Source organism: Castor canadensis, chromosome 7 (assembly GCF_047511655.1).
Source record: "Castor canadensis chromosome 7, mCasCan1.hap1v2, whole genome shotgun sequence".
Lineage (NCBI taxonomy): Eukaryota > Metazoa > Chordata > Mammalia > Rodentia > Castoridae > Castor > Castor canadensis.
Window position 1 is genome coordinate 67741858 of NC_133392.1, and position 288358 is coordinate 68030215.

The window sequence follows — 288358 nt, forward strand, 5'->3', positions numbered from 1 at the left end:
GGGCTCCAGCCCTAGCACTGCACAGCCCAGACACTGGTGATAATTCACATAGCTATAGTGTCAGCAAGGGTTGGGGCATGACAGGAAGCAGCGATGGAGAGGTACCTGTGGCCAGATAGCTGAGAGATGCAGGTGCCAGGCCAAGGTTGTATTTGACCTACCCTGAGCTCTAGACTGCTAGCTGTTCTTGTCCCCTACCCCAGTGTCTTAGTTTTCCTGCCTTGTTGGGAAGGAGTGAACTGAACCATAGTTGGCAAATGCTTGGCTTGTGTATCAGCGCTCCCTGTCCCTGCAGACATTCTTAGTGGACCAGACACCCTTTCTGGGGGAGTTTGGATACTGTCTCATTCACATTGCTTCTGAACATGGGCTCCAGGTGGACCCTGGAATCGATTGGACAGGCCACATGAGATCTGCCATCTGGGTCTAGAAGAATTCTCTAGACACTCCTAACTTAGACCTGGACAATCTTCTTCCCAAGCCCATGCTTTGCAGTGACCTCCTCCAAGTTTTCAGAAACTGTACAGCTGGCCCTAGTACTATTCCCCACATGGGGAGCTTTCCCCAGACATCCAGACAACTACAGGACTTACGGATATGGTGCTGTCTCTGGCTCAATTCTAGAAGTGTGAGCTGTAGACTAGATTTCCTATGTAGGCCTACATGGTCATTTTTCCCCTTTTTAAACTAAAAGTATTATTAAGATACAGTTTATACAACATAAAACTAGCCCATTGAATGTGTACAATTAATGATTTTAAGGATATTAGAATTGTGTGACCTAAAATTGATCATCAATTTTAGGACATTTTCATCACCCCCAAAAGAAATCCTGTACCCTTTAGTCATCATCCTCCAATCTCCCATTTCCTATGATGTTAAACAACTTCTAATCACATTAAGTCTGAGCTCCTTGCTCTAGACATTTCATATGAATGGAATCATATAATATGTGGTCTTTTGTGACTGGCTTCTTTCACTTACCGTAATGTTCTCGTGGTTCACCTATGTGGTAGCCTGAATCAGCACTCCACTGCTTTTTATGGCTGAATAATATTCAATTGTAGGGATATATCATATTTTTTAATCCATTTGCTTGTTGATAGACGTTGGGTTGTTTCCACCTTTTGAGTGCTATGAGTAATGTTTCTATGAATATCTGTGAACAAGCTTTTGGGTAGACATATGTTTGCATTTCTCATGAGAATGTACCTAGGAGTAGAATTGGTGGTTAACTCTATGTTTAATCATGTGAGGACTGCCAGGCACTTTTCTCAAGTGGCAGTACCATCTTCCACCCCTGCCAGGAGTATGTTAGGCTTCTAGTTTTTCCGTATCTTTGCCAACTGTTGTTCCTTGACTTGCCGATGCTAGCTACCTTAGTGGATGCAAAGTGGTGTCCCATTGCAGTTTCAACTTATATTTCCCTAATGAATAATAATATGAAGCATCTTTGTATGTCTTTTTTGAGAAATGTCTATTCAGATTCTTTGCCCATACTAATTATAGTATTTGAAGTTCTATTATTGTACTGTAGGACTTCCTTATATATGCTACATACAAGTCCCTTATCAGATGAATGATTTGCATATATTTCCTCCCATTTAGTGGGTTGTCTTTTTCACATTCTTGATGATACTATTTCAAGCACAATAGTTTTTCATTTTAACAAAGTCCAATTTTTCTATTTTTAATATTGTTGCTTGTGTATTTGGGGGTCATATCTAAGAAACCATTGTACAATCCAAGATCACAAAAATTTAACTCCCATATTTTCTTCTAAGAGTTTTATAGTTTTAGCCATTGCATTTGGAATTTTGATCCACTTTTTGGTAATTTTTTCATATGGCATGATGCAGGATCCAATTTCATTCCTCTGCATATTGTCCCAGCACCATTTTGTTAAAAAGACTATGACTTCCCCACGGAATTGTGTTGGTACCTTTGCCAAAGATGATTGACTGTAAATGTGAGGATGTATTTTTGGATTCTCAATTTAGTTCAATTAATCTACATGTTTCTTCTTATGCCAGTAGCACAGTCTTGATTACGGTAACTTGGAAGTAAGTTTTGAAATCAGGAAGTGTGAGTCCTCCAGCTTTTGTTATTCTAGGTCCCTTGCATTTCTAAGTGAATTTTAGGACGAGCTTGTCCATTTCTGCAAAGAAGCCAGCTACAATTTTGATAGGAATTGCACTGAGTCTGTTGATCAATCTGGGAGTATTTCCAGCTTAACAGTATTAAAGTCTTCTGATTTAGGAACATGTAATATCTTTTCACTTGTTTAGATCTTTAACTTCCTTCAATAGTTTTATAGTTTTCAGCTTTCTTTTTGTTAAATATATTCCTAACTTTTCTCGTTGACACTATTATAAATAGTTTCCTTTCCAGATTGTTCGTTACAAGGCATTTCTTCTGTGGGGTCACATGTGATTGCATCATCAGAATAGTGTTGACATCCTGATTTTGAATGACTTGAATTGATTCTATAGACAAGGACTTGACAAATAAGAAATCTTACTTCTGACACACACTAGGGGCATCCTAGCTCCTTCTAATTCTGAGACGTTTTATTGCGACTGCTCACTTGTTGATTTATTTGTGGAGGGCCCTCTATGGGCCATACACTGTTTTAGGAGGAAGAGGGTCAGCAGTGAACAAGGTACAATGTTTGTCCTTATGGAACTGGCATTCTCATAGGGAAGTTGGGTGATAAACCTAGCAGCTGGTTAAATACATAGCATGTTTCAGGTAATCATGAGTGCTGTGGAAGAAAATGAATTAGTCTTAGGATAGAGAGTTGAGAGGTGCCAAGTCAGATTTAATGGGGTGGTTGGGGAAGGCACCCCCACCAGAATTAGGGGCATTTAAGAGAGGAGGGAAGTCGTATGCCTCCTATACATTGACCCAGCACTCCTGAGAAAGTAGCTCCCTCCATGCCAAATGTGGTACCCGCTGGTACTTCCTGAGAGTGCCCTGGGAGCCTCTGCGATTTTCAGAGTATTTTCCCATCTCTGACCCTCTTTAGGATATAGCTGACCTCCTTCAGTAACTGATGTGTGCTGTCTTTCCCCTACATACCTCACCTTTCTCCTGCTTCTCCGTCTACTCTTCCTGTTCCTGTTGCAGCCCATATGCTCCCTGCAGGGCCAATCAGAGTCCTTCCCCAGGATTTTTCCCCTTGAACTGGCCTAGAAGAGCTTTTTAGCCTTTTTGTACCAATTTGTAAAGAGATAAGCCAGAAGTGTCTATGGCCACTATTTCATCCTCCAGAGGACCTGAAACTGAAGAATGAAGTCAGCAGTTAAAGAAAAGCAGATGGAGGACAGAGAGAGCATCTTCCCTCTTTTTGAGGAAGTTTCTGGAGCACCTGAAAGAGCTCTGCCAATCACAGGGCTGGTAATACTTGCTTGGCCTTTTCACAGGGTGTGAGAATCCAGAGACCTGCTCCTGGTTCATAGCCACCCAGGATAGACGTGTGAGAAGACTTTTGAGAAGGAAGTCTTCCTCCACCCCAGCCTCTGTGGGCTACATTGCCCACTCACCATAGAAAATGAAGGTCACCAGGAAGGACAGGAAGGGTGGAGACACAAAATTGCTGGGGCTTGACATGTGGTCATTCATCTTTTCCACATGGCAACACTGTTTACTGATAAAATAAAGAAATAAAACTGTATTTTACAGATTAGAGAATCAAGGTCATATCACTTGGCTCCTTCAGATGTGGGAGGTCACTGTCTAAGCCCAAAAGCCAACTGTAAGATGTGGGCTGTATTCTAGGCTAGTCTCTAGACCAGCCTACCCTGATCTCTAGGCTAAGTTGATATCTGGGGGGGATCCAGCCCCGGGGTTTCTCTCCTGGAGATGTCAGGACCTGGAGGAGACTCTGAGATGGAGAATGGAGGTGGTGGCACAAGACAAGGTCTTTGGCAAGGTCACTCTGCCATGTGACTGCTGAGTGCTGGGCACAGAAGGAGACACAGGAAACCCAGGCTGAGAGCCCCCACCACTGCTGCCAGCTGCCACCCTGCTTTCTGCTTGGTCCAGCAGTTACCAGCAGATGACCAGGAGCTAAATGATGTCCCAGGAGTATACTGACATGACAGGCTGTCTAGGTCTGGAGGAGACTACTCGGTGTCCTTTTATTCAGAAGTATTTAAAAATAAGAGTTCAATCATGTTAAGCAAACTAAACCAGGCTCAAAAAGTCAAAGGTCACATGTTTTTCCTATGTATAAGCCAGACCTGTAAGTTATGTACACATAACTATGTATATTATTTTATATGTACACAAATATACAGTGAGAGAGAGAACAAGATTCTATTAGTGGATCTGTCTGGGGGGACTTCAGGAGATGGGAGAGTTGACACCTCTTATCTATATGTGAATTTAAAGCATAATGCACTGTAAGCTGGTAAATACTACAGGAGCAGGGTGAGAAAGAGTAGGTAACAGCGGGGGAGTTAATCCCATTAAAGCATGATATGCACATGTCTGAAATGCCAAGGGTGACGTCCCCTTGGACTATCACATATACACTCTGAAAAAATGAAGGACAGGAAGGCAAAACAAGTCTTTCCAGTGTTGGGTACCAGTGGGAAAGGGGAGGGCATAAGGGAGGGTAAATGAGGGTGAATATGGTGGATATATTTTGAATTCATATACGGAAATGAAGAATGAAACCTGTTAAAATTATTCTAAGAAGGGTGGAGAGGGATGAGGTAGAAGGATGTTGGGGGTAAATCTAAGATATTTTGTGAACACATATGTAAATATCACAATGTATCTCCCTGTACAACTACTATATGCTAATAATAAAAAAGAATGAGTTCCATTTGGGGGCAGCCATCTTTGTGAAAGATTCTGGAACTTGCCACTTGCAGTTTGGAATATTTATACTCAACTTTCATGAGCACAGCTATAAACCGAAGCCTATTTTCTCTCCAAGCACCTCGTTTGCTTATGATACAGAACTTGCCTCAGAAAAATACCAGTGGCCCATGAGTAAATTCCCCCAACACTGGCTTTTTACCAGACCCTCTGCTTGACCATGCTTTGCGACAATTCGATCAGGAGTCCAGGTGACTGCCTTCCCCCATCCAGCCTCCATCCTGTCAATCATGGGCAGAGGCATTGATTTGCTTCAGTGGTCATGGCTCACCAAACCCCGCCTGTGTCTTTCCCTCACTGGGCCCTTTCTCTGCGGCATGACCTCCTCTATCTTCACCTGCCCAGAGCCTGGCTCTTGGGAAGGTCCTCAGCCAGAATGGTGTCTCTAGTGATTGGTGAGAAGACATGAGCCATATGTGGTCAGAAGCCTTTGAAGGTGCAGGAAGAAAGGGATAAGGGGGCTGAGTCACAAGATCTGGGTTTGGAATTCTGACTCTGCCCAGTATTTGCTGGACCAAGTCCCTTCCCTTTTTCAGCTCCCTGACTGCTGCCCTGTTGTGTGGGGCTGGTTAGAGTCCCCCCTTTTCCAAGAGGGATGTGGCTCAAGACCTCCAGGAAGGCCTGAAACTGTGGATAGTACCAAACCCGTATATTAGGTAACGTGTTTTCCTATCTGTTCTTACAAAGACCTTAGTAACCTTAGCATACAAATTTTTCTTTTCTTATTGAGAACTCTCACTTTTTCTCTTAAAGGAAGTATTTCTCAGCTTCTCTTTGGTGCATCTGAGTTGCCAGTATCACTATTGTTGTGTTTTTGGAGTCACTGTTAAACAAATAAGGAACACAAACACCACAATATTTTGATGGTTAATCTGATAACCAAGAAGGCTACTAAGTAACTAACTGGTGGATGGCCTATACAGCATGGATACACTGTATGAAGGGATAAGGGAGGACAGCAGGAGATTTCACCCTGTTCCTCAAACAGGTGCACAATTTAAAATTCGAGACTTTGAACAGTTTATTTTTGGAATTTTCCATTTAATATTTTCAGACTACAGTTGACTAAAACTAAAAAAGCAAATCTGAGGATAAAGGAGGACTACTGTATACCTCTCTCTTACACTCACTTCCTCACTTGTTAAGAGGGCTAAATATTAGGGGGCAGGAGGTTGAGGTGGTGTGCAAAAACTCTGGGCACAGAATGGATGATCAGGAAGTCAGTTTCTGGTCACACTGGTTGTTTCTTGCAAGACAGAATGCAGAGCCTGATTGCTGTGTGACAGGCAGGAAGTGACTGAGGATTTAGTTGGATGATGAGTCGAATGCTGCTCCAATTCCCCATGCCACCAGTGCCTCTCTCTGTATCCCCATGACCAGGCTGTGCTAACTGATTGTGAAGTACAGCTTGTCCCCAGCGAGCATCTGCTTTGCTTCTTGCAGCACCGGCCCCTTTGAAAATTCCCCTCAGACAGTGTGCTCCAAAGCATGCCTTCCCTGCCAACAGGGCCACCTTGCTCTGCGTGCTAAGTTGGCTCCAGGCAGGTGCTTCACTTAGTGCTGTCAGCTGGGAATGGGGAGGGGGGCGATGGAGAAGTAGGCCTGGCTGGGGTCCCTGGACACTGCGGCAGACAGGGCCAACATCCCTGCACCTGTCTGCATAGGTCTCTGTGGAGGCTCGCTTGTCAGTCTGCAGACCAGCTCTGTGCCTTATTTCTCAATCAGCATCCCTGGCACCAGGTGCTGAGCCAGTAATGGCTGTGGTCACAGATAACAGCAGCCACTTAGAATGGCTGCGCTGCTTCAGGGCAAGAAGGTTAATAATTCCAGTGATGTGGAGCTGGTAATGCACGCTCAGAGCTTGCTTGGCCTTCACTCATGTGTTCACATGTAGTCACTGCCTACCAGGGCCGGGAGCTCAGTGGGGAGCAGGAAACACCTGCCTCTCTCATTCTTTCCATGGAGCCTGTTTCTCTCACCTGGATTACAGCCAGAACGGGGCAAGACATCTGGAGAAGCAAGCAGACCCTGAGCCTGGGTTCAGCTCTCAGCCTTGTGTGCTGCTTCCTTGGTTTGTGATTCTGGACAAGGAACTCACCTTCTCCATGCTTCAGTGTTCTCATCTTTTAAACCGGATAACAACGGTCTCTCATGTGCAGTTGCCAGGATGGCTAGTATGTTAATGGGTATAAAGAGCTTAGAACAGGGCCTGGACTTTAGCAAATAATCAACAAATAGACGCTATTGGTCTGCTCTAGAGTCATTCTATTCCAAGCCATCCTCCACGACATATCCTGAGATCTTTCTAGAAGGTAGATCTGATCATGGTAGGATTGTACAAACGTTCCTCTTAGTTTACAGTCCAAGCTTTTGCATGGCCTTTGCATCCCTGATTTCCACCCTCACTCAAGTTTCCTAATTGTTTATTCCATGAGACTCCTCTGTCCACTTTACAGACATCTCACATGGCCTGCCCTACCTTCCCCTACCCTTCTCCACCTGGGAACTCCTCCTCTTCCCTCCTTATCTTCTCAGAGCTACAGAGGTCCTTGGAGAGCACATTCAGCTTTGGGTCTGAAGGTAGAGAAGCATTCCCTGGTTCCTGCTTCCCCAATCAAGGCTAGCCCCTTCCCTACCCACACCCCCAGGGCAATGTGTTGTCACTGTCTGAGTCCACACCTGTCTTCCACTGAACCCTGGGTCATCTGCCGTGGTGGGAGGGGGTTGTAAGGGCAAAGTGAGATCTTCTGCTTTTTCATTTTAATACCCAGGAGTTCATCAAACACCTTGCTCACTCATTCATTCAGGCCTTTGCTAAGGGCCACTCAGAGCACTCCCCCACTCCCATGCAGATTTGGAGCTCATGGCAGTGATGGGAACTTGGCTGTGACTTTGCCAGGGTAGGTGACTGCTGTCTGGTTCCAGGATGGAGTTGTAGGACAGGCCCAGAGTGGGCTGACTCCCCAGAAAGTTCTTGTTTCCCTCCCCCATTAGCATGAGTTCCTTTTCCTGGATAGGTTAGTGCATATGAAAGATTGTTTTCTGGAGACAACCTGGTCCCACCCCCACAGTGAAGTGGACTCCCATCCCCTTCACCTTGAATCTGGGCTGGACGTGGGCCTTCTGAACCAATAGAATATGATAGATGTGATGTTCTGAGACTTCCAAGGTCAATCCCTAAGGAGCCTTGCGGCCTCTGTCTGAGGCCCTTGGGATTCTCTCTTGGGACACTCCCTTTAGGAAGCCAGCCACCATGCTATGCGATGGCAAGGTCAGTGGGAGGGAGAGGCTCTGTGTAGGTGTTCTGAAGGTCTGAAACCACCTGAAGGTCCAGACTAGTCATACCTTCCAATGACTTTAGCCCCAGGGAAACAAATGCCTGCAATCCTATATGAGAGACCTGGTATGTGAACGGCTCACTGTGCCCAGCCAATCCATAGAGCATGAGTGATAGGACAGATGTTTGCTTTAGGTGACCCAGCTTTGTGGTGGCAATAGATACACAGAACACTGGACTTGGAGCCAACTAGAAGACAGTGACTGCTGACCACCTCCCTGTCTCTAGAGCACAGTTGTGGAGAGTTTATGATTTCTCCCATGTGGAGGAAGGGACTGGGGTAGAGTAGGAGCCACATGCTCTGTTACTCTGCTCTCCACCATAAGGCCCCCTCTGAGATGCTTTCTCTGAGTTTAAACTGCCCTGGAGCGAAAGGTAGAGGGAGGGTTAGAACAATCTCAAGGTTCAGCTTCCTTAGACTCTGGGAATTAAAAAGGTGCAAGTGCACAGGTAGAATACCTCTAGCCACATCCCGTTCCAGTCCATTTCTCCATGGAAAATGCCTGGCACATGGACAAAGGAAAGTAAGAATTGACAGTAGAGCCAGGTGGCTCTATCTGTGCCAGGTGGCTGACCTCCCATATTGCATCTGACCCTCACTACAATTTGCTGAGAGTGCAAGCATTATTATCCCTGTTACGCAGATGAGGAAAATTGAGTCAGAAAGGATCAGGGACATGTCTACACAGCAAGCAAGTGGTAAAGCAGAAAACACAGCCCAACATCTCTACTATGAAAGATGTCTGGATGCTCTTAAAGATGTTGGGAAGCTTCCAGGGCCTCTTTGTATCCCCAGCTGCTGGGCAGTGTCTGAAATCCCCTCATTATTGCTTTGCTGCTTTAGTTTAAGCCCTGGATCCTGCCAATGCTAATCCCCATGGAAGGACAATGCATTAAGATGTTATTAACCACTTACCCAATTGAAGTGAAGTCCAATGTCTCTCCTGAGAGTCTACTTTAAGGAGAGGGAGTGTGGAGTGGACCACAGGGCTGCCTGCAGGGGTGCAGGAGAACGGTGGGGCCAGAGCAGTTCGATAGCCCAAGCTCTTCTCCATTCTTTTTGGGTGGAACTTGATGGTAGGGCTTAAAACCAAGAAGCTAGAACTCAGCACATGACACAGTACTAGCCACACCCTTACCTAGGCCGTGGTTCCCCAAGTCCAGCCAGAGGTCTGCAGAATGTCTATTCCTCCACCCAATAGTGTCCATGCGTGGGACAAAGATGGGCACATTCATTCTCTTGAGAGCTGCCCCCATATTTGGCCAACTTCCTTCCCAGGCTCCTGACAGAGCTCTGTTTAGTTCTAGGCTCCAAACTCAAGGAGCAGCATTAACTAACTGGCACCAGGCCAGAGCAGCAGCCAGGGTGGGTAGGGAGGGGATCCGGCTTTCTGATGGAGCAATTCCAAGGGGTACTGGGGGAGGGGAGGAGACCCAGCGGGGCTGAAAAGCCAGCTTCCACCCTGAGGATGCTGGGCAGCCTGTGTATTCTGGGCTTGGCACATATTCCTAATTCTCTTTTTTGGGATTATCTGAGTCCTGGGAAGGCTGAGGTTACCCAGCATAGTGGTCCTGATATGTGGCAAGCAGCTTGTCACTGGAGGTGTTGAGCACGAGACTTACCTGCTCTGCACAGAGGGTGCCCACACAAGGGGTGGCTGGGTGAGCTCAAAAACCCTCTACTGTGCTTGGTTCTCAGTGTTGGGCAAGCCCAGCCTGTCCCAGTGTAAACACCTGGCCTAAGACAAGGGAGATACTACTCTGGCTGTCCTGACACTCCCTCCAAATTCCAGCCTCCCTTAATTCTGCTCCATTGGTTGCTTGCTTCCTTTGGACAAGGTGTTGCTCTGTTGTTCTCTCTCCTCCCCTCCTTCTTTTCATTCATCCTACGAATGTGTATTGAGCACCTGGGCAATACAGAGTACTGGGCAATGTAAGTCTTGGAGGACCTGGGGGTGAGCCAATTAAGTATGGCCTCTGTCATATGGCAGAGGAGGAGGGAGCCCCTGTAGGGAAGAGGGAGTGACAGATGGGGTATAGGGGACCTGAGCAGAAGCCAGAGCTGGGACAGGAAATCTCCAGACTGGAGATGCTCAGTGGTGGACTGGTAGCAGGGCAGTAGGGCCAGGAAATGTGGATGGCTTCAAAAGACAGAGTGAAAAAACTCAGCAGAGCTTAATGAAGGGTTGGTTGGGACAGTAGGTAAGGACAGAAAGGTGTCAAAGGTAGGGGGGTTGTTGGGATTGGAGTGGGCAAGGGTGTCGCAATGAGGATATCTCACTGCAGGAATGGACCACTTGGCTCCCTATCTGGCAAAACTGCCTCCAGCCTTGCATAGGTGGTTCTCTCCTGTAATCCCAGCTACTCAGGAGGCAGTGATCAGGAGGATCAAAGTTTGAGGCCAGCCTGGGCAAAAAGTGAGGCCCTATCTCAAAAATACCTAACACATACACACACACACACACACACACACACACACACACACACACACACAGCTGGTGAAGTGGCTCAAGTGTTACAGTGCCTGCCTAGCAAGTTTGAGGTCCTGAGTTCACTCTAGTACTGTCAAAAAAAAAAAAAAAAAAGAAAGAAAGGAAGAAAGAATGAACAAAAATCTTCCCCATACATGGTGAAGGCTTCTACACTAATGTTGCATCTTGGGCAGGTCTGGGAACAGGATCCAGCTTCTCTCTACAGGAACAGAAAGCCCCTGGGGAGGGGAGAAGCAGATGGGGACCACCTTTCTCAGAGCCTGCCTCCATCCCCTTTGCCCTTCCCAACAGCTCCCAGAAGCCAGACTCTTTCCTGTAAGACTCCTGCAAAGCCTCCCATGTGCCTGCCTTTCTCCCTGGGGCTCCTCTCCTCATCTTAGTAGAACAGTGATTATTGATACAACCAGAGGCCAATGAGCTGCCTAGCTCTACTCACCATCCAGAGCCTGTGCATCCCTTGCTAGCCCTCTCCTGATCACTTCCCCAAGGTCTTTCACAGTATGAAAATACCAGAAACAATCCGGCCCTAAGAGGCCCACCTAGGGAGGAGGAGGAGGGTCCAGCTGGGTCTCCTCATAGCAGCCTTGATCTACCCCACCTGGTCACTAAATGCAGGGGAGTCTCAGGCTTCCTGGCCAAAGCCTGAAGCCTGTAAACATTCCTGCCCCATTTAGATGGTTGCCAGATGGGTTTGGGAAGAAGTGGACAGAGGAGGGGCTCTAACTGGGCCTGCCTGTGCACTTGGGGGGAGGAGGGTTGGTGATTCTCTGCCTTCACCTTAGCTCAGTGTGAAACTGTTTTGAATAAACTCCCCCCAACAACTGGCAACCAGTGCTCACAAGGCCAGTGTACCCTTGAGTCTCTCCCCCATGGCCATAAAGTCAGTACACCTTTGGGTCCCTCCTGGTCTGCACGAAGCCAGTCTACCTCTGGGTCCCCTCCCTGGGTTTTATACATGCTTTCTAATCTTGACCATGACCTTCTGCATATTTTGTGCCCATTTATGGGTAACAGAAGTGATGCACAGAGAAGTGAGTGGCCGGGCCACCATCTCTGCTAGGAAGTGTGAACTTTGCCTTTGTTCTCTGACCAGGCTGTGGTTTAGGCCTGTTTATGAACACTGAGCACGACCAAGACTAAGTGATTGCAGCCAGGTCTGAACTGTAACCTCGGATCCTTCATGCTCTCCTGCACCCTGATGTGTGTGGCTGATGCCTGGGATCATTCCCATATTACAGATGAGACAGATCAGAGAGAGGAAAAAACTTGCCCAGGACCACCCAGCTGTTCCATGGTAGAACCAGGATTGGAATGCCCTGTGAGTCCCTTTTAGTCGCTTGTTCCACTATGTGCCTCGTTCAGCTAATCACATAAAGTGCTTGGTGGCCTTAATACCTGGTGAGGAGAACTGGAATGGATGGACTGCAAGGAAGAAGAAAGGCATGGAGGGGGGAAAAGCAAGAGGCTGGGCTGTGAATCCTGTCTGGTTACTGACTGTGACCTTGAGCAATTCACTTCCCTGTTCTGAGCCTACACTTCCCTGAGTGTCAAGTGAGGACACTGCTTTGCACCCAGCTTTCCTCAAGCAATTCTCTGAGGATGAAGCTGCCATGTGGGAACGGGCTCTACACAGGCCTGGTGGCCCCCCACCCTGCACGGAGCTCCCTGTCCTGGTAGAGCTTTGGCCAGGGCCCCAGAGGCAGAGCCCTGCACAGCCTCTAAGCTGCTTGGCGTCAGGGGGAGCTGATCTGTTCCTCTCAGAGGTCCTGAGCTGCTTCCCTTCACCAGCATGCACCACACACAGCGCCTTTTCCCCCTGCCTGTGTGCGTATTTCTCAGGCTGACTGGCAGGATTGGGAAAGCAGGCCATCCTTATCAGAAGCCCCCCGGCTCCAGTTTCTGGGAACAGTCTGTACTCTGCAGCTTTCTTTCCCAGGGGCTGGTGCCAAGCAGGCTCAGCCTCAGTGTCTGGCGGGACTCCAGCGATTCTGTCAAGCCTTCTCAGCAATAGCAGGAAGATCAGCTTCATCAGAGCTCCCAGGAGTCCCAGCAACTGGCCTTGGTCTGCTTGGCTCCAGCTGTAAAATGGGTGTATGGTTGGCACCTTCCAATCCCTACAGAAAACTACTGTTCCAATCTGCATGGGCTGTGGCTGGAACTTGTCTCTAGCTATGCCCAGGTAGCTGCCTTTAGGGAGGAATCCATAAAGATTCAGCCTGTAGGAAGCCCTCCTACAATTGTCCTCTCTGTCCATACTACTCAGGGGCAGGAGTGCCTCAAGCCAGGGCCACATGCCTGTCTGGTGCTTTACAAGTGCCATTTCCTGTGAGGTGTTCATCAGGGGCTCTGATTCTTAGTTGAGCTTGAGACACCTGGGGATGTAGTTTTATGGGGGAGCTTGCCTAGCATGCACAACGCCCTGGGTTCCATTCCTAGCAGGCAAAACAGAAGACTGAGACAACTGGGCTACAGCAAGGTTGAGAACTTTCCAGGCCACTCAGCCCTATGTGGCCAAGTTGGGTTTGAATCCAGGTAGATGTGCACTGAATGTGCACCAGGGCACCCAGGAAGAGTCTCCGTGCCAGGGAGGGTGTGTTGGAGGAGCTGGTAGAGGCCTGAGGGCTGCACATGAGGAAGTCTTGATTTATGTTCGATGACTTGGCAGCCTTCGAAGGACTCAGCTCTGGTCTCCTGTGTGACGGACAGTGCCATGTGTGGACACTAAGGCCCAAAGGTGGGGAGGTGGGGTCCTTGAAAGCCCTTCTTTGCAAAGTCTCTCTAGCACTGTGGCTGCCTGACCATTCTCTTACCGACCTTTACTACAGCAGCTTCTTAGCGTGGTGTTCTTAGCTTGTCCACATTGCCCCCAGCTGAGATGCTCAATGTACCCATCCTCACCCTGCTGTCCCTCCTCTGGGCTTGGGTTCCAGCTGTTTCCCAGTCAGGCCATCTCGGGCCATCTTTGAGTGGGGGATCTCCCCCTGTCCTGAGTTCCCTTAGCACACAAGGCAGGAAGGGACGAAACAGAGCACTGTGGGAGAGGGCTTGGTGGCTCTTCACATCTCTCTGGACTATGAGATCCTGGAGGGCAAATTCCACATCCCTTTCAGCTCTAGGTTTTCTCAGAATATTTGTGGGCTGCAGGGATGAAGGGAAAAATGCATGAGCCAAGGGTGGAAGCCGTGGGTTTGGGCTGGAAACCAGCATCTTGGTAGCAGAGCCGGGAAGATGTTCTGTGTCCCTTGATGTGGTTTTGTTTGGGTGCCTCCATGGGCCAGCCTTTTTAAAACATTTGTATTTTACTCGGACCCACACAGCACTGAGGAGGAGTTGGCATGTGACAGTGGAGTTTTGGGTGCTGTGGCAGACTGTCTGGGGACTGTCTGGCTTGTCCCACTCTCACCATGGCAGGGTGGGACCATCCAGGGTGGCTCCCGTGGGTGGGGAGCATCTACTCTCTGGCGTTAGCTCCTATGAAGCCCTTCCTTTTTACCTGCAAATGGGCCTTCAGGGAAGTGTGGTCCTCTCCTTTGCTCAGGGTCATTGGAGTGGTGACATTTTAAAATACTGTTAATAGCTGACATTAATCCAGTGCCACATGCAGGCACAGCACTGAGCACTCACACACATTATCTAATCTCATCTCCTCTCCAGTCTTGTGAGGGAGGCCCGATGACCAAGCTGCTCCATTTTATCAGGGGGACCTCATTTGTCTGCATGCCTGGCCCCCTGTGCCAACATGCAGGGTTTCCTGGTCAGGACAGGCTTGGCCCCTGAGAACAAGCAAGTGGGTGCCTCTTGTTGGTTGGTCAAACAAGCAGCAAATGAGTGACTCTCCAAGACTTCCATCCTTCCCACACAAAAACCTAATTTGAGAACAATTTCTCCAGGGTGACCTGTCATCCTAAGTGAGAAGAAGGCTGTGAGTGTGACATGTGTTCAATGTGTGCGTATTTCTGTGGGGGCTTGTTGGTCATGATTAAATTGTAGGATTTGGGTCCTGCTCTTTTGTGGGGGGATCCTGGCTCTGTATTTTTTCTGGTTTGTGATTTGGGGTCAGACACCTCAATTCTCTGGGCCTCAATTTTCTTTTCTATAACATAGGGATAATAATGCTATTTATCTGACAGGGTTATTGTGAGGACAAAATGAGCTACTGCACATAAAGTTCCCAGGACTGCCATTTGGCGCTAGATGTTATAATTAGCAAGTAGGGACTCAAAAGCTAGATGGAGAGTTAGGTCCCTTGATAATGGTGCTTAGCTGTGGCCTAGGTAAAGTAGTAACAAGTATGGTTTTCCTTCTGCTGTGTACCTCAGCACCTCTGCCTTTCCCATACCTCAGTGTGACACCTGAGGGAAGCTGAATTTTCCAGATCTTGAGCAGAGTGTTAGTTGAGGGTTATGCCAGGACCTGGTGGCCTATAACAAGGCCTTAGGGGTGTAATGGGAGTTGCTGCAGGTAATGCACAGTGGACCAACACTGCACCTGGGCCAGAGGTGGGTGTGGATGACCCCACGGTGACCAAGGTGGAGCACCAGTACAGGACAGCTGACAGGCACCTTCTTTCCATACCTGCCCCTAGGCCTTCACCCCAGCCTCACCAGTAATTCGAACCAGGTTTTCACGAAAGGTGAGCAAAAGGGAGAAAAATTCTGCATTGCCCAAGTTCTCATTTGCATTTACCAGGGAAAATCTCAAAGTGACTCAATTTACATAGAATAGACAGGATTAGAATTTCTGCTCTCAGGAAAAATGGGGCTCAAGAAAGAAATGAAGTTCAATGAGAGGAAAATAATGGAAATTATGGTTTTTGTACATGCCTATGTGACTTAGGAAAAGCCCACTGCTGTTTGTTTTCCTTCCTGCATATATGGTCATGCATTGCTTAGCTCCAGGTGAGCATTCTGAAATGCATGGTGAGGGTATTTCACCATCGTGTGAACATCCAGATGTACTAAGACTGCGTGACAATGTCACTAGGGAAAACATAATCCTATGGAACCACAGAATGCTTGCAGTCTATCATCGACTGAAATGGTCTTATGCAGTGCATGACTGTAATTTCAAAATATGTCTACTTGTATACGCGTATATATACACACATATGTACAGTTTATAGATATGTTGAATATATACATATATAGTGTAGATATACACTGAAAGAAAGAATATTAGTCAAATCTTATTGGTTTTCTCTGGATGAAGAGATTATGTACCATTTTTTAAAGTTTCCTTAAAATATTCTATTTTCTAAAGTACATATGAACTTTGATAATCAGGAAGATGAAATAATTACATAGCAAAGGGTTGTGTGTGTACACTGCTCTTCACATTGGGCAGATCAGGCCAGTAGATGGTGTGTCCTAGGTTATAGGAAGACTTTCAGCCAAGGTCTGTGTCCCCATAGTGCCCTCTCTTTCCTGAGCACCCTTGATTTCCTGAGCATGCTCATGCATGACCACCTGCAGCTATGTCCTTATTAACTATTTCTTTTCAGAAAGGAAGGCAGAGGGCTTTCAGGCCCCATACTGCTAGCAGGGCGGGGACAATGGTCTCTGGCGATTAATAGCTGGAAGCTCAGGGAGAGTCAGTGACTTGTGCAGGGCCACAGGTAAGGAGCAGCAGCACTGACCCTGGAACTGGGCACTTGGCCTCACAGCTCTGGTTTGCTTCACCTGGAATTCCTCTGGTATTGCCTCACCTGGTCATCACCTATGCCTGTCAGCTGGAAGAGGTTCTGGATCATGTCCCATGTCCTCAATACCTGATGGGGATTTATTACTAGGAGAAAATAAAGCTTAGAGGGCTTTGTGCCTTGTCCAAGGTCACATAGCAAGGAACAGAGGTGGAATTAGAATTCTGGTGCTTGATACTAGGACAGGAAGATGCTCAGAAAAGAGCAATGACATAGGAGAAAAGAGCAAAAGAAAAAAGAAATGAGAAGACAGGAATGAGCTACAAGCACTTCCTCAAACAAAGCACATAGTCCAGGGTGTATATGTGCACGTGTGTGGTGTGCATGTTGCAGGTGAGTGGGGGTGGTGCTACAATGTGGGGGGATGGCAGGAGGTGAGAATGATAGTCAGGGAATGGGACAGAACGAAGGAGAAAAGAGACAGATGGGAAACAGTCCATGGAAGCCAAAAACCTCAAGTCAGACAAATGTTTATTTTATATAGTGTTGATAACAGGCACAAATGCTGATGGAAACTCACAAATAGTGCAGGCTAGTGCCAGCTTTTCAGACCCCGGTGGAAAGTGCTAAAACGTGCCTTCTCCCAGCAGGACAGGCCTGATTTGGCTGGCAAGCTCCAATTGGGCATGATATCTGCCAGGAACCTACCTGAGGAGCACGCTTCAGAAGAAGAAGCCCTGAAACTAGAGCCTGAAGCTGTTCTACTGCTCAGGACCTCGGGGTCCTAGTCTTTGGAGTGGATACAGTCATTCTTTCTCTGTCCAGCTGTGGAAAACATGGGTTGGACTTCACTTTTGGCCAATAGGGAATATCAAGCACTGTATCTTCCTTCCTGCCTGGAGCAATAACAGCTATAATATCAACAGCAGCAACAGACAGACAAAATATAAGAAGTCACAGTGTTTAAGACAGAGGCAGCAGGAAACAAAATACTGTTTCCTCTGAGGGAAGAGAAACAAGTGAGGTAAGCCCTGTGATTGCCCCAGGCACCTGCTTGGAGAGAGTCCCCAGGATGTGGCACAGGCATGAGGACCCCAGATGGAGTCTGGTGGACATCCTGATTTGATGAGATGGAGCTTAGTTTGCAAAGTGCAGAGAGACCTAGGGGGGCTAGAGTTCACAGAATTGTTCCGAGTACTGGAGAGGAAACAGAGAAAGGGAGAGAGAGAGAGAAAGAGAGAAAGAGAGAGACCCATGGATCTGTTCAAAGTACTCCTCAAGTATAGAGCGGAGTTCTGATCTATACATGTAGGTGAGGAAATTGCCTGAGGTCAGGGGAAAAACATCCAAAAGAAGTAGAGGAAACAGCACATGGAGTATATACAGGGTGGGAATACTTCCTGTTCCTACCAGCCAAAATGAGAAACCCATAATTCAGAGGGTGTTGGATAATCAAATCCAAACTCAGTTCCCCCACCCCCCCCACCCCCCCTCAAACTGGTGCTGGGAATTGCACTGAGGGCCTCAGACATGCTGAGCACTTTTTCTGCCACTGAGCTCTACTTTCAGGTCCTAGTCTTCTTTTTTTTACTTTGTTTTCATAGCTCTAAATACAGCAGCCTCCTCAGACACCCTTTATTTCTCATGCTTGTTATTTGATGAAGGGTCTATTGTCCTATAGAATATCCCATACGTGGGATTTGGTTGACTTCATTCTTGCAGTGGGGTTGAACTGGTTTCCTCCACCCTAGGTATTTCCATACACTCAGCATTAGATCTAAAGGCTTAGATTCAATTCTTTTGGCAAGAATAATTCATAGGTGGCACTTGCCTCCTTAATAAGATTAAATGTGTTTTGTGGTAGTAATACTCTCCAGTAATCCACCGTCAACCATCAGGATTATAGCTGTTGGAAATGTTGCATCCTGGCATACCAGCTATAGTTTCACCTCTTTCTGTCCCTCACAAAAATGCGTATTCAAATACAGGGAGATCAGAATAGTGTTCATTAAAAAAAAATTCCCAAAGTTTTATCCTTAAACAAGGGGGAGGGATCTGAGGCATGACTCAAGTGGTAGAGTGCCTGCCTACCAAGCACAAGGCCCTGAATTCAAACTCCAGTACCACCAAAAAAACCCAAACCAAACCAAAACAAAACCCCTTAGTTTTCATAACAAATAATGATGACATATGGTGTGTCACAACCATGAATCATTCAGTTATCCAGTCCCAAAGCAATATATGTAAGTTTTGACATTATCATGTGGCCTACAAAGCAGGCTTAGCAATGATCTCAGTTTGCCTGGAGTTGAGAAGGGTTCTAGGGCTAAGAGAGAGAATGTACTAGACAAATCAAAATGGGTTAGGAACTTAGTACAAAGTGTAGACTCATCTGGTAGCTGAAATGATGAATGATGAACTTTATGTGTCAGAATTTCCATGGCTTTTGGTGTGGTCTCAACTGACAACTCTTTATATCATGTGAGTAACTGATTGTTGTCTGGGCTTTCCTGTGGCAGAGACTCTAGTTCTGTTGCTAAGGTGGTCCGTTTAATTGGTTAGTGAGTTTGACTGTTAGAAATTTGGCTTCCTGGCAAATCTTCTGAACTCATTTGTCAGCTAGAATTTTACCCCAGAGAATAAAAGTTATGATGTTAATCAAACAATCAGACCATTGACACCCACACCATGTGCCTTCCAAACAAACATCCCCAATCATCACTGGTCACGACTTCATGGCCCCACCTTCCTGGAACATAGCCTGAGACCTGACATAGGAGGGCCATGCCGACAGAACTTGAGGGCCAGGCTTGAGCTGTGAGAGGTCCTTCTGTTGTGGAAGGGGGCCTGCTTCCTTTTGCCTTCTGGAATCCAGGTCTGCAGGCATTTCCCCTTCCCTGGCCCCAAGTTTTGGGACAGCTGTCCCTTTGTGCATGAGAGAGAGGAACTATTAAAATATTAAAAGGGAGACCCTACTGTTGAAGTGACGGGGAGGGATAGAGTTGCCCAACTCCATCCATGAAAGATGAAACCAGCAACTCTAGCCCATCTAAGAGGATGTCAAAATAAAGTCAAGAGTTAACTTCAAGAAGTTCTTTACCTCCTGAACTCGATCTTCTCCTTTTTGGTGTTGTTGTGGAGCAGAGCTTCCTGTCTGGTTTAATGCTGCGTGCAGCACTCCTGGCTACTCTTCTGTGTCAGGAAGGTCAGGGTTTGATGGGCTCAGCTGCATTCCCATTGCATGCTGGGCAATTGTCCTTAAAACTAGCTGTCTCCTTCAAGATGGTACACCTGTCTGACTCCCTGCTCAGAGCCAATCTCTTTGCCTTCACAGAGGATCCCTAGAAGAGATCCTCAGTGTGTCCCTGCTTCCAATCCCTCCCAAATTCATTCTGGAGGGTGTCACCTTCCCTAAATACCTATGTTATCCTATCTGCCCACCTTTCCAACCCTGCTTCTCAGGGTGTCTTCAAAGGACCTCATTCTCTGCCTCCAGTGACCTGGCCAAACTCCCTCCTTCCTTAGCTTGCATTTTCCTTCTTCTCAGACTGGTCAAACACAGCCTAACTGTGCCCACTTTGGAGCTGAATGAACACACCTTTCTAGACTGACCTCCTACAGGAAGTCTTCTCTGACTCTTTTTGCCTTCCTTGACCACCTCTCCCACTTCTATCCCCCAACTCTGGCCATAACGATGCAAACCTACATGGATCAGTTCCTCTTCCCCAGGGGGTCTTTGTTTTCCCTCTGGCTGATCTGTGAGTCCCTGGAAGGTTGAGACCATCATGCCTGCTTCAGAGACAGGGAGTAATATGCACCCTACATTTCTATCCTCCTTGCTGAAAGGTGGGGCCATTTGTCAGGTTCTAGACTGTTGGCAGAAGTGGCATGTATCATATCCTGGCTGAGATAGGGGTGGCAGGATTTCCTCCTTCCTACTTTTCTTCCCCTGTCACAGTAACCAAAATTCCATGGATCCAGATGGTGAAGCTACAAGATGATACATCCTGTCAGCTGGAGCCCCGAATGACTGTGTGGATCGCAGCTTCCCATCAGCCTGCATTGGACATATGATACAAGCCAGAAATGAACTGTGTCCTGATAGGTCTCTGAGATTTGGGGACTTTGCTACTGTACCTGGCATTGTGTAGCATTAATGTGACATTTCCTTTGTCCCCCACGTCTCCACTTCTCTCTGTCTGGCAGTCCTGAGCACACACTGGGCACCCAGGAAAGATTTGGTAAATTAAGCTTTTTGTTTAAATGATGAATCTTATGAGATAATTGGATAATTTGCAAATGAGACAATTTAAGAGGTTGTTCTCAGCAGTAGCATGCCCAGTGAAAACTACTCTTGACCTTGGCTTTCTGGAGAGTCCACTGTCCATTCTAACCTCATTGACCAAACTCTGGAATACTAAAGCAGGTGGGTCGGCTGGGGTTCCATAAGCTATGTGACTTTGGAATAGTTAAGTGCCTTCTCAAAGTCTTGAGTTCTATACCTGCAAAGTGACGAAATGATATCAGAGTTCCAGGGGACCTGGACCCTCAAACTATGCACTTCTAAGAAGGCCATGTCCCCAGGGAGACAAGCACCTTGGGGCCAAACACTCGTGCAGTTGTGTAGGTATGATGTCCAGCACCCCCCACTTCCTGAATATTTGTGGTAAAGAAGGTGAAATTGTGGTGCAGTTGGGAGAGGATCTTATTAAGGCCATGAAACTGTGACATGGCTGGCCATGTAGCTAATCATTGTCTTTCCCTTGGCTCAGGGACAGGCTGACAAAGTAGGGCCCAAACCACAAGGGTGAGAGACACTAACCTCACCAAAATATGAGTTAGAACTTTCCACTCACCCATCAGTTCTTTGGGGCATGGTTGTGTCTTTTTAATAGTCTCATTCCCAGTGCTTTACTCAGTCTGGCCCAGAGAAGGTACTGGAAAGATTATTAAGCTCCCTAGGGGTGGAAGTCCCTGTCAGTGGGGTGTATATGATGAGGTTGATAGTCATTGGGCAGGATGCAGTAGCAGGTATCTGGAACCAGGAGAAGAATAGGTAGATGATCGCCTAGATTTGTCTGATTTAGGATTCCTCACTGGCCTCCTGGGTGGGGCCAAGGGGGCACCTGGGAAGGAGCTTTCGGTGCTGCACACAGGAAAGACCAGGATGAGCTGGGCTCCTCTTGCTTCTGTGTTGAGGTGGGATGCCTGAGGCACATATTCTTCACATATGTTAACCTTGGCACTCTGCCCCTGCCAAGAAGCTGTCACAGAGGTATTTAGCAGAGGAAATAGGTTAGGAAGTGTTTCTGCTATACTTTGGAGCACTGGGCAAATAACAGGGCATGTTCTGGGAGGGTCTATGGTGGGGGAGGCAGGGGCTAGCTGACCTTGCCAAAGCCAGTTTGGTCCAGCAGCAGAGGACTGGGCATTAATAATGCCTGGCAGCCAAGGCCTGGTCTCCTCAGCTGTCAGATGGGATGAGGGTAGCTGACAAGGCTGAGAACCTACTGTGTGCCAAGTGCTGGCTTGGGGGGTTCCACACATCTGCTGTCTCCCTCCAACCTCACACAGCCTGCCAGGTAGGGCGATCCACCAGTTCACAGATGAAGAAAGAAGCTGCCTTAAGGTTGGCTTGATTCCAATCAGAGCTGACTTTATTTCAACTTGAAGCAAATCACAGCAGCCTCTCCTTGGTGCCACAAATCCAGTACACCCATGCAGAAAGTGGGAGACAGCATGAGACATCCTCTGCAAACTACATATCTGTCATTTCTCTTTGGGATAGTCTCAGTGTGATGATTTTATATGGCAGAGGTTTGAGGAAGAAATGTCAACTGTTGTCATTGGAATCAGGCCATGTGGTTTTCATCCTGGAAGGACTCTTTCCCTCTCTAATCTCAAACTTAGAGCACACAGTGCACACAGTGCACACACACAATCTCCACCACTGTGCACCAATAACCCCCACACCTATCTATGCATGTCCGCATTCATACAAATGACTACACATCATGGTGATGGTCACACAATGATAGGCCTCTGCACACCCACTAGAGTGTTCACCCAATATACCCCTGTGACTTCATCTACTCTCATATACTCAACCCACCTCAAGTTGCCTTCACACACACGCGCGCACACACACACACACACACCCCCTCAGGTGGACAAGCTTGCCCACATACACGACAGGTGATTGCACATAGAAGTCACACACTCGATCTCATTTGCACAGGCTTTAGCAATTCTGCTTTTTAAGGAGACATAGGAAAGTGAACCCAGAGTTCTCAGCTGCTTTCTGCTACCCCTGGTGGCTCTCTCGAAGACAATGAGCTATTTAGTACAGAAAAACAGAAGGGTGGGGGGACGACAGGCGAGGAGCCTTGGGGTCTGGCTAAGGGTCTCTCCTGGGATGAGCTGGTCCATGTCTGTTCCTCCTGATTTCAGTTTCTGCAGAAGTCAAGTGGGACTGAAACTCTCTTGCAGCTCTCCCCAGCCCCTATCAGCCAATGCAGGGAAGCAGAAGCCATTCAGAAAGTCCTGCGTGGATCCTTCTCAAGGCCGGGTTCACCACTGTCAGCCAGAAGGCCTGCTCCAAAATTCAGCTTTCCCCTTTTGGCCCATGTGGTCTTATGGGGTGCTCACACCCTGAAAGGACATTTACAAGGTCACACTTGTCAGACCTGCATAGGCTGTTCACCATTAAATATTCCTCATGATTTCATAGGTGGGGAAACTGAGGCTGAGGAAGGGAAGGACCTAGTGCTCAGCACTGACCATCCCTTCCTAGATCCTTGGTGATATTTGGTGGGTGACTGTCACATGCTGTTCTTCTGTCACTTTCAAATCAGCTCTTGAGGCATCTGAAGATTTTGCTGTGCTCACGTGTGTACACCCATCCCAGGTACATACACATACATGCATACACATTCTCATATACACTTATACAAGAAATCCTGCCCAGTTTGGTGAGATTTCCAGAAAAAGTTGATAGAAGGATGATCAGTTAGAGTTCCCAAGGCTTCCTGCTCCTGGATCTCAACTACATTTCCGGGCTCATGAGTGCTGACATGAAGTTTAATCCCGACTGAGCACTGGGTTCCACAATGGGAGAATGAATACCGTATGTTCCTTCCCCTTACAGACCTTGTACTCCAGTGGAAGGTCACAGTGTGGTCACAGCTTAGAGGTGGATGAACAGGACATGTGTCTAAACAAGGTCCAAGAGTACCCTGCGAGGGAAATGGACTCTGCAAGGGTTCCAGTGTAGACTTCCCAGGAAAGGACTAGGAAGACACGTAAACATCTCCAAATAAAGAAGTGGTGGGATGTCCCCAGACAGCAGCATGTGTTCTGGCCAGAGGACAAAGCCTGCAGTGTGTATAAGGTGATCCAGTGACCCATGTACCCAGAGCCTGGGACTGGAGGGACTAGAGAGGCAGTGTGGAGCAGGTGGGAATATTTGCCTTTATTCTTTGGGTCAAGGAGTGGGCCATGGAATGGGTTTAAGGAGAGAAGGGAGGAGACCAGTCATGTGGTTAGAAAGGTCACCATGGCGGACCTTGAGGAGACTGAAACTGGCATCTAGCTAAGAGCCCCAGTGGTTGAAAGGTGAGCTTGCTGCAATACCCACTGTGGCAGAAGGATGCGGGGGCCCCCAGAGGTTGAGGGTAGTGAGAGGCAGATGGTCACAAAAGGAGAGGTGTCCAGGACCAAGGTGCAGTTTCTGCTGGGAAGCGGGCAGCCTTGCCATCCCAGTCCTGCAGGTGGGGCAGGCAGCCATGGAGCATCCCTCTTGGCAGCCTCAGGCAGGCGGCAACCAGCCATTGTGTGTCAGTGGTGCTGTCCGGGAGCTGCAGCCCGGAATACTAAAATCTCTCTCAGGTTTATCTCCACCCCATCTTGCTCATTTGAAATCCTTGCAATTGGGGGAGAAAGTTACTTTAATCCTCTGGTTCCTATCAGCCTAATTACAGTTTCAATAGACAACGGGCAGGACTCTAAATGAGATCGGAGGACACAGGAGCACATTATGTTGGTGCTAATAATGATCTGTCTTTGTTTTATCATTTCGTGTTGTTGCTTCTCATTTCGGCTGCCTGAATTCTTAATGCCTTCGAGGGTCTCGTGGAAATTGCTTCCGGGACACGGTGGCAGACTTGCATACGAAAATACCCAGCCTGGCGCCTACAACTAACAAGCCAGCCACCATTTAAATTTCAATCAGCCCCTCTGTTTGTGTGTGAGTTTCTTGGATGGATGAAATTAGCAATTTTGAAAAATTGATTAAAATTGCTGGTTTCATGAAGCCTCAAAACATCAAAATCAATCTATTTTTTTAATGCCCAAATTCTGGTTGAACCCGCCATGTCTGCAGTATGAGAAGCACTGAGGGATTGCAGGTGGGAAGGGGGACTCGGAGGCTAGGTTGGCTGGGCTTCTCTTGGCTCTTGACCAATTCCTGTGTGACCTTAACTGGTTGAATCTCTCTGGGTCTCATTTTTTTTTTCAGCTGTGGAATGAAGAGGTTTAACTGCAGAGTATTTCTAGTAGGCTCTTCTCCAGTCCTGGCACTATATAATTATGGGCTCTGAGTCAGGTAGTAAAATGAATGACTCTGTGTAGGTAGAATCTGTGTTGAGATGAGGTGAGAATGCTAACAACAGATAGCATATTAGCTAACATTTTAAAGTGCTAAACCAGACATTTTATATGCATTATTTACACCCATTTAATCAGCACAGGAAAATGCTGAGAAAACACAGTCATCCCCATTTTTAGATGTAGAAATGGAGACTTGGACTCTTCCCAGGTCCAAGTGAATAGTTCCAGGTACAGATTGTTCTGACCTTCCCAGTGGACGGCTCTCAGGGGGCCCATGGATGGCAGTAAGGGAGTCACCCATATGTGGTGTGGGGTGTAAGGCCATTGGCCCCCAACTGGGACAGAAGATACTGACAGCAGACATTTGAGGCAGCCCTGGTTTCTCTCTCCTCTGTGAACTTTGAGTTACTGTTTTGAGAGCTGTCTTCAACAACTCTATAGCAGAGAGGAGTCAAGCAGGGAAATAATAATGAAAGATGTTGGTGTCTTATTTCCTCCATACAGTAGTGACCTGTCAATGGCACATACCTGTGGCACAGAGACACTGTCCTTAAGCAGCTAGTTGGGGGAGAAAACACTCTGCTGCTCATGGGGAGAAGTGCAGTTCCTTCACCTTCTCTGATCCCTTTCATGTGGCTCTGCTTGTCCCTGGGGAGGAGATTGCAGGTTGCCTACCTTAGAGAACTAGGCAGCCTTGTTCCCTCCAGTTCAGGCTGAGTAAGATGGGTGTCATGGCCATTTTCTGTCTTCTCTAGGTCCCTGAGGCACAGCTGCCAACAACCTTAAGCACAAGAAAAGCAAGGTGACTTGGTACCTGCTCCAGACTTGCTGCAGAGAATCCTGGCCAGTTCAAGAAGCCCTGGTTCCCTAAGCATGTTATGTGTGTGTGCACACATGTATGCACAGGATCCCTGTCTTCCAGTACACTGGCCAGGTGGCTAGTGGGTGGACCGTTTCCATTCTGTCACAATCCTATACAGTTATTCAACCCTTACTGGAGTTAGTGGGAAAAGACACAGGTGCTATGGGGAAAGAATGTCAGCTACATCGCTGGTGTCCGTGGCCTTGGGAGACATGTAGGTCTCTGGGCCTTGGTTTTCTCAATTGTTGAGTGGGAATGGTGTCCCTCTTTCTGGCCTGGACAGTCTTGAGGAGGAACATGTGGTTTGCATGTGGGATGCCTGGCACAATGTCTGGCGCAGAAGCAGAGACTTGACCAGCCCTGGCTACTGTTTCTACCCTTGCAAAGCTTCTGGGACCACTAAGAGGCTGGCCTCTCCATTGTGTGCAACTTCCCCACAAGAGAAGAGGATGCTAGGTGCTGGGCTAAGCGCATTCACCAGGGAAGTGACTTGCTCTTGATCACCAGCCTCTTATCAACGCACTCAAATTTAGGCCTTAGTATCATATAACTGCTATTGTTCTGAAACCTCAGGGCATTCACAAATTATTGAAATAACATACACAGCAGCCTCCAGGGTCAAGGTTGTGCTTTCCTGTAAAGCATAACAGCAGGTATGCACGGATCACTCTCCCAGCCAGTGTGGAAAGTGGGGAGGAGACAAGCCATGATGATGGAGTGGATTCAACTCAGCTCTTTCCTCTATGACCTGCCTCTCTTCAAGAAGGGCTTCCCTATCGATCTTGGTGGATGTCGGCAGCACCACTTGGGCAGAGTGCTAAGTTGGGAGAATGAGGTTTCCCAGTCAGGGAGAACTCTTTGACTCTGACATTGGTTAGCAGTTACTTTTTGTCTGTGAGAGAAACCTAACCTCACTTGTCTTAAGCCATAAAAGGAGTTTGTCAACAACCATGACAGGAGTCAGGCATGGTTGGACCCAGGTGCTGTATGCCACTCTCAGCTTACATTCTGCCCTGTTGACTTCATTCTCAGGCTGGCTGGCCCCACATGGTGGTAGAAGTAGCCTCCAGAAGCTCCAGGTGCACATCAGACCAGATGAGCAGCTCCAACTGGAAGCAACCCCTTTCCCAATGATTTCAGCAAAACCCTTGGGTCACTAGGGTCATACCACTTCCCAGAACAAATGTCTATGGTTCAAGGGTGGAGACATTGACTGACAGGCCTGGTGTACTTGCCCATCCCAGGTCTGGAGCAGAGTCAGGCAAGGGTGGCACTCCAGGAGGGGGAGAAGAAGCTAAGTCGGAAAAAGCAAAAGAAGTCCAGTCCCACAAGTCCTGAGCCAGGGCCCTGTAGCAGAGCCAAAGGTGCTTCTCCATTTCCTTTGACATCCTTCGTCCCCAATTCCTTATCATTTAGGCTGAAGGCTTTTGGTTTTGGCTTATTGAAAACACATGGTGATTGAGCCAGTTGGACAAACATGAACGTTGTCTTGGTTTGGGGGCCCCAAAGTGGATGCTGAGACAAGATTTGGGGTGTGAGATGTTTACTTGAGGATCAATCCTGGAAGAGAGAAGAGGGGCCAGTAAGGCTGTAGAGTGGAGCAATGAGGGAGGAAGGTCATCTCAGCTGTGCTGGTGAGTGGGTCCCGAGTGGGATCCACAGGGCTTAGTGAACTGGGGCCCTGTAATGACAGGGAGGAGCACATTCAGAGGGGCTCTCAAGGGGTGAGCAAGCTGGGGGCTTCTTGACCAACTCCTGTCTCTTTGTGGTTGAGGGTTCCCTGGCACTGAGGGCCACTGTGTGAGCTTTGAGCCTGCTCCATTAAGGGGAGACAGGATGGTGCAGTACTAGCGTGTCCTCAGATAGATGCATATATGTGAGGCAGGAAGCATGCATGTTGTGGAGCGGTGTGCAAGGGTGCTGCTCACACAGCTATAGCTAATGTCCAGTGAGGGCCAGGAGAGGCAGGAGGGACCCAGGCAACCTCTCCTTGCACATGGGGAAAAGACGGTAAGGGGACCGAATATGATTGAAGTTAGCTTTATGCATGTATGGAAATGTCAGAATAAAACCCATGTAAAAAATTGCACAAAAGTTAAAAAAAAGAGAGTTGGGGGAGAGGGGAGATTAGGAAGAATAATAGAGGGGTGGATAAGATGAAAGTATGTTATATGCATGTACAGAAAGATCACAATGAAACCCCTCACTTTGTATAATTAATGTTCACTAATAAGATTTTTTTAAAAGACTGGACATTGGATATTAAGGAGTTATTATTAATTTTAAGTTGCCTTAATGACATTTTGATTACATGGGCATATGCTCTTAGTTTTTTAGAAATGCTTTCAGAAGAGTTTATGTATGAAATGTCATGGTGTCTGTAATTTGCTTTAAAATATTTCAGCAAAAAAATGAGTGCTGAAGCAAGTAGTGCAAGGTGTTAGAGATTGTTAAATCCAGGTTACAGGTATATGGGTATTAATTATATTATTTCTACCTTTCAGTAAGTTTCAAAATGTTCATAATAAAAGGGAAAGCCCAGGGGGATGCTGGGATCTGCTTGCATTTGGTAGATGGGAGTGAGTGGTGTTTTTTGTATTTCACTGGGTCCCAAAACTCAGAGATCAGGAGCTCTGACTGTAGATCTGACCTTGCCTCAGAGTTGTTGTGTGACCTTGGAAAGATCTCTTCCAATAACTGAAGGACAGGGTTCTTCCATATTTTTAAGATCTGACACACTCTGAGGCCCTCTGAGTCACTGAACAGCTTTCAATGTGCAGTAAAAATCCCCAAATTCCTATTGGAAGAGCTGTGCAACTCCCAGAATCTCAGGTTAGGGAACACGGGGCCACGGGGGAGCTGCTCCAAGACTCAGCTTCACCTCACTTGTACCATGGCCAAAATCAGTATGATACCATTGATTGCAGTGCTGGAAGAAATGCATACAATTGTGTAGGTCAGTGAGAGTCAGGTCCCACCCAGCACTGACAATATGGTGTACTTGGTGAGAATTTCAGGGGCACTGGGAAATTAACTATGTGCTCTCTGTTGCTGGGTAGAGTGTTCCACAAAGGTGTATTTACTTAAGCTTCTTGATAGTGTTGTTCAAGTCTTCTATATCCCCATAAACTTGGAATCTGTTTCCCCTAAGGGCCTGGGATTGCTATGCTTTCTTTAAAAGGGCAGTGTGGGGTAGTTGACATCTGAGGAGAAGGGCCCACTCAGGGAGGAAGGCAAGGCCTTGGGCCTCAGTGCAAAGAGGGATGGCCTGGAAATGAATATGTGTTGTACTACAGTGAGATTTTTTTTTTTTAACCATAAGTGATGTTGGATTGTGTCAATATTTTTAGATTCTATTGAGATAATATGATTTTACTGACATTTGAATATCATTTGTAGTATAAATTCCACTGGGTCACAGTGCCTTATCTGTTTTTGCATATTATTGAATACAATGTTTTCATATTTTCAAACATATTTTTGCCCCACAAAAGGTATTAGTCTTCAGTTGTCTGCTTTAGTAATATTCCTTTCTGGTTTGACTATCAAGATGTTTATTTCATAAAATGAGATGCAAAGGGTTTCTCATATATTTTCTGAAAGATTTTGATGGATCTAGCATTTTTTTCTACCTAATTTGCCAGAGAACCTATTGTAGTCTAGTGGGAAGGTTTATAACTGCCTGTTCAACTTGTTAAGTAGATACAAGGTTATTCAGGCTTTCCATTTCTTCTTTAGTGAGTTTTGGAAGTCTGTGCTTTTCAAGGAATTTGTACATGTTCTCTAAGTTGTTGAATTTGTGTCATAAAATTGTTCCTATTATTTCCTTATTAGCTTTTTTTAATTACAGTAGGATCTGTAGTGTGGTATCCCTCTTTTTATCTTCAATATAGGTAAATTGTGTTTTCTTTGTTTCTGGATCAGTCTGGCTGGAAGACTACCAATTATCAATTGATATGACTGTTTGACCTTGTAAAGCAACCAGGCTTTGTGTTCATTATCTGTTTCTTGTCTGTTTTCTATTTCATTGTCATATGCTCTTATTTTTACTATTTTCTCCCTTCTAGTTTCTTTGCGTTTCATTTTCTTCTTCAATCAAGTGGAAGCTCCAATGATTGATTTTAAGTGTTCTCCTTTCTAATATAAACACACAGTTATAGTTGCCTATTACTCTGGGTTTATCCTTCCTCCCTCCCTCCCTTCCTCTCTCTCTCTCTCTCTCTCTCTCTCTCTCCCTCTCTCGGTACTGGGGTGTGAACTCAGGGCTTAAAGCCTGCTAGGCAGTTGATCTACCACTTGAACCACTCCCCAAGCCATTTTTGCTTTTCTAGTTATTTGTTCGATGTGGTCTCACATTTTTCCCAGCCAGTCTTGGATTATAATCCTTTTGTCTATGCTCCCCAGTAGCTGTGACCTCGGGGTCCACAAGCCCAAAGCTACCACTCCTGGCTTGTTGGTTGAGATGTAATCTAGCTATTTGCTGTCCTTCAATCACCTCTGCCTTCCAAATAGCTAGGATTATAGGTGTATACCACCACACCCATCCTCCAAAAATAATCCTTGATTTGTTTATTTTTCCTTTCAGTTCTATCAGATTTTTTGAAGCTCTGTTACTGGTTGCATAAGGAATTAAAATTATTTTGTCTTCTTGATAATTGACTCTTTTTTCATTGTGTAATACTCCTTTTTATTCCTGGTAACATTCCTTTTTATGAAGTTTACTTGATGTGAATATATTTAGTAGAACTTTTTATTGTGTTTTTTAAAGCATATTTTATTATATCTTTTACTTTGAGATGATCCATGTCTTTTATATAAAATGTGTATTTAGTAGGCAGCATACGGTTGGGTGGGTCTTGCTTTTTTATCTATCTGTTCATACTGGATTATTTAGACAATTTGCATTTAATATGATTATTGGTAGATTTGGTTCAAGCCTACAGTTTTGTTATTTCTTTTCTTTCTTTCTTTTGTGGTACTGGGCTTTGAACTCATGCTTTTGCACTTGCTAGGCAGGTGCTCTACTACTTGTACCTCCAGCCTTGCTCTTCACTCTCTGTTTTCTACTTTTCCAGTGTTTTATTTTATATGAATTCAGTGCTTTTTAGGAGTCCATTCTACTCTAAGTTTACTAGCTATACCTCTTTGCTTTGTATTTTTAATGATTGTTTTAAAGTTTGTAATATATATCTTGAACTTACCATAATCTATTTCTATTAATATTACAACACTTTACATAGGATGCAAGAATCTCGTAAGAATATAATTCTTCTGTTCCCTCCTGTCTTTTGTATTGTATTGTCACATATGTTACTAATACATATATTATAAACCCCATTATGTCTGGTTATTTTTACATTAAGTTGTCAACTACTTTGTAAAGAAAATGAGAAGTTAGTAAACACAAAGTTTAAAAGAGAAAACAAACCTACCCACGTATTTAGCATTTCTGGTACTCTTCATTCATTTGTATAGACTTGAGGTATATTTGATATTTTCCTTCAGCCAGAAGAGCTTTATTCAATAACTCATACAATGCAGGTATGCTAGTGATAATGAATTCTCTCAGCTTTTATTTGTCTGAAAATTCTTTATTTTGCCTTTACTTTTGGAGGATATTTCACTTGATATAGAGTTCTGGGTAGGCAGTCTTTTTCCCCCTTCCTCTTTAGACATTAGAGGCCTTGTTCCATTGTCAACTGGCTTGCATAGTTCTGGTGGAATAGTCTTTACGACCTTGTTGTGTTTCCTGTATGTGATGAATATATTTTCTTTGACTACTTTAAAGATTTTTCTCTTTACTATTGGTTTCCATAAACTTGACTAGGAAATGGCTTGTTGTGATTTTCTTTGTAGCATTCTGCCTTAAGTTGTGTTGATTTTTTGAATGTGTCAGCTTCTGTTTTTAATAAAGTTTAAAAAACTTTCAGCTACTACTTCCTCACATAATTCTTATGTGAGGTTGTGATATAACAGGAAATATGTATTTTGGTTTCATCTTGGTTCATGGCCCACAGCTCCCAAACTCCTTTTAACTTCCTAAGCAACTGGGGAAATAGGAGTATTTTTTGTTTAAAAATTTGGACTTTTGTCCTCAGTTCCTGAAATAACTCTAGAGTGGTAAAGGTGAAAAACACACCTTTTTTGATTCATAGCAAGTGTTCTTCAACCACACCTGAGTTTATATTAATAGGTGGGGATTTTTTGAAAGCACTTAGATAACCTCAGGATGGGGGCTGATTGCCAGGAGAACCCCAGGAGACAGTTGGAACTTTCAGCTTTACCCCTGGGCCTGCAGAGAGGAGAGGGGAGCTAATGATTGAGATGTTCCTCAATGACCCATGATATAATCAATCATGCCTATGTAATGAAGCCTCCAGAAAAATCCCAAAAGGACAGGGTTTGGGAATCTTCCAGCTAGGAGAATAAGAACACATTCATGCACCAAGAGGATGGCGTACCATAACTTCATGGGGACAGAAGCTCTTGCACTCAAACCCCTTCCCAACCTTGTCCTAAGCATCTCTTTATGTGAGTGTTCATCTGTATCCCTTAAAAATTTTTGCAAGAAATGGATAAACATATGTAAAGTTGAGCTCTGTGAGCTGCTCTAGCAATTTAATTGAATGCAAGGAGTGGGCAATGGGAACCCCCACTCCATCTGTAGTTGGCTGATCAGTAGTATAGATCACAACCTGGGTATTAGTTTGGATATGAAGAGTTCCCATAAATGCTCACATATTAAAGGCTTGGTTTTGGGAGGTGATTGGATCCTCACTTCCTCAATGGGTTAATCCCTTGATGAGTCCATACCAAATGGGGTACTAGGAGTTGGGGACTGGTTGAAGGAAATAGGTCACTGGGGTATTTTTGATGGGTGTACCTTGCAGTCTGTCTGTCTGTCTCTACTTCCTGGCTGTATGACGTGAGCATCTGTGCTCCACTATGCCCTCTCTCTAATGATGCTCTGCCTCACCACAGTCCCACAGCAATAGGGCCACGAGACATGGACTGACACCTCTGAAACCATGAGTCAAAATAAACTTTTCTACTTTTAAGTTATGTTAGGTATTTTGCCACAGAAACAAAAATCTAAAACACTCAGACTTGCTATTGGTATCTGAAGTGGGGGGCAGTCTTGTGGTATTCACTGAAGAACTGGTGTTGGTGGAGAGGAGTCGCCACCTATTTTGGATACAGAAGTGTTCTGTGGTGCGTGTGAGAGTAGAGAGAAAAAACAGATTGCTTTTCCTTCAGAATAATATCTACTTAATATTTTCTTACGTATCACTGAAGTCCTGCTTAATTCATTAGCTTTTAAAAATCTTTTTGCTTCTATTTGGATAATCTCTCTTAATTCTTACTCAGTTTTACTTGTTTTCTATCTACTTTTAAGCCTGTTTGGTGAATTTTTCATTTTAGATATTGTAATTTTTGGCTCTAGATATTCCAAAGTTTTCCCCAGTATGGTAGTTTTCTTCAGTATGTTTATGTTTTCCTTAAATCTTGAAAATATTTATAATAGCTGTTTTTAGGCTTTTTATGTGAATTCCATCACCTCTGTGACTTCTGGGATCAATTCTGTAGGTTTGTGCTGGTGAAATGCGTTGGGTTAGATTCTCCAGGTTTTTTGCCTGTTTGGTTATCTTTAATTGGATTGGGCATTGTGTGGATGGCACTGTTGCGTGTCTGGATTGTTTGCTTTCATAGAGTGCGTTATGCTGCGTTCTGGGAACCAGCTTGTTTAGGTTTACATCAGCTTGCAATTTTGAGCCTTGCTTACAAGTTTCAAAAGGTGTAGAGTAGCCTTTACTCTCACCACAGCTTAGTTCTGCTACTTTATATGGTCTCCCAGGAATGCCCTCAGGGTTCAACACGTTCTTCTTGGACATTTGGTCGCAACTCAAAAGGGCTCTTGTCCCTGCTAAACTTCTATGTCTGTTCAGCTCCCTGCTCCCCAGTAGTTGCTCTCTGCCTGGCCTGATGGACTATCTTCTTGCACAAACATGGCTTCATGTTCAAAGACACGGGACATCCTGATATAAATTTCTGGATCTCTTTCTCTGCATAGTTTCTTCTTTTTCAGTCCTCTGCCTCACAGTTTCCAGCAGTCTCAGCCTTCCCAGATTCTAATCTCTGTTTTCACAGCTCATGGAGACAGCATGATCCACTTGGAGTCTCATGAACCTTTGCCAACTCCACTAAATGCTTCTAGGCAGAACTCTGTGGGATCATAGAATTCACTTTGCTTGCTTCTTTTCTCAGAGACTAAAGTACTGTGACGCCTATTGTCTGAGGTCTGAAAACAGCTGTTTTACATATTTTTCCATACATTTTCCCTAAACTGCTTTAGATGGTGTTATAGGCAGAATATGGCCCCTTAAGGATGTCCACATCCTAACTTCTGGAGACAATGAATATATTATGTTGTGTAGCTGAAGGAAATTCAGATTGCAGGTGGAGTTAAGGTAGCAAATCAGTTGACTTTAAAAGGTTATTTTAGGGGTCATCTTGGATTACATAGGTGAGCCAAAGCAATAGAAAGCACCCCTCAAAGTACAAGAGGGAGACAGAAGAGAGAGGACCAGGGAGATGGCAGTGTGAGAAGGATTTGGCACTGACCTTGCTGGAAGATGGAAGAAGGGAAACATGAGCCAAGCAAAACAGAAGGTGGAATAGGCAAAGAGATGAATTCTTTGAGAATGAAATCTTTGAGAAGGAACACAGCCTTGCTTATATTTTTGATTTTAGCCCACTGAGACTCAGTTCAGACTTCTAACCTCCACACTTATGATAATATATTTATTTTGCTTAAGTGCAGCAGCAACAGGAAGCAAAAACAGGTGGGAAAGCCAAACTGGTCCCAACTAGTATATCATGCTTAGAAGGAGACAACCACTGGTGGGTGAGCTTTTTAAAAAGACTGATACTTGGGAGCCATTTGAGATATTCTGACTTTGTTGATCGAAGTAGTGGCGTTGGGATTTATTTATTTTTTCTTAGCATTCTAATGTGCAATGAAAAAACACTGACCTTGTCCAACCCTCTCAATTTGCATGAGAGGCAACCAAAGTGAAGAACAGGTAGAGCAAATGCAGGTGAGCTCTCAGCCAAGAAGAAGGAATTTTGTATGTGTGTTTCTCCAGAAGGCTGTCTCTTGGCACCCAGCAATTTGTAGAAGTGGCAGGAGGTCTGCCATGCACTTGGATGCAAGGTGTACAGTCTCCAAACACAGTAGCCAAGGTTAGCCCATTAACTCTACAAAGCTATGGATTGCTGCATTCCTAACATCACTTCTATCAGCCTTATTACCACAAAAGTGCCCACGTATTGAACTGGCATGAGTCATTGATTGGTCTTGAGCACATTGATAAGAATTCTGGTATTTAACAGACCTCAGCACTCCGGAGAGCCCCAGGGAATAGCCTGCCACTGCTCTTATCAATTCCATCTCCTGGTGTACAGCACCAAGGGTGGCTCTTAGCTGGATTGTGATCATTTTTTAAAAAGTAGTACTTTCACTGAGCCAACAGGAGCCAAATGTTGCCTAGATCGTGACATCAGAAGCGTAAGGGGATTTATTGATTTGTGTTCAGAATTTCAGGGGTTCTAAGATTCCTTGGTGAGATTTTGGGGTGGAATGTTTTCTTCCTTTTCCTTTCCCCCTTTTCTTTCCCTTCCCTTTCTTTTATTTCTCTTCCCTTTTCTCCTCCTTTTTTTTCTCTTTGAAATTAACCTGAGCGGTTGGGTGGGACCATGTGCTAGTTAATAGTAGTCTGATTGTTCTAGGGCTCCTCTGTGCATTGCTGTTCTAATCCCACAGTGCCTAGATAGTTCTTGGCTGGTATCCAGTTAGGATTCTGGCTGATAAAGCCTGCACCTGTCTGTTGACAGAGAACTTCCCACTCTGTCCTCTCCCCACAATACTCTTGTCAGCTTTTGCTCAGGCCTTGACCCCTGCTTGGCTTTGACAACCTTCCCCAGCAAGCTGGTATTTTGTAGGTTGTTGGGGACAGATGTGGGGAGTGAGTGAAGATAAAATCAAGGACTAACCCTTATGGAGTGCATGCTGCTGTTCTGCACACTTGACTGTCAGAGTTAGGCTGTAGATAAGCAGTGAATACCTTCAGTTTATCAGAGGAGATTGGGTGTGTTCAGGGTGGTGTGGCTGTACCCAATACCTTCATTTATACAGGAAGAAACTCAGGCACAGAGAGATTAAGTAATTTTTATAAGAACACAAAGGAAATTAGTAGCGACCTGGGATTTGTGTCCATTGGTCTAGAACCTTACTTTTGCCCTATTTCTAAAGAAACAGTCCTGCACTTACATCCAGGAAGGTGATATCTGAATGCCATACTTTGTGAGATGGAAGGACACTGCCTTGCCAGTGCCTGAAACCTTCTTCTGAGCTATGATGTTTGAGAAAAGGCCTCAGTCTCTGCGTTCAGACAGTCTATTTAGATGGAGTCTCTACTTTCAGAGTGCAGAGCTGACGCTCAGCTTCTTTATCTGTACAATGGGGCCAATCATCCCTCCTCAGGGGGACATTAGGAGGGTTCCTTAGCATTGTGTATGTAAAGCCCCTGGCACCTGGGGGCCACCATCCACTAAGGGGGAATGGGCTTATGGGAAAAAACACCATAAATTACTGGTTGGCTCCTTGAAGAGCCCCAGAGAGTGGAATTGGGGGGGGCAGAGATTTTTTTTTTAACTTTTCTTATTTGAATGTAAAAGTAACAACTTTAGCACAGAGATTCCCTGTAACCCTTACCCAGCATTTCCTAATGTTAGCATCTTAAATAATTTACAATTATTAAAGCCAATAAATTAACTTTGGGCAATACGATTGCAAGTACAGACTTTCTTCCCATGTCACCAGCTTCTTCATTAATGTCTTTCTTACGCCAGCCATTCCAGGATCCCGACCAGGACCTCTGTTATTTAGTTGGCATTCTCCTTGGTTCCCACGTGAGTCCTCGCAGTTCATGACTTTGACATCGATGGGTTATTTTGTAGGATGCCCTCCTGTTTACATTTGTCTGAGGTTGAAGTCACGATTGGGTTGTAGTTATCTATTTTGGGCAGAAATACCATATAAAGGATGCCTTGCTCAGTGCATCCTATTAGGGCACAGGGTTTCTCCACTGCAGCCGGCTACTGTACTTTTTCTTTTACCCTCTGTAATTAATAAACGTCTTGGGAGAGATACTCTGAGACCATTCAACTATTCTGTTTCTCTCAAATTTTCATCCACTGATTTTAGCGCACATCAGTGCACTTTGTCTGCAGTAATTATTTCTGTGACCTTTTTATTCCCTTTATTAATTGGAATTCTCTTAAGATGAGCTGCCTCTCTGTGTTTATTTATGTATACCATGGCTTTTATGTTATTCTGAGTTGCTGTTTGGTACTCTCATTGTTTACTTTTTTGCTCAAAACTGTCGGAGCCTCAGCTTCGGGGCACTGTCAGGGTGTTTCCTCTGGCCTTTCATACATAGGGTAGTGGTTACTGGACTGGTTGAGGCCCGGAGCCTGGGGCACACAATGGAGGTCGAGTGTCAGGGGTTGCTTTATGACATGGAAGGCTGGAATGTGAATTTGAGTGTGTGGCAGGAAGAGTGGAAGTAGAGGATAGGGGCTGCCCGACACCCCTTCTCCACATAGACTCTGCCTCTCCAAGGCCCGCTCAGCTCTGACGTTTCACTGGATGATCTGTAACTCTCTGACCCATTCTACAGCTGAGGAGAATCAGGCCCCAGGAGGCGAAGGGGCTTGTGGGAGGTTCCAGAGCAAGTTAAGTGGGTAGAAAGCAACTTAGGCTTGAGTCCTGTCCTGTGCTGCAGGCTGGGCCTCGGGCCCTGCATGGCTCCTGTTTGTAAGGTAGCCTGTTCTAGGATCGGGGTATCTGGGGGCCCAGGGAAGTTTGTTCCACCCCCAGAAACCCAGGCAGCAGGAGGATCTGGTGCAGTCTCCTCAAGAAGCCTTGGGGCGGCTGGCTCTGTGCCCCGTCCTTTCTGCCCAGCTTAAAGGGAGGGCTGTTCTGTGCCAAATCATCAGCTCCGGCACAGTGGCAGCCTCTAATCCCCTCCTGGCTCAGGAACATATTCAACTGGGTCTGGAGGAGGTACACCCTAAAAGCAGATTTTTCAAGCCTGGGTCCAAGGTACCATGATGCTCCAGGGCACACAGGCAAGGTCTGGGAATGTTAGTAGTAGAGCACCAGAAACACATATGGGGTTGGAGCTGATGATAAGTTCTTTGAGAACCAGGGGCTATTTTAATAGAGGTTCAGTGGGCAGAACAAGGGAGGTGACAGGCCTGTGTGACAATAACAGCTGTAGAAATTTGTCCAATACCTGTGTTCCTCCAGACCTGACTGTCTGCACACACACTGCAGTACACACAGAGCTGTACACAGCTCACTGGACGGTAGTAGAAACATCTTCTTTAACTCTGGAAGCTTACGTGGAAAGCAGAGACCAAAAGCCCACCCAGTCGCTTCCAGCCTATGAGTTCTCCTTTCTAATACACAGCCTCCTTGATTCTGGGGGGAGGGGCAGGGGGCCCACAAACCCATTGTAAATTGAAAATCTGTAAATCAAGAATGCATTCGATCCCTGGAACCTACCAAACATCATTGCTCAGCCAGTTCTACCTTCACTGTGCTCAGAGTGTTTACATTCACCTGCGGTTGGGCTGAATCACCTCACATGAAGCCCATTATATGATAATTCTTTGCACATCTCAGTGTTTTATTGAACAGATGCACCCCCCAAAATGCTTGCAACACAGCCTGTGTTAGCATGTTGATTGTTTCCTGTTGTCATTGTGTGGTTACCACTGTCCAGGGTCATGACAGAGGATTGAACCGATAGACCCCCCATTCACAGATGCTGCAACTGAGACCTGAAAGAGGCAAGGGTTGGGCTTCTCTGGGAAGCACAGTGATTCCAGAAGGAAGCAGATCTTCCCCTCCTGAGCTCTCTGGGCTGTCCCCCGCCCACCCTGGTCTTTGGGCTTGTTCTCTTACATCTTCTCATCTGCAGCCACAGTGAGCAGTGTCTGGGGCTCTGTGGGTGCTCAGCAAGTCCTCTGAGATCCCAAGCACCTCTGAGGCATGCTGTGGTCTCAAATGGGTCAGGAATAGAGCAGACAGAGCTGACACTGAGCAGAGAGAAGACTGAGCAGAGTACATGTGTGCACGTGCGTGTGTGCACACACACGCACACGTGCTCCTCTGTTGGGTGAGGGATGGCGTGTGCTGGTGCAGCTGGCAGAGAGTTGCTTGGCCGCATCCCCACCCTTGTCTGGCTTTGGCTTGGTACTTCTTTCTCTGACAGGCTTGGGGAGGCCAAAGCTTGCAGATGGCCATCTGGCTGGCATTTTAGACACGGCCCAGTGCTCTCCCGTTCCTCCCCACCCCTCTCTGCTTCAGTGGCTCCATGAATTCTGCAAAGGAGTGACAGCAGGTCAGAGAGACCTTGGGGGTGCACAGAACTGGCCTGTGACAGGGCTCTTCACCCCACCATCGATCAGAAACCCTATCTAAGAAAACCTATGCCTGTGCCCTGGTCCTGAGAACTGGGAGGCAGGGTCAACATGTTGGGGCTCTATACATTGCATTCCCAGGAGCCAGGCAGAAAGACTAGGTTCAGTCTCTCATCCATCTTGCCATCCCTCCATCTGTCCATCCATCCATCTGTTCATCTCTCCATCCATCCAGCCCACAAACTTTATTGATGCTTATAGCATGCTAGAATTTATTCTAGGTCCTGGAAGGAGCACCAAGATTAGTAAAGAACCATTGGCATTGGTTGGCACCCACCTTTTGATCCAAGTTGATAGTTGGGAAGAATGACCAAGCTGTAGTGATTCTGTCCTCTACAGAGTTGGGGACAGAGACATAGGAAGGGAGAGAGGTGAGAGGGACTGTGGTCTGAGGTGGACACTAGAGTGGGGCTAGGCTCTGGTCCCAGCTCTGGTTCCTACACTTCCTGGGCCCTTGTAGATTTGCCAGATTTAGCAAAAACAAAACTAAAACCAGAACTTTCAGTTCAATTTTGATTTCAGATACACCATGAAAACTATTTAGGATACCTATGTCCCATTAACATTGGAGTCATATACTTTTTTAAAAAGTGGTTTACTATCTGAAATTAAAACTCACCTGGGCACCCTGTTTGTTACTGGCAATCCTGTGCCCTAGGCATGTGGAGTGACAGGTCCTCTGTGGGCCTCCCTGCCTCATCAGACCGTGAGGGTGAGGAGGACATCAGCCACCTCCATGGGAGGTGCCTCATCTGCCTGCCTCACACTAATGGCCGGTCCAAAGCCACCTGATGGGCAGGACTGGTTTCTCCAGAGACCACGATGTGGATGGTCAGGCTTGCTCTCCCAGAACCCTAACCCTTTCCTTGATGGAACAGCTCAGTCTGAGTGAACCTCCGGCTGCTACTGCATGAGACGGCCAGCACACAGATGGCTCTGGACCACCATGACCCTCTTGCAAAGAGGCCCCTGGCATCTGCCTATCTCAATACTTCCCTTGCTTCTAACTAATTCAGCCTTTGATTTCTGTGAAGGAGCCAGCAAGGGACAGAAAATCGCTAAGAACACAGGACCCTGGCAGTGGAGGAGAAGTGGCCTTCCTGTCACCTGTCTCTCTGCTCTGCGCTCCTTGGGGACACTTCCCCCTGGCTGGCAGTGTGCTCTAAGCAGAGGAAGCTTATTCTTGGTTCCATGGGGAATCTGTTCAAGAGGTCTAATGAAGTGTAGGGGCCTTTGTCCCAAAGGTGAGTGGTTCGAGACGTTCCTAATCACTTTTAGCATGAGCAATTCCACATAGCCGGTGGGTTGATTGGCCACACAGACACGGGATGGGGACAGATCATGAAGAAGGAATCTATATTAACCAAAGAGCCAGCAAGAGAAGCCCAGCTGAAAGAAATTAAAAAGACCATGTTTTCAAACACTGTCCTCCGACGGGAATTTTTCTAGCTACAAGAGCGTGTGTTACAGATTTCAGACACTAACGTATTGACAAAAACAAACAAATAAACAAAAGTTGAAATGCAGGAAACCTCTTGGGTCTGACAGAAATCTCAATGAGGTGCCTGCTTGCTTTGGTTTGTTAAAAAAAAATGCAAGTAACAACAATATCTGACAAAAAAAATTCCCTCACAGTCTGGATGCCTTTCACCTATTGTTCCCCGCGAAAAAAAATGTTGCTTCTTTAAACGTCTGCACATTGGTGATCGTTAGGAGGAAAGAGCTCAGCTGAGTTTCCTTTATTTATTTATGTCCCTTTTGCTGAATTCTGATGAAGCACAGGCCGCAGGCCGTGCAGCATCTGGCTTCTTGGAAGGATGGCTGTGTGGAGAGTTGGGGCCCTGGCTTGAGACACAGAGTGCACCGTGGTTCTGTCTTCTCTGGCTGTGGGTGTTGCAGTGACATCTCTCGGCGTCTCTGGTGCATGCTCTCTCAGTCCTGCTGAGGGAGAGCCACTACCCCCTTCTCCTTTTGGACAGGCCAAAGGTTAGGGCTGAGCCCTCAGATCAGGAATGGCAGTGGAGGGATGTGCAGCTTGTCAGTCCAAAAGACAGTGTGGCCAGGCTGGTGCAAGTTCTAGAAACTACATCCTCTGAAGGAGGCTTGCAGAAGCCTAGAGAGGCAACAGATGGGGTACTAACACAGGCAGCTACCAGCCTTGTACTTGAACCTCTGAAGTTGCTATGGGGTAGGGACAAAACTGTGTCCAAAGGGAGGACACCATGCCAAAAGAGGAAATAAGAGGTTTCTTTTTATGCCCAATGACATGGCTGTCAGTATTGGGTAAAAAGTTGGAGAGTGGGGCTGTATGAGGAGCCAGTTCCTTGCCATTAGACTGGGGGCAGTATGTGTTGGGTCCCTGTGTGGCACTTAGGTGTGCTCACTGAATGAATTGTGTGCTGGTGGCCGGCCAGCCCTTGTCATGCCCTTAACCTCATCTAAACCTTTCTGCAGTTCCTCTTTGTGGGTATTGGGACCCTTGTCCTACAGAGGGGACACCGAGGTGGAGGTGAGGTTGAAGCAACCCTAATGAGTGTCAAAGTTCAAATGAAAAACCTCACTCCTTCTGGGACACTTTCCTGCCTCAGCAAGCCTGCTTGGTGGAGATGATGCAGGATTTGAGAGTGTGGCAGAAGGGGGCTTGGGGTGCCCTGCTCAGCCTGAGTGGGGTGACTTGGCCAACATCCTTTTCCCAGCTTTGGCAGGCCAGGATGACCCCCCAGAGAAAACCTGGGCAATACCTGTCCCAGCTAAAGGGTGAGTCTTGTGCCCACTTTCCTCACGGCCTTATCCCCCCTCATCATCTGGTCATTAACTGGTGAGTGGAAGCTTGGTCTCTGACATGGGCAGCAAGGCCAGCACACAGCCACAGGATTTGAGGTCAGCAGACAAGAGCGCACCTCTGGCTCTTTTCCAGTTAACAGAGGGCATGTGCGAGGAGCCACCCTAGAAAGGGGAGTGGGTCCTTCCTGCCTCTTGCCATCCAAGGGCTCCCTAATCAGAGAGGCCGCACCCACGGCTGGGTGTGCACTTGCCCTGTGTGATGCAGATGAGGCCTCACCTGACTCTGCCCCTTGAGAGTCACAGCTCCAAGGAAGAGCTGAGGGCAGTGACAGTGGCTCACTGGCTCCAGGCAGAGCATGCATCTAGAACCCAAGCAAGAGCATAAAACATACTTGCTGAGTGTCATCTCAGGTCCAGGCAAGGCTCTGGGCAGAGGGTGATTCATTGTTCCTAATCTACCGCGTAGGCCAGAGAGGAGGACACACTGCCAGGAGGGTGGGGCTAAGCAGAATCCCAGAGCCTAGGGAGAAAATCAGAATTCTTCTGGTTCTGCATCAGCATTGGTGTCAATGACAGGACCTCAGCATGGCATGCCGCAGTCACCATGCTAAGGATCCCAGGTGAATCACTGCTCCCAGTCCAGCTGCTGCTCACTCATGGGATGGGTGCATGGGATGGGGGACAAGCCTGAGTCCATAGTCCCCACTCCATTCTGCTCAGAGGCTAGAAAGTTCTTCCTTCCATGGAGAACATCAACTGTTTCTTCTCAGCTTCTGCATGTTTATCTTGGTTTTGCCTCATTCGGCTCCCTGCCAGTCTGTTCCTCTATTTGGGGACAGGCCATCAGGGTTTGGAACTGGGCCTCAGTTCCAAATGTCCAGCCTGCCCTTGGTGGACAGGAACACTGCTTCTTCCTCAATGTTCCTGGCAGGGCAACTGCATGCCTCATAACTCCCACCATTCCTTGCCTGGCTGACTTCTCTTTGGGACCCAGCACTATGACAAAGACCCTTGGTGGGAAACCAGGCCACACTCCAGGATGCCCAATCCAAGAGAAAAATCACAACCCATCTTATTTCTGTGACTCCAGCCTTTTGCTTCCTGCGGAGCTATTTTATTTCCCCTTCAGTCAAACCAGGACATTTTCTTGAGGACACAGAGACCTCAACTAACTTGCCTAATGTCACACAGTAACTTAGTAGTCAGACCCTGAGAATTTCTGGGAAGTCTGGCTCTGTATGCCTGGAAGGACCTGTAGTTAATAGCAGTAGATGAAGACTCAGTGCCATGTCCTTATGAGGTGTCCTTGTTGAGAGCTCAGATATCACAGGAGAAGCACCCTGGGCCTTTTCCATGTCCAAGAGTCCAACTTGGACATGGAAATCACTTGCCCTAGTTCCCCAGCCCTGCAGCCAGTGTGGTGTGTCTGAGAGGGGAAAAAAAATGCAGACACAGCCCATTTCCATTATGAGGAATTAGGATCATCAGAGCAGCAGACACAGGAGCAATCAGAATTGCCAACAAGCTTTCCAAAGTTATGTGAACTTATGTCCCTGGCAGTTCCCTGCCGAGGACCTATGGGGTCTGGGAAGGAGCAGAGGCACCTGTGGGTGGTTTGCGTCCTTCTGGGTTCACAGGGGGAGCCAATCCCCATTGAGTACCATGTCCCCTTTAATTCATAGTCCTCGTCCCAGTGGAATTCATTTTTTAAAAAGAAATCTGCCACTTTTTCTGGTTTTGCCAGAAGCTCTCAAAATAACTGCCTGGGAAACACCTCTGACTATGTAATTACCACCTACAGAGAGAATGGCCCAGTGCGGCAGGGAGAGGCTCAGAGAGAGCAGGATGAACGTTGAAGTGAGTCAGGTTGATGTGAGGACTGTGGAAGCTGGGGCTAGCCCTCTATACACCTGTCACCTGAAGTTGGTGTAACCTCAGGGGAGGGAGGCCCCCCTCTGGGCTTTGGGATCCTCATCAGTCAATGGGGCTAGACGTTTGTCCTGGGGGTCAGAGGGTGTCTGTGTGGTGAGTCAGACAAAGCACAGCTGGCTCTTGGATCTCAGCAGGAGGAAGGAAAGTACCCGGATAGTGATTGTGGGTAGTTCCTACCATTTCCTTCTGCTGCAAGTGAGCTGTGTCTGCATTGTTGCAATTTGGTACTCTGGGAGAAATATGCATGATGGCACCCTTTTTGTAAAGATGGGAAAATAGGCCCACAGAGTGTAGATATTTGCCCAAGGCCACAGAAAAGGAAGTGGCTCAGTCAGTCTGCTGGTCCCCTACCAGCCACACTGGACTCTGCCCTCTTCATTGGCTCCCTAGGGAGGTCTGCACCCTGGGGGCACGTGGCTTGGGCTTGGCTGAGAACTCCAAAGCATTTGCATTGTGGCCTTTCTTCTGCATTTCCCTGGAAAATGATTGGAGGCACTGAGGTCAGCTGGGCGGCTGGAGAGAGTAGGGGGGACCCAGCTCTGCCTCTCTAGGCCATGTGATCCCTGGGTTTTCCCTTCCTCTTTGTGAAATGGGGATGTGTCTCCTAACCCCTGGGCCATTGTGGGCATTGGGCAGTCCTTGAACAAATCCTGATGGGTGTGGCTCAGTGTGAGGCAGGACTCTTGAAGTTGAAAAATAGCTGTACATAGAATGGGTCCCATCTGCAGATGCTTCCTCTCTAATGGGACAAACGACCAAAAGACGTTCGAAAAAAGAACACTCAGATTGGTTCCACACTGAGATGATAATCAATCAGCAAGGGGAGGCAGTGGCTGGCATAGTGTGGGTGGGAGGGGGGAAGGAGGTAGGGATGGGTGCACAGCACTTCCCAGGTTGTAAAACTCTTAAGTCTCATATTCTTAAGAATATGAGGGTACGGGGAGGAAATAGTGTGTATAAGTAGCAGGGCTTAGCCTGACCAGTGGTGGGTGCTCCATTGTGTTCAGGACGGATCTAATTCTGGAGGATAAATAAGGGGATCCCTTGAGGACACCCCACACTCAACAAGCCCAGGTGGGAGTCTGGAATCTGTCCAGACTGGCATGTGGCCTCTTTCTGGACACACGTAGGAAGGTGGAAGTTGGTGTCTGAGAGTCGCTAGAGGCTGCAAGGTCCCAGATGGTGGAGTGAGCAGGGCAGATGGGGAAGCCAAAGAAGAGGATGTGAATTGCTGAAGTCACCTGCCCCCAGCCTTCCCAGACAGCATAGGTACTTGGTGGGGAGGGGGACAGAAATCTCCAAGTCCCCGGAAGTTCTGATGCAAGAGCAGGAGTAAAGAAACCTATAAAATGGAATGGATTGCTTAGATCTGCAACTCTGAAAGTGTGCTCTGCTCCACACCATCTCCTGGTCCAGCAGTCGCCATTGGATGTCTGCCCAAAACATTCCCCTCTTTCTTCCTTCCTTCCTTCCTTCCTTCTTTTCTTCTTCCCTCACTTCCCTCCCCCCTCCTCTCCCCTCTCCTTCCTTCCTTCCTCCTGTTGTGGGATTAGGGTTTGGATTCAGAGTTTCACACTTGTAAAGGAGGCACTCTATCACTTGAACCAGACCTCCAGTCCATTTTGGACTGGTTATTTTGGAAACAAGGACTCTTAAACAATTTGCTAGGGTTGGCTTTGAACCGCAGTCCTCCCAATCTCAGTTTCCTAAGTAGCTAGGATTACAGGCATGAACCACCAGCTTATGGAGTTTGTTTGGCTACCCATCTGTCATGGGCTTCAAGTAAGGCAGGCTCCAGTCCCAGCTCTTGCTCTTTGAGCAGTCTAGAGTCTTGTAAACCATGGTCAGTCTAAGCTAGAAGTTCCCCATCTTTCTCTTAGTCTCAGTATTTCTATTTACAGGGCCTCTAACACTTTGCTGAGTTCAGCTCAAGCAACTGAGTATGTAAGTCTTAACAATTTATTAGCTAATTGCAAGAAGCAATATACACAAAGAAGGAAAAGAAAAAATTTAATTTATTCTTTTAAAAAAAAATTAGGAACTCAAGTAGCACTTTGAGTTACTTTATTTATTAATGTTTTTGAATGAATGAAATATATTTACATGGCATGACATGATGTTTTGATATATGTATGAGTAATGGTTAAGTCAAATTAATTAACATATCCGTTACCTCGCTCACTTATTTCTTTGTGGGAGAACACTTAGAATATACTCTTAGAAAATTTCAAGTATACAAAGCATTCTTATTAACTCTAATCACCATGTGGTGTGACAGATCTAATTTGTCCTTAAACAACTGTGATTACTCATTACTAGAACTTGTGCGTGTACTGGACACTGCACAGTTTCTCCAACTGGGATGCAGATTGGACTCCTCCACCCTCATTTCCATCCACACTAATTTTCTTTCAATACTTTCTTTTTTATAGCAATCAGGGAAACTTCCCAAAATTATGATCTCCTCAAAGGACTGCAGTGGGGTCTAATGTGGACAGTATGAAGTCCTTGAGCTAATAGTTCATGTGGTGTTCAACAGATGTCCAGTATTACAGGGGTTCCCTTAAAAAATTGATATGCCTTTCAGCACCCCTGAGTTTGTTGTGACAATCTGGGGTTCCTCAGCCCTCACTTTGGGAACTCTTGGCCTAATGCTATCTATTATTGGTTTAGGCAGGGGCATGTGGACACTTGTGGCCCGTGAAGTGTGGAGGGAAGTCTTTGGGGAGATTTCTGGGAAAGTTTCCCCCACTCTGCAGAGGGAAAGAAACTGATCCCATCTGTTGCTGGCTGTTGTAAGGTCTTCAAAGGAGGCCAGGTCTGCAGCCACCATCTTGGGAGAACAGATAGTGGATAGTGGAGGGGATGATGCAGGGAAGCTGGCTCCCATGACACCGTTTGGCTGCTGAATCCTGGAATCACCCATTTCTGGAGTTGTTATTATATGAGCTGATACCTTTCAGGAGAATTTAACCCATGGCGAGCCGTATTTCCTGTTGACTTGCAGCTGAAAATGTCCTTCCTGATAATCCAGCAAAGCACGTTCCAGAACACTGTGCCTGTTATTCTCTCCACTTAGGTTCTCCTATCAAGGTCTTTGAGAAAGCCCACGATCCTCAGCCTGTGGATTAGTACAGTCTGCCAAATTGACTTGACTGAGGAAACCTTTTTTGCCACAGAACCTAATTACATCTCACAGAGCACTACGTGCCAAAAAACACACTCTGAAAAGATGCCTTAGACCCCTCCTCACAGCTCCTCAGCCCCTACTACCACAGAAGCCTGCACACAGACTCTCCCACCTCAGCAGAACTCTGAGCCCACATGTGTTTCTGCTCAGCGGGGGAGACTAACTGGAGCCAGATGTACCTGCATGGCCACAGCAGAAGAGGCAATGACTTAATGTCCCAGCTATGCAGGAATTAGCTTGCCAGAGAGCTCACTTGAAGGGGTGGGGGCTTGCTGGCCAGCCTGCTAATGGATTCAGCAGAAATGCCCTGGGGGCTGTGCATGACACTGTGCGTGGAACTTTGCACTATGTAGCGGGCATGGCTGCAGTGTGCACGAGACTGTACGTAACCATAATTTGCATGACTGTGGTGGCTTGAACGCAGCGGGCATGATTATAGTTTGCACAGCTCTATCAGGCATGCCTGCAGCAGTCATGGTGGCCGTGACTGTCGTGGCATGACTCTGGTGTGCATGGCTGTAGTATGTATGACTGTGGCATGACCATTGCACTCACAAGCACTGTGGCCACAGTGACTGTGCCCATGATTGCTGTGTCCATGATGGCTGTGTTGTTCCTGTGAGCTCTGGGTGCTGTGGGCATGGCCTGTTTGCCAGTGGGTTCAGGCTTTCAGTGGCTCCTGGGACAGGACCCTAAGTTCACTGCAGTTCTCGGAGGATACCTGTGGGGCAGTGCTCTGCTTATCTTGCTCTGATTCCTATCCCATCTACTCCCCGCTCCCCACAAAGCCTTGGGCTCCTGGACTAGGGACTGCAGAACTCTGCAGATCACTTACTGCCTTACTTACACCGTCCCTCCTCACTTCCTGGGCCCAGACAGCATTGACCACAGGATTTTCCCCAAGTGTCCCCTCAGATCCTGTTGTGTCAGGGAGTACCTTAGGGCTTGTGCAGGGGTGAGGAGTTGTCCAGCCTCCTGCCCCAATTCATCCAGCCCAGCTCTGTATTCATCCTTTTCATCCACTTTGTTCCCACTCGGGATTCCATTGGAGGAAAAGGTTTTGTGGCAGGAAAAAAGAAAGTCTAAACCACTGATGTTGACCAGTTGTGCATTTTGCAAAGGACTGGGACCTCCTCTCTCCCCACTCTCTGGAATCCCTGGAGATTTGTGGGAGAGCCGGATGGGGTCAGGGCAGGGGGGTGGTGGAGACAACCCAAAGAGGCAGCAGTTTATTCTCCCTGCTGGCTTTGCCTGCTGTGACCCAAGAGAAAATGCTCTGGAAACTGCAAAGCAGCCAGTCAGCCACACAAAGCCTGCTTCTCAAACTCTGGGTCCCTGGCGGGGAAGCAGGAGGCAGGCTGGGAGCGAAGTGCAGCCTTGGAAGTGTGTGCTTTTATTTGCTCAGCCGTAGTGGTCAGAGGCTAGTGCAGGCCACCCATGCTGGGCCAGGAACTGTCAAATGAGAGCTGGGCTCTCCACTTTCATGACTGCCTCAGTTCGGTTTTGTCATACCCAGTGGCACGGATTCAGTAATGGGTGCTTCTGGAGATGGGTATAGGGCCAGCTGCTCCAAAAGTCACAGAGGACACACATGCCTGCGATCCAATACTCTAGGGCACCACAAAAAAAAAAAAAAAAGTATTCGTTTCTTTTAAATCAGCAGAGAAAAAGAAACTTCCAGGTTAAATAAAATCTTTCAGTAGATCATATTAATATGTTCATCTTTGTATCAGTGCAGTTGTAAAATATTATTAATATATTAGAATAAATCTATATTATGGAGAAAGGGCTTCACTTGGAAAAATGCTCAGCAAAGTCAGGATGAAGGCATGATGGCTCTCTGGCAAAGTGACAGTTAACTTCAGTGTGTCAGCTTGGGCTGCTGTGATAAGCACCACTAATGAGGTAGGAGTAGGGGAGGGGGCATAAACAACAGAACTTATTTTCTCACAGATGTGGAGGCTGAAAGTCCAAGATCAAGGTGTTGGTAGGGTTGGTTTCTTCTGAGGTCTCTCTCCTGGGCTTGCAGGTGACTGTCTTCTGCCTGTGTCTTCACACGGTCTTTCTCTTGTTCTGATTGCTTCTTCTTATAAGGACACCATTCATATTGAATTAGGATTCACCCTAATGGACATATTTTAACTTAATTACTTCTTTAAAGAACCTGTCTCTGAGTACAGTCCTATTCTGAGATCCTGGGGTTAGGAATTCAATATACAAATTTGGAGGGGTGAAACTCAGTCCTTAGCAGCTCACTGGCTTTCTCACTTAAGTTCATATTCTTCCCTTAAACCTACTTTTTCATTTCCTTCCTTCCTTCCTTCCTTCCTTCCTTCCTTCCTTCCTTCCTTCCTTCCTTCCTTCCTTCCTTCCTTCCTTCCTCTTTCTCTCTCTCTCTCTCTCCTCCCCTCCTTCCTTCCTTTTTCTTTTCTTTATTTTTTTTCTTTTTGTAGAGAAAAGAGAAGTCTCTACCTGGAATGCTCCCTACTGGAGAACCTCCTGCTATCAGATGGGAAACCTCCCCAGCTCCCCTGGTTCTCTCTGGAGGGCCGTGAGTCAGCTGGTCTCAATGCTGACTCTGGACAAATTTGGGCAGCCAGAAAGAGTACAAAGGACTGCTTGTGCTTCAGAGTGGACTCTGGGACCCCTCCCTTTGGATACTAGTCAAGTGCATTTGAGAAGTACAGTGTTCTAGTTCAAGGGGCTACTGGGCAATGGTGAGTGTTAGAAAGTATGCAGACCTGGGTGTCAGAGAAAGCCCTCCCTTCTGTTCCAGCCTTCTCTGCCCCATTCTGGCTGTGCAATTATATGAGGTCCACACTGGGGTTTCTTGATATTAAAAAGGCTCCATTTTCTTAGTGTTGAAAAAGTAGAGAATCCAAGCAGGCCCTGGTCTCCTGAGTGGTGGGATTTCTTGAGGTTTTATTAGGGTTTTGTCAGGAAAGGGGGATCTGAGACTCTGGGTTACAGCCTTCAGCCACCCCTGTTTCATTGAGGTTGGAGAGTAGTTCTGCTGCCCTTGATACTCCAGTGCTACAGGATAGTACTGTTGCTTTTGTGAAATTGACTTTGATTTTAGATGGGTCCTCTTGAGGATAATCTGAAGATAAAGAAGAGAAGGAGGAGGAGGAAGAAGAGGAGAAAGTGAGGGGAGTGGAAGGAGGGAGAACAGGAAAAAGGGGAAGAGTAAGAGTGAGAAGAGGAGGGAGAGGAAAAGGAAAAAGAAGGAAAGGAGAAGCAGGGAGAGAAGGAGTAGGAGGAGGAAAAAGAGAAGTGTCACTGATAGGAAAGCAGGACTAGGTCCATGAGCTGGACCCCCTTTGATTCTATCCTGGAGTATGGTGGCCTTGCTTTTTCTGGGTTTCCAGTGCTAAGTCAAAGCCTCAGCATACCTCAGTAACCTTGCCCTGGTTGATGTGGTCCAACACCTTAGTGACCTCCTATTCAGGGCCTTGACTGTAATCACTCCATAGCTAAAACTGACTAATCTAGGGCAGGATGGGTGGAGCCAGGGAATGGGGCTAGGGTCTGGTGCCTCACCTGGGGAGCAGGTGGCCCAGGAGAGACAGGGCTGATGATGGGTTCTGGCAAGTCTCTCTCCATGTGGTCCACAGTGGGAGAAAAGCCTGGGTTGGGAGGCCAGAGGCTTGGGGATTGGCGTCCTCTAGAGAGGCTTGTTCCATCCTTGGCTGTGGGCAAGTCTGGCCCTCTCTGGTCTTCTGTGAGGGAGTTGGACCAGAGGAGTCCATGGGTGCCACTGGGTGCCAGTCACTGTGTGCCAGCCTTGGGTGCTGAGGATGCATGGAGAAAACAAGCCACAGCCCCCTGGAGACAGGCAACTGGCTACCAGCATGCTCACTCACTTACTCATTTCCCCTTGAAATATAATTCTTTTATTTTTTTCCCTCATTATGAAAGCAGTTGAGGCTTATTATTTAAAAAAAAAAAAATATATATATATATATATATATATATATATATATACAGAAAATACAGCCAAAAAAAACAAAGGCAGAAAGGATCTCCATAAATCTCACTCACCAGAGACAGCACTGTAGAGTATTCACTTCCCAGACCACTTCCTGTGTGACGGATACTCAGGCTCAAAACCTGGCACAGCGAGAGCACAGATTGCCTTTTCAACCCTCACAGCCACTCCAGGAGATAGCTAGTGGCATTTGTATCTTGGAGGTGCACAAACAGACACTCAAAGAGTTGTGGTGACTCTTAAGGTGGCAGGACAGTGATCAATGCCAAATTCAGTTGACATCAAGCCCAAAGCTCTTTCTGAACACCATGTCTACAGGAATCCAGGAAGGGAAATGAGGGATCGTTCCAGTGCTAGCCACACTCCATGGACTCACTTCGGATGGCTGAGTCAGGGGTCACAAGGAAGGCCACGTTGAATGGTGTCCTTAGGAACAAGGTTGACTTTGCCAGACACTGAGGCAGCCAGAAGGTGCTTCAGGCTGGTGAAAGAAACAAACAAATAACGAGAGTGAAGGACAATGTCTGTGGACAGCAGCCAGTGCTGTTGGACGTACATAGGTGTGTGTGTGTGTGTGTGTGTGTGTGTGTGCACATGAGTGGGGTTGGGGAGCTAGAAGAGAAGCAGCAAGGGCGAGTTGGTTGCAGTTAGGCTGAGGAGGGCCATGAAATGTCAGGCTGAGCAGCTCAAGTTTTCTCAAGTGACTGGGAGCCATTGCAGGCTCTTGAGGAGTTTTGAATGGATTATTTAGGGAAACACTCTGGAGGCTGTACATATGCAGGAGTCAGGGAGTCTGCCACTGACTCTTTGATCTGCTCCCTGACCCCAATAGCACCCCTAGGAGTGGGTAGCAGAAAAAGGGGAGATCACATCCTTGGGACTTTGGGAAGATGATTGAATTCCCAAATGCTTGCCTGACCATGATCTTATCTTGAGGAAGTGAAGCAAGAGATGTGTATGGACGGTGGGGCCCTTGTCAAGCCCACCCCTCAGAGGAGGGCATGAGGGGCAGATTTAAAGGCAACAGTGCCTGCTGTGTCTTTTTTCCTGCTCAGCTGTCTGCACCAACATCTGTTTGCTCCATCTCCAGTGTGAGGCAGGGCCCCTTTGTTGCCCGGGACGGGGTTGGCATTGCTAAGTTTTCAGTTAGCAATGGGTGGGTGGTTCCTGTCTAAAGAGTCCTATGTCCTGTGCTCCAATCACCTGCTCAGGTACATGTCCCACTTTCTTCATTGTCCCATGGATGTTAGGGAGATGTTAGATGGGAGGGGTCTTAAGTCAATTAGGAACCTGGGCTACTGAATGAGTCTTCTCAGCAAGAGCCAGAGCTGGGCTTGTGGTAGGGATGTGCAGATGTGAGAGTGGAACGGGGGGCAAAAATCTGCTGTCATATGCAGATTGAGTGTCCGATGGAAGGAACAAGTGAGTAAGCGAGACTGAGTTATGCTGCAGGAAAAAAACAAACAAACAGAAAAGAGTAAGTTTTTTCTTATGCTGCAAATCCTGTGTGAGATGGGATAGCAGTGCAGGTCATCTGGGAAACTGGCTGCAAGATGAGATTGGATGTGCTTTATTAGGGGAGATGTGTGCAAAGGACAAAGTGCAAGAGAGCTTGGAAGGCAGGAAGAGTCTTCAATCTCCACGTAGGCCTGAGATCCATGAGAGGAGACTGGGAAGGAGAGATGGAGAAGAAGTCTGAGACAGTGGCACAGATTGGAGAAAGTCTGGACCAGGCTGATGGGGAGTCCTGAAGGCAAAGTTGCTCATTAGCAGAATCCCAACCTGGCAGGACCACCCCATTCTAGAATCCAAGTCAAGGGTACTAGTTGTTTGCAGGAAGCATCTGAGGGAGGCAGGTGTGGCCTGGCATGAGCACAGTGGGAGACCCAGAGGCACAGCTGGTGGCTGTCAGTCAACTCTGTTCTCAGCAGGCTCTCTGGAGGGAATGTCTCTGGAGTGGGGTTTCCCCTTAGCTGCTGTGGCTGACTGGGAGCGCCACCTCCCCCCCACTCCTCAATGTAGAGTCAGGCTCTTTGGAAGACCTACTGTTTGAAACATTGCTGGTCACTGTGACACAGGGAAAGAGAGTTCCCAGATGGCCTCACAATAACAAGCAATTCAATTCTCCAGTCCAGAAGAGGTATGTGGCACTTACTTTACCTCCTCCAGAACCGGAGGAGGAAGGGTACAATTTGATGGAATTTCACAGTGTGAATCCACCTGTATAACCAGCAACACAAATGAGGACCAGAATGCTCCCAGCTTCCCAAGGTCTGGGCATTCCTTTGCCTCTGGCTCCTTCTCTCAATATTACATTGTGCAATGTTCTGTGTTGGCAAGTTTATTAGAGAGATGCTCCCTGACTTACAATAGGGTTGTGTCCTGATGATAAACCCATTGAAGATAAAGTGACAATGTCCCCCAAAGGACCCTAGCTTAGCCACAAGGCCCACTGAAGCAGTGACCTTGTGGCAGACTGGGAGCTATTGCAAACTGCAAGAGGGCATCATAGAACACACCACCAGCCCGGGAAAAGATAAGGAAAATCAAAGTCTGAGGTACAGTCTTACTGAGTGCATATGGCTTTTTGTGCCAGAGTAAAGCTGAAACATTATAAGGTGAGCCTTCCTAAACTGGGAACCATCTGTACTTTGTCCTTTTCATTGTCACATAGCATTGCTGTTAAGTGTCACTATTTTTTATATCATAGGCTGGTATTCACCCTCAAGGGTGTCCCTGTCACCTGGAAGACAGGTTGACACCTTGTAGTTACAACCTCTGCCTTCTACTTTCTCCTACATCACTAGGCATACAGGAGGCCTGAACGTGATCTACCACAGGGAGCAAAACTATTGAGAGTGGAAACCTGACCTTGACCTGCTAACACTAAAGCAGCAGTACCCACTGGGGATGAGAAGTGAGACAGAGGGCTAGGGGGAGAAAATGTCTTCCTTAGGCCCACCTGGACTCTTAACACCTCACAAAGGGGGTGAGAAGTAATTGTAATGGTGCAGGGGAGACATCATTGGATAGCAGGCCTCTGGCTATTTGACAGACACAGGTGCATGCAGGAGAGAATGAGTAAAGAGGATGCCTGGGCAGTGCAAGGGTTCAAGCAGGGCTGTCACCTGCCAGCAATAGATACCTGGCCCCAAGCCTGCAGATGGCTGCTGGAACACTGAGGCAATCAGACAGCTAGGACTTGTGCCTGGATAGGATGGGAAGGCAAAGAGAAGAAGCAAGAAGGGAAGTGGCTGAGCACAGCCATTCACAGAACCAGTGGCCCCTGCATGTGTCTGAGTAGGCTGTGGACTCCCAGAGGCAGCGTCCTTTTGCTTCTTCCTTGTAGCCCCTCCATGCCTGGCCCAAGCTAGACCCCAAGATGACATTAATGAAAACATGAGGCATCTCTCCTGGCTGGAATTCCTATGACTGAGCCTACGTATGAGGGGTCATCAGGTCCTCCGAGTCCTGCAAGCTGCCAGACAGTGGCAAGATCCAGCCACTGCTCCAAATGGCTCAGGGAAGAGGCAGCATGGGGTCCATTAGCTCAGTGCTGGTCTCCAGAGAGCATGCAGGGGATTATCTGGCTGATTTGCCACCTCCTGGCTTCCTAGGACCACCCCTTTGGGACTCGCTCCAAGGAAGTGAGTGATACCATCATTAGGCATAAGGAGTCAGTAATCCTCCCTCCTCCTCTGTGAGCTTCATGTGCACCTTGTCCAGCCTCGTGGAGGAGCAGTGGGCAGGGAGTGCTAGGCTTGGCTTTCAGTCTGGGCTCTCTTCTGACTTGGAGAGTGGCTATCTGTAAAGGAAGTGCATCTGTCCTGTCACTCTAGGGTCCATTTGGATGCAGCATCTTCTGATGGTATGTGACCAGAGGCAGACCCAGCCCTATCCCTGAATGGTGTACTGGGACTCACACCTATTCTGTCAATATCACCCTTTCTTCCCTATTGCCAGGTGCTGTGCATGGAGGGGTGGAATGGCCATGACTTGTCCCCCTGGAAAATGATGGCCAGGAGAAAAGTGACACGTTAGTGAACACTTGCTAAGTGCAGATTGAACTAATTAGTAGTGGCCCCTTGGGGAGGCAGAGGAAAGGTAGGAGCAAGATGTATGCCAAGGAGGGGGAAGGGCAGAAAGGTGGATTTTCTGAAGTCAATGTGACCTTGTTCATCAAGGGCTACTTTGAAGGGTAGACCACAGTGCTGCAAACTTCTCATTGTGTAGCAGCTCACTTAATCCTTAGCGTCAAGACACTCAACTCCATGGGGACCAAGTGACAGACTTCAGGGACTCAGGGTGGAGTCTGGTTCCAGTGCAAGGCCAGGCAGAAGAGGACAGTACTCCGATCCCCAGCACCTTGGGGTATTTTTTTTTTTTATTTAATTGATTTATTTACCGTGCTGTTGGGATTCGAACCCCTGGCCTCCTGCATGCTAGGCAAGTGCCCTATCACTTTAGCCACATCCCCATCCCTTTTTGTATTTTGTTTTTAAGATAGAGTCTTGCTAATTTTGCCTAGACTAGCCTCAAACTCTTGATCTTCCTGTCTCTGCCTCCTAAGTAGCTGGGATTATGGTTGTGCCCCACAATGCCTAGCTTGGATCCAAGTATTTTAAACAACCATGATGATGTGGTCCTAAAATTTCATTGGGTTCCATGGTTGAGAACACAGGTCAAGAGCTTGTGTGAACAGAAATGGGATTTTCCATTTTTCTATAACAATTCAATTTCTGTTTCTATCCTCATTCCACAAAGTCAATGGATGCAGTGTCTTGCACATGGATGGCCCTTCCCTTCCCCAGGATGTGTGAGATGGGGGCTTCTGCAGGCGTGGGGTGGGTCCTCAGTGTCCCCCAGCTTCCATGGACATGTCCTTCAAGGCCTTGGCCTTCAAGTGTGATCCCCCCAGCTGTGCTGGATGTTGTTTGCACTGTGTGCAAGCCCTTTCATCCTGGCAGTATGCTCTCCCTTCCACGCAGTATGTGAACCTTGGGCACTCACAGAATCCCTCTGCAGGTTTGGTGACCCACTGGGGCATGGCACATGGTGAGGCTGCCTGAGGTCCACTACCTGGAAATACCCTTACTTCCACTTGCCTTCCAGAGCCTTGCCTCCTGCTCAGCTCTCCTTTTCTTGCTCTCACAAAATGAATCTGGTGCCTCCCCAGGAAAGGTGCTCTGGACTTATTTCTCTGAACTCTACTGACAACTCCACTTATATGCTGTCATTTAACAATACCCACTGTTCGTCCTTAGGGAAGCCCAGCCCTGGTAGCTGGGAAATTTGCACTTGTTCATTGTGTGCTCTCCACAGCCTTTGTCTGAGACCATCTGTTCTTTCTGTTTCCAGTAACAACAGCTTTCTGGAATTCCACAACCAGAAAGAGGTATATGGCTCCCTGCTTTTTATAGCTCATACCTCCCCAAGATGGTTACACAGACCCACAGGGTCTTCAGGAAGTAGGGCCTATTGCACAAGGGCCCACCTGCTCCATGTACCTGGAGAAAGCTCTGTGTGCAGACAGAGCCAGAAGCTGGGCCACTGAGGCTGAGAAGTAGAGACCAGGAATCCTTTAGGTCTTTGTTCCAGGCTGTGCCATTACAGGGCAGCATGGCAGAGCAGCCCTTTTGGTGATGGCAACTCAGATCTCATCCATTCAATTAAACCCAGCAAGCAGAAGGAGTTCCTCCCAAAGTCACCAGGACCCCCACTGTAGAGCCCCCAGTCAGCTCCAGTGTGAACAAATCTGTTACTAATTTATGCCAGACTCTAAAGTGAATGTCAAAGACCCAAATATTCGATTTGTGGATCATCAAAAAGAAATCTGCCACCTGGCAGCATTTGGAACCTGGTGTTCTGGCTTCCCCTTGTGCTAAGCTCAGGCCCCGTCCCCCACTCCTGTCTCCCTATCCACCCCACAGTATCTCTGGTAGACTTCATGCTGATCTGGTATATAATGGTTCTTTTACAGATGAGGAAACTGAGGCTCAGAGTAATCTGGCCAACATCACCCATTGGTAGGAAAGCGGGGCCTGATCTGTCTCGCTGGCATGTGTGTGTCACTGTTAAAATCTGGCCATCTCCCAGAGAAGCTCCCCATATCCTTCCCACAGTGGAGAGGGGGGAGTGACACATGGTTGGAGGTAGGGAGAGGTGAGCCATGGCTTCCATCTACCTCAGTGCATGGTTCAGCATGTCCTGAGTCTATTTGCTGCAAGGATGAGCAAGAATTACCCTGCATATTGCAGCTCCTTGAGATGCCCAGGGCCACTGTTCAGTAAAAAGCCAACCAGACATAAAACATGGACCCACCCCCATTGTCACCCAAGGACCTGCCAGGGAAGGGCGGGCTGTGCTGCACACCAGACCATGTCACTGTTCTGAAAGCGTGCCGATGGAGCATCACATACTATGCCTGGGGGCCTTAATAGACGTTACAGGAACAAAGGGGTCTGTGGTGAGAGAGCCTGGGAAATCTTAAGTCAGATGAGGTTAAGCATGCCTCATTATTGCAGGAATCTTCAGAGCTGTGAACATGCCTCAGTGCTTCCATACTGTCTGGGTGGCCATGGCATCCAGGGCCCTCTAACTTAATTTAGATTTAACTGCCCCTTCCCTCTGCAGTGTGACAGTCATCACTTGTCACCAGCAGCGTCCTTTTGGAAAATAAGGCTTTGACTCTGGGAAGGATGAGCAGAAAAAAGGATGGGTTCTGTAAGGGAGGTGAGGGGGGCCCAGAGCGGCAGCATCCAGTAAGCATGCATGTGTCAGGGCTCTGAAGAGGGTGGGGTTTGGAGGTGGGCACCTGGATAGCAGAAGGGTCAGAGGTGGTGGTGGGTGCTAGAATTTGGATTTGGACTGTCTCCCAAAGGCCCATTTGTTAAATAAAGTCTTGGCCCCTAGTCTGTGGGAAATGGTGGAACCTTTAAGAGGTAGAGCCTTATGGGAGGTCTTTAGGTCGTTGGGGGTGTGTCCTCTTCCTGTCTTTTTGTTTTTGGTTTTGTTCTGCCACATGCTCCTGCCCAAGGCCAATTGAATGGAAACCTCCAAAACCATGAGCCAAAATAAACCTCTACTCTTTGTAAGTCGATTTACCTCAGGTCTTTGTTACAGTAATGGAAAGCTGAATGACTCTGTGGGCATTGGATAGAAAGGGGTGTGAAGGGCTTATGTGCAATTTGACTGAGGCTGCTTTACAAACGTAAGGGAGAGAATTGAGGCATCAGGCTGGAGAAGGAGGCCAGGTCTGTTCTTAGGACTCAGGGCTAATGATGGCAGAATTCAGGGTTGTTGCATAGAGGTATCTATTTACAGAAACCTAGCCACCAACTTCCGGGGCCCTCTGAGTTCAGAAGTGAAGATGGATGCCTGGTAGAGAATGGACCTCTTTGCAAAACATGAGGCTGAGGGCCTGCTCTTTGCAGAGGGAAGTTTCCATCCAAGCACTCTTTTCTGACAGCTGAGAAATGCCACTCTAGCTCTCCAACATCTGGGACTCTAAAGCCAGGAGACAGAGGAAGTTCGTCCTCCAGACTCTGGGAAACTGGATCCGTATAGTGGAGAAAGCAAAACTGCTAATTAAAACACATGTGAAATCTTGCCAAAAAAGAGACTTGGGTCCAGGAGCCTCAGGAAGGGAAGGAGCAGAGCTGAAGTTGGGTTGTATATAATGGGCTCTGTCTCTGTCTGCCTGAGATCCTTCAGCTGGAGAAACATTCCCATCCCCAAGACAGGTGTCAGATCAGTACAGTTCTGGGTTTGAAGACAGTTTTAGCCTCCTGCAGACACATAAAGTCTGCATCTGTTGATCAGAATGGGGCCATAAGAGTTCCTAAGAGGGTTGCAGACCTTCCTGGAATGAATCCAGGCTGTCCACAGCATTGGTCCTGGGGTGGTCTCCAGAGCCTCTACTCACAGAGGTCCCACCATTACCTTCCTGTCTGTGTATAGACTGAACCCATCCACCTGGGTCTCTCTTGCAAGGGCTCATGCTGGGTCATTCTCTTTGACCATCTCAGGGCTTTGTCTGCATCTCCCCACAGTTGACTTAACACCCTTGATGTTACATCTGGCCACCTCAGTCCCCAGTTGCCTCTTGTATATGTAACTATTGAATGGGCTGAATGCAATGGAGAACAAACAAGAAATGGCTTTCTTTGCCTCCCTTTGATGCTTTCACACACACCCAGCTGGTCTCCTCCTACCCAAATCCTAGACGATACTGCAGGTGCATATCAGAGCCTCACAGTCATTTTCAGGAATAGAAAGAACATTGCTCTTAGAAAATAAGAAGGTCCATGGAGCCCATGGACAGATTCTGTCAACATCTGATTCAGAGGTTTTCCTTCCTGGTAGCTCGGGCCTGATCATACTCATGTGCCCATGGGGATTTGGGATGGGTATCATCCATTCTATTCTCTTCCTTCATGTCTACTGCTAAAGACTGAATTGTGTCCTCCCGAAACTGATGTTTTTACATCCCCAGTATTTTGGAATATGACCTTATTTGGAAATAAAGTCTTTTTTTTTATTTCCTCTTTAAGACAGGTTCTCACTTTGTGGCCCAGGCTGGCCTGGAACTCAGCATCTTCCTCCATCAGCCCTCTGAGTGCTGGTCTTACAGGAGTGGACCACCCCATCCAAATGAAAATAGTCTTTACAGAGACAATTAAGTTAAAATGAGGTCCTTAAGGTGGGCCCTAATCCAGTATGACTGATTTCCCAATAAAAAGGGGAAATGTGAACCCAGGGGCAGACATAGGAGAGAGACAACAGGAAGACACAAAAGGAGAAGAGACTGAGGGACTACAGAGATGCATCTCCAAGTCAGTGTCCAGGATTACCAGCCACCACTGAAAGTTGGAAGAGACCAGCAAGGACCCTCCCGAGACCTATCAGAGGAGTGCAGCCCAGCCTGCAGCCTGACTTAGGACTTGGAGCCTCCAGAACTGTGAGACAAGCATTTGTGTAGTTGGAAGCTGCCAAAATGTGGGATTTTTGTTGCAATAGCCCCAGAAACAGAATGTGTGTGCACCTTTCTGTGTCAGCTTTCCCTCACCCCAGCAGAGTGGGGAGTGGCCAGTGCTGTCCCACTTTCTCTTGGCTTTCATAGTCTCTGCCCAGTGCTGAGTGTTTTGTGGGGTGCTCCTGTCCCCTCCAAGCTCAGTGGGCAACCTTCTCAGGGCTGGATCTGCTGGCTTCCATGGACTTCTCTTGGCCTGGGGAAGTCCTTGTCCCCTCTGCACGACATGGAGTCCTGCAGGCTGCTGCTGCTGTCCTGCCTTCCCTACTTGACCGGCCACCCACCACCCTGAGCGCTCCAGCAGACAGGCTCAGTCTGTACTCTCACTGGGGTGCCGCCCACCCCAACCTGAGAATGTGGGATTAAACTCTTCAGCAAATAACTGTGCCTGGGATGGGCTTTGGTTTCTGTAGTGTGTATGCCTCCAGCTGGGGAGTGAGGGGCTAGCTTCCCCTCTCTGGAGGCTCCCCAGTTTCTGTAAGAGCCTGCAGGTTCACAGGGGGCAGTCGGCCTAGCACTTTACATAGGCAGAGTTACTTCATACCTACAAGGATGTCCCCTCTCTTCTGCTTAAGTAGAGAGTGTGATGTAGATACCTCTTGGCAAACCTGGGAGCAAGGGTTCTGACCACTCACTTTTGGTGTATAGGGTCTTTGTCACCCAGTGTTCCCAGCTTTGGATTTTAGTAGCACTTCCATTCCCACTCTGCTGCATAGAAGAATAAGTCCTATCTGTCTGAGATAAACAACTTCCTGGGCCACCCTCTCCTCTATTGTTACCTACAGGCACTGGGGACAGAGTGCTGGTGGAGTGGAGCAGGTTGGAGCCCAGGCTATACAGTTGTATGGAGTCAAATTCAAGTTCCTGCTCTGACATCCCTCTGCTGTGGCTCTCAGGTAAGTGACCCAGCTTTTCCTAACCTCTCTCTCTACTGCTTTCCCCAGAAATGGATGACAATGAAGCCAGTGCCTAATGGACCCTGCCACGGGCCCCAGGCAACAGTGGACCTGTGGAGATTGTACTTGCACAGCTGAGGACTTTTCCAGACAAGTCTGTCATGTGTGATTCGGGCTTGGAGTGTCTACCTGGACGTGCAGAGCTTATTACTCAGAACTCCTCGGAAAAGTTGAGTCAAGGAACAACAGAAAGAGATCAAAAGATACTGTTGGCTTATTAGGCCCCTGGAGGCACCTGAGGTCATGACGAAATGGCTGAGCCCTTGGAAAAGCCCAGATCTAAATTTCTGTGGGATTTTTACCCCCACACCCCTTCCCACAATACAGTGGGCCAAATCCAAAACCACCAAGGGCTTTTAAGATTAAATGACTTGTGCATTTAGCAGTGTACGCCTGCAGTCTCGGTGATTCTTAAAATTGACTAATATATGCACTAGGGGGAAAAATTATCGCAGACCCTAGTGTTGACTAAAATAATTTTGATCATATTGTTATTTAAATATATACAAACATAAAAGGAAGTATAAACTCCGTACGCTTTTAGCTCTTACACAGCTATAAAACCAAAACACAATTACTAATTAAATGTAAACAAAACTGCAAAACCATTAAAATTCAAATTAATGGCAATAATTTAATGTGACAGATGATGTTTGGCTGAAAGTGAAATAACCAATGTTGGGTTTAATAACAGAAGGACGTATCCAGTTGAAGATCATCTTGTTATCAACTGGATTGTTTTGGTGACTTAGTGTGCTGTGCCTTTGTTACAATTATTATCAATATTCTTTATTTTTCATGTATTACAATGCACAAGCTTTTAACTACAGACTTAGGATTTTGATGGGCCCATCAACTTAATAGAGCACCCCAAAATATAATAACTTAAAAATACAAAAGCATATGCTGTTTAGCAAGATGTTTCCTAGTTGTGTCTCTTAGCACTCGTGCTGGGTTGCAAGTTGTTACAAATCAGGGTAGTGCTCTGCTGCCATGTGGAGACTTCAATTCTGTTGGCTTCAGTCCAGAGCTGGCTTGCCCGTGGCCGCTGTGGCTAGTCCCTGTACTGGGGACTCAGTCCTCCTCCACTCATGTCTGTTTGGACAATCACTAAACCTTTGTACAGTAGCTCATGAAGTCATTTGGGCTCCATTTTGCAAAATTGTGACACTGGACCCAAATGCAAGCTGTGTTCCCAAGGCATTATTTGGGTATAACATAGAGTCTCATTCAGATCTTTCAATTTCTGAAATGAAAATATCAAACAAAAAATGTTCTCGACTCACATGTGCGAGACCCTGGGTTCAATCCCTAGCACCACACACACACACACAACTTTCCTGACCCTGAGACCTCTGCTAGTAGTACATCCACGGTACTACTCTGAAATCCCTAGAACGGTGCAAAGAGCTCTGGTCTGGAGTCCAAGGCTAGACTTCCCATTTGTGCTCTGTGGGTCGACGTTCTCTCTGTAGCTTTCCATTGGTCCTTATCACTAATTGCTCTGTGTTTCAGTCATTATCATGTCAACTTCATCTGACCTCTCAGGTGGCCACAATGACCATCCTCAGTGGACAGCTGAGGGGAACTGAGACCCAGGTGTACAGCCAGAGAGTGAGGGGGCAAGCTTACAAGGCAGGACTCTCTGACTCTGAAGCTGCCATGTGATGGCTATTCACGGGACTGAGTCAGCTGCTAGATCTCTCCCGCTGCCCCTGGAGCACTTCAGTCCCCTGAGGAACACATGCATTGCACGGCACCTGAGAGCTTCCTCTCACCCACATACACATGTGGTCCCAGATCATGGTCCTGGAGAAGGTGGGAGAATGGCCTTAGTTCATCCCCCACAAGGACCCCATCAGCCCATTGCTCAACACTGGAGCAGCACTCACCAGCCAAGTGACAAGGACAGTTTCCCCAGAATATAGCAGGCACACATCCTGACAACAGAATACTCTCAGTGGGCAAATACATGTCTATTTCTTTCTTCTTTTGGTGAAAGACATGTTAAGTCTGTAACTCAAATCCCATTTTATATACACACAGCATACACACGTGTGTATGTACACCTGTATGTGTATATGTGTATAAGGTGCACATGCATAAGAACACGCATACATACGTGATGTGTGTGCACTTACATGAATGTGTGTGCGCACATGTGTCCCTCAGTGGAAGAGAATGAAACTTCTGGAAATGTGGACTCTTGGAAGGTGACTGCCTCTGTAACTAAAACATCACTCCATCAGAAAGTCTTTAGAGAGCAGCTGTCTCCCTGGGCCTCGACCTCTGATCTCCCCAGTCCCTGGTGACAGGGAGACTGGTGTGGATTTCTCTCTCTGGAAACCACAGGACTCCTCCTCTTATCTCAGAAGACCCTGAGACACCATTGCTCTGGAGATCCTCCCTGGCTCAGATGAGCTGAGCAATGTCCACATCCTTGACTACAAGAGTGAAGTCCGAAGGTGGCCGGGATTTGGATCCCATTGGGAGATTCCAGTTTGGCTCTTGATTTTTTCTATTCAAATGCAAGGGAGCAATCTTTAGGGAGAACCCTTTAACAACCCACCCCTCCTACTCCCGATCTTAAGTTTTTAAAAGATTATTTCTTCTAGAGGGAGTTTAAGTGCTAATGAACTCATTCTTTCATTTTTATGAAACAAAGACATTTGTACTTGACCATCAGAGATTCGAATTGGCATGTGGCTCATGCTTATGAGACCCACAGAGTTGATAGACCAGCAGCTAAAACAAAGACATTTGACATTTTAGTTATTCATGCAGCCTCGCTCAGGGCACATGTACAATTATCATTAAGCTGTTTGAAATAGTGACACTCGGCATTTGTGCATAGACTACACCAGTGCTCACCGATCCAGCACTGTGTCCCAGGAGAACCCAGGGACACACAGGTGATGCATTGCTAATTGCTATGGAGAAGGCAGGACTGGCCCACAACCCAAGCCAGGTACTTGGTTCTGTAAAGTCAGTGGGCGTTCTCATTGTTTAGACAGCTGTCCTGGGTAGAGGGTGGATGAGAAGCAAAAACCAAATTGGATTACATTAAGGTGGCGTCGTAAGGATACAGTGGTGTTGCCTGGGGATTCTGCATCCTACTGCATTGGGTAGTCAAAGTTCAGAGCATTTGCCTTGCTCAGGGCTGCCTGTGGCTTCTCCCATTTGTTCCTGGGGCAGAGGACAGAAACCTTATATCTGCAGGAGAGCACAGGGCCTCCTGGTCTTAGCTTTGAAGGCCTGTACCTTGCCTTACCCAGCTTCTCACCTGGCTCAGCTCCCTCCCTCCTGTCTGCTCTGCAAGTGGGGGCCCACCTCTGGTCTGGAGCTGGCTGTGGCTTGAGGCTCTGGGAATCCCAGCCTCCTGCTCTCCGCTGAGACACCCTGGTCTGTGGCCCACCTGGCAGCTCACCTCAAGCAGCACCTGCCATGGTGGATGCTCAGTGGTCATCTGTGTGCTGACCCCCTGAGATCTCTCAGGCCCGGCTGCCCACTGCCCCTAGGCTGTGTCTTTTTAGTCTCTGTGGAAATCCTACCTCAGGAGTGTTAGGCTGCCAAGGTTACTTCTGTCCACTGAGGGACCTGCTATGGTTTGGATATGGTTTGAGTGTGTCATCTAAAGACTCATGTGCTGAATGGATTAACGCTGGTGTCTTGGAGTGACTTGGGTCTTGCATGAGTAGGTTCTTGAGGAAGCAGTTTGTTATAAAGGGAGACTACCCCATGGGACTTATCTTTTCAGCACATAGCTGGTTCCCTTTCTGCTTCTCCAGCTATGAACAGCCAGGGACCCTCATAAGGACACCAGGCCATAAGTTTGGACCGTCCTGCAGCCAGTGTCATAAGTCAACAAGCCTCTTCTTTATACATTACTCAGTGTCAGACATTTTGTTATAGCAGCACAAAATGGAGCAAAGCAGGTCCTGTCTGAATTTTCCTGTCTTTGTTTCTTTTCTCAACATAGACTTGTGCTGGTTCCTTGAGGAAAAGCTAGGAGAACGGATTCCCTGATGCGATGACTCACACAGATGGGTCCCGCCCTTCCCAGCAGTCTCAAGTTATAGCACTCTTCCATATAGGAGAAAGCCATCATTACAAAGGTAAATTTATCATGGACTCTGGATTCTGGCTGGATACATTGTCAAGTTTGGCTTCCTGCCCCTCTGTAAGTCAGGCCATACCTCTTGTTAAGACAAAAGGGAGCAAGGGCCTTGACTGAAGGAAGAAGGGCTTGTACCCATTGTTCCTGGGGCAGGGGACAGGGACTCTTCTCAACAGGCACCTAGTGTCCTTGGAACAGGTACATTGGACTCCAGGGTCCCTGAGTTTTAAGTAATAATGGAGACACCATTGGGAGACCAAGTGACAGTATGGCAGGATCTGACTTCTGAAACAATGTTCTGGTTGGGGTGGTGGGAGGACACCAAGGCTGGGTCTGTTTGCAAGGTGCTATGCACAAGACTTGGAGAAGGGTGGGATGTGTGCTGTGGGGGTCCAGAGGAGTCGGGTGACTCTGAAGTCTTTAGCCTACAGGGTGGTCAGGCTCCAGTGGCCTTTTATTGAAGAGGTCTTTTTGGACCTTCTCAATGAAGTGGATTTTTTTCTTTTTCTCTTAAATTGTATAAGCAACTTCACATTTTTAATGAGTGTATATTAATTGTACAAAGGGCTTTCATTGTGGTATTTCCATACATGTATATAATGCACCTTGATTCACACTCACCTCACTTTTTTTGACAGCACTGGGGTTTGAACTCAGGTCCTCATGCTTACTAGGTAGGTGCTCTTACTGTTTGAGCTACTCTGCCAGTGAGCTCCCCATGTTTTAAATAATTTTAATGGATGCATGTAATATACTTCAATCATATTTATCCCCCATCACCGTCTCCTTTCACCCTTTCTCCGTCCCATTCTCTCCCACATACAGCCCCCTCTTTTGTTGAGGCATGGCTTGTAGACAATAACCTGGTATTCAAGAGAGAAGCCGGCACTGAGGCAAAGACTTCTAGGTCCTTAGCACAGGTGACATTCAAGGCTTGAGAACAGAAGGCCCCACCTGGCTGCCAAGACTGTAGGTGTGGCTGGTCCAAGCAGAGATCAGCTGAAGGTAACACAATGGCTAGATTTTGAAGACTTAGAAAAAATGCAAAATGTCCCACTGACATTTTTATATTGTTTACATGTTGACTGATGATATTTTGGGTGAGATGAATTCTATTATTAAAATTCATTTCTCCTCCTCCTTTGTACGTTTTTAGTGTAGCTACTAAAAAAGTCTATTTAAAATTGTGTCTAGGGCTCTTGTCTGTCTCTACAAAACAGGGCTGGCCAGAGGGACAAGGTCAGTATGGAGTCCTTGGGGCTTCCACATAGAGAGGCCGGACACATGAGCCAGATCTAGCACAAGAGACTGAGAAGGAGAAGTCAGAGAGAAGGAGGAGGAGAAGCAAGAGGGCGCAGTGTCCCAGAGCAGGGGAAGAATGTGTCTGAAGACAAGGCAGATTCCCTGTGTCAAATAACTCCTGTGGGTCTGTGCAAAGAGGAATTAAAACTGAGTAGAGCTTGAGCCAGGTGAAGGTCTCTGGTGATCTTGACAAGCTGTAGTGGGAGTGAGAAAACCTGAACAGAGTGGGTTCAAGGGAGAGGAAGAGGACAGCAAGTGGAGACAGGTCATAAAGACAGCTCTTTGTAGATTTGCTATAAATGGAAGTCTTATTTTCAGCATGGTGTTGATAGGAAGTATTTTTGCACCACTTTTTATGACAGATATTCTAATTACCTCATACATATTAACACTTAATTCACCAAGAACATCATGAGGTAGTTACTATTTCATTTGCCAATTACCAGATGAGGGAAGTGAGGCACAGAGAAGTTAAGCAAGTTGTCTGAGGTCACCCAGCAATAAAGGGGTAGAGCTGAGATTTGAAACTTAGCGATATGACTCTGGGTTGACTATGTATTAACCAGTGTGCTATCCTAGTAGGAATTCAAGGAGGGAACAAAACTGACCGCACAGGCTCAGTGAGGAAGGATTTCTAGGCTGTGCAACAGAGCTGCTCCTGGCCTCCCTCTGATGATGAGTGAATGGCAGAGTCTGGCTGTGCTGTGGGCTCCAGGACAGTCTTAGCTGCAGGTGGCTACAGGAGGGAGGCACGTGACAGTGGACTGCCAGCAACAGGGTCTTGGGGCTTTGAAGTGGCCATGGGGATGGGGGGGCTTTGCACTGCTCCATCTGGGACCATAGTTGGGAAGCTGGGTGACTTGGCCTTCAATTACAGAAGCAGAGCCACCATTTCAGCGCCGGGGTGATTTACACTGAGGCCTGTGAGAGAAGTGGTGCAGGACTAGGTGGTGGGGGCTGCCTGGATTAGAGGAGCCCCAGTAAGTAACACACAATGGTGTTTTGATTTTGTGCTGTGCCTTCGGTGCCAGGAAAGAGCACAGTGCAGTGTGAGCACAAGGCCAAGGGTACATACACAGCTTGGCTTACCTGGGCTGGGGTGGAGCCCATGGGTGCTGCTCAAGGGCTGCCCACGGGAGTCACCTAGACAGCAGGCAGGCTGGGTGACGATGGTGTCCCTCCAGCCTGAAATCTGAGGCACAATGACAGATCAGGCAGGACATCTCTGCCTCCTGTGGTTTATTCCCACTTCTATTGATGGGAAAAGCAGTTGGAGATGGGATGACAGCCTGGCTCCCTGGGGAATTAGGCACTCCATGGGTGGTGACTGTGAGCACTTCTTCCCAAACTGATTGTACCTCCTTCCAGTAGTGCTGGGATCAGAGAGGCCTTCTTCAGTCGAGAGGCCTGCACCACAGGACAGTTGTTCTTCCCTATCCTGAGCAGCCCTCTGGGGGTCCAGGAGGCTCCCTACAAATCAGGTTCCTCCACTGAAGCCCATTGCACATGCCAAGGCTCAGATTCCAGGTTCTCAGGCCTTCTCCAGGCACCTGCTCTCCTTTGTTGTCCTTCCAGCTCACTGCTTTGTAGCCACAGACACAATCAGGTTGTGTTGGACTGTGGAGGAGATACAGGAAAGATTTCAGCAGTGGTGGAAGCAGATCCTGAATTCCACCGAGTGGCAGAGATGAAGGGTGTAGGGAAAACAACTCTAGAAACTAGATATACATGAAACTAGATCCAAGTAGATCACCCTATACCAATGTTAACTCAAAATGGATCAAGGATCTTATATCAGACCCCAAACTCTAAAGTTGATACAGGAAAGAGTAGGAAACACTCTGGAGTTAGTAGGTATAGGTAAGAACTTTCTCAATGGAACCCCAGCTCATTGCTCAAGCCTACTGTGCTGTCTAACTGGAGGGAAGGCTGCACGAAAGGAGCCTTACTTTCATGTCCTTTCAGCTGTTCAGGTTGTGTGTACAGTGCACAACCTGAACAGCTGTACATGACAGCCTTACCTGTACAGGTTACGCATACATGATACATGCCAATCCATATGATTTTAAACAAATAATGTGTGTGAAGAGTAAGGAAAAAAAACTGTACAGAAGTGCTTCTTAATGTATTATCAGGCAGTCAGTCCTGTCAGTTGCAAGTGACAGAATTCTAACTCTAACTGGCTTCAGATGTGAGAGTTATTCCAAGTAACTGAAAAGTCCGGGTCCCTGAGGTACACTTGGCTTCAAGCGTGGCTGGGAGCAGAGTCCTTCCATCCTTCTTGCCCTCTCTCCCTCCCTCCTTCCTTCCTTCTTTTCCTTTCTTTCTTCCTAAGGCAGTCTCAAACTCTCAATCCTCCTGAGTGCTGGAGTGCTGGAACTATAGACCTGTGCCACCACACTCAGCTAATAGCAGTGTTTTCCATGGGAGAATTTGCGGTCATTCTTTGAAATCCTCTGAAGAACTCCAACATGGTCAAGAACATTTAGAAGACACCACGCATCACCCTTCTGTTGGGGAACTATGAACACACTAGCATTTCCAAGGATCTGAAAAGTCCTGCATTTACCTGCTGAGTGTCACTCAAGCAGGGCTTCCTGTAAGGACTCCTCCAGAGGCTGGCGTTTCTCTTCACCAAGACATTATTGTCTTAGTATTCCGAGAGACATTGCCAGCGGGCCTCCACTGGGTTCACGGCCACGTGACATGGCATTTCTCCCCTCTAGACTGCATCTCCTCAGACCCTCCCTGGGGCCCAGTGAGCTGGGTTTTAATGGAGTAGATGATGCAGAGCCTGGAAGCTACTCTGCACCGCCCAGCAGGAGGGGAGCTCAGAAGTAGTTCTGAGCCTCTTCAGCTGTGTCCGTCTGGCCAGTGAGTGCTTTTCTGGTTGGCAGAAGGGACCTGCTCATTAGTGACTCTGAGAAGGCAGCCTTTTCTAGACAGCAGAGTGTGTGCTGTTCTTAGGCTAAAGTGGAGAACATGATACAGGACATTGGGGCTCAGGACCAAGGCAGTGGACCCTGCAGAGAGTCCCCATGTGCAATGGGCAGCTCATCCTCCACAGGGAAGGGTTGCTGTTGGGTGACTCTGGGGTGGGAGTCGCACAGTGTTCCTCCCTTAGGAAGAGGGAGCATCACCCTGGCTGTGGGACCAGCGAGGAGCTTGGAGAGAGGACAGTGCAGAGGACTGGAAGCAGCAGAGGCTGTGGTCTGGGGAAGCAGGCCCCAGGGCGCCCTCGCCACTCCCGAGCTGTGCACAGCATTCCACCCCTCTGGACCCTGCAGCCACACCTGCCATTTCCCCCTCACCTGGTTGATAGGTGGAGAAGGTGTGAACAAAAGATTTGCACATGGAACAGCCACAACTACTGGTCATGCCTGAGCTCTGACTTCTGGAAGGGAAGAGGGAGGGGACAGAGGTAGGGACCAGCCAAACTCAGAGAGCAGATTCTTGGCAGACCTCCACCTTGGTTCTTCATGGACCAGTGGGATAGTTACTGGTGAACTCGCAGGAGCGAGTGTGGTAGAGACACGTAGGAACACAAGTCAAGGACCTCAGCTTTGGCTGTTGGCTCCTGAGTGATTAATCAACCTTTCTGCTGTACCTCAGTGTCTTCATCTGTGAAATGGGCATGGTGGAGCTCATGGGATTCTTTGTGGCAGCATCATTATGAAGCTTAGATGAAGACACTCGGTGTTTCTCTTCCAGAATGGGGCAAGGTGGGGTTGTAAGTAGGGAAAGCATAGGTTAGTGACCCAACAGGCCTAGCTTTGCATCCCATCCTATTTGCCTACCAGCTGTGCAACTTCAGGTAGTTTACCTAACCTCTCTGATTTCATTTGTTTTCATCTGAAAACAGATAATACTGCTCTCTTCATAGAGCTATTGGGAGGTTGAAGGAGACCCAGAAAGTAACGCAGCTAGAGGCCTGTGTATCAACCAGTCACAAGGACAGTTACAGTCACATGGGTCACACGACCATGCACTGCAGTCCTCCCATTAGTCTGTCAGCCTGAGCGAGCTCAGCTCAGGGCACCATGGAAGACAGACCTGGCCACTGGTTGAATTTGGGTCAGTGGGAACACACTCTAGCACACAAAGCCACTCATGGGCAATGGGCTTTCAGCAGGACCTCAGTACCTCCTCTCAGCTACACCCTCCACACCACCCAGCTGTTGCTGATGGGTACCTGCCTAGCCCCCTGCAGGTGGCCCAGGGAGCCAGTCTTACAGATACAGGAGGCTGGCGGGGAGTCAGAGGCCTGCTGCGCAAACGCTGACCATCTGTGTGGGCTGGGACATGGCTGCCTCCTATCCTGGCCTCAGTTTCCCCTTCTGCAAACCTGGAGCATCAGTCATAATGGCCTCTTGCGTTCCCTTCTAGTTCCAGACTCTCGCTCTCTCACAGGGATCCTGGCAGAAGCTTCCTGTCTTACATGGATGCTCCCAGTCTGAGCTGAAGCGGGGCAGGTGCTGCATGTGGGGTGGCAGCTCACATGAGGGTCTGGGAATTTGAGTCCCAGCCCTGGGAGTGTCTAGTGGCCAGATCCCAAGCCTGCCACCTCACTTTGCTGTGCCTTGATTTCTATGCCTGTCAAGTGGGATGATGGTTGTCTCTAATTTATGGGATGGAGTGCACAGAGCAGGTTCTGGCAGGTAGTTAGCTCTCAGTAAACTAGCCATCCCTACCCTCTCCCACTCCATGTTAAAGATGAAGAATGAGCAAAGGAAGATGCAAGCTGCCCAAACTTGCCCAGTCCCTGTGACCTGAGTCTAGCCTTATCTCCCTTCCCTCTCTTCCTCTTGCCTATCTTTTCTCCCCCTTCATTCCCTTCCTCCCCTCCTCCTTCCAGCTTCTCTCTTTCTCTCCTTCTCTTCTCTTCATCTCATCAGCCAATCCCCTAGAGGCCTTCGATAGCTAGGCCTTGGGGCCCAGCTCCTGACTTTCACCAGACCCTGTGTGTCTCTGGGGCCAGGCACCTGGACTCTAGCTGCTGGACTCCCACCTCTGGGCCTGCAGCCTGTGTTTCTCTCATCCCCTCCCTCGCTGCTGCCCCATGCTCAGAGGGTAGGCAGCACCTGGGGGTCTGTCTTCTGAGACAAGCAGCTTCCAGGCCCCCCATGGGGCAGACAGGTCTGTCTCTGCACATCACACTCATCACCCAAATGAATAGCCCTGCAAAGCAGAGAGACTGCAGCCATGGTGGGCTTCCTGCCCACTGATGGAGGGATGCTCCCCGGCCAGTTTCTGCCTGTGATGGTAATGACAGGCCTCCTCACCCTTTTCCCAGGATAGCAGAGAACATACCTGAAACCTAAAAGCTGAACTCCAAGACCTGTACTAATGAGCCACAGGTCCCATGACCTGGAAGCATGAGCTCTTGGGCCTGCAGATCCATGATTGACAGCTGCGCAGGGGCCCAGCCCTCCTCCTCCCCTTCCCCCACTTTTTGTGTGATCCCTGCATCATTGCCCAGACCAATCTATCTCTCCATGTGGAATTTTTTTTGAACCAAATTGGAAAAAAATTGGAAGTCACCGGCATGTTATTCCCCCTGGGCTCCAAATTGGGCCTCCCAGGCAGGGGAACAAAATGCACTGCTTTAATTTGTAATAATAATTCCTAGTATTATCATTATTCACAACAATAGCAATGCCAGTAATTGTGCACGTGGATGACCTGTGTACAGAGCATCAAGTGCTTTTCCAGCTGTGATTTCAATTGGGCCTCCTCACCGTGAACCTGCCCCCTCCTTTGTCTGTAACCTGAGGAGGTCCCTTGCCTGGAGACTCTCAGCTGGGGCTGGGTTGGGGGTTGGCCTCCCCAAGGGCTCCAAGGGCTCCAGGTCCTGGTTTTCCCATGTCCTGGTGAAGGGATCACATTAGCAACACATTTTTCACCAGATGTGGCATAGCACCTGTTCATGGACAGGCCTCAGGCTTTGCACTCACTGGACTCCAGTCTGAGGGTGGAGACAGGCCCCTCAGCCAGATCATCTCAACCCCACTTCATGGGACTTGCTTCGGGCACTTGGGAGGCCCGAGCAAGAAGCTGGAGTCAGCTTGGGGACAGCCTCCAGTGCCATTGTGATGAGTATAGGTCTTATTGTACAATCGCATTCAAGTTGCTGAATTGTGACATTTGTGCATGAAAATGCGTATAGCACAGAGATAAACTCCAGTGAATTTTCTTACACTGAGTACACCCCATAACCAGTCTCTGATGAGGAAATAGAGGCCTCCTTCCTGACTGCCTCCACCCAGAAGCTATTCTCCTGACTTCCAGAAGCATGGACTGTTGCTGCTGCCTTTTGCATTTTATATGAATGGGATAATATACACTATGCAACCTTTTGTGTCAGACTTCTTTTGCTCAATATCGTGTGCGATATTCATCTATGTTATGGTTTACATTGGTAGATTATTAATTTTTGCTTCTACATGGTATTTCACTGTGTGAAGATACCGAAATTTATGCACCTGTTTATCATGGATGAACACTTTGGCAGTTTCAATTTTGAGGCTATTATGAAGAAAGCTAATAGAACATTCTTACACCTTTTTGTACCTGTGCATTCATCTCTCATGGGCATCTATCCATCACTCATGCATTCATCCATTCACTTACTCACCAACTTATCTATACATTCATCCATTCATCTGCCCACCCTTCCTTCTATCCACTCATTCACACACCCAATCCACCCACCCCATCCATCTTCAACCCTCCCATCCACCCACCTTCCATCCACTCATCTGTCCATCCACTAACCTATTCACCCACCCTTCCTTCCATCTACCCATCCACCCATTCATTCACCCACCCACCACAACCCACCTACCCATCAACTCATCCATCCACCCATCCATCCATCATTCATCCACAACCCACCCTCCCACCAAGGCATATATACTCATCCACCTTCCTTCCTTCCATCCACCAATCCATTCATCCACCCACTCATCCATCCATCTACCACCCCCCATCCACCTATCTATCTACCCCTCTAGGAGTAGAAACATTACATGTAAGTCTATACAGCATCAGCAGCTGACAGTTTTCCAAAGTGGTTGCACCAATTTCTATCACTGGTTCTCAAGACCTTCAGACCTGTGCAGCACAGCCTTTAATTCCTGAGTCTACACTGTTTATGTTATAGACCTTTTGATAATCTGATAGATGAGGAATTTGCCCTTAGAAATAAGCTCACAATTTTGCATTTGATTTTAGTAACTTCAGTGGACTCCATGAACTCAAACAGCTGATACTGGAAGGTCATTTGGCAAAAGCATTAATTGACTGAAGGATACAAGTTTCCTTCCCTCTGAGGTTTACTGGCCTCCGAAAATAGGTCTTTTGACCTTGTGTGGTGATTGTCCTGTCCTGACAGTTCTCACAAGGCACCTCCCAGCCTGGGCAGCAGATAGGGGGAGCCCACAGAAAACAGCCTGTGCTGTCGTCGGATTCACAGTTATCTGTGCAAAGTATCCCAGATATCCCAGCAGCTGTGATCCTACAAGCAAGTCTCCATGGATTCAGGAGAATATTTTCCATTTTATAAAACACAGCACAATATCACCTCTGTTTGTCTTGAAAGCTAGCATGGGGGAGGAAATACTTGGTCCCTGAGCGTGGCGGCTGCCCACCTTGGCAGGTTCCTTGCACTGTGCTGCCTCCCACCCTGCTGGACTCCTCCCCTCCTTGGGGGACAACTGGAAAAGCCACTGTAGCTGGTGGAGGAGTTCAGGGGCTCCTGGCCACCTGACGTGGGGAGTAGTTTTAGTGGAATGCCAGACCTCTTTGAGGCTCCAGGGTGTAAGAATTGCCACAACCAGTTCTCATTTCTGTGTGGACACTGAATCTTGCTGTGTTCTCTGCCTCCTCCCTTGGCCTTAATTGCCTTTATTGCCTGGATTAGCGCAGTAGAATGTTCCCTGAGCTCTGCTCTCTGGTCTCTACTCTCTGAGCCCAGCATGCCACATACTTAGGGGTGCCAGGACATTCTCTCCACTGTCACTACAGACTTTGCTATCTAGTTAACTCAGTTGCTCAGGATTCCTCCCAGACAGCATTTACCCACCACACACATGCTCTATAGAACATCCTTTTAGAAATTAAACCCCAGGACAGACTCTAGCACCCTTTCCTGTCTCGTCACCCCACACCCATCCCCCATAATACATACGCTTGGAAGCAGCTGTCCACCTTTCTTCTCTGGCTTCCTAATGAAAGCCCAAGTGAGCTGTGTGGCACTAGATGCCTATCTGGATCCAATCCAGTGTCTGAGCCCCCTCTCCATGCAGCCTCCTGTGCTTGCTCAGTTTCCTTCTAGAAGCTGTGAGAAACAGCCATGCCTGCTTCACTGGATCTCTGCACCTGACTGGCCCTGTAGCTCCAGCCATTCCTGAGGGATGGCCTGGGTTGGCAGTGGCCTGAGTGTCCAGACCACGCTCTCCAGTGTGTGAGGACGTCTGTGGTTGGCTAGCTTAGCATGGAGCCCTTCTCTGCTCTCTGTAATCTTTGTTGCATGGAACTTGCTGATCTTGAAATAGGCTTCGGGGCTTAGAGCTTGTGACAGATGATCCAGTTTTTAGCCTGCCCGTCCCTGTGGAGGGCTCTGCAGCCCAGGAGATCAAGGAGCCCTTTTTACCTTCTCATGAAGCAGGCCTTATGACAGTGGGGGCACAGAAGGTCCAGTAAGACCAATGAAGACCCCTGAGGCATCACACAGTGAGTCAGTGATGGCGGAGCCTGTACCCCTTCATGTGGTCCCCTGCACATGGTCACATGTTCACCTAGGCTCTTGGTCCAAACCCCTGACTCTGTTCTCGCTCGTCTTTCCCATCCTACCCCACTGCACCCCTGTGAGTTCTTCCCCAATACATCTGTTTACTGCCTGTGGTTCCCTTCTTTCCATCCTCTACCCTCCCTCAGTGGTTCCCTGCAGCTGCTTCCTCGTCTTCCTGGCCAGGCCCAGGTTCTCATTCATGGTGGTGTGCAGAAGTCTGCACTCCACAGACTGTAACCATAGCCTGAACATAAGCACCATGTGTCACCACCTGTCAAACTCTCCTGTGCCTCCCACTGGACTTGGAAGGAAATCCAGTTTCTTTACACAAGGCCCATATCCACAGCCCTGCATGTCTTGTCCCCATGGGCTCACTATGCTCCAGCCACTCTTCTCTGTCTAGCTCAGCTTGCCCCCATGGGGGACCTAGTGCTGGTTCTCCATCTGCCTGGCCACACTTCTCCCAGTCTGGCATGGCATTTTCCCTGTGAGTGTACAGAAAGGCTGCAAGTCTCCGGGCTGCCTTCCTTGTGCCTGTGTCCTCTGTAGGAGTCTGCATGTAGTGGGGTGGGTGAAGGGAGATGAGGAGACAGCAAGGAGGAGAAGAGAGAGTGGGGTTACAGGCTACAAACCAGGGAGTACTGCTCAGAGAAGAGGCCACACAGGGGACATGGTATGAAAAGGATGAAGTACGGAAAAAGAGGCCAGGCTTTGGAGTGAGATGGACCTGGGTTCTAATACCCTTTCTGATGCTCTGTACTTGTGATCTAAGCCAAATTACTCACCCTTCTGCATCTCAGTTTCTTCACCAACTAAAATGAGACTCCTAATGGTGTCTATTCTCCTGGCAAGAGTTAGCGCTTAATAAGTAGTAATGTTTTAATTTTAAATATCAACCAATGTAATAGCAAGACACAAGCTGCAATGCAGAAGACTAGCATTCACACCATTAGGGGCTGTGTGACCTTAATAAGTCTGCAAATAGGGTCCCAGACTTGTGTCAGGGGCATCTGACAGCCTTTGAGGTTGACAAAATGCACATAATGGGAACTATTATTTTGTGGACATTCACTATGAATCATCCATGGTGCCAGGAGGTTTATAAATATGCTAACTTAAATCCTTAAGTCAATCTTGCTAATTAGGTGTGAGCACATGCATTTTACCAATGAGAAAAGTGCCAGGAGTTTGGAGACTTGCCAGAGGCCATTGAGACAGTAATTGGAGGGGTTGCTACCTGACTTAAATGCTGTCTTCCCAGAAGCTACCATATAGAGAAGCCCTCTGCAGTGTACTTTCTGATATGGTAGCCACTAGCCAGATGTGGCTAGTCAGGTCATATTAATGAAAAGGAAATACTATTTCTCTGTCTCCTCATTCACACCTGCCGTGCCCAGTAGCCAGATGTAGCTAGTGACTCCCCTATGGGAAAATTCATATATACAACAACTCCATCATCCCAGAAAGTTCTGTGGGGCTGTGCTGCCCTACAGAGTAAGAAAGTAGCGTGCCACATCTTGGCAAGCTCAGATTCTTGGCCAGGAACTTTGGTTAATCGCTAGGTAGCTGTACATCACTGGATAGAGTCTCAGGGCACTCGGGCAGGTGAAGCCCTTCGTGAGGCAGGGAAGTGAGGTTGCCTTTAGATCTGCAAAAATGACCCTTTTCTACTCTCCCCACTGCTCCAGTCTGTAGTGCTATTTGGAAGACTGTAATAGCCCTGTGCTAAAACCCTGGCTTCTCTGAGGTGGGGGGAGAGGCTATTAGCACATCACATAGGCAAACCCTGAGTTTGTTAGCAATGCGTCTTAACTGAATCCCTGGTGACTTGAGTGCACATGACATTTGAGAAGCACAGGAATACACCTTGCTCTGTGATGTTTATTACTGCACTCAGTGCCAACTGCTCTGAGAGACGTCTTCTAAGCCCTACCAAATCTGTGCATTAGAGCCATCTAGTCCGACATGCAGCTCTGGACAGGAGACATCGTCTTTGGAGATGTAATACAGATCATTTTCTCTTTCTTTTTAGGATGTACATATCTAAGGTCAAAACTAGAAGGACCCTTAGAGATAATCTAGTCCAAACTGTTCATCTTGTAGCTGGAGAAACTAAAGCTCAGAGAAGGAAAGCAGCTTATCCAAGATCACAAGGTAGTGTCAGAGCTTAGCCAAGGTGATGTGGTACAGTGTTTCAGCTCAGTATGACATTTGGCAGCTAGAAAAGTGCCCTGCTACAGAGGGAGTGTCTGGAGTGGTGACTGCTTTATGCACAAGGTCCTGTGTGTGTGTGTGTGTGTGTGTGTGTGTGTGTGTTGTCCACATGCATGCGCACATGTAAGGCTAGGAGTGAGTTTCTCTGCAGGAGGGGCTGTGACACTCCCCATACCCAATCTAACTCAAGAAAAGGAAATTAATTCTTCCAGAAAGATATGATTGCAAAAGTGTCAGCCACCAGTGGAGAGCATAAATTTCCTTTGCCCGCCCATTCAGGGAATCATTCTTCTAAGGATATTTAGGGAGCAAGTGGTATGTGAGGTAATGATGAGGTCGAGCAGCAACACTGGTTGGAGACAAATGGCGTAGGCTTTGTGTGCTCTCATTAACACTGTTCTGAGTGAAATGAACGACTGCAGGTGGTGAGCAGAGCAAGGAGCTGATCTTGTAGTTTTAAGGATTGGCTGGTGTCTGAGATGACAGTAGTATAGGAGGGAGGTGAGAGTGCAAGCAGACAGGCCAATGAGTAGGCAACAGTACTAGCACCCATGAAGGTTTCCTTCCTGTAGACAGGAAGGCAGGAGTGTGGATTACCAATGTGAAATATCAAGAAGTCAGAGGGTAGAGAGGTCTGAAATTTAGGACAAAATTCCAGTGTGGAGACATACATTTGGAAGTCATCAACCCATAGATAGAATGTAAAGCCTAAGGTGAAGGCTTTCCTTATCCCATGCCTGACATTTCCAAGTTAGGGAGAGCAGACTGAGAACAAAGGAGATTCAAGGACTGGACCCTGGAGAACTTCATTTCGCCTTTCTTTTATTTTACTCAGGTGAAACTACTTTGTCAAGGTCACCAACAACATTGCAGCACCAGAGGTCCTTTTTTAGTTCTCCTAGTAACTGATGTATGTGTGATTAGGTTATATTTGTATGCAAGTCAAAGAACTGTGATTAGTGCACCCTCCTTCCGAATTCCTGGAGGGATCAGGGAAGATAAAGGGGAGCCTATATGTGGGAAGGAGTTTCAGCCAAATTAATTTTGATTGCCAAGGAGAGCAGGCCCCCTCTTCTGATTTCAGGAATATGAAGGAATCACAGAACTTAGAAGATAGAGTGCGAATTATAGGATATAGTATTATGGAGTATTAAAGTTGCAAGATACAAAGTCATTCTTGAGTCTACTGGTTTTCTAAATTTCAAATTTCGGGATTCTTTGCTGGTGTTCAGATAGCAGCTGACCTTGGATATTGACCTCGTATCCTGTGACTTTGCCACACTTGGTTATTTGTTTCGGGAGGTTTTTATAGATTAGGGATTTTCTCTATAGACAATCATGTCATCTAGGAATAAAGATGATTTTAGTTCTTCCTTTACAATATATATTGCATTTCTTTCTTTTTTAAAAAATTTTATTAAACTAGCTAGGACTTCCAGTACAATGTTAAGTTGGATTACTAGAATAAAATTCTTGCTTTGCCCTAACTCTTAGGAAGAAAGCATCATCCAGTTTCTTGTTAAATCTGATGTTCACTATAGAGTTGGATTTTTTTAAGTTGTTCTTTATCAAGATGAGAAATTTTGCCAGTATTTCTAGTTTGCTGAGAGGTTTTTCTTTTTTCCAAACATAAATATTTGTTGAATTTTATAAAAATTCAGTTGATCAATTGGTATGCTGTGAATTTTCTTCCTTAGCCTGTTTATGTAGTGAACTACACAGACTGATTTTCAGAAGCTGAACCAGCCTTGCATCCCTGGATTATTTGGTTGTGGTGTGTACTTCTTTCTATACATTGTTGGATTTGACTTGCTAACCTTTTATTGGCTTTTGCATCTATCTTCTTGAAAGATAGTAGTCTGTAATTTTTTTTATCTTATTATGGATTTATCTGGTTTGGGGTTAAGGGGATGATGACCTATAGAATGAGTGAGGAAGTGTTCTACCTGCTGTTATTTTCTGGAAGAAATTTTGGACAATTTGCATTATTCCTTCATTAAAGGTTTGGTAGAATGCACCAGTAAAATCCTCCAGGCAAGGAGCTTTCTTTTTTGCAGAGATTCAATTTCTTTAATAGATACAAGACTATACAGGTTCTCTATTTCTCTTTGTGTGAGTTTGGGTAATTTATGCCTTACAGGAATTGTCCCATCTCATCTACATTATTAAATTTGTAGGTATAGAGTTTTTAAAAATCTTATTAGCCTTTTAATGTCCCAAAGGATCATTAGTTATGAACCCTCCTTCATTTCTGATGTTGCTAATTTGTGTCTTTTCTCTTTCATTCTTAGTTAGACTATCTGTAGACTTATTAGCATTATTGAGTTTTTAAAGAACCAGGCAGGATGGTAAATTGGAGGTCAGTCAGGGTAAGGTTATCCAGACCCTGTCTCAAAAACAAAATAAAAACAAAAGGGATGGGGGTGTTCTTGAAGTGATAGAGTGCTCGTGCCCAGGCAGGCTCTGAGTTTAATCCCCAGTACCACAGGGGCAGTGTGGGAGGTGGGGAGTGGAGGGAAGAACCAACTTTTATATTTGTTAATATTCTTTATTGCTTCCCTGTTTTCAATTTCTGATCTTATAATTTATTATTATCATATATATCTCATTATTTATCTTATGTTACTTTTTATTATTTTTCTTTCACTTGCTATAAGGTTAAACTTGCTCTCCTTTCTCTAATTTCCTGATGTAGAAGCTTATTCATTCTAGATCTTTCTTTTCTAAATAACACTCATAATTAATTCTATATCTTTCTTCTTTTATACCATTTAATGCTATAAATTTCCATTTACACACTACTTTCACTGCATTCCACAAATTTGGTAAGTTTTAGTTTCATTTAAACTTAATTCAAAATATGTTTTACATTGCTATTGACATTTATTAATTGGCCATGGAATATTTGAAACTGGACTGTTTAATTTTCAAACACTTGGCACAGTCTGTTGATGTTTACAATGGGCTGTGTACACCTCTAGGGTTTTCCAGAGCTGCCATATGGTACATAGGTGGAGGTGATGCCAAAGGCTAAATGACTGGCCAGGCTATGACCCCTCTGCTGTCACCTTCCCACACTCAGAAATCCATGCTTTGTCAATTGGCTGTGTTATGCTGTGGTGTGCTGGCAAAACAGTCACTACCTAATACAACAAAGGCTTATTTCTCACTTACGCCATCAGGCAATAGTGAGTTGTTGGGGATTGTGTTCCAAGTGTTCACTTTAGGCCCTAGGCTGACCAAGGTGAGATATTGCACCTCAAAGCTGTATCACTGATCATGTAGGCTTTTCAGTGGCCACATCTGGGAAGAGACAACTGGAGTTCCATCGCACACTGGCTAGTTTAGGCTCTGTCCATAGCAGTAGTCATACACCATGCCTACTAGAGCCCCTTGGCCAGAACAGTCATGTGGTGCCTCCTAAGTGAAAGGAAGTTGGCAAAGGAGGAGGACAGAGGTATTGTTTGATGAACTCCACTGTCTCATCCACAAGTGGTGCCCCATCTAAGACATCTTTGAAATAAAGTTTTGCTGCTGGGTTTCCTCGTTGGGCAGATGAGAACACTGATATTCCATCATTTATTTCTTAAAGGACAGATGAACCCCTTGCCTTGTCTCAGGTCATGTCTTCAACCTTTGGATCATAAACATCACCCAGCGCATATTAGCTGGAAGATCATCTGACCCTACTGTGACACTTTCACAGGCAAATGGATAGGTGATTCTCAAATCGGTGTGTGTGAGAAGCGTTGGTTGTATAGTGGTAAGCATAGCTGCCTTCAAATGGGTGTGTGTTAGGAATTTTATTAAAAAACTGTTTACTTGTGACATGGAGAAATTAGAGACAGAGAATGTGCAAATCATGCTGTGGTGAATGACAAAACTCAAGATTTGAGCGTAATTCCAAGGCACATGAATGTCTTGCTCAGTTGTTTTGCCAGATTCAGGAGTCTGAAGAAATGAACGGGGTGTCAGGAGGGACTGCTCAGTAGAATAAGATGTAGGACTCCCAAGTTTAGGCAAATGACAGGCAGACAGTGGCTGTTGGGCACCACTGCATCTGTGCATCTGTGGCTGGGGAAGCTGGGGAAGCTTTTCCACCAAGGGGGAACTATGCATGGGCTACACAGGCTCTTGCTTCACGATCTTCCTGATCTCTCTCTCTTCATACACACACACACACACACACACACACACACACACACACACACACACAGTATACCTTACTTGAAAGGCTATGGGTAAAAGTCTTTTGGATTTTGAATATTTTTGAATATTTACATAGATTTTTTTTACCAGTAGAGTATCTCCAATCTGAAAATCTAAAATTCAAAATTCTCCAAAATCAAAGACATTTTGAGCATAAAGTTGGCACTCAAAAGTTTTGGATTTTGCACTCATGTTTATTGAAGCATTATTTACAATAGTTAAACTAGGGAAACGGCCAAGTTTCCCTACTGACAAATGGATTAAGAAAATGTGGTATTAATATACAATGGAATTTTAATCAGTCATAAAGAAGAATGAAATTTTTCATCTACAGGTAAATGGATGGAACTGGAGAACTTCATCTTAAGTGAAGTCTCCCAGGTTCAGAAAACCAAAGGCCACATGTTTTCTCTCATGTGTGGAACATAGGCTCAATACAAACACAAGCAGTATTACAAGAAGCAGGTCATGCTGATGGGATGGCAATAAAGGGAGAGAGAGGGTAAAAGAAGGAAGAAAGTGAATGTGGTTGATGCACTTTCTATACAAGAATAAATATAGAATTTTTAACCTGTTGAAATCACCATAAGAAGGGGACTAAAATAGAAAGGAGAAAATAGAAAGGATGAACCAATTTGGGTTATAATACATATATACATGGAAATGTCACAATGAAATTCTCTGTATAGCTATCTTAAGCAAACAAAAATGTCTTTCAAAAACAGAGAAAGGAAGGTAAAACACGTCCTGTCTGGGGACTGGTTCCGATGGGGTGGGGAAGGATTATAAGGAAGGTGTGAATGTGGTGGAAATATGTACTCATGTATGAAAATGGAAAAATGAGACCTGTTGAAACTGTTCTAGGAATGGAGGAAGAGAGGATAAAGGAGAATGACGGAGGGGGTGAATTCAACTATGATATATTATAAGAACTTTGGTAAATGTCACAATGTACCCCAATACAATAATTTTTTAAAAAGATAAAAATGTTTTGGATTTGGAGTTTAGGTTTTCTGATTAGGAATACTCTGTGTGTGTGTGTGTTGTATGAGGAGAGATGTAAGTAATATATATACTAAGATGGTAATAATATGCATTCTAAGTTCTTATTGAATGAGTAATTCATGTAGTCCTAATGAATGTAAGATCAAAAGTAGGTCTCCCCCCTTCCCATGTCTTCCTTCTTAGAGGCAACAATTCTCATAAACCTTTTCACTATACTTTCAGAAATAATCTATGACTATGCTTACAAAGATAAATAGCACAACTTTACTAGCATCTTTCTATGGTTACCAGTAATAGCTCATAAGTAAATATGATAGAAAACACTATAAGTTTCACAATAGCAATGAAATATTAACATGAAATATGTAGAATCTGTTCTGCAAATACTGCTCAAGAACTTCCTAGAGAAAAAGTTTAAACCTCTAGCAGAGAGTACAAGTGAAAGCTACACAGTTATACAGTTTTTAGAACAATGTCAATGCTCTTTAAATAAATTTATACCTTCAGTGGCTTTTGTCCTTGATTCTGATTCTGTGTTGCATCAGTTATTGACTTGTTTAGGTTGTAGCACCCTTATACCCTTGGGATGAAATCTACTTGATCATGGTGTATGATCTTTCCAAAGTGTTATTGGGTCCAGTTATCAAATCTTTTATTCAGGATTTTTGCATCTCTGTTCATCAGGGATATTGACCAATAACTTTCTTTTTTTGGTATGTATTTACCTGGTTTGGATATTAGGATAATGCTGGCTTCATAGAATGAGTTTTGGTAGTATTCCTTCTTTTTGTATTTTTTTTGGACTAGTTTGAGGATAATTGGTATGAGTTGTTTAAAGGCTCGGTAGAATTCAGCAGTGAATCATTGTGGGTCTAGGCTTTTCTTTGTTGGGAGTTTCTTTATAACTGTTTCGATCTCATTACTCATTAAAGGTCTGTTTAAGTTGTTTATGTCTCTTGGCTTAGTTATGGTGGGCCATATGTGTGGAGAGTTTATTATTTTCTTCTTGATTTTCCAGTTTCCTGGAGTATCAGTGTTCAAACTATTCCTATACGATCTTCTGAATACCATTAGTATCTTTGTAATATCCACTTTTTCATATCTGATTTTATTAATTTGGGCCTTTTCCTTTCTTCTTTTGGTTAGTTTGGTTACAGGTTTACTTTGGCTTGTGGTTTCAGAGGTTTCAGTCCAGGTCACTTGGCTCTGTCATCTTTGGACCTGTGGCAAGGCTAAACATCAAGGTGGGAACATGTGATGGAGGAAGTAGGTTTACTTCATGGCAACCAGGAAGCATGAGAAAGAAACAGGGAGGGGCCAGGGTCTCAATATTCCCTTTAAGGGCATTCCCCAAAGACTTAACTTCCTTTTACCAGGCCTCACCTCTTAAAAGTTCCACTGCCTCTCAATAGTACCAAAGGGTATTAACCAAGCCTTTGACACATGGCCTTTGGGAAACATTCAAGATTCAAAAAATCACATTACTCCTCAACAGAGCAGTGCACTTTTGAACACAGTTGAAACTGTACCCCATTAGCTGTCCCTAAAGTAAAAAATTGGTTAGTGTCAAGTTTAACCAAAAATATGGGAAACTAGAAATTCTAATGCACAACTATTTCCCATAATGTTATGTGGGAAATGCAAATGGTCCGCTAGTACTTAGTACTTCAATATTGGGATACCCCATGGTCTAGAAGCTACACTGGCAGTTCCCACCCCTCTAGAGTGAGTCATGGTTGAATCCTGTAGGAGTTGGGAGATAGTGGTTATTTAGGGGCCCACCACCAGGGATGGGAATAGACAAATTGGGAAATGCTATGCAGTAGTTAGAATCAATTGATCAAATCCATACATATCAATATGAATCCTAAAGAAAATAGTGTTGAGGGAACGAAAATGAAAGAAATTTGAGGTATCTAGCTTACTAACTTTTATGTAAATTTAAAGCACATAAAATCATGAACCTTACTACATAAAGGAGAATAATACATTAAACTTATTAGATGTATTCCTATCATGAGAAAGAAAATGGGAGTGGGAACCATGGATGGAGAAGAAAAATCAAAACAAGAGAAGGCCCTGATCAGGCAGAGTCATCCTTGAATGGAACAGAATAAACCCATCCTCTGTTCTGAGGAGAAAGAAATCAATAAACAATAAACTTTACTTTTTAATCCAAACTTCATTATATTTATATATGAGTTGAGTTGCACTTGATTTGTTGATACATTACACATCAAAGATAATCAGAATTATTTAATTTTGAATTTGTAGTTTTCATTTTATGTTTAGGAAACTTTTCTCTAAGTTTAAAACATGTTCTTAAGGCTCTGGAAGACTTCTCAGACAGAAAGCACTGGGCCTGTGCCATTAGACAGCATCACTGTATATATAGTATCAGATTTTATGGCTTTGTTACAATATATTTAGAAGTCCACTTTGAGTAGACATTGGTATCATTTACGGTGTTTTTTTCCCTTATAAATAGCACAATGAACATTGTATACCCATCTTTGCACAATGTATATAAGAAGGTTAAATTGTTAAAGGTAGCATTGCCTACGTGATACATGCATATATTTAACTAAACAGAAATTGGCAAATCATCCTTGTAATTTATACTCTCACACTTGCCAACAATGTGCATATCAAACTTTTTGGATTTTGCTATGTTAACTAATGAAAAATTCTATTCATATTCTTTGTGTATGCTTGCAGTGGCCTTTGTACAAGGCTCTGTTTCTGGCAGAGTCATTTATGTTAATATTGTTACTAGATGTGTGCACTTGAACTTTTTCTTTTGTAACTTCCCACCTTCATTTAATTTTATTTTGGTGGGGCTTGACAGCAGTGACCGCATTTTGACAACTTTCCCTGTACTGTTGTAAGCATTATAAGAATATACACAAAACCCACTAACATATTCAAAGGTAAAGGGACATGTTACAGTTTATTTTCAAATGGTAAGAGCTGTTTTTGAAAGTTTGTGATTGTTTAAAAAATTAATGATATAAAATAAAACTCCCGAATCCCCTGGGGAAAAAATCACATTGTTGGTTTTTTGGGATTATGTTAAATTTATAGGTTGTAGGATGTTTGACATATTTGCAATACTGCAATTTTGTGAAATAGCAGGATATGTATTTCTGTTTGTCCAGCTTACATTCATATCCTCTGCTGACTTGTAGCTTCTCTTATGTGAATCTTTAAACTTGCTTATTATGTTTCCTCCTTCACATGTTATTTTTTCTGTTTGGTAAATGAGATCTACTATTTCTTTATATTTCTAGAGAAAGAAGTTGATTTTGGTAGGCTAACTTTGTAACCTGCCTTTGTTACTTCGCTCTGTTACTGTGACAAAACACCTGAGATAAATCAATTCAAAGGAAAAAGGGTCTATTTTGGCTCACATCTTCAGAGGCTTCAGTCCATGGTCTCTTGGCCCAGTTGTTTTGGGCCTGTGGCAGTGCAGTACAGCATGGTAGAGAGAAGATCTGCTCACCTCATGGCAGAAGGAAGCAAAGACAGCAAAAGATGGGGCTAGGTTCCTAATATCTGATCAATGGCACATACTGATGACTAAAGACTTCCCACTAGGCAACACCCCTTAAAGGTCCCACACCTCCCAATAATGCCAAGGCGGGTAACCAAGCTTTAAAAGATGGACCTTTGAAGGTCCAGGTCATAATACAACCATTTTCAAGATTTTGTTATTCTTTTTGTTTTTCAGTTAATTTTTTGAGATCTCCAGATAAAGAATGATCTCATCTGCAAAAAGCTAATTGCTGTCATTTTTTCCAATTTTATACCTCATATATTTCTCTAATAAAATTTCAGTGCATAGTTATTTTCAGAAGAATATTAAACAACAGTATGCTGGGGGGAGTCTTTGCCTTTTCACAGCATGTTTTGGAGGGGAGGGGTATTGGGGATTAAATTTGGGACCTCCTGTTTGCTACTGTTTTACCACTTGAGCCATGCCCCCCCATTCCTCTTGCTTTTTTAGTGTTGTCTTTGTTTTGTTTTGCTTGTTGTTCGTTTGTTTTTTTAAGATAGTGTCTCAAGTTGGCCTTGAACCATGATCCTCCTACCTCTGCCTCCTAAGTAGCTGGGCTTGCAGGTGTGTGCCACTATGCCCAGTGCCTTTCACAGCTTTAAACATTGAGTATAGTGCTAACTTTTTCCGTATTAAATAAAGGAAGTGTCAAAATATTCCTATTTCATTGAGTTTTTTTTTCAGATGTGGATGTTGCCTTTATAATTACCTTTATTACTCCATCTAGAAAAATGTGTTTTCTTTTCTCCCTGTTATATTAAAACCCCCGGGGACCACTGGTTCACAATTGAAGACAAAAAACCAGAGAATTGTCTCAACAAGGCAAAACGTATTTCTGCAGAAGGGTGCTCAGGCACACGAGCACAGCACACACAAATGGGCAGGCAGTCTGTCCCTCCTTATAATACTGTCACAGTTGACCCTGCATCTTGATCTGGATTGGTCCAGATAAAAAGTTCACAATCTTCTCAATTGGCTGAAATTCTATGCTGACTTTGGTGAGGGGTTATGATACACAGCGTGGCAGGCAAATTTCTTGGGCAAAGGGGCTTAACAGGAATCCAGAAGAAGAACCCAGAACTACAGACAATGCAGGTAATTAAAATGGTGACACATGCTTTGATAGAAAAGACTGCTTTCTCACATCCTTTATTATTTACTGTTTTGGTAAGTTTGAACCATCCTTGCATTCTTGCTATGATCCTTGCGTTGCCATGTTGTATTATACTTTTAATGTGCTCCTTGATTTTACTTGAAAAAATTTGTAGTTTATATCAACATTTATAAGTAAATTCAATCTGGTATTTGCTTGCTTTGTGCCAGCTTGATTGAATGTTAATTACCCTGACTATGTGTTATTCAAGTGGCCAAGTCTTTTGGAGCAGTTGAAATAGCAATAGAAATATCTTCAGGTGGGAAGCTATGGCAAACCACACTCTGAAAATGTCTACACAATACAGAAGTCATGATAGGATGTGACAAATAACATTGAGGCAACAAATCTAGAGGCTCTTGGGAAGGGATCCTTTTGGAGACATGAACTGAACATTTTCAGTTTTTTGGAGATGTGAACTGAATGTTTTCAGTTCCTCTTACAGGGGAAGAATTTTCTGACTCTGAGTATAAAGAGAAGGCTGGTAATCTGGACTTTATACAAGTAGGGAGGTGCTGCCAAGATCAAAGGAACCAAGAGCTCTGCTCAACTTTGCTCTATCTATATCTATCTATCTATCTATCTATCTATCTATCTATCTATCTATTATTTATTTACTTTTGGTGGTACTGGGGTTTGAACCTAGGGCCCTGCACTTGCTAGGCAAATGCTCTACTACTTGAGCCACGTCCTCAGCCCCAAGAACTCTCTTAAAACTTTGGAGGAGGCTTAGGCATGGCCATTTTTTTTCCATCAAACAATTTGCTAAATTCTGGGGTTTAATGGAGAAGACAAAGAACCTGGTAGACAGGCAGACAGACTATTCAAAGCAGCAGAGCTTTTGCCCATATTATAGCACACAGATGAGAGGGTACCATCTTGAGCAGGTCTTAGTGGAGAACCATGGTGTGGTATAATAAAAAATGCATTTGCTCTTTGTCCTTGGTTCCTGGTATAGAGTTACTAAAACCCTTGGACTTTCCCAAGTGATAAGAATGTGTTCTACATGCTAACGAGATGACAAGTGGCTGGGAGCCCCTAGATAGTATTAGGATGGTGGTTGGTCAAAAAAGACCAAGTCTTTATTACAGGGTTGGAGTTTTCAGACCTCCAGGGAGACGTAAGGGTAAGGAAAGTGGGTTCAATCACCAATGGAAAATGATGTAATAAATCTTATCGACACAATGTACTCTCCATAAGCACCCCTAGATGACAGGGTTTGGAGAGCTTCCAGGTTGGAGGAGGTGCTGGGAGGGTGGTATACTCAGGAAAGGCATGTCCACTGTCCACATCCCCACACTTTGTCCTATCCATCTCTTCCAGTTTGGCTGCTTCTGTGTTGTATACTTTATAATACAATGGTAAACATAAGTGAAGTGTTTTCCTGCATTCTGTGAGTCATTATAGTGAATTATTGAACCTGGGGTAAGGGTGGGGAGTTATGTGAATCTCTGATTTTACAGCTGGTTGAAATACCAGTGGCCCATGACTTCAATGGTGACTGCAGTGGGGAAAGCCCTATGAAATTGAACCCTGAGCCTGGGTGCCACACTAACTCTTGGCAATCAGTGTCTGAAGTGAGTTGTTGAATACTCAGTTTCTGTCAGAGAATTAGAGAACTGGTGCTGGGAAAATTCTACTTATTGGGTGTTGGGAGGAAGCAAGTCTTTTGTATGGGAAACTCAAGGAACAAGGGCAAAAAACTAGATGCAGACCAAGCCACAGAGAAGCTGAAATCCGACTTCACCCTGGATAGGAACAAGTAATCAGTTAGTATTTTAATGATTATTGGAAGAAAGAGTGGGTTCTCTTGGGCAACACTAACCCATCATGTGCAAAATCAAGAGATGGGTTTCCCTTGGAAAGCAAATTGTAGGGACCAAAAGGGGCAGAAGACAAACTTCTGGGGGTGCCAGGCATGATGTGTTGTGACCCAGGTGCTGGCTACACAGGTATGTTCAGGGTGTGATACATCATGACACTGAACACTCACCAACGGTTCCTTTTCCCATAGCATATTATACTGCAAGAAAGTGTACCTTAAAACATGTCTGGATTCCAGGTATGCCAAGAAAGAGTGATCCCATTCCTCCTCGATCCTGCTTGAAACTCAAGGACTATTGGTGTAAGATCACCAACAGGTGCAGGAGAACCCCAAAATGTGGAAGGAAGAAGAAGGATCTTTGGGACTCAAGAAGCCACATGGCAGTGTGTGCCTCAGGTCTCCTTATGGCATTCCATACATCCCAGTTGAATGCTGCTAAGGTCTTTGATCTTGGTACTTCCAACAGGCCTGGACCAAAAAACCAAACCAATCCCCCCCAAACTCCATACAAACAAACAAAATAGACAAAACCAAAACCAAACAAAAAAAAAACCTCTAGGAAAAACCTATTACCCTAGCCAAAAGGCAAGAAACTGTGGCTTAACAATAGAAAACCTTGATGGCAATGCCACCTTAATCCAACTAAGCACCTGTGGAAAAACCTCACCTGCATACACCTGTGCTTTTACAGGTCTAAGCCAGAAGCTGGGCCTCTCCCCTTCACTTCACCGGAGTAGACAATGCTCTGATCCTTCCTTTAGGAGATGCCAAGTGGAGAGGAATGGAATCTTCCACTTCCCCCAGAGGAACAGGGCACTGCTTCAATTTCCATGCCAGGACAGTGCTGGCTAGGCAAAGTGGGAGTTGATCTTCACTCCCTTGCTCAGTGGAAGCTGTCAGTGTGCCAGTTCCCCACTGGGATTGTGTCATTGACCTCCAGTGGAGATCTGAGTCTCTGCTCACAGCTGGGAGAAAGAGGGTGCCCCACTTTCCTCCTATCTTGATATTAGTGGGTCCCCTGCCCCCAAACATCATGTGAGAAAATGAGGTGTGGTAGGCAGAATTAGTTGGCATTTGGGTTTCTCACCTTCCCTCCCTGGTGGCATGGCACCAGCAGGACCAATGGTAGCTGAACTTCCTCCCCAGCCCACAGCAGCAAAACTACTTTAGCCTCCTTAGTGGTAGTTGAAGTAAGGGGGACCAATAAGAAACAGAACAATCCTAGCCAGCCAGCCCTCTGTTCAAAAAGGGGAGTACGTGGATTTAAATTTAAAAAAAAAAAAGAAAGAAAAAGATTAAATAGGATAGTATTTCATAACATATTGTCCAAAATATCTAGGATACAGCAATAACAAAAATTACTCAGGTACCAAGAACCAGAAAAACCACACTGTGAATAATAATAGACAATCAATCCAGAGATGAATCAAATGTTAGAATTATCTGCCATGAATTTTAAAACACCCACCAACAAGCAAATATTCATTCTCTTAAAGCAAATAAAAAACCCCAGATGGGGGGTAATGGAGAGGGCAGGGGGAAGGGGGGAGAAATGACCCAAACATTGTATGCATAAATGAATAAAAGAAAAACAACAACAACAACAAAAAAAAACCCCGAAAAACCCAGAATATTTCAGCAAAGAAATAGTTTTTAAAAAGGAAGTAAATGAATGGCATAGAAGTGAAAAATACAATAGTAATTTGAAAAAAAAGTTGAATAGGTTCTAGAGTAGAGATGACCAAAGATCCAATTAAGGAACTTGAAAACAGATGAATAAAATTTGCTTACCCAATCTCGTCAGCAAAGAGAAAATACACACACGTGCACATGTACACACACATACACATATACACACACACACACAAATCAACAGTCCAGGGACTTGGGTAATAATAACAGAACTAACTCTTGTTTCACTAAAATCCTAGAAAGAGAGGAGGGAGAGACCAGTTCCCAGCAACACCCAAAGAAGTAAAGGCCAAGTCTCCCTCAATTAAGTAAAAGATAAAAAGTTACAGATCCAAATAGGAAAAGCCAAAAGAAATCTATGACAAGACACACCAAAATTAAACATCTGAAAACAAAGAAAAAATCTTAAAAGCATCTAGAAAGAAACATCGCAGGAAAAACAGTTCACTTATGTTAGCAGTTTATTGTAAAGGATAGGACTCAGGAATAGCTGGATTGGAGAGATGTGGTGTAGAGGACATTAGTTTAAGTAGCAGAGAATTTCCCACTGCTTGTTTGAAACCAAGGAGGCCAGAAAGACTGGTACAATAATTTTTAAGCCTGTAAAGCAAGTAATTGTCAACTTCAAGTTCTATATATAGCGAAAATAATATCCCTTAGGAAATAAGGGGGGAGATAATGAGATTTTCAGATGAGGGAAAGCCAAGAGAACTTAACCTACCCATCAGGAATGGCTTAATAATTGCTCTAAACAGAAAGGAAGTGGTAACAGAAGTTTTGAAACTTCAGAGAAGAAAAGCAAACATTAGGCTAGGTAAAGACAATAGACTATCGTATTTCTCATGAGTTTCTTAAATAATACTTGATGGATGAAACAAAATTATAACACCATCTCAAGTGGTGTTCAATGGTAATAGGAGAAATACAAAATTACTTTTTTTGTGGTACTGGGGCTTGAACTCAGGACCTCACATTTGCTAGGCAGGTGCTCTACTGCCCAAGCCACTCTGCCAATACAAGGCTAATATTTTAAATCTAGGGAAGGGAAATAGATCTAAGTGTAACTTTTCTAAGGTTCACTCAAATAGTAAAATGTCAACACTGATAGTGAGAAAACACACACATATGTGAAAATACCTAGAGTGACCACTAAAACAACTATACAAAGCAATCTACTAAAACTTCTTATAAATAAAAAAGATGGAATTCTAAAAAAATGTTTGAATAGCCCACAAGAAGGCGGGAAAAGTAATGGAGAAGTGAGAAACTGAGTAACAAACCGAAAACAAATTAATAAAATAGTAGGCTTAAACTCTAACATAACAATATTTATCTTAAATACATAACAATAATTGTCGTAAATGTAAATAGTCCAAATACAGCAACGAAAAGACAAAAATGGCAGAGTAAGTTTTAAAAATTATCAAATAATACTCTGCCTATAAGAAAGTCACTGTAGCTGGCTGTCAATGGCTCAGGCCTGTAATCCTAGCTACTCAGGAGGCAGAGATCAGGAGAATCACGGTTTGAAGCCAGCCCAGGCAAATAGTTCACGAGACCCTATCTAGAAAAAAAAAATCACAAAAATAGGACTGGTGGAGTGGCTCAAGTTGTAGGTCCTGAGTTCAAATACCAGCACCATTAAAAAAAAAAGAAGAAGAAAGTCACTGTAAATAGAAAAGGATAGGTAGAAAGTAAAAAGATTGAAAAAGTTATACCATGAAAACATTACTAAATAAAGTAGAGGAGTGGAGGTGTGGCTCAAGTGGTAAAGTGTCTGCTTTGCAAGCATGAAGCCCTGAGTTCAAACATCAGTCCTAAAAAAAAAAAAAAAAGAAATTCTGTTGAAACTAAATAAAGTAGAACCAGCTGACTTTGGAGCAAAGAAAATTATTACAAAGAAGGACATTAAATAGTGATAAAAGGATCAATTTGTCAGAAAGAAAACAGTTCTAAGTGTGCATGTACCAAGAGAGAGTCAAAATCTAGAAGCAAAAATTAATACAGTTAAAAGGAGAAGGAGACAAAGCCACAATTATATCTGGGGACTGCAACATCTTACTCTCAGCAACTGACAGTGTTTTTCTCCTGAAAATTAGCACAGATACAAAAGAACTCAACAACACAATCAACCAGCAGGATTTTGCAGCTATAGAATGAATATTCCACCCAACAACAGAAAAATACACCCATGGCATACTCACCAAGGTAGACCTTACCCTGGGACATAAAACAAACCACAAACAAATTTAAAATGATCAAAATCATAAAATATGACCTGCGATCATAATGAAACCTAACTAGCATCAATAACAGAATGACATAAGAAACTCTCTAGACATTTAGAATTAAACCACACACTGCCAAATAAACCATAGGTCAAAAAGGAAGGCTCAAAGGAGCTTAAAAAATTTTATTTATGTATGTGTATATACAAATAACTGAATGAAAACAAAAAAGCATATCAATGAATGGGGGATGCAGTGAAAGCAGTACTGAGAGGGAAACTTATAGCATGAAAGCTGTCATTATAGGAGTGGAAAGGCCTCAAGTGAAAAATTCAAGAACAGAAGATGATAAACCCAAAGCGAGCAGAAGAGAAGGAAATCACAAAGATCAGAGCAGAAATCAATGGAATTGAAAATAGAGAAATCAATGAACGTAAAAGCTGCTTCTTTAAAAATTGATAGGTCTCTAGCTGGACTGATAAAGAAAAGGGGGGATATAACAGAAGAAGCAGGACTATCACTACAGCTCCTGCTGTGAGTAAATACTCACAAAGTGAGTACACATACTCACAAAGTACATATACGCTTACAAATTTGAAAACTTAGAACAATTCTTCTGAAACTGCAACCTACCAAACCAAAGAAGTTCTGCAATTATTAAAAAATTGAATGTTTATCAAATGGCCAAAAAACACATGAAAAAATGCTCACCATCTCTAGCAATAAAGGAAATGCAAATTAAAACCACGCTAAGATTCCACCTCACCCCTGTTAGAATAGCCATCATCAGCAACACCACCAACAACAGATGTTGGCGAGGGTGCGGGGAAAAAGGAACCCTCTTACACTGCTGGTGGGAATGTAAACTAGTACAACCACTCTAGAAAAAAATTTGGAGGCTATTTAAAAATCTAAACATTGATCTACCATTTGATCCAGCAATACCAACTCTTGGGGATATACCCAAAAGACTGTGACACAGGTTACTCCAGAGGCACCTGCACACCCATGTTTATTGCGGCACTATTCACAATAGCCAAGTTATGGAAACAGCCAAGATGCCCCACCACTGACGAATGGATTAAGAAAATGTGGTATCTATACACAATGGAATTTTATGCAGCCATGAAGAAGAACGAAATGTTATCACTCGCTGGTAAATGGATGGAATTGGAGAACATCATTCTGAGTGAGGTTAGCCTGGCCCAAAAGACCAAAAATCGTATGTTCTCCCTCATATGTGGACATTAGATCAAGGTCAAACACAACAAGGGGATTGGACTTTGGTCACATGATAAAGCGAGAGCACACAAGGAAGGGGTGAGGATAGGTAAGACACCCAAAAAACTAGATAGCATTTGTGGCCCTCAACGCAGAGAAACTAAAGCAGATACTTTAAAGCAACTGAGGCCAATAGGAGAAGGGGACCAGGAACTAGAGAAAAGGTTACATCAAAAAGAATTAACCTAGAAGGTAACACCCACGCACAGGAAATTAATGTGAGTCAACTCCCTGTATAGCTATCCTTATCTCAACCAGCAAAAACACTTGTTCCTTCCTATTATTGCTTATACTCTCTCTTCAACAAAATTAGAGATAAGGGCAAAATAGTTTCTGCCGGGTAGCGAGGGGGTTGGGGGGAGAGGGAGGGGTGGAGTGGTTAAGGGAGGGGGCACGGGAAGGGGGGAGAAATGACCCAAGCATTACATGTACATATGAATAAAAAAAATTGAATGTGTAACTGAAATGCTCTTAGAAAAGGGTTCTCCAGCTCAGGATGGCATCACTGGTGAATTTGCCAACTATTTGAGGAAACATTAAACATTAATTTTGCACAATTTCTTCCAATAAATAGAAGAGGAAGGAGGGAACACTTCTCAACTCGTTTTGTCAGACTAATATTATCCAGACAGAGTACATTTAAAAAACAACAAACCACAGACCAACATCTCTCAGGAACTTAGGCCCCCAAACTGGCAACAAATGTTAGCAAATCAAATCTTAAGCCAGATAAAAAGAAGTATAGGACATTACAAAGTGCGATCTCTGCCATGTGTGCAAGGTCACTTCAACATTCGAAGATCAATTTATGTAAGTTACCTTATCAACAAGCCAAAGAACAAAATCAGATGATCATATCAATTGACAGAAAAAGCAACACCCACTTGTGACAAACGCTCTCAGTAAACTCGGCAGAGAAAACTTCAGCTTATAACGGGCGTCCCAGAGGGCCGATGCTGAAGTCCTGCTGACCGTACAGGCTCAACGGCTCCCCTCTAGTACTGAGTGAGACAGGCATATGGTCTTATTCACTCTTACTCATATTCCTAGAAGTTCTACTCTTTGCGCTAAGATAGGAAAAAGAAACAAATGTCATATAGATTTGATAGGAAGAAATAAAACTGTCCCTATTTGTAGATAATGTGATTATATAAGTAGAAAAATCTTAAGAATTCTTAAAACACAAATAAAACCCCAAACCTTCTAGAGTTAATATGTAAGTTCAGCAAGGTCCTGGGTTATGAAATCAACACACAAAATTTACTCCTTCCTAGCAAGCGTGAGGCCCTGAGTTCAAACCCTAGGGTGGCAAAAAACCAAAAAAACACCCCAAAATTCAATCACATTTCTCTGCATTAGCAATGGACATCTGGAACAAAAGTTAAAACCGTAATGCCATTCACAATAACCTCACAGAAAATGAAGTATTTAGGTATGGACTTAAATATGATCAGGATGCGTATTTGGAAAATTATAATACGCTACTTAAATAAACCTTAATTAAATGGAGAGAGAAGCTGTTTTCGTGGGTGAGAAAACTCAACATTGTAAAGACTCAACTGTCCACAAACAGATCTTTAGGTTTAATGCAATTCCTATCAAAACCTCACCAAGGGTAAATTAGACAGTTATTCTAAAATTTTTATGGAGAGGCACAAGCTTAGAAGTGCTAAAACAGTGCTGATGAAGGAATGAAGTGAAAGGAATCATCCTATTTGATATTAAGGTCTGACATTCAATAATCAAGACAACGTGGTATCAGTGGAGGCATAAACAATGGACAAGTGGGACAAAATAAAGAACCTGTAAACAGACACACGCGAATGTGCCCCACTGATTTTTGACGAAAGTGAAAAGCCAAATTGATGGAAATTTTTTAATAAATGATGCTGGAATGATTGGACAACCAGGGGTAAAGCCATGAATCTCAGCCTAAGTTTCATATCATATACAAACTTAACTCAAAATGGATTATGGACTTAAATGTAAAAGCTAACTATACAGCTTTTAGAAAAACAGGAGAGAAATTTCAGGATCCAAGGTGAGGCAGGAAGTTCCTAGACACCAAAGACCCATGAAAGCCAAATTTGATAAGTCAAACCTCATCCAAGTGGATCACTTAAAACATCCTGTTAAGACGGTGAAAAGACAATCTAATGGTGGGAGAAAATACTTGCAAACTACAGATCCGACAAAGGACTCCTCTATGGACCCTAAGGAGCTCTTGAAATCGACAGTTCTATTAGAAAATGGGCAGAAAAGTGGTGTGTATCTATAATCCCAGTATTCAGGAACCAGAGGCAGTAGGATCAAGAGTTGGAGGCCAGCCTGGCTGCATAGTGAGACCCTGTCTCAAAACCAAAAACAGGCAAAGGACATGAACAGACATTTCACTGAGGATGTGTAGCTTACAAATTAGTACACGGAAACATGTTTTAACTTCATATCCATTACAGAAGCGTGAATTTAAATCAAAATGAGGTTATCTCTCCACACTGATCAAAAAAGGCTAACATGAAAAATAGTGACAATCACAAACAATGATGAGGATTTGGGGAAATTGGGCCATTCACATATGGCTGGTAAGAAAGGAAAATAGTACAGCCACTTTGCAAAACATCTCAACAACTCTTAAAAATTAAATATCCAACTACCATACTACACACAAGTCTCTCCTGGACATTTATTCCAGAGAAATGAAAACATGATTACGCTAACACCTGAACAAAAATGTCCTTGGCAGCTTTACTAAGAATAGTCCCAAACTGGAAAAAATAGTAATTTTTTTTTTTTTTTGCCTTTAAAGAGGTTTTACTCAAAAAAACAAAAAACCCCCAAAACCTCACTTTGGTTCACCCACACAGTGGAATACTACTTGACAATATAAAGGAATGAATTATATTATTATTATTATTGATTTTTGGAGACAGGATCTTGCCATCTAGCCCAGACTGGCCTCAAACTCACTATGTAGTCCAGACTGGCCTCAAACTCACAGTCCTCCTGCCTTACCCTCTGCGAGCTGGGATTGTGGGTGTGCTACACCATGCCTGATTAGGAGGGAACTATTGACATAGCAATAATTTGAGTGAATCGCTTCAGAAAATTGTGCTGAGCTAAAAGTAAAAGACAAAATCACAAAAGGTTACAACACTGCATGACTCCATTTATATAATATTATTTTAAAAACAAATTATAGAACTGGAGAACAGTTTAACGATTTTCGGGGTTGTAGGAAGAAGAGTGCACAAGAGAAGTGGTTTGGCTTTAAAAGGGCAATATTTATAATCTTCATTGTGTGGAATTGTTCTATATCATTTGATTGTATCAATATCCTGGTTGTGATACCTTATTGATTTTGTAAGATGTTACCATTGTGAGAAATTGGATAAAAGATATAGAGAATCTTTCTGTGGTATTTCTTAAATTTGCATGGTAAATCTATGATTATCTCAAAAAGTTTAGTTTCAAAATCAGTTAACATCAGAACAAAAAGACTATGGTAAAAGGTTTTAAGTTTTCCAGTGAAACTTGTGATTTGATGCTTTGGGGACTAGAGTAATAGCTCTTTGAAATTTTCCCTAATTTATTCTCTGGTAATTGGTCTCATTATGCTGTCTAACTCTAAGTATCTAAATTATATTTATATGGAAAATTACTCATCTCCCACAGATTTTCAAGTTTACTTGAAGGGTTAACTTTTATTAACTTCTTATGGCTTGTTTACTTTTATTTCTATTTGTGACTTCACTGGGTTTTTCTTTATTAATCTGTTTAGTTGATTTTTTAAAAGAAAGCAAGAATGCCCCCGCCACCGCCAAAAGGACCTGCTTTTGAATTTACTAATTTCTCTGTCTCTTACTTTATAATTGACTTATTTGTGCTTTTATCCTTACTAATTCCTTCCTTCTGCTTTCCTCATGCTTAATATATTGTTCTTTGTGTGACTTTGAAATTGAGTTATTTTCATTTGTTCTTACTTAGTAAAATAAACTAATTAAGGCTGTAAGGTTTCTTCTGGGCACACTTCAATGGTGGCATTTTTTTTTTAATTGTTGGTATTTCCTACATGTTTAAGTTCAGTTTCTTTTGTTTGGGTCACAGGTGCTCAGAAGTCACATCCGTAGTTCAGGACACACTTCATTACTGGTTTATACATGGCTCTCTTCTATTCTGTATTTATTGGCTGACTACTAGTTTGTTTGCTTTTAATAATAGATAGAGATCTGGGAACATATCACATAATGAATAATTAGAATTTTGAAAAAATATGGATCTACTTTCAGATCCTCCCCCCCCCCCACCCCTGGCCCACCAAAATCTTCTGTTTCTTCATACTTCCTTTAAGCATCACAGGAAGTTTCATGCTGATGTTTTCTTGCTCCCCATCCCCATTTTCTTAAAAATAAAAAAGTTTTATTGAGATATAATTCACACGCCCTATGGTTCATCACGTACACATGAAGTGTACACATGATACACATCAAGTGTACAATCCAATACTTGTATATATCCACAGTGTGAAGGCATCGCCAAACTCTGATGCTGGATCGATTTGGGGATTGTGCCATCTTAACTCTCTTAAGACTTCCAGTCCATGAATGTGGGCTACTTCTCCACTTAGGCACATCCTTAATTTCTTTCAACAATGGCTTGAAGTTTCTTCATACGTCTTGCTCTCTTTGGTTTAAATTACCTGCAAGTATTTTGTTCTTTGTGTTGCTGGTGTAAATGGAATTGTTTTTCTGATTTCGCTTGTGGATTGTTAAGACTTCCTGTCTCCAAGACCATGCCATCTGAATACCAAAGGCTTTTTTGGCAGCACTGGGGTTTGAACTCAAGGCCTTGAGCTTACAAGGCAGGCGCTCTACCACTTGAGCCAACCACCAGTCCTGCAGTACAATCTTGAAGTGTTGAAAGCAGACATCCTGTCTTGCTCCTGATCTTGGGAAAAGGCATCCAGTTTTCACCACTGAGTATGATTTTAGCCTTTCATCACTGTTTGAATGTAGCATGTTCCCATCTGTAGTCACTATTCTAAAAATGGCATCATTTTGCATTTGCTTTTAATAATTTTATAAACGTGGTACCAGGCAGTATGTAATCTTTTGGGACTTTTCGCATTCAAGATGGTATTTTATAGAAATGGCCACATTGTTGCCTGCATCTACTCTGGTTTATTCTTTTTTTATTACTATATAATATTCCATTGTGCAAATAAGCCACAATTTATTTAGCCTTTATCATATCTATGGTCGTTTTGATTGTTTTCATGGTTTTGCCACTATATTTGCATTCATCAATGTCCCTTGGGGTACATTTGCAATAATTTTTCTTGAGAATTTATCTAGATATGGACTTGTTATGGAAACATTACATTTCATAAGATAAATGTTGTTTTCTACTTTGCTTCTACAAATTTACATTTCCATTCATAACCTATGTAGGGCTTTGTCGATCCACAGTCTCCCTTTCCATTGATGGTCTCTATTTTTGCACCTAACCTGAGTATACAGTAGCATCACAATTTGGGGCTTAGTTTCCATTCCCCTAATGGCTTAATGGAGTGCACACTGCATAGATAGATGAGTTACATTTAACCTTGGTTGAGCGGCTCCTCTAGAAGTGTTAATTTCTTTGCATTTCTAAGCTACACAGATATGTGACTCAGAAAGCTCCCACTTTTTCCAGGGGAGGGTCAATGGGCACAGGGAAAATGCTCGCACTTGCTACTTCCAGATAATGTCACCTTAAAGCAAGTCCAAGCCACATGGCATTGTCCACCCCAGTGTGACTAAGTCAAGGGTGAAACCAAGAAGATTTGATTTGGGGAACAAGACACAGTCTCCAGAAGCCTACATTTATTGTTTTACTGTTTGATCCAAAACTATGAGTATTTTTTAAATAATAGATTAATTTGTCCCATTATATTTAATGATGTGATAGGGTAACGCTTGGTCTCAGTTCTGTCGTATTACTTTATATTACACTTTCACTTTAGCGCTAAGAAGTCTTTTACTTCCTGGTTTATATTTCTGTGGTTTGCCTTATGTATTGGTTTTCCCTCTAACAATTTGGAAGGTTTATGGAGTATTTTTAGCCCCTTTAGTGGTTGCCTTGTAAGTATACACAATATTCTTTTATGTCTTATTTATTGAATTATAATTTGGGAGGTTCTCCCACCACAAAAACGAGGGAGTTAGTTTACTTCTGTCGTCTTTCTCCCTTATCTTGTTTGGGTATGTTATTATTTATTATTTTATGTCTCAAATAGTGTCCTTCCTCCTCTACCATCTGATTTATCATCTTCTTTGAGTATGAGGATTTGTTATGTTCATCCTGCCTGGAATCCAGGTGACAGTTTTCCTCTAAGAACACATATATCTTCACTTCTGAGGACCATCGGCTGGTGGCCTCAGATACTGTCTTCCCCACCCTCTCTATGTCTCTCCTACCTCTTCTCTTGAGTGTGGTTGGAGATCCTTATTCTGGCCTCCACTTTCCTTACCTGCTTGGTGGTTTTGACTCCAAGATCATCTTTTGAAGGTGCTGTGTCCTATGTGGGAGATGTAGCTTTTGCCTTCACCTTGCCTCAGCCCTAGGGTCTTGCCTGCACATGGACAGGCTTTGCTGTAATTATTTTTCCCTAAGGTCTTGTACCTGGTGGGTGGTTCTTCATTGCACATGGTGTAAATTTAGAGTTCGGCTTTCTCTCAGGTGTCTCCTTTCTTATGGTCTGGGAAGGTGTGTCTACTTTTGTGAGCAGTGGGTAGTAGGTTTCCATCTTCACTTTCCAAAAGGAACATCCTTTCCAGGCTCCAGACTCTAAGCACAGAGAGCACTGTTAGCCTCTTTTGTGTGCCAGGACCGTTCTCTCACCCCCTTTTCCTGGGTACTGAAACAGTACCATTTTATCCAGCTCTTATACCTCTGAGAGCCATTTGGCATCAATTCCTGCTCATTGCTCTGGTTTTGAATTTTCTTTTGTTTCTGGCATGGGAGGATTTTCCCTTCTTGCCTGGGAGTTCAACGATGTGGTCATAAATCTTCTTGTGCTATATTACAATCAGCATTTTCTGGAACATCAGAGGATATAGGCATGATGTGCTTGGAGGGTGCTGGGGAGGGGTATGTCTCTCCAGCTCAGTCCCTCAGAGCAGAGGCAAGGGTGGGGACTGTTGGAGGCTGGCAGTGGTTGGCAAGAGTGCTGCATTGCAGAAGTCTTGGAGGAGCCTGAGATGGGAGACCTTAAGGAACACTCTGAGAAGCAGAGCAAGCAGTGGTGGGAATGGGGGCTTCGGAGGTGAGTGGCCATAAGAACTAAACTCAAGCCCAAGTGCCCTATCAGACTGGGTTATTGTTGCCTTGACCTGCAGGATCAGCCTTTGTGTACTCCACTGCCTTCTTTGAGCACTATTTTGGGAAAATAAAGAAAAGAGTTCCACTGTCCACATTAGGGACTGCCCCAAATACAATCAATAATTTTTCAAAACAGAAAACTGGAGCAAGAGGTGACATGAATGCCAACTCTCAAGAATTTTCAGACATCTTGGGGAAGACTCCCGTGGGATAGGAGATAGATTTGAGCAAATTTTACCCATCAGGGTTGGGGTGACCCAGATGATCTCTAGGTTAGAATAACTGTCACATCCCTTGCCTGGTACTATGTGCAAATTAAATTATCCCCATCTTCTGCAGATATGATTCTCAACCATTGGGGGCAATTTTGTCCCCCAATGGGATAGTTGATAATATCTGGGGAAAATTTTGATCATCACAGCTGTGGAGGATGTTACTGGCAGCTAGTGGCAGAGACAACACAGAATAAATAGCCCCTCACAACAAGGAGTATGTGGTCCCAATGTCAATAGTGCCTAGGCTGAGAAGTCCCAATCTAGGCTCAGGTAACAAGGATCAGAGACTTCGGGCAACCTGTGATAGTCTGAAAACAGGGCAATGAGGAAGAATTACAGCTCATGTTAGTCAGCTGCTCTCTGTGTGGAGCATTGTTCTGAGCACTATGGGAGCTGCCCTATCATCCTTTTGCAAAGACATGGAACCCACTCTGCATGCAGGAAGGGGACATGTCATCAGCCACCACCTGGGAGCTAATGCACATTTCACTGGAAGTCTCTGGAACCTGGGCTCTCAGCCACTGGGCTGCAATTCGTGGACAGCTTGAGTGTGAGTCCAGGGTTTCTGCTCCCCTTAGTTCTGGCCTATGCCTCCACCACCTTTGCTACTCTATTGCCCTACACATAGGCTCAGAAACATGAAATATGGCTCTACACCAGCTTGAACACAGGGGCAAGAGACGTTTTTGGTTTTGCTTTTTTAACAAGACACAAACCTCTGTGGCAGATGTCACAGATCGGCATCCTTACTTCTGTCCTGGCCCTCTGGACTTGGAGCCAGCATCTGGAACAATAGCATCAGATGCCCAGGTCACAGCAGGGGTCATGTGCTTCCTTGAGACAGCAGATGGGTTCTCCAGCTTTCTGATGATGGTGGGGGAGCAGCCCCGCTGGCCTACTGGTTCTGGAGTGGCATTCGGGGACTTATTCCTGGAAGCAGAGGCCTAGCCTCCCTCTCTGGCTGTTCAAAGTCCCTGTATGGAGTCCCTTGCTGCTTGAACTAGCCAGAGTTGTGTCCATGATCTACCACTGTGTGCTGCAGGGTACATGGCCCAGTGAGGGAAGGGTGGAGGTGCAGCCGGATGGGGTTCTGCCTTGGCCCGGGGCAGATTGTTGGACAGTGATCTGGGATCCCTGGAGGGGATGAGGTGCTCTCTGAAGTGCCATGATAGGATACAGACAAGGAGTGGAAGATCTAAGGTTTTCATAGCATCTCCCCTCTGCTTGATGTGTGAACTTTGGCAAGTGTGTTCCTCTCCCTTGAACTCTGGTGTCCTCATTGGTCTCCTCAGAGCTGACATTCTGTGGCATCGAGTCTGGAATAACTAAGGGAAGGTGTAGGTGGTGAGGACTCAGGCTGGGATTTCACCAGAGCCCTCTTTAAATGTCACGGTGCAATGCTTTCCCATTTAAAGGGAGATTGACAGTTATGAGCAACCTAATGAGACGGCTGCTCGCTCCCTTTCTTAGCAGACAGGGCATCTCGCAGGTTGGAAATCAAGAGGTGCCTGGGGAAAAGAGGCAAGGCAAGTGACCCCATTTGCCAGTTAAGCCAAGGTCTGGGCTATGACAGCAGGCAATTATTCATGACAACACTTCTTAAGAAAGGGGCACTCAGCTTGGGGTCCCCAGTGAGAAGAGGGTGACTTTCTGTGTCCCCTTCAGGCTGCTGGAAGTAGCAGAAAAATCCCACAATTGGGACAAGGTTCTGGTCTCTGTTCTGTTGCTAGTTTGCTGTGTGAATTGGGGTAGTCCAAATCACCTCTCTGGATCTCTGTTGCCTTTATAACATAAGGATAATAGGTTTTCATTTTGTGAAAGGCAGGACTAGTTGTCTCTGCCCAGCACCCTAAGAGAGCATTGTACCCTATCATTGCCAATCTGAGAGAAAAGCAAAATTTAAATTTGCAGTATAATCCTTACTGAATGCATATGTCAAAAAAATCATAAATTGAAACCCCATAGGTCAGGGGCCATCTGTAAATGAAACTCTAGAAAAGTGACAGGAAGCCAGGGGTGGAGAGAGATCAAATGCAAAGGGGCAGGAGGAGGCTTTGAGAGGTGAAGGACATGTTCTGAATTCTAATTGGGATGGTGGTTACATAGCGTTTATGGTTGTTGTAGGTCATAAAGTATATCTTGGGACGAGTGTGGCTCATTCTGCAAAAAATATAAAAGTTGATTTAAGAAAGCAACTGAATCTTCCTCCAAGGCTCTTATGGCTCATCCAGGCTCATGGCTTCAGGACCAGGGAGGCATGGAACCCATGGCCACCAGGACAGAGGACCCCAGCCCAGAGAACCTGCAGGGCTCCCCTTGTGTGTGAGGGCTGCTGGTCCAGGGAGGCACCAAGGCCACACCTGTGGCTGTCTTCTTCAGCTTGGTCCCATGCTTATTTCCTCAGCCATGTTTCACAGCTTTTACTGTCACCTACTCAGAGATAACACTCTGGCTTCAGGTTCAAGGTGGTTGCCTGTTCTCTGAAATAACCTGAAGGTCTTAGGTGTGGCTGGCTCTCGCTCTGGGAAGGACCACACAGACATATTCCCCAGACGTACAGAGGCGGACACAGGGATCTCCATCAACTGTGGCTTCTGGAGGCTTGAGGCCAAAGGTCAAAATCAGCTTCAGGGTCTGTTCCTCTTGTGAAACTCAGAGAGTATACCTGTATGCTGGCTTTCTGCCCCTGAAGTACTGACCTCAGAGGTCTCTGGGCCTCCTTCCATCTCTCCTGCCTTAAGTGACCTGCAAGGAGAATTGGGCTACCCTACAGATCCTACTGAAAAAGATCTGCTGTCTATGAGAAAATGTGTGTTCCACACTCAAAGGGAAATAGAACTCTAGGAAAAGAGAGGAGAGGTTCTCTCTGCCTGTGGATGGGGAGTGGGATCACTGCAGGGTAGACAAAGGTTTGCATATGAGCTGGCACCACACCTAAGGTAAGACTACTGCTAATGGACCGGCTTCTGAATCCTGAGGTTCCTTCACTTGAAACTCTGCTACCTCTGACCAATGCCCAGGGGACAAAAGTGTCCCTTCCTGTGACCCATACCCAGAAGACAAAGATGTCCTCCTCCTCTGGGGCCCAAGACTTGTCAGGACCTGGCTCTCACTGCATCCAGCCACACTTGTTTAATTGCTTTTGCTCTTTACTGCTTCCAGGCCTTTGCCCATGCTGAGCCTTCTGCCAGGATGCCCTTCCTTACTTCTTGATGGGGCATGTTCTAAGTTGAATTTTAGCCCCCACTCCATGGGCTTTTGAGAAGCCTTCCCTGATCCTCCTGGCAGAATGAACCCTTCTCTTCTGTGTTAGTTAGATTTTTGTTCCTGTGGCAAATACCCGAGAAAAAGAGTTTAAAAGGAGAAGGTATTTATTTGAGTTCATGGTTTGCTTGCTACACTGTGTGTAGTGATGTAGCGCATCATGGTACAGGAGAGTGGACTGAAGCAGGCTGCTTATATCATGGCACCAGGAAGGACAGAGAGAGAGCAGAGAGCAAGCGAGCGAGCGAGCGAGAGAGAGCTCTTGCACTAGTGATATTCCTCTCTTTCGATATTCCTCTCTTTTATTCCATGCAGGACCGCAGCCTATGGGATGGGGCCATCCACATTCAACTCCCCTTAGTTAATGGTCTCTGGAAACACCTTCACAGACACACCCAGAGGTGTGCTTTGCTGATCTCCTAGGTGTCTCAATCCAATCAATCTGACAATCAGGATTAACCATGATACCTCCTTACACACAGAAAATACTTGGTTTGTTCTGCTGCTTCTTTCAGGTTTGCTTTCTTGACCACCTTCTTTTCTCAGGGCAGAGACTGCATCTTATTAAGCTCCTTTCCTGAAAGTTGATGCATGAGGTACTGGGTGCTCTTGATCTGTACTTGGATGTCTCTGTGGATGCTGGGGTGCTGAATGGACAAGCCCTGTCTGCCTATGGGCGGCTGAGCTCTAGCATTTGGGGCAGGACCCTGGGGCTCCATCTGTTCAGCCAGGCTGGGTGGCCACAAAGGGGCAGCCTTGGAAGCGGGAACCTGCCCTGCTAAGCCTGTGATATTTACCAGACTGACAGTTTCCCAGCCAAAGCTCCCTGGAGACAGGCACTAGCTGGGGAAAGTGGGTCATCCTGACTCTTCTCCAAGCACCAGGGAGAGCCCTGGGGTTTAGCAGTGGCCGTGATGAGACTGATCCTGTCATTTGCTAGCATCCAAATAAAAGGGATTAGTGACTGCACTAATCTACTAATTTTCTGTGTAACACAGGGCAGGAAGAGCCAATGGAGATTTAAAAACTCTCTGTGTGTATATGTGTGTATGTGTACTCATACTACAAACACATGCACACTGTCTATGCCCGCATCATGGGCGCAATGTACGAGTGCAAATATCCACATGTGTCTGACACGATCAAGAAAAGAGCTTCAGAACCTGGAGGTTCAAGTCTGCATCACAGAATTCACTCCATCTCCTACCCTCTTTGAGCCTCAGTTTCCTCATTTGGGATACAGACAGAGAAGCTGCATGATTCAAAGTGGCAGTGAGAGTGGCTTATGGATACAAGAGGTGGTTTCAGAGGTGGGGATTAGATTTCCTAGCTCCTTTTGTGCATGGATGACAGGCACTGGCTGTCTCTCAAGATCCACTGTTCTGTCACAGGCCTCTGACCCCCAAAGGGAACCTGGAGCGGCACCTCCCCTGAGGGACAGATGCTTACATGCACACAGAGCTAGCTCTCAACTGTTCTGTGACCTTGGGCAGCTATCTTTTCCATCTTGTCCTCAGTTTCCCCCGATGTGTAGTGACAGCCTTGGATATCTGCTCATTCTTTGTGGCCAGAGCTCTCTTGGAGTGGGGAGGGCAGTAGACACTAGTATATGACTGAGCAAACATAGGGAAGGGAAGGCTCAGGGAGGCCCCCCTAGGAGGACAAAATCAAGTCCCAAAGGTAGCCCTTTGATTTTATCCTTCACTAATGTCCTGCCCTTGTCCTCACAGTTGCCACCTCCTCCTTCAACTACAGCAGTCATGTCGAAATAAAGTTTTCCTCTTCACTTAGAAACTAAGCCCATTGTGTGGTCCAGACAATCTCCCTTGTGAGCAAAACTGGCTTATAATGAGGTCCTTTCCCATGACAAAGGCTTGGGTGAGAGCCGAGCTGATGCCCTCCCCGCTTTTGCTTGGCAGACATGATGTCCACATGGCTTCCTTAATTTTTCCTGCTCCTAGGAAGGCAGTGGAGAGGGAAAGAGTCATTCTCCCCATTTTATAGGTTGACAAGGGCCTTCCCATCTCATCCTGGGGCTCCCAGCAGTCAAAGACTACCCATGGCTTTTGCCTTTGGAAACTTCCAGCAGTCACGACAAAAAAGCCCTTTCAGTCTTGTCTCCCTCACTCCTCCTGTGCTTAGGCCACTACTCCTTAGACACATTCTTCAAACCTCTCCTTCTTTCTAGACCTAGAAAACTGTGCCTCAGTGCTAGAGTTCAGATCTTGAATGTCTTCCAAAGGCTTATACACTGAAGGATTGGTCTTGAGCCTGTGGCACTATCGGGATGTTGTAAAAGCTTTAAGACGGGGACCTGGTCAGAGGAAGTTAGGTCATTGGGGGTGTGCTCTTGAAAGGGATATTGGCACCTAGCCCCTTCCTGTCTCTCTCTCTCTGCTCCCTGTCTACCATGAGGTACACAGCCCTCCTTTAACACAAGCTTCTGCCATGGGTGCTGCTCTAGGCCAAAAACAACAGGGCCCAGTAGCCATGGACTGAAATTGAGAGCCACGATGATTATCTCAAGTAGTTTGTTACAACGTCAGAAAGGTGACTAACACAATCATCCTAGGCTCAGCCCTGGCTTTGCCTCTGCAGTATGTGTAAGTTGCTGGACCCATTGTCCTTGTCTTCCCCTTTGGCTGTCCCTAGACTACAGGGTGCAGCTAATCATGTAGTTCATTGACGCCCTCCCTGCCTGCACATGGCAGCCTGTCAGAGCAGGGTCCTGTGTCCTGCCTTCTCTTTCCCCAGCCCCAGCACAAGCTCTGGACCTAAGGAAAGGCCCAGAGGATACTGAACAGAGGATCCATTGGTGTTGGTGAGAACTGGGCGCTGTTGTTGGTTGCAAACAGAGCCTGGCTGCCTTCTGTGAGTAACTTTTTAAAGAGAGATCCATGGTCCTATGTTTCCTCCTTCCCCACAGTTGAGCCTACTCCCAGGATCCAGGCTCAGCCTCCTGAATTATCTTGACAGAATGGGATGGGATGGGATCAGTCCTAGTGCCTTTAGGCTAGTATAACAAAATGCCATATGCTGGATGGCTTATAACCAATTGAAACTCTCAGTCGTGGAGGCTGGAAGTCCAAGTTCAAGGTGGATTCGATGTCTGCTGAGGGCTCACTTTCTGGTTCTATGTTCTCCCCATGGAAGAAGTGTAAGCAGGTGCCCTTGGGCCTTGTTTGCTGCACTAATCTCATCCACAAGGACTCTGTCCTGACAATCTCATCACCCCTAAAAGCCCATTGCACTGGGGATTAGGGATCAAAGTAAGTTATGGCACGGGGGGCAAACATTCACACCATAGCGGAATGTGGCTGGATTTTGTCTGGGATGCCTTTCGGGATCCACCTCATATCATCTCCCCCCACTTTGACTCAGAGGCAGAGAAGTGGAGAGCAGCTGAGAAACAGAAAGAGGGGATGAAAAAATAAGAAAGAAAGAAAGAGAGAGAGGGGATGAAACAGAAGCAGATAGACATGGGGAAACAAAGAGAGGCAGAGAGAGAAAGGAATAGAACAAGAGAGAAGAGGTGGTAGAGGCAGAGAAGCAGACAGAGTGAGGGAAAAAGGGAGAGCAAGACGCAAACAGCAGGCTTGGCCTTGGCTGCCTCGCAGCTGTGGAGAGGAGCTGGTCCGCCTGACAGTGAGTGTCTGCCTCCTGTTCAGGCTCCAATATGAGGCTGTGGCAGCTGGGCCTGGCACTTGGCTGTTTCTGCTGAGTCCAGAGCTCTGTGCCTGACCTTAGGCCAGCTGCTTGAAACTTCTTACCCTCCTGCTGCAGCTGCCAGGCCCCCTGCCCACTCCAAGGCCTGAAACCTGGGGAGTGGGCAGCAGAGTCCATCCTCCTTGGTTATTTGTGCCAGGGAGGGAGATAACCTGTCATGTGCCACCAGCTGAGCCCATCCCAAAACCCATTCCATTTGGCTTGGGTTGAGACATGGTTTTTGTGACAATGGATCACCTTCCTAATTAGGGACCTACTGAGGGGTGCATTGAAATCAGCTGACATTTCCTGAGTTCAACAATTAGGAAGCCTAGCATCTCAGACTGGGACAGCATTTTTCAGGTTTTGAGATGCCTCATCTGATCCTGTTTCCTGGATCTCCTTTCTATAACACTGTGAGCATGTCATCCCCATAGAAAGCGGGGTCCTGGGAAGGTAAGTGACTTGTCCAGGCCCAGATTGCCTCCAAGGGGGAAAGCCAGGACCTGCATCAGTGGCAGGTGCTTTGTACCACTGCCCCTGAGTCTGTGGCCCAGCCTGGCTGACCGATTGGAGGCTAACTCTGCGTGGGCCTTGGGAGCCAGGCTGGTGGGTGTCAGCCTTCTACAAGGACAGCCTCCTCTTTCTCCTATATTGTAGAGGATATGTCATAAATTTAGGGATGCCTGATGAGTCAGCTCGCATAATTTTTAAAGCAATGAAGGTCTCTTAAACATTTTTTCCTTTGAAGTCCTCCTCATTCGTTGTGTTTTCCTGCACTTAGTTGGAACCAGAGACCAGAAGCTTGCTGGGTGGCTGGGGACAGACGGAACCATGGGACCTAAAACATGGTTAGATGTAATTGACATGGAATGAGATGAAGGAAACATTTGCCTCAATTACTCTTGAAACCAAAGCTAAGCTTCTCATTGACCCAAGTGGAAACTAAGGGAACCAGTAGGGAGGTGCTTTGACAGAAGGGGTCAGAAAGCAGAGAAAGGGGGAGGGGTGGAGGAAACAGGGCTGAGGGCATCTTGAAGGTTGTGAGGTTTTTTGTGTGACCCTGTCCTTTCCAGGACTGCCTCAGCACAGTTATGACATGCCAGTGATGTGTGGACTTCTCAGGGCACCAGGTTGGTTTGGAGTTGTTTGCTGGGTTTTCCTAGGAGGGACAAGAAGTCAAGAGCATGGGGCCTGTGGACTGTTACAGGTCTTGGAACTGGAAGTTGCAGCTAAGCCTGGCTGAATACCCAGGACCTGAAGGCCTTAGCAGCCATCTGTTATAGATCTATGGAAACTACGGTCAGGACACAGGGCTGGAGGTGACAGGGGAGACAATGGGTAGTGAATCGTGTCCAGGAGACCCTGGCAGGCTAGAAGGAGGTGAAGCCTGGTGTGCTGAAATGTTCTTGGCAACAGGAGACTCTGGTCAAGATGCTGATGAGGCTGATACATGATCGTCCCTGCCTGTCTAGATGCCTCTGCTTAAAGGAAAAGGACAAGGGAGAGGCAGACGCAGAGAGTGCTGAACTACACAGGCACAAGGTACTGGAGCATGTATGGGTTGGAGGAGCTAGAAGGGACAGAAATTGAGAAGGGCTCAAGCCCTGGAACTGGGCTCCCTGGGGAGAGTCAGGAGCCAGGAAGGAGTTACAGCATCAGTGGTTGGAAACCAGAATCTCCCTGACTGTGGGAGATGGAAGGATTGGCCCCAATTATTCACCCCTCTCCACTTCCACAGGCCTGCCATCACCCTGTCATGGGCAGAATGTTTTCCATGCCCCTTAACTTGGGCTCAGCTGTGTGACTTGTTTTGGCCAAGTTCAAGATGCCTGACTACAGACCCAGAAAGATGGCAGCAGCCTGAGTGAGGCCAAATCTCTAAGAATGAGGTTTAATTAGTGCTGGAGACATTTGGCAAATGTGGTTGACAAAGCTCAACTGTAGTGGCAAGTGACACTGTGCCAGTTTGTGCCAAGGTCCCTTGTTTCTTTCTGCTAGTCCTCTGGAGCTCTGCCAATGTCTCAAAAGGTACATGCCCCAGCTAGTCGCTGGATTGAAGAGGTAGAGACATGGAAGCAACACGACCCAAGCTGGTCACAGGTGAGTGTTCAACTGTCAAGTTTGTCAGGATTGAGAGGTACCCTGACATTTGGAGATTTCAGTGACAAAACTGAGGATGTCCAGACCAGGATAAGCAGGTCACCTTACCCACCCACCTGCAGTGAGGAGTGTAGCCACACAGCCCATAGTCACCAGCTTCATGAAGACTGCTCACACCATGCAAGGAGATTCACAGGGCCACCTCTGCTAGAAGGGATGCCAAGAAGCAGAAAGGCTCAGCGTGGCCCCGAGGGCACCAGGTCTGGGGATATCCCATTCAGACAAGGTCCAAAAGGGAATAACTGTCACAGGAGGTCACGAGTGGCCTCACAGCAGGGCTCTGGCAGGGACTCTGAGCACTGGGTGGGAGGGTCATGGAGAGGCACTCTGTGAGGCCATCGCTCACAGCCTCCCTGCCTCTGGGACTTCATTACTGGGTTCAAGTAGAAACTATGGTGGGTGAGAGTGAAGGGAGAAGACTCACTGTGAGGCCTCCCTTCTGAGGACTCAGGAAAGCACAATCCCACAGGAATTGTCTCTTTGGCTAGGAGGAGCCCGTGTTCCTCTGAGTGGACATCATACTCTGGGTGTTGTTTTCTTGGTTTAACTACTTTGCTGTCATCAGCAGACCTCAGGTGCCAGAAACATCACCTATGATGACATTTGTGCTCAGAGCCTGTTCCAAAGGTAAGATTTGGGTCTCTTGGGTATCACTGCCTCAATTTATCAATGGACACATCCCATCCCTTCCCAAGTCCCTTTGCACAACTGAGTGGGTGTGGACAGTCCCTCCAGGCTAATTTTCTAGAACCCTGTGGAAAATTCTGTCTGCTTTGCTTCCAACCCCATCTGAGGAGTGGAAATGTGGCTGATTCAGAGATGAGATGTGAGTTTGACCTTTTTCTGCATCTCAGTGGAAGGGAGTTTAGGACTGTGTGGTAGAAATGTGGTGGGGTGGGGGGGTGCAGCTCTGCCAGCCTATGCTGGGCACCTCGGCTGCCCTGGGCTGTGAGTCAAACGGAGTGCTTTGGCGCCCCAGGGGCAGGTCCATCTGGAGCTCCAGACAGTGCTCTCCCTCCCTGGCCTCTCCTGCTGCCCTTGCCCTGGGTGCCTTCCCAAGCCTGCTCAGATTTTAGCAACCAGAGCCAGCAGCGAGGAAGAGGAGACAATGGGGATGGGGAGGCTGAAGGCTGCAGCCCCCGAGGGAGCGGGGAGGAAGAAGGACACAGGGCAGGGGTCTTAGAAGGTGCATTGTTCAGGATGTCCTGAACTACACGGAGGTAACCAGTCTCCGCAGTTTCTCACAGTAAGGCTTTATTTCCAGCCCACACATCAGGCTGGTGGAGGACTCCGCTCTAGGAGCTCTCTCAAAGACCCAGGCTGGGAAGCCCCAGCTTCTAGTGATGCTGCCATCGTAGTGGTGGCTGCAGGGCTCACCCAGGGAGGGGAGAGGGACTGGTGAAATACGCCTCTCTTTACACACCTTGCACTGGAGGTGCCACCAGCTCTAGTGCCCTAAAGAGACACCTACAACAGCTGCCATGCATGGAGGCTTCCTATTTCAGTATGTGGGGCGCTCTCTACAGATGGCCCCATTTACTTCTCGGGGATTAATTTTATTGTTCCCATTTTTCAGATGCACAAAATAAGGCACAGAGACTGGAGTGATATTTTCTAACATCAACCCAGCCAAGTTGTGCCAAAGTAAGATTTGAATTCCATTCTGTCTGCCTTCACTCTGTTCAAGCCTGTGTTCTGTTTCCCCTCAGGTAGGGAGGTTCAGGTTCCTGAAAGGAGTGGCCCCAGCTACCCTTGCAGTAGTGGATGCTTGAGACAGACACTCACAGATTGGTTTCAAGGGGGAACATCAAGCCACCTCCCCCAAGGGGGGCAAGAGATTCTGTGAGCAAGAAGCATCTTCTGAGGAGCAGGGCTAACCCAGTGTAGGTTAGTCTGTCTGTCCCAGAAGTCCCAGGCTGATTTCTTCCAGGCTGTCAGGTGTACAATAAGATGCCCAGGGCAGAGCTGTGGATGTACCTCCCTGCTGGGCATGTCTGAGGGGCTGGCACAGACATGGCGGCAGCTGCTTGCATGGTGCATGGTGCAGTGCAAATTCTGGTTCCATGGAAGTGGCTGCCAATCCCCCCCGCCACACACACACAGGGCACTGCAGCAACCACAAGAACCATCCCCCTGCCCCGAGGCTTCCTGGACCTAGGGCTCAGCAACTTCCAGATTCCCCAGCTGTGCCTAATGGAGAAGCAGGACAAGGTTGGTTTCTGAAGCTTCGAACATTCCTGTTGATACTCAGGCACAGAGGGAGTCACAAGACCTTTGATGGCTGACATGGCTCACAGTCCGCCCAGGAAGACAGCAGCCTGGCATGCCTGCCAGGACTTCTCCGGGCCTTCCTCTGCTGTTGGCTGGGCACCTTGGCCTTCCTGACTCCACCTCTCACTTGCTACAGCTTAAGGGGCTCCGACAACTTTACACTCACAGTTTGGCCGGCGCCCATGTGCGTGGTCTCCGAGTACATCAAGGGTCATTTCCAAGGAGCAGTCATATTTCACAGGGTGCCATGCTGGAAACTGCTGCCTGTAGAGGAAGCATTAAAAACAAATGTTCTGTGTTTTCAGTCTCTCTCACCTGCCAAGAGGTTTCCTTGATGGCGCTGGCATGGCAGATGAAGATTAGATTAGAATAAATTGATTTAGAAGTGACACGAGGCTCCTCGGGAGAGGCTTAAGTATTTCATACACATGTAGGACATAGACTTCAGCTGGGCCTGCAGGGAGAGGACGTGGAATGGAATTCTTACACCAAGATTCAGCATGGCCTTGGAGAGAGGTGGAATGAGGCAGGCTGGTCTTGTCTGTTGCTGCACACCTGTCTGACTCAGTTTCCCTAGCTGCACAATGGGACCAAAGTGTGTTCAGGAATAACCTTCTAGAATGTTTATGAAGTCTCCAAAATGAGTAATCCAGATTTGGAGCCCTCTCCAGGATTCCCTAGAGATTCTGAGCAGTGAGTAGGGACTGAGCAGGATTTGGATCCAGAAGGCTCTAAAGCTACCTGGTATGCATAGAGAAAATGCTCCAAGATCCTAATTCTCCAAGGCCCTGGCGTCACCAAGACAAAGCAGTGGCCCTCATAGTGCCCCCGTCTCCTCCTGCTCTCATGGTGGGAGGGGCTGCCCCCTCTTCTCTTCTGGTTGTTCTGATTCTTCACTCGCTCATAGTTCTGGGATGAAGGTTGGGGATTTTTTCAGGGCCTATACCTCCCAGGCCCACGATTGCCCCAGTAATCTACCAGGGAAGTTAGTTACTGGAGTGCTTTGGATATTGAATTAGAAACCACAGTCTCCCAGGGCTACTTCTTGGCCTCAATTTGCACTGGTGACCCCAAGAAAAGGCGATCCAGAACTTAGGGATCATCACTGGTCTCTGGAATTGTCATTGGTCAGAGTTCTGGGAGGCTGCTATTGCTTAGGTATGGTTCACCCACAAAGGATCAAGTGCTGCACGGTTGGCCCCAGTGTAACACCATTGAAAGGTGGTGAGATCATTAAGAGGTGGGGCCTAGTGGGGTGGCTATTGGGTCATGACTGCCATCATGAAGGGACTAATGCTGAGTTCTTGGAATGGGTTAGGTCTCACAGGAATGGATTAGTTCCCCCAAGAGCAGGTTGTTATAAAAGATGGAAACTGGCCTCTCCCCTGCCTCTTGCTTTCTCTCTTAACAAGTGAGCTCTCTTGCATAGCCTCCTATTGTGTGGTGCCATCTTCCATGTTGTGCTGCGATCCAGGGCCCTCACCAGAGGCTGGTGCCACGCCATTCGAACTTTCCAGCCACCAGGATCATGAGCTAAATAAACCTCTTGCACATTACCCAGCATCCTCATGGAATGCTGTGAGACAGAAGAGGCTGGGGTCTCATCCTGGGGCCAGAGAGAACTTCCTGGCTAAAGCAGTGAGAAGCAGGAAGGGAATCCTGAAGACAGAGTTGGTAAGAAGGGAATTTGAGGGCAAATTTGGATCTATGTGTCTGGCTCTCAGGGGAGGAGACAGCCAGAGAAAAGAAAGACACGGTTTCTTACTGCCTTGGAGAAAATTCATGTCCGTGAACAAGTCTCTTAGAGTGTGTGAGGTCTTTTTAGAAAGTTACTCCTTCAGGACAAAGAATTTTAATGTGGCTTTTGAATGTCTGACAACTTAATCACAAGGGACAAAGAGTCTTCCTTGGGACAACTTTTGGGGCTGCAGTCCTCTCTGGACCTTTCTGCAGACTCTGATCTGCTGACCAGTGGCTCTGAGCAGGTACTCATCATTGCCACAGTCTCTTTCCCCCACCAGTCCTCTATGTCAACATCCCATGGGGTGCGGATCACAGGAACTCCATCAAAGAGAGGCTAGGTGAGCCCCATACTGAGCAGTGGAGAGGTCTGCAGAACAGGGCTTTGTGCATTGTCTGAACATGCAAACACATACCTGAGGGGTCATGGCCATGCACAGAACCCCATGGCTAGGGTACATCGGAGGTGAGCCAGATTTTCATTGTTCTTAACAAATCCTGAGGGCTTACAACATCCTAAGCAGTGTTGGATACTAAGGCTGGAGCACAGGACAGGACAAGGAGGAAGATGAGAGAGAAAAAGAAACAGACAAGCAAACACAGGAAAATTCTTTTCAAGCATGGTAAATACTACAAGACACTTAACATAGAAGATGGAGAGTGGGTGGATGACTTATTGGGTGGTCACAGATATTGTTTGAGGGGTGAAAGGAACAAGGAAGGACAAGAAGAGATGCAGAAGAGCCAGCTAGGAGGCGGTGGCCACTGTCCTCCAGTGAGGATGCTGGTGGCCTGGGGGAGGTAGACAGATACAGAACATATTTTAGAAGCATACCTGACAAGATCCGTTGGCTGATTGGATGTGGTGTAGACTAGGGAGAGTTAAGAGGTCTGACGGGGAAAGTAGGTTTCAGCAAGAATAATTGTATGTATTTACTTCTCCTCTGCCCCTTTCATCAATGAGTTGCAATTTTTTACAAAAAAACAAAAAAAATCCAACATTTGATTTGAAGAATCAGAAGCAAAGGAAGAAAGAACAGAGTCTCTCACCTTGGGAGCCATAGTGTTTTCATAGTTGAGTTTCAAATTTGACTACGTTTTTTTCACAAGGAAAAAAAAGAGGGGAAAAATACATAGTCAAGATAATACTTATGGTATTTCTTGAGAAAAACTCCTGATGCATACCACTTTCAAGAAAGAAAGAAAAGATCCTCTTAGCACTGAAGTCTGTATAAATTTTCCTAGTCATACTTTTTTACAGAGGATTCTTTACTGCACAGGGTGGGCTCTCGATCATCCCAGTGGAACCTGTACTATGAAATTGTACTTTCCAAAGGGACATGGGTCGAAACCATGGGCTGCCAGACTGCCAAGATGCGGCATGGGAGCTTCCTCAGGGTTCCTGGAAGATGAAATGTTAAACTGTGCTTAGAAACTGGAGAGGAGAAACACAACAAGGCAAAGAAGAGCTAGAAAAGTGTCATGACTGGGGAGTGGAAACTGCCCTAGGTCAGTCCAAAAGTTGTGTACCTTTTTCTTACATTTGCTTTCAACTTTCTGCATGCAAGTTTGTTGTTTCTGATGAATAAGAGTAGTGTACACAGAACATATACATCAGCAGTGAAATTGGAAAATACTGAAAGGAAAAGGAAAATAGGCCAGGTGTGATGGCTCATACCTATAATCCTAGCTACTTGGAAGATGGAGATTGGGAGAATTGTGGTTCGAGGCCAGTCCCAGGTAAAAAAATTCTCGAGACCCAATCACAACCAACGGTTGGCTGAGCATAGTGGCACATCAGCTATGCAAGAAAGCATAAATAGGAGGCTCATGTTCCAAGCCAGACTGGGATTAAAGGGAGACTCTGTCTCAAAAATAACAAGTTGCAAACAGGGTTGTTGTACAGCCTGCCTAGCAAGCACAAGGCCTTGAGTTCAAATCCTTGGTCTGGACAAAAAAAAAAAAAAAACGAAAAACAAAATACCCCCCCAGATATAACCTCTATTCATATTGAAAGTGTTTTCTTATTAATTTCACACTAACGAGTATGTACACACACACTTGTATGAGAAATTTATGCTATGTTTTCTTTCTTTTTGGATATTCAGTTTCTTATTTTAATATTTCTGAAATAAGGAGCTTTCTTCTAGTTAATTTAATGTTTCCTTTTTTCTGAAATACGAGGTCAGTGGCGCATCTTAAAGTCACTGCCACTAGAATGGAGGAAATACGGTACAGTCACGATCTTAGGGTCCCTGGTACATGTGTGATTATTGTCTTGATAACTCTATTTCACATTACAAATATTGTCACATACCTTGAAATATTCTCTGGAGATATGATTTTTATAAGGTACAGAGTACTTCATTGTTAGGGTGTCCTCAAATGGACTGTGTTAGACAACTTTTTCATCACTATGACAAAATACCTGAGAAAAACAAAAGGAGGAGAAGCTTATTTTGGCTCATAGTTTCATAGGTTTCCATCCATGGTGGTTTGGCCACAATGCTTTGGGCCTGTGGTGGCATGGCACGTAATGGTGGGGGCATGTAGCCGAGGCAGCCTGTTCACCTTATGAGGCTGGAAGCAGGAAAAGAAGGGGCTGGGATATGAGCATCCGCTATAACCACCTAAAGGTTCGACCACCCTTCAGTAGTGCCACAGGCTGGTGACCAAGCCTGAGCTTTGGGAGACATTTAAGATCAAAACCATAACGTGGACTTAATCTTTTTCTTATTGAAAAACGATTTCTCAACCGTATGCCAATGAAAGAAGCTATTCATGCAACTTGGAGAAAAACTACACACCTTCGTGTTGCCCCTGAAAAGGGGATTTCTGTTTTTCCAGGTGGCATTTGTCCAGAGGTCTGGGTTCTCATTAATCCCGCTGGAGCTGTGACTGGACTGAGAGCTACACCTTGGTTTTCCTATCAGGCCAAGAAGGAGGTGACTCTGGCGTTTGAACTGGGCCATTCTGAGGAACTGAATGGATGTATGTTGACACTCTTAAGTCCTGGTGGATCCTGTGTTCCCATTGGAGGCCCTGCCCCCACCACTGCATTCCGACCCCAGCCTCCTCTCAGGCCAAGTATGGCAGAGCTCTGTGGCCTGAACCCTCATCCCTGTGAATAGTTCCACATTTTAGTCTGGATGGATCTTTTTGACCAAAATATTGTCCCCTGAAAATCAGAGCTTGCCAAGCGTCAGAGCCATCCTGGCTGCTGGGATCCTGGGCTGGGCCTGGGTAGAGCTGAGGGCAGGTCACCAGCCCCAAGGGACTTTTCATCTCAGAGCCTGAGGATGTTGGAAATGGAAAGGGATTTGGAGGTCAGGTGTGGTATTACTTAACTCTCTGCTTTGTATAAAATAAGCACTCCTCAAATATTTGTTGAATGATGAGTAGCTGAAAATGCTGAGCTTGGCTGCCAAGAAAAGTCCCGTGGAAATCGAAAGGCTTTGATGTGGGAAGAGAGTGATTGCGCAGGTCTGTTTCTCTCCAACATCCTGTGAGTCTCAGAATCCAGCATCAGAGGAAGGTGGCGAGGCCTTCTGCCTGCCTCCCAGGGCCAGGGGAATCCAGGTGAATTAGTTAACCCCGTGGGGACCCACTCATCCATTCAACAAACACATCACAGCTGCATGACTTTGTGAGAGCTGCCACAGTCAGGGACAGATTGGCTCTTGGAGGCCACCAGAGAACAACAGTCAGAGATTCTTGTCCAGTGGTAGAAGAGAACAGAGAATTAACCATGGCACTGAGGTCTGTCACCTAGAATAGAGCTGTGGACTCTAGGCCATCCTGGCTGACTCAAGATAGGGACAGGTTCCTGGGGAGGAAAGTAACACAAACTTCCTTCTTTACTGCTGCCAAATGCCAAGCTAATATGAGAATCACTTGCGTGAATATTAATGAGCTGCAAGGGGGACCGTAAAGGATGGCTTTGTCCCTTGGACTTCCTTTGTCTATTTGTAAAAAAATCAATTTATAAATTTAACCACCAGGCTCTATCAAATGATATCGGGGGTGAAATAGGGGACCGAACTCCTGACTTCCACGTGCGGTGCTGTGACCTCAGCACACCCCCCCACCTCACACTCAGGCTCGCTCACCCATGGAACACGAGCTGGGCTGGCTCTCAAGCGGCCGCAGCCAAGATGCCCAGAGTCTTGGCTGGGTCAGTTCTCAGTATGACTATCCTTTCCTTTATGAGGTATGCAGAACAGCCCACACCCTCCTCTGTGCGGATTCTCCTTCCTTCACAGTTTAGAGAGCTCTCTGGAAAGACCTTGGCCTCCCTACACAAAATAGCAAGAACAGTAGAGGCGGCCATCATGTTAGCTTCCTTTGCACAGTCATTGCTTTACATGGCCTCTGCCATTCACTATCTCCTACGAGCTTCACAAGCGCCCTTGCAGGTGGGAGCACAGGGGGTTATGCCCATTGGGAGGTAAGGAATTTTAGGATCAAGAAGGTTAAGTGACCCATCCAATGTTGCTCAGGTGCTAGCTGATAGAGCCAGGCCTCCAAGCCCTGACCCTGGATGTCAATTCTGGAGCCCTCTGGCTCACTGCATAGCTAACACATGCAGAATATGAGGTCAAACGGAACAAAGAACAAGGCCGTGGGAGGTGGGGAGGCAGGAGATGACAGGGGAGTCCTGGAGATGCTAGGGCTGCAGGGCCAGGCAAGTCATGGAAATTTCCCTCACAGATGTGGACATGCTTCCCCCCACCCTTTGCAACTGTCCTTTTGTGGGCTTCTTTGAGGCATTTGACATGACCTTCCATGATTGCCAGGAAGACAACACAGAAGACTGCGTGTGAATTCTAGTTAGTAAGGCAGATTTGCAGCAGTTTCAACATCTGCATTTGCTCTTTAATGGATTGGTAATGTTGCAGAAAGAGGCGTCTAGTGGCCTGCTCTATGGTCATCTGTGTCCTGTCAGGCTGGCTGACATCATTTGAGGTCAATACAAAACTGAGAGAAGCTGATGCTGTTTTGAATGACAGGTGTAGGATCCAAATGATTGAGTGATGGGCTGACTTAACCAAGAACAAATGCCAGGTTCTGTTTGGGGACTCCCGCACACCTATCCTTACATAGTAAGGAACTATATATATTTCAAGTCTTAGTTTGTAGTGCACAATGAGTCATTTGTGGAACTGCCAGAAAAAGCTATTAGCAACATGGATTCCATTAATAGAGGTATATGTTCCATCAGAGAGAGGTGATTCGTTTATTCTGTGCATAGCCATAGAAGTGGAATTACTGAGTTACACATATGAGTACTTTTATAATTCTCAGTCTGTATTACCAGACTGATTGCCAGCTGATGCATGCCTATCTTCCTGCCCACCAGATTTATACAAAGACTGTTCTTCTTCCTGCACTCATGCAAACACTAAGTATTATTCTTTTCAAGCATAAATAAAAATGTTTCCTGCTTCAATTTGCATTTGTTTATTAACAGGAAAGATAAGTCTCATTTTAAGTGCAGTGGCTGTTTGTAGCTCTTTCCTGAATTTGCAGTTTCTATTTGGGGTTTTCACCTTTGTTCATGATTTGAACGAGCCCCTTACGTTACAGATATTTACCCTTGTCTGTGGCTTTTGCTGTAAATGTTTCAAAGGGAAATATTTTCTGCAATTTCTCTTCCTCTGTCTGGGTCCAGGTTCCTGAATGTCTTGGTCTCCACTTGCATGAAATGTTCCGTGAAATTCCTGGAGAGCCTTCCAGGCCATATGCTCGCAGCTCTGCAGCTCCCATGGCATGAACACTGTAGCTCCTCCTCCCCTGTCTTTGACACCATATGTGCGTGGCCCTGCTCTGATCTCTGCAGCTGGGAGAGGATGTGCCATGGCTGGCAGAGCTCTGTGCTCCAGAAGGGAGAGGAGGACAATGAATTCTCTCTCTAAGAATGCATCCCTTTGTTCTGAAAGACAGTCATGGACTGGGGTCTTTGTGAAAATGCTGCCTTTAAATGCACCTATAGATCAAGCTGGACGCTGCCTCCCATGTGGGAGTGAAGCTGTGGTGTTGTGCCACTGGGGACAGGCCAGCTAACCTGCCTTCCTCTTGTTCCTTCGTGTGACCACTGCTTCTGGGCACCAGTGGGTTCCCTCCCTGTGCTTAGACCTTGCCCTTCTGGGCAGGCTGTACAGCTTTGGTATTTCCCACATTCTTCAACTACCTGCAAGGATGGATGGACTCAGTGTACCCTATGGACCACTGCCTCCTTGGGGACTTTTCCTCACCTGTTTGTCAGGGAAGTGGTGAGACTTGCAAAGTCGGCATTCCAGAGTCAGCCATGAGCAGGCTAGAGGGGCCTGCCTGGGTGCCGGTGCTTCTTTCCAGCTCTTTGGCTAACTTGTCCGTTTTGTTTTGTTTGTAATGTAACATTATATTGGTGCACAACCATTTTGTGTTGCTGTTAACATAACGTCCAAACTGCCATTGTGCTCTGACAGCAGAGGTGAGAGATTGTAACAGAGACTGCTAGGCCCACCAAGCCTAAGATCAGCCCTACTTGGTCCTCTGTGGAGGAGGCTTGCTAACTCTGGATGGATGGTTATGGTTGTATTGTCTGGTGCTGGGAAAATACGCACAGTGCCACTACAAAGTGGAGAAGCAGGACCAGGAGTCAAGCTTTCAGTAAAATACATGTATTTAATGTAGAGACACCCCCCTACTTTTTTTTGGCAGTACTGGGGGTCAAATTCAGGGCCCCATTTCTTACTAGGTAACTGGTCTGTAACTTGCATCACAGCCACATCCCTTTTTACTTTATTTTATTTTTCAAGTAGGGTCTCATGCTTTTGGCCAGGACCAGCATCAGACTGTGATCCTTCTACCTTCACCTCCTGATTAGCTAGAATTACAGGCATGCACCACCATGCCCACCCTGAAACTTGCCTTTATACCAAGATTATATCCTTCCTTTTCTCTTATTGAAAGATCTTGACTTCTGTGAAATAATAGGAATGGTAGGTTTGTAGTTTTTTTTTTTTAAATATTCTTACTTGACCAGATTAAAAAGTTGGCTACTCTGTGTAGGTTTCCAAAATAATTGGGAAATTTTATCCACCTACATAACTCCCTATCAGGAAATACTAATATCCTACCTTGGATAATCCCTTGGAAGCTTTCCACTACCCCCCATCTCTTCCTCTACACCACTCTTAGCCATATGTTTATCACAAAAATCCTCATTCATTCATGCATATATTTCCTTACTAAGGCAAGTACTGAAGACCATGTGTTACCTCAGAGGACCTCAGACTCTGATCTGAGGACTCATTTTGCTCTTAAAAATTACTGAAGAGTGCAAAGAGCTTTTGCTTATGTAGATTTTATCTGTTATATGAAAATTCAATACTGAAAAGTGTTAAAATAAAATTGATTTAATAATGTAATGAAAAATAGCAATAAACAACCTACTTACCTGTTACTAGAAATGTTTTAATTCAAAATAAACATTTTTCCAAAACAAAAAAAATTAGTGAGAAAGAAAATATTAACACGTTTGCAATTGTCTGGCTCAATAGAAGACAGCTGAATTCTTATATCTGCTTCTGCATTCAATATGAAATGTCATTGAAGTTTGGAAAGAAATCCTTTGGGCTTTCTTTTCCCACTCTTTTTGATGAGTACTGAACTTCCCCTTTGATACAATATCAAAACTCACCTAGTGATAGTTCCTTAGAGTTTAATTGTGATGTAGATCTTGAAACCGTATCAACAAACATGTGGTACCTTGTGACATTGAACTCCATTGGTCTGTCATGCACTATTTTAGAGTATGATACCTTGGTCCTTTGGAAAATAATGGTTTGCTAGCCACACAGACCCTTCAAAATACTGGGCCATTTTATATGACTTTGAACAATCACATTAATTTATTTTATCACTGGTCTCACCAGAAGCACTCATGCTCATGGCAGTGGATGGGAGTTGTTACAAATCCCATTTTTTTAAATATTTGCACTTTAGCACTGACAACCGTCCCATCCATCATTTTCTGTGAAGGGACAAACAAGCTCCATTCATTTTTGAGACAATATCTCTGGATATCTCCATCTGAATAGCTTTCCCTCATGCTTCTAAGTAAAAATGACACTCCACAGAAGCATGGACACTTTTAGCCTGACCATCCCATAAGTGCTTTTCCTTGAGGTGACCACCATGCTGTAGGGTGGAGCAGAAGTGCTTTATACAGACGTCCTTTCCATCTGTCTCACAAAATATTAAAAAGATGTGCACCCAAAGCCTGTGGTTTACTTAAATAACTTGTTCTACTTCTTCTGTAATGTTCTTAAGCACATCTTTTACATTGTGAGTGTTCTGGAATACAGCAGCTACAGGTCCAGTGCAGGCTACTACCTCCATGCCACCTCAGGCCCCAGCAACTCTACAATCACTATTGCTTTGGGGCCATCCCATCTTGGCAGTGCCATGAAAGGAGTCTGACCTCCTGAACTTCTTTAAAGGATCTTGGGGACCCCCAGAAGTTCACAGACCACCCTTTCAGACCATTATCTTGGACCCAGTGTGAGACATATAGATGAATGGGTTCTGATTCTTGATGTCAGGTAGTCACCTTCTGATGGTGGAGGATGACAATGGAAACCCAAGTCAGAATGGAATAAATACTATAAGACATTAATTTTTTATGGTGATAAAATGTGTGTAACAAAAAAATGTACCTTTTTAACTCTTTTTGAATGTGCATCCTGTTGCATTAAGCATATTCACAACCATCACTGCCATCTTCCCAACGTAACCCATTGAACCCTCCGAACAGTAACTCCCCCTCCCTCTCCCTCCAGCCCCAGGTAGAGGGACTCTTCTCTGCTGTCCATCCCTAAGACTGACTGCTCTAGGTACCTCATACAAATGGTATCATACAATGTCTGTGCTCTGTCTCCTTTAACTGAGCATAAAGTCACAAGGGTTCATCCATGTTGTCGCATGTGTCATAATTTCCTTCCCCTTAAGCCCAAATAATGTTCCGCTTTAGGAATATGCCACATTTTATGCATTCATCCGTCATGGATATCTGGGCTGTTGGCACCATTTTGCTGCTGCACATTAACACATTAACTTCTTGCAAAGCCCAATCCTGCCTTTGAATCCATTTCTGCTTTTTCTTTGATTCCTTGACAATAAGTCTCCAGGTGTTTCCATGCCAGGCCTTTATGCATTCCACCTGCCCCACTCTCAGCCAAGGTTGGCCACATGGTCAAGAACATGGCAACACCTCCTTTTTCTTGATGGTACTTGGATTTGGACTTGTGCCTCATGCTTGCTAGGCAAGTGCTCTACCACTTGAGCCTCACTTCCAGCCCTTTGTGCACTGGTTATTTTTGAGATAGGGTCTTGCTTCATGCCCGGGCCCATCTTGGACTGCAATTCTCCTATTTGTGCTTGTCCATGTAGCTTCAGTTACAAGCATGCCTCACTATACCCGGTTTTTGCCTGAGATGGGGGGGGCGGGGGGAAGTCACAAGAACTTTTTGCCCAGGCTGGCCTTGAACCATGATCCTCCTGACCTCCACCTTCCAAGTAACTGGGATGACAGGCACAAGTCATTGCACCCAGTGGGAACACAGGCACTATGTTGTAAAATACACTGTTCAGGCCTGGAGCCCTCTGCCCTGGTTTTCCTCCTGCCTCAGTCTACATTCTCTCCACCTCAGAGTGGATTCGGAAAACAGCTGCTCTCCATTCGTTTCATTTCGACAGGTCTTCATTGATCATGCATTATTTGCTCATCAAACAGATCTGCCGTTTCCAACACTTACAGTCCCGGACTTGGCTGCACGTTTGCCAGTTAAATCTGTATTTGCACGCGTTGGAGTTGGCAGCTCAGCTCAATAAAGACAGAAAGGTCCACGTGTCGGACGGAGACTTTCCAAAGCTCAGGGATCTCTTTAGACTAGCCGTGTGCTGCCTCAGGTACCGCAGCCTCCCTAAAGCATATTTATCAATCGTTTAGATACTTTACTACAGATTTACCACTTCACCTAGCATTCTGACTGTTGTGCTGCAGCATCCCAGAAATCCAGTACTGAATGAGAGCTGGGTAAATCAGACCATAGCGAGGAGAGCTGGATGTTATGTGAAGCAATCAGAAGACATCGCATTGTGTTCTGTCCTCACATTTCTCCACTACAGCCTACAACGGCCACTGGCCTCTCAGTCCTGAGCCCACACTTGACTTCATGTCACTCACTGGCACTTCCCACTCTGCCTGCTTGGGCTTCTGGTGGGAAGTAGCCCCCCTGCTTTCACAATGGAAACCAAACTCTTGACAGCCAATGGAGATGGTGAAAAAGAAATGTCTGCTTTGAGATGGCTGTCTCACACCTTCCTCACAGCAGACCTGCCATTAATGATGTACCGTATACATACGTACCATGCCTGGTGTTGAGGGGGAATTCTCTGAGAGGGGGTAATAGGGAGTTGCATCATTTACAGATGCAACTCAGAGAAGTGCGGCCAGTTAGGCAAAGCCACATAGCTCATAAATTCATCTGTGAAGAAAGCTATCTCCAGTGTTTCTCTTGCCAGGAACAATAGAGGGTAATCAGATCTTACCAGATGTCATAGTAACCTGATGCACTCACTGTTTTACTGCCCCTGTTTTAAGACAAGCCTAATACCAATAATGGGTCAACACAGGAAGAAGGAGAAGGCAAGAAAGTCAAATGAATCAAGGGTTTCCTAGGTATGTGGTGGCCTCAGATGTTGTATAATTTAATTCTGAAAACTATCTATAGGTGAATGTCACCTCATTGTTTATTGGGAAAGGAAATGAAGATCAGGAAGGTTAGATACTCAGGAAATGTCACAGAGCTGATGAAAGAAGTTGCTGGAATTCTGAACCAGTGTGTTTGATTTCAAAACCCACACTTCATCTGCCACCTCTTGAACCTAAGCTGATGGCCTTGGGCTACTGAAGCAGAATGAAGAAGGGATGACTCTGACAAGGACTTCACAGCTGTCAAGAGCTCCACGAGCCTTCATGAGTGTCAGGAAGCTACGTGAGTGTAGAGGGTAGGTTCACACTAACAGTGAGAAGTTGAAATAAACTTCAGATTCACTGATCCATTCCAATTCTGCTTTGTAAGTGGAGAAATGGCCACACAAGGAGAGGGGAAGGTGTTCACAAGCTTAATTGCCAGAGGGAAAGCTGGGATCCCACCTTCAATCTCTGGACTCCCTGGCCACACTGAGCCATCCCTCCCCTTCAGTCTGAGTGCTGGTAAAGCATGGGAGGGAGGCAAGGGCATGATTTTAAGAGTTAGCTATTTGGCACTGGACCCGCCAGGTGTCCTTGGTAGACCTATGCCTATGTGGTCTCAGAAAGTGTAAGGTGAGGAACAGCCCGGAAAGAACAAAGCGTCGATTGGCATTTTATCAAAGCTCAAAAGAGGCTTCCATTTGAAGTGTGAGAAAGGGTCAGAACTTTGCCTGGTCTGAAAGGGCAGCTCCTGGCCTTCCTATCTCCAAGGTTTATAATTTCACCTTGTTCCTCCTCCCACTCTGCCACGCTAGTCATTACAGCAGAAAGAGCACTCGGAAGAAAGATGGTTTGTCTCTGCAAGAACAATTGCTCTGTTGTCTGTAGAATGCCACCCAATATGATAAGTGACATGCCGATACTTCAGGCCGACTCCGTTGGTCTGGGCATTTATTCACTTTGCTTGGTCAGCGTCAAGTTCGCCCCGCTGGCCAAGAGGCAGGTTTTAACTTCTCCAACAAGTAGAGACACGCTGGGATGTGGTAATGGATCCTCCAATGCCATCTTTGTTCAGTCCTCTGGATTTCTTCCCATTTGGTTCCACTCCTCCTGCTCAGGGTTGATCCTGGGAGGAGCATGGGTCTCTGTAAGAGGTGCAGAGAGCTCAGGGGTAAAGAGGAGGGAGGATTGAGGCAAGATGAGACCTTAGGCTTTTGACTGCTGACCCATGGGATAAATCATATAAATTGACCCATGATATAAATTGCTGGGAGAGAGAAGTGGGGGTGGGGCCCTGATTGGCTGCCTTGGGGCTTGGGGCTTGGGGCTTGGAGAGGTCAGGGACCCTGCAGAAAGAAACACCAAGGTACTTGGAGTAGAAAGGGGCTGGGTGTGGATGGGAAGAACCATCAGATGACACCCATGGCCTGTGACTCCACTCAGAGGAGCCAGGCAGGGCTAAGATTGTCCCAAAACCCTTGGGGGGGCTGAAGCAAGGACACCTGAACTGAAAAATGCACCAGGCTCAATCTTGCAAAGAAGATACAGGGGTCTGGTAGAGTAGCCTTTGGTTCCTATTTTCAACAAACCCCGAGTTTTCCACTTCAGGTATTAATTTGGCAGACGTTTCCTGGGAGCTTCCGGTGTTGAGACGTTGTGCCAGGATACAGGACATGAAGCATCTTCAGGTGCCGGCTTTGCCCACAAGGAGCTGATGTTCTAGTGAGGGCGAGAGTGATGCAGGAGCAAAGAGAGGAAGTAGACATAAAAGATGCCAAGGTGGAAGTGGCAGCAGAGGAAGGGTGTTGGGGGAAGAGAGACTTTATGAGGAGGGAATTCTGGGAACCCACTTGGGACGTGGTGATTCTGCTGTAGTCTTGCTTACCTATCAGCCATAAAGGAAGTTCAGACCAGGAGGACTCAGGAGAAAGTGCTCTTTCTCTGGAGAATACTTTGGGGTTTCCAAGTAGCATCTAGGAATTTCTTCTTGTCCCTGCCACCCACATGTGTAATCAATGTGGGAACCAGGATCCCCACACCCTTCCTACACCCAATGATTCAAGGCCAGGACCAAGATGGTGTTGGCAGGAGGGTCCCTGCAGCTGTTTCTTTTATTTGTTCTGTTAACGAAAAAGGCCCAGTGAGGGTGTGCAGGGATCCAGTGCACTGGTCGGAGGGCAATTATTTATTATGATCCTTGAATACTTGCCTGAGTGCATAAGGTTTTATTGTGTTTTTACACGGGCGCAGACTTGGGGCGTGTTTTGGCAGCACAGGGGAGAAGGAGAAAGACCTCTTAGGGCTTATTCTGGGAGCTCCAGGTCTGCTGCTGGGAAGAGGTTCAGGAAGAATCTACGAAATTCCAGGGGCCCAACGGAAACTTCCTCAGTTCGTCTGTGGCTACCCTTTGGGGGAAATTATAGGAGGGTGGCCCCCTTTCTTCCAGCACCATGTGCTTGCCCTCTAAGTAGGACAGCTGTTGACTCCAGGAGACATGGTGGGGGAGGGGGTATCCAAAGAGTCCAGCTGTTCATCCTCTGCCTTCAGGCTGCTGGCTGCCAGGGTGAGCTGGAGGCAGAAGGCCAAGGACTGACTTGGAACTAATGATGCCTCTGCTCCCCTTATTCCCTCCTCCTCCTCCTCCTCCTCCTCCTCCTCTGCTTCTTCTTCTCCTTCTTTCTCTTGTTCCTTTCTTTTCCTTTTCCTCCTCTTCATTCTCCTCCTCATTTTTCATCATTTCTTCCTCCTCCTCCTTGTTCTCTGGCTCCACTATTTGAGTGAAACCTACATGACAAGCATTAGGCTAAGCATTTTAAAGATATTTTATCAATGAATCTCCACAAAACCTTATACTTGCTGTATTATATGGAGAAGTCCAGGGTTCCCTCGACAAGAGGTACGAAATATTGTGATTTTTACCAGGTCCTGTCTCTGTCTGCAGGAGGGTCACAAGCTCCTTGGGTCAGGCCTGTGCCTTTATCTCATTATTCCCATGGATTTTCTAGTCAGTGCTCAATATATGAATGACACTTGAATGCGTGCTGGCCTAACAAAAACCTGTTAGGAGCATGCTTCCTCTAGAGTCAGTGACACTTGGCCCCCCGAGCAGTAGCAGTGACCAAGCAGGGCTTTCTTCTGTCCACTTTTGCCACAAATGCATTAACTGATATTTGGATTTTTGCCAATCCGTAGGTAAAAATTAATATCTCTACATGATTTAAATGTGCATGTATTTCATTAGAGTTAGATTAAGCATGGCTATACATGTTTAGTAGCCATTTGTATATCCTTCTGCACAAAGGGCTGTGGACAGTATTGAGCCATTGGTCTTTTCTCACTGATTTGTAGGCTATATTATATATGGGATACCTATACAACATCGTTTGCAAATGTTCTTTACCAGTTTGTCGGTTGTTTTTAACTTTGCTCATGGTGTAACTCATTTTAAAAAGAAAGAAAAAGAAAAAAGGCAGCTCAGAAGGCCTGATAGACATTTAGAAGGGTCTGTGTGAACTCAAATGCTCCCCCCAACTCTGTAAAGGTACAGGTTTCAGGTCTGTTCACAATCAGGCCACTGACCTACTCTGTGTAGGACTCTGGGACACAAAGATGAATGGGTCAGGACCCTGTCCTTCCCTCTGTCCAGCCGAGACAGACACGTGTGCTCTGAACTTGCAAACGACACTCGAAGTGTGACGCTGCACAAGGAACATTCTTTCTGGCTTTGTGCGTCCTCCCTACTGCAGTCTTGCCTGGATACTGTGGAGCCCCAAGGCCAAGAATGAAAACATCACAGGTATCCACGAGCATCACATCTGCTCCTCTGCCATCTTAGGCCACTACCCCTACTTGTTCTGGAACCCTGGGGTGGTCCACCCCTGGAGGACTATAGCAAGGGTGGTTGTCTCCATCCTGGTGGTCCAAGACCCCTCTCACCCACCCTACCCTGAAGACACCCGATCTAGGCTGTTTATGGGGTGTGGGCTCTGACGTGTGGGTGGCGGACTCCTGAGCCACTGGGCAGTAAATCCTCAGACTTGGGCCTGTTTCCAGCTGCAGCTGCCACATCAAAGGCCACACTCCCTACAAACTTTGCCTTAATTAAAAAGTTACGGTAATCCTCAGGATGGAGGCCAGTCAGCCCCCCTGGAGACAACGGTTCTCTCTGTGGCCGCAGACCAGGCCCTTCTACCCACCTCAGGCACTAGTAAAAGCAGAGCGATGCTGTGGGTGCCATGGGCTCCAGAGGAACAAGAACGGAAGTGCTCCCTGGGCTCTGTGTACTCTTAATTTGTTTTGGAGGGTGTAGGGCCAATCCTCCGGAAGGGGCTCTGGCTCTTTGGACTGGTTTCTCTTCCTCACACATCTCTGTGTTTTTTGGGGTCTTTCCCAGCTGTGCTTCCAAGTGTCTCAAGCCTCTGGAGACACATGCTGGAAAACCAGGGGCTGGGAACACCTGAGTCCTGTTCACCATCTTCAGCCAGACTTCCCACTGATACTTTCATTCTGTGGATGAGTGAGTTGAGTCCTAGCAACAGAAAGGGGCTTGCCCAAAGCTACCCAGCATACTGGGGACAGGACTGAGGCCAGCACCGGGGCCCAAGAAGAGCCCCTGTTTGTAGAGGGAGATACTCACCAGACTGGCCATCTGCTCTTCCACATTTCCCAGACCCCTTATAGGTGACCAGGATCATGTGACTGGCCAATGAAACGTCCACCAGAACGAAATGTCCCCTTCCTGGTTGTAACAGGAGAAAGCCCAGGGTAGAATTCTTCAGTCTTCCTCCCAGGACAATAACTGTGGACCTAGGACTTACGTAAGTGGCCCCCACCCATAAGCAGGATAGACTCACATTCCATATTTTTTACATTAAGATATTTATATATTCTCTACATTAAGTCACAGACTTTTTATCTTGCAGTATAAACAATCTAACTAACCACTATACTAAATTAGCCAATAAGCCCATTTTATTTACGGATTTGCTTGTTGCAAAGGTGCACAATCCAGAGGAAATGATATGAAGAATGACTCCAGCTCTCACATTAGACAACACTTTTTACAGAGACATTTGAAGATGGGTGGGCTGCTTCAGGACATGGTCTGATCTCTGCTTTTGTGAGAATTTTCAGGTGAGGCTGGAAGGCTTTTGGCAAGAGGATGGTAGAGGAGAACCCAATGGAGTTGAAGACTCACCTCCTTGTACTCAAAGACCTCTCTCCCAGCATCTCACTGTTGTGTGAATTGTAAAGAGGCTCCCTCCCTGGGAGATCAATCAGCCACAAGCTCTCTTCAGTGGGTGCATCTTTTTAAGTGCTGCCTAGAATGGAGCAGCAAGCTAGAAAAGCAAGGCAGCGTATCAGCTTCATTTGCCAGTGGGTTGGGCATCGTTGTGCAGTGCACAAACTGTGCAACTGTATATAGCAGCCCCACGTGCTGAGCACTCTCTCTGCAGTTTATAGGTAATGTCTCATTCTTTTACTTTCTTCTATAATCCAGCAGGAGAGGTGTTTTTATCCCTTTTAACAAAATAAGAAAAATAGGCTCAGAAAATTTAAGCAAATTGCCTAAGTCACACAGCTAGTAAACAACAGAGCTGTAGTTCAAATCTACTCTGGTCTTTCTGCCACCTACAGTGGTCTCCCTTCAACCTATAACCAAAGTCATACTGTGGCAGAGCCAGGACCCAGGCAAGGGTCTTGAAATCTAAGGCTGAGGCTCCCTGCTTCCCCACCCCCACAGAGAAAAATAAAATTCCCAAATGGTGATAAATAGGAACTATTTACAATGCTCTAAGTCTTGCCTTCCTGGGAATATTTAAGGTAGTGTCAAAGCAAAATATATTATTTCATCTACAAAGACATTCATAGATAGAGTCTGAAGGAGTAGGCAGTGAAATATTTGCCTCTGTGACCAGCCAGAATTCTCCCATTTCTGCCTGGGAACCCAGGCTCTGAATATCAAGCACAACGAACTCACTTTTCTCAAATGCCACTAGTTAGGAAAAAAGCCAGAGAAAAGCAGGGTAATTTCTTTCCTCATCTCCTGCTGCAGGTGATTGGATTGCAGGATTGTATGGAGGGACAAGTGATTTTGTTTTAGGATAATGGGATTAAGTGAGCAACTCCCAATCCATTCCTAAAAACACCAGGATGCTGCACTTATGTTCCTGAAACATGAAATCAGTAGAAACACAACTGGGTAAAGAAAGGGAAATTAAAAAGAAAATCTCCAATCATTTGATTATACTACAACATGTGAACACTCACATACTTCATTGTGCTCTGTATGTCTGTAGATTGGAGAATTGTTTAAAAAAAAAAAAGGCGCTGGCTTCAGCAGGATTTTTTTGTAAGAATGGGCTATGACAGCTGGAAAGGAGAGTGAGCTGGAATTGGGGATGGCCCTTGCATTTGTGTAAGGCTGGGGTTTAGAAAGCACTTTCATACCAGTGGTCTGTACCTTCCAAGTGCCAGCTTATGCCAGGCTCCCCAGCCTTCCTTGCCCCTGCTCCATGCTTTATGTACAGCGCTCAGAACACCAGATGTTACATTGCCTCACTCCCTGGTTCTGTCGTGTGCCCCTCCACATTCATGCCTGCTCATACCTCATTCTGCTCTGCTCCTTCTCAGCCCTGTGGCTGGGGTGCCTTCCTTCCTGTGCTCTTCCTCACCTTTCAGATATCCTCCAGGAGCCTTTCCTGATGTGCCTAGCCTAAGCTGGTAGTCCTTCCTCCCTGCTCTCCCATGTCCTTATATCTCTGTCACCACTGTCACAATGATCTAATGATACCTTGCTCCTCTCTGGGCTCAGAGGCCCCTGGAGAGAAAGGAGTGTCTTCCCCGAGGTGAAAGAAACTGAGGGTCTTGGGGCCCAGGGCATATGCCCTGGGTCCCAGTGAGTTGGAGATGGTGCCAGGCTAAAGTCAAAATGGGGTAATTCCTGGCATTTGGCTTGCTGTGGAGCATCTGCTCAATAGTGGGGCAGAGTCTGGGGTGTGTTGGAGCTGTAGAAGTAGAGCTGTGCTAGGTCTGAAATGCTATGTGATACCACAGCCCAGCATTCTCTGCACTGGGGGCAGGGGCACAGGGATTTGGGGATAAGAGTCTCCACTTGATCTGACCCCAATGAACTTCAGAATGAAGGGATTAGCCAGGGCCAGGAAGGGGCCCCAAATTGAAGGAATGAAGTCATGACAACTCTGGTAATTATTGTGTGGTTATACAGTTTCCATTATCCAGAAACTTTCTTTCTCCAGTTTAAAAGACAGGGTTGAAAGGGGAGCTGAAATCATGAAAAGAGATAAAACAGAAGCAAAAAGAAGATAACATTCAAGATGGGACTGGATAAAATTGTAAGAGCTACCATGGTGGCAAAGGAAACAGAAAAATAAAGCTACTGGGACAAGAGTCTGACTAATTACAGTTGCCTGAAGCTGATAGTGAATGGCTGGTCAATAGCCAGACTGACCTTCTGCCCTGAAAAGCCTTCTTGAATAAGGGCAAGACCACAGTTCATTCATCACACTGCTCCTGAATGCCTACTGTGTGCGTGCCCCCGAGGACACAGGAGCTCCAGGAAAAGGCCAAAAAACATAACAAAGAGACATGAGGACAATTTCAATGCATGGTGGGAGTCCAGAAGGGGCACTTGTCTCTCCTACCTACCTGGCCTGGATGGGTGAGGGGAGACAGATGGAGAGATGAGATGGATGCAGAAGCAGTGCACAGGACAGGGCAGAAGAGCCCAGAGCTGGGAACATGAGTGAGAGGTAAGTTTGTGGTCGCGGTTGGAAGCAAAGGCTGAAAACAAATGGTGATGCTGCACAGTCAGCTTGTATGCATTGAGCCTGGGGCTACTGGCACCACACTGACCCAATCCTGGAAATGTCAGAGGTGGGCACTGTGAGGGATGAGAAGATGAAGTCGCTGACAGTAAGTAACTTGTCCAAGAATACAAGGTTGGTGTGGACTGTGCCCCTCACCTGTCTGCCAAGCCCATGTTCTCCATGCTGAGATGTCTCTATGACATAACACTCGCCCATGACTATATAAGAAATTACCCCAAATTGTAGAGGTTGGAAACCACAGGGTCTGAGGGTCAGGAGTCTGGGTGGGAATTTGCTGGTTGCACTTGCCTTGGAAGCTGAGGCCTCAGACTTTATTGGGCAGCTCTGCTTCCAAGTCTGTGGACTGGGCTGTAACCAGGGCTGCCCATCTTCAAGATACAGGCATGGCACTGCTGCTCCAGACACCATGGCTTACTGCCCCTCATACAAATGGCCCAAGGCAGAGAGAGCACAACCAAGGCCCAGTGTCACACCCTGTACTTGGAAGTCACAGGTCACCACTTCCGTTGGTTGCACTGGTCACACTGACCAACTCTGGTACCTAGTGGGAGAGAACTCTATACCTGAGGGAAATACCAGGAGGTGGAATGCCAAGGGTGCCTTAGAGACTGCCCACCCCTCCACAGGATCCCAGACTACACACAGTCTCAACCACATTCCAGTCAATGATTGAGTGTAATATGACAGTAGGCCTTAAGATCAGCATGGAGCTGAAAGATTTATTCCTGTCATCAGTGATGTTGTAGCTGACATAATGTCTATAACGTTCGCTGTTGTGCAACACGTTACTTATGTGCTTGTGAGGATGCTGGTGTAAATAAGCCTCTTGCTCCAGTCACATAGACGTACGCACACATGATTATGTTCTGTACAGAATACCTGATAATGACAGTAAATGACTGCATTACTGGCTTATGTCTGTCCTATACTATACTTCTCATTGTTGTCTTGTGGTGTACTCCTTCCACTTGTAAAAACATTTTAGATACACCCTGCTACGCTGGCAGCTGCCTCATGCATTTGATGTTTGCTGTGTCTCTGGCTTGCGTCAAGAGACCCCATCCAGGGACTGGCCTATCCCATCCAGATCTGCATAAGTACACTCCAGAATGTTAGCACCATGTCAGTTAATTCACAGTGTACTTCCCAGAAAATAGCCCTGCCATTACGCAATGCTCAACTGTACTTGGACTTTTTTTGTTAGACCCAGAAATGGATAAGGGAGATGGGGACCTAATATTTGGGTTTCTCTCCTGGGAATCCTAGGGAGAGAATTTCTGGCAAAACGTATGCAGAGAAGCCCAGTTTGACCTCCAGGGAGAAGATCCCCTCATCGTTCCTTCTAGCAGCATGAACTGCAGAGCGTACCTTCTCCTCCCCAGTGCCCTGGCTCTGCAGCAAAGCCATCAAAACTCTCCTTGCAAACAGTAGGTGCTCTAGGCTACTACTTAGCTCTGGCTGAGTTGAGTTTCCCAACAGGTGCAGATCTAGGGACCCTGAACAATGCTCTCTCTCACTGTGTCCACTTCCTCAGGATGGCTCATATTTCCCCTCTGAAACTGTCACCAACACTTCCACCAACTGTCCTCCTGAGTAGGGACTTCCTGCAGACTCAAAGCTATCTTGTGGGCTTGGGTGGGTAGCTCTGAAAGGCTTGGATTTTATCTGTATGCAGAAATAAGCAGAGCTTGCTGGGTCCTAATGTCTCCGGTCATAGTGTAATTGCTGTGTCTGAGAGGACAAACCAGCCCTGCTTCCTGGGAGGCACCCACATGCTTCAGATGTGCTGCACACTGGGTTTGGGGCCAGAACATCCCAGAAAATGACTAACCAGTTTGCAGTTAGCACTTCATTAGAGGGACATTTTCTGTCCCCAGAACCAACCAATACTTGCTTCCAGAGCCTACCAATACTTGCTTCCAGAGCCTGGGTGGGGCTTAACCTCTCCTGTCTGCCCATAGACTGATTGTTTTAGAATCCACCTCTGACCACTACTTCTTGCTTAAAACTCTCCTTACTCCTCCCCACTTCAGGATCAAATTCAGACTCAGCCAGGCTTATAAGGATGGCCGCAATGTGGCCTCTGCCTGCATCTCAGCCTCATGTACTCCCTGCCTCCCCCACTCTAGCCCCGCATCTTTCATTTTCTTCTGCAGCTGGATTCAACTGCTTGTCGCTGGTGAATGATCGATGCTGTCTTTCACCTCGTCTCTGTCTTGAATGCCCTTCCCTTCCTAAATAACATCTATTCCCTCTTTGGAATTAATCTTCACCCTCCCGTCCGTCAACTGGTAAGCCTTCCATTAACCACCTCCGAGTTGAGTTATAGTCTCCTTTTCTTGCTCCCAGAGCAGTGACGTGGTGGTGCTGCACCTTGAACACTGGCAGCTTCCTGGATGTCCTAGGCCGTGCCCTACCCACTCTGAGCACCCTCATCCACTTTCAGGAAGCTGGCTTATGATGCTGGTCATGTGGGATGTCACCATCAGAGGGAGCAGAGGTTTGCCTAGCACAACCTTCAGCAGCTCAGGAAACACAGGGTACCCTTCTTGTCCTGCATCTCCAAGGTCCCTTGACTGAACACAAGCTCCTGAAATCCTTGTTGACAAACAGGGTTCACGATGCCTTGATATCCAGGGCAACTCTGACCTTGTACTAGCACAGGGCTCCTGGGTTAATTGACACTCAGCCCCTAATTCTTTAGTCAAAGCCCTTTTGCTGTTCAGAACTTTAGGGTCTTTACTGTGCATCTGCACAGAGGGCTTTGGTGACATGGCCTCAAATCCCAACATCACTGCTGGCTCAAGTGTGATTTTCAGCCACTACCTGACTCTCATGTGACTGCAGTGTCCTCGTGGTCAAACAGGGACAACATTCTGCACGGGCTGCTGGGAGGGCGATATCAGAGAATATGGGGTCCCACCCATGGCTGTGGGGTAGGGTTCTGGAAAGCTTCAAGCTCAAGAGAATTTGAGTCTTGATGGCAGGGTGTGTGGATTACCAGCAGCACTAACCCATGCAGTGCTGGGGCCCTGTGCTCTGGCTGTGGTGCATGACCGTTTACAGGCAAGGGGCAGTCAGATACCAGCCATCGAGGCAGGGGTGGGAGGAGCGGGAACAGCCAGTAACTCTCGAGGACAACCGCGTTCTCAGAGGCTTTTCTGCCAGGATCTGAGGAGGCCTGTTTACACGGGTCCCCCCTGTGGTCTCTGCTGCTTAATATGCCTTTTGGAAATGATACTCAGTAGGGTGTGCACATTTGTAATTACAAAGACCAGGCTGGCTTCTCACAATCTGTGCCTGCTAATTTCTCAGTCATGGGAAGGGAGATAGCAAAAGTTCCAGTCCCTCCTTGTGGAATGGGTTCCTTAGCAGTGTGATCGAGTGCCTCCTATGTACAGAGTACATTTATTCCTCACCATAAGGAAGACAGACCTGCTACTGTCAGCCCCAGAGTGAGGAGGAGGGTAGGGAACTGAGATTCACATAGGATGAGTGACTTGTCCAAGGTTGCACACGAGTAAGACGGGCAGGCAGAGCTGCACCCCACTTCTCCTGGTGGCATATCTGTGCTCCTTCATATCAACCTCTGGCAGAGAAAGAGGGGAAATGAAGCAAGAGGTTCCCAGAACTAGGGCTGGTTCCCCTAAGTGGTGGGCGTCTTGCCACAAGAAAGTGGCTCACTGGGAGCACTGGGTGAAACCCACATGCACAGACAGCCTTCCCAGTAACTGAGACGCAGCTTGGGTCTCGCAGGAGCAGGACCGAGCCTCCGATGGAAGGAGGGCGGGCTGAGGTTGCAGCCAACCCTTTGAAATTGAGCTGTGGTTGAAGTCGGGTCAACACATTCACAGGCATTTTGGGCCCTATCGACGTCTGGGTGGGAAACCCACCCGAAAGCTGTTGAAATACAGGGCCCAGCACTGGTTTTGCAGAACAGTGGCTCTTTGAGTTGAAGGTGTTGGAGAATTAAATTTCCCCAGCGTTCCCAGGGCTCAGACTTAAAGCCAAGCGGGGTCGGGCCTCCAGTGCCTGATGGAACCGCTGATAGGTCTCTGCTGGCTAAAAGTGATGACATTGGCAAGAAACTGATCTTTCTGGGGAGAAGAAACTCAAGAGCACTCAAGTGCAGAACACAAGGCAAGTTGTATTACCTGCTACAAAGCCCTGGCTTTTATGCCTAAGAAGGGGCGGAAGGGACCACTTGGTATTGGGTATCAGGAGTCCCAGACCAGATACCAAAAGGAGAAACCTCTTGAATAAGACCTCTTATCTTGTCTTGTCTCTTCCTTCTTCACCTAGAATCAGAACATGCTCAAGCCAGAAACAGAGAGCATATACTTCACTTCTCTCTGTGTAACAGATAGGAAATTTGACACCATGCAGCACTGGGGGGGCTTTCCCTTAGGCAAATAGCATGCCAGATATGGGACTCAGGACCAGGGCTCCAGATCCCCCAGCCACTGATGGTCTGGACTGGAAAAAGAAACAAAAACCAAAGCCTGCAGCCCCCTGTCACCACGTGGCAGGCCAGAGCCCCAGCACACCTCCATCTGGTCCTCTTCACACTCCTTTCGTGAGTCCACTGAGTGTTGCTCTGTGCTGTAAACTGATGCTTGCTCACAGACGTCTGGCCAAAGCGGATTTCAGCTGTTGGGTGATGCATGTTTAAATCCTAAGTCAGTTTATGTGAGGCAGACATCATTGGGCTTGGCTCCCTCCACAAGCAGTTCACAAGTTCCCCTGCTAGTCAGTGCCGGCTGGAGTAGGGGAGACCCAGGACATCCCACATGAGTGTCACCTGTGCACAATCAGATGTAATCCTAGGAGACAGCTGCTGACCTAGCTTCAGCATGTTGGGTCTAAAAGTCAGCTCAGATACAATAGATACCTCTTTTTTGTAGATACAAAAAGAGGTAATCCGGAAGTATGGTTGTGTTTGACTCTATTCAATCTATGTAGCAAATATAGACTGGATGGCTTATAAGCAACCGAAATTTATTTCTCAGAGTACAGGAGGTAGAAGTCTGAGATCAGGATGCCAGTATGGCCAGGTTCTGGTGAGGGTCCTCTTCCAGATTGCAGACTGTTGACTTACTGTATCTTCATGTGGTAGAAGAAAGTGAATGAGCTCTCTGGGGTCCCTTTTTTAAGGGCACTAATCTTATTCATGAAGGCTCCATGCTCATGACTTAGTTACCTCCCACAGGCCCTACCCCCTAATTCAGTCACATTGAGGTTAGGGTTTTAACATACGAATTTGGAAGGGTAACAGCATTTGATTCATAACAGGTGGTCCAACGGTAGGCTCTTGAGTTGGCTGAGGGTGGGCGTGAAGCTGCTGAGATTGCAGGAACATTTCGTGCATATTGATGCATGGGCATTTGTCTAGGAAGGGAGTCCCTGGCTTTCACGGGATTTGCAATTCTGATCACAGGAAATTCTAAGAAGCTATAATGTAGCTATCTAAAGGCATCATCTTCGCTGCATCCTCCTCAGGTGTTGCTCAGAGTCCTGTTCTCACAGCCAGACTGAGCGGGAACACCCTCTTCTGCCTTTAAAACCTAAAGTACTGAGAGTCTTGGTTATGACTAGGTGATCTTGACTGCTGAATTTTTGTGTGTGTGTGGGTGATCTCACTCTTTAGTGATGAGGTGATGAGGATAAAAGGCTGCAGTAGAATTATGAGATAGGGAATTCCAAAAATGAGGTTTAAAAATAGCCTTTCTTCTTGAAGCACAACCTGAAAAACAGTTCCCCCATTGTACAGTGTCATACACTTCCAGTGTAACATACACAAACATCCCCTGGCAACTGAAACCTACTAAAAGCCACAGATGTTCCTGGGAGATGTTGACAGTAGCTGCTTATTCTCCTCTCTCTAAAGCTTTTTCAGTTAAGGAAGGACCTAGAACTTAAAAATAAAATAATTATTATGTTATAATCATTAAATACCAGCTCTAAGAAGAACTTTAGTTTTATCAACTGTGAAATGAGACTTTGGAACTTACCCACAGAGATGATATGGAAACCTGACCATTTAGACTCTCAGTCAAGTGCCCACAAAACCTCCCTGAACATTGTAACTCCTCACATTCTTTCTGGAATGGTCAGTTGTTGGGAATGGTACCATGGATTCACTTGCATAAATGAAATAAGAAAACTTTCCATTTTCCTAGATGTATTTCATTGTTATTTAGTCATTTGGAGTGAGCAGTCCTTTGTGTAAATATCTCCCCCAGTGACCAGGATGCAGGTGCAAGCACCTTAGAGCTGTAAAGACCCAATACTTGGGAGTCCCAGAAAGACCAGGTAATCAAGTCTTCCCATTTGGCACAGGGCTTTCCTGAATCCCGGAGGAGAAAAAGGAATTGAGTAGATGAGCTATGTACATCCACTCTTCCTTTCAGAAAGTTGAAATGAGGGTCAAAATGAGAACTTGCCAGATATAATGGGTAAACTTGGGAACTTGGGTGGCACTTATTTTATTTTAAAGTTTTTGCTAGAATGGATAAACTGGTCACCCAAAGTCCCCCTGTTAAAGGTCTCCAGTGTGGCACTATTGGGTGGTGGTGGAACCTTTAAGAAGTAGAAACTTGTGGGAGATCTTTAGTTCACTGGGGATGTGCCTTTTGAAAGGGATAATGGGATTGTGGCCTCTTCCTTTCCTTCTTCCTCTCTTTTTGCTTCCTAGCCATGCGTTGTGCATTTCTCCTCCACCTTGCACTTCTACCATGTTGTGCTGCCTTACCACAGGTCCAAAAGCAATGGGATCAACCATGGACTGGAGCCACTAAAACTGTGAGTCAAAACAAGCCTTCTCTCTGTATAAGTTGACTGTCTCGGGTCTTTTGTTTTAGTGATGGAAAGCTGATCAAGTACTAATTGACTGATTTGGTTTTCAGAGTGAGGAGTGGAGTTGGTAAGCAGAGAAGCCACTTCTTGCCTTGGCTTCCTTACAAAACTTTAAACCTTTAAACCATGTTTTATTGGAGTGAACTGCATTGGTTCATTGCAGTCTAAGAAAGCTGAGCAGAAGAAGGGAGTCAGGTGTGCACAGACCTGGAGGCCATTGACCTCTGTGAACCCTTCAGCCAGACTGGCTCTGATCTCAGAAGTGCACTATTTTGGATCCAATTGAAGCCAGACAGTCACAGGCTAAGGTCCCCCATAGCAGCTCTGCTGGATCTAAGGTGGTCTCTGGAAAAGGGTCCAGGAGCTCCTTGCACCTCCTGATGTGACCAGCTGTACTGACATTACTTGAGGCTTATTAGGGATGGAGGACCTAGATCTCACCCAGACCCTGAATCTGAATCTGCACTTTGCAAGCTCTGCAGTGATTTCTATGCATGTGGAGTTTGAGAAGCCTTGGTCTAGGAAGCAGCAATTGGGGGACAACAGAGAAAAGGCTGCAAGTGGAGTGATGAGGATCAGGTGGTAATCCCGCCCCAAAACAAACTGTCCATCTGTGGCCTGGGGAAATGCATGGCTATGCTCAGAACGGCAGCTCTCTCGTCTGAAAATGAGGAGGTTGGACTGGCTGATCTTTATTCTCAACCTTGCAGGCGTCTCTCCTATGAGATGAGAGGGGGCCCCACTCAGCTGAAGATCAGAGAGCTGCTTGCTGTGTAAAACACTCCCTAATCAGCCTTATGTCAAGTCCCCCGCCCCCCGACTAACCACAGTGACAAGTCCCAGGAGTGCACCTTGTCAGGCTGTGAATAAAGTTCAGGCAGCTTGGTTAATTACCCTGACACCGACTAGAGTTAGCTACCCAGCAGCTCAGGAACTCGTTGTAACAATTATAAGAACATACACGCCACAGCATTGGGCAGCGTTGGGCACCATCACCCCCCTTGCAGCCTACAGCCTGGAGTCAGAGTCTCAAAAACAACCAGAGGGTTCGCAGGGACATCAGGGTGGGGAGGCATCATGCTTATGGGGTGTGAGGTCATCTTCCATATGCATCGTGAGCGTGAGGGTTACTCAGTTCCATTCTCTCATGCTTCTACTTGAACTCTGCCTGGATTCAAGCACCCAGGAAGGAAGCGCCCTCTGAATTCTGCAGTCACATCGCCTTTAATCCCTGCCTCAAACCTGCCATGGCTCTAGGGGCTGCGCTCAGTTCCCTGCTGAGCCATGCATGCTTTCTTCTGCTCTTTCTTCTCTGATCTTGACTATGAGCCTTCCTCATTGTCAATGTCTTTATCATTTCTCCTAGGAGGTTTCATGACCCCCATGTTCAGGTGAGGTTCCTATGTTTCTATAGAGCCCTGGGCTACATCAACCATACATATACCACACTGTATTTTGGAGATAGTTTCCTCCACAAAACAATGGAATCTGGGCTGGCAGGGACCATGCTTGACTTCCTTAACATGCAAGCCTCATGAAGACAGGGGAAGAGCTGTATCCAGAGTGTCTGGTACATTGTCTGGGACATACAGGGAACTCAATAAATGTCTATTGTTGAATGAATGAAGACACAAATCCCCTGTTGCTTGGAATAGTGTATGGGGCATGATAAGCAGTGAATAGTTGGTTGGAGTTGTTGGAATTAAAGACCCTCCAGTACCAAAAACAGACACACAAGAGACAGAAAATCTTGACAAGGCAATTTCTTTTGATCAAAAGGGTGCAAGCATGTGCTCACTCCAGCTGAGCAGATGTGCGAGCACAAAATGGCTGACCGTGGCTCCTCCTTATGTCCCTAATTTAGTTGTACCTGCCCCTAACCCAGGATTTGTCCAGGTCGAGGTTCACAATCTCCCTCGATTGGCTAAAAGGCCTGGGGGATGGGTTAGGGTGTGCAGTTTGGCAGGCAATGAAGTCATACAGGAATCTGGAAAAAGAAGCAAGGAACCTTTAAACATGCAACTCACCTAAGATGGAGACCTGAGGAATTTTTAAGTAATCTAAGAGGATAACAAATACTTTGATAGAAAAGATCACTTTTCTTACAGAATGAATGAGTGGATGGATGGAGGCCTTTCTACTTTGAGCATGAAATCTGAACAGTGAAAAGCTCATTAAGAGGATTGCCTGACAGGCTGAAGCACAGGCCTCACCAGGTCTACAGACACCTGACACCAGATGAGGAAGTAAGGCTTGTGCTGACCATGGGACTCGGATAAGACGGACAGAGAGGAACTTCCATAGGATAATTCCTTTGAGTAAATGACAAGGGAGGTTTGAGGACTCTGCTCCTTTGGCCCAGAACACACAGACCCATTCTCCCATGGGTCATCTGAAGACTTAGAAGGTTTATCTCAGGCCTGGCCTTTCATCTGGACTGAGTGGTAGAAGGGAAAAGGGGTTTCTCTGGGCAGAATCTTTAGAAGAGATCAAAGTACTCAATTTCCACAGCCAGGAAATGACAGAGCTGTGATTAGATGCCACCTCTGTGTTGGCCTTAAGCCCACAGCTCTTCCTAAGCATGGTGCTTTGTAAAAAGCTTGAGATTTTCATTTTTTAAAAAAGCAATTCTCATTTTAAAATATCTTTTTCTTTACATGTGGTGGCAGCAGTGGGATAATTGTCCAATGTCCATAAGCAAAAATCAGTGGGGAAGGATTGAAGCAGGATTGGAAGATTCTCTTCTAAGCTGCTTTGGTTCTGGTTGCTCAGCGCTTCCCTTGGGGTCTGGGGTTGGGGAGGAAGGGTCACTTGCTGAGCATGGAATCCAGGGTCTCTTGCATGCAGGGCAAGCGCTCTGCCACTGAGCTGCACCCCTAACCCTTTTATTTACCTTTTAAAGGGAGATTTCTCTCCCTCTTTCTTCTCTCCACTCCCTCCTCCCTCTTTTTCTTCTCTAACAACCCACTAGCAACAGGCAGCTTATCCAATGAGCTGTGTTGAAAGGTTTCTGCTCATGTGCCCTGCACAGAGCACAGAAGGCAGCCATGGCAATGGCTCAGCATCCAGGTGGAAGTCAGACACTTCTGGGCTGAAACCAAATTTTGCCACTAATGAGCCATTTGACCTCTGCCAAGTGTCTTCATGTCTTTGAGTCTCCATTTTTCTCTTCTACATATTGGGAATAATAATAGTATTAATCTCTTGAGAATTTTATAAGATAGATAAATACAAGCAAAGTAGTTAGGGTGGGGTCACAAATCCTATTTACAATTCCAAAATTAGAAGGTCCTGAAAACCTAAAACATTTTTCAGAACTCACTTGGCAGTAAAATCTGACCTAAGCTGATACAAACAATTTGAGTTGTTATTGTGGCTACTCAGGGATTGTTCTCCCTGCAGAAATATTTGTGTTTGATTACAGGGTAAATATCTCAGTACCACCTAGGGGACTAAGGAAACATAAGCTGAAGTTAGCACATTGCCTTCCTAAAAATCTGGAATGATTTGATTTCCAAACACATCTGGTTCCAGAAATTTTGCATAAGTGATTGTGGACGTATAGAATACCTGGCTGTGTTGGTTGCTCAGGACTTAAGAACTGTTCTCTCTGCTTAGGGATTTGTCCAAGGCCACAAAAAAACTTGTTTGCACATGAAGCTATCCTTGGGTATTATTTATTTCACAACCATACACTGAACCAAAAATACCTCTCCAATTATCTAACTTAACTTCCTCCAGAAGAAAGCCTTTTCTTTGTATAATTCAGGACTTTAATCATGGGGAGACCACCTGTACAGAGGGAAGTTGGATAAAAGAGAATTGAAAATGAGAGGGACACATGAGCCAGAGCCAAGGAAAACAGGGAAAAGATGTGGACTTACAGTGGTGAAATATTAACCCACTGGGTGACACCCATGCTTATGCACCCAGGTCTAGCTCCGGAAGTTAAATAGAACTTTAAAAGGTGGAATATTTAAAATATATAGAGAGGGTAGATGAAGCAGGAAAAGTCCCAACATTCCTTCATTTCTGAACTCTTTTTTCTATCAAAAGAATGTGTGAGAGTTTTATATAAGAAAAGATGCAAATCTATTATAATTTACACAGGTTTTAAAGATCAAGTGTCACATACATAAAACAAAGTAAGGACAAATGAAAAAGAGTTGTCACAGTTGAGTGAGAAACCTAGCTCTGAGATTCCTGGCATCCAGGGAAAAAAGAATAAAATGACAATTGTGTGTTATCATAGTATGTGTTTTGGATATCTGTCATTGTAAAAACAAACTATAAAAAATGTGGTAGCTTAGAATAATCATTTTTACTTTGCTCATGATTTGTGGGAGAATTCATCTCTGATGTGCATGGTATCAACTGGAATGACTGGAACTGGAGGATGAGATTGAAAGATGGATTATTTCGTCATGCGTCTGACATCACACTACTTGACTTCTCTCCTTCTTCTTGCAGCATCTCATCCTCCAAGGCCTGTGGGGTTGGGGGTTCTCATGTTTGATGGGTTTGGGGTAATTGTACTTTTTGATGACAGCTGGTTTCTCAGAGGCAGAAAATGGGTGCCACAAGGCCAGTCAAGGCTCTCAGAAGTGGGGGAGCTTTGCATCCACTAGGTTCTTGGGTGAGAGCAATAAAAAGGCCCACCCAGATTCAAGAGGCCAGAAAAAATTGTTTACCTCTTAATGGAGGTGGAAGACAAGGTCACACTGTGGAGGAGCACATGGAATGGTAGATATTGTTGTAGCCATCTTTGGACAAACAATCTGCCACAGTAGGATGAAAGGAAACATATATATTTGCCAAGAGGAATGACATTCCTTTCTAGAGTTGACCTTGTAAGATGAATTGTGTGGGATTTTGCAGACAATCATTGAATAGTGATTGAAACAGTATCACCAAGGACCAAGTTGAAGAATATCTTTGGATTTTATATACTTAGTAATTTTTGAAAACTAAAAACCTTATTTCTGACTGTTCTGGTCCTCAGAATTTAGTTATGGTCCATGCCATCAAATATTCCCTTTTAATTGATTGATGGCCATATAATGCTACCATATAATGTAGCATCTTCATTATGCCAAGCTCTGGCCTAGCTCTACAGGAGCCATGTAGCTATCCATCTGGCCCTGCCCTTCCGGCCTTCCATCTTGCAGGTAGGTAACACAAATGGCAGTACAGAGTATGGGTTTGGGTATGAATTGTCAGCTTTGTTCAGAGTTGCCTATGTTAGATTCATGTTAGACACAAGATGTCTAGACACTGTAATCTCACGCTATGTCTGGCCTAAAGAGGTCTCTGTAAATTGAGTCCTCATGTAATGCCTTGCAACCTAGCTCAGAATTTGCCTTCCTAACAAATAACCAAATCTCCACCAATCACAGCAGGCAACTTTCTGCCCATCACAGGGCCAACTGTTTAAGCCCTGTTCCTCTTTTCCATTTCCCTTATGTCACTTCCTTTTCTCTGGCTATGAATATAACCTGTCCATGTTCAGAGCTGCAGAGTTTTGGTCTGGACTGCTGCACAGCTCTAGAACCACAATTAAAGCCAACTGAAATCAGCAAAGCCAGATTTGCTATAAGTTTGTCTTTTAACAACCTCTTGTTAAAAGCAGGAGCTTGTAAAAAATCCAGATGTCCCATCCTTCCACTAGTGAACTGGCTTCTCTGGCAGCTGGAACCTCAGAGCACTGATTTGAATCTGCTCCCCAGGTGGCTGTGAGCCTCCTGCCCACGGGGAGCTCCTTGCATGGCCCACTTTGAAAGCTCAGAACAAAGTCACTCCAGGGGCCAATGCTAAGTAAGGACTTCTAGATGTTTTACAATAGTTGACTTCCACACAGCTCAGTGAAACATCACTTTTTCACTCTTCTGATAAGAGCTTGGAGATGCATAGAGGTTCCAGGCCCTGGTCAAAGTTGTACAAATTTTACATGAGTACCCTAGGTACTCACTCCTAGGGTCTGGCTCCATTGACCCTCTGATGGGTTCTTGGAGTTCAGGTGACCAGGGAGGGTTTCAAAGACCCTGTATCCACTGCCGGGATGCTACCAGCTCCCTGGGCCATGAGACCATCTTCTCATAGACATCTGTGCTGATACCTCTAGACCACAGGTGGAAAAACTCAGGATTGTAAATTTTGCTAACATGTTCTCTTCTGAAGATGGCAGGGATGAGGAGAACAGATAGTGGCTCCATATTTTGGTGTTGTCTGCTATGTGTGTGGCTACATCTGCGGAATGGGTTGGGCATTTCCCAGGGCTGTCTCCAGTAGACTCCTGTCACTCAGCTTCCTCTCTTTGGGTTGGTACACCTTCCAGCTCAGTGTTTGTCCCAGGTCCTGGATGATTTACTCCAACAACATGAATGCCTAGATGTCTAGGACTGTTTTGGAGTTCCCAAATCATTGAATGTTCCATTTATTCAATTCATTCAACAAATAGCTTCTCTGTGTCTCCTATTTGCATTTAGTTCTCAGAGAAGTAACTGTTTCATGCTAATAAATTGATGATTATAATCAATAAATTAAATAATTAAATGGAATTTCATAAATGAAAAGCTGATTTTACTCATTTCATCTCACTGTAGAGCTTCCCAAAGAATGACAGTGTTTGTGTGGCCCTCAGCCCCTGCACTCTTGTCCTCAGAGCCATCTCCTGTTGTTTGAAGCAAAACCTGGCAGTCTGGTGTCCCAGCACATTCTAATTCAAATCAGCTGACAGTCTAGGGCTTTCTGCCCTGGGGCGAATCTTCCCCTTCAGTTCCACTTTGATCCTCTGGCCTAGGCTGCTTTCATTTTAGCCAGGTAACAAAGGTTAAAACAGACAACTATTTCTAGAGAACTGAGTCCTTTGCCCCCAACTACTATGGTTGAAGTGAGACTTCAAGGGAGGAGGCCATGTCACAAGGGCTGGCAAAGACTTGCAGCTTAGAAGCTCTGATGAACCAAGGAGGGGGGTCTTGTCTGGTTCAGTATTCTAGCAGCAGATTTTCTGAAATGAAGACTCAAAGCCCAGTATTTACATGGCAGGGACTGGGGGACTGGGGGACTGGAAAAGAAAGGGCAACATATTCTTGCAAGCTGACCCTTTGGCATTTTAGTGGTAGAGGGGACTTATGGAAGACCAATTCCCTGGTCTTCTATAAGAAGAAACTGGTGAGTTCAGGGTCAGGGATACTCAGGGGCAGGCAGGAAGGTGGGGGATGGTCAGCACAGGAAAAACAATGAAAATAGAAGACAGTGCTGAAGTCCACATGGTAATGGTCGGTCCTTCAGTGAGCCAGGCCTGTATGCTTCCTGCTAGGCCTTGCTTTACCCCTAGCAATATTCTACCCAGGTAAGGGATTTGCCCACTGCACTCTACTTTATCCTTCCTGCCTGCCCTCCCAACTCCACCATATTCCCAGAAATTCTCTTTTCCTGAATTGCCAAATATGGCAGCCCAAGCTTCACTCTGGCTCTCTGCCCATGAGTCATAGTAGAGCTGGGGACATGTTCCTGAGGGTCCCTAGATGGATGGCTTTGTGTTTTTAGCAGCAGAAGAGGAAGCAGTTGAGCCTAGGTGTGAGGTCTTCCCAACCCCCAAATGCAGTCATGCCCTGGTGGCTTCCTTCCCAGAGGCAGGTCTTCTAAGACGTGCTTAACAGTGTCTCAGCTTCCAGACCAAGGCCTGCTGTTCTTGGCTCAGGGAGATGTTTTTAGCACAGAATGCTTGGTGCAGACATCTTTGCAGAGGGAGGGAACAGGCAGACCTCTCAACTTATCAGAATGCAGAATGTGACTCCTCCACTCTGTCCCCTGCATGACTTTACACATTCTCAGGACAGCTTTCAGGAAGCCTCCTGCTTGCTACTTGCACTTGGGGGCTGGGTGGAGAGCCATGCAGGGACTATATGTGGAATTTGTTGGGATCGGGCAGAAGGAAGTGAAGACACCCTCTTCTGATTCGTGACATGTGAGAACATTCTTTTGACAGAAGCGGCCCCCAGTAATCGTAACAGCTCCCGGGTCTCTGACAGGCCACCCGTCACCTTCAGCACCCTGCCATCTTCCTCAACCTCCCCATGGGAGGAGGGGGCAGAGAATAGGAGGCAAAGTCTGCCTGGGGATGGGGGATAAAGACAGACACGGAGAGGCAGAGCCAGAGATAGGACATAAGAAACACAGGGGAAACTGAGGCAAGGAGGATGAGAAAGTGAAAGGCAGGACCCACAAGGCAGAGAGGGGTGTGGCAGAGATGGTGCTGAAGATGAAGACCCTTGGAGATGGCCGTACAGAGAGATTTGGTTCCTGCCTGGCTACCACCTGCAAACTCCCTTGGGGCCTTCCTGGGTCTGGCAGACAGGACCCCTGCCTGGAAGTCCAGCAGCTGGCCCAGCTGAGGAGAAGACAGAGGTGGGGTGACCACAATACTGGACCTCCTGAGCCTACAGAGATCTCCAGGACCGAAGATTCCTTGGGCTCTGGTTCTAGAAAGCCACCTTCTCCCTGATGTCAAGATTGGGAGGCTCTGGGTGGTGCTATTTATTTCAAAAAGATTATCTTCTTAAAAATAAAGTGCCTTGCTTTCTCCCATTTAAAAATAACCTCTTCCCACCCATTGCAAAAGAAAACAATGCAAGCTCATCATGGAGAGCTTGGAAAATATGAAAAGATGCAGGAAAAAATAAAGCACGCATTGTGACCACATCACCTAATGATAACCACTGCTAGCAATTTGCTGGCTTTCCTTTCAGTCCTTTGTCACTGCATGGAGCTATATAATTAGCAATAATATGCCATGAGCATTTTATTAAATATTATTTGACATCACCACTTTTATTAGTGTATATCCTAATATCTGAACAAGATTTTTGTTGCTCTTTTGAGACACGGTCTCACTAAATAACCCCAGGCTGCCTCAGACTTGTTCTGTAGCCCAACTACAGAACAAGATTGTCAAATCCACAATCTTCCTGCCTCAGCCTGAGTGCTAAGATTACAGACGTGAACCACCATGCCTAGTTTTTGGACAAGGCATTCTTTTTGAGGTAATCTATAGTTGAATATCTAGGCTGTATTTAATTTTGCCACTGTGAATAACACTTCAGAGTCTGTCTACATCCTTGCCTGAGTTTCTACCTATCTTCTGGGGAGATATTGAAATAAAGGAGACTACCATGTCAAACTCCGTTGGTATTTTAAAGACACACACACACACACACACACACACACATATGATACTATGTATATCTACATAGAGAGATATATAGATTCAGATAGAAATATAAACATATTTATAGATTATAGATTTATATCTGTTAATATAGACAGATAGATGGAAAGATAGATAGATAAACAGATAGATATAGATCTGTATCTTCAAATTGTCACCCCCCAAAAAATACTGTACAATTAAACATCTAGTACAACATAGACCCAGATGTGATCACAGACTATTTGCTAATGACAGTCCTTCACGGTTGGTTTGTAAGGTAAGTGGATACAGGTGGTTGGTAAACATAGTCATCTTTGGTAGTCAAAGGAGGAAACTGAGACTCAGAGAAGTTAAATGGCTTGCCCAGGATCTTCAGCTTAACTAGGAATCCTCCTTACTGATTTCCCCATTCTAATCTCACCACAGCATACAGGTCCCACCTTCACCGGCTCTAGCTTGCATGACCTACAGTCACCCTGCCCACTGTGCAGCCAGTGGTCACACAAAATCACTCACATTTGCATTTACATTTATGAAAATAAGCTAAAATTTGCCACTATGCTTTGGATATGTCAAAGGTCTATGTGTTAATGTCTTGGTTCCTAGGGAGGTCCTTTGGGGGAACAGGGAGAGGTGGGGCCTAGTGTCAGGTCTTCAGGTTACTGGGGACATGCTCTCAGAGGTGGTTCTCATGGGACCCCTTTAGTTCTCAGGAGGGATTATGATGAAAGGAGTTCCACTCTGCTCTTAGCTGAGATCTGATCACTTCCTTGCTTCTGCCATTGCTATCCACCATGAAGTGATGCAGCCCTCATCACAGAGCCTGTGTGACACAGCTTGGACTTTGAAACTCCAGAATAGTAAAATAAATAAACCTCTTCTCTTTGTTAAGTAGCTCATGTCAGATACTTCAGTATAGCAACAAAAATCTCACTAATGCGGTCACTTTAATCAGATTGCAAGTATTTAAGAACTACAACTGGCTACTATATTGGACAGGACAGATATAGAGCATTTCTCTCCTTGCAGAAGGTTCTGTTGACAGCATTGCTCAAGAAGGTTGGTGTCCCCACTTCTGGAGTGGATCCCTCCAGCCACAATGCCCTTCCAACTCTCACTTATCCCATACAACAGGATGAATCAGACCTCCTGAAAACACAATTGTGATCTCACTAGTCACCAGTTCAAATCCTTATTGATCCCCCTTACCTGTTATTTGGCACATGAAGAATAAGCACACGTCCACAGTACCTCTGCTCTTTGTCCCCATCTGCTTTTCTGTTACCATATTAGATACCATCTGTGTCTGGAATAAAGTCCCAAAGGCACAGAGATGGAGGAACCCTCAACTCTCCACTCAGTGTGCCAACTGTTTGATGGATTAAAATAATACACATGTCCTGGCCTCTTGTCCTGTTTTGTTTCTTTTCATAGCACTTAACCCCTGCCAGTATTTCTCTATTGTCTGCTGCCTCCTCTAGAATGTATGCCTCATCAGAGCAGTGGCTTGCTCCAGTTTGTTGACTTCTATTGTCCCCAGAGCCTGCTGCAGTGCCTGGCATTTGTAATTGCAGAACAAATATCTGTGAGTGGATGAGTATATTCCAGGTTATTGAACATTCCCAATTCCTTCTGATGTACTAGAAAAACTGGAAATGAAGCCATTCCTCATGACAGAGTTTGGGCCTCAGTCCTATAATGCTTGAAATATGACCTGTAATCCCTCATGATACTCAAATGCCAGCCCGCCATTCCTACAACCAGCCCCTGCTCCTTCCATTACTGACAGAGAAAAGGGGATGATACGAGATGAATTTTATGGCAACTATTTGAGCCAAAGGAGGCTCCCAGCTGGGACCTTCTCCTGTTTGAAGAGATAAATCAAGCACTCAATTCCAGCAAGCTGTACACAGCAGGGTCATTCAAAGAGCATATTCACCAGGTTCTTTAAAGTTGAGGTTAAAAGAAATAAAATAAGTATTTCTCTACAACTGTTCTACAATATCAATTTCTTGGAAGTTTTTTTAAGTAACAGTATTAGTGAGTATTCTTTGTTAGCTGCCTGTTCACTTTCAGCACTAAAGGCATTTGAGAGGCAGCAACTGTTTGGGGGACAGATATAGGTACTGGTGGGACTTGGTGTCCTCAAAGATGCCATAAAGATTCCCCCACTTGTGTCCTGTTTTCTTTCATCTTGGCTTTATTCAATGTCTTCCCATAATATAGAAAACATTTTCATCTCCTGCTATTGACTTCTTGAACCAATTATAGAACCCTATCTTTTAATAAGAAAATTTAGTTCATTCACTTTTAGTGCAACAGCAGTTTTATACCATTTTATGTCTTATAGGTGGCTTTGTGTTTACTGTTTATTTTATTATAACTCCTCTTTTTTCTTTTCCTTATTTTTACTCTATTCTTCTATTCCACTAATGGTTTCCTTATACTCTCCATCGTATGAAAACAAAATGCCAAGTGCTTCTCCTACTGCTTACTCCCTACTCCATATTGCATGGCTTTTAACACCCTTTATACCCTCCCCCCTTGTCCCCTAAGGTCCTAGTTTTTCCAAAAATAGTTTTATTTTAATTACTTCCAGACTGTTAGCGAGTTTTCTTTAATACATGTCATTTCTGATTCAAGATCTTTATTTAGCACTTTCACTACACATCCCAAGAAAACTCTATAATTATCCGCTTAAATTTAATCATATATAGATTAATTATTCACCTCTCTCACTTTCTCTTACAGTTTCTCCCTCTCTTACAATTTCTGTCCTGACTCATTTTCAAAAGTCATAATCCCAGTGTTATTATTATTCTTAGATGGTGTGCTGATTTTCAAATAAATCCCAAAATTTTTTGATATGCCTTCCTTTGTGAGGTAGAGTTTAATTCCTTTCCCTCCTGTGTAGGCTGCATCTGATTCTAACAAGCAGAATATAGAAGACACATAGACCAAAATAAGCATTGTAGCTTCCTCCTTGCTGTCTCTTTTAGATCCCTAGCTTTGGAGGAAGCAGTTGCCATGTTGTGAGAATTCAATCCACCCTATAGAGACAGCCACATGGAGAGAAATGGAGGCCTTCTGCCATCAGCCAGCAAGAAACTAAGGCCTTTTCCCATCAGCCATGGAGTGAGTTCCTGGGCATAGACTCTTCAGTCCAAACCAGATCTCCAGGCGACTGCAGCTGGCAAATTGTCAGAGTCCTGCCAAGGCACCCAGAGGAAGCCTCTTTGTCCTCCCATCATCTCCTCAGTCATAGGAATGGTGAGGACCCAGCCCACCTGCTCAGCTCCTTTAACCTCCCCAGGGTTGGAGAAGGCCATCGGGGTGTCTTGGGAACACTCAGGTCAGTATCTCCAGGGGCTGGGGTTTCTCCAGGATCCTCTACTGTTCCAATTTTCTCCCTGTGTTCTCTGCAGTGGCTGAAATTCAAACTCCTGCTGGATTAGAAAGGAAATGAAATTCTGTGCTCTGTCAGACCTTGGGGACTGGCTCACAATTTGCAGATCTTCCTGCTCACTGACCCCTGCACTCAGTAGCTCAGAGAAGGAGTGTGATCCGATTAGATGGGGAGGGGAGCCATTTCCTTCTCAGACACCATCTGTCTATTGACATAACTCCTTGATCCCTGGTATGAAGTGCCCCCCCTCCCCAGCCTCCAAATGCTCAGCCCATTGTCTGTGATGCAGCTTACCTTGACACAGATCAGTAGGCAGTGGCCGTCCCCACCACACTGAGAGTGCCATGAGGCCAGTGATAATACTTCACTCTCCTTTGTTCTCCCAGTGACTGAGGCAGAACAAGGTTCATCAGACTTCTGAAATACAGCTCTTCTTCTTCCCCAGTGGTGTGAGTAAAACATTATCCTTCTTCTTTCATAGAAAAGGGTTCTGGTGTGCCAACCCAGAATCTCAATGGCATATACATTTTCAGTAGTTGGATGTTGGGATGGTATATTCGTTCATTTTCTGTTACTATAATGGAATATCCAAGGCTGGGTACTTTATGAAGAAAAGAGGTTTAGTTAACTCATAGTTATTGAGGCTCAAGGGCCTGACATTAGCTCCTGCTTGGTTCATGGCACATGGCATCACAATGGTGGGAGCATGTATATAAGGGCAGATCACCTGGCAAGACAGGAAGGCAGAGTGAGAGAAAAAGCCAGGCTCTCTCTTTTGTAATAATGCGTAGTTATTATGTAAGGTAGTTTTTATGTGACCCATAAAAACTACCTTAATCCCTCCTGAGACAGTTCCTTGAATGACCTAATGATTTCCCAATGTCCCATCTCTCAAAGGTCCCACCCACCTTCAAGCACTACCGCAATGAGGACCACACTCTCAACACATGAATCTTTGGGGAACGTGTTTGCCAGACTTTTTGTCTCTGTGAGAAATACCTGAGAGAAGAGCTTAAAAGGGGGAAAGATTTATTCCCAGTTTCAGAGGTTTCTGTCCCTGGTCAGTTGGCTCCAAGCTTTGCACCCGAGGGGAGGCAGAACATCATGGGCGAAGGCCATAGTGTAGCAGAGAGGCTTATCTCATGTCAATCAGGAAGCAGAGTGAGACAGGAAGAAGAGACCAGAAGCAAGACGTAACCTTCAAAGTACACCCTCAGTGACCTATTTCCTCCAGCAAGATCCTGCCTCCTAAGGTTTCTGCCACTTCCCAAAATCGCACCACCAGCTGGCTGGGGACAAGCCTTCAACCCATAAGCCTGTGGGGAATGGTTCATATTCAAACCATAAAGTGGACAAACCACATCAAACATAGCAGGTGATGTTCCACCCAAGTATCTCTGTTGTCTTGCCTGGGTCCTCCCACACTATGGCTATTTGCTACGGGGGCTTGTAGAAGGTGTAAGGTGTAAGCCACTGGCTTGGACTGGCAGAGAAGGGTGAAGTCTTTGTCTTGCACAATCCATATGGGTTGTAATCCACTTCCAGGAGTGTCTGGAAAATCGTCTTAGTAAATCTAAGACAGTCCTGTGGATGAACTCCTGGGCCACCCAATATTGGAAACAGCAAGCATCTGGTCTACCAGTTTCTCCTGAGGTGCTCTGTGTCCCATGACCTGCCTTGTGAAAAAGGCTACCGAGGTCAGCTATGTTTATAATACTTGCTGAGGTATGTATGTCACAGAGTACATTTGGATTTTTACATAAACAAACACAAAGCAGAAAACTACTACAGAAACCTATTTAAACTCATTGAAACTAAATTTCTCAGACACATTTGACCATGGATCTTGCTCCTCTTTTCAGCTTACAACACTCATCAGCAATCTGTGGGAATATTTTCTGTGGGTAAAACTTTGGGGGAAGATGGGGATCACAAAGCCCCAAAAGACAGAGGGTTCACACTGAGTCTGTTTTCCCTCTGTCTGGGAGGCAGCAGCAGTTCTCACAGTGGGGTCCCTAGACCAGTATCACTGGGAACTTTTTAGAAATCCAAACTCTAGGCCCCATCCAGTCTTGGTTTATGAGAATCTTACCTGTTGATTCTGCTCCTGTTTGAGACCAATAGTCTAATGGCTGAGAAACAAATTCAAGCCACAAGGACTAGGTTTAGCTCCCACCTCTGTTACTCAATGGTTCTGTGTCCTTGGGCATGTTGCTTAGGCTCTCTGTGTGAAATAGAACCCATCTCAGGGGTGGTCATAAGCACCAAGTAAATTAAGATATAAAAAGCACTCTGGAATGGCACCCTGTCCTGTACTAATGGTCATTATTGTATAGTTCTGAATTTCCACCAAAAGAAGCAAAGAGGGTCTTAATGAGATCTGCTACGTGACAAGATGAGAACTAAGGGTTGGTAGGGTGGGACTGCAAGGTGTCATCATAAAATCCTGCCATCTGATCACTGACCTTAGGTAACACAAGAGCATCTCTGCTAGAAGCTATGACCTTCCCCACTATGACCTTCCAGGGAATATCTTTGCATTGCAACCTGTGATGAGTGGGAGCCCCTGGCCCTGTGGAAGAAGGGTTGCCCCACTGAAGTTTCTGCTTTGGCTGAGGGTAACAAATGAAATCCCAGATCCAGCTTCAGTGAAGTTCCTCTGATTCCCTGGATGAGAGTCTCCTGGAGGCACATGGAGGGAGAAATTCATTTCCATTTGGGTCATAGACCACCTGATGTCATAGTGCCATTTACTAAGGCCATCCTGTGGCAGTCAGGATTCCAACATAAGGCTTCAGACTCTGCCCAGTGTTCCTCCCACATCACTCTTGTATGTTCCACTTGGAGGATCTTAGAAAGAAAGCATCAAGTTCAACCAGCTCAATATACTGGAGAAGATTGAAGGCTGGGTATATGGCACTATAGTGGCTGAATTACAGATGAAGACTGGTCTCCTACTTTAACTTCAGTGCCTTTTACTTTGAGATGTTCAGTAAGTCCCCAACCAGACTCCTGGTGTTAGGGCTACACAGTCCCCAACTACCACTTACAATTTTTTGACTATACAATGGTACAAAAGTATTCAAACTTGGAATTTTGGTCTTTTCTGGACTAGCAATACTCAGTAAGATATTCTCTCACGATGCCCGACTGTAGGCTAATGCTTAACATAGGCCAGGGTGAACTAGGATGTTTGGTAGGTCAGATGCATTAATGCATTTTCAACTTATGATGGGTTTAGCAAGAAGGAACCCCACAAGAAGTGGGAGGCATCTGTAGCGTGTCTGTTGGTTCTCAAGGGTCTTCTAACTCTTCCTTTCTAAGCTTCTTGTCCTGAGCAAGGAGGAGCAGTCACCTGTCATGGGGTGGGGGTGGGTCTGCTGTCAGTGGCCCTGTCCTACCCCAGAGGTCCTTCTGCCACATGCTTGGCTGGCAGGCTTCAGCACGCTCTGGGAAAGGCAAACAAAAGGTAACTAGAATGTGCCCCAGGGGGCCCATTAGCTTCCTGGAGCCTCAGGGAGCGTTCCCAGGAGGGATCATTGCTGAGAGTGTGTGATCAGCGTCACAGGCAGCTGCTGGCATATTAATATTCCAGATAAATGGCTTTTGGCTCAGGCAAAAGATCCTGCTTGGGAGCAGGCTTCTCTTTGAAGCTCCTGAGAGGGGCAGCTTGCAGAAAAAGGCAAAGGAAAGAGGCAGCTTTGCAAAATGATTCCACTCTAAACCCTCCGCTCCAATCCATCTCTTTATTTTGTTCCTCTGTGTCTCCTGATTCATGACAGGCTCACAAGAAAGGAGAGAGAGCGAGCTCAGCTGCACACATCCTCGGGGAGAAAGACTGTCAACAATTAGCTGGGATGCTGAAGCTGCTGGGCGGGCGGCAGTCTGCACAGCCCAGCAGCCTTGGAACCTAACCACTTTACCTTTGAATCCTGGCTCTGCCATTTCTCAGCTGTGTGACCTTGGATGGACCACTCAGTCTTGCTGAGCCTTGTTTTCTCCATGTAAAATGGAGAGGTTTGAGGATCAAATGCAATCAGATGCATGGCGCTGGGCACGGTGCTGTGGGGAGTGGTGGATGCCATCATTACAAAGGTGGAGGATCCCAGAAAATGGAACCGCCAAACTCTGCATTTAGGAGGGCTGATTTACCAGCCCTCCCCAGGGAGTAAAGCTAGGCCAGACTGGCAGGAGGTATAAGGTGTAGATGTTTGCAGATCTCCGCTGGAGGGAGGTCACCTAGGAAGTTGTACAAAACAGACCTCAAGCCCCACTCCCATGGGCAGTTGTGTGCTGGGGTCCAGCACCTCAGGGTCTGTAGTGCCCTCTGGTAGCTCAGCAGAGGTGCAGGCTGGAGGTCTGCTGGACCTCACCCTCCAACAGGGGAAGAGAAATTGTTCATTAGTCCTTGGGTGACCTTCACTGAGCTACTTGCCTGAGTCTCACTTTCCTCATCTGTGAAATGGATGGCACGTGCTCTTCTCTCCTTCTTACCCAGTGTCTGCTTTATAAGAAATGCTCATGCAACCCAGGTGTGCTTGGCACAGCACCACGCCTGGTGCTGGTGGAAGAATAACAGTGCCCCTTGCATGGAAGCTGCCCCGCAGTACAGATCCAGGCCTGGACTGGACCACGGCAGGGCTGGACAATGCAGGAGCCCCAGGACGCAGGCAGCAGCAAGGCAATGTAACACGCACAATGACAGCAACACAGGGCAGCCCTGTGTACTTACATGAGCCATGAATCAACCAGGCAGCACCCCCTGTGGCCATGTGCCCGACAGCACCCTGGAGGCTCCTCCCTCTAGCTGCCAAAGGACAGGCTGCATTCAGGAAGGTGTTCCCCAGCATGGCAGCCAGCTTCCCAGGTCCCAGAGTCAGGGGTGTACTGGCTTGGGGCCAGGTCTAGGGCCAGGGTTCAATTTGGTGAGTACCACATGTTTCCCTACTTCTAGCTGCAGATGTATTCCTGCCCAGAGGATCCTGGCGGTCTCATAGGACCATAGGGAGAACTTCAGGAGAGTGAAATCTGATGGCCCTCAGTGAGTGTCACAGCCATTTTCAACGTGAGGAAGGAGAAGAGAATGGTAATAGAGGAGGAGGAGGAGGAGGAGAAGGAGGAGGAGAGAAGCACATTGCCCTGAAGCTGAGAAAACAATTATCAAAACCCAACCTCAGGCACTTCCAAACATCAGCTATGTCCAGGGCTAGGAACTCGATCCATTCACCAACAACCCTTTCTTCCTGGCAAACAACAGTGCTGCCACTGCCCTTCCCCCAGAACAGTCCAAAGCCTTAGGCATCTGTGTGCCACTGCTACTCAGCCACCAGGACCACAGTGAGCCCTGAGAAGTTCTCATGTGACCAGGTAGAGCTCAAGAGGCATATGCTGCCTACTGGGTAGAAGGTCACCTGCCCTCATTTGTAGGAGTTTTACAAGAAATGCAAAGTGCTATAATCTCAGCTACTCAAGAGGCAGAGATCAGGAAAATGGTGGTTTGAGGCCAGTCTGGAACCCAGACGAGAACCCATCTCAACAAACAAGCCAGGCATGGTGGTACATGTTTGCAATCCAAGCTACACAGGATGCATAGTTAGGAGGATTATGGTCCAAGAGTGGCCCTGGGCAAGCAGGAGGCTCTGAGTTTAAACCCCAATACTGCCAAAAAAAAAAAAAAAAGAAGTTAAGAGTGCTGAGGTGTGAATCACAACCCAAACTTCCTGGAGCTGTCAGGTTGAACAGTTCTCCAAGGGCCCAAAGTGAAGAGCATCACTGCTTCTGCACCATATTAGTGCACCTCTGAATTCTATAGATATGGCCCAATCCCAAGAGTCTTTGATCCTTAGGTATCCCCAATATCTAGGCACTGTTTCCCATCATTCAGAGCATCCTTAGGAGGCCAAGACCAAGCACTACTTGCACAGCACTTCTGGTGGGGGGTGGGCCATGATCTCCCTTGGCAGCCATGCCATCTCCCTAAGGCTCTGACCTTGTTAGAAAGATGTTCCTTGTGGGAGCTAAAAGCTCTGCCTCCCTTGAGACACATCTGCTCTCTCTGTCCCATGACCAACCTGTAGGGATCTTGGAAGCAAACTCTTCTCCCTCTCTGAGTCCCTCTGAGACGGAGGAAGACCACAGCCTTGAGATCCACCATCTTTATCAGCCTCCAAGAGACCAAAAGCAACTCCCCTTTTGCTCTTCTGCATAGACCACCCATCTCTTGGCAAAGGAAGGCAATTCTGAAGCTCTGAACCCCATCTTCTTGCAGAAAACAATGTAACACTGGGCAGACAACTGACCATCAAAGGTCACATGGCTGACAAGTTCAAGAAGCTGAACTGAAAGTTAGGTCCTCCTCCTCAGAGTTTGAAGCTCTCTGACACATATTGTAGAGGGTTTGGGTGTGTGCCACAGTCTTTCAGGGAACTTAGTTCCATCACAGCTTTCCCAACTAGCATGTAGCCCCCTGCCCTCTGTGACCTTTAGAGAAGGGTTCATTTCATTCTTCAGAATAGGGCCAGACAGACTCAGCTCTGGCTTTCCTCCAGTAATTCTTGGGGCTGCTTCAAGCCGAAATGTCTGGAAACTTGTACAGTTCATGAGCAAATGGTTTCATGGATGTGCCTGTTAAAATTTCCTCTGTTGGAGCCTGAAGTAGACAGAACCAGAGCCAGTGGGCCCCCATCTCCCCCACGGTACCCCTGGGTCTCATTCCCCTTTCATTCCAGCCCAGCCCTGGAAACTCACACCCTTGTCTAAACACCAGCACCAAGCAGACCTAAGCAGAGGCCATATGTGTTAGATTATATGATTGTTTAAAATATTCGCTGGTCTTTTCCATGGAAGATTATTTCTCCGTACCCCATTAGGCTTGGCCATTTGATTCGATTTAGCCAATGAAATGTGAGGAGAGGTGAAGCCTGCAACTTCTGAACAGAAGCATTAAGAACTATGGAGTTCTACTGTTTTCCCTCGGCCACAAGGCCCACAGTGTCCCAGATAGATGCTGCTCTCTTAGCCCTACGCTGGAATGAAGATCATACAGAACATGTGACCACAGAGGAGATAGAATATAAGCGGGAAAAAACCTTTGTTGCTGTGCATCTGAGTTGTTGCCACATAACTTAGCTATGCAGACTGACACACCCAACATGGCAGGAGGTGGTTTGCCAACAAGACAGGTGGACCCCTGCAGGCGCTTCGGCTGACTTCAGTGAATTACAAACGGAAGAGGGAGTTAGCCTTTGTCTCATTCTCCCCACATTTCCCTCAGCCTTGAAGCTTATTTGGGGCCTCTGATAAGGATGGTGTGAGGCCCAATTTTTTCTCAAATATTGATTTTTATCCTCAGGAGAAAATAGTTTGTGCTCTTTAAATAAGAAAGGAAAACAGCTCTGGAATTGATTCCTGAGTAATTTAATCACCTTTTGTTCAGACAATGCAGTGCTGGCTCAAGGATTATCTACATATTGACTCATGGACTGAATTTCCAGGAACATCCAAAGGCATGGGGACACAGGGAGCTAGGTCTCCACCCCTTCTCCACCCCCTGTCTGTCGGGAGAAGCATTAGGCAGAGAACTGCTGCTTGGGTCACACCACCTTCCAAATGATCCCAGACAATGGCGGCAGAGAGCATGAGACCAACCCTGTGTCTTGGAATAGATGAAGTGAACGACTCCACCAAAAAGATCTTGAAGTGCTGGGGTGCTTTGCATTTTAGAAAGAATGCTCATATCTCATTTTTCCCTGCTTCCTTCATCTGAGAAAGTAAGAAGGGTGGTTTCTGTGTCCTTTTTCTACCACCCAAGTTCAGTCTTAGAGGCTCAACTTTACATTTTATTCCTAGAAAACTGGTTCCTATCACTCACTCGCTTGTTCATTCTCTCAGTGACCACTTCCTGAACACCTACTATCTACCAGACGTGGGATGCAGATGAGAAAAGCTAATGAGAGGAGAACTGGGTGTGGTAGATGGGTAAATGACCAGAACTTCTTTCCATCTCTGAATGTGTATCCTTTTAATGATAAGATACACATGTCTGAATGTGTATCCTTTTATACCCAGAGGTGGGTGTGTCAAAGCTTGACCATGTGACTTTCTTTGGCCATAGGGGGCAGTAAGTGTAACATAGCAGAGACTTGTACATCAGGACTTGTCTTCTTCTCCTATGACCACCATGAAAATAAGCCCAGGTTAGCCTGCTGGATAATGAGACTCACAGGGCCCAGTTACTCCCATGACTCAGGAAGACAGCCTGCCAATGAGCAGTAGGTTTGTGGCATCCCTAGACCATCTAGCCACCAGCACATTCATCAACTGACCACAGATGCATGATAGTCCTTAGAAGAGACCAGCTAACCCATGTAATTGTGAACTAGACAAAATGATAGTGATTAAAAGCCACTAATATGGAGTGATTTGTTACACAGCAAAAGCTAGCTGACACATTCACTGAACATCTTTTTATGATGGATTTACATAGATTTCTGAACCACATCTTTATTAGAAGCCCACTGGGTAGGTAATAAGCTCCCCACTTTACAGCTGAGGAGACTGAGTCTGAGAGAGATCAATTCACTGTACAATTCTGAGATGTGCTACAGTCAGGAATAGAAGCTGAGACTCAGATGGACTTGAGCTGTTGAGGAAGAAGCTGGGAAGAGAGTGGCTGCTGCAGGATCTCAGTGGAATCTGTCCTTTGCAGGTCCAGAATCCTCAGCCTGCAGGTTGCACAGTCTACCTTGATGCTTCTGTCCTGTGCTTACAGAGCATGGGCTGCATGGAGAAGGAGCATGCGTGCTGAGTCCATCCTTAAAGAAGATGAGGTCGTGATGGAAGGTATGAGAAGAAGGGGTCAAGGCAGTGCTTTGCAGCTGAAATGCCTCATAAGACCAGCTTATGGAGCCTGCTACTAAATGATCAATTCCAATCTCATTATGACCGCAGCTGCCATTAACTCAGGAGCTAATTGCTATTAGCTTACAGAAACTCAAGAGGGTTTAGCTGCAAAAATTCCACGACATGGGGCGATCTCGCTGCTTAAATGGCCACATTCCTGTTATTAATTCCATTTGACTATTAGCTTATGACTGTTAAGTTATGATAACTTTGTATAAAGTCCTTGAACCGGATGCACGTCCTCCACGCACATTTCATTATGGAGAGCAGAGTGCACCCAGAGGTTCCATATTGTAATTTTCATTTTTCTTTAAGGTATTGGCTTATTAAAAAGCATCAGGAAGGTTCTTGATTTGGAAGATGACTCTGTAAGCAAAGCCCTAACAAAAACCAGACTTCTCAGTGTTTTGATGTAATTAAGGTTTTGGCAAGTATAGAGCAGGCTGAGCAAGAACAAAGCAGAGTACTGGACAGGCCCTTGGAGACTCGAATCTGTTCTCATGTTACAGTTGGGTAAACTGAGGACTGAGAGGAGGCAGGACTCAGGTAAGATAGAATGCCACGTCAGCATCAGACAGATGGTCTCCATTTTAGATACATTGAAAGTCTGCTGCAGATGCAAGGTCTGCAAGATTAGTCACACAAGACAATTAAAGCAGCATCCTCCCTGTGAAAAATACCTACGTGCTAAGAAACGGGCCAAGATGCTATCATCCACTCCTTCTCTGTGGAGAGCCAGCTGGATGGAGCGCTCGCTCCATGACAGGGTGTAAAATTAGACATATTTAACGGGTGACGACAAGGTTCTCTCTGTCTACGTTCAGAAGCCTCCCTTAACGAGATCCAGTTGGTTTGTTAAGAAAATAGGAGTGTGTGCAATTACCAAGTTCACCGTTTGTTTTTGTTTAACTTTGTAGCTTCTTCCCAAGATGCCTTGGGGCTCAGTCTGGAAAAATGTCAGCACTTGCTGTTAAGCAGAGTCTGGTCCTGGAGGCATTCCCTAAATGTTCACCGAGTCCCTCTGTGGCCATGTTCAAGGCAGTCGAGAGGCTGTCTGGGGAGCCAGGTTTCTCACACCAGCTCTGTCTGGCTCTGTGACTTTGGAGTGTCAGAGTCCCTTCCAGAGTCCTAGTTTTTCTCATTTTTTCGATGGAAGAAGAGGACGTGGGGTGTCTTCAGCCCTTTCGTCTTCCACATGTCCATTGTAAACCTCTTTTGTTGGCTTCTTGCTCTTAAAGGCATGGAGGAGGAAGGAGATAAGATAGAGGAAGGAAACTGGCAGCTGGAGGGTCAGGCTTTCTCTGGTATCAGGGTTTCTGAAAAGATCCTAATTAAAGCCAAGTGAGCTCTTTAGAGTGCAGATCTCCACAGAGTTGCTTGTTGACCTTGAGAGGTAGGAGTGCTGGGTGAGAGAGGAGACGAGAGAGAGAAAGAGAGAGAGAGGGAAAGAGAGAGGGGCAGAGAGAGAGAGGGAGAGGGGAGGAGAGAGATAGAGAGAGAGAGAGAGAGAGAGAGAGAGAGAAAGAGTCCAAAAAGGGAGCAGGAGCCACAAAGAAGAAAGGAGAGAAAGGAAGGCGCCAGAGAGGTCTGGGGAGGGCAGACAGGCAGACTCCTGGAAGAGGGAGAGATTTAAAGCAGAGAGATGAGTGGGTGAAAATCAGAAGGGAGGAGAGGAGAGCAGACAGAATAAAAGATAAGGAGGGACACAACCAAAGAATGGAGTGATAGCAGTGCATGCCTCTGTTGGTTAATTTCCAGCACACAAAGTGTACATGATGCTCACTCTCAGTGTGGCTATGAGGGTGTGCAGTGAAATCAGGAAGTTTTTATTTGCTGTAGACACCTGAACAAGGTTTTGGTATTAGCTGATACGGTATGTGTGTGCAGCTGGATCCACACATGTGCTTGTAAAGGCAGTATTTGTTGAGGCATTGTGAAACCTCCCACAGTATCACGGTCATGGTCAACACTGTCTCACAACAGTGATAATTCAAGCATCCTGCCTGTCTCTACTCTGGAATCGGAACTAACTCCCGAGTTAGTAGTTTTTTGGAAGCCCTGCAAATCCTTTCTCTTTCTGTCACCCTGAAGAGACACAATGGACAGTGGACCCCCAGGGAAGGCTTGAGAAGAAAAACCAGGAGTAAGCTCTGGCTCAGCCCATTTTCCAGGTGACGATCTCACAACTGGTGCATGGTTTGTAGCCCATGTTTTGCTGACTTGCGATTCCACCTGCCTGAGATATGTGAAGGGTGTTCGGAGGCTGAGGAAAGGAATTTGGCCCACTGGCTTTGTCTCTTCTGCTCTCTTGCTTATATGTCTGGTGCTTTGGCTCCAAGCACCACCCAAAGATGAAACACACACACATGCACACACACCCCTAACTGCTCCAAGACCATCCCTAGGTCCCAGGAGTCTCTGAGCTAGGAAAACTAAACTAAACCAAGACCCTCCTCCCACTCCCATACTTGCCTCAACAATCTGGTCATTCCTGCTGCTTTAACACCCCCCCCAAAATAATTTCTGGGTTTATTCTTCTATTTTTGCCAGTGTTTCCACATTTGCTAGTCAGGCCCTCACTACCTCTCCCCTCCTAAATAGGCTGGCCTGATATGTACATAATTTCCAGAATAATCCTTGGGAACACAAATTTGACCTCACCTCTTCTGCTTAAAATCTTTCTGTGGCTCCCTCTTGCCCATGGCCCATGGTCCACACACCTAGGCCCATCCTGCAGCCCTCCAGGGCCTGCTTGCCTGCCTGCCTCTCCATTCACATTCTCTCCTTGCTCTGGGGGTACTCAGTATTCCAAGCACACTAGATCCTTGTCATTCCATGTCCCAAGAAGACTGTGGAGTGGCCTGGCTCCTGTGCTTAGTTACTCAGGCTGTCTGCCTGCAGCGGGGGGGGCTTTCTCCCCAGCCCTACCTACCTCACCTGTCCCGAGTCTGACCCTCTGGCCAGGCATTCCTTGCAGTTCCTACTACTACCCCACTACAGACCTCACAGGTGAGATGGTGCTCCTTGTTCATTCTCTCTTTCTCACACCCCATATTGTAACTAGACACATGTGCCCATCCCAGATGGTTAGGGACTCAGGCAACCTTGTCTTAATCTTCTACATACCCTCTATGAATAGCCCATACTGCCCATCTGACAAGCTGCACTAAACAGTGCCCACCACCTGGCTAAAGATGGGAGGGAAGTGCACACTTGGCAGGGAAGCAGAAGATTATCTTGATTCTTCTAAAAAACTGTGCATCCTTGGGCAAGTCCTTAACCTCTCTGTGCTTCTGTTTTTTCATCTCTAAAATGGAATGAATGCATATAAGCTTGACCCAGGAACTTCTGGTAACTGAGATGACACTCATTGCTGAGTGCTTTTGAACAGCCAGCTACTCTTGTTCGTGGCACACGGACACACATTATTCCCTTCCCTCCTCAGAGGGCTCCAGGAAAAGTAGGTGCTGCTACCGGTTTTGTTTTCTTTTTTTCCTACTTAGGAACTTTTAGAAGAAGCTGAGGGGCATTCCAGGGGTACTCAGAAATCAGAGATGGAGCAAAGATGGAGCAGAGATGGACACCTTTGGCTGCTCTCAGCTGACCTGATGTCAAGGGTAAGGGAGGCCTTCCATAAAGACTAGAAGAGAGCTTGTAGCAAGCCAGAGAAAACCCTGGGTGGGCGGGGACAAAGACTCATTGTCCCTTGGATAACTTTTATAATGCAGTGGGAGAGTTTCTTGGATCATATCAGGTCACAGAGGAAAGAAACAAGAGTGTGTGTTTGGGGGATCCTCTCTCTCCTTGGGGTGGGTCAGAGCCAACAGCCTAGCCAGGCTCCGTCTTCCCCAGAGATGAACTACTGAGTGGGGAAGAGGCAGGTGGAGAGCAGGTGGGGCTCACCTGACAGAGCTTCTCTAATGGGGCCCCTTGGGGTCTAACAGGCCTCTGCTTTATGCTCACTGTTTTGGGAGCCATGTGCTTGCATTTCTGTGCCACAGGCCCCTTTCCCATGAAATTTGGTTCGTACCCCTGCCCCAGGACTGTGGGCAGGAATGAACATCTCTCTGTATAGGATCTAGAAATGCATGACAGGAATTCAGCCCCTGAATTCAGCCCCTGTGGGGTACCTGTCCTTCAAGGAGCAATGTCTTGTGGAGACCCTGGCCTTACACAATGCTGGCATCCCAGCTGGCCAGCCTTGGCACAGTCAGATTCCTCAAAAACTGTTCCCACAGGACTCCCAAACAGTGGGGCCCTCCAAAACTCTTGGGGAATCCAGTGTGTGGGAGTCTACTTTCCTACATAGACAGCCAAGGTCAAAGGTAGCATGTGTTTCTGATATGGAAAGACATGAATAGTGGGGAGAGAGGCAGGTTACTGGGGAAGCCTGTAAGACAGTGAAAAGAGATTTTCTGAGGGTGACTCTGGTTCCACTGAAGCAGGGTGATGAGTGCCAAGGAAAAAGTTCAAGACCAAAGTTCTGGTGACAGATTCCTGCTTCTTCCATAATTTATTCATTGGGCATTCCCCTGACGAGCTTCTATCTTATTAGCACAGTGGGGAGATAACTCCAATTCATCCACTTATCCACTCATTATTTGTGTGTGTCCATGGGCTAGGCCAGATGTCCAGTTTCTGGGTAGAAAAAGCATCAGTCCACAGGAGTTCAATGACCTCAGTGCTAAATGAAGGAAAGACCAAGGAGGAGTCTCACTCAGGTGTCTGGAAATACAGAGGAGAGCCCTTGTAATGATTTTTATGTGGCCGCCAGTAGATATGCCCTGATCCTAATCCCTGGTACCACTTATGTGACCTTTGGTCACTTTGGAAAGAGTTCAATAAACTTGAAGATCTTGAGATGAGGTCATCCTGGACTCTCTAGGTGGGTCCTAAATCCAGTGGTGCATGTCCTTATAAGATAGAAGCAAAGACACAGACACAGGAGCAAGATGATCATGGCAGGATGAATTGGACTGGAGTAAGGCCCCTGCAAGCCAAGGAAGGCCAGTAGTCACCAGCTAGGAGAGTGGCTGGAGAGCGCTGTCTCTCTCACAGCCCACCCTGTGAACATGGCCAGCACCATGGTGACCTCCAGCATGGTAGAAAGATAATTCTTAATTCTCTCTTATTTTAAACTACCTGGTTTGTGGAACTCTTTCAGTGGCCCAGTCTACATGAAGGTTTGCTTGGAAGGGAACTGAAGGAGGTAACCTTGGAAGTGAGTCCCAAAGCCTGAGTGGGAGGTCATGGAGCAGAAAGCAGGAGGGTGGGAGACATTCCGGAGGAAGGACCAGTAAGTGCACAGGCAGACAAGCCACACAAGCAAGGAAGAGCCACACAGGATCCAGGAGGGCTGGAATTTCCAGACTGGGCAAGGCTGACACCAAGATAGGCCTGCTCATCAAAGATGATCTTCTGATTCCTCTCCCCTTCCCCGCCCCCTGCCAAGAGTCTGGATGTTGTGTGAGTGATAGGTTTCCATCTAAATAATTCAGCAGATGCAAGACTTGGTCAGAGTGTGCTTTGGAGACACCATTCAGGGACCCTTGGGGTCCAGCTTAGCAGTTGGACATCAGAGCCTGGGAGGCCTGTTCATCAGTGTGACAGCCTGGGGTGGTGGGAGCTGAGCTGGCAGACATGAGGCAGGCGTGGAGCCCAGGAGATGGGGACAAGTGGGGATGAGGCCCTTCCACAGAGCCTAGTTTGGGGGCACTCTAGGAGCCACCCCACTAGGGGTCTGGGTATAATTCCACTTGCTGAGCAATGGAGAAAGAATGCCCTCCATGGCCTATGATGAGTTTGGTCTAGGGACATGTGGCAACCTCATGGGATTGCTAAATGGATCAGCTGAGCATAGCCATGCAATGTGCCCAACACAGTGACTGGCCAGAAGGTGCTCAATATTTGTGAGAAAGCTGGAGAAAGAGACCCAAGGGAAGGGCAAGAATCATTTCCCTCTCCATCCCTGGCACCATCCACAGTGTTGGGCACAGTGTGCTCATATGGACTGCACCCCAAGCACCATCTGCCAGGCCATAATAAGCCACACTATGCAGAACTACATGCCCCACCCTTATCACCATTCACACAGTCCCAGGGAAATCAATCGGTCCGGCTCCAGCTGTCGAAAGTAGAAGAAGAGAGAAACCTTGGACAAATTGTCCTCAGGTCAGCACTTTTTCCATCTGGGAAGAAAACCAGGTACATGTGGGGAGACCAGGCCATCAGAAGGTTATGAGGCCATAAATAAGAGATGTGTGGTAAATAAGCTAGCGAACATATCTGCTGGCTGCTCTTTTTTATCACTCACCTAGAGAGCAAAATTCCCCTGCATCTTTTCTGCAGGCCAATAAATATCCTTCAAGGAGCCTGTATTTACATAGCAAGCAAGGGGGCTGCCACTGCTCCCCAGGCCCTGTGTCAAGAAGGAACAACGTATGGCCCTAAAGAGAATGGCTGTGCACAGGATCGATGCAAATGCAGTTTCTTTTCCCAGGATGATGCCCTGAGCAGGGTTCAGCCCAAGTTCAAGGCTTATGCTCAGGAGCATGGTGCAGGGCCGTCTATGCCAAGAAGCTGAGTTGTTCTCCTATGCTGGGCCCCCAGCCATGTGCTTTCTGACCTGGGGATCTGAATGCAGAGCTCTTTCCTCAAAATGAGAGAGACAGAGGGTATTCTAAAGGACCTCTTGTTCAATTGCTAGATGTTGTTCCACAGGAGGATTCTCCAAGGACCTGCTGGGTGTCAGGTACAATAGGTAAACAGAGGCAAAGACAGACAAGGCTCCTGTTCTCCAGGTATGGAAGTAGCTGCAATCAAGTGGGTTCATGTATCAGTGGGGAAGGCTGGCCCTGAGAAGCTGAAATTTGAAGATAAGCAGGCACCAAAAGAAGGAAGAGCCAAGGGCACAGCCTGCTCAGAGACCCCAGGTTAGGGAAACATAGTGCCAGGAGGAGGCAGAAGAATGTCTGTTCTCTAGAGCACAGTGCAGGAGAAGAAACCTGGTAGGAAGAGAAGGTAGGTGGCTTCCATATCTCTTGCAGCTCTTGGGGACCTGTCTTGTGGGCACCAGGAGTCCCTTGAGGGTTTAAGGCAAGGAATGATGTTCCAGCTCTCATGTCTGGAAAAAAAAATCAACAATTTTTCTCATGACCACAAAGGTTTGGGTGTTGGCCCCTTCATCATAGAATAGTGCCCAGCACAAACAGCACTTAATGAACTCAGCTGAACCACTGAGCCACTGTGTCTATACTGAGTAGACCTCTCGAATATATTCCTATGGGAATGACCCAGAGAACTAGAGCTAGGGCAGGCCATTTCTCACCCTGGAGGTGATGGGATTAAGAGTGTGATGGCCAGAAAGTGACTTGCTCAAGGTCACCTAGATGGGTGGTGGTTGAGCTCAAACTCAAGTGTAGAAGTCGTTCCTCATCTGTGGTTACCCTTTCCATAGCTTCAGTTAGCTGTGGTCAAACGCTGTCTGAAAATATTAAATGAAAAATTCCAGATGCAAATCACGCATAGGTTTTAAATTGCATGCTATGCTATTCAGAGTAACACGATGAAACTTTGTGCTGCCCAGCTCTGTCCTGTCTGGAATGTGAATCATTTCTTTGACCAATGTATCCATTCTGTATATACTACTCACCCATTAGCCACTTAGCAACTGTCTCAGTTATCAAATCAACTGTCACAGAGTCACAGTGTTTCAATTATACATAATAAGATATTTTGACACACACGCAGAGAGAGCATATGCACATAACCTTATTACAGTATATTGTTATAATTGTTCCATTTGATTAGTTATTATTAATCTCTGTCTGTGCCTAATTTATATATTAAACTTTTTTCAGAGATATATATGTATGTGTGTATATACGTATGTATGTATAGGAAAAAAATAGTGCAAATAGGGTTTGTTATGATCTGCAATTGCAAGCATCCCTTGGGGTCTTGGAACAGGTCCTTTGTGCATGTGGGAGGGTCCTGTATTCTGTTTGTTCGAAAGATAGCATGATGCAGCTTAGAAAGAGAGACAGAGACAATATGGGGACCAAAATAGAGAAGACAGCGGGGAGAGGAATTTAGAGCAAGAAGGAAAAGAGTGAGTGCCTCCTCTTCCATCCTGTGCCACTGTGGGTATATCATCATATAGGCTGTGACATCCTTTAAACACCAAGAGCATACGCTTTGAACACTTACACATTTGCATCTGACCACAGTTCTTTGTTTTACTTTACAAAGAATGAAGAAAACTGCTTTCTGAACATCTGGCTGTTATTTTCCCCCAAGTCCAGATGTAGACTAGAAAGACAAGTCAATAGGCTCTGCCTGCCAGGAGCAATTTCCCAGCACTGCCTAGACCAGTACGTGCTAGTCCTTTTAGACTCAGCTGAGGATGCTTACTCCAGACCCAGAAGCCTTTGGGTCTCTAGGAAGGTGGTCAGTGCCATCCCATTCTAATTGCATCCCTGGGTCTCAGCTGTTGGAGTGGGAGCTGCCATCCCCTCTTTGTCCTAAGAGCTCCTCAGGAAGGCGGGGAGAAGGTACAGTGGAGGATGGGGAGGGGGCTTTTATGATCAGCCAAGGACAGTCACTGGGCTGCATTTCTTAGTAGGCAGGGTCCTTGTACATTCATGATGGAACCTTGGTTGGGATGTCCTCTTGACTGTCTTGTGCCATAAAGAAGTTCTCAGTAGACCTCTTCCCCAACTCCGTTTCTGTCTCCACCCTTCAGTCTCTGGTGAGGCAGGGAAGCCAGATGGGGTTGTGTGCTTCAGATATGGGTGTCTTAAGTTCGAGGGAAAGGAAGAAGAGTGCCTCACTTTGCCTCTCTGTGCAAGTGGTGTTTTCTAGCAGTTAGCTTTTCAAAAGCAATATACAACCTCAAAACTAATGGGTGAAGGAGAAATGTGCTCCTCAGCTATTGATAAACTGCAACCCTTGATTCCTTGCCTGAACACAGCTTGCAAGAGCCCCCTAGGGAAGGTACATTAGGGGGAGGGTTTGGAGATAAGGCACATGTCGCCTTGCCAGCTGCTGGGTTCCTCCTGGTGAGCAGAGGTAGTTGATTATTTTCATAAGCAGATGCATACAGACTAGAGGAGTGGCCAGGAAATCCAACCTGTGACTGGCAGGAGGGACAAGGGAGGACTTGACCACCTGAGCCCCGACTCTGTGATTGGTTTTGAGACATTGGGCAGATCACTGGTCTCATTGGGAGTAGAGTCTAAGCCCCATCACCCTCACATGGAAATTGTGTGCCTCACAGAGGTACATATGAGCATTTGGAAACTTGTAAAACACACTATCAGTAAGAGGATTGGTAGAATAGAGACAGTGGCCAACTGTGACCACTGCAATAGGCCTGCAAACATCCCTGCCAGAGGCAGGCTTCCCAAGTGGACAGATACCAAGCAGCCATCTTAGTCTGGTTTCTGTTGCTTTAACAGAATACTTAAGACTGAGTAATTTCTAAAGGATAGAGGTTTATTTAGTGCATGGTTCTGGAGGCTGGAAGATTAGATGCCCACATCTGACAAGGGCCTAGAACTGCACCATAACAAGCAAAAAAGTGGAAGGGTGGCAGAATAGGCAAAACACAGGAATGGTCTTGCTTTATAACAACCTGCCCTCTTGGTAACTAATCCAGTCCTGCAAGAATTAACCCACTTCCACAAAAATGGCGTTAATCCCTCTTAACGACTAGACTTAATCACTTCCTAAAGGCCCTACCTCCCAACACCACCATAATGGCAACCAAATTTCATGAGCTTCGGCAGGGACAACAATGTTCAAGTCATGGCAGCACCCCAGGCTGACACAGGCTCTAGGGTGGGTAGGTTGGCAAGGAGAGAAGGCTTCTGCCCACTCACTGATGCCAGGATAGAAGTGGGGTGCTCATCTACACTCAAGTTGGACATGATCACCCATGTCCCTCTACGTGTCCCCTTGAGATTGCCCTCTATGCTCTTTCCTCTCAATGCCATTCATCACTGAATGCATGTTGGAGTTCTTTCAGCTCTTCTGGTTTCTTCGTTACTGGCAGTGAGTCATTTGTGCTTTCTGCACCTTAGTTTTCTCATCTAATTGGTATATAAGATTCAAGCCCTGATTAACACACAGGGTTGCATTAAGAATCAAGAAAGCCTGGGTGAAAAAATGGTTTATAGGCTTGAAATTTCCTTATGTATGTTCATATAATGTCAAGACCTACCCCATCACAGGCCCTAAATAGGCCACAGTGCTAGAAATTATTTAACTTGGTTCTCAAGTCCAACTCATGCCTCATTAAATACCAACCAATGTGATACATAATACAGAATTTCATGTTGAATCCAATGTAAGTTGATAGATAAACATTGGCCATCTAGCCCAAAGCCGAGTTCCTGCCTCCCCCAGACACTGATGCCAAAATCAACCTTCTCAGGTTCAAAAAGAAATCTAGTAGCCTCTCAGTGGAGCTAAGATCCCTGTAAGTAGCCAAATGGGTGAGCTCTGGCATTTAGTATGAGGCCCAGATTCACTCACGGATGCAGAAGTAAGAGTGGTCCCTTCCCCCACTGCCCCCATGTGTTCTGCAGCAGCATCTACACACTATGGGTTTCCTTTCCCAGGGTCATCTGTGCTACTTTAGTTGACTCAGGTCTGTCTTTGATTCCTCAACTTGAATAGGAATGGCTCTTCTTAGAGGATGAGTTTCCTAACATTGTCATTTGCTGGTGGCCCAGTCACAGCTTTGTGGCCTGGCAGGTCATTATGTAATGTACTATTTGAGTTTCACCATAGCAACACCGTTTATAATGGATTTGAGTGAAGTGAAGCGTTAAGGAGACTGTCACAGAATCTCCCTCTCGTCAGAGGCAGGTGTTAAGCAAATGCAAGTGCTCCTACTTGGAAAATGTCCTTTCTCACTCAGCTCCTGTTCAGGGTCCCGTGGTCCAGAACAAGGTGCTGTAATGACAAAGCCATGAAGATGGACTGCCACCATCTCTCTCTGTGGCCTTGGACAAGTCATTCCCCTTTGGTGACTCAACTCTGCTATATACAAGTGTCCTTCTCAAAGAAGTGAGGACGATTCACTAGGCTAGAAGGATGCGGAAGTGCTTGGAGCATTTTAACTTACTACAGTCATAGTTAGCATTGCTGCTGGCAGTTGTGGACTTACTACAACAGGACCTCTCCGGAGCACTGCCCATGTGTTAATGTATTCCATCTTCATGACAACTGTTTGATGGGGGCTGTCATTTGTCCCCATGTTATAGATAAGACACCAGCTCTAAGAGACCTGCCCAATTAGCCGATACAGGACATGCTGTGAGTCCCCTGGCTGGGGATGTTCCAGTAAGCTTCCCAGGGCTGATCATGTGAGCGAAAGGGCCTTAGGGGATGATAAGGATACCATCCATGTAATACATAGGTTCTAAGGGGTGAAGGGGAGTGTGAGGAGAGTGTGTGGTTAGTGCAAGGATGAGCATGAGTGCGGGTTGGGATGAGGGTGTTGATGAAACCAGAAAGATCTCCCTTGACTTTATAGGAATGCCTTTGTACTGCTTGTCAACATCCCCAAATTTCCAGAAATGATCAGAGCAACATCCTTCTACCACCTAATTCTGATCAGAAATAGAGGCAGGAAATTTGTGTCACATCCAAACTGGTTTTTGCTTTTGGCAGCTGCAGGGCCCTCAGCTATGAGTAGAGTCAGCAATTCTCCGAGCAGGAAAATCTACTCAGGGACCTTTTCTGGCAGGGATACCAGAGGCCACTGGGCCCTGGTTCCTCCAAGCCATGGCTTTCCCTGGCCAGGTCCCATGAAGTCAAGGAGCTTCTGTTCTGTAAAGGGCCTTGCTGAGTTTCCTGATGCCAAGAGCTCATGGGACTCACCCAGACCTGCTCCTTGAGAATGTCAATGACATCAGGTGATCATGCATGTGACCTATTTCCCTGACAGGGTGGTAGAAAAAGAGGTTGTCTAAGCTACTTTCCCATTTAGATCCAAACTGCCTAGATTGTCCTCCTATCTACACTCCAAGCTCTTTCCAAAGAACTCAGCCAGGAGCCAACTGCTGGCACCAGGCCCAGCTGAGACAATGGAGGACAGTGGCTGCACATCTGCCGCTCTGCACAGCTTAACGGTTGTTTTCATACACAGCATCTAAGGGCAGGCTCTTCAGTCACCCCACTAAGTCGTCCTGAGTCTGCAGTTTACAGATGCAGGGTTGATTAATAACTGAGAGGTAAAGGATTCACAAACTCTGCACCCCCACAGATGGATGTAAAATATGAGGTATGGGTATGTTTTATGGGGAGACAGTCTTCAGTCTTTTCTTAGACTCTCTAAAGAGGCCTCTGACTCTACATTAGGCAAAGCATCCCCAGTCTAAGAATGGTTCCATTTGGTCCTTATATTAAGGATGGCCAGAGGCCACCTGTCCTGACCTTATTTATTTAGATCTTGCTGAGATGTACCTTAATATTATGGTCCAAGGTCAGATGAAGAACATTTCCCCAGTCTCTGGCTTACTCTTTTGTTTTGTTTTGTTTTTGGTGATACTGGGTTTTTTTTTTAACTCAAGGCTTCATACTTTCTAGGCAGGTGCTCTACCATTTGAACCACTCACTAGCCCTATTTTGTGTTGGGTATTTTCGAGATAGGGTCTCTTGAGCTATTTGCCAGGGCTGGCTTTGAACCACCATCCTCCTGAGCTCTACTTCCTGAGTAACTAGGGTTCCAGGTGTGAGCCCCCAGCATCCAGCTTGGTTTAGTCTTATCGAAGCTGTGATCCATGAGAGTATCTGGAAGCAACCTGAAAAATTAGTTCTAGGAAAAAGTGTGTTCTCTCTGATGAGGAGGTCTGTTGTCTTCCCTTTTATCAAAAGAAGAGAATTGTGCCAGGTGCCAGTGACTCACACCTGTAATCCTAGCTACTCATGAGGCTGAGATCAGGAGAATCGTGGTTTGAAGCCAGCCCCAGGCAACTAGTTCATAAGACCCTACATCAAAAAAAAACTCATCACAAAAAATGGCTGGCAGAGTGGCTCAAGTGGTAGAGTGCCTGCCTACCAAGAGTGAGTCCCGAGTTCAAACTCTAGCGAGTCCAAAAAATAAAAAAGAGAGAGAGAGAGAGAAAAAAAAGAGAATTGTACAACTCAAGATCCTCCCTGCCTTGGCCTGCTGTGAACTCTGAGTTGCACTTGCTGTTCATTTATTCAGTGGTTGTTATTCATCACTTAGGTTTCTAACACTGCACTAAACATTGCGGAGAGAGGATTGAACAAAACACAAGTGGTCTCTGCTGTACCAAAAATGACTTTTGATCCCAAGTTTTTTGGTATGTACTCTTTCATTCCACTGCAGATTTTAAACAGTGGCAATTGCTAACACTGGGTGTTCACTATATGCATACCTGACCTAACTGATTTACATATATTAACTGATGACCTTAGAGATGGCAACCATTATTATAACCACCAAAATATGAAGAAACTGAAAAACAAAAAACGTTAAATTACTTGCTCAAGGTCAACCAGAAGAGCCAACATCCACAGTGTAACCCTCTGGCTCAAGATGTCATGCTTTGACCTGAAAGTCACACTGCTGTCTCAATGCTAACTTCTTGCTGGAGAAAGTTCATGTGCTTGTGTGGCATGTTGCATATGTGGACTTTATTCTTCATGATGCCCTTGTTAGTGACTATTGTTATTCTCACTGCTGAGATGATAGTGTTGATGCTCAGACAGGGACACCCTTCTGTGGCTCAGAGGCCTGCCTAACACCAAAGATCAAGTCCCCTGAGTCCAAGTGGAAGGGCTTCTGCTTCCTTCCTGGTACACATTTGTCTATCATTATAAATGGCCTCAGGCCTGCGCATGAAAGTAAACAGAAAACACACTTGGTGCAGTGTATTTGAATACTAAGTAGCAAAGTGTCCAGCCAGTCTTTGCTGGCTTTGTGACCTTGCATATCCTCTAGGCCTGGTTAAATGTAAAATCACCTGTGGTTAATTCTGGGAGGAACCTTGCAAATCATTGACCAGGAATTTCTGAAAGTTTTGGAGATTAGAATGTCTTCGGGGAATCTAATGCAAGATACAGACACTCCTCCAAACCCAGGTCACCCATGACCCCCCTCCTTGCTCTTGACAATTTTAGGACACCATGACATTTTAAGATGATTCTTCATTGTTTTTGGAACTGACTTTTAAAAAGAGGCTCATTGTTTGTGTTCTGTGTAGCTAAATACCTTACTTCTTGTCACTGAATTACAGAACATTTTGATCTTTTTTTTTTTTTCTGGCAAAGGGGAAAAAAAAGAGAAGTGTAATTTTCAACTCTCAGCATAACGTGTCTTTGATTAATGTATATTGTAATCATCACAGAATACACAGCTGTCTATTAACGATGGAACCAAATGAGTTGAATAGATTATCAAAGAGCAGCAGCCCAAATTCCACTCTGAGGTACACGCTTGTCTTTAGAACATTAATCTCGTTACAGGTTGAAGTCTGACTCCAATTTCCCTGACAGTCAGCAGGAAGGGGAGGAAGACAGAGCAAATGCTCCAGGAGTGCCCATCTCTATAGGGCCAGAGAAAGAGGGCGGCATAATTTTCTTGAAACGATTATTCCAAAGGGTTGAGGAAGGCAGACCAGGGATTTGAAGCACTTACAGGACAGGATTCTGGGATAAGTCAGCAGGGAAATGGTAATGCAGCTTTCCAGGACAGGCAGAAAGAGGTATGGCGCTGTAGGTTTCTCTGGGGTGCCAGGCTGGAGGAAGCAGAAGAGGAATGAAAGGAAGTTGGTAGGGTAACCTGAGCCAGTCTTCCAGGCTCATTCAGCCCCAAGGACACTGACATGCAGTAGAAACTGGAGCGCTCTGGACTTGACTTCACCCTGAAGGAAGTTCCAGACTACCACAGAGGTGTCCTGGACCATTAGGGGCAGGGCCACAGTGAAGGGCTTATTCTGATTCCCTTGAGATCGACCCAGTGGGCCTTGACCTTACTGAGCCCATGGACCAAGTTTCCACCCAAGGTATACAAGGCCAAAGGACCTCTGGCATTCCTGCGCTCTGTCCACATCAGATCCTGCCAACTTTTCAAACATTCAGATTCTCTTTATTGCCCCAAACCTTGTCCTGCCACGTGTACAGGCATCCACATTTATACACATCAACTGCCTAAATGTACATTTTAAATTAAATTGTGCAGTTGTCTAATTCTTCAGCTACTCCTTTAGCAGCTTGGACATTCATCTTCATTCTACCCCCCCAAATAACTCACCTTTCAACTGAACCTATTTACTTACTTGTCTTAGTCTGTTTTCTGTTGAGATATATATATATATATATATATATATATATATACAATATATAGAATATATATATGGAATATATATATATATTTCTGTTGATATATATATATATATACAACAGAAATATATATAATATATCAACAGAAAAATATGTTTTATATATATATCAGAATTCCTGAAACTGTGTAATTCATAAAGTATAGAGGTTTGTTTAGCTTAGGTTCTAGAGGTTGGGAGTCCAGAAGCACCACATTGCATTTGATGAGGGCTTCTTGCAGCAACATGGCAGAGGGCATCACATGGCAAGACTGGGCAAGTGTGCTAACTCAGGTCTTTCTTCCTCTTCTTTTAAAGCCACTAATGCCATAGAGGGGGCCCCACCCTCATGAACTCACCAATACCAATCACCTCCCAAAAGCCCCACATCCAAATACATTAACATATGAATTTGGGGGTTAAGTTTTCAACACATGAACTTTTGGGAACACATTCAGATCATAGCACTCAATCTTCCTTACAATCACCAAAATGTTTTGTGCCTTCCTTCTGCCTATGTTGGGTGCTCTGTCTGGAACACTTTTTCTCCTTGTCTCCTCTTCAATGTCCAGCTCAGCAGTCACTCCACCAGTCACTCTGCCAGGGCCTTATTTAATTCCCCTTATAACAATTTTTCTCCTCCCACAACCAGACCCCAGGGTTGTCTTCTCCCTTGTCTGTCTGTGCACCTCCATTAAAGTCACCACCATGTAGGGTGAGAGGTAAAGGCCTGCCATCTGCTTCAGCTCCTTGTCTGAGAAAGCATTGAAGATGGAGACTCTGGCTTACTAATTAGTGCCTACCAAAGGGCTTGGCATATTGTAAGTTATGGGGAAAAAATCAAAGGTCATCCCCAGCTTTAAAATCTTTCCTGCTAGAACCCCACCCTGGGAGGGGTGGGTTTCTGTGCCACTGGACAGAAGGTCATGGAGCAATGTTCTCAAATCCCAGAGCTCGTAGGTGCCAAGCTTCTAGCTTGGTCTTCCTGAGCCTGAACTTAGTCTACAGCCCAACCTTATCTCTGACAGAGTCAAAGTTCATAGACGACAGTGTGTATGGTTCAAGTTTTGTTTGATAGGACACTCCAGGACAGAAGAGAGTTGCATCCTTTAAGAAGACACTCTTGCTCAGTTGCCATCCAGCACTTGCATGACCCTGAGTGAGTACCTCCTGGACCTTTGTGCTCTGGGCTCCTCACTGGCCTCACCCTGGTCCCGGTCCTGCCAGGGACACACTGGTTGTGTAGAAAGGAAGGGCTGCCTTCTGGTTTGTCTGGCAGATTTCAGGATTTGCTGTTATCTTACTGCTTCATGGGATGAGCTATTCCCAAGCACCAGCTCAATAGGGACAGAGGGAGGAGTCAGGGGAAACAGATGCCAAGCCTGGCTGTTGATCCTAAGGTCAGCACACACGCACACACAGAGGGTGGTCAAGAGCAAGCCTGTGAATGACAGATCATCAGACTTCCGGAAGATGGTGTGGGCCAAGGACAGAGGGAATTCCTATAGGAAACAGCCTGAAGAAAGACAGAGTCAGAAAGGTGAGGGCCTGCTCCAGGAGCCCGGCTTCACAAAGACAGCAGGAAGAAAGATCAGGAGTGAGACTGGCACCTGGAAGCCTGCCAGGTAAGTCCCCACTGCAAAGGGATGTGTCTACAGGTAGACAGTGTCAGCAAGTCATGTCTGGAGCACCCACGGTCCCCCAAGTCCACCCACTCCCAGTCATGAGAGTGGAAAGGACTTGCCAGGTCCGGCACTCTCCCTCCTGGTTTTGGACATTCTCAGCCAGCCCCAGAGCTCTCTGTTCTGCTGAGAGTTCACGGGGATGTCAGGCATCAGCAGGGGAGTCTGGCCCGACACCCCGACTCATAACACCACAGCAGGGCAAGAACTGGCTTTGCAAGGCCATGGCTGGGAAAGTCATCATGGCAGGGTGGGGGCAGGACAGGCTTCGAGTTCCTGCTTCAAGTTCCTCTGCTCTATCCTCTGCTGTGACCTATAAATTCACCAAGATGAAGTCATTCCCCAGCCATGGCTGTAAAAAGTCAGCCATGTAGCTAGGGAGTTTGCAGCCGAGTTAGATCATAAAATAAAACCAGGGGTTCTGGAAGAGGAGGGTCAAGCCTGCTGGGCCCTGGGGGAGGCTGTTCTGTTCTTTTTAACAAGCACCAGCAGGATTTCAACTTTGTAAGATTCCTCACCCCACTTCCCCCACTTTCCCCTCACCAGCCCCTTTTTGTAGGGGATCATTTCTGCAACTGTGATGCTTCCTTGGTGTTAAAAAATAAAACAAAAATAAAAAACCTTTTAAAACCCAGCCTGAGAGTTCTCTTCTTCCTGCTGAGTTTGAAACAGACCTCGTTATTCTGAAGTCTTCTGAAATTTGAGCAGATTTTGAGGGCTAAGGAAGTCCCAGACCCCACAGCACAGCCTTCCTCCAGAGACTGGAGCAAGACTCATTGCTAGGGAGAGTGGCTTGGCCTGGTTGCTGAGCAATCACTGTGCAAAACAATGGTAAGACAGCTTCCCCAGCTCTAGAAAGGGCCCATGTGGGTTGCTGGGCCACCCATTGCCTTAGACATCCTCCATCTTGGTCTTCAACACTGTCTTTATCCAAAAGCTACTGATTAAGCACTTACCGTGTTCAAACATTGGAATACGCCCAGTGGACACAGCAGTGAACACAAAAGATGAAACCTGGCTCCTGCAGTCTCCTTTCACCTGGCCTCCTAATGTCAGAGTAGAGAAATGAGCTCAGAGAGGACAATGCCTGAGACAGAAATTTATTTTGACATTCATCAGCTGAATATGGGCATCACACACTTTTCCTGTTCTGTGAGCCTAAATTCTGTTCTCTCTTTCAGAAAGAACAGATGGGAACAAGTGCCTACGTGTGTGTCGGGTACTTGCTCTATGCCCAGCACAGTGCTACATACTTGAACACACATTTGGTCTTTACAATAACCTGCCTGGGGTGGGTAACAATCTTGTTTTGCAAGTGAGGAAATGGGTAGAGATTAGATTACCCAAAGACCATTAGCTAGGGGGAGTCACAGTAAAATCCCAACTCACAATCTATGTTATGTCAAAGATAGGCTTATTAGTTGCATTTGACTTCTGAAAATTTTGTAGCATTGAGGAATAAAGAGCTGGGAGGGATTTGGAGACACCACACCTAAAGATCACAGCCCAGACCTTTGGTCTTCTTCTGGCAGGAAAGGTCATTTTCTTATGAGTTTTCCTGGGATTCTTGGAATAACGACCTCCAAGGATTAGCTACAGTGGTGCTGATAAATGTTTAACATTGCAGGCAAAACAGAACCCCAACATCGACATACAGCATTTGTTGACCTCCATGGTGCTACACTGCTACCAATGTGAATGCAGAGTTGTCCAGTGTCTCCACCATCCAGAGACAATAAATATTAGAGAGTTACATGGCATTTCCACTAAAAGACGATCAAGACATGTTCTGCCTTCTATGTGCCTTACCTGCAGAAGTTGTGGTACTTTGCACGTAGTAAGGGTATCACAAATGCTCTTTATCATATACCATGAGTGTCCCTGGCTTTCTTAGAGATAAGCTGAGTTTTGGGGTCCCCTAATAAATACTATACATTGGAGTTGGAAAAAGCTTGCATTAGTTACTTTATGGCTGTGTAACAAATAACCCCAAACTATAGCACCTTAAACCAATCAACACGTACCATGTCACAGTTCTGGGGAATCCAGACCAGCTAAGTCAGGTCTCTGGCTCAACGTGGAGACTGGAGTGGGATCGACAGTCTCATCTGATGACCTGAGGCGGATCCTCTCCCAGGTGCACACAGGTTATTGGAACGGTCTATTACTGTGAGTTGTTGAATGGAAGGGTTCAGTCCCGCTGCATCTGTTTCCTAGAGGTCTTTCTCAGTTTCTTGCTGCAATGGGCCTCTCCATAGGAAATCTCACTCTTTGGAAGCAGTTTCCTTCAGTGGAAACAAATGAGTGTACCTTGGGTGAACCACATAGTTCTTTTATAACTAGTCTTTGTATAACATCCCCACTCCTATATATTATGTCATTAGACATAGTCACTAAGCCCAGCCCACGCTCAAGGGGAAGGCATCAGGTCATGCAATGGTATGAATCCAGGGACCACTAGGTCCCATTTTTGAGGCTACTTCCCATCTATGAAAGTAGATTCTAATCTGTAATTATAATAAGCACTATGAATACTTATTGAGCACTTTTGTGCTCTGGGAACTGTTTTGAGTGCTTTCCACTGTAAGATACTATTTTATCCTCACTACAACTCAGGGGGTTGGCTGTGTGAAGCCCGTTTTATAGATATAAGCACCAAGCCTTTGAGACGTTATGAAATGACCTGAAGCCACCCATGAAGTTGACAGAGCTGAGCTATCAGTGGGCATCCTCTGGAGTCTACACCATGTGTCATGAGGATGGCCTCTTCTGAAAACCCATCTAGTGATCACTTAGTGTTACTTTCTCCTTTGTACAGATGACAAGTCTGAGAGTCAGAGAGCTAAGAAACTGTCAGTCACATAGCAAGTTGGGAACAGAGGCAAAGCTCTGGTCTTACTGTCTCTTGGAGGCCCTGGTTTCTGAAGGAAAATGGATAAGGTAGGCAATGAGTCCATAAAGCAGTACCCAGCATAAATCAGTGTCTAGCTCTTTCTCCCTGCCCTTTCAAATCTCTAGAAGCTTGCAAGTGACTGAGGCTTGGCTAACCTCTGCGCATCAGCTGAAAGTGAGGCTTTCCCCAACCCCAAGCTCAGACTTGAAGGTGATGGTCTGCAGGTGTACCTATGGTAAATCCATGTCTCTTTTCTGGAATATATAAGTTTGCCTTGGCTGGAAAAAGAAAGAAAATAAGAGGCCCGTCCTAGACATTAGAGTAATGAACTGATTTTAAGTTCTCCTGGGGGCTTAATAAAAGCTGGTGGTTTGGGTAACATTTCTGTGATAGGCCCTTTTGTTAATACTTATCTAGCTAATGCATCTTCCAAATGGTCTAATGTAGCTTTCAAGACATTAAGGAGACTTTGAGATGTTGTTCTACATATGGTATTTCTGCACTGGAGGTTTTTTCTTCCTTTCCACTTGTATAAATTATTTTATGATGAAGGTGGTGATGCTAAGGGAATAGGGGCTGGAAGAAGGGTTAGAATTTCACAGGACCCAGCCTGAGGCATTTTTTGGAGCCCAGAGGGAGCCCAGCCCCACATTCTTGAGCACAGGGGGACCAGAGGAATGGAAGCTCGGTGGAACAGCAGGTCTGGGGCTGACGAATACCAGCTGTGCTAAGTGTGTATCACATCCTGGCCTGGTAGACGTCTGCTCCCTCAAAATGACACAGGCTATTAGCAGACTCACCCAAAAGGATATACCAGGAGTGGATGTATGGAATTCCTGCTGAATCCCAAGACTGAAGTCATCTTCCCTGCCCTTATCAGGCCGGCCAGATAACTGGAGTGAGGGTGGAGTCTGAACTCAGAGTAGAAAGTCAGCCTTCCAAATACCAGGCACCACATCCAGGCCCTGCACTTGACAGAGGTTCTCATTCCACACAGCTGAGTGCCTCTCTGTGCCAGGTACAGTACTAGCAGCTCCAAGTGCAGGATGAATAAAATAGAGTTAGGATGGTGAGAAAGCTACTAGCCTAATAAGAAATACAGATGACCTCTACACCCAGTACTAATGTACAGTGCAATGAGTGCACACACAGAATGAAGCCAGGAGTGGGTGAAGCCCAGAGGAGGGGCACAGAACCCATCAATCACAAGGGTGGGGAAGACTGGTAGGGGATCAAGCTTGAGCTGCATGGTATAGGCTGAGTGAGGCAAAGCCAGGCAAAGGCAGGTGGGCACAGGAAGTCACAGAGCATGGTCTTTCTAAGCCCATGAGAGGTTTTTCTGGGACAATACCCTGGTACAGAATTATAGGGCCATACAGTATATCTATATCTATATCTATATCTATATCTATATCTATATCTATATCTATATCTATATCTATATCTATATCTATATCTACATCTCTCTTAACTTCACTAATTCTGTATGGCTCTCCCAAAAGACTATAACATATTTCCCATATTTCTTATAGCTGGGCATGAGGGTCTCTGAGGGTCTCTGTTTTCTCCCCATTGGCACCCAGAGTTAATGTTCTCTGGCTTTCTAATATTTACCAGTCAGTTGGGAAATAAGTCTTCCCTCATCCTAATTTGTATTTCTGTACATTCTAATTTGCACACCTTCAGAAATGCATTGTCCTTTGGGTTTCTCTTGTGAATTGCCTATGCATAGCCTTTGCTGATTTTCTATTTGTTTTCCTTTCTTTTTATTTACTGATTTGTAGGAATTATTTGAATAATTTACTTGTTAATCATTTTGCTATTAGAGTGTTAGGGCAAAAGTTCTATCTCTGAGAGTCTTAGCACCCTGTCCCAATGCACCACTGAAACAGACAAGCAAGAGTGAAGGACAAAGAAGGAGATCTAATTGACTGTGGCTATATCAGAAGGAACAGATAAAGGGGTCCAGTGACCCCAAGTCCATCTTCAAGGGGCTTACGGGAATTGTAAGATCTGGTAATATTGGTCAGACAAGTAGTCTGAATAATCATTATCTCAGTTCTGGTTCTGCAAGAGGCTCTGGAGAAGTTGTTATCACTGTCATCAGTGGAGGGGAACTATCTGATCCTCATGAGATGAGTACTCCCAATCCAGGGTGCAGCCTCATCATTGTAGGCATTGTCCTCTTTTGTGGGGTGATCTGTCCTGTGAGGTTCAATGCTGCTTGGGGGGTGGTTTTGATCACTTTTCACAAAGATCTTTATCAAACCTGAATCCAAGGTGAATTCAGGAGAGACTGGGGAGTTAAAGGCAGAGAGGCAAAAGTACAGTCAGAGTTAGGAATGGAGTTAGGTCAGTGACTGGCCCTCTTCCAATTTGATAGTCCTAGACTTGGCCAAAGTCCTTTCCTAAATTGTCATGCCTCTGATGCAAAGAATATAATTCTTTGTTTAGTGCAGATATCAGTTCATTCATTTCCTCCATATGCTTTGAACTTTGAGTAGTCTTACTTAAGAAATAATTCATGATTTCAAAGTAAAAAGAAAACTACATAATTTTCCAATTTGTTAGTCTTAATTTTCACATCTAAGTCATTTGGAGTTTATTTCTGTAGAAAGAATAAGGTAAGGACTTGATTTTATTTTTCTATGTGCAGGAAGTTTCTCTTCTCAACTTGATTTACAAAGCGATCCATACTTTCTCTAATGATTTGTGGTGTTGGATACACCATATACCTGATGGGAGGCAATTCTTTATGAGTCTCTTGCATTTTTGCACATCTTGTGAGAAGAGACTGTGGCAGACTATTTGCAACTATCTTTTCAAGGATGTTTGTAGAGCAAAAACTGTGGCAATAGAGGTAATGTCTCCATGCAGAACAATGGGTGGAGTTTTTTTATTGCCCAGTATACTAAAAAATAACATCTTTCTCTGGAAAAAGTTCAGGCAGGCTTTACTGCCCATTAGGGCTCCTTAAGCCTAGGGTCTTTTAGAGAGGTCCTGTCCATTAATCCACTGTGTGTGTGTGTGTGTGTGTGTGTGTCTAGTCCCCTTCATATTGCCCTGTAGGAACAAATCCTGATGTTCTCCCTACTGTTATTGTGTGATGTGTTGGTGACCTTGGTCTCTGATCCAGGGGTCTCGTGTTTTTTGTCAATAGCCATGAAATTATGGCAGGCTAACTTGTTAGCTTGCAAGTAGAATAATATCTCAGGCTTTTAACAGTTCATGACAATCCAAGTTCCAATATAATTGGGACTCTGTGCTTTCTCATTACTGTAACAGTATTGACTCTCATCTTTGGTGTTTGTCAAACAGCTGGCTTAATTATTTCTTCACATTTATTTTTTATATAAAAATTTTTGGAATCAGTTCATTGTCACTAAATTTTTGTTAGCATTTTGATTGGAATCACTTTGAATGTGTGGATTAATTTGAGGAAATTGATATCTTTATAATCTCCCTATTCATGAAAATGGATTATATGTCATTTTTTAAAGTTTAGGTTTAAATTTTCTTTCATAAATATTGTGTGCTTTTCTTTAGTAAGTTGTCGCTACTTCACTGTTCTCGTTGCTGTTACAGAAGGCATCCTGTTTCTATTACAGTGTCTTATTGTTAATGGAGGTAGAGAAGAACATTACTACTTTTTACATGTTGACCTTGTAAGATCGGGACAAAGTGCTTTCTTTTTCTTTTGGCTCTTAGAGTTTGCCAACTGTTTGGGGTCTCTATGCAAATTATCCTATCATCTGTAAATGATGGGGAAAGGGTCTGTTTTCACTCCACTGTAATTTCTCTTTTCTTTCTGTGTTAACCTACAGAATTACATGGCACAGTTGTGAAAGCTCTGTTGGTTCTATTTCTGACCTGAAAGGCAATTTCTCTTAAGTATGATGTTTTTCCTTCATATGTAATATTTAACCTTTGTCAAATTAAACACATTAGTATCCCTTTTTTTTGTGTGTGTGGCAGTATTGGAGCTTGAACTCAGGGCCTCTTGCTTGTTAGCCAAGCACAGTACCAATGTGAGCCACCTCACCAGGCTCCGCATCTATTCATTTTTGTACAAGCATTGTTTAGAAACTGAACATTAGGATTGCACGCCAGATAGTTTTTGGCACTGATATGTGTGATGATTCCCCTTCTATTAATAGTATGCTCAATCACCTAAATAGGTATCTCATGCTTTCTTGGGATACATTTTGCTTAATCATGATATGTTTTTTAAAATATGCTATTTTTATTCAATTCTCTAATCCCGTGTTTTAAGAGCTTTTCACCCATGTGGACCATTGCATAGATGTGCTGTTGACTTTGAATGACATGCACTGCCACTGAAGGCCAAATGGAGGAAGGAGGAGATCACATTCACAATTTTAGAAGGTCTTGGCTGGCTGCAGTTTTCAAGCTAGACTAGTAGACAAGGATGTAACCAGGGAGAAAAGTTAGTGAGCCTGTTAGCTTCGTGAATCCAGATCTGAAATGATGTTTGGGAGCAGAGTGACAGCAGTGAAGAGGAAGAGGAGGTTGGACTCTAGGTGTATTTTGAAGGTTGAGACAACAGGTTGTTCTGCTAGGTTGGTTGTTGAGTAGAAGAGAAAGGTTTTGACTTGGGCAAGAGGAAGAGCAGAGTGGCCATTGGATAAAACAAGGAACAATGCAGGCGTTGCAAGTTGTGGGCTGAAGAGGTGAAGGCTGGTGGCTGCGAAGGGGAAGGTACTTTGGGAAGTGGTAAGGAGTCTGGGTATCTAATGAATTTATTGCAAGGACCAGAGGATATTTTTTGAAGCTAAGCTTCCATCGTCACTGCCTGGAAGCCCGCTGCAAAGTAACTGATGCAGGACCATTATGCCGTCAATGGACTCCAGATATAGCAGGAGTTTGTTTTGGTCATGATCACAGTTGCTCCTGGCTCCCTACACTTCCATACCCAAGTACATCTGTGTCATCCCTGGGGCTACTAAAACACACTAAGACCTTTTAGCCTCCATCCTTTCCATCTCTCTGGCAGGTACACCTAGTGGGTGAGGTCACATGCTTGCACCATGCGACAAAGAAGGCTGGGTAAGTGAGTCTTCTCTGCCAATAAGGACAACAGGAAAAAACTTCTAAACTATAACAAGGGTGCCCAAAAGGTTCTGGTCAGCCAGAAAAGTTAGTATTGACTAGAATTCTTTGTTCACCTTTATCTCCCCAAATTTCTGCTTTACTCTCTTACTTTGGTCTTCTTGTGTTCAAATAATATATTTGTGAGATTTACATGTAATTTGCATGTATCCATGAATTGTCCTTTTCTTTTTTTCTGTTTGTGGACATTTAGGTGTCTTCCAGTTAGGAGCTGTTATCAATAAAAACTGCTGTGAGCATCTTTCTTTGTACATGTGTTTGTGTGGATGTGCCTTTATTTTTCGTAGATAAATGTCTGAGAATAGGTTAGTTGGGTCACTCAACAGGTGTATGTTTAACTTCCTTAAAAAACGGCCAGACCTGTTTTCAAGCTGGTTTTACCGTTTTATTCTCCCACAAGGCTATGCAGAGCACCCTAGTAAATATTTGAAATTCCCAGTATCCAGTCCCAGTCTGCTTCTTCCTTCCTTTGGCTATTCCTGACCCTGTCTATGAGAGGGAGTTTGCTGCACTGCTTCATCATGGGCTGACCTCAGTCAAAGCCCTTCCATTCCCTGGGCTTCATGTTCCTTGTTGACAAGAAGCTTGGAGAAGGTGATTGCTTAGCCTCCTTCCAGGGGTGGCATGTTTTCATGAGCCATTCCAATCTATGTACTTTCCTGGCTCCCTTTCCATCTGTCACTTGACACCATGCAATTGATTACATTTCTTTAACTGCCTTGGAAAACAGCTTGTGTTTTTTAAAAACCTTCAAATAAAATAAAGCTCAATTTTGCTAACAAATTTGAGAAGAAAAGTGGAAAGAAGTGTGGCATTCATTAGACACCTACTAAGAACCACTTCCTTACAGAACACTCTCTTGTCTGGTCATGGCATGCAGCCTGTGGTGCAGTTGTTCTGGATAGCATTTGGATACCTAAATTCTACTTTCCCCTCTCCTCTATATTAACCAGGGTTCTTTAGGGAAACAGAATCAACAGGACCTATAGAGAGATTAGAGCAGATTTATTATAGGAATTGGCTCACATGATTCTGGAGGCCGAAGAGTTCCACAGTCTGCCATCTGTGAGCTGCAGGAAGGGGGCAGGGGTTGGCTTAAATCCCAGAGTCTGAAGACCCAAGAGTCTGGAGTTTCTATGTCCAAGGGAATCTACTCTTGTCTGACTTTTTGCTCTATCTGGACCTTGGATAGATTGGACGATGCCCCTCCAAACTGGCAAAGGTCTTCTTCATTCTGTTTATTCTGTGAAAGGAATCAGGCTGGAGTGCACAGATCCTGTGATTTTAGGGTCCTATATAGTTAAAGTTCTCAAGCTCTCCCTCTCTCTCTCTCTCCCTTCCTCCCTCCCTCTCTCTCTTTCTCTCTCTCTCTCTCTCTCTCTCTCTCTCTCTCTCATCATGGGCCAGTCATCTTTATCCTCTCCATACCTCACATTGCCTGATTGTATGACTGGAGGATGACTGCAAGCAGCCCTGCCATATGATACACATCAGGGCGCTGGATGGGCTATCCTGGGTGCAGAAGATGAGGTGTGCTGGAGACACAGTAATGGGGAGAAAGGTGCAAAGCCAAGATATTGCCCAGAGCAGGACTGTGTTCATGGGGCTCCATCTGCCGGGGGCAGCTTCCCAGAGTGTGGGCTGCTGGCACTGACGCAGTACACTGTGCACATCTGCTCCTGTGTGGAAGGTCTGGGCAAGGCCCTGAGCCGCCAGCTTCCCTATATACAAAGGCTGCTGCTCAGCTCGGCCTCCTGCCAGCCCCCAGGCTTTGAAGGATCAGTGGCTGATGGCATCACCAACGGGTGAAAAGCATGGGGAGAAAAGCCCTGGAGCTCTGAGCTCATGTGAACAATTAGGCCCTGATTCTCCCTGGAGTGGGACAGCCACCTGAGAGGGACATGTACAGGAAGTGAGTGCCTGGACCATCTGGGATGTGTTTTCAAGAAAATGTTGAGAACTGCAGCTCCAGCAAGGGGTAAACAGGATTTCATTAAGTCTTGCTTGGCCCCAGGCACAGGGAGTGGGTCTGATTTCATGAAGGCAGCCATGTTCCCTGCAGAATGGATCTGGTGGCCATTTTGGTAAAAGATGCCTCTCACCAGAGAAGACAAAGACATCTCAGGGTTAAGATCCAACCTCCTCATGAGCTTTTGCCCTGTTCAGGCTACAAGGAGATGTGCTGGTATGTCTGCAGACCTTCTGTTGGCTGGCCATTCGACCAGCAAGATATTCTAAACACCCATGACTAGCCACCTAAGGAAGCTGTCACTTGCTGGGCTGGAATTGAGGCTCAAGACACCTCTCTCAGGTGGACATTAGCTCTTTTGCCAATACAGAAGCTGAAACTTTGGGAGCTTGCACCACTAGGTGCCAAGCTAGTCTTCCCATCCAAAATCAGACCCCCACCTCCTGGTTGCCCCTCTAAATCCTGTCAACACAGAGTGCTACCTGTCTGAGGTGACACTTCAGGTCTGACTCTGCTTGTCCTCTTGATGGCCCTGGGATTTCAGCAAACTCAGAATTAATCCCACTCTGCAGGTGGTAGGTCAATGAAGCTCCATTGCTAGCCCAGGGACCTTTGACCAACCTGGGATCTCTCTAGTTGCCAGCCTGAGAGTCTCCGTTCTCCTTGACTGTGTCAGATAAACAGAGCCACACACTTGGCAGAACAAAGCCCTCACTAATTTTTAGGGAATTTTCCTGAATGAAAATTTCCATTTCCAGACTTGTTGGCAAACACTTCGAACCCTTTGTGTTTGGGCCTGCATGTCTTGCAGTGGGGTTCAACAAAGGTTTCATGCTTCAGGGGCTCAAGAGTCTCTGCGTCCATGAAGCAGACCCCCGAGCAGTGGTCGTGGGGTCAGAGCATCTGAGCAGGCAACCAGCAGGCTTTTCCTCACTTGCAGCTTAGTCCTGAGGGATGCTCCATACTGAAGCTGGCAGCCCCCTAGCATGGCCCCAAAACCCACAGAAACCTCAAGTCTATGGAGCAGGTGTTCCTGCCATCCAGAAAGGGCAGCACCCACCACACACTCATCCCTAGGTTTAGAAGATATGTAATGTTCATGATCCTGAGGGACCTTCAGACAACCCCATGATGAAGATGCAGGCTTCTTATTTCACACACAGAAATTGCAAGGGAGAGAGGTTAAGCAACTTGCTCAAGGTTAAGTGACTTGGAAGGGACCCAGTAGGACTTTAAGCTTGGGGCTGTGATTCCAGTGCCTATGGACACTGCAGGTGTCCCATCAATAGCAGAGCAAGGGGAGCATCCCAGAGCCACCTCTTCGTCCCTGGAATTCACTGGATGCCATTGTCGGGCCCAGCTTCCTATCTTAGTGATGGTGGCTGATGCACAGGCACAGGGAAGGATGGGTCCATGTGACAGCCCAAGTTGGCTTTACCAAAAACATTCTGTGAGTGTCTGTAGAAGCTGAGTCCTCTTCTCCTCTCTGAGGTACAGTGACAGCAGGAAGACCTGTGCCTCATCCCACCAGGGCTCGGGAAGGGGCATGCTCACAGGAAAGCATGGCACAGAGCCCAGGGCAGCAGGCTCTCTCTTGGTGGGTTCTGTGCTGAGGATGTCCTGACCATTCCTACCCAGTGCCTGTGCCTCCATTTGACCCATGACCTCTCTTCTTCCTGCTGTACTTGGAGCCACTAGACCATTCAGCTCTCCTCTTCCAGCAACTTATGCCTGTTCCTCACTCCCTCCTCTGTTCATTCTCCATAAAGAGAGAAGCAGTTAGGACTTCCCAGGGAACCTGACAATTGAAAGAGGCATCTGACTTAAAAACTGGGAGCTTGGCCCCAGCACTCTCACTTCAGTGACAGTGGCCTCCCATGGTGAATCCAGCTTGAGATCACTTCCTCTGTAGTCCCTGGGGCACTGGGCCTACCCAGACAGGTTCGAGAACAAAGCTCTGTGTGGATGTCTGGATGTCTTGGGAGCCCTGGTGTCACATTACCTGCTGAATACCACCCAGGGCTCAGCAAATTCTAGATTAATGCACTGAACACCCCAAGCAAACTCCTGGCCTCCTTGCAGTGGATTCCTTCCCACCACACTGGCCAGCATGATAGGTTATTCTTGCTTCCTCTTAAGAGTCTCTGATGAAATGTGGCAATGATCAAACAAAGCATTGTAAGCCGTGGTCATGCTAAGAGGTTGTGAGTGTGCATATGACACCCTAAAATATCTGGGGATGACCAGCATAGGACAATCCATTGCCTCTGAGCAGTCATAAAGTCACTCAATTACTTCTTCACAAAACTCCTACCATGTTCCAGGCAGTGCCAGGACTGGAATAAGTGATGAGCAAAGCAGACATGTCCTTGCTGGTAGGGAGGCAGACAGTGACCATAACAGTGACTATATAATTACAAGCACAGGAAATGCAAGGAAGGAAAACACAGGCTAATGGGAGAGAAATGTGTAGAAGCTGAAGTAATGTGGAGAAAAATTCTGTGAGAAAGCCGCCTCTGCCTGAGGAGCTGAAGGATGAGAAGAAGGTAGAGGGAATGAGGACCAGGAGAGGAAGAACTGCCTGGGTAGAGAACACAGCAGGTGCAAAGGCCTGGGGGCAGGCAGAACATGGCACATTTGGTGAGGAGAAGTGTGGGGGGCAAGGTGAGCATGAAGAGGTAGGTGTAAGAAATTGTGATCCAGATTAGGGACATGTCCTTCCTCATAGGAGCAGCAGGAAGCCACCAAAGAGTATGAATCAGGGAGGGACATCTTCAGATTTTGTCTTAGGAAGGTCACTCAGATAGCTTTGATGAGGTGCAAATGGGGTCAGGCTGATGAAGGAAGATCACATCGATCCGGGAGGACTTGTCATCATTTCTGCAGACAAGAGAAGGTGGCCCCTTGGGTATGCTGGTGAGAGAGATGGAGAAGAAAGGATGCATTCAAGAGATGTGTAGGAGGCCGAATCAACTTGTACAGGAAAGAGATGAAGAAGCATGAGCCATACTGGCTGAAGGGACAGTGGGGACATGAGTGAAGACAAGAAACTGGCTGCAGCTGCACATGACACGTGACCTGCCTTTCTGAAGGGTGGTGCTGCATCCTGAAGAGCACAGAGGATAAAAGTGTACATCTGGCTGAGGGACAGAATGGCATCCAAGCCTGGGCAAGAGCAGGGGGTGTGCTGAGAGGCGCATGAAGGCAGCAAAGCTGCAGCCACCTCAGTCCACATCCCATCACTCTTTCCCTGTCCATGCCCAGCCAGGAGACTGGCAGGAGCTGACTGCCCACTTTTCAGCCTCAGGAGGGACAGTGTTGCCCTTCCAGATCCTCACAGTCCCTTCCTGCTTCTCCCACTCCACAGCTCCTACAGTTAGAACAACAACAGTAACTCTGTATGTTGACCCTCTAGCTTAATCCACCTCACAGCTCTGAGGACAGTCCTGGACTTAGACCTGCTTCTCAGGTGAGGAACATGTGCTGACCTCCCCACATGTCACACCACTAGCAGGAGGCACACGGAAAGCATACTTGGTGTCTGTTTGGGTTCAAAAGCTGGCATGGCCTCCAGTCCCTAACTTCTTTTCCCTGCTGATCCTCAGGCCGACAGCCAAACCAAGCCTTGACTAGAGGCACAAGACTGTCCTCAGTGTCCCCACCTTCCCACATCCCTTCTCTGCGTCTTGGATCCTCCTGCGGTCCACTGTAGGACAAGTAGTGTCCAGCACGAGAAATGCCTGGTAGACACCAGGACCTAACTTTGACTCACTGGCTCGAAGCTTCTCTTAGGAATCAGACCACCAATATGTCACCTTCATTCATTCCCTTCCTGCCTCACATCCCAGTAACAGCTCTAGAGCTGACGCTGGGACTTGCCCATCTAGCACACAAAGCTTTCTTGTCAGCTTGACAATCCCCAAGTCATGGTGCCATCATAATCCCCAAAGGTGGGATCCCAACAGCCCTGTTCCCTGATCCAAGCAGCTGGAGACCTGGTGGTGGGGATATCATCTCAGGTTTGAGGTCCCAGCTTGGACTCTGTACTTCCTCTCTCTAGATTCAAGTTCTTATGGGAAAATTATGCCTTTTGACTTGGGAAATGCTAAAATCCCTTCTAACACTAAAACTATCTAAAATTCTGTCTGGAAAGTAGCCAAAAAAAATAACACATCCCTTTCCAAATACAGCAGGAAGGCCGCAAACACTGTCTTCCTACCCAAACTCTTGACAAATTCCTTGTTCCCTCAGAACAATAATCCCATGAACAGTCCACGAGGGTGGAGATTTGGATCTGTCTTGGTTTCCTGACCCTTGGAATATGTCCAGGAAGTATGTGTGGACGCTCTGAACTTGCGGGGCTGCTATGACAGAGAACTACAAGCCAGGGAACTGTTAACAACAGAGATTTATTGTCCCGTGGTTCCAGGGCCTGGAAGTCCAGAGTTGAGGCATGTTCTTGCCTACTCTAGCTCCTGGTGGTGGCTGTCCACCTTGGCATTCCATGACTTATAATCATGTCACTCCAATAACATGACAACCCCCTCCCTGTGTTTCTGTCTTCTTTCATATAAGGACACCAGTCACATTGGATCATATGGAATCAAAGCCTTTTGTTTTGTTTTTTGCAATACTGGGGATTGAACTCAGTGCCTCGAGCTTGCTAGGCAATCATTCCACCACGTCCTTTTGCTTTTTGTTTGTGTTTCAGATAGGATCTTGTGCTAACTTTGCCCAGCCTGGCCTCCAACCTTGTTCTTTCTTGATATTCTTACCTCTCTCTTGAGTAAATGGGACTGTAGACATGTACCACTATGCCAGGCTAGATTCACTCTTATGACCTTATTTAAACTTGATGGTATCTGCAAAAACCCTGTTTCCAAATATGGTCACATGCATGGGTAGTGGATATATCTTTTGGGGAGACATAACAACCTATAACACTGAATACCCCAAATACTCTGAAATATTCCATTCCCTACTTCTATTTCCAAGGACCCATGGATGGAGTGGGATCATTGTCAGTTTTTAGGCACAGCCACGCCTTTCTTTTCCAGAGCCAACATAGCCTGGTGGTGGCAATGGTGGGGGAGGAGGAGAACCATTTTCTATTTCCGGATCCCTGAGGCTGGGAAGGACTTGGGGACCATCTGGCCCTTCTTGTTACAGCAGAAGAAACTGTGCCAGGGAAGGGAAGGGGGGGGGGGGGCTCGTGGTCTCAGAAGAAAAAGCCTAGCTTGCTTCACATTCCTCCTGGTTCCATTTATATTCCACCTGGATTCTAGAAAGGCCTGGGAGCAGGCTGGCCAGAAGTTTCTGCCTTTGCCTAGGTTTGAAGTGGTGAATCATGCTGTGTCCATAGACAGCTGTGAAGGAGAAGCCAGAGTGCATTTGTTCAAACAGATATTTGTTGGGCTCCGTGAGGGTCCCTTCATGGCCAACTCAGTGAGACTTCCATCAGTCAGTCCTGTGTGCTTGGAGCAGGGCTTCTGTGATGAGAAGGAGAGGAGACCACAGAGAGACTGAGGCTGATACTGGGACCCTGGGCTTGGTCATGTCTGGCGTGGAGGGTGAGCCTGCCAGGGGCTTATTAGCACGCTGACTACATTTGCTTCCTAATGCAACCGTACCATTGACCATGACCTTAGGGGCTCAAAACGACACATTCATTAGCTCATGGTTCTGTAGGCCAGAAGGCTGGCTGAGCTCGGCCGGTTCTCTCTTCCAGGTCTCACACGGACTAAATCTAGGTCTTGTTTCCCATGAATGGCCTGGGCTCTTAACTGGAGGCTCTGGGGAGAATCTGCTTCCAGGCCCTGTTAGGTTGTTGGTGGAGTCCAACTCTCTGTGGCTGTAGGGACAAGCTACCGTTTTCCTGCTGGCTGTTGGCCAAGAGTTTCTGGGCCATTTAAGGCTACCAGGGTATGGCATGGGAGTCCTTCTTCTTCTTAAAATCTCTCTGCTATCTTCTGCCTCAATTCTTCTGTCTCAACTTGGAGAAAGTTCTCTGCTTTTAAGGGTTCGTGTGACTTAGATTGGTCCCACCCAGATAACAAAGGGCAATCTCCACATTTTAGGTCCCTCCCTTTTGCCATGTAACAAAACCTTCTTAGGTGCCAGGGATGAGGGTGTGGGTGTCTTTGGGAGTTCACTGTGCCTACCATAAGTGGCCCTTTGTCCCCTTGGAATCCACTCACAGAGGAGAAGAGGGGCCCCCCTGGTTGGATACAAGGCCAAGTCTGGGTACTACAACGGGCTCAATCCCTGTCAGGTTTGTCTTCCAGCTTAGTTCTGTGCCTCTTTGCAGGGTATGGGGAAAATGGGACAAGAACTCGGCTGTAAATGAAAATAAAACTGCGTGAGCTGTGTCTATATACATTTCCATAAGGTGTTTTGCAACGTGCAACATTCCATAAAATGGAATGGAATGCAGGAAACGGTCAGCTATCCTCCTCTTGATCACAGAATACGCTATGGTTTCAGAAGGTGCACAGCCCAATGTGGCACCTTGGTACTGGTGTCACAAAAGTGAAATGTGACAATATGTAACCTTAAGGGGTGGCTTTTTCACTCAGCATAATGTCTTTGAGACTCCCTTGCCTTGAGATATTCATCCATAGCTTCTTTGTGATTGCTCAGTAGGACGTCAGCGTTTGAATGGAGTCCACTCGCCCATTGAGGAACATGTAGACTGTCTCCAGTTTGGACAGTTTCAAATAGAGCTGCTGTTTGCATGAACACAGTTTAAATTCTCTTGAGTGAATACCTGGACATCGGATTGCTGGTTTGTGTGCTGTGTGTGTTTAACTTTATAAGAAGCTGCCAACTTGCCTTTCAGAGTGGCTGTTCTTTCAGCGTGCTCGCCAGCGATGGCTGAGAGTTTGGTTGCTCCATGTGATCAGTAGATTGTTTTTGCTATTTTACTAGATTCTAATGGTATCTTATTACAGCTTTACATTATTTTGAATTTCTTGAGCTTATTTGCCATCTGTGTCTCTTCTTCGAGAAAGTGTCTGTTCAAATTGCTTGTCTACTTTTTTATTGGTTTTTTTGCATTACTTCTGTTGAAATTGGGGAGTTTGTTATTCTGGATACAAATCTTTTGTTGGATATAGGGTTTCCAAATATTTTCTTCCAGTCTGTAACTTTGTCTTTTTATTCTCTTAACAATGTTTTTCATGGGGGAAACATTTGGAATTTTGATGAAGTTCAATTAATTGATTTCTGATCTTTTGTGAGTTATGTCAGATCTAAGAACTGTTTGCCTCACTCAAGGTCATGAGGAAATTTCCTGTTTATCCTAACACTTTTATCATTTTAGAATCAATCAATTTTGTATAAGGTGTGAGGGTTTTTTTCCCCTACTTATTTGTGTTGCTTTGTTTTTGCAATGGGTGTCCAATTGTTCCAAATTGGTATTTATTGAAAAGATAATCCTTATTTTCTGTATTGAATTTGTCAAAAATTGTGTGACCATTTCTGTGTCTGTCTACTTCTGGGTTATGTATTCTGTTTCTGAGTTATATATTCTAGTTTGCTTTCTTTTCTTGTATATTTTAGAATTACCTACTCTGTATCTACAGAAAATTCTTCTGGGGGTTTTATCAGAAGGATCATAAACCTAGAGAACAATTTGGGACCAATGACCTTTTAACCATGTTGAGTCTTCTAATCCAGGAGCCCAGTTCCTCTCTGTTTAGGTGCTATTTCCTTCATTAGTGTCTTGTAGTTTTCTTCCTACAGATTCTGCACATTTTCTTACATTTATAGCTAAGATTCATTTTGGAGAACTTTTATTAATTGCATTAATGGGTTTTTTAATTTCTAGTTTGCAACTGTTTACTGTCAATGTATAAAAATATGATTGATTTTTTTCATGTTAATCTTGTATCTTGAAACTAATAACCTCAAGTTATTAGTTCTAGGAGTTTTTACATTGATTCTCTGGGATTTTTCTAGGGTCATACTGTCTGAAAAAAAGCACCAGTTCTATCTTATTCTCTTGCAATCTGTATGTCTTATTTCTTTTCCTTCCCTTATTGCATTCAGACTTCTACTATGGTATTGAATAGTGCTGGCAAGATGATCAATTTTGTCTTGTTTTCTAACTTTTGGGAGAAGTTTGATGTTAGCTATGCATTTTTTTTGTAGACATCCTTAACCAAGTTATTAAGGAAGTTCTATACATAAGTTGGTAAAATTTTATCATGAATAGATGTTGAATTTTGTCAAATTCTTTTCCTGTATCAACTGATATGATTGAATGGCTTTTATTCTTTCATTGTTAATATGTATGATGGCTTGTTGATTTTCAAATACTGAACCAACCTTGCATTCCTGAGATAAACTTCATTGTATTACAATGTATTGTCCTTTTTATTTGATTTCCTAACATGTTCTTGAGTTGATTTGTGTGTTCATCAGGGATTCTTGCCCATGGCTTACCTCTTCTTGTATTATTTTTGTATGGCTTTGCTTTCATGAGTTGTGAAGTGTTTCCTCTTACATTTTCTGGAAGTGATTATTTGGAGTTGATGTTATTTCTTCTTTAAATGTCTGACAGAACATGGTCATGAAGTCATTAAGACCTGGAGTTTTCCTTTCTGGGAGATTTATAAACTAAATATTCTATTTAATTAATAAATATAGAACAATTTAGGGTATCAGTTTCTCCCCAGGTGAGTTTTATTAACTTATTGCTTTTAAATAATTGGTCTGTTTCATTTAAATTATTGAATTTATCTGCATAGAACCATTTGTTAATGCCTATGGGCTCTGTGCCTTTGGGGTTGGGAGGTCTGTTAAATATAACACCTTCTCATTTCCTTCTGCTTAGGATGGACTCAGGTGGAACCTCTGATCCTGATAAAGCCATCTTGGAGGACCCTGCATGGATCTAGATGAGCAGCTTGCCCACACATCCTAATCTGTACTTACTGTGTAATCACAGTAACCAGCTCCCTTCTACAAACCCGCCTCTGCAGGACATGTGGATCAGAGGAGAAGTGCTGTCTGTGTATGGTGGATCTCAAAGCTGTAGGAAGAAAGGGGAAGTAAGGGGTGAGCCTTCATATGTCTATTTTCTTCTCACACACCCACTAGACAAGTGGGATGGAGAGAAGATAGGCTACTGTGCTAGCTCAGGTCCAAATCAGAAGCAGGAAACTAGGGAAGAAGAACCCCCTCTAATAAGGGTTTGGGTGAAGTCACATGAACTCTGATAACTGTAGAAATAATTGGGGAAGTGTGTGCGTATAGGTGGGGTGTCCTGGTATCCTGCAGAAACAGGTGGGAATGAAAGACTGATGAATCTCGCTCATTAGACCTAATGTCACATACAGATTAGTGTCTCACAGAGGTGAGACAAATCCTAGTGCAGCACATGAACTGCTAGATGAGACCCTTGTGACAACATGGTGGAAATGTGACCAACTGAGGTCACTCAGGCCTTATGGAAGGCCCATGTCTTGTGTAGTTAACAGGGAACCAAGGGAGCTGGATCCCAGGGGCCTGAGGTGGGGATTGGAGGGAGATGGGGTGGGAGGAATGAGTTGGAGTTCAAAGGAGAAGGTTTCAACTGCCACGCTGAGATGTGGGAGTATTTACTCTTTTGGGACAGGGAGCTACTGGGATAGGCACATGGGTTTTGAAAATATTGAAATATTTCCATACCAATTAACAGAAAGTCCCTTTTCATGGTCTCTGAGTCACTGCCTATCTTCCCTGCCCACTTCAGTCTCTGATGCCCTTCCTTGGGGTCCAGGAACCCCTACATACATACACACACACACACACACAATCCAGGAAGTAGCAGGAAAGGCCTGGTCCGGCAGGTCTCATGGTGGGTGTCATTCCAAAATTCTGTCTGGCCAGTGCTCATGCATCCTGGTTCTGAAGGATTCTGTCCTTCCCATGGAGGGGGTTTAGTAAGCAACCCTCAGCAGACATGAGGACACTGGAAAAGCAAGGACTCAAGCCGGACAGGGCCTGGCACTTGAGCTTCCTGCCCACTGGTCCAGTCCCTCCATCTGACTGATGGCAGGCACCAGACCTCAGATCTCAGAGAACTCTCCTTGTTCAGGTTTTAAAACAAAACCATGGCATTTGTGTTTATAATGTTAAATTCTGGGAGGGAGGGGCAGCTCCTTGGACCTTGTACCCCCTTTAAGTCAAATAAACGTCTGTCAAGGAGGAACAAGACAAAATTCCTGTGATCAGATGCTCCTGGTTCCACAGCAATTCATCAAAGGCCACTCATCAATTAGAGAAATAGTTGAAAAAGCATCCCAGCTCTGCCAGTGCCTCATGCATAATTCAGAGCAGTGGCTCTGGTGGAGGGAGGCTGCTATGGGAGCCAGGGTGGGCCTTTGAAGGTAAACCTCCCTGTTGCTCCTTTCATCCCAACCCAGGAAAAACTCTGGGCCCCTTGCAAATTGCTCTTGGCCTTGGCTGTAGGAGGTATAGAAATCTTATGCCTGTAGTGTAGGAACTCCCTAGGCCTCCTTTTTGGCTGCTTATGGGGGAGCCCATTTCTCATGCTTTCAAAACTGGGAGTCCCTATGAGTTCAAGGCAGCAGGAAGTGGCTCCTTATCTCTGTGCCATGTGTGTTCTGCTTTTATTTAGGAGTCTCCAATACTGAATGGTTTGAAGAGGGCTGAGAAAGAGAAGGGAAAAAAATGAAGGAAGGGAGGGAGGGAGAGAGAAGGAAGGAGGGAGATGAAAGGAAGGAGGGAGGAAGGGAGGGAAAGAAGGAAGGAAGGAGTGAAAAAGGAAAGAAGGAAGGGCTTGCTCCTTTAGCCACATTGGCTAAGGATTTCACCAATAACTGAGGAAAAGAAACTGGAAATTCCTAGCAGGTCCCACTGTACATCCTCTATTTGCTGAACACACTGCTGTGTTGTGCTGTGAACACTTTAAGGTGCACACATAACTCTTTTTCCACAGGGGCAGCCTGATCCTGCCCGACTATGGGAACAGGAGTCTCATCGCCCCAGGGCCTATCTATCTAGGTCAGCTTGCTTTACCTGTTCCTGGCATGTGACTTAATATAACAACTTAATAAATAGTGGTTGAATTGATAAATGGTTGAGTGATTGAAGAAATGGGCCCTTTGCCATTCTGCATGGAGACCTGGTTTATAAGCCCCCATGCGTGGTTACAGGCACACGGTTACCTGGGCAGAGCACTCCTGTCTACAGGCTGCAGCCCATGGGAAAGCTCTGACTGCAGCCCATGGGAAAGCTCTGACTGCAGCCCCAGCAGCATTTAGCGTCCACCCTACATTTTCATTCGGACTGATTTACCTCAGGTTGCATATGTGGCTTCTCCTTTGGATCTGGGGTCTCCTCTTCAGAATAGGGGCGGCTGTATCCCTCTGGCTCCCTCCAGAACCATACTCAGTAGGGCTGCTTAGCCAATGTTTGAAGGATTGAATTAAATCTCTCCACACAGTGGTTGGCATTTTCCCTGCACCTAGAGTTGCAGTAATGAAATTTCCACCATATGCTGTAAAAGATTGAAATGTCGAAAATGTCACAACCCAAAGGAAACCAGAGCGCTTGAAATTTACAAATAAAACAATGGCTTCTGTTTATGGAGCGCAGTTGTGGGAGATGTTGTGAGCATTTCCCATTAGCTGGAAAGCCACCCAGGAGTGGCTGGATATTCACTCGGTGCCAGGATAGCCACATGAGAAATCCATGGCTGGCATTGGTTCTGACTGGTCAGTGCCCCTGTGCATCCCTTGTTTGATATTTCAACACACTTGCTTAAAAATCACATGCTCTTATTGAGCCTGCTCATCTTATGGATGAGAAAACCAAAGCTGAGAGGGAGTGGTGAGTAACCAAAACCACACCACTGGGCAGCAAAGCCCAGAGAGCTTGACTTTGGTTATACCTTTCCCCAGCATTCCATTTAACCACACAGCCTGGCTTCCATACTTCCCTGTCCCAGGCTGGCCGGACCTTCTCCCTCCCTCCATTGGTCTGTGCTTAGTGTTCACCTGGGGCAGGTAGGGGCTGGATCACCCACAAACCATGCCCTGGACACTGCAAACAAAGTACACCTGCCAGCCCCTTGCTTTGCCCTGGGAAGACAAGGAGGCTTTGGCATTGTGCATGCAGAAGTGATCAGGGCCTCCCTGGATGCCAAACTCATGGAAGAGTCCAGTCATTTTGCTGACTCCACAAAGGCTATACCGTGAGTGTGGGGATCAGAGACCTGGCTGCCATGACTGCCTGGTGCTGGTGCTGTCTTGGCCTCACTCTCCACCTGTAAAGCCCCTGGAGTGGATTCAGGCAAATGCCCTTCAGCTTCCCTGCTCTGAGGAGATTGGGGTGGGGCCTGAGTTCAAATGCCAACTGTGGGATGAGGGTGGATCCACTGACCTTCTCTGTGTTTAGTTTCTGCATCTCACAAATGGGGGCAATAATACAGTGTCTGCTTCAGTGACACACTCCACATACAGCGGTTAGTCACATGGCACATGCTCAGTTCCCACCACTGTCACTACCTTAGGATTGACAGGTACAGTCAGGTCCTGAGTCCTGCCCAACAAGTGTCATCCTCCTGATACGAACAAGAGACCAAGACCCAGAGAATTGAGCAGCTTGCTCAAGTTCTTACAGCAAACATGGGAACTGGGCTAGCTCTCCATCTCCCCACTGTCACAGAGCTTCATTTCCCTCCTTCCATATCCCCCACCCCCTGTTGAGGGAGGAAACTGAGATGGAAGGTTTGGACAGCAGGTGAGAGCAGTCTTCTCCACAGTGGAAGAAGAAAAGTCTTCTATGTTCTCCAGCCATGCATCAAATGGGGAGTTGGCAGGGAGGAGGGTGGGGGTGCTCTAGGCTCTGTGCTCAGCAGTCTGGGGCTTAAGTCTTCCTGCCTTTGCTTACTAGCTGTGTGATTATTTTGGGCAGTGCCTGCAACCTCTCTGGCTTCAGTGTCTCCACCAGTAAGATGAGGGGAAGCAGTCCTACTCTGTCCACTTAGAGTTGTTCTGTGCCAGATCCAACAGTGCTTCCTCCATGGCAGAGACCCACACCCATAGAAGCAAGACAGACTCTAGTGAGGGCTCAGCATCCACCAGTACCACCCCCACCCCCCAGGAAAGAATGGATAAATCATGGAGGCGGGTTTAAGAAGGGGTTGTTTAAAAAACTAGGCCCAGGGTAGGAGAACCCTGGGGGCCAAGTAGCACACAGAAATGACCTGAGGAAGTGCCATTATCACTCAAGTGGGAAGGCAACCAGGGAGGGGATAGTCGCCAGTCCAGTGAGGATTGGCAGGGCAGGAGTTATGCCCTTTGGTTGATGGCATGCCAGCCCTCTGTGACCCTGAAGGGAGGAAGCCAGAGAGCTCCACATTCCAACTTTTCTGTCATCCCTCCCTGGGATCTCCTGCCCCCTCCTGCCCATTGTCTGCACTCAGTGGGAAGCCTGAGGACAGGGCAGGCCACAGGGCATAGCAGGAGGAGAGGCAAGGTGGGCGTGAGGTAAGCAGAAGGCGTCTAGGCCATGCTTGTGCAAGGGGCTCCCTCCCTGCCCATCCTCTTCTGCACTCAGGGCTGACTAGACAATAATGGGACCCACACAGGGATAGCGCCGTATTCAACCTGTCAGGGGTTTATTGTAAAAGGAGATTTAGTTTCTTTTTTGCAAGTAAAACAATGAAACCTCCATAATTGTTCCAGGAGAAATAAACATGCCAAAATATTTAAGTACTAATAAAACTTAAGAATTATCTCAGCATATTTAAATATAGATGTATTTTTACGGCAGGCAATGAAGGCAATTGCAAGCAGAAAGCATTTCATCCAGGCCATTTAATTCCAAACTGCCCACCCCTGCTCGGAGGCATGGCTAAAGAGGAGGCACTAAGGGGCAGTGCCTTCCTCCCCACCCCCACCCTGTGATGGAAGAGACCCCTGGTGGGCAGAAGGCACAAGGACCAGGACACCAGGCACCCTCACTCCCTCACTCTCCCCATAGCCCTTCATAGAGCTAGGATCACCTGTATTTGGTACAGAAGAGTAGTAATTTGCCTCAGGCGATGCAGCTGGTAGCTGCTGTGGCTGGAAGGAGGCCGCCTGGTTGAGGGACCTCTCTGGACCGTTGCTCATTACTGCCTGGCCCTGGGCTAGGAGCAAGAGACACAGTTTATAACAGGCTGAGTGTAGGGCCCTCTGAGCTCTTGCCAAGACATTCAATAGCCTCAGGCCCACTGTCCCAGATGCTGGTCCTACAAATCTGCCTGCCACCACCCATGCACTTGAATGCTGAACCTGACACTTCTCTTTCCCAATCTGTGTGCACATGTGTGTGTGTGTGTGCACACGTATGGACAGAATTTAGTCATGGTTCTGCTGATCTGCCTTCCTTGACAGCCAGTAACAATTTACAGGCACCAAGTGCAAAGCTGCCCACTGCATTTGGGGAAACTTCAGGAAGAAACTTTGTATCCATTTTAAAACTAACTCCCCATCCCTCCTCCCCCCAGGACCTACCAACCACCTTGTCTGTCCCTGACTTTGACTTCTCTAGTCAATGACAGTGTTTGTTCATTTGTGAGTGGGTGATTTCACCTGGCATAATGTTATTCCTGTTCATCCATTTCTGATGCATACTGTAGCATACATCAGAATTTCTTTTCTTTTTAGGGCTAAGTAATATTCCATTGTATGGATATACCACATTTTCTTTCTCTAGTCACCTGTTGGTGGACACTTGGATTACTTCCACTTTTTGAATATCGTAACCAATGCTGCTCTGAACGTGAGCATACAAAATGCTATCTAAGTCCCTACTTTCATTTCTTTTTTGGCACAAAAACAGAATTGAGTTGCTGGATCCTATGTTGAGCCTATGTTTAAGTTTTTGAGGGAGCACAGCTCTGTTTATCATGGGAGTTGGACCATCTTACAAACCCCCAGCAGCCCAAAAGGGTTCCAGTTTCTCTGTGTCTTCACAGAAACTGTTTGTTTTTATAGTAGGCATATTAACAGATGTGAAGTGATACCTCATTGTGGTTTTGATTTGCATTTCCCCAAAGATTAGCGATGTTGAGCACTTTTTTTTTCTTTTTTTATTATATTCATATGTGCATACAATGTTTGGGTCATTTCTCCCCCCTTCCCCCCACCCCCTCTCTTCATCCCCCCCCAACCCCTTGGTACCAGGCAGAAACTATTTTGCCCTTATCTCTACTTTTGTTGAAGAGAGAGTATAAGCAATAATAGGAAGGAACAAGGGGTTTTGCTAGTTGAGATAAGGATAACTATACAGGGAGTTGACTTGCATTGCTTTCCTGTACATGTGTGTTACTTTCTAAGTTAATTCTTCTTGAACTCACCTTTTCTGTAGTTCCTGGTCCCCTTCTCCTATTGGCCTTAGTTGCTTTAAAGTATCTGCTTTAGTTTCTCTGTGTTGAGGGCAACAAATGCTATCTAGTTTTTTGGGTGTCTTACCTATCCTCATACCTTCCTTGTGTGCTCTCACTTTTTGAACATCTTCATTGGTCATCTCTAGGTCTTCCTCCTTGGAAAAATGTCTATCTGAGTCCTTTGTCCAGTGTTTGGAAGGCTTGTTTTTTCATTATGGTTGAGTTGATGCTGTGTCTTATTTTAACATCAAACTAACTGCCTTATCATCTTTCTGTGGGTAAGAAATGTGTGAGAGTGGTATGATGGCTGAACACAGGGTTTTATAAAGTGCCTCTTTTATTTAATCCCCACAAAAACTGAATGACATAAGAGCTATGACCCATATGTATGAGGAAGCTGAGGGTCAGAGAGATTAGGTGTCTTACCAAGGTCTTGTGGCTGGTAGGTGATAAAGCCTGGCTTGGATCTTATCTCAGGCTCACCGTGGTCCATCTCCAAAGGAATGGCACTGAGCTGCCTCCCTGTAAAGCCAAGGCAGGTGACAGCACACAGCTCCTAGGAAGACCAATCCATTAGTGTAATCTGCACAGAAGAGACACCCCAAGGTGAATGATGTCACCGCAAGGTTGGGAGCAAGGCCCACCATTAATCTAGTGGTTACAAACAATATAGGAAGATGATGCTGGCCTCCAGCCCAGTTAAGTGGACATTTGGATTTTTTCCAAAACAAATGTGGATACAGTAAATACAGCTCAGCTGGTTTGCAGGAAATCGGTATCCGAACGAAACTACCTCTATCAAGATTTTCCAAAAGTCCTACTGCAAAGAGGATGGGGCCAGGGGTGGCCATTTGGAGTATGTCTCACACATACAAAATGCTGTCCCTCATTCATCTGTGACATACTTGCTGTGGGTGCCTGCTGGACACTGGGCTTGTCTCATGTGTGAAATGGAGAGGGTAGTGAGTTGTGATTCCAGCAATTATCCATCCTCCATTCTCCAGAATAGTGTCCTCCTCACATAGGATCTTGGTACCTGGAGAGGTCAGCTACTTGCCTGAGCTCACTCTCAAGTATGCAAGTGGAAAAGCTGGGGAAACATCCAAAGTGGCCACTAAGTCATCTGACTTCCTTAAATACTGGTACTGTTGACTTTAAAGCTTTATAGATTGCTGTCCATATTTGCCAAGGAGAGAATTTTTTTTCTTTCGGTGGTACTAAGGATTGCATTCAGGACCTCACACTTTCTAGGCAAGTGCTCTCCCACTTGACTTACACCACAGTCCTTTTGCTTTTAGCTTGATTTTCAGATAGGGTCTCATGCTTTTGCCCTTGGGCTGACCCCAGACCATGACCCTCCCACCTCTGCCTCCTGAGTAGCTGGGATCACAGGCATGCATCACCACACCCAGCTTGGTTTTGAGATTGGTCTTACTAACTTTTGCCTGGGCTGATTTCAAACCACAATTCTCCTATTTCTGCCTCCTGAGCAGCTGGGATTAGAGCTGTGCACCACTATGCCCAGCCAAAAATAATTGGTTTGAATTTAGGACTCCTTCTCTTGAGCTGCACCTGCAGCCCTTTTTGGTTTGTTATTTTTCAGATAGAATCTTGAGCTTTTTTCACAGGGCCAGACCCAGACTGCGATTCTTGTATCTCCACCTCCCAACTAGCTGGGATTGCAGAGGTGAGCCACTACACCAGACCCCTTCCAAACAACTATTCTTTTCTAGAACTTGCACTGTAAAGTGAATGTAAATCTGACTCAATCTTCTTTCCTCTAGAAGCAAGCAGGTAGGGGCTAACACTCCCAGGGAAAGTTAGCAAACAACATGAGAGGGAAATAAAAGCAAGTGCTCATGGCGCTATTTGATTAAGTGCCTCATGAGTGGGACAGACAGTGAGTCCTTTTAATCTACTCCTACTCAGCATATAAGAGCAGGGATTGTCCCTCTTCATTAACACAAAACTGAGAAGGCTGTGACTTTGCTCTGGGCACTTCCAGGGGCTAGATCAAGTACTCATGGTTGGGGCACTGGGTTCCTCCTCCTCCTTTGGGTGGTTGTAGACCAGGCTGGTGAATGGGAATTCCTCTCTGATAAGAGTTCTAATTGGGGATGGATTCCACCTCTATTTGTTGATTCTTTTAGCAGAATCCAGGAAGATCCAATTGCCTGACTATCAAGGGGCAGGGTGGGGTGGGGGAGCAACAGAGTGTAAACAGAAAGAACTAGAAGCCTTTGTCAACCCACGAATCTTGTCCAGCCATTGCTGGCTCCTCCCCAAGCTCTACCCAAACCTCACAGTGGGAACTGGCTGAGGATCTCCAGGATGCCTTGCTGGGCTTTGGGCTGCCTGACATTGGGGCATCCATTTTGGTTGTTCTGTGCAGTTGCTAAATTCCTTAGTCCCTTAATGTGCTGAGGGAATCAAGTCTTCATTGAGTCTATATCAAGTACAAATGCTATGGAAAGAAGGAGGTGGGGAAGGAGAGAAGGAAGGCAGGAGAGAACCAAGAGAGAAACAGTGAAGATTCTCCTGGTCTCACTGTACATGTTGGGAGCAGTAGACATCTTTGTCAGTAAAACCTGGCATTTGTTATAGTAGGTGGTCCCTTCCCATTTGCTGAGTGCATGAATGACTATAATGGAGATTTCCAATTGTCTATGTAAGGGCAGATCTCCTTATGAAACCGTGTCAGTCACTATCCACGAGATCAATATGGAGACTAAGCTTTGGTTTGAAGTCACAGGGCAAGACACATGTACATGATGACATTTCCACATTAGGAGGCCATTTTAAACTATGCATAGGATGGTTATTCTTAATGCCAAATCTGTTTAGTGTGACTTCTAGGTCACAGCCTGTCCAAGATCCTCTCCTAGAGTCAAGCTCTTACAGCAATAGGGAGAGTGCCCTTGAATGAGCACTGCCTTGTGACTCACCTTGGCTTTCAAACCAGGAGTCTTGAGAAAGTGAAAGCAGGGAACCTAGGAGTAGACAGATAGGAGAAAAGGAGCCCTTATTTAGCTACTGATGGAGACAGACTGATTTATGCAGACACAAGACAACAATATTTGAGCAAAATGTGAATTCAAAATGATTTCATTTGATGATCTTGTTCTAAGCAGTGGCTTTTACCACCTCCTCAATGATTTCCCTTGTAGGAAATTAAGACCCTTCTCCACCTTCCTTCCACCTCTCAGCTTTGTGATTCAGAAAATGAAGCTTGAAGAAGGTGCCTAAAAATAGAAGATCCCAGAAGCTTGGCAGGGTGAGACCCAACATCTCGCCACATTAACCCTGCGAACTCAGCCCCAGTAAACGAGGCTGGGAGCCATTAATGCCTAATGATGTTGCATTGTCTTCCAATAACAAACCATCTCACCGGTTGGTTTTATAGGGGACCAGCTGTTGTTAATTGGAGAAGATGAGCATGAAATGGCAGCTTCCACACCTGACCAAGAGAGAGCTGTGTGTCAGGGGGCAAGATGGGCATTGCCTGCTGTAAGCAGGGGGCTCCCTAACTGCGTCGGTGAAGGAGGGACATAGACAGCAGTTCAGAGTTCCTTTGCCTCTCATAGTCTTAGCGGGTGGTAAAAATAGAAAAGAGTGCCAGGTTCATTTAGCTTTCCCCCTCTCCCTTCCTCCCGGTCTCCTCCCCCAGCCTGATAGCATCTGCTTACCAACTGTGGCATCTCTGTTTCTTTGCATGCTTTTCTGGCAAGGTGATGGGCAACTCAAGGCCAAGGTTTAACATTGCACACCTAGTGCTCAGACCAGCAGCTGCCGTATCTCCAGCTCTGCAATGGAGGCATGGCCTCTGTTCTCTGGACACAGGTGACTGGAGCAGGGATGGACAACAACCACAACACAAGGGCCTGACTCCCACACAGAAGCCAGTTCAATCACATTTTCTCCCTTGGCGTTTCATCAAAGATGCACAGACAGGGGGTCACTTGGCAGTGAGTACAAAGTAAATAAAGGGTGCAGGTAGAAGAGCTGGGGTGGACTTTTGGGCCAGGACCAAACCAGCAGGAAGAGGCTGGAAAATAGGGACTGGAAATTTCTGTGGGCACTTAGGGAGGAACAGAGGTGCCAGAGAGAGACTTTGAGGAGGTTCCTGAGCAGGCCATGTCTTACAGTGGGTCAGATCCAGGAGCCTCAGGACTTCTGGCTCAGGTCCTGTCCTTGGTCTTCCAGGAGAACTGGATTTGCCTTATGACCAACCCAGCCAGCTTAGACTAGAAGGGCTCAACGTCTGTTCTCTGCAGCCCAGGACAACTCCACATCGAGGAGGACCCTCCCAAGAGGACTCAGTCAAACTCAGGGATGCGATGAGGGTGTGGTCAGGGGAAAAGCAATTGCTGAGGTTTCGATTAAAGCTAAAGGAATAGGGAAATGTTATGTGTAGGACACCTGCCGTGTGCACTTCCACAAGACCCCTGGAAATGTGCTACATTGTTCCCATTTCCCAGATGGAGAAACTGCTCATCTGCAGTGAATGGCAGAGCAGGGGCCCTATGGCTCCCCTCAGGGACTCGTGACAGCATTGCTACTGTGGGCCTTGAGAGCCAGAGGCCTTTCCACCAGCCACCAGCCACAGGAAATTCGATATCTTTTGGGGAGCTGGTTCGACCTGCCTCGACTCCTGCAGACTGAGAAAAGCACAGGCCTCTCTGTGTGTCTGTATTTGCCTTTATTTTCAGCATTGCTGCAAAAGATGGGACTGCAGAGCATTACAACATGTACTGTAAATAAACCAAATTAAAGTAAAATTGACTCATTTAGCAACCAGCCTCCAATCTTGCATTCGAGGCAATTGAAGAGGCTTCACGGATTTTAGTAACCAGATAAGATTATTATATAAACAGACTTATGCATTGAATGATTAGTCATACCTTGAGGAGAGTATTTGAAATCGATAGAAATGCAGGCTAAGAATTAAGTAATGTGATTAAGCACCTTTGAAAGATGCCATTTTTAAGAGCCGATTAGAAATAAATATGCCAATTGTGGCAGGGCAGATAGCTAGAATCAAGTGATGATTAATCAATTTAGGCCTGAGAGCCAGGGAGGCCATCTTGGTGAGGATGATACCATCTCTGTACTCTGGCTTGCAGGGGAGGAACTCAGGAAGCTCTGGGGCCCAGAGTTTGACCTTGGGTCTGTGGCAGAGGCTGGTGGTGACCAGAGAAGGGATGTGGAAGAAGTTGTCCGTGTCCTCATGCAGAACCACAGCTCGGCCCACTGAGGGGCTGACCACCATGGTGTGTGGGGGAGGGCCTGAGAGCTGGCATGGGATTAGCTGTAAGCAGTTTAAGCTGTTCAAGAAGGGTGAGCCATCAGCAGGGAGGAAATTACAGTTGGGGTCACCAACAACCCTTGGATTGCGTTTAGAATGCCCAATTACCATTCAACTGGGAAATGATTGGTCTTTTGGCCACCTGCAATCATCTCTCACCTGAACAATTGCACCAGCTTCCCGATGGGCTCTGCAGGAGCCCACGGATGGATTCCATACAGGTAACCACTGGGTTCCTTCAAAGCGTTGCTGGATCTTGTCACTCTCGTAGAAGCCCACTGCTGCCTGCCCTTGCCTTAGGGAAATGTCCACATCCTTCGTTTAGGATTCAAAGACTTTCATAGCCCAGGGGTCTCCAACTGCCTCCTTTCTTCCCATCTCATTCTAGCCCTATGGTTGAACCAAGCCTCCGCTGTACTTTTATGTTGTTAGCTCTGTGCCTGCTGCCCAATCCCCACCCCGTCTGTAGAAACCTCACCCCTTCTCATACCGAATTCTAGGGCCTCGTCCTTGGGAGAGTCCACCTTGACTGTCCATCCCCTTCCTGTTGTACACCAGCACTGTTCATGATTTCCCTTTCACTCCATAAAGACTGATGGGTACCTTGGTCATGCTGCTTACTCTGCTTGTCCTGAAGATGTAGGGACCCTCTTGGGGCTGAATTTCACATTTGCTACTTTATGTAGTTGTCTCAGCTCTGAGAGGTAAGACACATTTACTTAATGCAATAAGTGGTTTAATAAACAAACAAACAAATGAAGAATGAATGAATGAGATATCAAACAAATGAATGAGTGGTGAGGTGGATCAGTGGGAGGTGGTTGCAATGAAGTAAATTTTCTCTGGGTAGAAGGAGCTGGGGCTCTGCCCAGAAGCACATAAGCTGCTTTCTGCAGGGCTGGGCTCCCAGGAACTGGAGGCATCCATGCAGAGGGAAACCATCTGTCAGAGGTTCCCAAAAAGACTCAGAATTGGCTGAGGTTGCAGGTGCAGTGCTGTGAGCCCACCCCCATCACTGGCTTGCTGTGTGACCTCAGGTAGAACTCAGGGAGAGCACTTCCTCTCTTTGAGCCTCAAATTTCCCATCTTTAAAATGAAGACAAGTGCCAATCCTGGAGCCCTTTGCTAATATAAGGAAAACAGGATACTTGATTCTGAAGGTTGGTGACCTTATACCAATCCCTTCCACAGTGGACCATGAAGAGAGTTCATATGTGGCTCTATCCCGTGGAAGGTGCAGAGAAAAATGTGACAAATGGGAAATGGTAGGAGAAAAGCCAAGTGTCCGGATTTCATGACAGGAGTATAAGAAATGTGAGACACTTGTGTGAGCTACGGTAGTCTGGGAAGGCTTCCTGGAGGAGGGACATTATGATGGATCTAAGGAGTGAGTAGGATTTAGATATTAGGAAAAGGAGACGTGAATTTCAGGCTGATGTAAGAGCAACTCTGAAAGAACAAGGCAATGTCCCCCGGCCCCCCATGGATGCATCCACATGTCACATGCTCATTCCTAACCTGGAGCATGGCTGGAGTCATGATTTGGATCTTAAATGTCCTCTGAGGCCCATGTACTAAAAGCTTGGTAGCCAGTCTGTGATGCTGTTGGGAGATGGAGTATGGCAGCATGGAGTTGGTCACTGAGCATGCTCTTGCAGGGGATATTGGGGCACTAGCCTTCCTGTCTGTCTTTGCTTCTGTCATGATGTGAACAGGCTCCCTCTGCATATGCTCCACCATGATGTACTGTGTCCCAGGCCCAAAAGTAACAGAGCCAAATGACCATGTACTAAAACACCTGAAATCATGAGTCAAAATACATCTTTCCTCCTCTAAGCTGATTCTCTCAGGAAATTTGTCACAGTGACAGAAAGCTGACTAACCCAGCTGGGGAGACTTTGTCTAGGGGGCTGAGCTTCTTGCACAAAAGGAGCAGCCATGGGCTCCTCATTGCTTGTCTTTAGCAGGCCTATCTTTAGCAGGCCTACATCCTCCAACCCCACGAGGTTCTGAGCATCCCACCAGCTGCAGACTGAACATGGGATGTGGAGCCTGCAGCTGTCTCACTGGGAAGGACCTTGACTGAGGTCCTCCTGACTCTGCAGGCTGTGAGGCTCTTCTGATAAGGAGACAGGCCCTGGAATTCTATAATAGCTGCCTAAAGGGGGCCACTGCATTAGGTGAACAGAGAACAGGTGGAGGACCCCACTCCCTAGGTCAGCAGCCAGGGAACTACTGGGAATGGCCACCTTTGCCTGAGATGTTCATCTGTGTGAGGCCACCAGTCTGCTGGCCGTCTCTCTGTATTTCTGTATGACCATCAGTCTCTGACATTCACAGTTCTGTGAGTCAGGGTATTGTTGGACTCTGGGTGATAGGACCCATGCAAGAGTCCTACCAGTTGGTTGCCAAGCTAGCATAGAAGTCAGCAAAGGAGGCTCTCGACTTCTCCCCAACAATTGGCTTACCCCTTCTGGTTTCCTTCCTGTCGAGATAATCACCTGAGGCAAGCCCCTAAAGATGACTAAGGGCATATAAGAGATGGGGGAATGGAGGCTGAGAGAAGGGAAGAGATTTACACAAGACCCCAGATGGATCAGCCAAAGACTGCGACCATGTCTTGATGCCTGTCCTGTTTGCTGCCTACTACAGCTCAGCCTCCTGGCCTCTCCATCTGTCCATGGGTCTTTTCTCTCCATTAGGAAGGCAGCTGCGCTCCACCACTATATACCACCAATGCCGCACTTTTCTCTCCATTAGGTGGTGACCCCCTGGTGGCTGTGTATGCATCCCCCACAGTGCCTATGGAAGCCAAACCCTGCTCGAGTTTTCCTCTGTCTCGGCTTCCGCTCTCCCTTGCTCCATGTTTCCTGGCCCCATTCAGATCTACCCTCCCTCCCAGGGACCTCTGGCCTGGCCTAGCTCTTCCTGTCCTCAATCAACCCCTGTAGCTTTCAGCTGGTGGTAAAGTGTTGCATAGGGACCAATTTCTAAATGTGGTTACCCTTCTCTCTGGTTCTTTCTCTTTGAGCTTAGCCAGGCAGGAAATGCAGCCACAACCGACATCTAAATTAAACACATATGCTAACTTCCCTGTCCCTTCCACCACACTTGACATACAGACAATGATGAGGTAGAGAGCCAAGCACACTCCAACCTCACTACTCTGCAGGTGGCTAGAGTCAACACTGGGGATGGAGACCTACTGCCCTGTCACCCTACTAAAACTACAGGCTGACTTCTTCTGGTCTGTCACTGGGCCCCACCATGATGCACTATGGTGTCTAGCACAGGAACCACTTTCCTCTACTTATGAGCTAAGCAGATAGCTTTGGGATTATCTGTTGCTGCCAGATGTTTCTCTCTTTACTTCTTCCCCAGGACTTACTTAGGTTCAAACCAAGAGCTCCGTTATAACAAAAATGTGTTGGAGTGTTAGGCCTAGAGATTTGTGCATGTTGCATTGCCCATGAGTGCCCATGTGAAGGAACTTGGCTATGACACATCAAGCTTGGCTCCTCAGCCCAAAAGAATACCTGAGCCCTTTCCCCAACCACTATCTGAAGTCCAGCTCGACACCACAACACCATGGCTGGGCTCAGAAGGGATTCAGAGTGAAGAGGGTGGGTTGAAGATTCCCGCAGAGCACGGACAGGAAGCTGTCCTTGGGGTCCTTTTTGCACTGTGTGGCTACGTCTGAGCCAGGGAAAGCTGGAAGCATTTCTTCCCTTTCTCCATCCCCTTGGAAGAGGAAATGATGCAGTGTTCCTTAAAGCCAGTGAAATTTTGTCTCCAGGAGATTTAACAAATTTTTTGATGTTTCAAAGCAAGATGGTTAATTTTTGCAGCCCTTAGACAAGGCTGTTGAGCCTGCAGAAAGAGATCTATCAGAGTAGATGGTCTGGGTGATGGGAGGTATGATGTGGAGTCTCTGAGGTTGAAGAGAGGAGGAATGGCGACCTCAGGCTAAATCAGGGAGGGGTGGCCAGGGAAGGAAGTCTCCCCAGAAAAGCTGAAAAGGGAGCTTTAGCCTTGGGCCCAAAATCCAGGAGTTCCACATGCCAGGTCTGGCCACTCACCCCAATATGTGAAATAAAGAGATGAGTAGTGAAGGCAGCGAGAGCTTTATTATGAGGCATACTGCAGGAAGAGGCAAGGGGAACGTGTCAGGCCATCTTCCCATTCAGATATTTGCTTTAGGTTTAAACAGAGGAGGGAGAACTGGGGACAAGGGGAGAGATATGCATAATTATTAAGCAGTCCTAGTCAAAGATGTGTTCCAGTGATCATAGGTGGTGGCCACAGCTGGTCCAGTATCTCACTGTCTCTGTATTGGTTGGGGGCCCTTGTTACAATAAGAATCATTCTGCCTGGCAGGTGGCCTGTCCAGCAGACGCCCTGATAGTCCTTTCCTTAGGGGTAGTTTCCCTTGTAAAGATGTTATCAGATCAGTCCCATCCTTCCTTGATCCAAAGTGGCAGCAAGGTGATGACTCAAAGCAAAGACAGATGCAAAACAGAGACAGAGATACCAAGTTTTTCTCCTGATTTTATTAATTTATGCATCCAAGCAAAGAGTTAGTGCTTTTTAGCAAAAGCAGCTTCTGAGTACCTGTTACACACCAGTAGCTGAGGTTGTCAACACTCTATATCCCTGAGGTGTCAGGCCTGAATGTAAGCTTTGGGAAACAGGTGGAGGGGAGAGGCCAAGAAGAGGCCAGTGTTTCAGAATTACTGAGTGGACTCAGATGAAATAGCAATGGTTGGTGTGGGCCAGGGTGGACAGTGGAGGACTCAATTATGTCAACAGAAGCCAGAGACCAAGCCCAAGAGGACCCTGGGAGTCTGCATCCACCCAGGGCCTGATGCTGCTAACACAAAATAGGTGGACTGTCCTCTCTAGGCTTCAGCTGGGCTGTTTGACTTTTAATTAACATTTTTAAGTTCTTTTTTTTTAAATCAGCTACATGTTACTGACATTGACTCTGTTCCAGGCCATGTGCTTGGCATCACACAGACACAGGGCTGTGAACCTGAGAGAACTCGAGCCCTAGAGAGGAAGACAGTCCAGAAACGGAGCTGCCAACCAAGAGAAAGTGCTGTGGGAGCCTGGATAGGGGCAGCCCATTCTGGGTAGTGTGAAGTCAGGACAAATGCTATCTCCCAGGACCCAGGATGATGGGGACTTGTGACCAGAGGCTGGGGTGGGGCGAGAGGCACTAGAGTTGTGACAAGACCTTCCTTCAATTTTCTCAAGTGCTTCCATAATGACTGTGGTTTCTGATCCTATTCGCCAACCTCCTCATCTTCCCCAGCTGTACAAACATTCGGGTGAAGTGACTGGGTATAAGTCATTATTCTGGAAACAGCGCCCAGAGGCCCATGAGGGGTGTGTGCGTGCATTTGAATGATGTATATCACCTCAAGTGAGAATGGGCCCCAGTGAGCTGCTCAGGAAAGCACTTGGCTCCTGCAGGACCCATTGCTCAGTAACAGTCTCAGCCTCACAAACAAACAAAATCACCCTAAGTGATCCCACTAGGCGCCCGTTCTCAGCCTAATCTCACCATAAATAACCCATTAGGGGTGGGGATGGGTTAGTAGGGAAAACAGCTGCTCAGAAGAAAAGTTTCCTCCATTCCAGAAGCTTCTATCTGCTCTTGGGGCCATCCCACCATGTGCCTCCTGTCTGGGGTCCAGCTCAGGTTTGGGACAGTAAGAAGGGGGTCCCCATGCTAGAGGCTGCATGATCTGTGTCCTGGGCAAGATCCCAGAGGTGAAGCAGAGATGTTACTGGGGATAAGGACACCAAGCGAGGGTGTCCTTTGAGTTGGGCTCAGTCTCCAGCACACGTTTGAGTACTGCATGGATGTTGTTACTCCTCATTTACATAGGAGGAAACTGAGGCTTAGGAAGGGGTGAGGCTTCCTGTGCCATTCAGCTGTAGGGAAGCAGGTGGAAACTGAACCCTATGTGTCAGAATCCTGGGCTGCCTCTTGGGCTCTTGTCCACAGTTCCTGACTGTTATTAGTGGACCTGGGCACAGGGACTGGGGTAAGGCAGGGAGGCCCAGCCTGAGGGTGCAAATGTGAATTTGGCACTGGTTCTGGGGGTGCTGTGTGAGTAGGGGCTCTGCACCTCAGGGCCTCCTTAAATATGGTCCTCTCAGCCACCCTTTGCCTCAGTCCAGGACGCTGTTGTAGGCCTCCCTCTGCTCTGGCTGTACCCACACGGGCTCATCTTTTGGCTGTTCCAAACCCTTCCAGAGACCATAGGAAGGGTTGTGAACATGATCACAACACTGAGAGCACAAGACAAGTCGAATCTATTTTTTACTTTCTCTTCTGTTTTTTTGAGCCACATCCCCAGTCCTTTTGCTTTTAGAAGGTTTTTCAGATAAGGACTAGTCTGGCCTCAGACTATATCAGATTAAGTCCAGCTAGAGTCCCTTTTCAGCAGTTCACAAGGAGTCCAAAGTCTGCTTATTGGAGCCCCTTCTGCTTTCCCCGTATAAGGCCTTCTGCTTCTGCAGTTAAAACAATGGATAGCATCCCATTCTTTATTCTTATTAGTTGATTGATGTCTCTGCTGTGTGCCTGTCTTTCCCATGCCTGTCTAGTCCTTTCAGAAAAGGCCAAATCTGCTGGCAGCCTCTCTTTCCTCCACCTTCACCTCCTGGCTCCTGGATTGAGGGGGTCTCCCCAGCTCCATTGCTGTTTCTAGGTCAAGTCCTCGAAGTGGGCCTCTAGTTTGTGAGGACAGATGCTGCTGTTGTGGTCTTCACAAAGGTGCATGCCACTCCCCTTCTCAGCTTACTGAAGATGCCCCTTGTCAAGGGTGGCCAGGAATAATAAGTGCCACCTATTGGGTGTCCACTACATCCTGGCCTTTCGCAAACACTGTTCCACCCTCCAGAGGCAGTGTAAACCTGAGGCCTGGCTGGGGCAATGGATGAGGCCTTCTTCTAGTAGCCACCCTGTGTGCAAGGCTTGCACAACATTTCTCAGTTCGTCTAAACTCCACAGAACAGACGAGGTGTCCTAATGAGTGGAAGAAGCATACTACAGAACAGTACATAAAATATAACATAAAGATGTGGTGCACACAAACAATAACACTGTATGATTTTCCTGAATACATATTGATATGAAAATATATAGAGAAAAGTCTACAAGAGCACAGCCAAGCAGTGGCTACAGTTATCTCATGGTGGTCACTGGATGGGAGGGGTGATAGTCAAATGAGATTGTAGTGCTATCTGCAAGGTTTTTATATTTTATAAGAAGAAGGTATCCTGATATTGCTTGTGTAATTAAAATTAATTTTTAAATGGAGGGAAATGACAAAAAAAAATGACATGGGTACTGTGACAATAATAGTGGGTGCGGACCCAAGAACGAAGCCCCTTTCCACCAGCAGGCTTCATTTCTGCTGGAGTGCTGGGGTGATTTGATGGTAGTCTGGGTAGTAATTTCTCTGGAGAGCCAGGGTCCCACAGCACAGTGGTAGAGGAATTTTTTAAGTATATATTTGCTTTCTACTGACAAAAGTAGTGTATATTCACCATAGATGATTTGCAAACTATAGAAAAGTATAAAAAGGAAAATGAAAATCCCTTGTAATCCAACCACGGAGTCATAATCATAGTTAGCATTTCAACACAGGGGTAATGTGGATTTAGACACGCCTGGCATCACACCTGCCTCTCCCATTCGCTTGTGTACTGTAAAACTTGGTCTTTGAACTGTGAGAGGCGAAGATTACTCTCATGTTGCAGGATGAGGACTAATTAACTGGGAGTCCTCTGCAGTGCATGCTGGGAGTGCTCAGTACACAGCGTCCTCACTGTGTGGTAGTGGCACAATGCCTGTAGATACAGATATGTTTCCCCACTATTTTGGGATTGTGCATTATATACAGTGTTATATTTTTCCCTTTTATTTGATTTTTTGATGTGCACTTTTTAATGTGGGCACTCTCAAGACCTTGGGGATATGGATTATGCTGTGCCAGACTAATTTGTGGAGCCAGTGGTACTAGCAAGTTCACTAACAAGTCCTGCCCCTCTCCAAAACCTTCCATGGCTGCCTAATGCCACCAGAGTAAATCTGATCTCTTACTTGGAGTCTGGATTCTTCAAAGTCCGGCCCTCCTCTAGCCACCCTGATTTTCCCTGTCTGCTTAGCCTACTCTAGACTGCATCTTAGTGGGTCATCCCAACAACCCCAGCATCCAACCATGTACCCAGAGCACCTGCCTCTCTCTGGAGGCTGGCCCAAACCCAGTTTCTCCATGGATGCTCTGTCCTCACTGTCCAGCCTACAACAATCCCCTTGCCCTCGTATTTCCCATGGTAAGAAAAAGTTTACTTCATTCACTGGGCTCAGTTTACCCTCAGCCCTAACTCCACAGTATGTCTCTGAGGACTGGGGTCCCACCATATGCCACTTTTTAAATCTTTTATTTTGAAAGTTACTTGGCAACTGTGCTGAGCACATGGGAAACACCCCAGCACACGTTGGCTGGTGTTTTTGCACCAGTTAACAAGGGGCTGGGTGTTTTTCTGTTTGTTGGTTTTCCTAGCCTCAGGAATGTCTCCTGGCTGGGTCAGTTGTCAGTTAATAAACAGAGACCTTGTCCTTGGCCTGGACCTCTGCAGTCTGTCTTTCCAGCATCCATTCCCCCTTTCTTTTCAAAACCCTTTTTCCATTCTCTGCCCATGTGTTTAGAGGTGGTGTCAACCCTGGCCTGGAATTGGCCTCTTTTCTGGTCATTTCCCAATGTTTCCTAACATTCGGCACAGGGGACCTAAGAAATCAAACTAAACACAACCCTGGAACTTGTGCTAGAGAAAAACAAAAAGGAGAAACAAAGCTCTTTTCCTGCTGGTCTTTTGTTTTTAGAGATGGAGTGGGGAATTTGGGGCTGCTGACAGGCACACATGGAGAATTCTGCCTGGCACGGAACCATTACAAGGGAAGATGGTGAGGATTTAGATGTGTGACTGTTAATTGGCAGAGCCAAATGTATAACCCTAACCCTGCCTCTGTGCTTTCTAGTCATATGATGCTATGGTTTGGCTATGGTTTTCCCCCTGGAGATCCTTGTGCCGGAATCTTGTGCTGGAGCTGAGAGGTGGTGGAACCTTTAAGAGGCAGGGCCTAGTGAAAGATGGTTAGGTCTTTGGAGGGCACCACTTGTGGAAGGGATTAAGGTAGTTCTCCTGGGGTCCAGTTGGCTCTCACAAGACTGGGTTGTTATAAAAAGAGCAAGCCTGCTCCAAGTCCCTCTGGGCTCCTGTCTCACCATGTGAGTTCTTCAGCGCATGTTCCCACAGTTGTGATGCCATCCACCATAAGACTGTCGCCAGAGTCAGAAACAGATGTGGCCACCCAATCCTGGAATTTCAGCCTCCAAAACTGTGAGCTAAACAAACTTCTTCTCTTTATAAAGTACTCAACCTCTGATATTTTGCTAGAGCAACCTAAAACAGACTCAGACGATGAGCCAAAAAGATTTTTTTTCCCATAAGCCAGTTTTCTGTCACTTATAACTCAAAGACTCTAGACTCAAATGCTTCAGCCAGACCCCCATGCTAAAACTTTTCCTATCTGAGCTTCTTTTCTACAGAAACTAAGCATATTGGAACCACAAGGAACCCTAGGACCCAAGTCCATTCTTGTGGTTCTTACATCTGCAGTGTGATCACAATCTAGAGGTGAAAAACATGACACCCCCCCCCAAACCCTCCATGGAGCTGCAGATGGAGCTAGGACCAAATGTCTCCCTGGGCAGAGCTGCCTGCCTTCCCCCAAGCTCCAGAAAAGGACTGCAGGTTCTCAGCCATGTTCCCTTGTGACTGCAGGTCTCAGGAAAACAGTGGTTAATAATATTGCACAGGGGACTTGAAGCTAGCAATGCACACAGCCTGCTTCCCATGTGCCTTCCATGAAGCCCCAGGAGCCACATTCCCATTGCTTATATGAGTGATTTAAAATATCAGAACATTTGCTCCTGAGTTCAGGTACTCGCTGGGGCAGAAGCTCACAGTGTTGGGAGCACCAGTGGCACTTGCTTTGGCATCACAGGTCTACCTGTGTGCCTAACACTGCACACACCTTCCCAGTGCCACTCAGGGGGCCAACTGCAGTGCCACCTCTTCCTACTTTCTGGAGAGGGGGCTCAACCATGGAGCCCACTCCTGCCAAGCTTGGACACAGTCTTGACGTCTTTCTCTAAGCACCTGGGGGCAGCCACTATTGAGAGTCTGAAAGTGAGGCCAAATGTTTTTAGCAGCTATACGAAAGGAATTCAGATTATATACACCATAACATCCAGTACAGTCACTCAACAAAAATAACTTCTGGTATTTGCACTGGGAGGGAGTTAAAGCAGAAGGTGTTTAGATCACCATGTTTCATAGACTAGGAAACCGAGGCTTGGAGATGGAAAGAGCTCATGCAAAAACCATGCACAGAATTAGTGTTGACCTGGGTCTAGAACTTGGGTCTCCTAGCTTCCAGTTTAGTGTTCTTTGTACTTCCCCTCAGCTGCTCAAACCTCACACTTAGCTCTGCTCCATAGCTGGACAGATTCTTCCTCTGGATCCAGGAGTTCTTGAATCATCAGAAATCATCAGAGCTGTGGTGGAATATACCATGTTGACGGAGGCAGCTGTGCTCTCAATACAAAGGGTTGAGTGCAGCAATTATCTCAGTGGTGCTGTGTAACAAATCACTCTGGAACTCAGGGCTTTCAACAGCAAGGATAGTTTTCTGTTCTTGGCTTTTCAGGTGACTGAGAATTGGCTGACCCAGGCTGGCCTTAGCTGGGCAGGCTTACTTTGGGATGTAGGTTGACTGAGTTTGGCTACAGGCTGGACTCCAAGTGGTACATGGTGTCAGCTCTTCCCAACTTCAAAGAAGCACAAGAATGAGTGCAAACATGGTTTTCAAGGCCTCAGTTACTTCCACCTGCACCCTGTGTGCCAAAGAACGTGGTCCCAGTGCCAACGGATAAGGAAAACAGGCTCCGTCTCTAGGAGGAAGAACTGCCAATGTCTCATGACAAAGGACATGGGCACCCTGCTCCGGCACAGGGACACTAAAGAATCAAGGGCAAAGATCCAGACTGCCACAGGAAGTTTTCTCTTCCACTGTCTGTCCCACCTCCATTCTGAGTCAGTGCACTGCCAAAACGAGCATCCAGGATGCACAAATTGCTTCTTATAAGCAGGTCTCAGTCAAAGCCCTGCATGGGGCATTTAACTCTCCTTCCTGAACGGAACCAACGAAAGGGCTTTTTCTAGCTTTCAGCCTCCTCTGGTTCCAGTCCATCATGGTCAAAGGGCCAGATGAATCTTTCTGAGCTCTACATTTTTATCAGTTTGTACCACTGTGGAAGCCTTTAATGGCTTTCAATACCCACAACATTGAGTTCCAACCCCCAGCTTGCCCCAGCCTGTCATAAAGCATGACACTGCATAGACCAACTGTTACCTACTGTTGGGGATTGACTCTTGGCTTACCTAGACTGAGTGCCCTTCATTTGCCTGCACTCTTTGGTCTGTGACCCACCCCATGGTACTGCCATGCTCTTTTTCCCAGCTCCTTTCATGGACTAAACTCCATCTATTCTGCATTAGAGTCTACCCAAAGAAACCAAACGAGTCAGAGAGACATATGAAAAACGTATTGCAAAGAAATAGCTAACACAATTCTGGGACTTGGCTAGACAAGTTTACCTTCTATAGGGCCCTTCAGGAAGGGCCAGCTGGAGTAACAGAGACAGGGGGAAGCTGGAATCCACAGACAGAATGTCTTCTGGAAGTCCTCCGCTCTGTTCTTAAGGGCCTTTAGACTGATTAAACCAGGCCCACTCAGAGTTTCTAAGGTAACTGACTATGGACTTGGCTGCATCCACAAAATCCCTCCACAGCAACACAAGATTAAACAGCTAGAGACAGGAGCTTAGCCAAGCTGACACATAAAACTAATCATCCCAGAAAACAATCCACCCCTTGTCAACTTGACCTCCAAATGCATCTCCTGAAATCACACTTACTCTCCAGGTACAGATAATAACCAAGTTGTATTTCCAAATAACATGATACAACCATCCTGAGTCCCACACACAGCTACAAATGTGCTAACACTTTCTGCCAAAAAGGGGCAAGGCATTTGGGTGAGCTTGAGTCTTCTCTTTTGATGTCCAGTAGCTGAAATATGGTGGCATAAACTTAACTTTGAGTAATGCATTTTATGTTAAGTGATAAGGCTGATAAGAGAGACAAGCCAGCAAAAGCTCTTTAAGTGTGTGTACATATAGTCACAGCAAAATAAGGAAGCAACATGACATTCTACTACTCATTTCTGCAAGGGGACACATGGTTACATTTGGTATTATAAATGCCTTTGCCACTACCCATTCCATATTCACATTGCTCTCAGTAAGTGCTCCCACTGGCCATGGTCTTTGCCCAGTGAGGTGACCCACTTCTTCATTCCTAAAGGGTCTGGGCCATGAGTAGTTCGGCCTGAGCTGGATTGTTGTGGTTTTCCATTGACTTTGATCACAGGGCATGGTGATGTTGAGACATCCTAAGGAACACGCACTCGATTCTCCATGGTAGTCAGGAGCCATCACCACAGTCAGCACAACAGTGCCCTGTTTCACCTGTTGATTCAGAGGCTGGAGGAGCCCAAGGAGGCTGGGCGGTTGTCTCTCCTCCAGTTCAGTGGTGTCATTGCTGCGTCTCTTGGTGTAAATATTCTTCCCTCTGGGGTCGCATGTGGTCATGGAGACAAAGAGCAGAGACCTTGCTGGAGAATCACTGAAGGTAATAGTGAGTGGTGCCATTCCTGTTTCCACTCTTGGTTCCTCAACCCATAAACCCCGATAAGGACCAGCCTCCAGAGAGAGGCAGGTGCTCTGGGAACATGGTGCAGCAAAGTTGTGGTGACCAAATGATGGACCACACTGTCGGCCCCAGTTCTTGGATCCTATCTGGATCTACTGGTCGAGGATATGTCCTTGTCTCTTTAGGCTCAGCCTTGAGACTTGGATTTGGGCAATCCCTTGCTTTCTTCTGCTTGCATTCTTGCTCCTCTGCTGTCACCATGCAATGACCAAACCCAGGCCAGCCCACTGGTCCCAGGAGGAGGGGGAAGATCATGTGACAGCCACTCCCAGCCAACCTGTGGATGCATGAGCTGAATCAAAGCTTTGTTATATTTTATTTGTTACGCAGAGCTAACTAATGTGGCCATAGCTAGCGAATACAGGCACTTAGAATAGCGTTTATAGTATAGCCCTTCATTTCCAGATAAGCTTCGATGGTGACCTTGGTCATATTTCTCCACCAACACTAACCAACATGTAATCTGCCTGGAATCCACACACCATTAGCCTTCAGGAATAGGAACTCACTGTTTGCCAAGGCAGCCCATATCACTTAACTTCCACTCAGTGGCCCTTAGGGCCACACAGAATTAAGTGCACCCTTGTTTCCTCCTGACAACTGTTCAGAGATGAGAGACAGCTCCCATGCCCTACCAGGTCTTTGTTTCTTTGATCTAAACATCCCCCTTGACTTCTGGCATCTCTGCCCCTGTTAAAGAGTCCAAACCTCTGCTCTTCTTGCAGCCCCAGAAAACTGGGTCAGTTCTGCTCTGCTTTGTCTGTCTGTCTGCAGCTCACATGCCCAAAGAAGAACTTGCCAGCTAAGACGAGCTAAGCAGAGCCAGCTGCACAGGCTGTCATCACCCTTACTGCTGATGCCCCAAGAACTGGAGCTCCTTGGCAACCACAGGTGATCCTGAGCTGACCCTGGACACCACCCAGGCATCATCACACATGCTGTTGCTACACCAGGCCTCTGCCCACTTGAAACCTCAGATGTCCCAGGGAATTCGGGAAAATGAAGGAACTGTGGTTTGAGGGGTGCCCCAGATTTCATGTGTTAGAAACTTAATCTGCAAAGTCATATGTTACTGGTAATTGAAAGTGGGACCTTCAGGTGGTAATTAGGGTTAGATGTGGTCATGAGGGTCAGGCTCCCCTGATGGCATTAGTGGCTTTATAAGAAGAGGAAGAGAGGACTAAGCTAGTGGGCTTGCTCTGCCTCGACATGTGATGCCCTCTGCCATGTCATGGTGTAGCAAAAAGCAGATGCAGTGTATGCTGTTGCACTTCCCAGCTGCCTGACCCATAAGCTTAATAAACCTCTATTCTTTGTAAATAGCCCAGTCTCCAGTAAGTGGGTGAGTGGGGCACCCGTATCCCAGTGGGCTGGAATCTGGATCCTGGGTGACTGTCTGGCCAAAACAGGCCTGCCTGCCTGAGAAACACGACAGAGGTAATTTCATGCCTTTTCCACAGGGCTGTGTCATTATCCGTTCTCTGCGTGGGCAGAGATGGAGATGGTGACTTCTGTACTCAGGCAGTCCCTGATATGTCAGAGCAGCCAGGACAGCAAAGAACGCCTTGTCCTATGTAGACTAACATCCCTATCCCTGGCTCACTTCCATTCCTCCTGTCAAAGGAAGCTGTTTACCTGCTCAAGCAGCTGACAGTTGAAATCTGCCTTCACAAGATTTCCACCTTCTGATCCCACTTGCCTCTGCAACCACATACAGCAAACTCCACTTCCATAAAGAGCTCATCAGTTAAGACCCCAGCCACCACCTCTTGTCTCTTCTCCAAGTCAAGCAACACATCAACTGTCCTCCTATAGCCAGTTTCTGGTCTGTCACCCTGGATTCCTATTTGGTGATGTTCCGGGAGAAAATGATCATTCTCAAAGTCACCACCAAGCTTGGTGTGGCAGATAGAGCACTCGACAAGGAGGTGACAAGCTGACATTGGCACCAACGGTCTCTCCTATGCTAATCTGCACTGCAGCCTGTTCACCCACCAGGAAAATGGACAAACCGCTCACTGAAAGTGTCATAAAGATGTCACTCAAATGAGACTGGAGCAGGAGGGTGCAACTGAGCCCACACCAGTGACTGTGTTGACATCAACACTCCACTGCTGCAGTTGACAGAGAAGAGTCTTTACCTTGTAGGTAATGTTGCCAGGAATATGGGGCTGCTCCATCCTGATCTACTCTTCTTTAATCATGACACAACCAAGGTTCAGTAGAGGGGCCAAGACCAAGAGGAGGGTCTTAGGGTGCTCAGAGGAACAGAGCAATAGCCTGTGTGTGTGTGTACAGATGAGCTACATCTTAAGGAATCAGCTAATGTGATCACAAACCTAAAATCTGGTGAAGGAGGCTGGCAGACTGGAGACTCAGGCAACAGTTGCAATTGGAGTCAAAGGCAGCTCAGGGAAGAACCACAGAGGATGAAGTCCAGAGGCAGTCTACTATAAAATCCTTGCTCAGTCTTTTATCCTATCTAGGCCTTCAACTTGGGGATGAGGCCCTCTCAAATTACAAAGGGCAATTTGCTTAAATTCCACAAGTTAAATGTAAGTGAAAATCTAAGACATCATCCCATAAACAACCAAAATAATGTGTGACCAGCCAAGCTGACACAGAAAATTAACCATCACACCCAGCAAGCCTGCCATCCAGTGACAGGGAAGGAGGCAGGAGGTACTTGGGATGTGTTCCAAAGAACAAAACATAGCAAAACATCACACCACCAAAAACCTTCCGGGAATGTTGTGGAGTGTCTCATATTTCCCTTTATCTAAGAACAATGACTGATGTTCACCATACCATCAATTACAATAAAACAGGTTACAAAGCACAGTCATCCAGCCACTGCATATGATACTGTGAGTATGAATCCTCAGCCCAGTGGGAGATGTTTATAATATATATGTCACAATATAGTATGTATAATATGACAACCATTTATAATAAAGATACATTGTCTTCACCAAGATCTTAACATCACTTATCTCTAGATATGGGAGTTCTGGGTCTTCTTCTTTGCTTCTCTTCCATGTATTATGTAAACATCTCCATTAGAATCCTCTGGCAGTTGCCAAACAAAGTAATAAATAAATAAAATTTTTCAAGTAAGCAAAAGATTTTTACATAATCATTTCTGTCACTTAGAATGCATAAAACTCCAAATATCTATGGCATTTGTTTGAGTTATGTTTCAGCTAAATTTAACTAAACTTTTACATTCGAGTTTTTTGTTGATGTTACTATTTTGGTTTAAAAGTGCTTTCAATGTTTCTGATTAGATTTAAGAAAGCACTTTATAAATACTATTAAGAACTACACCCATATCAATTATTTTTAGAAGACATTTCACCTGTAAATAATGGCTGTCTTGGGTCCTTTCCTGCTGCTGTAACAAAATACCATAGACTGGGAAATTTATACAAAACAGAAATACATTACTCACAGTACTAGAAGCTGAGAAGTTCAAATTCAAGGCTTGGATTGCTGAGGGCTTGGCTGACTCTGCTTCCAAGATGGCAGCTGGTTCTTTGTTTTCCAAAAAGATCAAATACTATATCTTTGCATGGCAGATGGGATGAAAGGGCAAAGGAGATATATAGCAAACTTGACCTTTCTTATAAGGTCATTAATCCCATTTATGAGGTCCCCACCCTTGTGATTTAATGACCTCCAAAAGGCCTCACATCTTATACTATGTATGGGAGGGATGCATACAGACCATAGTACTGGCCATAATTAATTCCTTCTGGATCATGGTTATGAATAACCTTTCTGCTCTTCCTTGCCACTTCTACTGACGCTTCAGAGCTCTTGTCTTTCATTTTCACTAAACAATTGTGTGTTCAAAAGCAAAAACATTGTATCTCCTATCTAGAGTCAAAGTGTGGACTTTGTAGTTGCTGTTTCTCCCTCTGGTCAACAGGGCTGTATTGAGTACTCAGGTCATTAATTATGGGTAGATGAATCCTTGTGGCAGGGGCTATCCTGCACACTGTAGGATTTTGTGTGTGTGTGTGTGGTACTAGGGCTTGAACTCAGGGCCTTCACCTTGACCCATTCCACCAACCCAATATTTTGTGATAGGGTTTTTCAAGATAGGGTCTTGTGAATTATTTGCCTGGGCTGGCTTTGAACTGCCATGCTCCTGATCTCTGCCTCCTGAGTAGCTAGGATTGTAGACATGAGCCACCAGCGCCCGGCTGTAGGATGTCTTATATCATCTTTGGCTTCTGTCCACTGGATTCCAGTAGAAAACTCCAAATTATGACAACTAAGATGTCTCTAGCCATTGGCAAATGTCTCCTAGGGACAAAGTCGACCCTGGTCAAGACCCACTGCTATAGGTCACTAAGGATTCATCCACTCCAGACAATAAGGGAGAAAGGATGGTCAGATAAGCATCCAAGGGACAGAAAGGCCTTTGCCCATGTGGGCCTCCCCTCCCCCACTTGGTGCCCATCAGATAGGATCTGACTGACCTTGCCCCTTCTGGAATCCAACAAGGTGCTCTCTTGAGTAGACTGGCACTGCTGTCAGCAGGGCCACCTTCTTGTCCTGAGACAGGCAGCATCAGTCCAGAAGCAGTTCATAGAAGTTGCTGGAAAGAAGAAACCTTGAGGGTAAAGGGGAAGATGGTGTATGGGGGCATTCACAAAGCCAAAGGAAAACGTAAATGGACACTGAGGAGATGGGGATGGAAGCCTCGCCTGCTGGCCCAGGCCTCAGCCAGATCCAGTACCCTCAGTTAACCAGACACTCACAAGGCCTCCTTCCACACCTGTTCCCTGAGAGCTGGGCCTGCCGCCAGGGATGCGGTTTTAGCAATCCAGGGATTGAAAGGAAAGGAAAGGAAAATGCCTTCCGGATCTCCTTTACATCTGCTCTGCAATGTTTGTGCTATTTTTTGGCTTTGGAATGAAAAACCCCTGAATGTGGGCCTGGGGAGATGATGAAGGGATTATGCTTAATGTGTCACCAGGCTTCATGGCTCTGAGAGGAAGCCTTGAACCTGGCCTCCACATTTCCTGGCTCATTCAGATCCTGAGAGCAGTCCATCCCAGATGTACTCTTTGAATATGCTTCCATCAACCAGGAGGTCACACACCCTCTGTGGCTCCCTGTTTTCTGCAAGGTAAATCTCAACTACATAACATGGAATGTATATTAACTTTTGGGAGCTGCTATAACAAATGACCACAAGTTAGGTGACTGAAAATAGCAAAAATGCATTTTTATACAGTCTGGGGAACGTAAGTCTGAAATCAAGGTACAAGCAGGGTTGGCTCCTTCTGGAAGCTCTGCAGGAGAATTAAGGGCCTCTCTTCTGGCTTCTAGTGGCTGCTTCTGCTGCTGCTGATCATTGGCATCCCTAGCCTGCAGCTTCTAACTCCACTCTCTGCTCCTTTCTTCACTTGGCCTTCTTTTCCATCTTCTCTTTTTTTCTTCTAAGGACACTTGTCATTGGATGTAGAGCCCATCTGGATAAGCCAGGATGGTCTCATCTAGAGATTCTTACTTTAACTACAGCTTTGAAGATTGTTATTCCAAAGAAGGTCAACTTTGCAGATGTCAGATAGGCAGATGTCAGATAGCTTAATAAGACCTTTCAGGGCCTCCAGTGACAGGCTTTCATGACTTCATTCATTTGTTCACTCACATGGTGATGAGCCATGTTTGTGTGTCCCATCTGGGCCAGTGTCCTGCCAGCTTTCCCTTGGTCCTCTTCCTTCCCTCTTTCCATCTAGGCTCAGAGCTTTGAATCCTTCTCACTCCTTGGGGCCCAGCCAAGCTTCTTCCCAGAAGTCTTTCTTAACTTTTCCAGTGGACACTGATCCATAACCCCACAGCAGAATGCCACCCATATCCCCATTTTGCTGACTGCAGTCTGAAGAAGGATGGGGACTGTCCTTGCAGAACCTCTGACAGGACACTCATCAAGCATGTAGTGATCATCAGATTAGCTGGAATCAGCAGGGATCCCTCTGTGTCTAACCATGCCTGCCTAGGTATGAAATGAAGGAGACGACCTGCCACCAGGAACCTTTCAATGGCATGTCTGAACTACTCTTTCCTCCTTACCACCCTCCCATTATCCCCACTTTCCCTCTGAAAAAGTGGAGTCTCTGAAGTCCCTTCCTTGTTCAAATTCACAATCTAAGTCAAGTTCCATCTCATTAAGCAAGTAGACCAGGATTGGAGTCCCATCATGAGATCTTCAAGGGGATGGCTGGGGCAAAAATCCCCTGGACATGGATTCCAGTTCAGACACTCACAACACTGTTCATTTGCAAACCCTTCCCCTTCGTGCATGTTTCCTTGTCTCCTGAGTGTGCTGTGACTGTCAGTACAGGTCCCTGGCCAAATGCCAGGGGCAGAGAAGCTGCCCCATGTTGCCTTGAGTAGCTCTGGCAGTATGGCCCAATGGGAAAGTCTCCAGCCTAGGACAGACTTCTTCCATGAGGAACTGAGGAACCTTCAGCCACCAGGGTCCCCAAGAAAACCTTCCCTCATTTGTACCCTATTCCAGCTGCCCTACCTTGCTCACCAGGATCCACTGTGGTGACCCTCACCACTCACTCACTACTGGGGGCTGTTTGCTCTTCCACTGTGCACCGTCCCCTCGCACTGGTCAGCTCTCCTCACCTTCCGCAGTCACAGCTGAGGCTGTCCCCACTGGCTTCTGGGGGCTCCACGCCCTCCTCTCCATGTTCACTCCCCTGTGGCATCCAGTCAGCCACGTGGGTCTGCAGCGGAAGGGCTGAGCCCTCAGGCACAGCAGCACTCAGCGAGGGCACGTGACTCGTCGCTGTGTCCTCGCACCTCACATGGAGTGCGCTCACCAGGCCGAATGGCAAGTTCCTCTTGTTTTCATGCCGTTACTCCATCTCCAAGTCAAGCATCCACGCTAACGCCCCGTCTCAGGATGAGCCTCACTTTAGGCCTCTCACCCTCCTCTGCCTAACTGTGGCTAAACACAAGAAGGCTGAGGAACACTGGAGAAATCCATGTCTGTAACACCCCATTTTCCTAGTCGCTATGTGGTATTAGTGCGCATGCGCAAGGGATGGAGCCCAGGGCTTCACCGGGCTAGGCACCTGCTCTGCGGCTGAGCTACGTACACCCTTAGCCTGACCCTGCCACACTTTCTTATAGTTAAGAAGCCTTTGGCCTGTTTCACAAAAGACCAAATCTGCCCCGCCATTACTATAGCTCTATGATATATTTTTATTTTCCAGGGAAAATGTGGTTAGAAAAGACTCCAAGAACAACAAAAGCAACTGGAAGAACAAAATCAAAAGCCTTTATTTACGTAACACTTTACTTATCTAGTTATTCATTTAGTAGCTTTTGAAAGTACAACTTATATATAATAAACTGCACATATTTAAAGCATACAACTTGATAAATTTTCGACAAACATATACAGGGAAACCATGTAGATAGAGAACATGCATGCCGCTTAGAAGTTCCCTCTTGCTCCTTTAAAGTTCCTCTCTCCCCCCTCCACAGCCCCCCACCCCAGTCCTAATCACTACCATGCTTCTGTAACTATTGACACATTTGCATATCCAAGCATTGTATGCAAATTGTATCATTCAGAGCACACTTTTTTTGCCTGGCTTCTTGCACTCCTCAGAATTGTTTTAGGATTCCTTCATGGAGTAGTGTGTATCAGTTGTTCACTCCTTTTTTTTCCCTTATAGCATTCCATTGTAAGGATACATCACAGTGTGTTTATCTATTCATGGTTGATGGGCATTTGTTGTTTCTTATTTTAGGCTGTGTGCACAAGGCTGATATGAACATTAGTTGATGGGTTTTGTAAGAGCCCCGATTCTTTTCTCCTTGGTAAATACTCAGGATAGAATGGCTTGGGTCATAATGATAAGTGTTTTCTTAACTTTTTTTTTTCTTTTGCAATACTGGGGATTGAGCACACTAGGCAAATACTCTTAAGCAGCACCTCTAGCCTTATTTATCTATTTATTTATTTATTTTTGAGATAGGGTTCCACCACTAACTTTGGCCTTAAGGTCACAATCCTATGCCTCCACCTCCCAAGTAGCTGGGATTACAGGTGCACGCCACCACACTCAGCTGTGGTTAACGTTTTAAAGAAATTTACAAACCATTTACCAATGTGGCTGGGCCATTTTATAGACCCATCTGCTGTGTGTGAGTTCTGATTTTTTTTCCATCCTCACCAACAATTTCTTTTTAGTTTTATCCACTCTAATAGGCAGTGGTATTATTGTGGTTTTAATTTGCATTTCCCAGTTTGCTAATGGTGATGAGATCCTTCATGTACTTTTTTCCACCCACACACCTCTTTTTTAGAATGTCTATTCAAATCTTTTGCTTACTCTTTAATTGTACTGCTTTATTATGATTGATTTTTTGAGAGTCCTTTAAATATTTGGATGCAAGTTCTTTATTTTCTCCCACTTTGTGCATTGTTTTTTTTTTTTTTCATTCTCTCAATAGTCTTTTAAAAAGCAGAAGGTTTTAATTTGGGTGATGGTCAGTCTATCCATTTGTTAGTTCATGATGGTAAAATTATTAATTTAAAACAAAGTAAGCTAAGTGGTTTCAGCAACCAATCAGAGGGAGGTGAATTTCATAGAAGGAAAGAAGATGAGAATGAAATGGGTCCCACCTTGACCTATATGAAGAAAAGTGTTTGGGCTTTTGTTTTTGTTTCTTGGAAAGTATATGATTTAGATTTTAAATGTCCTCCAAAGGTCATGTGTTGAAAACTTGATCTCTAGCCTGTAGTACTATTAGGTGGTGGTGGAGCCTTTAAGGAGTGGGGCCTAATGGAAGGAAATTAGGTTATTGGGGCTGTGCCTTTGGAGGGGATATTAGGGCACTTTCCAGCTGCCATGAGATGACCAGCTTCCACGGCCGCACATGCCCACCATGATGCACTGCGTTGCCACAGGTCCAGAGCAGCATAGACAAGGGACCATGGACTGAAACCATGAGCAAAAAGAAACCTTTCCTCCTTTAAGTTGTTCATCCTAGGTATTTTGTCACACTAAGAAGAAGCTGCCCAATACAAAAGGCCATCCTAACAATTTGTTTTTCCTTTGCTTGGAGGATGAAATATTGGGTAGAAGACCTCATTGAAGACAAGAGAGGTTTGGATCTAATATGGAGAAGAGCCAACTGAAAGAGGATGTCAAGAAGGGGGGGGGGGATTAAAAAGAGGGAAAAGATTAGTAGAAAGAAATATCAAGGGAAGTCTGTACTCATAAAATAGAAATTAATGGATTACAGAGCAAGGATATTAAGAAAGATCTTTAAAGGGTTGCAGGAAATGGGAGAATCAGGGCAAAGCTGAGCTGTCATATGGAGCATTTTATATAACAAACTGCTGCTTAAAGCTAATATAGGCTTTATATTATAAAGGGTAAGAGGAAGCACATGCCCAAGAGAGAAGAAATGAGAGAGGAGACGCTACTTAGGACCCAAGCCAGGACTCAGATGCAGCTGATTTTGCTAGATCCTGACACTGTTCTAGGGCAGGCTGCTGCCATCTGGAACTTTGGTCACTTACAGGACTTAGGATGGGAACCTCCAGCCTACTCTGTTGTAGAGAACAGGGGAGGGGTAGGTATATTTTCCTGCAACACCTGCGGGATTCTTTTTTATGGTATGCTTACCTTGGAAGTTAATTCCTTGCTCAAGGGGAAACATTAAACAATCAGAAGGTACGAAAATCTTTTCTCCTGCTGTCACATAGTGCAGGAATGCAAGATGGTACAGCTGCACAAAGCAGAGTGTGCTCAGCAAGAACATGCAGTGGCATTTGGTCTCCTGGGTTATGGCATCTAGCAGTCAGCACGCTGACCAACAGGAATGGGGATAGCCAGAGTAAGAGATGCTGAGCAGGTGGAGAATTTCCACCCACAGTGACAACTGTGTAATCACAAGTGAAGACCCCATCTGGAGTTGGAATCAAAGCTCAGATGACCATGGGACCATGGTCCAACACAGGGACCATGGGACAGCAAGGGAGACAGGGGATTCTGAGAGGATGCCAAACCAAGGCCAGCCAGCAAACGACCCATGGCCACCTTGAAGCCTTTTATTGTCCATCTGTGCACCGTTAACACCAAAGCTGAGTGGTGTCTGGATTTGGTGGATGAGGCTGAACACAGATAATCCATATTTCACCCATATAGCAATATTGGTCAATCATTCTTAATTATGTTAAGATTAGAATACTACTAACTAAAAAGTGAAATGTAACCATGGCTTAAACACAATAGAAGCTTTATTTTTATATAAAAGTCTAGGCAGGCAGATCAAGGGCCAATAGATGGTCACATGGGGTCAGGGACTTGGGAAACTTCTAGATCATTACCTTGCCATTCCTGTAGTGTGGTCCTTGTCCTCATAGTCCAAAGTGGCATTTATGTTTTAGGAGAGAGAAAATGGTGGAGAAGGGGAGAGGGTACACACCCCAGGTGTCTTTAGGAAAGGTCCTGGACATATTCCAGGATAGATACTTCCACTCACATCCCATTGGCCAGAACATAGTCACATGACCATGCAAGGCAGGTTGGGAAATGTGGTCTTTTTTTTTTTTTTTGAGTTGTGGAATTATTTATTAAATTATAATTTCATCTATATTCTCAGATAGTCAAGCAAATCCAGGTAAATACACATAGTATTTAACGTCACGAGGAAGACCAAAGGGAAAGCTAGAATTGATCTTACTTTCTCTTACTCTTCACACTTTTCTGAGTTCTGTCCTCACTCACATCTAAGGAAATAGCCACACACTGCCATGTTACCCTGCTCCAAGTCACAAAACTACATGGGTTTCCCAGTTGGTTGAAAAATTAACAAGACTCCCTCTTAGACTATATTAACAGCAATAAATGTGTGACTACTGTCCTTCATAACCTTCCATTGTGGAACTAAGTAAACCTTCCATTAAAAGGGACATCTGAAAACTTCCAAGGGAAACACAGGTCAAGTTCAACGTCTCCCAAATAAACAGGAAGACAAAAATTTTTCTACAATATTATGCCCTCAGCCTACCTGGGGCTCCACTACTGAGAAGACTGACTTCTCTCTCCAAACACAAATGAACAATGAGCGTCATTTCACATGGGGCAGAAGAAGCTACTGAATGTGGCCCAGGCTACGGAACAATGTCACCTGGACCCACAGTGGTTCTTGTGGAGGACAATTCATGCTTGGGCCCCCTCTTCCTCATTTCTAGAAGCCCAATCAACCAGGGATTGGAGGAACCTAGGAACACATCTACTGAACTTGGCCCAGTGTTTCAGGACTTCAATCCTGCTGGTTTCAGCATAGGCCCTTGGGCCCCACAGGAACTCGTAGCAAACAGGATCACTGTTGGGGACCTGGCGGTAGTCCAAGTACTGCTCCTGCACAAAATCTTCAGTGATGAGCTTCCTGGGATTCCTGTAGAAGTAGTGCTCCCTCCCAGCATAAACCCCCATCATACTCAGCCCTTCCCAGAAAACCTGTTCAGAGGCACAGTTGCCTTCCACAACGATGATACCCAGGGTGATGATCAGCAGGCCCGTCTTGGGCATGCCCTGCTTATCACTAAGCATCTCATCATATGTCAGCCCCAGGGAAGTGACAAGGATATAGGAGGGGCTGGAGGGGTCCACTTCCCGCATTTCAATGCCAAAGACCAGACGCAAGCAATCAGAGGCTCTGCTGAAGACTGCAGGGAAGTAATCCTGGTGACTTCTCCTGACATAATTCAGCATCTCTGCCTTGGTGATTGGCTCCTTCATTTGATACTTGAGGAGCAGGGATGGCACCAAGTTGCTTCTCGCATTAAGGACTCAGGGCTTACCGGACTGCTCCGGGGGACCAGACCTTCCCCTCCACGGCTTCTGGAGCCCTGGTTGAATTGACTCCCTGGACTGGATACCAAGCCGGGGGGGGGACAGGTGGCTTTCTGAGGACTCTGGAGACAACATAGTGTCCCAGCAGGAGGCACATCTCTTGGAGTGACCTCCAGCTTAGGTTGCTGGCTCTTCTGACCATGAAGCATTATGACTTTCCTTGAGGACAGCAAGCAGGAGGGTGGGCAGGAGCTTGGGGATGGGGACTCACAGGCCTTGACTCCTGGCAGATCCTGGACAGCTCCTTCTGATGATCAGGCTTGGCTACCTCTCATGTCCTGGTGTCTCCTCTTACTCCAGGCCCTAAGCTCCCTGAGACCCCCAAGTCTCACAGAGCCCTAGCCTCTCCTTCCCACTGTCCTCAGTGGAAAACTCTGATTCCTATTGTCCCCTGAGGCAGAAGAGGGGGTGGAAGAAGGGCAGCGGCAGTCCCTGATTTTAACCTCTACATGGGACCTGGAACCCTCATAGAGCTGGACCCTATCCTGTTCACAGATTTCAGACCAAGGCTGTGACTTCCAGGAATCCCTCAACACTTCACAAGCTGAGCCTCTGAGGGACGGACCTGAAGCGTGGTGCAACCTCAGCCTCTGAGGTAGAAGTCCGGCAACGTCACATGCGGTGTGGTGCCCGGGGTCTCCCAGGGCTGACAGGAGGGGCAGAAGGGAATTCTCCCAAGACCCTCCACCCTCCCTCTTAGGGTCCCGGCTTTGGTTCCTGGCGGAGCCTGGACCCCTGTCCTGTATGGACCTCAGTCCACTCTCCTCAGACTCCCAGAATCCCCTTAGGTGGCAGAGGGGTGAGGGGATTGGTCAGGGTAACCATGGGTGACCATGATGTCCAGGGCTTTCCGGGGCTGACCACAGGGGTGGAGATACATTCTGTGGGACTGCTCTCCATGGAGGGAGTGTGTCTCCTCATTCCTCAGACTCCTGTTCTTGGCTCCTGGTAATAACTGTATCCATATTTTCTATGGACTTCCGTCTGCTCCAGTCACATTTCCAACACTCCCTGAGGTGGCCAAGAGGTGAAGGGAGTGGCCAGGCTGAACATGCTGCTGTCCAGGACCTTCCAGGGCTTATCACAAGGACAGAGTTGGAATCTGGGGTTCCTTTCCTTGATGGAGGGTGTCCCTTCATTCCTCACTCAGAGTGCTCTCCTTGGTCCCTGGCAGAGTCTGGACATTCCTCCTCAAGTGAAATTTGAGTGGTGATGGCACATCTCTGTAATCCCAGCCATGCAGGAGTCAGTAGGTAGGAGGATCACTGTCTGAGGCCAACCCTGGGCAAAAATGTGAAACCAGCTTCCATGATAAGTTTTTCTCCCAGGGCATCCATTTCTTTTCTAAGTGCCTTTAGTTCACTGGTAAGAACACCTTTATGATGTTCCTCTAGGTCCTCAAGGCTCTTGAAAGCTTTGGAACATTTTCTCTAATTCGATCCCCAGATCTTGGTTATCTGGTTCTAACAAAGAACTGTCCTCCCCACTGCTAGCAGTTCCTGGGTTGTTTGCTGGGCTTTGGACTTCAGGTGCCGGCAGGTGCTGAAACTGCCTCAGGGCCCTGGCAGTCGTCCCCTTGACCTTCCTTGTGGGCTCCATGGCTGTGGTCTTCCAGTACTGGTCGGTCCAGAGCAGAGAACCCGGCCGCCACCCACCACGGCGACCCCTCGTCCCTGCCACCACGATGCTCCCTCGAAGGCCGAGGTCTCCTCAGTCACAGGCTGCCGCGCTGCACACGGTACCAGCCTGCTTGGAGGCCTGGAGGGCGCAGGCGCAGGCGCAAGCGCCTTGCTGATTCGGGAAATGTGGTCTTAAGGGAGGGCAGCCATGCACCCTGGTAAACATTTTATGATGGAGAAGGGGAAATGGATATGGTGGACAAATAGTGATTTTGTCCGGGTTGATTGATCCTTCACAAAGTCCTAAATTGGGGAAAACACAAAGGCATTTTCATGTCCTGAACTGCAATTGTGGTTAAGTTTCCAGCACCCACAGTGGGCATAGCAAAATAGGTCCCCGTTACAGGCCCTGGGGAGGCAAGCAGGAAGCTTTGTCTTGGGTTAGATAGGACAGTGTAAAGAGGAAACAGCAAAGCAAGTGAGGAGTGGAGCTCTGGGGCACATACTCTCCACTACAGTGGACAAGCTGGGGAGCTTTGGAGAATAACGGGAAAAGCAGCAGTCTGAGGATACACATAGGGAGGAGGAAGAGTCCAGGGAGAAGAACAGCTGAAATGGAGTAAGGCACTTGAAGAACCAAGTTATTGATTAACGATGGGTGGGAATTTGAGCAAGCTCTTGCTGAACGCCTACTTTGTGCAAAGGCTCATGTTGGGACTGTAAGTGAAGGAAATAAGATAGAGCTCCTGCTCTCAGGGAGTTTCCAGTCTCAGAATGTAAACTTGCATACCTGAAGATGCCAGATAACGCTTTTGAACTGACCATTTCAAAAATTGTGTCTTAGTTTAGAAACACTGTAGCTGAAATCTTTACCAGATACTCAATCGCAGTTTAATAGCTCAAGACACTGGCTTCAAACTCATTCTCCATCACTTACCCAGTTTCAGCACTGAAAGTCTTGTATCCTGGCTACCAGGATGGTTGGTCCTCCAGCTGTGTGTATAGATTCTTGTTCTTGGATAAGTTACTTGTCCTTGTTGGGTTTCAGTTTCTCCAACTGTAAAATGGAAAAATAATTTTAACTTTTTAATAAGTGAACATTGCACAGGAACTTGTTTATAGTGCTTAGCAGAGTGCCTGACTCAATAAATACTCATATTATCCTTTATTGTTAGTCTTATCAGGATTTGATCATTTTACATCCATTTTACTCACATCCCCCAGATGAAAACTATATGCTGTATTGAAATAAGTGAAACTGAGTATTTGTGATGGTTCTATAACACATTTCTCATGAGTGGCAAGGAGCTACTGTTGTTGGGGAGTTTTCAAATTTGATATAGCTCTCCAATTTCTCTTCTTTCATCTTCTCTGTGTACTAATCTTTTCTCCCCACTGTCATGGGATCTGAAATGAGAACACCCTGTGAACTGCCATGTAAAGTAATTGTCTGAAAACTTAGAATAAATTTTCTATTAAAAGGTAATTTCAGGTAGGTTATAGGAATGATAGGGAAATTTTTTTAAAGTTTCTGTTTTTATTCATTCTTCCTTCTTTTGACAGGTATTTAATTGTGCTGTTATTGGTTGTCAAGCAACATGCCAAATGTTGGGTTCAGGGAGTTATAAACCCCAGTCTCTGCTCCAAGGAACTCACTTCAGGACAAGTATGCAAACTTGGCAATCTCATTTCACTTTCTGACACCTAGAGTGAGCACAGTGAGTGAATAAATCCCCATTATAGGGGTCCTGAGAAAGGAACAGACTATTGCACAGAAGCAGTAGTCAGAGGTAGAGGTCTTTGCCAAACCAGGGAGAGTCCCTCAACTGATGTGATAGAGTCAAGGGAAGTTGAGTTTTTAATAGAAGTATTGGATGAGCTTGCTCAACATCCCAGAGGGATAGAGAGGAACAGGTCTAGGTACAGGGCAGCACCAAGGTGAAGGCACTGGTGCCAAGAGCTCCAAGAACCATTCAGATGACTTAGAGGGGAGATGGAGACCTTGTTTGCAAACTCATCCAGCAAATATTGACTAAGTACCTGTCACATGGAGGCTCCCATTAAATAGACAAGACACAGACTCTGTCCTTGGGAAGCTTAGGACTTAGAAGGAAAATAAGATGTGTATGTAAACAACAAATGCAAGGTATGTGTCATGGAATGAATGTTTTCGTCCCCACCCTCACCCCTACTCCTGCCAAATTTGTGTGTTGAAACCCTAACCTCCAGTGGCTATATTTGGAGATGGGACCTCTACAGAAGTAACTGAAATTAAATGAAGTCACAAGGATGAGGTTCCAACCCCATAGGATTAGTGTCCTTATAAGATACAGAGAGAGTTCTCCATAATCCCTTCCCCCAGCATGGTACACAAAGGAAAGGTCATATGAGGACATAGTGAAATGGTCATCTGCAGTCCAGGAACTGAATTTTCCAGAAACTTGACCTTGGACTTCTAACCTCCAGAGCTATGAGAAAATTAATCTGTTGTTGAAATCCCCCTCCTCCAGTCTGCGGTATTTTGTTAAAGCAGCCTGAACTGAATGAATAATACAACACTTACTATGTGCCATGAGGGGGGAGAACATAGTAGACTGAAAACAGAGGAGGGGAGATACCTGCTAACTGGGGGGCAGAACTGAGTTGTACAGGCAGTGACGTTGGCTGAGCCTTAAACACATGGGAGCACTTAGATTTAGGTGAGATTGATAGTGGAGGAACATTCCAGCAAAAGATAGTAGTATTAGAGGCTAGCAGGCATTTGTCTGGTGAGTGTGATGTGGAAGAGCGTACAGTATACTGAGCTCACTTCATGAGGGTTTTGGAAGTCAGGGCGAGGACTCCGGGCTTCCTTTAGAAGGCACTTCACCCATTGCTGGTTGGACAAGTGAGCTTCCTTGAGCCCTGGGCTTTGACGAGTAATCTGGATACCCTCAGAGAGGCTCACTTCTAGAAGTGGTTGCAGCAACACAGGTGAGTGTTAATGAGGGATGTCCTAAGGCAATAGAGGTAGGGAGGTGGCAAGAGAGATCTGGGAGGTCAGACCAAAAGACTTTTGCAACTGTTGGATATGGATGAGAGGAGAGTGGGAAACGAATGTTAATTATAACCAGGTACTCTCATAAAATCATTTTGCTAACCTACCAGTTTCTAGATTGCTTGAGGATGAGGACACAAGCAGAATGGTTAACATCCTGCACAACACTTTTTCCCTTTCTGTTGCTTTAGGTTGCAGCCCAATTCGAGTGCAAGTGATGTAGCCACTAAAAGTAAGCCTGCAACCAGGAGTAGAAAGAACGTTGGAACAAAGGTGATGTTTTCCTTCCAGGTCATTTGAGTGCAAAGTGCCACCATGCAGTTGGAAAAGTGGATTTTGAGTTTCAAGTGCTTAGAGGAGCTCCAGTGGTAGAAACAGCCAAAGACAGAACCATGGTGATAGATCATGCCACTTCTAGAATGTGTGAGGGAAAGAAGTGCAAAAGAAAAACCAAAGACTAGAATAATGCATGTGCAAACAAGTATGATGTCAGATTAGTGATCCTCAGAAGACAGGAATTTCAGCAAAGAATCATGGACAGTTGTGTCAATGACTATAAATTCTACAAAGAGAATGGAAAAATACATGTTTATTGTGAGATTAAGCAACCCTGTGTCTGGAGAAGAAAATAAACAGTCATTCATCTTTCCTGGGTGGCTAAGCTCTTTCCCTGTCTACTGGAGATGTTTGGACCAGACAAGTCCCAGAACTCTTAGAATGAGCCCATGCACTTTGGTCTTCAATACTCTAAGTGAACCTTATTCTACCCTGGGATATAACAAAAGACATGCAGGGAGGTACAAAGAGCAACTTGTACTCAGGGAAAATGCTAGAGATCATCCTAGCCAACTTCAGACTTTGGAGATCCACCCCATTGCTTCCTAATCCTTAATGTGTACATGGATTCCTCAGCATAGGACACAGGAGATCAGGGTCAAGGCCAGAGCACCTCTATATCCAAGAGCTCCCAGGTACAGTCAGAGAACCTGGAGTCACAGACATACAGAGCATAGGACATAAATTAGTGCTCCTGGAAACACTTGCTTCATGCACATGTGTTTTCTTTGACCAGCATCAAGTTCTAAGAAATTGGAATTAATTGACCATATTTGAAAGTCTAACAATTTTACATGAAAAAATCCCACATTCTCTTTCTCTTGAAACCTTCTGAAATTCCAAAGATTGAGGCAGGGAACTGAACTCTGGAGTTGATCCAGTGTTCCCCATTTTAGACAGAGAGGATGCCCTCCAGTCTGCTCAGGCCTCACCGATGACCAACTTCACCCACTCATCAGTGCAGCCCCCTGCTCATGCGGTCCCAGAATTTCCCATTCCTGATCGACAGCCAGCCTCACTTGACAGAGGACCCCAGATGGGAAGGGGACACTGTCACATTGTTTGTGCACATTGGTTTGTGACCTCTGAGAGCTGTCAGGACCTGCTCACTGAAGGACCAAATGCCCTTGCCCAATACTGTGTTGGAGATCAGGGCAGATGCTGGATTGCACCCTTGGCACCTCTGGCTCATCCCTAAGTAGAATGTGAGCCCAAATCACCCATCTCTTTGTGCCCTTCTCCAGATTTCTCCTTTTGTTTCTTGAGGAAAGGCTGAGGCATGTCAACTCACAAAAATGATTCAACAAAAGGGGATCCTGGAGTTTATCTAATAGGCAGGTTGGGAAAAATGAAAACGCTAATTACTTCAGGGAGAGTGTGGAAAATGAGTCAGCTGATTGGGCCACTAGACAGCCAGTAGGAGCTGATTTTTTTTTCCTTTTAGAGGATAATGACTTATTCTAAGGGATTTTAGTCGTGCACACACAACAAAAATAATTCCAAGTGTCTGCTAGCAAAATCCCAGGCTGCCGAGCGTTACATTTGAAAATTAATGTGACAAGCTGGAAGGCCATTTGCCCCAAGATCAGAAGACAATGAAAGCTTCCTCCCTAGGAAGTTTCTCAGGGTAGAACCAGAAAACTGGAACTAGAGAACCAAGAGGGCAGGGCCCATCCGGGACCGCACTGAAATCAGCTGGGGAGCCATGCGGCCGCCTTTGTCTGTGCAAGCGGGCCCAGCCTCCCCGGTTACTGACATCCATATGGAGGCTGCTGGGGCTGCACATTAATTGCCTGTTCATCCCGTCATTAAAATGATAGGTCTTGCCATCAGGAGCAGTGCAGGCTGGCTCCGAGTCGGGCACACCTCCTGGGTAGAGAGGTCTTTCCAAAGAGCTGCGCAGTGATTTGGGGTTCACGCAGGCACCATTGGACTCCAGGAGCCAGGGACCCCAAGGTCCTTGCTCTCACTTCCCTGCGGGCGATGGAATTAATGAAGCCCGGGCAGCCCTGGATGCAGGGCACACTCTGGTCCTTTACAGCTCTTTGTCTGCAGCCAGCCTCTTGTCTTTCAGAGCTGGCTGCCGCCCCGTCTCTGGGGCTGATGCAGCAGTCAGATAATGAACAGTATATCAGCGTAGTGGAGAAGGGGGGCGAGGGGGAGAGGGGCGGGCGCCTGAGCAAGCCGGCCTGACTTATTATTCCTTCACTCTCAAACAAAACAAAATCATTGGCCTGCCAGGGTCATTAAGGACCCCGGGGTTGTCATAGAAACGACCTTTGGGGCCCGGTGCTTGTTAATGCATGAGTGACTGCCTGCATTGTGTGTGCGAAGAGAGGTCAGAGTTTTGTTGGTGGCTTAAGAAAGAAGGAAAGAAAGAGAGTGAAGAAGAAAGAGAGCCAGCACAAAGCCCAGGATTGGACAGCTGACATTCAGAAAGAAGGTTGTGCGTCGTGGTACTGATTAGATGTCTGGGTCATGACCATCCTGAGCCTGGTGCATAGTAGGCGCTCAGTGAGTGTCTGCAAAGGTGAATGGACACATTTCTCTGGTTAGAAGTGCCCTCCCATCTCCACTCCTAATTTCTTCCCCCTTCCTTCAGGAGACACTCTACTGGTGCACTCCCTGAGGGGTATTTAGTCAGATCGTTGCCCCTAGGTTAGTCAGGTAAAGAGTAGCAAACTTGGGGTAAGTTTTAAGAGGAACTCCTGTGTCTTGTTCTTTTTTTTTCAGGACTCCCAGGGACCCAGGAGGAGCTGGCAGGGGTGGATGGGCCAAGGCTGTTGCAGAGCAGAGATGCAGGACAGCAGGGTCCCCCCTGCCAGCTGTGGGCTTTACAGATGACTTTCAAGTCACTGCCTAACCAGTGGTAAGAGGCGCCATCTGCCAGGACATGCTCTGAGCACCACTGTGAGATGCAGCGCCCCCTACTGACTGGTGCTGAAAAAGCTCAGCCAGGTAGAGCTTGCCCAAAAGCAGAATAGGCCCTGCACTAACTCATCGTGTCTTCTAGTAACTCTCCTGCCTCAGTTTCCTCATTTGTAACATTAGAGATGAGCCAGATAGTGCCTATGGTCCATCTCAGATCTGTTGTACTGCCTCTGGTGGCTTCTTGCCTGGGCCTAGGGTTTTACCAAACAATCTAGAAGCACTCTTTAGGTGATTCTAGAACCATCTGAGCTCTGAGAAGACTTAACCTGGTTAGCTTATATGGTGCAGCCACAGAAGTGAGAAAATTAGGGTCTTTTCAACAACCTCTAATGAGCCAAGGGCCCCCACTCAGTGTTAACTATAGCACAATGTCCTCAACACCTGAAGTTCCACATCACGCTTGGAGGCAGAACCTGGGATCTGCCAACTAGGAGATGTACTACTTAACCTCAACTGCCAAGGTAGCTTCCTTTTGTTTTTATTTTATTTTTAGGGGGTTTCTTTTTTTCTTTTTTTTTTTTTTGGTTCATTTTGTTTTTGTGGTGGGAGGGATGGAACCCAGGGCCTTACACATGCCAGGCAAGTGCTTTACCACTGAGCTACACCCTAGCCCTAGGGTGGTTTGTTTTAAAAATGATTCCAGGGATTTGTCTGAAACCTCCTTACGTATCAGAGATTCAGGTCTCTGCTCAAACAGACCAGCTCATCCCTCTAGGACACCTTCATCAGCTCTTGAACATAAGGGTCTGATGACTTCAAACACCCCTCTCCGTGTGGGCCAGGATAAGCCAATGCCTCATCTCTGTGGACCACAAAGGCCCACAAGTGCTTCCTTGTTGATTGTGAGCACTGTGTGGACCTTCTTTTAGAGAATGACCGTCAAAGAAGCTGGGGTGAGAGTACCCATTGGAGGGAGCCATGAAGGGCAAAGGATAGCCTTATTCTTCTTGTGCCTGGAGCGTAACTCCAACCCTGGAATGCCAATAACAGCACAAGAGGTGCCCCTTTCCAGCCTTTCATTTCATTCTTATCAAAAGGCATGCAGCTCTTGTACCCATAAGACAGATGGCAGAAGGGAACATGAGGTGTCGAAGGTCACCCAGCCAGCCAGTGAAAGGAGTAACATCAGAATCCAGACTCACAGATCCAGTGTATCATTGCCCCTCTGCAGTGCCGCCCAGGCTGTCCTCGTGGTGAATAGCAGGGAGCTGGAATCAAAAGTCTTGTCATTTACACTTAGGTTGCACAAGACATCTATTCAGAGGGGTTCAGGTCACCTTTGGTTTTATTTTTAAAATCTACACAACCAATGTACTACAGCTGAGCACCTGCTCCCCATGGGCACATCAAAAAGGAAGCTCACTCTTGGAGTGGAGCATTTTCTTCTCCCTGATGACTTGTTGCAGAAAGAGAGGGGTCTGTACCCATCACAGACTTCAGGCTGGAGTCAGCTGCACCATTCTGAGTCCTCCAGCACAAAACATCAAACTCTGATGGTTGATGGGTTTTCTCTTCAACAAACATTTTCCCAACCAGTGAAGAGACAAAAATCCCTGGAGTTTCCTGGTTTTCCAGAGGCACAGAGAATTCACAAGCAGACACTTCAGCATGCTGGGACTCAAGTTTCCAAGAAAAGGTAAAAGGAGCCACTGGCTGGGAGGAAAGATTCTAAAGCCTAACTTTTTCTAAAGGATGATAAACTCCAGAGTGTTTGTATTTAATGAAGTTTAACAATAGGTTATAAAACAGAAGAGCTTCCTGGGAGAATGAAGCATCATCTAAACCAGCAGGATTGAATGGTGTTTTACTTTGAATTAATATGTTCCCTTAGGGACAGGGACAAAACATTATATAAAAAAAGTCTTGAATATTTGCATATCACACGTAGAATATTTGCATATATTTTGTATACAAAGTGTGATGCTTATTTCTTGGGATGAGAAGGGAGAAAGTTAATAACTTGCTAAGTGTTTCTACTGTGCTAGGTACTTTTCACGTAGCAGTGAAGTCTCAACAACCCAAGGATGCTTTGTATTCATTGAACAGCACCAAGGGCCAGAGCTGTGCATTGCACAGGAACATGATAAGGTGTAGTGATTTCCTTATTCCTGGATAACACTTTTCTCTCCTACAACTTCTTAGGACCCAGTGCAAGACATGCACCTGCAATAATGTCACCCAAGTAGATTGGCTCCTCTAAGATCCACCTCATTCTTCAAATCCCAAACTTCAGCTAGTTATTTAACCACACTTACCAAAACAAATTCTGAAACACATCAACCCAAGAAATATTCCAGGAAAAGCATGGTTTCTGGTCAAATATGTTTGGAAAATATACATTGTATCCCTAGTTAGAGACTTACAATACACATTACAAGCCAAAGTTTCTGATGAGTTCTGCAATAAAAACAGAATTGTTTAATCTGCTTCTCAAAATTATTGAGTTCTGGGCCCTTTTTTCTTCCTCCACATAACATTTATTGGCCTTTGGTGAAACTATATTGCTATTTATCACACTTTGGAAGGCACTAGAATAATGGTAAAGTCCATGAAGTCCTACTTCCTCCATTTTTTGTCTTCCATCCTCTATGGAGAAGCAGCAGCCCTCAGGAAGGGCCATGGGCAGGAAGTGGGGATCAGTGGGCAAGAGTCTGTTAAGATTAACCTGGTTTATGCCCAAATTCTGCTTACAAGAATAACCACCACAGCTCTTAAAAGTCTGGGAGAGCTGACTTATTAAAAGGAAGAAGCTGGACTCTGTCTGAATCCTTCCTCAAGAAGGATATTGCTGCAATAGTTTCTGAAAGTTTAATACAAATAGTATTTTGATGCTGTCTGCATCTTTCTATATAAACCCATTTGTGGAAGAATACAAAACATGATTGTTTTTCTGTTTCAATCAGTCCTTTCAAGGAAAGTCTCCCCTCCCCCACTCTTAAGTAGGAAATACCAACATCCATCCAAAATGGCGTCTCACAATGCCTGTCCTATGTGGAAGTTCTCCCCTCAACTTCACCAAGTTAATTCCGCATACCCATTATAATATAGTTTAAAGGTTGCTTCCTCAAGGATGGCTTCCCTGACTGCAGACCACATCTGGTTCACTTTTTCTGCTTGTATGACAACCTGAGCTAGTCTATGAGAGCAGTTATGGAAGTTAGTAATTATATATTTAAGTGGTTCTTTAAAAATGTCTGATTCTTCTCCTAGACTCCAAGCCTCACAAGGACAGGGATCATGCCTATTTACTCATATTGCATGCCCAACGTCCAGCCCAGACTGGCAAATAGCACTGAAGAAAGGTTTGTTGAATGAGTGAATGAATGATTGAATTGCCCTAATTCATCCCTTGAGTCCCTTGACTACCAAATTTAATGTTGAGCTCCTGTTTAAGTTCGATCTTATGCCTCAAGTTTGATACATGGACTTGCATGTTTCATAACCTGACTTTGGCTACCCACTCTTGGCCACAACACCCGGAAATCACTAGGTAATGACCATCCATCTTCCACCCACCCGCTCAGGCCTGACTCCTATTCATATTTCCTGCCAATGGGAAGACCACCAGAGGGACTTAAGGTGAAATCATTGACTTTTCAGTATCGAAGCTACTATGAAAGCCGTTTGTTCAATTTCATCTTTTGTCCAATGAAGAAAGTAGGAATCAAGATAGGAGAATTGTCCTTGGGCAGGGAGCAGGATGAAAAAGAAGACTCTGCCTGTCCCTCTGAGGTTTCATTTTGTGTCAGCATTACTTTCAAAACGGTGTCTGCCCTGTTTTTTTTTAAGTAAAATTTCAAAATGAAGCATGCCTGATATTTGAAAAATATAAATAGCTTTACTATTTGTACTGTTGTACAAGTTGTACTGTTGAAGCAGAATAAGGTTAGGGAAAGTTGGGGACTGCGCCCTATCCAGACTCAAAGAACTCCTCCCCCAGTCCATAGGTCCCACGAGCCAGGTAATGATGTATTCTCTCCCCATCTCATAAAAATGACCCCAGCACCTCCTCTCACCTGGCAGAGCCAGTAATCCCCCTTCCTTAATAAAATTTTTCTTCCTCACTTTACCCACATGTTCTGCTTGGATTCTTCCGTGCCAGAGCACAAGGACCAAGATCTTTGCTGTTGACACAGTTACTTCCTCCCATTTTACAGATGAGAAAGCTGAGCTCTACTGTGGTCATATAATTAGTACTTGCCATCTGGGGCTTGAACTCAACCCTGTCTGCTTCCAAGTCCTTTGTCCTTTGTTCTCTTCACGGAGTCCGCATGCACGAGTAATCAGTTCAGCTACAGCAGTCTCTCTCCTCTGGTAGACCATGACCTACTTAAAAGCGAGACTCATGTCTTATTGGTCTTTGGCAACACCAGTTCCTAGTTCAACATGTTGGTGCATAATATCCCCTAAATAAAAATGCAAAGAATGAATAAATGGATGGCAAAATGATTGAATGATTAAAAGCTTGACGTATCCAAGGCATGATTCCCATGAAAGTCCATGAAATAAAGAAGAGAAATCTATACCATTTTTTTTTAAATGCCGAGAATCCAGAAATAGACATTTGCCTCCTTCAGCTGAATGAATTTAGCGAGAATAATTTGTTTTGTGGCAAATGCTTTAGACACAAATATCTTGGCATATCTTATCCAACTACCTAGCTATGAGCACAGTGGTAGTGATGTGTTATTCTTCAACTTAAAATCTAGAAATGATGGTAGAAGGAAAGAAGGAATTACAGGGAGACACGTGTCCTGTGCTTGCCATTGCACTCAATATAACCATTACACACACACATGGATGTATGCATAGTATTAACCAAAGGATTCAAGACAATTGTACAAAAGGGTAGATTTTGAGAGTCAGCATGCATGAATTTGAATGTAAGGGAGAAGTGCAATTTGAATGCTTTCAAATATATATGTTAACCCTCCCTGAGAGGTTTGGGGAAGTAGTTTCAGTAAATGCAATCTGCCTTGTAATTAACACATCGAGTGCTTCCAAAGTGCCCTCTGTGCCCTTTTTTTATAGCTTTAAGCCATCCTTTGTCGTGACTCTTGTCACTTGCCGAAAAAGCCATCTTTTCCACTTCTACCACAAAGGTGACCCTTACCCAAACTTAGCACTATAAAACCCACAGACTCCACAAAGAGCAGGTATTTCAAGCTAAGTATGTGACAGATAAATATGTAAAGCTACCTTGTAGGGTCGCGAGAAATAAAAATGTTAAAACATGGTGCAGGTAAGCACCTTGCTTTTCACGTGGCACACACTCCAAACCCAGAAACTACTGATTACAGGCGGGTGGGGTGCGGGTGAACTGGACTTCCATGGGGAAGGCAGAGCAGAAGGACAACCAGATAACACTCATCTTCCCCAGGGGCCTGGGATTATTTTGGTAATTACTCCAGCTTCCTCAACAGCTTGTGATTCGTCCAGTGCCAGGGAACCTGGATTTACATTACGCAATGCATAATTCATACAGCACGGACAGCAATTATGAGCTAATTGAGGGGTGTAATGTTTAAAGAAAGGATCCATTATGAGAAACATAAGGAATGTTGGAGGGAAGAAGCTCTTGAGTCCATGGAGGCTCATTCCCTCTAATTCAGCTTTCCTTAAGATGACTCTAATTTTCTCCTGAAGGGCACTGGAGCGCTCTCCTAGGAGAGGGGCTGGGGGCTGGGCGCCAGAGTGCTCTTCCTGCTGGAGGAGGCTCAGAACAGGCTAGGGGAACTTTCTGCACTCTTGTGTGCTTAGCCTTCCACTCATCACATTGACAACAGTTATCTGGATTAACATGATTTGAGGGGTGTGATGTGACCATAACTGTAATTTTCAAATCAAAAGTCAGGGCCACTTTGAGGGGTGGAGTGGGCAGAGAGATAATGTGAGAAATAGGGTTTGGTGTAGAATTTGTGGAATTTCCCACATTAAATTGTCTCTTGAGGGGATTCTAGGAACAGGAACATCAAAGAACATTCAGGAGCTGGGCTGGCAAGTCATAAGCAACCAGGCCTAGCAGCCTCTGCTTGGCTAGTCTATGCACGACTAGTTTTGTCTTCCTTCAGAGACACCACCCCCCATCTCTGGCCTCAGCTTCCCCATCTAAACAATAAGAAAGGTGCTTGCGATCCTCTTTCCACTCTGATACGCTGTTTGCGTTTATGACACCTCATCCTTGTGGCTCGAGATTTTAAATCATCTTGATAGATCAGCTATTGTGCTTATTTCAAAATACTGAACTAAAGACACTTTGTAAAATAAGGGCTGAACCAGCACCTGCTCTTTGTGGTATGGGGAGGTTGTGATAGTTGAGTTTCGAAGTGGTATGTATGTGTCGCCTCCTCTTTGGAAAACACAGGCCTCAGCTTCTCTCTTACTTCAGGATTGTTTGGCATATCTACTCAAATATGTTCTTTTCTCTTCATCCTCAAACAAGAACTGCCACATGTTGCTATCCTATGAAGCCCTCCCTTATCATGCCTGCTCTGATTAGTCTACTCAAGCTGGACTGCAATATGCCACCCCACCAGCAGAGGCCGGTTTCTGACGTGTGCTGCCTGCATCTTCAAGAGCCAGAGCCTCGTGGACTCATACCCCGAGTGGGAGAGGTCTCATGATCGTCTTGTGTAAATAGAATTCCCTGCTGTCTCCTATGTTGAACTTAGATACTCTGCAAACGAATCTGCTTCAACTTCAGCATGCCTGACTATTGTCTAGCATAGTGTCTCCTTGTGTAAGGAGACACCTGGCCAGTTGGATCGCTGCTGGACAATGAGGACATTTAGCATATTCAAGGTGGAGATTGTGTTATTCTCAGCCTGTGGTGCTAATGCTATTTACACTAGGAGCCAAAGCAGATCTTTCACCTGGATGCTGGGCTGTCATGTCTGTTTAAGCATTCAAACCAGCTCCATGGCTTATTTGAGATGACTTTCAAATGGGTTTTTGCCCAGGGTAATTGATCACCTGTGGACTGAGGATTTCTTCTTTTCTTTTCTTCAAATGACTTTTCCAACAGTTTAAGAAATCCTTCCCAAACTGAGTGGGGGGGGGGGCAGTGAGAGACAGAGAGAGAAAGTGTATATGCAAAGTCTTGTTTTGGGAAAGTCAGGGTCATGGTCAGGATACGCTGGGAAAACTTATTATTTTGGAAACTCTTATTTGCCTTGGAAAATGGACAGCAATAAGTTCTGACTTTTCATATCATTTTTTTCCCACAAGAACCATGGGATATAGCTCCAGAAAATACACTTGTTCCCTTAAATGCACCTAATTCTACACGTAGGAAGTTGCAAGGAGCAGAGATGTTCTGTTTGTCCCCAACTGGTTCCTTTGGACACAAGGATTGATGGCCTTTGTTAGTTACATCCGGGTGAGAATAACCACTCGTGAACACCCTATATTTAATCTTTATTTTTGACTCTTCCAAAGCAAGAAGTTACAGTAAAACACAATTACATTGTTGCTCCAAGGGTTAATTACAGATGGCCCAGGAAAAGCGATTTTCTTCTTTCTGCCTTAGATTTGGGGCTTTTCAATCTGAGTGACTGTTGGCTTTTGCCAAATGGAATAAGACAAATGGGAGCTCCTGACTTGAACTCCCCTCTCTCTGCTTCCAGCTGCTAGTTTTCTGTTTTCCAAAACAGGTTCTTAAAACCTGCCGCTGTTCATGACCTGAGACTTGACCCTCTGCCCTTCTGGTTGGGGATACAGGTATCTCTGGAAGGAGATGCTCCTGGCCCCTCAAGGCGGACTTCTCTCACCAACATTAAAATCATTCCCCCTCCCTCCCGCCTCCTTAGTCAGACTGGGCATCTTAATTGCAAAGTTGGCCACTGTGCTCTGTCTTCTTCACTGAGTTGTCCACAGTGTCTTTTCCTTCCTTCTTTTCTTCCCTCTCTTTTTCTCAAGATTACAACTAATTCAAAACCGTCAGCTCGTGTGAACACTTTAAATTGTTCCCTTAAACTGAAATTCATCTGCAGTTGTGTTACTAATTACATGGTTTTCTAAGACTCCTGTCAGTTTCCCCATGAAACACCCTCCTCTTGGAAGGAGGAAGCATCAGCACATGTTTGAGCTGTGGTCACCTGTGCTCTGCAGGGGTGTCTAACATCTCTTATGTTTCATCATTCATGCATTCATTCTACTTGCCCTGGGTATCAGTCGTGTGTCAGGCACAAGGCTAGGAGCTGGGTTATGATCTGGTAAGAACCAGAAATGCTTGCAATGAGCTTGTGGTTTTGTGACAAAGGAGCCGTTGCCATTGTTACCCTCCTTTCTGAGGGCTGTGACAGAGAAGGAAAGGAATAGTTGGAGCAGGAGGAAATGGTTAGCAGCCTGTCCTGGGCAGACAGGAGGCTTGCTTCCAGCAACCCTTTCCATTTCTTACCTTTTGCATTTCCTCATTTTTCTCATCTTATTTTCTTGTGACATTTGGAGGCCCAACTAAAAGTTGTGCTTTGTCTGAAAGCCAGGTAAAGAAGAGAAGCTCATTCCAGCTGTTACCCTAGGGAGTAGGTGCTAGGAGACTGCATAGATCCCTTCCTTTGGGCCACCTGCCAGCAACCATCTCAGGGACTTAAATCAGTTTTTAGTTTTGCAAACACAAGAACTTCTCATACATAGGGTTGTCTTTAAGAAAACCCACCACTGTTTCACAGTGTCTCTTCTACCTCTGAAATATGTTTTAATTTACAAAATAAGCCATTTAGTGTTTGTAGGCAAAAAGTGTGTTTGCATATGTTTGAGCCTCATAAAAACACCACCAGCTATTATTAGCCTTTTCCTCATCTTAAATTGCTGATAAACACCTTGGCTTGGGACCACACAGCCAGCAAGCAGTGTAGCTGGGACTGAAACCTGAGCCATCTGACCACCAAGTAAAGCCTGACTTGTGTGTGGCACCTCACTGTACTGTCCCTACTGCTCTGTGAGATGGAGCTGATGTCCATCTCACTAAGTCATAGACTGGGACTCGGATAACTACTGATGGACCCGAGGCCATACAGGTGGTACGTGAGAAGAAGTAGGGTTTGAGTCCTGATTCTTTGAACTCCATATCCAATTCTGAGTCTACTCCATGGGCCATTTCTTAAACTGAGGTCCTCAAGTGCACTCTTAGAGACTCATGAGTCTTGAGTCTCAGAGACTCACGAGTGAGTATAAGATTATTCAGATCATTCAAGTTATTGGTTCTCGAAATGGGGTGCCCTGACAAGCAGCATCAGCATTACCCAGGATCTTGTGAGAAATGCTGGTTGCTCAGCCCACCTTATACCCTACAAAATCAGAAACTCTCGGGATGGGGCCAGGCTCTCCCTATTGCACAAGTTTCCCGTGTACTTCTTAGGTAAGCTCAGGTTTGAGAAATTGAGCTAGCTCATTGGTTCTCAACTTGGCTGCTCACTGGACTACCCAGAGAGCATTTAAAAAAGATGCTGCCTTCATTGGTCTGAGGTATGGCCAGAACATGGTCAATTTTTAAGTCTCCCAAAGTGGAAACATAGTGTGGAAGGGCCCATCTCACTATTGCAGGAAAAACTCCCAGTTGAGCTGTGCTTGTGGTATCTGACATCATATGCAGGTCACAGGGCAAATCTGGGTACAGTGATGACAGTGTTGCACTTTCCGTATCAAAGTGATGCTGTTAATTCACTTTTGCTAATTTTAACCTTATTTCAAAATCTGCAATGATGTTTTTGCATCCCATCTTATGTAAGCTATAAGCAAGAATGTCAGTTCCTAGCTTTGTACAGATTTAAAGAACATTCCAATACAATCATTGAGGTCAATATTGGGGTCTTGTGGGAATCTGCTTTGCTTTTTGAGTCCTAAGTGCAAGGAATTACCACATCCTGCTTCCTGCAGAAGCTAGTTTTGTGCATCAACACTCAGATCCATAGGGCCCCTATTGGGATGAAGGGGCAGTGGTGGAGGTGGGGGTGGGTCACCTGTTGAAGGGATTCTGGCAGGCCCAAGGCCTAGCTCCTGTTGAGGGCACCTACAGTCTTGGGACTGTCCTTGGTCCCTTGGACTGAGGCAGAAGTTATCTTTGAAGATTTCCAGACAATAATGAACTATAATTCCAGGGGAAGGAAATTTGGTCAGTTTCAATGTAGTGTAAATTGGCCTCTCCTATCTGTGGTAGAGCGAGCTTTGTGTGCGAGTGTCTTATCGCACTCTTTCTTGGAAGCATTGTTTCCTGTTTCAATATAATTACTTCAAAATAATGTGAAGAGATCAATTGCCACTTGTCAGCTGTAATTTTCTGCAATGCAAAAAAATAATGTGGGGAAGAAAGCAAACTATGGGTTGGCTTATTAGCCAAGACAGAGGGAGGGTATGGAGCCTGCCTCTGGTTTGGAGGGTGGGTTTTTCTGGAAGGACAATGTGCCTTGCTTCTTCCCTTCACTGTGCCTTTTGCTCCTATAGTTCTCCCTGCTCTGACTCCCTTACCACTAGTGACTTCTCATTCTGGCCAAATCCTACTCCTCCTTCCATGGCCATCTGTAATCCCAGACCTAAATGAAAAGACTTCCTGGTCTCACTAGCCCATGAAGACCTCTCCTTCCTCCCAGCTCATTGGTTTTTCCAATCCTTCATGTGTTTATTCAACAAATATTGACTGAATGCCAGGTGTGTGTAGGAGAACTTTGGGCTTCCAAGGAACCAAAAGCCCCATTTACAGAAATTAAAGCAAACTAGAGTTTCTTTTTCTCCTGTAATGAGAAGAGAAGTTTGGGTTGGGTTTTGAATTCACATCTCAAGGACTCTCTTGACCTTTCCAAGACATTTGCTATTCTTGGTAACTTTATGCCACCTGGACTACAGACAGCTACCTGTGTGTGAGGCAGGAAAAGAGAAGTTTGGCCACCTCCCATGCAGGGGCTTCTCCATAGGAAAGCCGATCTTCCCTAGGAACCCCTGCCAGAGTTTTAGAAAGAGCTCTGAGGTAGAATTGTCGTATTTAAAGAGCACAATTTGATCTGTTTTGACCAAATTATCATCATCAACATGCTAAGTGTATTTTTTACCTCCACAAAATCTCTTTGGGAAGCCTACCCTCCTTACTGAAGATTTTAAAATATTTTTTAATTTATGCTTCATCGTCCAAACTCATCCTGTGATCACTTGGATCTTCAAGGACAGCTCCACAGCTGCCCAGATGTTGATGAGGGAGGGACCTAGACCATTGCTTCTATTGAGTTCCTGGAATGGAGGCAGGAGGGGTCTTACTTAGTGCTTTGGAGGCTAGAAATGATACACAAGGGAAGCAGCCGGGTACCTCAAGTGGGGAAAACTTCCAGGTGGGTAAACCCTATGCTTCCCACAACTGGCACAGGCCAGGTGTTGACAGAGTGGCTGTCCAAGGTGAAATCAGTTTGAATGGATTCTGTGCTTTCTCAGTGTGTTTGCTGAGCTAATGTGCCTGTCGCTCTCCAATACTGTGAGCCGGGGAAGTGCAGGTATAAGATGCAGCAAGCTTTTAGGGGACCATCATTCTGTGCCAGAGTTTGGGGGACACTGACTTCTCCATCCTCCATCTGCCGGCTGTCTGCAGAGCAAGACTAATGAAAGTATGATAGTTCTCACTGTCGTTTTCCCCTCTGGATAATCGGGGTGGTCTGCTTGGTGGCCAAATTGAGCCCAGGAGCCTGGAGCAGAGCCCTTAATGAGGGTGACTTGGTGATAAAAGACCCCCTTAAGCTTCAACCACCATTATAGCCTGATGGAATAAATGCAGCCAGCCTCAGAGACGCTCACGAATAAATTTGAATAGCAAGACACAAATGCAGCCCTTAACTCCGATGCGCAAATAGAGTTTAATAAAGAGGTAAACTGAGACTGCTTTTATTTATTGCTGTGTAAATGTATTTAAAAAGGTATTGGCTTTCTGCAGCTGCAGAGGCCAGCTCCTCCGCAGCCTGGCGTTTTCATGCCCGCCGCTGTTATTACAGCCGTAATGAATGTGCTGCTGTGAGTGCGCTCTTCAGAAGGGCTGCAGAGGTACAAGATTAATGACATGACAGCATCGAAAGGTACAGACGGCCCCTGTTTCCCAGCTGCCGCACACGGTCTACAGCAACACCTCTGGCTTTGTTTGCTCCACAGTGGCGGTGAGGCTGTGGTGTATGAACGTCCCCAGGATCCAAGATTGGAGCTGGAAAGCTTTTCTCCTGGGCCCTGGGGTTCTCCCTATGAGTGAAGAGCATTTGTGAAGGGCAAGCTGTCCTGGTGGCTGTCTCCCACCCTGGTTTTCATGGCACAAGGGTCCAGATCATTCTCCTGGCCTTTGGGTTTTGTCCCCCACTTATTACACACCCCTCTTTAGGGATGCTTGTTGAATCCTTGGATCAGATTCTGAAACCCAGCAGCCACATCCAAAGTGGGAAGTTATAGGGCAACTTCTCAGAAAAAGGCAGGGAATTTTTAGTGGCCTGTTGATACCTGTGGGTCTGCAGGGCAGGCCAACACGATCTTGGGTGGCAGTGGAAGGTGAAATGAACTTCCCTTGGTAACACGCACTTCCCCAAACTGAAAATTCATAAAAGCACTTACAGAAAGATTATTTGGGGGGTTGGAATAAATCAGCTGTGCTACTTCACAACTCTCTGGAAGGAGGTTTTGAATTCCTTCCTCCCATTTATTTTGTAAATATGGACACAGAAACTCAAAAGGTAAAAAAAAAAAAAAAAGTGCCTGAGATCATGTGGTCAGGAGTGGCCAAGTCTTCAGGGGAAATGACCCCTCTCTGCAGGTCAGTGTGGCAATGCTGTCTTGGCTGGCCAGCAGGGTCCTTGTTGCTCCTGGTTCCCATTTCAGACATGCCCTAGATGGACGCTGAGTTGCTGGGTACAGGTGGAGGAGAAGAAATCACCACTCCCAGGGGCCCATGTAGGGTCTTGCAGAAAGAGCACAGGCACAGAGAGCCCAGGTGGCCCAGGTGAGTCGCTCTACCTCTCTGAGCCTCAGCTTCCTTATCTGTCCAATGGCAATACCTCCTAATTCCTTTCATTTTTGTAACTAGCAAATCAAATAATGAATGTAAACTACTCAAAAACACATGACAAGTTCTCAAAAAAAAAATAAACTGGTGTGTGATCTGAGTCAATGTGCAGCTAGACTTCTCGACACACATTTAGATTTCAAAGAATTAGGAAAGCTCATGGGACAGAGAAATAAGTTCTGGTGTTTTATTGCACAATAGAGTGACCACATCTAAACATCATGTATCATCTGTTTCAAAGTCGCTAAAAGACAGGTTTTGAATGCTCGAACCACAAAGCAATGAATGTATAATGTGATAGGCAAATAACCCTGCTTCAATCATTTCTCAGTATATACATATATTGAAACATTACATTGAACTCCATAAAAATGTACAATTATAATGTGTTGATTTAAAAAATAATAATAAAAGGAAAAGCTCAGCTCCTCATGCCAGCCCAAGATGGACCTGGAGCAGGCCATCTTGGGAATGGGCTGGGAAGGCTGAGTGGGTGTAGGAGGCTGGACATGTCTTCTTGTTTATCTTTCAGCAGACAGTAGTGGCCCACATGTGGTCTTGTGTTGAAGGCAGGAGACACAGTAGTGACCAAATGGCCCCAGTGTGTGTTTTCCTAACAGGTCAGGTGGTGGCAACAGCTATAGAGAAGTAAGGTAGGGAGGGCAAGCGTCTAGAAGGAGGGTGAACAGGCACATCTCATGAAGAGGACATTTCGAGAATAACCTAGCAAGGTGGGAAGTGAGCCATGCAGAGAGCTGGGTAGAGAACTTTCAGGTCAGCAAAAAGAGGCAGTGCAAAGTGTAATGGGGGCGTACCCAGAGCATCTGAGGACAGCCAGTGTAACTGGGCAGAGTGGGGGTGAAGGGAAGCATGAGTGGGGACAACTCAGAGCAGCGAAAGGAAGCCACATCAGCTGGGCCTTGTAGACCACCCTCCTGTCTTTGACCTCCATTCTCACTGCAGTGGGAGCTAATGATGGGGTAGGGCCTTCTGCAATTGATCAAGGTATGGGCAAGGGATAAGACCAGTGTGAGCTCAGGGAACTTGACTGGTGCCAGTCTATCCAGGAAGAGAGTGCAGAGAGTTGAGACTGGACAGGCAGACCCGCCACAGAGAAGAGACCAAGTCTGTAAGCTCCAGGCTAAGGAATTCTGGCCAAATTCTGTAGGCTGCAGGTCATCTCTAATGCTTCTGTCCAGGGAAGGTTTGGGAGGGCAGTTTGGGATCAACATAGGCTCAGGAGGGAGACAGGAGGATCTGGACGGGAGCCCAGGTAGTGCTGGGGGGGGTGCGGGGGGGGGGGGAATTGTGCTGAACGAGGAGGAGGAGGCAACGAAGAAGAGCCAAGGGTCTGAGAGCTGGAAGTAGAGCTGACCCAGCTGATGCCCGGGCTGGAGTCCACCCTCAGCCCTCCCGGCCCCACATTAGTACTCATTAGCACATCTTCTAACTTACCAAGAAATTCAATTTCCTACAAAATAACCAGCCAAGTCCCAAGGGAGCCAGAGCCCTATTCATCACAGCCTGGCTTGCCGAGGCCCTTGCTGTCCGCCCTGTGGATTTCCTCCTGTGGGAATGCTGGCCCACCGTGGGAAGAAAGACTAATTGGCATCTCAGTAGACTGGGGTGTTTTTTCCACTGGATCTGCAGTTTCTGAGTAAACAGGCATCAAATCAGCAGAACCCATGAGCCAAAGGAAAGTTTGCACACCCGCCATGTGGCTTGAATTAAGTGAGCAGTGCAGTCGCTAAGGCATGTGTGCTAAAAAATAAACATTCAGGATGTCAGGGGGTGTGGAGGGTTTTTGTGGCCTTTTAAGGAAGGCAGATGTCAATTTTTTAAAAAATTCTAAGTAAAAATGTCCTTGGCAATATTTCTGATACTGCTTCACAATTGGCCTGTGCAAGCCATAGTTCGTGTGCTTGTTTGTGTGTGTGTGTATGTGAATACATACATGCGGGTGTGTGTGCGAGAGAGAGTCAAAAGGAGTGCTTAGACACACATAGGTTTTTTAAATGTGTAAAGTACTGCAAACGGACATGCGTGGGGAATGTAGGTTTCTGCTCAATGAATGGATGTGTCTGTATGACTATAGGGATGAGCATGTATGTATTGTATGTGACTGTATGAGTGTACTCATGCGTTTATGTGGATGAGTGTGGATGTGCACAGGTGTGTGTTCTGTGTACAGATGGACATGCAGGGTCTGAAAGTTGTGCTGCTCCAGTCTGTGCACACATAGGTGTGGGCGTGTGCGCACAGACAGCATGCACGCGCTGTTGTTTCCTAGCAGCCCTCCTGTCACTTCCCTCCCGCATTCTTCAGCAGCCAGCCCCAAGGCTGCGGCCAAGAAAGCAATCAGGCCTCCCATTTGTCTCCTGCCTGTCACCCACAGGGGCTGCAGGCTGGACAGGGGCGAGAAGAAGATGCAGCCCCGCTCCTCAGACGCCCAGGCCTCCCTACAACTAAGGAAGACTTAGCCTACTAGGGGATGGTGGGGGGGCAGGTTTCCACAGCGCTCCCAATTACTGGCACCTTCTGAGCGACTGATGGAAAAGGCATCGTTGCCACGAGGAAGATATTCCACTGGAACCTTCCCACTCCCCGCAAAAAGAACCTTCTGCATATTAGACACATTTTTCAATGTAATTATCCCCAGCCCACACACACAGCTTGGAGGATTAAAACATAAAATACAGTCTGCTCCCCGCACAGGAGACCGGCACTACGACCGGCATCATAATAAATAAATGAAGTGGCCTCTCTCCTCCTTCCCCCTGCTCCTCTTCTTCCTCCCCCTCTCCTTCCCCCGTTCCCCTCCCCCTCCTCCCCCACCGCCTGGCGCAGGGCTTGTTTGGCTTCTCGTCTTCTGGATCCCATCCATCGCCCCCCCTCTGCCGCAGCACAGCCCTCGGCGGGCGGGCGGGCGGTATCACCGCAAGGGAAGTCACCCCGCGCCGCCGCCGCCGCCGCCGCCGCCGTGGAGCAGGGCTTTGTTCCACAAGCCACCCAGGGTTGTATTCGCGAGAGGGTTCACTGCGCTGAACTGCGCGCCAGGGTGGGGCGGGGCGGGGGGCGGGAGGAGGCGGGGGGGGGATGTTATAAGCAAATGGCTTCGAGGATCATTGAAGGGACATTAGGAAGCGTCCCGGAGCACCTAAACCCCAGCGCCTCCGTGCAAATGGATGGAAGGGCGTCAGCCGTGAACCTGCGGCTGGCTGCAGTGAGCCGCGTGCGTTGCTAGGGAACAGTCGGAGAACCTTGTGTCTTCGGCTGCGATCCCGGATCCGCCTGGGATTTCCAGGTTAGAGCCACTGCCAGCCCGTGTTGTCAGCGCCCCCGGGGGGAAGGGGACAGGGAAAGCTACGCAGCCCAGGCAGTGATAGGCGGGGTACCAGCATTGGGACCCGGGCTAGCTCTGGATGGGACACAGGATGCAGTGGGGCTGGGCTTGGTGAGCAGCCCATGCTGGTGACTAGCTTGATTGCATTAAAGCAGGGACCATCACAGCCTTTCAACATGCTGAGGACGATGGTCCCATTTGGACTCCGGGGCTGGTTAGTTCTGCGCTCAGCATCGCCTGCCCTGCACCCCCTCCTTGTCCTTTCTCTCCAGCAGCCCAGCCCCAGGGCCCTGGCACCTGGCTTGTGTTCTTTGAGGGGCCACGGTGGTAGATCTCCTCCCCATGTCCAGCTGGGCACCTCGAGTAATACTTCACTCCAGCTAAATAATGGCGGTGTGGGCGTGGCTCCTCTCCGTACAGATTAATTAGTTGTTTAGGGCGAGGGACAGGGCTTCACTAGATATGGGTTGTTCCAAGCTTGAGCTCCGGGTCCAGTTTGCTAAGGTATTGAGAAAAGACCCATGCTTGGGACCAGCGTTGAGTAGTAAGAAGTATTGGCCATTTTGAGTTCTCATCATGTCTCTGTTACCTAAGGTGCTGTCAGACAAGGCATTGCTTCCAGCTGATCCTCAGTTTCCTAATCTGTAAAACGGACCTGTTGAGGATTCGATAAAATGCAGAGCACAGGCAACGTTCCGGTCCGCTGAAGCCAGGGCTTCAGTGTTCCTGTACTGTGATTTGGCTCACCTACTTTTTGCCGTGCAGGTCCCACCCACCAGCCTGCAAACCCTGGAACCTGCCTGGATTTTCCATTCTGAACTTGAGCCAGACCTTAACCTGCTGCTGAAGCACCCACTGAGCACTTAGACTTTCAAGGCATCTGTGCGGTTGCTCCTGACTTGTTGCTAGCTGGTGGCAGGGTGCTAAGCCAGAGGCTTGCACCACCCCAGAGATGCTCACCTTGACTGCCCAGGTGTGCCTACTCTTGGAACAGTGGGACAAAAGGCAGCTGGACAGCACTTCTCCTGGAGGAAAGAGTACAGGGTCACATCATGAGCACCAAGCTGCAGTCTCCACTGTTTGTCGGATGGAAGGAAGGGGCACAAAGAACCTAGCTATCTATTAGGCATCCGCTGTGCTCCTGGCTCCAGGCCTGGCACATAGAACCACAAGAAACAGTTATAGAATGAAAGAATAGGTGCCTTTAGGCCATAATCCCATGGAAGACTTTCGGTGAACCTCAGAGATGGGAAGGTAGCAGCCCCGCTTTGCAGATGGGAAAACCAAGGCAAGAGAAGCAAAGTGCCTTGTGCATGATTATACAGTCAGCTCCTGGGGTTCAAATCTAAGCCACAGTGACCCTTGGGTCCCTGACACTCCCGTGGGTGTTCTCCCATCATACTGGGTTGTTCTCCTGGCACCAAGGTGACACAAAGGGCAGGAGATGTAGCTCAGGGACATCGGGCAATTGGCCATGTCTGAGGGCCTGGTGAGGAGCAGGCCAGGTCTTGACCTCTTGAGTTGGAACTCTCAGTGTGCTCTTCCCTTTCTCTTCTAAGATGGGGCAACCTGAATCTTCTCCACATCCATACTCGAGCCAGTACAGAATGAACGATGTGCCAGGGGGACACTGACAATGCAAACCTCCCATTTGTAGATGGGGAAACTGGGGGCCACGGCTGCCCCCTTCCCCACACCCTATCCTATACTGTACAGTTTCCCCAAGTGTTCAAGCTCCTTGTCTACTTGGAATGCCTTTCTGCGCCTTGCCTATCTGGCAGTCTTCTACGTACCCAGCAAAACCCATCCTCATAGGAGGAGGTGGAGACTTCTCTGACTGACTCATTTCCCCCAACTCCTGGCAGCAGAGCAGTCCTACCTCTGAGCCCCTGAGTGACTCTGAGACCTCCTTTGCAGCTGACTCTGATGCAAAGTGCCATGCTGGTCTCATGTCTGCATTGCTGTGCACACAGAAGGCTCCCTCTAGGCAGGATGGTGCCTTGTCCTTGCAAAGAATGGCCCTAGGGTGGGAAGGTAAGGGAGGGGGAGGCTGGACTGAATTCTGGGTTTCTGTGCTGCTTGCAAAGGGAGGTGTGCCTCTCCCCATCTGTCTCCCCAACACCTCACTCCCCAACACCTTACACATACCTGGAGGAGGGCTGAGCACGGGGAACCCCAGGGTAGAACCCTTCCAGTTGGGACCTAGAGCTGGAATCTTCCTGGCTTTACTCTTTACAATTTCTTCTACTTAATCCTTTAAGAAAATAAAGGGTAGAATATGGGTTTTAGGAAAATTTTGATAATTTGGATGTCATTAAAATTAAAACTTCTACTTTTCAAAACTATTATACAAGCTAAGAACTGGTGGCTCACACCTATAATCCTAGTTACTTGGGAGGCTGAAATAGAGAGGATTGCAGTTCAAGGCCAACGCAGGCAAACAGTTTGTGAGACCTCCCCATCTCCAAAATAACCAGAGCAAAATGGACTGGAGGTGTAGCTCAAGTGATAAAGCACCTGCTTTGCAAGCCCAGAGTCTGAGTTTGAATCCTAGTCCCACCCCCCAAAAAATATATTTATATACACATACATATATATGTGAAATATATATATACCTATACATATATGTGTGAAATATATGTATACACATATATATTTATATCTCATGTAGAGCCTCACAGGACAAGTCACAGGACAGAACATTCACAGTAAGTGTGCACGACAAAGGACTTCTATCCGGAATACATAAAGAACTCTTCCAAACCGATAAGAAATGATGGCCCACAGAAAAGTGGACAAAAGACTTGAATAATCACTTCAGAGAACAGTCTATTAAATGGCCAACACACATAAGGGGCTCGACTCACTAGTCATTTAAGAAATGCAAATTAAAACCCAAAAATAAAATAACCACTGTACACTTGTTAGCACGGCTCAAACTCAAAGGAATGATAAGACCAAGAGTTGACGAGGATGTGGAGCAACTGGAATGCTTCTGCACTGCTGGTGGAAGTGTGGAATGGTCTAGCCAATTTGGAGCACCGTCAGTGTCTACTAATGCGGGGAATTCCTGTGTCACGTGAGCAGCATGCCTATGAGTCAAGGCACACAAATATATGTGTGTTTACCCAAAGATGTGTATGAATGCTCACAGCCATAGCACTCAACATAGCTAAAGGGGGGCTGATGGAGTGACTCAAGTGGTATAGCACCTGCCTAGCAAGCATGAGACCCAGTACCACCAAAAAAAAAAAAATAGCTAAAAAGGATCCACATGGGAGAGTGGTTATAGGGGAAATGGAATACTATACAGCAATGACAAAGAGCAAACCACTTTTCTATGCAACAAAACTCATGAATCTCAGAATCATAATGTTGAGCCAAGAGCATTCTGTATGATTTCAAAAAGGTCAGAAGAATGGAGAAAGCTTTGAGACCTCAATAATAGGCTAGGATAGCTTCTCTCTCTCCCCCCTCCCTGTTTCTCCATCTCCCTCTCTTGCTGTTTGTCTGTGTGTATACAAATCCATATATATTTCAGAAAATTTTATGTACGTATGACTCATAAAAATTTCATATATACATACAGAATATATATTCTGAATTACATATAGTTCAGACATTTTTATATATAATTATATATAGTATGCAATTTTTTTCTGAATTATTTGAGAATTTGAGGTCTCCAGTCACTCATAAATATTTGAATACACATCTAAATATTTCTTTCTTTCCTTCCTTCCTTCATTTTTTTAGTACTGGGGATTGAGCTCTGCCACTTGAGCCATGTTTTTCAAATAGGGTCTCTAAATTTGCCTGGGCTGCCTGGAACCTCTATCCTTCTTATGTCCACCTTCTGAATAGCTGGGATTACAGGTATAATCCACTGTGCCTGGCACTATGTATTTAAGTATTTCAATGTGTATTTCTTAAGACTGAGGACTGTCTCTCCTATAACCACAGCTCAGTGATCTAAATCAGAAAATGGAACATTACTATAATAGCATGATCTAATCCATGCTCCATATTCTAACGTCTTTTGTTGTCTCAACACAGATGCCTGTTTCCCTTCCTCCCCATCTTCCCATTTTGCTATATCCAGCCAGGTCTGGTCCAGGTTCATGCATTGTGTTCAAGTGTCCTATCCCTTTAATCTCCTTTGATCTGGAGCACTTTTCAGCCTTTCCCGCCCTTGACCTTGTGGTTCTAAGTACAGGTCTGGCATCCTGTAGAAGGTCTATTTCCCAAGGTGAGGTTCAGGTTGCCTGTTCCTGGTAGGCATCCCATGCAGAGTGCTTGTATCCTTCTCTGTGCATGGTGTCAAGGGGCTCATCCTGAGGCTGGTTCTGCTCACTCTCACCTCTGGTTAAAGTGGTGCCTGTGTGGCTTTTCCGCTATCAAATTCTCTTTCTTTCTTTGTGCTGAGCAAGTAATTCACGGGCATGCTCCTGGACTTTCTATCCTTGCCTCTGAGGACCTGTGGTGGCCTGGACAAAGTGCAAGGGTTTGCAAAGCAGACACACTCAGTCCCAGCATGCTGGTTTGCAGTGCTGGACCTCACATGCAGTAGGTGAGTCCTCTACCGTGGAGCTACCCCCACAGCTCCATGAGATAGCATGGCTTCAAAAACCAAAATGGTGCCAGGAACTCTGCTAGATGAACCTAACGCATGCTCTCAGCTAAACTTCACAGCAACCCTGAGGAGAAAACTAAATGAACAGATTATACACCCACAGCCAGATACCTCAGAAACAGTAATAACTTTATGAAGTTGCCTCCAGTCAGAAAGAGCAGTAATAGTGAAATGGTTCACATCCTTTCGGTACTTGCAGTAGAACCTGGCCACAGGATAAAAGCATGCCACAGCGGTGATTTCCATCTCTAGTGTACAGAGGAGAAAAGCCAGGCTCAGAAGTAAGTAACCGGTAGTGACCGCGCAGGTGGCAAGTAAGATTTGCATCCGGGTACTCTAACCCCAAGGCCACTGCTCCATGTAAACCCTGTGTGTTGATGCTAAATGGTGGGGATACATTCACTCCTGTTTCTTCCTTTGCTTCAAGAACGAAGTCTTTGTAACCATCGGAGCCCATGGTGGCACACCGAGAAGGGGGTTTGCCTGGACCAGAGGAGAGGCACATGGAGGACAGGAGGGAGATGGCTGTGCTGCAAGCTGTGAGTGCCCCAGGAAAGAGAAGACAGGGCTCTGGTGAGGGAGGCAGGGCTGCAGAGCCTTTGCCAAGCCCATGGCATTCCACAACCCTCCTCCATAGCACACATTCCACACCTGAGGCTTCAACCCTGGCTCTGACTAGTGCAGGAGATGCATGGTAGGTCCAGAAGAACGCCAGATCTGGGTGTGGGACTCTCTTATGAGTTCTTGGATTTCCACCCAAGCCCACCAATCAGGGTGCCAGTTTCTGCGACACTCATCACTGGCCTGTTAGCACTGTCCATGCCTCCACCATCGTGCGGCCACCCTAATTCCTCCTGGGTGCTAGCCTTTTAGCGTCATTAGGCTGAGTGGAGGGAAGGCTGTGTTTACGGCTTGGCATGAGGGAAGACATGCAAATCTCGGTTGCCAGGCTACAAATGACTCTTTCTCTCCCCCCCAACACACATACACACCAGAAGAGAGAAATAATGATTAAAAACTACTCAGTTGCTTGGCAGGCTTCTGGGTGGCTTAGCTGTGAATATTTGGATGCTGGGAGAGAGCTTGGCTTTCACAGAGCTGCCACCTCTCCAGGTTCCCTTGACTCCATCCATCTTCTGAGGAAAAAGAAGGTGCTGACCTGTGATCAATGCAAACAACACCATCGTTTTAAAATGTTTTTAAGGAGATGCAACCCCTTGATGATCTGATCCCCCTCCTTGAAGGGAATAGGCATTTCCCCACAGTACCAAAAGCAGCCATATTCCCAGGTGGAGGACAAGGTCAAGTGTAGGGAAGGAAGGGCAAATTTGAGGCAAGAAAGCAGAGGTCCCGGATGGGGAAGATGTGAGGCCAGGAAGCAGTAGGGAATATACTTCAACTAGGAGCCTGGGATCCAGCCAAGATACCTGCTCTGCCCTGATTGTGGCCTCTTCCCTGGAGCCAGGTGGGATCGATGTCTGGTGTAAAAGCCCAGCGTCTGTTTGCATAGCAGTCTGACTTTTGCTAAAGGCTGGCTCACCTCCATTTGCAAACACAGGTTTGAGACACATGGCCACAGCACTAGAAGATTCTCAGTCCATATGGGCGGGGCAGCCCAACATGTCCCACAGTTCTGAATCTTTTATGTCACTCCATTATTTTAGTTACAAATAGCGTGATCAATGTGAATTCATTTGTGTATCTCTAAGACAGTGTGCAAGTACACTTACAATATTTTGAAAAAAATAGTCATCGTGAGACACTTCTTGGTTCATTTGGGCTGTTATACCACAACTGGTTCATTTATAAAGAACAGAGATTTATTTCTTATACTTCTGGGGGCTGGGAAGTTCAAAGGGCTGCATCTGGGAAGGGCCTGATCACTACATCATAGCACAAGGTGAGAGCTAGCAAATGATCGAACTTGCAGCCTCAATCCATTCTAAAATGGTATTGTGAAGATTTGAGCTCTCATGGCCTGAGCACCTCTCATCAGGCTCCACCTCCTAATGCTGTTGCATGGGGGATTCCAACACATGAATTTTGGGGTCAAGTTCAAAGCATAACAGGACTGCATATACCTCTTGTTATTGCTGCTTTGGTTTGCCTGATGGGGAAAGACTTTACCAGTCATTCAAAGCCCAGATGCATTTGAGTGATATGACATTCTGCCAAAACCTGAAGGCTGGGGAGTTATTATTTTCCCCTCTTAACAAAGGAGAAAATGAAATCTCAGAGTATTTGAGCTCAATCAAGATCACACAGCTCATCAGTGCTAGAAGTGGTGTCAACCTCCTACCTAGGAGAGCCCCCAGGTTATACATTTGCCCTTACAAAAGAGAACAACATTGTGCACTTCCCAGGGGCTCCCCAACTCCTGAAAACAAACCGGAAGTACAATTCCTTGAGCTTTTCTTTGTTGCCTTTGTTCTGCAGCCATTTTCATCTCACAAAGTGTGTCCCAGCAGAAAGAAGAATGGCTTCCCCAGAGCCACCTCTGCTTTGTGGAGACTTTGTCTGCATCCATGTCAAAGTTCAAAATGACTCTGTTTCAGGGAAATTTCTTTCCTGAGAAATCCTGACTCACATTTGGGCTGTATGATTAATCAGGAGGGATTTTGTGGCAAATGTCGTCTGCCGCCCTGCCATCCTCTCCAGCAGAGGAAGAAGCCCTGGCTCTGGTGGCCTTCAGTCTGCAATCAGGACGCCCAAAGGTGAGGAGTAATCAGCACTATTGCATATACCCACACAAAATCTCTCCTGTCAGCCTCTCCAAAGGGCCAGCTCCATCAGGGCCAACTCAAACCCGGCACCCCCACACGTGTGGCTCAAAATCCAGTGGAGTCACTCACGCTCATCACCTACAGGTTGATTGAAGTGGTCACCCGTTGAATAATTCACTCTCAGACTTGGGGAACTCCTGGAAATTGATGGTCCTGGCCATTATTTTAAAATGTACAGCATTCCACCCTCATAGCTGAGTCAGGCAAGTGGAAGAATGGCCGGGCACTGCAGGCTTTTTGTGGGAACGCACTTTCAAAGAGATAAGTTGGCTTTGATATTAGAGTTCAGTTTCCCTTGAGTCAAGGGTTTATTCCTTCATCCTTAGAACAAATATTTAGTGAGTACCAAGTACTATTGGAGAACATTGCTAGTTATGGCGATGCGGCCATGAAGAAGACATAGCCTCATCTCCCGTGGACTTGACATTTGGGCTCTGTGCTTGAGATCTAATGAGCCTGTTTCCTTCCCTCTCAGGAAGAACAGAAGAATAGATCCAGGTACCATGATAGGAGCGCACTACATCTCAGAATTCAGCCTTAAAACTTGGCTTCTCTCATTTAGAAAACAAATGTCTCTGCACACAAAAATAGATGGGGTGGTGATGCACGTTGCTGGAACAGCTGCCTAGTGGTGGCAGCAGGTGCAGGAGATGGATGGATGTGAGAACTCCAAATCCTCACACTTACTGGTGGTATGACCCTAGACTGGTCAATGTCATCCTCTGAGCCTCAGTCTCCTCAACTGGAAAGTTAAGTTGATGTTGTCTTTCTCATAAGCTGGTCATGAGAAAGCAGTAAGATACCATATTCAAATTGCCTGGTGTTGGGCACAGCTCTGCACGTGCCGGTCTCCTTTGACCTTTTTCTTCAGAGCTGGGCAGTTTCCCAGATGTTGCCCAGGACCATGGCTTACCTCCATCCACTTTCCAGAAAAGCCTGGGACACTCTAGAGAGAAGCTACTTTCTTAACCCTAGTGATACTATACCTTTTCTTCCAATTTGGATCAGGTCTGAAAGTGAAAGGGAGTACTGCTCATAGCCACAGCTCGAAACAGGCAGAAGCCAGCACTATGTGAGCCAGCAAGAACCATGGTACCTTTCCACTGGTGGTCTTATCAACTGCAGAATGGGTGTAGAACAAACATAAAAGCCATTTCTCCCAGATCTGGACTCCTGGAGCTACCAGACAAGACTGCTCCTAACCCTTGTGTGCATAGTATCATAAGATAGCTACCCTGTATATTCTCCACCCTTTGAGTGTGAAGTGGAATCCATCTATGAGCTAGGCTGCCACTCCCATGGCTAGCTACACTTGGCAAAGAGAAAGGGATTTCGAAGATGTAATTAAAGTCACAAGCTAAGTCTAAGAGGAACTCATCCTGGGTGGGCCTGACCTAATCGAGTGTTTAGATATGTATGGGCTTGTGTGTGCAAGTGTATGTATATGTGCATGTGTGTATGTAAGCATGGGTATGTATGCCTGTACATGTGTGTGTTTGGGGCACAAGTATTATGAGTATAGTACTTGTGTATACTAGAGGTATCAGGTCCTTCCTGAAGAGGAAGAGAATAAAAAGTACAGAAGGAGTACGCTGCCATGTTGGGAGGGGAACATGTGACTAGAATCTAGAGGCAGTTTCTAGGGGCAGAGGGAAACTGGCCAGTGGCCAGAGTTGCAAGAAGAATTCTCCCAGTGACCCAAGGGAGGTTGGAAGCAAAGCTCTCCCTAGTTGAATCTCCAGATGAGAACAGAGCCTGGCTGACACCTTGACTGCAGCCTTCAGAGGCCCTGAGTGGGTATCCACTTAAGCCCGTATAGACTTCTCACCTGTAGAAAGTGACCTCGTGTGAGGTAACACACGAATGCCACTCCGTTTCTGGCAGGATATTAGGCAGCAGTAGAAAACTTATAGCACCCCCAAAATCACGGGGCCATAGTCATCCTCCAAACAATGGCTCAGACTGGCTTGCTTACCCACATATCACAGTCTCTTGTTTTCCCCAAGCCTGGGCTCCCAGTCCCCATCTCTAGGGGTGTCAGTCACTCCCTGCTTGAGTTCCTGGACTTCCTTGCACACACATCAACTCTGTCTTCAGTGCCCACAGCCCTGTGCACTGCTTGAGCGACTTTGACCAGAAACACATTCAGGCAAATACATCTATATACTCAGAGTACTTGTGCTCCAAACACACACGTGTACAGCCATACACACCCATGCTCACATACACACATATACATATGATGCACTCGCACACACAAGCCATACATATCTACACATGCCCCCCACATTCATACGCAGCACATACATACATATGCATATAAGCACACATGTGCACACATGAAGGTGCACACTCATAAGCATGTGTCTTCAGGAAACCCATCAGCAGCTCCACTCAGCATGGCACTGAGACACTTGGGAGCTGGTTCTTATTATGCAGGACAGGAAGGCAGGTGAGGAATGGACAAAGGCAGCCTGTCCCCAGCCACCTATTGAGAACCAAGCCGACAGCACTGTGGTTTCCAGGCAAATTCCAGCTGCTTCACCAGCACCCAGGATACACAAACCCAAGAAGCCTGGTGATAATTTTTTCCTTTCAGAAGAATAACACAGGCTGGCCCCTCCCTGGATTTCCACATCCCTTGGCCCCACTGCTGGCCAGGCAATCCCGTCAGGATGAAGTGCTGGCCAAGAAGCCAGGCAGCTCCATCAATTTCTCCTGAAAAGCCCAGAAGAAATTTGGTCGTAGAAAATCCCTTCCCTCTTTGCTAATAAAACTTATCAGTGCAGGGCAGGAGGCAGGGAGGAGAGGGACCGCAGACACTTGCCTTGCTAAATTACTTCGAAAAATGGCTCTGATCCGCCATCCAGGGACAAGAAAGGAAGGAAGCAATATAACATTTATTGAGCTGAATTTTTCCACCTAGGTCCTCCCATTCAGTACTCTCAGGAGCTCTGTGACATAGCATCAGCTCCATTTCATATACACCAAAACTGAGGCTCAACTGAGCTCCTGAAAGAACCAACATGGATCTGAGCCCCTGCCCTGCTCCATGGCTTGCAGCATGGCTCAGGCTTGGTAGCTTCATCTCTCTGCATTGCAGCCCCCCACTTAGGACTCCAGTTCAGAGACAGGATGCAGGATGGAAAAGATGACACAGGCAATGCAGTGACGCAAGTCCCAGGCACAAAATTTCTCCAATGTGCTGATCTGTCTCCTCTGAGCTTCTGGACAGTTACCTACTCATATTAACCTGCGTTCTCTCCAGCACTTTCCTTGGTCATAGCTGTCCTGTAAGTTTACCCAGCAAGCACCAGGATGGCACCTGACACCTTGCCCCTCTTGCTGGAGACTGGGGAGAACCAGAACCCCACCTTCCTTCCATACACCAAAAGTAGGGGCATGTCATACTTGGTGAGGAGCACTCTGGCTGTTGTGTTTTCTTGCATTGCCCACACTTGATTTGTGAACCTAAGAAGACCCGTGTTAGCCCCCACCAGGGGCCTCCTTTGCAAGTCTGTCATCTGTAAAACCTAGAGTTTGCCCAATAGCCTGGAAAGAATATGGCCTCTGGGGCTGTGAAACATGGAGATCCCAAGTAGGCAAATCAGTCTGGAATGGCATGGTCCTGAGGAAGCAACAGACTTAAAATGTAGGAGGAAATGTGGACTAAGTAAGAGAGCAAATTCCCCTAGGAAGAGCTATTAGGCTGTGAAATAGTATTCCACAGGAAGTGGTGAAGGGGGTGCCCGGAGGTATTTAAAGCCTTACTGGACTAAGTAATAGAAACTGCGTGGAGTGTGGAATGGCCGAGAACTGGCCTCAGGGGAGCAGCTGCGTGCCCTAATAGGTCGTCTCCATATAGAAGTAATTTCCGAGCCTGCCCTGACATTCCATGCTGCACTGCTCTTGCCAGGCAAAGAAGGTGCTCACTCACAGCTCAGGAAAAGCCACAGGGTGTTAAGTAGGCATTACCATCATTTTCTTAACAGGATGGCAACCCCCAGTCAACACATGTACCAAGTCTGCACACTCCCTACCCAAATCCTAGCTGCCTTTTCCGTGGAAATTGACAAGCCAATCTTAAAATTCACATAGAATTACCAGAGACCGAAAATAGCCACAAATAAATGTAAAAAGCACCAAGTTGGAGGATTCCCACTTCTTGATTTCAAAACTTTCTACGAAGCTGCAATACTCAATATTGTGGGTACTAGCACAAGAACAGATAGATAGACAGATAAATCAATAGGATAAAGTTCAGAGTCCATAAATAAAATCCTTACATTAATAGTCAATTGATTTTTGACAAGTATGCCAAGACAATTCAATGGGAAAAGAATAGATAAACAAATGTTGCTGGCACAACCGAGTATCTATAAGCAAAAGGATAAAGTTGGACCACTACCTCACACCATATACAAATGGATCATAGATCTAAATATGTAAAACCCTTAGAAGAAAACACATGTAAGTTTTCACCACCTTGGATTTAGCAATGGTTTTTATAAATCTGACAGTGAAAAAGCTACAGGCAACAAAAGAAAAAAAACAAATTAAACTTTCTCAAAAGTAAAACCTTTTGTGCTGTTAACAATATCATCAAGAAAGTGAAAAGCCAAACTACAGAGAACACACACACACATATTGTATAATCCAATAACAAAAAAGATGAATAACACAATTTTTAGGATGAACAAAGAATTTCAATAGATGTTTCTCTCCAAATAAGACACACAAAAGGCCAACAAACATGTGAAAATATACCCAGCCTGGTTAGTTATTAGGAAATGCAAATCAAAACCATAAGGAGATACCACCTCACATCACTAGCATGGTTAAGATAAAAAGAAAGTAACAAGTGCTGACAAGGACACAGACTGAACTGGAGATCCCAGTCATCATTATCGGTGAGGATGCTGTAAGTGCAGCCACTGAGGAGAACAGACTGGCAGCTCTTGTAAATGTTCAAACAGAGTTATGAACAAACCCATTTCTCAGCTCATACCCAAGAGAATTGGAAACACATGTGCATCAATGTTTATATCCACAATATTCATAGTAGCCACAAAGTAGAAATAATCCAGATGTCCATCAATTTAGGAGTGAAAATAATGTGATATTTCCATATAATGGAATAGTATTCTGACTTGAAAAAGAATGAATTACTGATCCATACATGAAGGAACCTTGAGTATATTATCTAAGTGAAAGAAGCCAGTCATAAAACCACATGATTCCATTTCTAGGAAATGTCCACAAAAGGCAAATTTGTAGACAGAAAACATATTCATAGTGAACAGGAAGTACATATTCACCCAAGGGGTGGTAGGTGGTTAGAGAGATGGGGATGACAGTGAGTAGATATGGAATTAGGAAATTTTAATTACCTAGTGATGGGAGTTGTTTAATTCTGTGAATATGTTAAAACTTATAAATATTACACATTAAAAGGGCAAATAATACCTGGAACAGTGACTCATGCCTCTATTCCCAGCTACTTGAGAGATGGAGATCAGGAGGATAGCCATTCAAAGCCAATCCAGGCAAAAAGTTCACAAGTCCAGCAAGACCCTATTTCAACCAATGACTGGGGGCAGTGGCACTTCCTGTCACCTCAGCGATGCTAGAAAGCACAAATAGGAGTAGGGAGGGTCTAGGCCTCTGGGGAATAAAATGAGACCTATCTCAAAAACAACCAATGCAAAAATGGTTGGAAGTGTGGCTCAAGTGGTAGAGCACTTACCTAGCAAGATGACTTGAGTTCAACCCCCAGTATCACCAAAAATAAAATAAAATAAAATAAAGGTGAATATTTTGGTATGTGAATTATATCTCAGTTAAGTTGTTGCTTAAAAAACTATAACGACCTGTGCACCTGCCACACACAATTTGGGTCTCTGTCTTTCCATAAATATTATTTTATGTAAGTGGGTTCTTACTATATACACGATTTCGGATCTTGCCTCATTCTTCCTTAGAATCAAGGCTCTTCTATGTCTTTAAAACTCTTCCTTAATATCCTGTTTCATGGCTGCCCTTTCACACAGCCATAACTGTAACTTCTCTAGTATGATGTCATTGGATGTTTGAATTCTTTCCTCAAATTTTGGTACTTTAAATAATACCTTTATTGAACATTTTTGCATATAAATTCTTATACACAGAAATTGTTCGATTACCTGTTTTTAGGGTAGACTCCCAATACTGGTATTAGTAGGTAAGATCAGCTTTAAGATTCTGCTGCCTGGGAATTGCTCTCATGGACCCCAAAGCATCCTTTTTCAGATATCCAATGTGGACATAGTGGTGTGCTGGAAGGTCACATCTATCAGAACAAGTCCTTGCTGGGAGGGGAAGCTGGTTGACCTTGAAGCCAGACTTACCCAGGGTCACATTCCAGCTCCGCCCTTCAACACTCTGAGCTGTCTCCATTAAGGGATAAATCCCATGGACCCTCCACTTTCTCTTCTGTGACTGTGGGCACAGTACTATCTATCTACTGTAAAGAAGATGTCTGGCATTTGTCCCTCCAAGCTGGCACCTGTTTCAAGATCATTTTTCTTCTTCCATCTCTTCACAACCTCCACTCTATCATGGACATATCCCTTTGGGTTCTGAGTCTTGGGACATGTTGGCACCTCTCTGACAACAGTGGCTAAGCAATATCATGTTGTTATTGACAGACAGGTGGACTGGAGCCTGCAGTTCAGGACCTGGGCCTAGATCAGCCACTCACTAGCCTGTACTGTTAAACAGCCCCTTGGCATTTATAAAAGCCTCACCTGTCATGAAAAATGGAGGCCAGGAGGCAAATTCACATCAGCCTTGGGGCAGGGGACAGGTGAAAGTCTGGAAGTAACAGTGTTTGGTATTCCACACCCAGTCTCCACTAACATCAGTTAAGTCTGTCATGAGCAACTGTCTTCAAATACAGCAGGCTTGCTTGTGAGTACTAAATTCATTTCATTTTCCACCATTAGGATTATAGACTCCCAGACTGACTGGGTAAGCCCTGAATCGCTACATACTTTAGTAATTACTAATTACATGTTTCCCCATTCTGTGGCTTATTAGTAAATTGCATGTAGCAGGATCTAAAAGTAATTGCCTTCTCCTGTAACTTCGGCAGCCTGCAGAAATCAGAAAGAATTACCTTATTTACTTCCTAAGTGATTCCCGGTGGCCGTTCATCAAATATACAGAGGGGAAAAAAATCATACAATAACCAAATATTCTTCTGCTTACTAATGATATGTGAGGGTCCCAAGAAATCTTGACTGAAAAGACTGTTAAAGAGCTGCCGACTAACGGTATGTAAACATCCCCCTGTGGGTAATAGCTTAATTTTGATCATTGTTCAAAAGAGCAGTCGCTTTAAATTATTAATAGGTGTCAGCTACAAAAGAATGTTTAACTGGAAAGTTACAAGAAGAGATTTTGATCTATACAAATGACACTGTCTTTAACTACCCTTGTGGGTGAGGGACAAAAAGGTGGGTGAAAAGAATAAAAGACACAATAGGCAGAAAGAGGCAGCCTTTTTTTTCTTCCCTGGGACTGGGGTTTTGTTGCTTGCGGGAACTGGACTGGACTCTATGGGAACTGGACTGGGCTTCCCTCATTATTTATTAAGTTTGGTTACAGCTAGTTTCCTTTTCCTTTCAAGGAAAGTGGATCCCAGTTAAGCAAGATGCTCAAAGCTATTGGGAGCACCAGCCTGGAACACAAGCTTTTTGCCTTTGCTGGGAAGAAAATGTCCACCTCAACACCGAGCATGGACCCCTCTCGTTGTAGGCAATGCAGGAGCAATTCTGCTCAAAAAACACTGAGATCTGCTTCAAATGATCCACTTCCTAGAAGCCCTGGGACTGGTGAGGCATGGACTGGCCTCCATGATTTCCTCTCTAAGCACACGTACAGTCGATTAGAGAATTTTTGAATTAACAAAGAAGGAAAAAATAGAGACTAGGCGTGGTGCTCACCTGTAATCCCAGCTAGGAAGGAAGTGGAGATTGGAGGATTAAAGGACACCGCCATCTTAGACAATGTTAGTGAGAACCAACCTCAACAAAGAATCTGGGCTTAGTGGATCACACCTGTCAATCCCAGCCATGCCAGAGTCAGAGGTAGGAGGGTTGAGGTCTGAGGCCCAATTATCCAAAAAATAAACCTAAGTAAGAAGGGCCAGAGGATGACTCAAGTGGCTGAGCACTTGCCTAGCAAGTTCCAGGCCCTGAGCTCAAAACCCAGTACCAACAAAAAAAAAAAAAAAGGAAAGAGATGGATGATTTTCTTGTTTCTTTTTCTTGGTCTTTAGGCCAGCAGATTTCAGACCTACTGAATAACCTAGGAGTATGAGAGGAGAAGGTGGGTGTGAAGTATTAGGGCAGGGCTCGGGTAGGAATGTTAAGACCTGCCCTGATGAGACCGTCACTCTGGAGGTCTCCTCTCAGTGGCCCCTCTCTCCTGCTCCAGGCCTGCAGGACATACCCAGGATGCTCTCAGAGCTCATCTCCTGAGAGCCCCACCACGCTGTGGCCCCATTCCTCACAGAGGGCAGGAGTCCTAAGAAAACTGGCAATCAGAAATGGCAAACCACTGCCCCAGGCCATCTAGTAGCGATGCCACTAGGGAGTAAACCTAGTAAATCTAGTCCTGAGGTGATTTTGATGAGGACTGGAATTCAGTCACATGGGAGAGAGGAGGGGGACAGGAGGACCAGGTGTCTCATTTACCTTGGGGCTGAGACAGAACCCAAGCCACCTCAGCAGAGGCAGGAGGAACCCCCTCACTGTCCTGTGGGTCCTTTCCCTGCCCTTTTGTGGGCTGTCCTCCCTGCTCAACCATCCTCCCCTTGGCAGCCCCTCCATAAATCCACTCTTTCTTTGACTGGCCAACTCCTCTGACCCCAGATCTCACATGATCCACGGTGCACTGATGATGGGACTGATGATCTGAGCCCAGCTGGAAACATCAGCACCACACCACTTACAGCTCCCTGGGGCCACTGGGGGGTTGCAGCAACTCCTCCTTCATGGACTTGCCAGGGATGGAGGGAGACTGCCAGCTTTGCATCCCCTACCAGGCCATGGACTGGGCTTCTGTAGCTTCCTGTCTCCTGCTAGAGACAGATATGTTGACAAGTAAACATCACACCGCAGGGAGAGGCTACTACACAAGGGATAGGAGTGACGTTCAAGTCAAGCAAGGGTTCAAAGGTGCCTGCATTTCACTTGAGTGATGCAGAAGGATAGGTGCTCCTACAGAACTGGATTCACTAGTTGATGGCTTCTTCACAGCTTATGCACAGAGCTGGCCTAGAGCAGTGTTGGCACTGCATAACGATTTCTGGGTACACGTGGACCACGTCAGGCAGCTTCAAAGGACTGGCCAAGGTATCTAAGCCCCTTTCCACCATGTGCTGACTTCTTCCTGGAAATGACACCCAGAAGCCAGAACTGACCAGTGAGCCCCACCCATTAGTTTGCCATAGCTAACGGTGGTCATAAAATCATAAAGCCTAGCATATGGGAGCCTCTCTGGGTAGCAGGCATGGTGCCCATACATCAGGTGCTTCCGCTGGTGTTATAACAATAACTGGCATGTTGTCAAAACTCCCATTTCACAATAAGCACAGTGTAGCTCAGTAAGCTTAGTTTGCCCAAGGTCACAGCTGATAGCCAGGCAAAACCTGGGTCAACTGCTGTCTTGTCTCCAGTTCACATTGAAGCTCCTGGCCTGGTGCTACCAGAATGACTTTAGGTGTATAATGGTCATCCAGCACATTGCTCTTTAGCCATGGTTTGTAGAGAGCTTTGTCTCAGGAGAGTGAAGAGTACACAGAAAGATGGTCATCCTGCCTAGAGGGAACTTCATTCATTCAACTAATCTTCACGGTGTGCCAGCTTAGTGTCAGTCACTGTCCTTGGAACTGGATTACCAGGAGAAGGGACAGATGCCCACCTCAGAAGCTGGGTCCAGGACAGGAAGACACATCCTTATGAAGCAGGGGATGGCCTGCCCACCTAAGGGCTTTTCGAGAGAGACATAGACACCTGGGGAGCTTCTCAACAAATTCGCCATGGAGGGAAAGTGGCTGGACAGGATGGGTGAGGGCTCTAGCAAGGGCATGAATCATGGTTCCAGGAGGCAAGGTTGAAAGTTCTGCCCATGAGCAGGGAGAGGTGGAACCAAGAGATGAGCTATGTGGGGAAAGCCCATGAAGGAGGGCGGCTGGATTTTATGACTGTATAAGGGCTTTGTCTATCTTCTTAAGCCAGGACATGCCCAACATCTAACCTAGGCCTTTCTGTTTGTGGGTTTGATTTTTTTTTTTTTCTGGAGCTGAGGTTCTCAACCTTAAGCCTGCATTAGAATCACATGGAAGGTTTATTTCAAAGCAAAATGCTGGAATTCTGATTCAGTATGTCAGGGCTGGGACTGGAGACCTGTCATGTCTACCAAGTCCCCAAGTGCTGCCCATCTGTGGCCACTCTTGGAGAACATTCGGTCTAACATGGATCCCTCTAGAACCTGGTTGTCAAAGTCTTGTCACTGTACTGGCCAGCAGTCTGTTTTAACAGGTCCCCGAGGTGTTTCAGAGCACTCTGAAGTTTGAGAGGCAGTTTAGATCATCAGGTTTACCCCTGGGCAACATTAGATCTCAAATTCTCTCTACAGCAGGTTCAGTGTACAAGAAAGAAAGGGACAGTGGCTCTTCTGTACACAAATGCAAGAACTGATTTTGGACACCCTTGGTAAGGACATCAGAGGATACATGACAAAAGACTGTCATGAATGCCATATTTTTAAAAACTGTTCACCACAGATTTATTGAGTAACTTCTCCATGCCAGCTAGTTTATAAGAATTGAGTTCTCTAAAAAAAATTTTTTTTTTTTTTGGCAACTCAGTATTTATTCTCTTTCCTTCAGTAGTGGCCTCTGGAAACCTGCCACGTTCAGTTCCAGTGTCAGGTGGAGCTGGCTCTAACCCCAGCTCCAGAAATGGACATGTGACTCTTCCAGGCCAATCAGAGCACAACACTGCCTTGTTACGGTGATTGGCTCAGGAATATGCATGTGACCTAAATCAAGGTTCCAATCAGAGGTAACCCCAGTTCATTTACATGAACGGGAAGGGGATTTTTAGGGGCTCTACAGCGTGAAGACTATAGGCAAATCTTGGAGACAGTGCCATTTCCTTTCCAGACCAATGTTTCTTCCCTGCAACAAAGAGAATATTGTAATAAAACAAGTCACATGAATGTTTTGATTTTCCAGTGCATAAAAAGTTATGTTTACAATATGTGTAGCTTATTTGGATATAATGCAATGGTATTATGGCTTTTAAAAAAGTACATAAGTGCATATCTTAACAAAAAATTCTTTACTGGTAAAAAATACTAATATTCATCTGGCTATTGAAAAAATGGTACCCATAGACTGGCTCAATGTAGGGTTGTCACAAATCCTCAATTTGTAAAAATAATACAAGCACTATCTGCAAAGGCCAATATAAGCTTAGAGATTCTGGAAGGCCAAAAATACCCTTGAACATGAAACTGAGGAAAGCCAAGAGACAGAGAGAGACTGGTGCTGACATTGTGTGTACCTCTGAACACACCAGTTCCTGAAGCATGTTCTCACTGCTTAAGAAAGACACCACTTTTGTCTTTCCAGACCTTCAGTGCTGGAGGGAGGGTTCTGGGGAAAGAAGAGGAACCCACCTAGCAGTTTTAAATTAATTCAAGACCTCTGGCCACTTGGCAGAAGGGGAGACTAGACAGGAAGTCACATCCTTCCCTGGAGAGGTCATTTAAGTTGAGAAGTAGGGAGATGGAAGACTCTGGTTCCCTGCCCTGTGAGCCTCACTGCTAGCCTGAACCAGGCAGAGAGAAGGTCCCTGCAAAAGTGTAAGTGATGAATAAAAATGGACAAGGCCATTCCAGATATTAAAGCGACATGATGGCAACATTCAGAGGCTCATATCTGATGATCTTCCTAAGCCATAATCTAGGGATAGGTTTGCATTGGTCATGAATTTGTGTTGATTTTTAACAATTAGGGTGTTCACTTAAACACCAGTCTTCCTAAAGCAATCTGATTTTTTTCCCTTCCTGCCCTCCTCCTTTCATTCTTCTGTCCTTCCTTCATTTGCCTGTGTGTGTGTTGTAATTATTAGATACTTAGATCGGGAAAATGCAATTGGCACAGTATATTTGGATTTCCACATGGCATGTGACAGTTTTTATGATATCTTTTGGGTAACATGAAGAACTCTAGCTCAGGTAATACTATAACCAGGATGTAGATATGTAACCACTTCAAGAACCATGCTCAGAGAGTGCTGATTAATTCATTCCTGTTCAGCTTGTCAGTCCGGAGCTCTCCAGAGACCCGAGATAAGCCTTTGTCCTTGACTCTCTCCTGTTCAAACAAATTTTGTGAAGACTTGAATGAAGGCATAGAAAGCTCCTTATCAAATCCAAGGATTCCGCTGAATGGGGAGGGGATGACAAATGAGGTGGAGGGGAGAATTTGAGTCCACAAAGCTTTCATTGGGCTCCAGCAAGGTAACACAACTTACCAGGCAAAAAGACGCAATGGGGGGAAGGAGACTTCAGGAAGTGGCGCAAAAATGTCTATTATACAAACAGAGTGAGAAATCTACATCTTGGGAGAATCCCAAGCCAGAGAAGAGAGTAGGTTCAGTCTCCAGCTGTGCAGTATGCATCAGAATTGTTTTCTGTCTCTCCCTGGAGGGGTAGCAACTTGAGGTTAGCAGAAGTAGAGTGTAGAACAAAGAAGGTCAAAGTTCCATTCAAAGATATCCTAATCAGGCTTCCTTTGTATCTCACATTCAGTTTTCAGCTCCAAGACTGAGGAAGAAAACTGAACAGTTTCTCTTCCATTTTGAACAGGCTCAGACTTCAAGGTAAGAGGGAAGGTCACTGTTCAGCCTGAAAAAAATTCAAGTTATACAATTCGTATTTTCAACTTGTCAAAGGACTGTTGCGTGAAAGGAACAACACAATGTCTGCTACCCAAAGTTAGAATTCCCTTCATGAAGTAGAGGCCCTCCTTATTTGAGGTCCTTCCACATTTTGAGCCAAAGAAAAACAGTACAGCTGCCCCAAATTGCAAGGGAGTGAGGAAGTGTCCCCAACTGGAGAGGAGTCCCAGCAGGGGCTGGACCCCAGATCCTCGAAAGTTCTCAAGGTTCCAGCACTGTCTGAGAGATGAGAAGTGATGACCCCACTGAGATCCCTTGGCTCCGCCCAGCTGGTCCCCATGGCAAGTCTGCTCACAGAAACCCAAGGTGGGAGGGAGGGACAGTCACAGAGTCCCATGCTGCATCAAAGTGCTAGGGAAGGAGAGCAGGAGTGAGCCAGGTCCTCTGCTCTGGGGTCTTGGTGGCAATTGGTGACCTTCAAGAGAGCAGCAAGCATTTTGTTTTCATTGCAAGGGGTTCCCAGTTGTCCCTCAAGTCTCCACATAGTATGGAAAACCACTTCCAAAATCAAACCTCCACAGACAGCTCACTTAAACAACACACCAAGGGACACATGAATTACACCTGGAGCCACATCCAGTCATGAATGAATGCTCTGAACAGTGCCACATTCCAACAAAATTAAGAGGCACAGCATAATCGAGCTAGCAGGGGTGACTGGAAAATCCATTTTGGCCACACACCGTAATCTATACGACTCAATCCTGAAAAAGCTGCACCCTTGTAGTGTGGCATTAAAACTGTGTGACCAAAGTCAAGTCACCCTGGATTTGAATCCTGCTCCTGCCATTTACCTGCTTTGAAACCTGAAGCAAGCTACCACAACTCTGTGAGCCTCAGTTTCCTGATCTGATCAGTGAAATGGGTGCTGACTGATGTTCTGGCCAGTATTAAGGCAGAGGACGCATGCGAATGTACTGGGCAGTCTATCACCCACCCTCCTGGATGTGGGTTCTTGTGTCTGACCACAGCTTCATATCAAAATCACCCATCTGGTCCTAGTTATGAGCCACACGCTTGTCACATGAGTACTTCGAGTGGGCCTTTCAGTTATTTTTAAGCTGAAATGTGATTGCTGCCTTGACATGGAGATTACAGCACTGTGGCTGACTGGGTGAAACTCTCCCACCTAAAGTTAAGGGGATTGTCATCTGTTTTGATTCCTGCTCATAGTCTGAGAGAATGACTAATAATCAATGTCCCACATTCAGCAAGTCAGTCACTGGCTGTGTCTGGTTTATGCTTATTTAGCGAGGCAGTGACAGTGTACAGGGGAAAAACACCAGCCTGGTGTCAGTCGACAGGAATGCATGTTTTACATCTCTGAAGAGGTGACTTTGGGAGATCTCTCATCCTGACACACCATGACATCACCTGACCTTCCCGACAGCCCTCTAAGAGATATCGCAGTGTCCTGTGTGGGAGAGTCCATTTTCTCCGACCTTCTCTCAGTCATCTCTTCATGCACATTTGCAGGCAAATACCGGAACAGACATCCTGGTCTGCTTATGGACATCTCCATTCACTTTTCCCCTTTCACTGGCTGCTTCCTTTCCCTGCTCCTCTCCTTTCTTTCAGCCTCCTGACCTCACTTTGCCATCCATCTCCCCACCCCCCAGGCCACCACTGCTAATAATCTGCCATGTGTCCCAAATACTGTTTTCAGTGCTTACATAAGCACATATAAATACTCTTGGTCTCCTATAGTGGTATCATTTTTTATATACTTCTCAACATTGGGAAACCACCCCTGCCCCTAGGTCAGCTCATATGTGCTGTACAACATTTCACACTGTGGGAGAGAGGACCAGCCCTGGTTATACTACTCCTCTCCTGCTGGGCACCCATCTTGCTATCTCAGCTCTTACCCCCGCTGGCAATGGTATAATTAGTATCCCTAAACACACGCACGCATGCACGAGTTTGTCTACACCCTTCCTCTCCAGCACTTTGGCTAACAGGCTACATTTCTACACCTTTGTCATGATCTATAGATGTTAGAGGTTCTGATCTCACATAGCCGATAAGTGCCAAAGCAGTGCCAACCATATTGCACTCAATTTATTCTACCTGATGCCTTTCCCTTCCCTTTTATTTTTTTTATTGTTTTTCTGGATGGGCTACATGGTAGCATTTATAAAGGTTCTTACAATGTATCAAATATATCATACTTGAATTCCCCTCCTGGGCATCAAGGCTTGCCCTGAAGCTCCCACCTCCTGGACTGTGGTGGTCAAGTGTTCGGCTCTCAAAGAGTGTCCTGGTGACTCTGGGCAAAGAGAGCTGAATGGGGACCAGAAACAAATGTTGCTGCCAGTGCCAGCATGTGGCAAGGACTTGGGGAAGTCATGCTAAAAATACTTCATTTGCTCAATAACTAAGTATCGAACACCAGCAGTGCTGCAGGCCAGCAGGGAGCAGGCTTGTCTCAGCCCTCCCTGAAGGTGGAACTTATGAGCAGCCTCGGGCCTCATTCATTTCCATGCTTTGGGGCCTCGGACTTTCTGGACACATTGTCCAGGGACTTCAGGGGCCTGTGACTGGTTGGTCATGAACTTATAGCCTTGTTTCTGAGCTGCTGCTCTCTTCTGTGAGCTGGGAGAGGAAATGTCTCTTAGGGGTCTTGTTCTTCATCTTGCTGTGTCTCCACTGAGAAAACCTGGCTTCCTGGCTCCATCATCCTCGGACATGGTTGCCTCGTTCAGGTGCGTGTCTGCGTCTGGATTCTTTTTCACTCTACAGACCCTCATGACTTGCACACAGATGGAAATCATGAGATCTGAGGTCCAAACAGGCCTGAGCTCAAGTGTCAGCAGTCCTACCTGTACGGTGACCTTGGAAAAATTAGTCAAGCCCTGGGGGTTACTGGAATAGCTGGTCCACTAGGATTCCTAGGGTTCCAAGAAGCAATGACTTAAGGGGGCTATGCAGGAAGCCTACCGCATAGTATGAACTCAATAAATGTGGGCTGTGCCCTTTATGTCCTGTTGACTTCTTTGAATTCTTGCAAAACCTCTCTGTACTTCCCTGAGCCTCCAGCACGTCTTTTCCCCGAATGACACTTGTCTTGACGTATGTGCAGACGTGAGTCCTCTCTGTGAAGCCTGTCCAACCCCTTTTTGCAGGCTTTCATCCACTGAACCCCTGAGGAGTTGCTGGCCCATGCTTACCATTTTCTGGCAACTCAGCAATGAACTTGTCCACAAACCAGCTGGTAGTCTTGTGGGTGGTGGGCAAGCAGGCGTGTGGCAGGTGGGGCAGGGCCGGCGACATCCACATTGATTCCGTTCTCCTTGCCCAGGTGTAAATGCTGTATGTCTAAAAGCTGTCTTCACCAAACTTGGAGAAGGAGCTATTTAATTTGAAACTTTTCCTTCTTCTACAGGGGTTGGTTCTGGGACATTGGAGCAATTCGAATTTCTTATTAAGGTGAAACAGAAATTGTGGATAGAGCCCATAAGTCACTTTCCAACACAGAAGAAAAAAATGGAACCTTCTGAGTGGCTTGGATGGGTGAGCCTGTGTGTCTACACCTTTAATGATTGGGGCTAGGGGAGGAGGGTGTCCCATGACCTACTTCCTGCTTCTGAAATGCTCACTTTTTGGAAATCCAATAAAATTAATTCAAAGTGCACACTTCATTCATCATATGTGAATAATTCATTAGGAAATGAATATCACACTTCATATCTTGGTGCGCACACCCGCCTTGAGAGAGATGGACTTCCCCAGAGGTCTACCTAAGTGTGTAAGAGACCAGCCACTCAGAGGCCCACCCCTTGGGGATGCCAGAGCCCACATCTGAGCCTGGTGCCTTCTAATCCTGTAGCTGCAGTGACCCACCGCGACCCGCAGAAGTCACGGTGCTTCTTAATGACCAGAGGGACTTGCTCGGCAGGTCTGCAGCCACATTAGGATGTAAAAGGAATTCTTGTCCTGATCAAACTCACTGCTGCTGATTACATTTTAGTCCTCCAAGAAGGCTTCCAAGGGACAACCCATCAATTCTGCGTTTCCCAGCACACCTCACAGGCTGGCTTCTCATGTGGCCCCCACAGAGCAAGTGTCTCCCACCATTCCAGGTGCAGAGACAGAGCACTGTCATCTGCAACCCAGGGAATCAGGGTACAAGGGGATCTAGTGGGATGAGGAAAAGGGTGTGCCAATGTGGAGGCTTTGCTCATAAACACCACGGGGACCAATGAGGGGCATGGAGAATCCTCTGCTCCCCATGTCGCTCTGAGGCTCAGTGGGCTGGCTACTATACCTGTTCTCACTGCTCAAGATTCCAGAGGCTCCTGAGATGCAGAGTGAGCACAGCTGCTCTCATTGGGTGGAGGAGGAATCTGGAACTTAGCAAGGTGCAGGCAGTGGGTACACATGCCTGGCAGAATCTGGCTGGGTTTGAAATGTCCCTGACCTGGTTAGTGAATCATTCCTGTAACTGTTATTTCACCAAGGCACCAACTCTGCCTGTCCCTTTATTATGCTGTAGGTCAGAGACAGACCCATGCTAGTTCTGGGAACTTGGTGGTGACTCAGACCCAGATCTTTTGCTTCAGTAAGGAGCTTTCACTCTGAAGCTGGAGAGAACACCTAGCCCAGTCTTGCAGTGACAGGGCTGTGTGGAGGGATGACTGAGACATGGCGAGGAGCCAAGCACTAGCACTGTTATAGGGTGGCCTCTGTGTCTCTCTCTGTCCCATCATCGTGCTGTCATTCACTGCTCTTCAGCCACACTGCCTGTGGTTGGTTCCTCCCTGCAGACCCCTCACCTGGCATGGTTTCCCTACCACTCTTCCCATGGTCAGATCTCTTCACCCTCAGGTCCTTTCCCTCCCAAGTGCTGGAACTCCCACTGGCCTCCTATCCTCCAGTGCACCCGTCACAATTTGTCATAACCACTCCTGAGAGCTTTGAGGTAGGTGGACACACGCTGTGACAGAGCAATCCCTCTCTTGAGAGGGATCAAGATGGTGGGCATTGACAAGTATTTGGCAGACTCTCTTCTCTGGCCAGTGCTGGTGGGAACTAACACAGGTTTGGCCTTCAGCCTTCCTGCCTTCCTTTCAAACACACAGCCTCACACACCCACACTGTGCCCAGGTCCAATTCTTGACAGCAAGGAAAAAGAGCTGGCACTTCTGGGGTCTCCCTGCACAAACTCATTGCTTGAGGACTTGGCTGCCTTGCCCCACAGCCCCACAGAGAAAGCCTGGGATAGTTATCAAAGTCCATTAAGGTCAGGTGAGCTTTGGATTGCTATGCTCCCAGGATGAGGGAGTTGTTTCTGATGGCATATGGCCTTTAGGGGTACATTTCACTCCCGGCAACTTCATTGCTCCTCAAGGGAGCTGCTTGCTGAAGGAAGTGTAGTTTGGCATCCAACTCTATGACTTTCCTTGTTTTGTAACTACTTAGAACCTCAGTATCTTCATCTATAAAGTGATTGGAATTATTGCTCTGGCTTTCAGAAACTGGCATTTAAAAAAAACTGTCAACTGGTCTGCCTTATAAGCTAAGTGGGCTGACCAAAAACAGGGATGTGTCAAGGAGAACAAAGAATTTGGAGACCAACAAAATAGGAAAGCACCAGTTAGTCCAATCAAGAAAATGAATACACATAAAGCAATACTCAAAACCAGGACTGGAACAGGGAATCTGGGCACTCCCATTTATGGAATACATTAGTATAAGAATATATGTACCAGCAATATAAAAATTTCAAAGTCAAAATCAGATACATGATTTGCTATAAAAACGTAACTTGCTAAAACTAACTTTGAAAATGGAAATTTCATCAAACAAAACCCTAAAAGAAATTTGGGGAAACGTCAGTAAATTACATTGCTAAACAATTTGCGTTATTAAAAAAAAAAAAAACAGGCTCAAATAGTTTCATGGAATGGTTCCTTAAAAAATTCAAAAATTAACTTCAAGGAATAAATTGTTTCTAAGATACATGAACTGTTTCAGTATGTTATAAAAAGATGAAATGATACTCAATTCATTTTAAAGATTAGAATATTGCTAATAATAATGTATGAGCAATAAAAAATACAAAAATATATCTATAATATCATTATTGACTTTACATGTAAAAATTCTAAATAAATAAGTATATGTATCAGATTTCAGAAGTGTATGAAAAGAATAATGAACTCTGATTAGATAAGGTATGATCTGGAATGCTAGGCTCAAAGTCAATTAACAAAATTTATTTAATTAAAAATAGTAAAAAAAATGATTATACCTTTACAATCCTATTAAAATATATTTACAAAAAAAATTCTAAAAACAAGAGTTGTTAGATTGGACTTCGTCAAAATAAAAACTTTTGCTCTTCTGAAAAGTACCAATAAAATAAAAAGATGATCCACAGAGTGGAGAAAATCTGTGATATCAAGTTACGCATCTAGTAAGGATGTACACCCATGATACATTAAAACTCTTCCGCCTCAATAAGAAGGAAAAGAGCATGGTTTTTTAAAAAGATAGAGGTTTTTCATCACCAAAGAAGACAGATAAATGGTCAATAATTACATGGAAAGAAATTCAGCATAATTAATATTAAGGTTAAGAATAAGACTAAAATCAAAGTGAGATTTCACTGCACACGTATTAGAAAGACTCCAGCCAGAAGGACTGACAATCTCAAATGTTGTGAAGAAGGTGTCCCACACTGCAATGGGAATACAAGAAGTTCCGGAACTTTGGAAAAGGGTTAGAGAGCTCCCCTGCCCCAAATGAAACCATGCAAACCAACAACTCTGCTCGTAGGCATGTACAGAAGTGAAATGAAAAGCCATGTCCACACAAAGTCTTGTCATGTCCACAGCAGCTCTATTCCCAACAGCTCAGAATCGGAAACAGCCAAAATGTCCATCAACTGGCGAGTAGATCACCAGTGCATTCACACACATTATGCTTCCAACAGTAAAAACAAGAATGAACTGGCTCATGCAACAACACGGCAACCCTCAAAAACATCAGACGGTAGATACAAAAGACCTGTGTCATGATTCCATTCATGTGAAATTTCTAGAAAAGTGTCAAGAAGATGCAGAAAGTGGATAAATGTGCCCCTGGGGTGAGGGAAGATTGGCTCCAAAGGGACACAAGAGAAGTATTCTAAGACTTGAAAGTGGTGAAGTTTCCAGTCACATAAATTTACTAAAACTCATCCATTAGCACACTTAAAATGGGTGGATTTTTACTGTGTGTAAATTACACCCAACAGTGCTGAAAAAATATTCAGCAACCTAATGAGCTGTTATCTCTGAGACAAAATGAGAGGTGGCGTGTTTGTTTTGTTTGGGTTTGTTCCTGCTCTACTTTTTCTCTCAATGTATGTGTGCTACTTGTAAAATAGTTTTTAATTTCCTCCAAAAAGAACACTAAGCATGACAGGGGGCACTGTCCCTTACACAGTTCCTGGCATGGAGTGAGTGCTTGATAAATGGAATGTTCCCTTTTTGTTCAAAAGGGCTGTTAGCTCCAAGTACCCTCTCATCAGGTACTGATCCTTCCTACATATTCCAGAAGTGTGAGGGGCATTTGCCCACCCAGGTGACATGGATACTTGAGCCAGTCCTTTGGAAGGAGGCTACCTGTCCCATGCCTTCCCATCTACAGGATGCTTGATCTGCTGTGGCTCTTCCTTCCACCTTGCCTTCTGTCTTCTACTGCTCACTCCTAGCACAATTGTTTGGCCCAGGAAAACACTTCACAAAAAATAGAGGCGTGTGGGTTAGGCAGGTCCAGAACTATCTGCCTACGTGCAAACCAGAATGGGGAGCCACTGCCGGTATCTTCTGTCACACGCATCCCTGAGGGGTGTGCTGCAGTCTAAGAACCAGGGCATTTAAGTTCTGCTACTGGCAAATGACAAAGTACAGGCTCGAGAATCGACAGGTCACCCTGGCCACTTACAGGAGCAGCTGAGGAGTGTCTCTGATCCTCCATTTCAAAGGCACCTTGCAGACTTTTTGTGAAAATGACTTTGGAAAGGTCTGTCATGACCAAGTGCTCCTGGCAACGGGAGAAGCCCTAGGAATCAGAGTGTAACTCAATCTGGCACGTTCGAGGTCCCTAGAGGAAGATGGGGGAACAGAATGGGAAAACCCACTTAGGGTTCTAGCCAAAAGGAGCAGCACTGGACTGCCTGTTCATCAGGACAGGATGGGAAGGACTAGACCCCTCCCTACACACTTTGAACAACCAGGAAAAGGAGCAAATACACGAATGCTTTCTAGAACAGGACAGCAGGTAGCACAGGACAGTGAGCCCTAGAGAAGAGCAGTGGAATATGTGAACTTACACTCACCCTGTGGCCTGGGATCACCCCATTTTCTGTCAGAGGTAAAACAGACTTTGCAGCCTGGTTGAGACAAAGACATGGATGCCAGGCATATTGAAGTGGCCAGAAGTTGCAGGACCAATTTCTGGAACACAGTAACCTCCTCAAGAAGAGCCCTGGAAGCCGGCACACATGTTCACTCAAGTCTTTGACCAGTACTGGGCCTTGCTTGCCTACCATGAAACTCTAAAACCAGGCAAACAATGAATGCAAAATTGTAAGATGAGAGATGTTTGAACACCAACAAGGAAAATGGAGCACACAGAGGTGTGGGCATTTAGTGGGTCCTCAGAGGGGTCATACCTAAATATCCAGCCTGACTATCCCAAGTGAAGGCCACTCCAGACCTGCCCTAGCAACTCTCTGA